Here is a 288,358-nt window from a genome sequence, read left to right on the forward strand (position 1 = left end):
GGAAGACACTTGGTGGGGGAAGGCCAAGTTAGAGCATATTTACCGTGGCTGCAGTTTCCCAGTAAACTGCAAAACGATGTCCCTGGACTTTGTGCTACTTTGCCCTACACTTAGTTATGTCAAAGCAGAGCGCAAGTCAGTGTTCAGGAGCATGGAATGCTAGTAGCTGAAACATCTCTAATGAGTGACAGCACCCCAGAGGCCAGATAGGCCAACTCTGTTCTAGACAAGTGAGAGCCAGCATTCAGTGGCCCTTTGGCTACTAAATAGGGTCCTACTGTGGACTTTCTGATTCTATAGAAGTCCCATCACATAGCACTGCTTGCTTGACAATGACGTTAGGGGTCTATAGTTTCTTACGAAAAAGCAGGCAAAGCCCCAACTAAGATACTTCCATTTCTTGTATAATCCCATTGAATTTTCACAGTGAAATTGCCCAGTTGTGCCTCTGGTGGAAGGCTGCTTAAGGAAACCAGTATGAGCAGCCCAGGCCACGAAGGAGCCCTCGGCAAAGCCTTGGCATAGGCAGGATCTCCCAGGCCTGGTTTTGCTTTACTCCAGATGCAGCAGCTGCAGTTGAATCAATTCAGGGAGCCTCAGCCTGCTCCCCTTCCATTTTGAGGGCTAGAATATTAAGTCCCTGCCCTTTTCATAGACTGCTGGGTGTTTCAGAGGCTGGAATATTGTCAGGGAAGTTCAGGATGTGGAACGAAGAGTACAAGAGTACGTATTAAAGTATGGCCGAAAGTCATCCCGCTCGCCTGGCTGAATGGCATAAATAAAAACAGGAAATGTATGCAGGTGGGGTAACAGCAAGTTCAGAGCAACCACGTGAGTAAGATGTCAATGGCCTCAGTCTCACACAAAGTTTTGTACAGACACCTGTGATCTGTTATAAGTGTGCACTGTAATTATTCTGTTAGAGTCAAGAAATATGGCAGGTACCATATCACCTTCCTCTCCCTCCCTCCCTGATCCTGCCATTATCTTGTGACTCTTGGCGGTGACAACATCACAGTAACAACAACAGAATTAAAACAACAAGCAGTCCGAATCACAAAAGCAAAACTGAGGAAGGAGACAAAAATAAAGAAGAACAAGAGACACAGGTGATGTTCCTGAAAGGCTCTATGAAAAAGCTGTTTTTAATAACTTCCTAAAAGCTACCAGGGAGGAGCCCAATCTCATTTCAGACAAGAGCCATTCTATGGCATTGGCACAGTTATGGAGAAGCAAGCCCCTTCTCACTTTAGCTCCCCTGACATCCCAGGAATGTGGGACCACAAGGAGCCCCTCCCTACATGATCTCACAGGCTGGGGCTGGGCTCAATCTGGTTGGAGGAGGAGGGGGAGGCCAGCCCATGGATGTCATTATTAGCACAGGGGGAATAGAATTGGCAGGACTGAGGAACAGGAAGTCAGAGAAATCCTGCTAGATCAGAGTAAGGGTACTTCCATGTGCATCACTGCTTTTCTATTCTCCAGGCAGATGCCTCCAAGAAGTGGACAAGCTGGATAGGAAGTACGTACCTCGCAATTCAGAGTTACATTATTTCCAAACGTGGATGTTCTGGCTAAAAATGTTGGGAGCTGCAGATCCAATGTATTCAGAAGTTTGGGAATGTTGGCTAATAATTATCAATAGATTCAAGGGAAGGAAAATTGAACAGTGACAGCAGATACAATTAGTTAACTATTCATTATATGAAAATATTTGTTTAATTTCAGAATGGATGTATTTTGCTTGTTAGGGTGTTCCTGAACCCAGGGGTGTCTGAAGGGGGGACATAAAAAAACCCCTAAGACAGCATGCACAATACATGTTTTTTAAAAAGGGTGAGAGTTCTACTGCATGGCATGGCTGTCATCTTGATACCCCCCCGCAATCATTGTTAATTGCTCTTTCTAGATCCAAATGTGGCTAGCAGATTTATTTTAATCCCATTTCTGAAGGGTTTCTACATTGAATGTAGAGAGTAGGAAAGGTGACCTTGGTGGAGATATACAAGCAGAGGGTTAAAACTTATTTTAAATCCATAACAGAGAGATAATATTTGGAAGTGGCTCAGACACCTCCCAAATTCACTGAACTATAAGTAGTTGGAGGTACTACAACATGATCAGACTTTCAGGATTCTGTTGTTATAGCCAACCTTGATCAAAGTAGTTTTAGCAGTTGATTTCTTGGTCTGGTCTACCTAGTGGGACTGACATTGAATGATGCTTTTTCACTGAATAGCATGGACACTTTCAGTTAACTGCCCATGAAGATGATGATGATGATGATTCCAAGATCAAGATTCTTTTGGAAGCTGTTGGCAGCTAATTGGAATTTTCACTGTCTTGGTATTTGATGTCATCTGTAAATTTGGTCTTTCTATTGATCATCCTCACTCCAGATAACTTACGAATTATTTAAATAGGTACTAGCCCAAAGGTAATTCTTTAGGGGCCGTTTGTTTCTTTAGATCCTAAGAACTGTAGATTTAAGTCCTAGAAAGCACTTCCCAAGAACCAGTCTGGTGTAGTGGTTAAAGGCACTGGATTGGGAGCAAGAAGACCCAAGTTCTAGTAGTCCCTTACACAGAAAAGCCAGCTGGGTGACAACCACCACCCCTGCTAAACATCCTGGACGAAGGTCCTGGCAAGCCACTTCTGAGAACGTTGCTAAGAAACTGTATGGATGGCTTTGTTGCTTTTTGCCTACCAAAACAATCATTGCCTGCAAGTGAGTTTTGCTCACCAATTGATTATGTCCACTTATTTTGGCTTTTTTTCTTACAAAATTGGTTAGGATTAGGGCTATTGATCAATGGTCAAGAGTTAGCTCTGCAAATTTATGTACCGCACCGTAATCACAACAAGAATATCACACCAATCAATTAAGCCTGTGGCAGGCAAAAACTTTTTGGATGTGAGATTTTAACACTAGTGGCAGGCAAAATGAAAGTCACCAAGAGTCAGGACTGGCTGGAAGGAGCATAATAATGACAACTCTCTGCCAAAAATGTTGCCCATTTATGTCAGAGGAATGGCTTATACTGAGAAATGGCTGGTGACGGTGATTACAATCCTACTTGTTTTCCTAAACTCTTAAGCAATTTTCAAAAACCACTGACTCCTTGCTGCGGCAAGACTGAGGTGAAAGGGTGACTCGGTCAAGCACCGAGTCATGTCTGACCCTTTGGAGGGATGCCGCTTTTGTGACGTTTTCTTGGCAGACTATAGCGGGGTGGTTTGCCATTGCCTTCCCCAGTCGTCACCTTCCCCAGCCAGCTGGGTACTCATTTTCCTGACCTCGGAAGGATGGAAGGCTGAGTTGGCCTGAGCCAGCTATCCGAGAATCCAGCTTCTGCTGGGATCGAACTCGGGTTGTGGGGAGAGTTTCGGTTGCATTACTGCCGCCTACCACTCTGCGCCACACGAGGCTCTTGTGGCAAGACTAGGAGGTACAATGTTATCATAGGTTGTCTTTTTTTTTTTTAATAAATGAATTGAATCACTAGAAAATACCCTTGCCTCACGACCAGTGGGCGTGGAATATTACGAAATTTGTCTTATTCCTTGTGCTAGAAGTTTGCGCTAAAGCATCAAACCAGAAGGCTGATGGCAGGCAGTTCTAACATTCCTTTGCAACTATTTCCAGGGAGAGCAAACAAATTCCTGGAGGCAGTTTGGGGATGGATGAAGGCAAACAGATTGAGACATACTGGAACCCATTCAGGGGAAACCACGTTTGCCTTTTGCAGCAAAACAAAGAAGAGTCTTGTGGTGCCTTAAAGACTTAAACAGCTTTCATGGATCACAAAGTGACCTGTAATCCATGGAAATGTATGCATTAATGCATTTGTTAGTCTTCAAAGTGCCATAAGATGTTTTCATCCCAAGAATGAAGAAAGCCATGCAGGTGAAAGACTAGTCTCAGATGGGTTTCCACTAGTAGGCATAAGTATTGGAGAACCCCCACCCATGGGGGCTCCTCATACAGACTAACTTCCTCTCCAGGGGCACCTGAGGGTGTGGGGGTGGATGGTTTAAAAAAGCCAAGATGGTGGCTGTGACCTCCCCCTTTATTACCTGTGTGGGATATGCCTGTCCCTCTCTCAGGTTGGACTCTCTACCTCTACTCCAGCAAGGAGAGAAGAGAAAGGGCTTATTTCCAATCTGCTGCAGAGAAGTTCAGCTTGTCTCCCTTTGTGCACTGAGAGAAGCCCTTCGCCACAAAACTGGGACAGAGAAAAGGCTGGGCATAAATGGGCAAATTCCATCTTCCGTACAGAATGGAAAAATGTAAGCTCTGATGCTAACTTTTAGATGATCTAAGTCAGTGCTTCTCAACCTTGGCAACTTGAAGTCCACACATCTTCAAGTTGCCAAGGTTGAGAAACACTGGTCTAAGTTATTGTGCCCTGGAATAGCCAGTCAGGGAGCTAACAAGGATAAATGCAACCCTGGATATAATGTTAAGTAGTGCCCAGAATCTTGTCCAAGACCTAAAAGTTATCAAACTGATGGGAAACCAATAGCAAGCTTCCACATGCATGTAAGGGGATGCCTGCAAAAAAGTTCAGGACTGTCACAATTAACTTCAGAAAAACAAACCTCTAAAAACTAGAATATCGGTGAACATAACATTGAAAGGGAGATCCAAGAAGGTAATTTCTCTCCACAGTGCTTGGAGTTTATTCAAAATGGTAGCAACTGAATCTGTTAGAAAGTATACTATGATCAGGAAAAGTATTGCAAAATCCAAGGGATTAATGAACAGCTCAGCAATGCATTAATGTGACGAGTGCTTCCTTTAGCTCCTGTTGAAAGTAGGATATACATCCAATAAATAAGGGAGAAAAGAAGCATGGCTGAATGAGGAGAACCAAAGAAAGAAACGTTGGCAAAATAACAGATGCAGAAAGACTTTGAGGAGCATGAAGAAACTGAGATAAAGAACAACAGGAATTCAAATTTACTTGGAACAGGAAGCTGACAAGAAGGCTGTTGGATAATTGGGGGAGGGGGAAGGGAGGTTAAATGTGTGCTAAAGGATAATAGGAAGACAGCCAGGAAACAGAATTTATTCTTTACAACTGTCATCACTGCTGAGGGTGTAAAAAGACAGACATCTATGCCTGAGCTGGCTTTTTTAGAAGGAAGGTTGAACAATTTGAGACAAATCGAAGCGAACATTTGTAGCTCAGGGTTGAACTATGGAGTCTTTGGGTTAACAGGAGTTATTTACAACATACAGTGCAAAGACTGTAACAGCCACTATGTAGGACAGACAGGCAGAAGACTAGCAGAGCACATCCATGAACACCAACTAGCAGTCAGAAGACACGATGAAAACTCCTTAATCACACAACACATGAACAGACTCAACCATAGTTTTAACTGGGAAACTGTCAGCATCCTAGACCAAGCCAAATCCAAAGCCAGAGAATTCCTGGAAGCCTGGCACTCAGACAAAGCAGCCAACAACAGACACATAGAGGTAAACAACATTTACATACCATTCAAAAGAGACAATAGAAAAGCCAAAAGACCAGAACACCTCCTCGCCAGCAATCAACACCCAGATATGCAAAGATTAACACTAGGATGAACGCCAGACGAACCATCAAACAGCACAATACACCCTAATCAAGGAACTATTAACTCAGGCAATCAACCAAGCAGCAAACAACAGCCCAATCAAAGAACTCCCAAGGAGAGAACACCACCAACACAAGCAGGGCAAGCCACAGTATATAAACTGAGAGCAAGGCCCACTCCCCCTTTGCACTGAAGATGTTGCCTAGTCTGGCAATGAAACATCTGCAAGAAAACAAGGCTCAGAGAGCACCAAGGACTCCACAATTTGAGACAAATAGAAGTAATGGAATATGAAAGTAGAAGGCAAATAAACAAACTGAAAATAAATAATCTTTGGATATAGAAAGTGTCCACCAAATAGTTTTTAGAAATTTAAATATGTGACCCCAATTTTTAAAAAGGAATTGAGGAAACTACAGGAAACTACTGTATAAACCAGTTAGCATAGTATCTGTTCTGAGGAAAATTGTTGAAAGTATTATTAAAGAGAGAATAGATAATCATACTCATGGAGAAAATCTATGTGGTCACTAGGAGTCAACACTGACTTGATGGCACATAATCAATCAATCAATCAATCAATCAATCAAAAATATACACACAGAAGTATAAGCCTTGATGGAAAGGAACTCATTTGATTTCTGCAAAGGTAATGTCTTGTCTTTGAGACCTTATCTGGGGGTATCAACACGTATGTAGACAAGGCTGATGACCCAATAGATGTTCTCCACTTAGATTAAAGTCTCTTACCAAAGGTTCCTGAGCAAACTCAGGTGTCATAGGATAAGAGGAGGAGTTCTGTTATGGACTGGCAATTGGTGAAAGATAGAAAATAGAGAACAGAAATACCTAAGTAGGCAATTTTCACACTGACAAGATGTGCATAGCAGGATCTTCCAGGGATCCATGTTGGGACCAATACTTTCTAACTGTACAGAAATGATCTGTAGAGCAGTGAAGTGGCCAAGTTTGCTTATAATATCAAATGGTTCATTAAAATTTACTGGTATTAAAATACAAAAGGGGTTTCCAACAAGAGCTTTGAGCTCCAAAATCAAAAAGATATCTCCAAACTAGGCGAAAGACTTCAAAAGTGGATGCAACCAAGTACTGGTAAGAGCCCAGGTTTAAGCCTACAAAGTGGCAGTCAGAACAGAAAAGTATAAATCCATATTTACTGCATCTGCAGTTTCATACCTGGCAGCCCTGTTTAGAATAACCTGGACATTTTTAGGGAAAGATGGGTGAGACAAAGCTCCTACAGGAATGCCAAATGAATGTGGTTTCTTAGCAGAAAATGTCTCTTATATTCAGTCTGCTCTGGGTGCCCGTTGGATAGAGTCTAAGGTGATGAGTGAGGCAATGTCTTGTGTGGTAACTTAGCATTCTTTTGAGCTTGCTGAATCGGATGGATAGTCCTCAGTACTTTCACTGTAGACTTGATCTATGCCCTTCCTGCCATTAAGACATGAGCTGCTGGATTTGGCAGACTGTCAACACATCATGGAGGAAGGTATGGTACCATCTGCCTCGAAAGAGGTGGTGGTGCACCCTTTCCTGAAGAAGCCCTCCTTGGATCTGGCCATGTTTGATAACTTCTGCCCAACCTTTTAAGGTGGTTGAGAATGTGGTGGTGAATCAGCTGATTATCTGGATCTTTTACAGTCTGGATTCCAGCCCTGTCGTGGGGCAGAAACAGCGCTGGTTTTCTGGCAGATGACTTATGTCAGGATGGGGAAACACACCCCTCTTGGTCTTATTAGGTAGCATTCAGTACCATCATCCATGGCATCCTAGATTGCTTGCAATGGTTAGTTGAGGGCACTGTCCTGTGATAGTTCGATTCCTGAACAGGTGATTTACACTGGAGGTTGGGCGAAGGGCAGTAACTGAAACCTACAGAACTCCAGTGTGGTGTTCCCCAGAGCTCACTCCTTTTCCCTTATTCAACAGCTATGAAACTCCTGGAGGATGTCATCTGTCATTTCAGAGTGATGTGTCATCAAAATGCAGATGACACCTGGTTATACACTGCTACCCGAGTCCTGAATCAGTAGCTAGAGGTTGTAAGGATTTGAAAGTGGCAAAACAAGCTCATATTCAATCCTTCCAAGATAAAGTTGTTTGTCAGTAAACATCTGGGCAATCCAAGAAAATTGGTCCCTGTAGTCACCTTTGGCAGGGTTATACTCCTCCCCCAAGAACTGGTTTGTGAGAATTGGGTTGTGACCTGAGAGATGCCCTAGACGCTTGATGAATCAGAGGTGGAAGCTGAGGAGGGGGATGCTTTGCCTGGTATCAGTGGGTGTGCCAATTACTACCCTAACTCAACAAGAATGGCATGACAACAGTTACTCATGACCTGATAATCTCTTAGACTACTGTAATGCACTCTGTGGAGGGTTGGCTTTGGAGATCACCCAGAAGCTACAACTAAGAGCAAAATGAAGCTTCAAGATTGCTGATGGGGTTGCCCTCTCAGTCCAGAATAACACCCATTTTAAATTGGTTACCAATAGGCTTCCAGGCCCATTCAAGGTGCTGGTCATTACTTATAAAGCCCTTTAGGGTACAGCAGAGGCTTGCATTAGGCAACATCTTGCCAGAACAGAATCTGCCCATCTACCCATTTAGGGAGGGCCTGTTGAGGATCTCCCCTCTTTGTGAGAATAATTGGACATGGAACTGGCAACAGACCTTCTCAGTGGTGGCTCTTACCTTATGGAATACCTTATTTCTAGAAGTATGGACAGCATCAAGTCTGCTTGCTTTTAGGAAGCAAGCTTAATCAGTATTGTTCCAGCAAGTTTTTGGCCTTAAGCTCTGTTCAGGTGACCATCATAGTTATCTATTTTTTAAACGTATTTTGAAATATTGTACATTGTCCAGAAACTGTATGGATTGGGGTGGCCTATAAATATTGTTAAGTAAGCAAGGAAGTAAGTACAGTTCAATGTAAAGAGGTATAAAATGATGCATGTTGGCACAAAACACAAACAAATTCCAAGCTTTTTATCTGAGCTGGCAGTGACTGATGAGGAAAGGGATCCTGGAGTTATGGTAGTCATCTCAATGAAAATGTCAGCTTGGTATGCAGCTACTGTATAAAGGCAGATTCCATGCTTGGTATCATTAAGAAGGGAATAGAACATAAATCTAACAAGTGTAAAAATGCTGTTATATAAACCACATTTGGGAGTATTGTATACACTCCTGGTCAGTGCACTCTAAAATAGGAAGTATGCATCAATGTCAAAAATAACCTTGTGTTTTAAAAACTATCTGATACAGAATTTAACTCAACTTGGATCCATTCATGGATTGTAATTTAACAGATGGGCTTCTACTGCATTGGAAGTTTGGATTTCTTGTAACATAAGGTTTTGATATCTAAGCATTCACTTGATTTGCTAAATAAGGATAGAATTCTTAGACAGAAATCTCTAATTCTTTGACTTATGATTTGTATTAAACTGGTTATTGTTCTTGATTGCATACTGACTTGATTTTTAAAATATTCAAAAGTTGTAAATTGATATATTTTTAATATGCAGCACTAATCTAACATCACTTTTTAAAATTTAATCTTATGCTTGTAAATCTATTTCCCTCCCCCTATTTTTCTTACTTTCCTGTTTTTTCTTCATTGTGCTTTGAAATAACTACTAAAATGGCAACTCAAATGAGGTGGAGCAGCTCCCCCATCAGAAAAGCCTATACAGTAGTGACAAGGGCTGTTTTACTTGGAACAAGACGTAAAAGGAGTTATATTAAATCATGTGGGCATAAATACCATGAATATTTCTCTCTCACATACACACAGCGTTAGAATTCAAGGTCATCCATTGAAACAAAATGCAGGGAGATTTAGGATGGATAGAAGCACTTCTTTAAATCGCTGCAAGCATTTGTGGTAGCAGCCCCCAGCTTGGATAGTTTTAAAAGGATATGGGGCAGATAATCAATTGCTCCTAATATGGATGGCTACTTATTACCTCCTGAATCATAGGCAATGTGGTGAATCCAGATTTATTTGGTAAGAATTAGTGCAAATTTGTTTAAGTATGGGGGGGGGGCTAATATAACTTAAATCTCATTGCTACCACCCCAAAATGATAGAGTTCTTATATTGATGTTATCTTCTCTCTTATAAACTCTTTTATTTTTTTTATTTTATTTATCAAATTTGTCACCGCCCATCTCCTCTGACCAGAGGGACTCTTTTCCTGTGACACATATCTTAGGGCAAGGGTTGGAGTATTATGCTCTCATTTACTCAACTGAAAGAATTAAAGCTTTATTGAACAATAATTGTATGAACTGAAAATAAGGAATACAAGTTTCTGTTTAGAGATATGAAATTCCATGCTTATTTAAAGTCAGGAGAGTTAACTTTACTTACTAGAGCCACTTGTCTCTTCCTCTTTTAATGTAGACTGATTGTCTCTCTTCCCTTCCCTTCCCCTTCCCTGCCCCTCTCCCCCACTTCTAGCTGTATGCCCCACCAGCCTTATGAGGAAGTGCTACATTAACCCTCTGCTTACCTTAGGAGAATGCAAGTCATCTACCATTTCATCAGAGGCCGCACACTGTATCTGCTGGTTGCTAGGAATCAATAGTAGAAGGGGGCCAGTGTCCTCTAGTCCAGATTTGTGAGCTTCCCACAACACATTAAGGTTAGACTGGATGGGCCTATGGCCTGATCCACCAAGACTAAGTATCAAATATACTGGTATACCTACACTATCACCCTTGAAAAATTACACCAAGGTTGATGCAAACCTTGGTACAGTATCAACTCAGCAATTCCACAGCAGTAACTTAATTAGCACTTGGGATCCAGGACAAGTGAACTGAGCCACACCAAGTCTGTGTTGTTTCTTTCAGCCTTAATACCTTTCCACTGCTGTTTATTGTTCCAGTCGAAAAAATATCTCACACACTCGCAAAATAAAAAATGACAATCATCTGCAAGCACATGTACAAACACATACAATATCCTTAGATGTGGCTGGATTCATATTTAGTTATGTATGTCAGTATCAATATGAAAAAGAAGAGCTAACAGTTATGTGCAAAAGCTAGTAAAAAGCTAAGATAGTCTTGCCCAACCTGTTGCATCCCAGAAGCGTTGGGATTAAAATTCTGCCAACTAGCAGGATGGAGAAAGTTGAGCTAGGAAATGCAGGCCACTCAGCTACAGCCTACCAATTCTATGGAGATTTCTAGAATGAAAGTTGGAGGTTGGACTCCATTTGTTACAAGTGCTCATATGTAATTTTCTACTATTGCATCTTGTTATCCCCCGTCCAACTTGGTAGCAAGACAGGCAGCAACGTACAACTCCCTTCTGTAAGTCATTGAGTTGGCAGCATGGCAGTGCTTCAATCAAGGACAACAGTTCACATCAGATTAGGAAATTAGCACTGTAGCACTAAATTAGTTTACCCTCCTGAAATCAATTGAAGTAAGTGAGGGCAGGCCTTAAATGTATTTGTATTGCAGCTTTAAACAGTTCATAACAATGGTTCTCCATCTCCCCCATGTGGTCACACACTGTAAGATCTCAGCAGTTCTATAATCTGTTGGTGATTCGAATATCTCCGCCTCTCTGCAAATGCTTCTTGAAATACTTGCCTCCATTGACAAACGTTTACAAGCTGGGGAGGGGGACCATTTCATCCAATTTGTCTAGAAGACGACACTTTACAACCATTTATTGGGGAGAGTAGCAGGGTTTACTTTAAACAGTGAGAGTAGCAGAATTTTTTTTCCTACTTTTTGCAGTTACAAAAAAGAAATCTGGAGAGATCAAGTCCTGTGCTGTGTGATGGTTGTACAGTATCTCCATCTCCTCCCTTTATGTTTGCAGTTTTGTTTTCTTTTGTTTTGGGGGAAAAAAAAGCTCTGCATGTGTTCAGGCAAAGATTTTGATGTGCTTCTGCTTGTTTTAAAATCTTGAAGTGGGGAAGGTAACGGCAACCCACCCCAGTATTCTTGCCATGAAAACTAAATGGATCAGTACAACCAGAGATATGTTGGTATGCCATCGGAGGATGAGACCCCCAGGTCAGAAGATGGTCAAAATGCTACTGGGGAGGAACAGAGGATGAGTTCAACTAGCCCCAGACGTGACAACGCAGCTAGCTCAAAGCCGAAAGAATGGCTAGTGGCCGACGGTACTGGTGGTGAACGGCAAATCCGATGTTCTAAGGATCAACACACCATTGGAACCTGGAATGTAAGATCTATGAGCCAGGGCAAATTGGATGTGGTTATTGGTGAGATGTCAAGATTAAAGATAGACATTTTGGGCGTCAGTGAACTGAAATGGACTGGAATGGGCCACTTCACATCAGATGACCACCAGATCTACTACTGTGGACAAGAGGACCACAGAAGAAACGGAGTAGCCTTCATAATTAATAGTAAAGTGGCTAAAGCAGTGCTTGGATACAATCCAAAAAATGATAGAATTATCTCAATTCGAATTCAGGGCAAGCCATCTAACATCACAGTGATCCAAATATACGCCCCAACCACAGATGCTGAAGAAGCTGAAGTAGAGCAGTTCTATGAGGATCTGCAGCACCTACTGGACAACACGCCTAAAAGAGATGTTATTTTCATCACGGGAGACTGGAATGCTAAGGTGGGCAGTCAAATGACACCTGGAATTACAGGTAAGCATGGCCTGGGTGAACAAAACGAAGCAGGACATAGGCTGATAGAATTTTGCCAAGACAACTCAATGTGCATAACAAACACTCTCTTCCAACAACCTAAGAGACGGCTTTATACATGGACTTCCCCAGATGGACAATACCGAAACCAGATTGACTACATCCTTTGCAGCCAAAAGTGGCGGACATCTATACAGTCGGTAAAAACAAGACCTGGAGCTGACTGTAGTTCAGATCACGAACTTCTTCTTGCACAATTTAGGATCAGACTAAAGAGATTAGGGAAGACCCACAGATCAGCTAGATATGAGCTCACTAATATCCCTAAGGAATATGCAGTGGAGGTGAAGAATAGATTTAAGGGACTGGACTTAGTAGATAGGGTCCCGGAAGAACTATGGACAGAAGTTCGCAACATTGTTCAGGAGGCGGCAACAAAATACATCCCAAAGAAAGAGAAAATCGAGAAGGCAGAATGGCTGTCTGCTGAGACACTAGAAGTAGCCCAAGAAAGAAGGAAAGCGAAAGGCAACAGCGATAGGGGGAGATATGCCCAATTAAATGCAAAATCCCAGAGGTTAGCCAGAAGAGATTAGGAATTATTTTTAAACAAGCAATGCGCAGAAGTGGAAGAAGACAATAGGATAGGAAGGACAAGAGACCTCTTTCAGAAAATTAGAACCATCGGAGGTAAATTCCAGGCAAAAATGGGTATGATCAAAAACAAAGATGGCAAGGACAGAAGAAGAAGAGATCAAGAAAAGCTGGCAAGAATATACGGAAGACCTGTATAGGAAGGATAACAATATCGGGGATAGCTCTGACGGTGTGGTCAGTGAGCTAGAGCCAGACATCCTGAAGAGTGAGGTTGAATGGGCCTTGAGAAGCATTGCTAATAACAAGGCAGCAGGAGACGATGGTATCCCAGCTGAATTGTTCAAAATCTTGTGAGATGATGCTGTCAAGGTAATGCATGCTATATGCCAGCAAATTTGGAAAACACAGGAATGGCCATCAGATTGGAAAAAATCAACTTATATCCCCATACCAAAAAGGGGAATACTAAAGAATGTTCAAACTATCGAACAGTGGCACTCATTTCACATGCCAGTAAGGTAATGCTCAAGATCCTGCAAGGTAGACTTCAGCAATTCATGGAGCGAGAATTGCCAGATGTACAAGCTGGGTTTAGAAAAGGCAGAGGAACTAGGGACCAAATTGCCAATATCCGATAGATAATGGAAAAAGCCAGGGAGTTTCAGAAAAACATCTATTTCTGTTTTATTGACTATTCTAAAGCCTTTGACTGTGTGGACCATAACAAACTGTGGCAAGTTCTTAGCGGTATGGGGATACCAAGTCATCTTGTCTGTCTCCTGAGGAATCTGTATAATGACGAAGTAACAATAGTAACAAGAGACCACGGAAGAACAGACTGGTTTAAGATTGGGAAAAGAGTACGGCAGGGTTGTATACTCTCACCCTACATATTCAACTTGTACGCAGAACACATCATGCGACGTGCTGGGCTTGAGGAATCCAAGGCTGGAGTTAAAATCGCTGGAGGAAACATTAACAATCTCAGATATGTAGATGATACCACTTTGATGGCTGAAAGCGAAGAGGAACTGAAGAGCCTTATGATGAAGGTGAAAGAAGGAAGTGCAAAAGCTGGCTTGCAGCTAAACCTCAAAAAAACCAAGATTATGGCAACCAGCTTGATTGATAACTGGCAAATAGAGGGAGAAAATGTAGAAGCAGTGAAAGACTTTGTATTTCTAGGTGCGAAGATTACTGCAGATGCTGACGGCAGTCAGGAAATCAGAAGACGTTTAATCCTTGGGAGAAGAGCAATGACAAATCTTGATAAAATAGCTAAGAGCAGAGACATCACACTGACAACAAAGGTCCGCATAGTTAAAGCAATGGTGTTCCCCGTAGTAACATATGGCTGTGAGAGCTGGACCATAAGGAAGGCTGAGAGAAGGAAGATAGATGCTTTTGAACTGTGGTGTTGGAGGAAAATTCTGAGAGTGCCTTGGACTGCAAGAAGATCAAACCAGTCCATCCTCCAGGAAATCAAGCCAGACTGCTCACTTGAGGGAATGATATTCAAGGCAAAACTGAAATACTTTGGCCACATAATGAGAAGACAGGACACCCTGGAGAAGATGCTGATGCTAGGGAGAGTGGAAGGCAAAAGGAAGAGGGGCTGACCAAGGGCAAGGTGTATGGATGATATTCTAGAGGTGACGGATTCATCTCTGGGGGAGGTGGGGGTGTTGACGATCGACAGGAAGCTCTGGCGTGGGCTGGTCCATGAAGTCACGAAGAGTCGGAAGTGACTGAACGAGTAAACAACAACAAACCCATAAGGCTTTACCCACTGAGCCCACTGAGAAATTCAGACTTGGCAAATTAGAATCCTGAACTTTTGAAACCCAGCTCAACTTCAAAAATTCAGTGACTATATTGAGGAAATGTTCCTAAGGCAAGATAATTCACAAAAACCAGGATGGTTTACCATATCTGTCACCAATCTTATCAATTGCAGGTAGCCACAACTGAACTAGACCATCTTTTATAAGAACTAGTAAACTTGTTTTTAGGTGGAATTCTTTCCTAATACATGGATCTAATAACTACTATGATAAAGAGGAATGGCTGCAACTTTGAATGAGGCCTATACAGGAGATTTTCCTCAGATGGAGGGCTCATTTGTTTGTCTGGTTGCATAGCATACAGATTGACTTTAGTCATCATTCTTTCTCATACAACACCCACTATAAGCCTGACCAGCTATTTACAGGCTTTCCTGATTCAGATTCTGCTACACAATCATTAAGAAAAACATTAATTTTTAAAATTATTTCTGAATTAACACATTGTTACGGAAGATTTCAGTTTCCTAAACTATTTTAACCCACTGATTTTATCAACTAGCCTATCATAGATAAGGTGCTATTTGACAGGATGGAATTAATTTTCACAAGTTTGGAAAGCAATGAAATCCTACATTGCTAACACAATAAAATATAGTTTTAGCAACAGGTATTTCCAAATACATACACATCTTCAGCTAGCAGTGGAGGAAGGGATTAGTATTTCAGCCATAATGGATTTTGGATAAGCAAACACTTCCTTCATGGAAATACAGCCAGGGCTTTTGTAGTTGAATCTCCTACTCTGTAGGAATTGAAAGCAAGCATAGAGTTTTGAGGAAAATACGTCATACTCAAGAATTTGGCAGAAAGATGTTGGGTTAGAAATCATAGAGGCTCCTTACAAAGATACATTTGACTAATTTTGTACTCAAACATACAAAACTATAATTCTTCCATGCCTAAAAATTACCATGTATATGCATGTGCATGCACACAACCTACACAGAGTTAACTTAGCTGCTGAAGGAGAAGAACCTGTCTTTTCTCCAAATAATGCTTCCACTGGAGGGATTTCACATTTTCTCAGCAATTAATGGAACTGTAACATTCATATCTTTGACCCATCCAAGCCAACTAAGAGAGGAGGACATGTGGTAACCTAGTTGTCCTGAAGAAACAAGTCTCCCAACATGGCTAATTGGAAGCTTTCTTTTGGGTTTCTAAACAAAAAGTAAGAAAAGTAAGAAAAGAAGAGAGCCAGTCTGGTATAGTGGTTAAATCATCAGGCTAGAAACTGGGGGACTGTGAGTTCTAGTCCCACTTTAGGTACAAAGCCAGCTGGGTAACCTTGGGTCAGTCACTCTCTCTCAGCCCTAGGAAGCAGGCAATAGCAAATCTTGCCAAGAAAACTGCAGGGACTTGTCCAGGCAGTCGCCAGGAATCAAAAACTGACTCAAAGGCATGCACACACAAAAAAAGTAGTTAACGAAATGCACATCTTTACATTTCAGCTGAGCAAAGGCAACAGTAAGAATTCAAAGCAGATTACTTTAATAAAACTAATGCACAGAAGATATAGCAATACGTTGCTCTACTAGTGTTATCAACACACATACAAACCAAAATATTTGTGATTTTGAAAAAAGAACACCACTGAACTTGACTTGAGGCCCTTGGCTTGCATCGGTAATGACCCACAGCATAACTAGTATCAGCTATAGGTGCTATGGAACTGCTGATATCACATAGCGTATTCACTCCTATTTGTTTGTTGTGGGCCAGTTGTTTGTTTCTAACAGGTTAAATCTAAGTGTTGCTAGATCTTTTTCCGTATGCTTCAGCCAAGTTTTCTTTGGAACTGACTGCTGTATTTTCTTACCCTCGGGACACGATTTCCAGGGTAATCCATAAGGAAGTCAGCACATGGCAGGTGTGTCCAAACAGCTGCATTTAATGCTTCTGAATTTCATCAGTTACTGTAGGTTGGTTGCAGCCCCATTCTTTGTTTCATTTTGTATTTTGTCATAGACTGAAATCCCTAATATTTAACGTATTTAGAAAACTTCAAGCTTTTTCAAGCATGGTCTTTAATGCATCGTACAGCATATTAATAATTTATAGATGTGCCTTTTGGTAGAAATGCTTATGCTGCTTTTTCTGCCAGAGATATCAAGGGAGTGCTGCAATGACTGAGGCAGCCTGGCTGATTTGATTGTTGACATCAGTCATGGCAGCTATTTTCTCTTCTTGGACGATCGAGCCAAGGTGTTTCCATACGGATAAGCAGCAGTTTAGGATTTCATAGGATTCTCTTTTACTGTCTGCAAAAATCATGCTGTCACCAGCAACTATTAGATCTGTGATAAATTCATCTTGTCTATATTTGACATGAAACCAACCGACAAAACTTTCTGCATGACTGCATTGATCACAATTTTGAACAGCAAGGGAGATGCAGTTCAGCCTTGCCTCACATCAGCATATACAGAGAAGTCTTTAGACATTTTGCCACGAATAGAACTTTGTGATCTCTCCTGTATCTGCTGCAGGAGGTATAGTATTTAAGCAGGCACACCCTCTGCAGTGAGGGCCTTCCATAGCAATGGCTGATGAATACCAACAAATGCCTCTGCAAAGTCAGGGAACACAGCAATGCACCTCTTGAACACACCTGATGCATTCTTCAAGCAATTGTAGCAAAAATATTTCATTATAGCATCCTCTTCCAAGCTGGAAACAGCCTGCTCTTCTTGGACTAGTTGTTCTCTTCACTTCTGAAGCATTTGTTGGATTACTTTCTTAAATACTTTGCCCATGGTTGACCACAGATTAATTCCACTGTAATTCTTGTATATCTGATTGTCTCCTCTCTTGAAAATTGGCACTACTATATTATTGTCTGTTTCCATGAATTTGGTCTTTCCTTAGATTCCCAGTTATTTGAAGGAGTACAGCTGACAATTTAGTGTATCACCACCAGCCTTTAGCACTTCCACAGTGATGTCATCTGCTCCAGCAGCTTTCCCACTTTAATTGATGGATGGTAACTTTTATTTCAGAGATTCTGAAACCATTCTTCAGTGGTTTCATGTGGGCCATCAAGAGTTGGTGGTTCTAATGCAGCATCTTCCAGAACAGGGTGGTTGAAAAGAAGCTGGAATTACTTGTGCCAACAACTCAGTCATTCAATTCCGGAGGATACAAGTGCTGCCTATTTTTCTGATGTTGTCATTTGTGCACTGAACTTTCTACCTATGAGGCAGCATAATGTGGTGTAGAAGCTAATGATATTTTCAACAATGAGCAGCTTCTTCAAAATCTTCCACAATCTTATTCCAATAGGCATTCCATTCTGCTTTGAGGTGGGCATGGACTTCCTTAGTAAACTGCTGATGCTGTGTCACATCTGTAAGTTTGCACTGTTTTTGTTTGTCTACCAATGCTAGGCATTCATCCAAAATCCATGGTTGTGTTCACTGTCATGCTAAAGAACAGGTTTCTTTTGCACATTTTAAAATTATTTCTGAGAACTGTTTTGATCACTTACATCTTACAGAAGTCTGAGGATTGCAGACCATTTGGCGAGCATCAATTGGAACTGTTGCTTGCAAGTAGAATCTTGTACCTTCACCCATTCAAAACATTTGGGTGTGGATATATTAGAAGCAGTTCATGTCAACTGGAGAGTGGAGTCCCAGGTGCTCTCTGAGCTTGGTTGTTTGCTTGCAGACATTTCATTACCTGGGTAGGTAACATCATCAGTGCGAGTCAGTGTGGGGTTTGCTCCCTGTTTATATATTTATATATCAAATTTTTATTCCCACCTATCTCACTCAGGAGTGACTCTGGGCGGGTTACATAAAACAGAAGTAAAAGATTAATTAAAATATAATAAAACAGTAAAAAACAGCACAAAAACAAAAAATATACGGTAGTCTGCCCTGCCTGTGTTGGTGGGAGTATGGTTTTCTCCTTGGTAGTTCCTTAATTAGGGTATTGTTTTCTGTTCGTTTGCCTGCTTGTTTGTCTCCCTGGTAGTTCCTTGGTTGGGGTATTTTTCTCCTTGATTGTCTGGTGTTAATCCCTGCTTATCTGGGTGTTGGCTGCTGGAGAGGATCTGTTCTGGTCTTTGTTTCCTGCTTAGCTTTTTTATTGTCTCTTTAAATGTGGGTTATCTCCATGTATCTATTGATGGCTGATAGTTGTAGGATAGTAAGTACAAAGTGATAGTCACAGCTGCAGTTGGTGCCTCTCATTGACTGAATATCCACAAGTGATGTTCAAAAATGGTTGTTGATCGGGAAATAGTCAAGGACTGATGTGTCTTTCTTCTGGATGAACACCATGTTAAATGATGTTTTAGTGGATGGTGAAATAAGCTGTTTCCAGTCACTTGCTGCTGCAAATGATAGCAGATACAGGTCACTGTCATTACAGGTAGTCCTTAGGTTACAATGGCAACTAGAACCAGAATTTCCATCGCTAAGCGATGCGGCCATAAAACACAATGTCACATGACCACATCATTTAGCAACGGCAATCCTGGCAGTTCCGGTTGCTGTCGTAAGCCCAGGACTATGCAGGACATTAAGTGGGAGTCCCAGGCAAAGGCCAGCAGGTGAGAGCTGCCGGTGAGAGTTGTAGGTGGGTAAGGTGCCACAGGCAGGCACTATGGAGCATGGGTGGGTGAAAAAGCAGCAGGAGTGACTTCCAATTTCCTGCCGGCTTCCCCATTGACTTTGCTTGCGGGAAGCCAGCAGGGAATGTCAGAAATTGCAATCACACGGCCGCAGCTTGCTGCAACATCGCAATCGTGAGCCAGGCACTGAGCGCCTGGTTTGTGATCATGTGACTGCAGGGATGCTGTGATGGCCAGAACTCCGAGGACTTGTTTTAAGTCCCCCTTGTTCAGTGCCATTGTAATTTTTATGTATTTTATCTAATTTGTCCCCGCCCATCTCCTCCCATCGGGGGACTCTGGGCAGTAATTTTGAATGGTCACTGAACAAGTGGTCATAACCTGGGGACTACCTATAGTAATTTAGCAAGCACACCTTCTGCAGTGAGTGCCTTGTAATCTCTCCAATACCAAATTTGCCCAGGACATATTCCAGCTAACACAAGCATTTAGATCATCAGCAATTCATTCCCTCTGTAGCAATGAATCCAGAATCATTTGCCTTATATGTGTTTACTTCTGTAAGAGCATAAGTTGCAAAAGTATTGTTATTTTATCTGAAAGTAATAGAACTGCTAATCAATTTGAGACTGAATGGAAGTTCACAATATTTTAGGAGGTTCTGTGGTCTACAGCAAAGCCAACACCATGTCAGATGAAAATATCCTAAGAACCACAGTTAAATCAAATACCTGTTTCTGTTACTACTGTCACTATTGGGAAACATTTTTTAAATTTTCAAACTGTTCAAGTCTTAGTATTTCCTTTACTCTCTGTTTTAAAGGTAAATATAAGTTACTACAAGCTCCATTCAGTTCAGTATTGTTAAGCTGTCATGGTTTCTCAAAATGTATGAAAAAAACCCTTTCCATATTTAAATGCACCATAGATTTGGCCTGAAACATTTTGGATGGAAATGATATGTGGTCCTTTCCTAAATGCTCAATTCTCTGACTAGAACAGGATTTATTTTTTAAAATATACTGCACTCAAATAGAGTATGTATGTTATGTAATATTGCACAATAGGGAAACAGCAAATCACGGTTCCTGATAGAAAAAGAGAGCAATCCCAAGTGCCAAAAGGCCTTGGGGGGAAAAAATTTCTTTACTGCTAGTCCCTAGCACAAAAGCTCTGCCACTTATGCAAGATGAAATTCTCCCAATTTCCATTAACTCCCACCTCTACCTGCAGCTCTTCTATTATAAAGTTTTCCTTAATATACAGGAGTTTTTGAGGACTACCAGGGGCAGGGGAGGAAAGAAAGCTGGAACTCCACTTGACAGTCAAGCTTTACATTCCAAGATGCTTATGCAACAACTTGCCAAAGTCAGTCTTCTAAACTTTAGCTTAGCCCAATGTGGGACAAATCATAGGGCTCTGCTGCACTTTGGAGTTTCTAAGAGATACTTGGATGCATGGGAGGTGTGCGTATGCTTACAACAACTGCATCTTTTTCTGGGATTGCACAGCAGCTACCTATATATATGCCCTCGTGAGCTCCCACACACATTTTCTGGAACTGAATCCAGAGTACAGCAAACCCCTACCAATCAACATTAAATGTGGCTCTACGTTTCAGGCACCAATATCAGAATTTTAAGTTTTTTCTTCCAGAAATATAAGTTTGGATATTATTGGAAACAAAACATGGATATTATTGGAAACAAAACATCGTACTTATACTTACAGAGTTAGCCCCTCTATATCACCACTATCTAGCAGCTGAGTAAGGTTTCACTGCTTCCTTGGCAGTCATGTGGAAACAATAATGTCAGTGTACCTATTTCTTATTTATTCAAGGGGATTAGCTTGTTTGGAGAGAACACTGTTGCTCTGTGGTTTTTACAGGATGTAAATCAGAACATGATTTATTGTTCTGGTGAACTGATGGGAGGAAGTGCCAAAGCCTTTCCTGACCACCCTCTCCTTCAGTGTTTCTCAACCTTGGCAACTTTAAGATGTGTGGACTTCAACTCCCAGAATTCCCAGCCAGCCATGCTGAAGCCCACCCAACTTAATGTTGGCAAGATTGAGAAACACTGCTCTACTTGGACTCCTGTGGCACTGCCTGTGAATTTATATTTAATTGCATTTGGTTGGATGCATCATCACACAGCCTAAACTTTTCTATGATAAAATGCAGCCCAGAAGATCATGCTTTACTCAAGCTTTGTGCTGCTATTTTATGGTAAATCTCTACAATAGGTTAATTACAATCAAATATGTCTGTGGATTCAGTCTCCAAAATGTGCTCCACAACACCTTAAAGCTGTGTCTTTTTTTTCCTATGAATACACAGGAAAATTACTAAATGGCAATTTCTTTAGCAATTAGCATCATCCTTTGGTTTGAATTCGGCAACTGGTATTTTTAACACTAACTAGTATCTCTTCAAGCACAGGAATATTAATTTAGCTCTTATAGTCCAGCCCTATGCTATAGAATACAGCAGGACAACCATCATTCCGTTCTAAGTGCAGGTATCTTGCTGAACGATCTTGAAGGCAAAATCTGCAATATCTTTTCTAGAAAGCAAAGTGGCATCCTGGCTCTTTGATCAAGATTGTAGAATATCAAAATATATATATTTTTTAAAAATCACCAAATATAATAGGCTTATGCTTGAGACTTGTTTTCATTATTTAATCTTGCCAGCATTTGTTTTAACTTTATATTTCATCTCATCCCAAACTCTCAGAATAAAAATTCAAATGAATGAATAAAACAGGAATCTACTCTTACCCTATCACCATAATCTCTCTGCACGTTGTTCAGAGCAATAAATTGTTCATACATGCAGTATAATGCCGTATCAAAAACTTAAGTCTGTAGGCATGCTTAAGATTTTTGGTCTAAATATAAGAACAAAGCCTCTGCCCCCAACACTTTTTCTAAATATTCTAAGTTTATGGTATAGATTTACATTTTACAATATTTGTTTTAACTGCAGAATTGTGATTTTGAAACCCAGCTCTTGATGGGAGTAATTTTCCAAAGGTACAGATATTACACAAGCAAAACATACACTTGCTATGAATAGAAAAAAAACAATGCTTTAATCTCTAAAATAAGAAAGAGAATGACTGACTATTTAAGAAAGAGAAAATAGGCAAGAGATTAATGGTAACTCATGAATTTATCATGTCCCATTTGTATTTAGTCTGAACCAAAATATTAATCACTTTATTGAAGTAACAGACTACTTATTCACCCTTGCATTTGCCAAAATTATCAACACTTAGCAACTGCAAAATAATTCAGTATACAACAGAAATAAAATTCTAAAGTCAAGAGTTCATACAGGGAACCATAGTATCCAAAACTTTACAATGTAGACTGTGAAAGCTCACTAGGCATATCACAGACCAAGTCTCAAATAGTGCACAAGATACTGGAGAATGAGAGTGCCAAAACAGAAAACTTAAATGCAGAGAAAGCAGCTTAAATTAAGGTTAATGTACACATAACCACCAAAAGTCAGAAGATACATATCTGACAGATCATTCACAGGAAAATTGTCATGAGTAAGTATCTATGTGTGTATATTTATCGCAGATTCTGTCAAAATACAACCTTATACACAAGGTTATTTTAAATTCTGTTACTCCCTTTTTTCTTCCAAAGATAAATAAATTGTATTTTGAGGAAAGGAAGGAAGGCTTACTTCTGAATTTACTGGAAATAATGAGATGCAATCTCAGGACACTTAACCCCATTAAGTCAATATGAAGTTGTGAACATAAAATAGAGTTTTAAAAATAATCTCTGCTTGAATTGGGCTAAAGTGGTGGAGAATACTTTATGCCCAAAGAAAAAAGCAGAATGGGTTTGCCAGGAATGATATTCAAGGGAAATGAATTATCATTACAGAGAAAAACGTTCCTCTGTCTAACTTGAACCTTAGTGTAATAGTTCAGCTGGGAAAGTAGGGACACAAAGACAGACCCTTTTAATTTTCTTTTAAACTAATGGCTAAAAGGGAATGTGTGCATGCACACATAATAACATAATATGCCAGAGAAGCCATATATAATTATACAGGTAGCAATATTCACATATTACCATCTCACAAATATTGCAGATGGGAATAGAGCCTACCAGAAAAGATAAAAATGCCAGCTGGTACTCTCACCCAGTCAGAAGGGAATGCAAATTCACATGACATGCCACTATATAAAATTGAAGATAGTATACCCCAATTTTCATACCCAATTATGAAAACTTGCCAACAAGATTAATTTAGGAAGGTAAGCGATAATAGGAAAGCCTATGTAGGACCTAGAAATGAATTGCCTAGAAAGGATATGGTCTTCCTACTTACATTATGAAGATTGTAGATTAAACAAGCTACTAAGCAAAGGACCTCTAAAATTTCAGTAAGTCTTATGAAGTGCTGCTTCATTTGAAGCAGATAGAAGGAAAGTTGTATAAGTTAGCTGGTTTTAAACAGAAACAGATTTAAAGATGGGGTACATAAAGTGGTGACTATCTTATGGTAGCCTGCTTTTATGTCATGTAATACAGTATGATACAAAGTGAAATGAAAATTTCAACTGATTGTTTTGGAAACATTCCACTGACAGGATTAAAACAAACTTGGATATTAGCAGTTCTCTTTTTTCACATGCACAGGGAAAGGAAAGAGTCGATGTGCCAATCTAGTATTAACAGAACTGATTATACTTCTTTCCTAAAGAAAACATGTAGATAAGTCATCTTAAGCAGAATTCCCTCCTATGCGTTTGAAATTTATCAGCAAGAAAATAATAGAATTCCTAGAGAACAGATGCCTCTAAAACACATCATCTGATATCTAAGCTTGGGGTATGGTTACTGGATTTACAAAGTTGAGAAATAAGAGAGCTCACACTACTGAGAATGAAATATGCCTCAAGGGAGATTCACCCACAAACATCACTTCCACACCATAGTCAAAATGCAGCTTCTGGTTTCTCTCACATGTGTTCAAGTCTGTTAGAATGCCTCAAAGAACAAAAACTAAAAGCCTCCACCACCACATCAAGCAATTTCTCATTAACATTTTAACATAAAAGAACCCAGTATACAGATAGGTTCAAACACATTACAGTTTCCACAAGAAGAATGCCAGGAACAGAAGGAGAAGTGCAGCTCTGGGGAGGCACTGCTATTTGCTTCAGCAAAGCCCCCTCCTTCTTGTGTTTCTGAAGTAGATTATGCATACTACTAACAGAAAAAACTTTACTGAATAGACCACCAGTTGCTCCAAAGCCAACATCTGCTGAACTACAAAAGTAGTTACGAATGGCAAAATGGGTGATTTAAGAAACTCTGCACACAAACCCTATTAATTCCAGCAGGGGCAAGATGAATACAGCAATGTAACATCCCATTCTAGGCAAGAAGATAATTAGTCTGTCCATTACACCCATTCCACAAGACTTGTGTTACCATGAATTAAGAGCTTTCTTCCCAAGGTCGATCTCCTCTGGCTGTTCCTGTGTGTAGAACTCCCTTCTGCTTCTTCTAGGCAGAAGGAAAGGATGGGCTCAAGATGGAATCCCAGCAAATGCCAAGCCTTGATGGGGCCAGACAGAACCCCACCTCCCACCCGCCCCCATCTGTTATTAGTAAGAGATTACACAATGAAAACTACTCTAAAGGACTGAGCAATTGCCAAGTAGTAATTATGTCCCTTCTAGATCCTTTAGCCAATAGTTGGTTCCGGATCAGATAAACCTGTACACTGCAGGCCAGGAGGATTTCACTTAGTCAGAGGAACAGTAACACCATAGCAGGCCGGCAAAAGGGTTCACTTTTGAGCCACGAGCAATCCAGAGATAGCAGCAGTTTGCTTTAGAGGTCCTGGCTGAAATAGCTGTAGCCATCAGGGCCAGTGGTCTCCTCTCGTGTGTACAGTTGCTTCTGGTATCGAGCTGTAACGGGAATGCCTCCCGGTATGCTGGGGAGTGAGACAGGGAAGGAACAACATGGATTAAGTCAATCTATAAAACATACAGATCTGCCTACTGGAAGCTGTACTTAAATCAATACTGTGCAAAAAGGTCTTGAAAAATCTCACAAGATTTCAGAAGGAGCCACTTCAAAATGGCACATGCAATTTCATATTAAAAAACTGTTCTATATATTGTGAGTGGGAGTTTGTAATAAACTGAGCAGAGTTATACCCAAGAAGTAGTACTGCCCACTTTTGGCAGAAAGCCTCTTCTCCAACACAACTAAAGCTACAACCAGAAACTTTAACTTTGCATATAACAGCTTGATATTTAGCATACAGGGTTTGTCAGCAAGCTGAATGGATACCCCAAGCTTATAGATTTGGCTGACTGGTGCATTACCAGCACTTAGCAATCACTTACATCATAAAGTATATTGTAAAATAATACTTATCGTTTTAATCAGATGCCCCACAAGCTACTGTACTGTGCAATAAGTGATGGAATTAACTGAGTAAATTAGTATTTTGGGTAATCCAACAAAAAGAGATAATAAACAGTAGCATCCTGATCTACAGTATATGTTAAAGATTTTTCTTGCTCTCATCAGTCAGAAAAAGCAATAGGACACAATCCTGAACAGCATCTTCTATGTCAGGATGGGCAACCTTTGTGTCCTTATTCTGTCCTGTAACCTTTTTGTTTGTTTGTTTTTGGCATCAAGAGCTTCATTAATGATGTGAAGTGGCTACATCATGTCACACAACAGGGCAAAACTTGGATTTCTGGCCTTTGAGGGAGAGTGGGTTTTTAAAAATGAATTAAATATTTAAAGCTTTTTTACTGCTTATTTATCAAGCCTAAAAAGAATGGAAAAGCATGCTGTTGGTTTTTAGTGGGAAACTGCCAAATTTCAGTGGCACAACAGAAAGGACCTTTGGGGTGTCCAAAAAGGAGCATGCAGTTCTCTATTCTTTGAGAAACATTTTGCTCCAACAACAAGTCTCACAGAAAGTTTATATACCAACAGAGATTTCATAAAATGTGATTTCCCCAATTAAGCAGCTTGCCATTAATTAATGTTATGATTTGTTTGGTTCTACATGAAGTATTCTAAAAAAATTTCTGACCAAATAAGATGGCTCTCCTGTTGGCTGCTACAGTTAAAACACCAAAACTACCCAACCTGTTTGTTCTCCTGAAGCATGCAGATAAAACTGATTTTAAATGATTAAAAACTGATTCACTCAAGGAAACTGAAGACATTTATTATTTACAGATTCATGCAGTGTGCTCCCACAGAGGCCTGAGCATTTTAGCAATAGCAGTGTTTCCGCTTCTATAGGTAGTCCTCCAGTTATGACAGCAATTGGGACCCAGATTTCCATCGCTAAGCAATGTGGTCGTAAAGTACGAAGTCATGTGACTGCATCGCTTAGCAATGGCAATCCCTGCAGTCCCCGTTGCTGTCATTAAGGAAGCAACTTCCTGCCGGCTTCCAACAACCAAAGTCAGTGGGGAAGCCAGCAGGAAGTTGCAAGTCCAAGGAGGCTTGCAAGCAGGCTGGCAGGCAGGCAAGTGGCTGCTGCTGGGTGGGAGAGGGAGGGGGTGTGCAGGTTGCCAGAGAGGCACAACGTGACTGGCTAGGGAGAGCGCAACACCAGAGCAGTGGGGCGCGGGGTGGGTGCATGGATGTCAGGGATGATGCGGCTGCTGCTGAGTGAAGAAGGTTACGTGAGTGGCAAGGGAGGCATGGCTCAAGTGCAGTGAGGCTTGGGGAGGGTCACAAGGATGTGCAGGTGGCCGGTGAGGTGCAACATGAGCGCAGAGGGGCTGGGGGGGGTACATGGGTGGGACTTACCCAAGCAACTTGTGAGCTTCCCTGCCAGCTTCCCCATTAACTTTGCTTGTGGGAAGCTGGCAGGGACGGTCACAAATGAAATACAGGACTACCTGTATTTCAGAGTGACCTCCTTCATTTTGCTTCTTTTAACCTCAAAATTGCTAAGGCAGCAGTGCTGTTTGAATTTTTCTATCCTCCAGTTTTTGTACTTCCTGGAGGGCGGGGAGGGTAGAAAAAAAAGCAAGCGATTTCTGTAGGCATTCTCTCCTTTGCCCGATCCTTTCCCACTACTGGTGCAATCGCATTGCTTTCAATGTGTAAAAGAGCAAACAGCTTACTCTCTTGAAATCTCTTCCTCTCTAATCTCTCCGCTCTCCGGGGGCGGGGGTATCAGGCAAAGGAGAGATTGCCTACAGAAATCGCTTGCTTTTTTTCTACCCGCTCCCCCCTCCACAGAGCAGAGATTGGAGAGGAAGGGATTTCAAGAGAGTAAGCTGTTTGTGTACCGTGCCTGTGGCTCCCAGTCCTGAGCTGCCAGCACGATTGCACTGCTTTCAATGCATACACGATAGTAAGCAGGCACTCAATCATTCCAAAGGGCAGGGGAGAGGTTTGGAGGCAAACAAATGCCAAAGGTGTGAAACTGAATAGTCTTGTCTCTTTCCAGCCGGAAAGCACAGTCACAGTCCGTGATTCCAACTGCTTCATTTGGCGGAGTTGCCAATTAGGGTTGTTAAGTGAGGACTAGCTGTACTCCGTCAAATGGCTGCATTATTAATCTCTCCATTCCTCTCCTTAAATTTGTTTCAGAGCATTGGGAGCAGATTTGCGGCAGGCACAAATGATGGTGAGAGAACAACAGAAATTCAATTCAGAGAGTAAAAGAATATCTACTTAACAGTGGATGTACTTCATGTTAAAAAAAAAAATCCAGTATGTCCTCACTTTGCCTATTTGTCTTCATTGTACACATTTTGGCAACTTGAAGATACATAAATTACCAAACAAATAAAAAAACCACATTTTTAAAAAGAAACCTATAAGCAGAGTAAAGAAAAACAATTTAAACCAGAAAATATTGAAGTTATCTGAAAGGATAATGAGGCAAATGTAACTTGCCCATTAAGAAATAGATTTTCTTTGATTGCTTCATCATTCGTTTTTCTGCTTTGTTTTTCTGAGTGTTGGCATAGCAGAGTGAATTGCAAAGGATAGAGTAAATAGCAAAGTTCCTAAAAGTCCATTCTCAGCATCATAATTACGTTTGCTAGTTGTGAGGAATACTCTATTTAGGAATATTAAAATATGTGGCCTTTCTTATAAAAAGGAAAGCATGTACCACTAAATTCAATTTAATAAAGGGATGCAAAGCCTTTATTACCACCAAGCATTATATATCACTATACATTAACACCATTTAGTGGTCACCTCTGAAAATTACACCAGTTATTTTAGATAAAAGATAAAGCACTTACTGGTTCTTGTGCTTGAAGCCACTGATGTGAGCTTGATACTGCTCTATAGAATTCAGTACTATGTTACAGTCATTGCAGGGATATCCCTTTCCAGCTGAAAATGTTACACAAATTTGAGCATCAAATTAACTGAATTAAACAGCCAAGTTGATATTATAATTAACAACTGCAAAGTGGCATTCACAATGACTCTATGTACTGTGATGCTAGGAGTTCTAAGCAGTGCCAAACAGTCATTGCCAGTTTAATGTATACAACAGAGCAGATTTATGGACATATATCCAACTTTCCTATTTTTGAATTACAGCACCTGCAGGGAGTTCAAAACTTAATTGGAACATTAATGATACACTGTTTTCAGGATTTAAATGTGCACTTTCAAACAAAACAATTGTTACTGTGGCATGCATGTGTGTGCACAATCTGGAAAATGGCATCTGAGAGGGGATGTACATTACTGTCTTTCAGAGAGCTGCTCCAATGAAGTTCTGAGCCCACCATGACTGCTAAAAAACAAATACTGGGAGATCTGATCACTGATTTCCTAAAATATTATTCTTTATGAAAACTGTAGAACTGCTGCTGCAGAGTTATTCACTGCATTACTCTCTTTTTCAGATCCCTAAACTGTACCAGAAGGAAAGCAAACATTTGTTGTTAAAAATAACAATTAAATGGGATGTGACACAAACACACTGTTCCAAAATTTCCTGCAGTATAATATTTTGCAATTCATCTGTTTCTGGTTAGTTAAGTGATGATGTTAGAACTCTTTTCCTTAGTAAGAATTGTAAGCAACATATTCAAGTGAATATTCTGCCATGCAGTTTTACTGAATGTTTGCAGAAATGCCAGTAAAGACATATCTGTCAGATCCTCTGGGAATTATAATAATTTAAAGGCAAGAAATGTGTAAAGGTCCTCTTCTCATTCCAGAGGGAAAGGATGAAGAATGGATAGAGTATAATGGCAACAGTGCAACAGAGAGAATTTTGATTCTTAAACCACCTACCTAAATCATAAAAAATGTGCTATATGTTTCAGAATGATTCCTTATAATTAAACAGGACCAGCCATTTATAAAATCAACAGGATGGAAGTTGCAGATTGGGACAATCCATAAAATTCTCATTATGGAAGCTTTTAAATAATGCACCTCTAGTTGCTATTTCCCCTGCTGTGAACCCCCAATAACACCCAGTTATGAATCAATCTAATTGCTGTATCTGCTCAACCGTAACTGGTACCAGGGCCACGTGGAGAGCCACAGGTACCCCCGCCATGCACTGAACCTCTGTTTAGTGATTCAAAATGAGTATTAAAAAATAGTGATGCTTTATTTATCCTGCTGTTCATCCCTAGAAAGGATTAGAACGTTTCTAATTTTGGATATCAAATACTCAAGAAAACAGAGAGACCAGAAAACCTTGAGGAAAGGTACAAGAAAATAAATCATTTGAAGGCAGAAAGAAAAAATAAGATTATGATAAATTTTGTTGAAAAAGTAACTAAAGGAATTCATTATTATTTCAACAAGTTTCAACAACTGTTCATTCCATCTACTGAGAAAACACATTTTGAACTCTGGGAAAAGAAGAGAGATTTAAGCCTTTTATGAGTGTATGATTTTCCCTGTAGAGGATTTCACAGATTTCATTATAAAATCCATGTATAAAATCCATTCATACATGGATTTTATAATCTGTGTATGAGTGTATGATTTTCCCTGTAGAGGATTTCATGACTACAGTAGTGAGATAGGCGTTAGTTATGAAGAAAACCATTACCTGCCTGCCAAATTGTTATGGAAGCACAAGGTAATGTTGCTATCTAGTGTTTTGCCTACCTTTTTTTTTTGTTGCTTAGCCCAATTGAAAAAAATAAGTGCATCTGTACGTAAGTAGATACTACACCTAGACAAACACTTTGGTCAGTAGAATTGTCTCCAGGCAGTCCTTGGTTAATGACCACTTGTTCAGTGACTGCTTGAAGTTATGACAGCACTGAATGAGTGGTGGTTATGACTGGTCCTCGAATTCTAGCTGTCCCAGCACCCCTGCGGTCGCAATCTGGGTGCTTGGCAACCAGCTCGTACTTACAACGGTTGCAGTGTCCTGTGGTCACATGGTTGCAATTTGTGACCTTCCCTGCCAGCTTCCCACAAGCAAAGTCAATGGGGAAGCCAGCAGGGAAGATCACAAGTTGCTTGGGTAAGTCTCCCCCACCCGTGCACTCTCCCTCAGCCCCTCTGAGCTTGCACACTGCTGGCTATCTGCACATGCTTGCGTACCCACCTGGCTACTTGCGCACCTCCCCGAGACTCGCGCCCCACCACACTCATGCCTCCCCCAACAGCCATGCACCCTCCCTGAGCCTCACAGTGCTCACTACACCTCCCTAGCCACCTGGCAGCAGCCATCCCAAGCCCAGCTATGCTTGCGCTGTGCCTCCCCTGCCACCTGTGTACCTCGTACATCCTCCCTGAGCATTGCTGTGCTCACGCTGTACCTCCCCAGCCACACACACACCCTCCCCAGCCACTTGCACACCCTCTCCACCCTGGCAGCAGCCACTTACCCCAATGACTTTGGTTGGTGGAATCCAGCAGTAAGTTGCAAGGAGGTACTCACTTAACAACCCACAATCCTCACTTAACAACGGCAACGGGGACTGCAGGGATTGCTGTCACTAAGCGATGGGGTCATGTTATGTTGCACTTTACAACCGCATCTCTTAGTGACAGAAATTCTGGACCCAAATGCCGTTGTAACTCGAGGACTACCTGTACTTAAATGAAAACAGGGATAAATGGAGATAAACAGATATTTGGGGAGAATATGGTTGTGATGTCACTGGCACTCGCAAGATTGACAGTTGCCTCCCAGATGGGAAATAAAGATCCCTCTGTCTCAAATTGGATCTTCTTGGGGAGAAATGCTTACTTTAGCACATGGAGTAACTATGTTTAGCCAAAGAAGAGATCCTCCACAACTTTTGTGGATGTGTTTTTTTGTTGTTGTTCTTTGGGAAACTGCAGGCAGAAGAGAGACAAGCAAGATGTTGTGTGCCAAGACTAGGGGTGGGGTGGAGATTTAAGATTCTCCTTCAGTTTCTGATTACAGTTGGAACTTGCAGAAAGGATTTTGTGGATAACGAACTGGCACGGAGATAAGATCTGTTTCAAATGTCTGTTCTGTAGAATAGGAAAAGTTAGCTAACGACTGTGCTAAATCTATGGGATTAGTCTAATGTATTGTTTCTATGCCTCAAACTTACATGTTTTATGAAAATTAGCACCAATTTACATCCAAGTTGCTTCTAAATAGGAACATCATCTCGAGATCTGCTCAGGTCCTTATTTTTCCTTGCATATTTTTCCTTTGGAAATTCTTCTAAAATGTTGTCTGTGATTTGAGCAGCCCTGTATTTTTATTTCTTGTCACTGATTATTTTGCTCAAGGCACAGTTAAAATGGGAATTTTTACATTCTTTTCTTTCCTCTTTAAAATGAAATTTGATTCTACCTATCTCTTATGAGATGAATCTTTATCACCACAGAGGAGGAGGAGGAGGAAGAGGGGAAGACTTCCACACCCACATGCCTCAATACTATAAGGCCAGAAGGGAATGTGATAGAGTTTAGTTCTTTTTAATACTTCCCCCCCTTAACTTGTCAGGAAAGTGCACAGGCTGAGGGAGCCTTACTCTTGCCTATGCTGGGGGAAGGGAGGAAGGATGCCAGGCAAAGGCATCCCTAATATGTGGTGGCTGTGTTAAGTACCAAGCCATTATAACAAGGCAGCAGCAAGAGTTAGGCTGCACACACCAAGACGATTTCTGGAAGAGGAAGCTTTAGAGCTGCGATCTTTCACCCAACAGGCTCAGCTGTTCTACTATAAAGAACTAAAAACAAACAGATAAAATGGAAAGAAGGTAGATGAACAAAAGTAGTTTCCTAAGCATTGCCTAAAAATAGAAAGGGCATCAAGAGATATCATGAAATGCCTATGTGAAAATTGAATAGTCATGGATTAAGGAATATTGTACGCATCAAAAAAGGTGAATTATAAGAAAGATCCTTTGATCCTTTTATAAATTTTAAAAGTGAATACATTACTCACTACTCGGATGAGGTAAAAACTTCACAACCTACCAATGGAAGAAGATTTGGAAGGAATTTGCTTTGGATAATGTTGGGATTACTGTGTTCCTACAATTTTTGTGATCATGAATTTGCCTATGCAAAACAGCTTCTCCAAATTCTGGACATTTTCCTATCCAAAATTGTTCCAGAAGGTTCTTCTTATAACTTGGAGTAGAAATTATAAACGTGTATCAGGAAAATATTCTTTTTTTAGTATGTAAATTTAATATTATAGATCCTGCTTTTAAACATTTTTTTAGAAACTATTATTTCAGCCACAGAATGAACTTTTGACGTACAGTAGGTGTGATCAAATATAGAACTAGTAATCTAGCAAAGTTTATCATTATAAACATCCAGATTTGATAAGATTCAGAATGTAATAAACAGAACAAACCTCACATAAAAGGTAACCGTGACTGCTTAAGCACAGCTATGGAACTTTTACCTTTCATTTGCTGATAATCTCACTTCATGAAAATATAGATTGTGCTAGGCTTATGTTTCTCTCTGAATCTTTTATTTAAAAATGCCGAGCCCCCATTTCTACCAGCAACGGGACAAATCAGTTTCATTTCCTATAGTGTTCACATTTTTTCAAGCATAAGGTTGCTCAACTCTGAGTCCACAGTTAAAAATAAAATCTACATAAAAGAGCCAATGCTCTAACATACAACTTTCCTTTTATAAGTTTTCCTAATGGTTTATTTTATTTTCATTTGGGAAATGCAAATTAAGCCAGTTCATAATAAAAACTTTGGTCATGTATGCCATCCACAATCCAGGTAAAAATATATAGTAAAAGTAAATGCTCAATGGGTAGTTAAGATGATAATTCTATCACAGGTCTCTGCAGAGCAAGTGGGGAGTTGTAGGAATACAAGAAAGTAAATGAATCAAAATCTTCAACTTGAAGTAAGATGAATAGCACATACAGAGGCACAAAACTGGGCAACCTGGAAGATATACTTGGGTTCTTATCAGATAAGAGGAGCAAGAAATAGAAGTTGGACTCTCTGCCCAGAAATGTCTCCAGGATGGGGTAAGATAAGAATCATCCTAGAATCCCTGTAAAGGGAACAACAGAGGAGCATATGGCTCAAAGACTCAACTGAGCCATCCTCACATGGGCATAGGTGATGGTATTCTTATAGCGTCCAAAGAGGACCGCTGAGGGGAGTGCATCTAGCTTGACTAAGGTACATGTCCTATGAAATTTCAATATTGTGATAGATAATAAACAAGAGGCTAGTGCAAACCCCTTTGGAAGCATCCATCAAATTATAGGACTAGACACTAGGCTTGGATTAGAATGAAAGTCTGTGCCCCAGATCTACTGCTTTATTTGCAGTAGTTGTTTTTAAACATTTCTTTAAAAAGATATTCTTTACCACTTTGGTATTATTCTGAGATGTCTATCTTTCTGGTACATATACAGCTTTCCTATTGATTTTGATTTAAGCTCTGTCATATGGCAGAATATCAGGATAAAAACTAAAAAATCTCTGTGTTTTATACTGATACTTAAAAAAAATGTATACATGGGGCTGCCAAGGATTTCCTATTCAAATTACTGACAAGTTCTGTAACCTGTTTTTAAAAAGTATACTTCGCCAACGGTTCATTCTTCATTTACTTACTTCAGTTTAATTAATCCCTGTGAAGCATTTTCCTCAATTCTGAATTCTAGTTTACTTCTGAACTACCAAATGTTGTCCTTATTTTGACATGCTTTCTATTTACAGTAATGGTATGCATCATTTACATCACTGTCAACATTTCAATTTCCCACTTTCCCCCCTTTTTTTTGCATATATTGCACACCTATTCTTCATTTTGTTACAAAAATCTTCCACACTAGATTGTAACACTATAGGCACTGATGCCTTGTTTTTGCAGCTTATGAAAAATTAAAAATTAGACATAGATATTCCCCCCACCCATCCACTTTTGCCACTGTCTTAGGCACTGGCTTCAGCCCTCTTGTTCCTGTTTTAGTGTCCAACTGGATTTGGGGGAGGGTGTTAAAGGCATTTATGGGAAACTGAAAGGCTTCTTCTCCCAAGCCCAGAATTTTCAGGATGTCTCTTCTAATCCTCTCCCTGTCTATGGGGAGCAGTTCCAATCTAATCACTCTGCACATGAGTACATCCACTATACTGTAAGACATATGAGTATATCGTGTTTCCAATTACACAATACAAAAGAGAAGCAGCCCAATATCATGTGTGACGCTAAAAACAAAAGGAAGTTCAGTTATGGCATTATGAACATGTACAGCTGATTCTGTTCTTTATTCTGAAAGCCTTCCGTAACACTCACCAGTGGAAGCAGCAGGCTCCTCAGGAGTCCTCCCATAGTGTGCCATTAGCTTAAGCTTGGTTTCTTGCTTTTTGTGTTTCTTGCCCACATAGTGTTGTTTTGCCATCAATGGGTTATTGAATGTAGCATGGCAGAGATTGCAGAATTTGTCTGGGTCAGAAGTGTTTTGGTTCTCTTCATTAGAGGACACGGTAGTAGGAAGAAGGTTAGTAGGCTGTTTCTGAATGGATACAGCTGCTGCAAATATAACCCAAAAGATAACAAACAAAAAACCAGAGATGAAAGAGTAACAATAAAAGCAGGGTTTCACAAAATCAGAACTATCCACAATATCCTCACAAGACCAGAAATTTCCATTCTTATTCTGCAAAAAGGCTGAATCTTTTTAGCACAGACACAGACACATGCACAAGTATATGGGTTATAAAACAGATTGTCTGAAGTAGCAAAATGATGCAAGGATATATATATTTTGGGTGCCTCCATCTCTCAGGCATTTTACGTCTGCATCAGTTGTCAAACTTGGGACATCAATGTGCAAATTCTCAACTTAAAATATATATTCTTGAACTTTGTACATACTAGTGAGGACAGGGACTGCTGTATGGTGTTTGTACTATAATGGATATGAACCCTAGACTATTCTGACAAGGGTTTTTTTACACAACACCGGGAGACAACTCCTCTGTATCTTCCTGATCATACCTTCTGTTTTAGGAGACTGCTGCTTCAGTTTCAAATTCTTGGCATGAGTCTTGCCTAAGTAGTGCGAATTAGCCACAACAGGTGAAGAAAAGGTCATGTTACAGATGGGACAGCATTTGTTCCTGTCTTCACCGTTGCTGCTCTGTTGCTTGTAAAAAGGAACACAAACATTTACTGGGATTGAAGGGGCAAAAGCAAAGCATACTAAAAATGTCCCAAGTTCAGAAACTGAAACTTGAAATTGTTAGCACAGTTTCACACTATTCTTTACTGAATATTGTTGTCTATTTAAAGCAGATAGTGAAGTTAACACAGAATTATTCAAGTAGGGATGGAGATCTCTCTCTCTCTCCCACCTTTATTATTTTTATAAATAACTCAAGGCAGTGAACCTATCAAATACTCCTTCCTCTCCTATTTTCCCCACAACAGCCCCGTGAGGTGAGTTGGGCTGAGACAGAATGCCTGACCCAAGGTCAGCCAGCCGGCTTTCATGCCTAAAGTGGGACTAGAACTCTCAGTCCCTGGGTTTCTAGCCTGGAGCCTTAATTAATTTACTAGCGGGCTCTTATCTTCAAACAAATGATAGGATAAGAGAGAGCTCTAGTTTCAAATAGGTTTATTATGTTTCTGTAACAATATTAATTCACAATTGTTTCTGAATTATAGTCTTCTCTTAAGCTTCTTTATTTTCAGTGAAGACTGGATTAAACATTTTTGCAACAATGCCTAATGCCAAAAATTCTCTCTGGAACATTATACTATTGGCCAAGACTTGCTACACTGAATGCACCTGATAAATTCTGTGATGATGTGCATGTTCTTCTTTGGAGTTCTGACTGGTATTACCTGCACTGTATCCAGCTTTATTTTCTTATTCTGACTGAGTTCCTCTTCCCCGCGGATAGCCATGTATCGCCGAACTTTGTTTGCATGCTTCTTACTCTGAAGGGAGAGAACAGAGGACAAGAACACTAAGCATACCTAGGATCTTTTACACACGAAGCAGCAATTTCAACAGCTACCTCTAGTTTGAACCACACCTGATAATGAGCAAGCTTCTGGGATTCGGAGATGAGCACTGCACTACATACTTTGCACTGGGTATCTGTGAAGATGTGGCTATTTTCTTTGATCAGCCGATCCACTGCAAAAGGCAAGAACATCATGATATATATGTACATGAATGCGCACACATGTAAATAATTTAAAAACTAGGAATTCTTGAAGTCACCTAGCAATCTTCAGGGGCTTTTCCAGACTAATACAGAAGTCAAATTGTGACAAATATGAGTTAAATGTTTTGAAATGACAATTTTCTAATGCCTTAATCAGACAAAAAGCAAATACTTTTTGAGAAAAAATATTTTATTAATTTAATTTTCACTGCACGCTCAACTGAACAAAAAACAGTCTCCTTCAACTTGAGCTTGACTCCTGGAGATTTCATGTCCACATAGTTTCTTGGCAACAACCTAGAAATGGCTTGCCATTGCATTCTCTTGTATTTGTAAACAATGTAATTTTAAGACAGCACAATTAAAGGCTCAACATTTCTTTTAACTATTGATTCACATTCATTTTAAATACAATGCCAATGCTTTCATTAGTCTTCAGCTAAAAAGTCACCTGGTTAATGGAAATCTTTCTGCAAGAAACTACAGTTCTAGCATTGTTTTCTGCCTACAAATCTTCAACATTTAGCACCTCATATTGTGTCAAAAAGAAAAAGATCCATTTTATTGGCTATTCTGACAATCTGTGTAATGGTCAGTGTGACTGTATAACTATCTTACACCAAATGATTGCTATTTACACATGGATTAAGAAGATGTAAAAATAGTATGTGTGGGTAGAGAATCTCAGCTGTCATTGATCTGTAATTGTCTACAAAACACCCCCCATTTAATAAACTCCAACAAATCACTATACCAACATAACAAATTGCAAATACTGCCATTAACCACATAGGGGGAAAAATCTAATAAGAATTGTATTTACTTGTAGCAACAGCAGAACAGAGCAGGAGTTATGCTCAGAGAACAAGAATTTGTGGAAATTTTGTAAAACGAAGAGATTTATTGTAGGATAAGCCTTGTGGATTAAAGTCTGCTTTGTGGTTTTTGCTTTTTGATTTTGTAAAGAAGGTTGTGGGAGCAACAGAACCATGAAACACATGATGCTCATTTCTGATGCTATTTGTAACATTTCTATGCAAAAATCTATTTAACAGACAAGACTCATACCTAATAATGATAATTGGGAACAGCCTTTCTAATCCTGATGACAACTGTCACCTGCTAAGCATTCCAAATGATTACTGAAAATCCACCAAAAGTTTAAAGAGGGGACAGAGATATTCTCCCTACCTGTTTTTAAGCTTTGGAAGATTCTGAAGCTCAACAAAGGAAGTAGCTACACATTAGCAATTCAAAGAAAGACAGAAAATACACGCTGACCATTTGGGGACCTGAGTTCTAAGAAGTGTCACCACTACCAGATGTATAAACAAATCCATATTATACAAGAGCAAAATTCTCTGCTACTTGTCAGACAAGAGGCCCAGTTCTTCTCTCACCCAAATCCTCCTTTGCCTTCTTATTCTATCTTCAGAAATTTTCTAGTGTCCAGTGCAAGTGCAGGAATACTGCTTATCCTTCTCCACATTTGAGTTGAGGATGGGAACCAGACCATGTTTACTCATGGCTGGGATTCAGAGAAACTATTTACAGGGGTTCTTGTCTTCCCTGGAGATGTAATTTTAAAAGATGGTGTTGAAGATCTCCTACTGGCTTATTGCTGGAGAAGGTAATCTGGGCCCACTGAGATGTTCTGATAATTAAGACAAGTTCTCAGGCTCAAAATTCCTTATTTATTTTGCAATCAGCACACAGAACTTACATTCTAACAAAAATAAGATGGATCCAATTATCATGAAATCTGCTTACCACTGATGTAGAACAGTTAAATTAGCACTTTAAATTATGCTCCCAAGTGGACCAATATGTCTATCATACCAAAGATTAACAGCAGTGGGATTTCTTCTGGTATTCTGAAATCACTGCAAAGTCTGCAACTGTTTCTGTCTTTTCTTAGGATCAAGTATATGTCAATAGGCTTCATGACTTCAGACAGAGCTTCACAGAAGCTTCAAATCTACCTGACCATGGTTCCTAGATTGAAAAAAGGAGTAATCAACTTCCAGATGTTGAATTACAATCACCAGCATGCTGGCTGGATTGCTAGGAGCCAATATCTCAGCTGTAATTAAAGGATCTCATATTCTCAACCCTGACTTAGACAATGATGATTTTACTGATTTTACACTATAACCTTTCCCCAACCCTAAGCTTTGGGAAAAAAATTGAAGTATTAGAGCTGAAAAGGCATTTAAGAAAAAGTCGGATAACCTGCAATATTTTATTTTCAAGGGCCTAACTCGTACTGATTAAATAACAAATGGTACTATGTTAATTTAGATAAGTGTAGAAACTTAAAGGTTTATGCAGATATACATTATAGACAGACTACATCTTAAATTATCCAATTTGATTTTGTACAAACTACAGAAGCTAACTTAAAATGTGAGATAAAAAAGGCTTATTTAAAAGATTATGCCCATATGATCCTAGCTGAACATGAATTAACAGAAGAACTTGCTGCATGAGTACATTCATTGGAGATTATTTCTCTTAAAATACAAGACTATTACAAAATACGATACAAAACTGCTCCAGATGCTGGTGCTTATGTTTAAAATGATAAAGAACACATATGAAGAACTAACTCTAATTCAGAACAAAATAACTGCCCAGTCCACTTGTATGTGGTCATCTCCATTCCTCAGCAGCTTTCTACGAGACCTATAGAGCTCCCCCGAGGGAACTGCATGCTTTTCCTATCCATTCAGACAGGCAGGGGAAACTGAGCAGGAGGAGAGAGATGGGAGTAAAGAGAGAGACAACCAGCTACTGAGAAAGATTTGGGGCATAAGAAAGACTGTTGTCTGCAGGCAACTGTATTATTGATTTAAAATTCTTTGCTATAGGGAAGTTAGAGGATGTGGGTTATGCTATTTCTGCCATTGTATGATCTATGTATGTTGTGCTTTTTTTCAGGAAGATTGCCAAATGAAAAAGTGTACACTATGCAAGACTATAAAAGTCTTAAGCCAACAACCAGAGAAGCATATTTTTACTGTATTTATGTTATTCATGGGCTGTGTTAAAGTGAACTCATTGCTATAGCTTCTTTGCAGAGCTAAGGCTGATGAACTTGTCTGTGTAACCACATGCTGTAAAAAGCATGTATAATTGCTATTTCAACTACTTGTTACAGGGTTTTTAAAAAAAAATTGGCAATTCTTTTGATAGGTTGGGTAATAGGTAGCACTCAGCATAGATTACCACCATATCTCCTTTTGTGACCTTAGGGGAAAAACTGAGGGAAAAAGGTACTTATTTTCAACTCCCACTGTTCTCTATGGTAAAATACTTAAAAAATATTTCTAGTGGGCTTGTAAAGAGAATTTGCAGAATAAATTTCTTAATGCTATCACTGTAAAACACAAACCATTTTTTTAAATCCAGCCACTAGCAAGGCATCAAGCTTCAAACATGTCTGAATTCACTATATTTATTTTTACCTGTCACAACTGGACATGATACCAACAGGACAAAGATAATTGGCTAGGTGGAGCTTTTAGAGCAATATAAAAAACATGTTTTAATAACTGAATAACCACATTTCACTTTTCTTTTTAAAAAGAAGCATGCCCATAAAAATGTAAGAATATGTAAATAACTAAATATCCAACCAGCATAGCAAACAAAATAAAATGAATATAGTGGGAAAAAGTACCTTTCTGGTCACCAAGATGGACCTAACGGGAAAGGGTTAACTCCACCCCTTCCAGGTAGAAGACAATCTTAGGACTTTTTCTTGTCCTATAGAAGAAAGCCCTGCCTTTCAGTTGCACATACTGATTTCAGCTGGGTATAGTTTAACTTCTGTATTGAATAACAACTTTAAAAAGTTTGCTACCCACAACAAAAATGAGAAAACCAATCAATGTGTAATAGTTAACAAATATGCTGTAGTTAACTGCTTGTCCTGCAATTGTTTAAACTGACTCTGATTCTGTCCTCTTTTGTAAGGTGGGACTGTCAGGTCTATCTTTCAGAAACAAGAAGGTAGTTCATGATTAAGTTCAACTGCTTTCTTGATCACTGAAGTTGGAGCCAACAGGAAAAGGATATATTACACATTCCTATGGAGAGTCAGTAGAGTTTAAAGCATCCTCTGTAGCAGCATGTACCCAAAGGCTCAAACTTGTCTATTTTATGTTAAATGAATGTGGATGAGTCTGCTCAGGTCACTGTCCTACAAATGTCTATCAGCAGGACCCCCACTGTAGATGTAGCAGATGGATTGTGATACTGGAATGGAGCTGTTTCTTGTCAATGCTTGTCAATACATTCTTTGACCCAACAATTGACAGTAAGTCATGTAACTCTACAGGAACTAGTAGATATCTAATACTAATAATACTAATATCCAGTAGGTGATTATTGCTTCCTTTATCCTGACCTGCTTCTCTCTGGTTTTGAAGGTAGGTGAAGGCAAAAACCTCTCCCTCAATTTTCTTGTCAACTAAAGAGCACATCCTCACCAAGCAGGCTCTAACACCCATTTGTATCTGCATGTGGGCTCCCAGGTGCACTGAATTTTTTTTTAAGCTGTCCACCCACCTGGGAAGTGATGGCATTAATCTGAGGAACATTTTCCTTGGATCTTACCTTCTCTATCTGTGTGGAAGCATGTCTTGTTGGTAGACCTGGGAACTCCAGCGACTGTTTCCCTACCCGCTTCTTGCTCAAATAACGATTAGGGTGAGATCTCTAGGCCAAAAGGATGAAGTTGGTCTTCTTTAATACTTTCTCTCCTCCTTCACAAGGGCTGAAGGATTTTTTTCTTGTTTTCTATTAGAATGGAATTAACAGATGTTCCAAATATCTTTTTTTACCAATCAATGCTTAACTGAGTGGTAGGCTCTTGGTTGGTAGTCCACCAGCCAAAGCCCTAGCCACAGAACCAGCAATGCACTCCCAAAACCATTGAAAGTAAGTACTGTTGGTATCATCAAGTGATGGTTCAGGCGCCAGAGGGTCACTAATATTGGTACCATCCAATGCTCACTTAGGTCACGTTGTACCTCATTCGTGGAGAGTGAGGGAGGCTGCCAGAAGATTTTTACAGCTGACGGGACCTGGCACTAGTCCACTGCTCATTTGCTACCTGAAAGCTCCTCTGACTGATGTAGGTGTGTGGATGCTCCTGGAGTGGCCCAAATCTAGGTCTATGAAGTTAGACAATTATTTTCACTGCAGTATTCCCTCACTTTAATTGTTACTCTCCAAATTGGTTTTCTACTGCAGCTGTTTTTTGGTATGATCTACTGTACTTGCCAGAGTCCTTCCCATTGCAGTGGTAGTGCCCAAATGTTTATGATTTGTACAGCCTCAGCTGTGGCTTGAATTCCTTCTTTTCCTTTTCTCTCTCTCGTTTGTTGTCCTCAAAGTAATACTGAGAGAAAAGCTACTGCTTCTCCTAGTTAGCAAAACTAAAGTCTGAAAGGAGTTTCCTCTATAACATAGGAAGAAGTCTTAAGATCTTCTTGCTAGAAGAGGTGGAGTTAAATCTTCCCTGTCGCCTCTATCTTTGGTGACCAAGAAAGACGCATTTAAAACACGTCAGTAGCATTAAATGCAGCATTTAAAGAGATGAAAAGTTTTCTAGGCTGAAAACTGGCAATCCTAACCATAAAGTTCAAGATTCTGATGAAAACTGAGAAAACACAGCATCAGGCTGATTGAGATATGTGCAACTAACCTTCAAATTTCTGCATTTACTGCATCACCACATACTCATTAACACCTTCCCACACATTGCTTCTATTTCATTATTTTCCCCAAACATTTAACTCCCTGATAACTTATCACTTTTACTGTAACCAGTTACTTAATTACCATAATGATTTCTCTCTCTCTCTCTCTCTCTCTCTCTGTATATATCCTGCCTTTTTTGATCAGGTACCACCTCTATACTTCTTCTTGAGTTTGACTCTAGATGTGTGATGAAAGACTGAATGAAAGACTTGGCCCTGAAAAGGTTGCCCATCCCTGATTTAGACATTATTTAAATCCACAGTCTGACTTCCCATGGTGTTCTAGAATAGGCAACCTACCCATAGAACTGTCAGCCAAGGGACAAGATCTATAACTATTATTACATGTACCCTCACTACTGATTCATCTGTGATTTAAAGAGATTTCCCAGCAAGATATTAGCATCCTTCTATGATAGGAAGGAAATCTAGAACACTGGCAGGAAAAACTGGCCAGGTCTGAAGCAATACTATTTCCCTACCAGGTAACAAGTCTCTTAGGTTCTCAGAAGTCACCTCTGCAGTTTAACCCTTTCAGTTTCTAATATGACCTGTTAAAATATCATCATATTTCACTTTCCTTTAGCATACCCTTCCTCAACATAGTGCTCTCCAGATATTATGGACAAAACCTGTCATGTGACATATCTCCCCAATATGTTTGGGCTGTAATCTGACATATTTAAAGAGCAACAATTTGGGAAAAGCTGGTTTGGGATTTCACTCTGGAAGTTCAACTGGTACATATAATGAGGTAGGCAATATATCAAGTAGGATAAAACCCAATGCCATGAGTGAGTCACTGGCAAAAGTCACCAAACAAACCACACAAAATTGACTCAGTCTGTTATATTAATTTAGAAAAGATTATAAATATATTATTATGTAGCTTTTATCCCTTGTGTTTGAACTATAATTCTTATAAGCACCAGCTATCATGGCCATTATTGGCTGGAGATGATGACGTTTCACAGGTCTACTCTTCTGGAAGATTCCAGGTTGAGGGAGGACTATGTAAACCACCGGGAAAGAACATTTCTCTCATCACACCACTAAATTACGTAAGAGAGACACTAGTTCTAAGTTGCCGACAAAGAGATGAGTGGCGCCTCCCTAGTACAATGGAAACGGTGAAGTCTTACATCATCTTAAAAAGTAACAAATTTAAGGTAACTTTTCGAGAGCTTGAACTCAATCAGATTCCCGACTTCTTGTCATGACTAATTTTTGTTTAATCTGCAAACGTCCTTAAACTTCGTGTGTCTGTGAGTTGTCGCCGGTAACAAATTCAACAAAGTCTCCGGAACTTAGCTTGGCAAGAGCTGGAAATGTTGAAGTACCTTCGAAGTAGGCAGAAAGCAATCCACGAGCGGGGAACAACGTTTTGAGCAGCGCTCGTTCTGCACGTGATAACTGGGGGAAGGCTCAGCAATCGGTCCCAATCCTGAAGCCCCGCCTGAGAGCGCGGGGAAAGGGTAGTGGCCAACAGCCCCAGTCCTATTTTTGACGCAACATGCTTATGGGAACAGGTAGGAGGATAAGGTACAAGACACCGGTCCTCCGCAACAGCAAGGCAGAAACACCCCAGCCTCACCTGCCTCCTTTCCCACCGGCAAGGCTGAAGCGTCCCCGTTGCTACCCGCTTCGTCCGCCATCTTCTTCCAGCGTCGCCGCCCCCGAAGTGTCTGTCTTCTCCCAGAGCTCCGAAATATCGCGAGAGGTCCCGAACCAACGCACGTAACGCGAGAGTTCACTTCCTTAACCGGGATATCAAAAAGATCGAAACGGGCGACGGAGGTCCCTGTTCTCGCGACACTTGGTTCAATGCCTATTGAAGGAGGCCACGTGACTAAAGCCAAGTAGCCGAGCGGTGGGCGTCTTCCGCTTCTCGCGGGAAGGGAAGTGTTGATCGCCGTCAACTCCGAGCGTTCAACTGTTCAGAGTTCTTTAGAAACGTATATACTTCGTGCAATGCATAGAAGGACTAAATGCTGTATATCTCAAATGTGCAATCTTATGTCCGCAGGAATTCCATTTGGAACTGTTCCGACTAAACCATTAATATGCACACATGCGGGAATGAAAAAATATATAATCCTATGTCCTATTTAAAACGCGCAAGGAATAATGTTTAAAAACGAGGATTGATAAAGAACAAAACCGGGTTGTATTTAAGGGCAATGTTGGTCAGAATCCTAGAAGACAATATCACTCTCCACCACTGAGAGGTGAGTGGGGGAAAAAAAGCTTCGAGGAACACAAGCCGCTCAGCTGTATCGAGTGTATAGCACCGTAGCTCATAAGACACCTAGGAATCGTACTACAGAGAGGGGAAGATTACAATCCCAAACCAAAGAGAACAAATCCAAACTGCCCGCCTTCACCGGCATCACTAGGAATCAGGCGGGACTCGAAGGAGACGCTCCCTCCACCGAAGAGAGCGCGACCCGAGTTCCCGCGTGCTCACAGGGTACGCGCTTGTCACGTGGCTCTTCCCGCGGCGCGCGAGTACTCTTCATCTTAGCTGTGGGAGCCGAAGCTCCGGGAGCCAACTTGAACGTGGGCAAAAGGCCCACTCTTGGCTGCGATTGAATCTGCCGGCGAGAAGCAGCAGAGTCGCGGACTTATCGTTGCCTCCTGGCGGAGTTGGGACGGGAGGGGCATAGGCCCGGTGCGGGGAGAGACGGGGCTAGTGCGTAGTCCCTCCGTGCGCACCCCGACCCACGAAGTCCGCCTGACATTCTGCCTTTCGGATCTGTGGTGAGCTCTTCCTTCAACTCAGGATCTTCTCCCAGGACTGGCAGTCCCTCCAGAGTGAATCTTGTGAGCCTGGCTTTTTTGGAATTACGATCTTTCTAGTACACTTTTTCCGCCCAAAGTAGGGCGGGGAAGCGTTTGTAGGGGTGCTTGGAAAAAAAAAAGTGTGTGGGGGTCACTGACGCAGAAATCGTCAGGAAAGGTTTTTCATAGGACGTGGTCTGTATAGTATATGAATCTAATGTAAAGGCACAGTTATAGGGGTCCTTTCGGAAGTGGGGAATCTCCAGAGTAATAAGGTGGTCACATTTATTAAGTCAATTGGTTCATTCGCTTTAAAAGTCTCATCTTTTCGACCCTCACCCTGGTTATTATTTAACTTGTGTGTTCAGATGACTTCTTTTGCACGTATGCTCTTACTTGCTCTGTACATTTATCTGGAAAAATCTGTCTTCTTTTTTCCCCTCCCTCTAGAAATTTACAGCATCTTTGTAACATCCTGCAGCTATGATATAAAGCCTGTTTTCGTTGCTTTTATTTTTGGCACAATGATGGTTGGGTAACTCTAGAAGATGCTAAACTGCTAGTGGGGAAATTTACTTTGGAGCTGAAGTCACTTTTAAAATGTCTTGTTTCTAGCCTAATGTAGCCAGCCAAGGAGGACAGAACTTTCTGCAAGTCTAAGACTGTTATATAAAAGATAGGAATAAAACACATTATTTGTGGCCTTAATTGCCCTGGCAGTTCTTCAGACTATATTGCATAAAAATACTATCCAAAGCAAGAGCCAGTTTGGTTTAGTGGTTAAGGAATTCTAGTCCCACCTGAGGCACAAACCCAGCTGGGAGACCTTGGGCTAGTCACTTTCTCTCAGCCCTAGAAAGGCAAGGGCAAACCACTTTTGAAAACCTTGCCAAGAAAACTGCAGAGACTAGTCCAGACAGTTGCCAGGATTCTCAGCCAGTCTCTGAGAATCAGACACGATTGAAGGGATTTTTAAAAAATCCAAAACAACCCACAGGTGTTTAGAACTAGAAAACTTTTAGAGATATTTCAATATTTTATAAGTTATTACTGAAGTATTGTTTAGGGAGTAAATAGTTTTGGTTTTAATATCACAAAAGCAGCACTTTTCATTTGTATCTCTTTCCAGACTTTTTCCAATTTGTTTACAAGCTGTTGTATGTCATAGTTGAGGTTAATAAAGCATATGTGCAATTTAAGAAAACAAGCCAAATAGCAACCTTCTTATAGAAAGTACATTTTATGTAACACAGTATTATTGTAGCTCAAGTTCACACACACTGTCATTGGGTCTGTAAATAGTGCTACAAGAGGCCAATAAAGAAGAAAACATGACGTAATGATATTCTCAACAAAAGTGGCTAATATTTCAAAAATTGAAATGAAATTCTCAATCCTTCCCCATTAAACATAGAACACTCTTTCTATAAGGAGAAAAATAATTTGGACTAGCTTTTTCCAAACTGAGCACCTTCAGAATTCTCTGCAATTTCTATAGAATTCTGACAGTTGAACTCCATATAGCTGAAAAGTACCTAGATTGTGAGACTCTGGTTTAAATGTTCCTTGCAAAATGCATTATGGAAAGTGGGAAATAATCTTTGGTGAGGGAAATGTCTTCAGAAAATCGAGTTGTTGACTGGCTATTCTTAGAAGCTGTGTAATGATGTCTATTGTGGAATAAAAACATTTTCAAATATACCATATTTTCTAATAACTAGCCATTTCTTAAAATAAGGGAATAGCTAATAAGATATGCTCTTAAGTTTCTTTGTAGTTTGTATGAATATTAGTAGATTGTTGATGCAGGCAAATTCAGAACCATAAAATGTAATAATTAGAGAATCTGGAGGATTTGAAAAGGGATAATTCAAAGAAAGGACTTCCAGGGAAAATACTGATTTATTATTATGTTTGTTCAAACAGTATTTACAAATGAACTCATTCTGTTGAATGTATCTTGATTGCTCTTTGATTTTCAGTAATGTTGGGGAATTCTTGATTTGGGTCTTAATTTTGATGGAAAAGTTCTTATTTGTTTTTTTCTTCCTTTTCCGGAATGAGGTAAGTGGTAGGACATATCCAACTTCGACTGATTTTGAAAAAGTTAAGCAGCACCAAAGTTGATTAGTATTTGAATGGGAGAACTTCAGGAGATTCCAGAGCTATGGGCTAGACTGGGAAGTTGAAGCAGGAAATTAGAAACTATTGGTGTATTTTTGATAGTTCCCACTGGACTGTGAAGCTGCTGCATGAGTTTATCTGGAGGTAAGATGAGGGAAGACCACATGTAAGTCAGCCTTAGTCCCAGAGAAAATTGTTATGTTTTACCTTGTTTTTATTCCCTGTTAGCTGCCCATAGTAATATGCTGGAGATGGGCAGCCATATAAATTGAATTAATAAAAAATAAATACTGTATATTGACCATGAGAAGGTTTAGGTTTTAGTTTGCCTTTCAGATGCTCCCTCTGTGTAATCTTTTGATTTTGTAGTCTTCTTTTTCTTTACAAACTTCCACCAGTTACTATGCCTGATATAATCATTCAAGTTGTATTTCTCTCCTTGTACCATTTGCTTTACTTGGAGTAATCCCCTCCCAATTTTACTTCTGGCAAATCTGCCAACATGGAAATCATGATTCATAAGCATTAATAGATATACCACTCATGATAAAATCAGAAAGCATGATGAACATAATCACGATACGGGCTCTACCACACACCCAGGACCCAGGCTTGGTTGCAGAACCAGGTCTTTAAGGCATTATGGAAAGCCAGTAGGGTCAGGGCAAATCTAATCTCTGAGGGAATAATGTTCCAGAGGGATGACACCACAACAGAAAACACTCTCCTCTTGGGGCCCTCCAGATGACCCTCTCTAATAGATGGGACCTGGAGGATGCCTCTCCTCCTGGATCTCACAGTACAGGTAAATATAGCCAGGGAGAGACGGACCCACAAATATACGTGATATTGAAAGAAAATCAAATCAAAGTTTGACTTGGCTGAAAACTGCAATTCTTAAAAAAGAAGCTGAAGGAAGAATCAAGGTAGCACAAAAACAAGCTATACAAACATCATCCCAGCAATCAACACCCAGATATGCAAAGATTAACACCAGGATTGACACCAGATGAACAATCAAGCACTACACAATACCCTAACCTAGGAACTATTAACTCAATCCAACAGCAAACAACAGCCTAATCAAGGAACTACCAAGGAGAGAACAACACCCCCACCAACATAAGCAGGGCAAGCCACGGTATATAAACTGAGAGCAAGGCCCACTCCCTCTTCGCACTGAAGAAGTTGCCTAGTCTGGCAATGAAATGTCTACAAGAAAACAACCAGGCTCGGCACCAAGGACTCCACAAACATCATCAAAGCCAAAATTGAGCATATTTCAAATGATAAATACCAACTATGTAAGATCAAATATGAAACTGTAGATCACCTCATTAGTGCCTGTGGCACCAATCATGTTAGAGTTCCAAAAATTATGTGTTGGAATTTATGTAAAAAGTTGGTTTGGCTTTTCTGTTCACAAGAACTGCTGGGATCACACACCTGAAAAAGGCTTAGAAAATAGAGGTCAAGATTTTGTGAGATTTTAAATGAACAGAACAACAGACACCTGAAATACAACACATCAGGCATTACTATTACTGAAAAAAAAGTGGTTCACATAGATAGGAAGTAAATAATATTGGGACATAGTCAAACTGACAAAAAAAAATGGAAAAAGTAACAAGATATTAGGGTTTACAAATTGAAGTTGAAAGATTTTGGAAGAAAAAACTATAATCAGAACTCTTGAAACCATACCAAGAGGTTCACCAAATATTTGGAAGTTTTAATTTTATTGGGTTTGACGCCACTGTCTTTGCCAAAAGTTACCTTGTTTGGAACTTCCTGCATACTATGATGATACCTCGATGATTTCATTTGTTTGTTTGTTTGTTTTCTATCCCGCCTTTATTTTTATAAGTAGCTCAAGGCGGCAAACATACCTTCCTCCTCCTATTTTCCCCACAACAACAACCCTGTGAGGTGAATTGGACTGAGAGAGAGTGATAAACTTGGTTAAAACCAAATTGTTGGAAAGCACCCAGTCTAAACACTGTGATTTTGAACAAAAATAGTTATTATTATTATACTATATGTAACTTTCTTCATCTTTTCTTTTAATTATAATAGCTAGAATTTATGTGTTCAATTCATGAACTAGGGCAGAGACTGGCAACTTTTCTTTTTTGTAGTGAAAGATATATTTCTGTTTCTCGGTCGGATTTTTTTTCCTTGCAATTTCCTTAGCCTCATGCAGGCACTATGATGGTGACATCATGATGTCACTCAGCAGGGCTGGAACGTTCAGCTCACTTTAAGCAGTTTATGGGTAAGTGGAGTGAGGTTAAATAAATTGCATTACATTTATTAGAAGATTGCTGTACATATCATGTACATATAAACCACTAAGTTATGTGTGTTGCTGTTAATTGGCAATTGTTAGCAAATTATGGCAGTGTGCCACCATATACCAACAGTTGGGGGATGGTTTCCAAGGGGCCAATCATACTATAAGATACTTTGTGTGTCTGAATAATTGCTTTCCCATGCTTTTGTCATTTTTTGGGCTAATCATTCTCAATTGCTCATTTGAACTAATGAATCCCCATTGTTCATAAATGTGGGTAAGATTCCTACTATAAGAAATTTGAGCTCATAATTTCCCAAATTAGGAGTAACTGTTTCTCAAAGTAGATGTCTGACATTGATTCATTGCTACATCCTATATATGCCACATTTCAGTAAAAGGATTCTTTGTTCAAATACCTGCCTGCTCATAGGTACACATACATATTTGTGCATATATGTGAATGGAGGATGTATGGTATATTACTTGTTCCACATGGGGCTATGAAAATATTTTAATGCAAAGTTTGTGTTGGTCATGCCAGATAAATCATCTTATTTGTGCGGAACATCTTCTCAGTGTTAGGCATTATTTTATTTATTTATTCAAATTTCTATTAACCCCCATCTCCCCCCAAAAAGGGGGACTCTGGGCGGTTTACCATAAAATTATCCTTTAGAACCTCAACTCAAAAAATTACAAAATCAACGTCCACAATACTAAAATAATAAATATAAATATAAAATCCAAGTGGGAAGATTTCCATTCTGTAGGAGAACTCTATGTCACCAGCCACCCCCCGGAAGAGCTGTTGCCCTTCCCATCCCAGGCAAGGCGGCAGAACCAGATCTTCAAACCCTTCCGGAAGGTCGGGAGCGAGGGGGCCTGTCTCACTTTGGGGAGGCAGCATGTTCCAAAGGGTGGGCGCCATTATAAGAAAAGAGTACTCATAGGAACATTCTGGGATGTCTGATATGTTGCTCCCAGGGCAAATGTTAACCTTTCTCATGTGGAGTGCTGCCGTCGTCATGTGGCATGAATAAATATTTACCTTCTACAGACCAAAGCAAGGGTGGGAACCCAATCTTCATGAGTGATTGCAGCCCCTCATCTGCCCAATAAGGCTAGAGAAAGCAGGTCTTATAAAGAAAAGCTTCACCTACTGATGTCCCCTATCTCTGCAAGATGATGAAAGAAAAATGCCCTTCATTTCCTCTTGCACAGAGAAAAATGTTCCATTCATTTTTACTCCTACTTTATTCTGCATGACGTGGTTCATCTGGCACATGCACACTTTCCTGAAAAGAAAAGGCACTAGGTGAACCATAAGAGGCCTGTCTGTGCCTTCCAGATTGGGGAACATGCAGGATAGCTTTGGCTACTCTGGTGCTGCATGCCATTACAATCTTGTAAACTAGCACTCTTCTTTGGATAAATATTATTATGCCTTTAAAAACTGAAGACTGCTTATGAAAATAGTACACAAAAATTAAAATTTTCTAATTCTGTGGGCTACCTTGCATTTTAAAAAACCCTTCATATGAACATTTTAAGCAAATAAAACCTTGCTTTTAAAATACTTCCATTTATTTTAAATGTTCTTTGAGATGAATTTGGGAATAGAGTTAGGAAAAAAACAACTCTGAATTTTTAAAATTCTCTCCCTGCCTCATTTCCAGTCTTCCCATCTCTAAGTAGTGTTGCTTCCATTTGCTCAACTTCCTTTTTTTGTTACCTGACATAAATTCTTTTTGTGCTTCTATCTATTCATGACGGAATAGCTAATGTGGGAACTCAGTCAAGGCCAGCATAGCTCATCCCACCTGTCATTTGGGTAACTGTAGCCTGGTGCTTTTCTTGTTGTTTTTCACAGCTTTGTCCATTCAGCCTAGAGGTTCCTCCAAGACTAGCACCATTAAATCATCTGTCTCTTTCCTTCAAATGCTTCAGCAAAAATCACAGCCACCTTAATTTATCTTGCGTAATCTTTCCTTCCTCTTTTTCTTCCTCCCCTGTTGTTCTCTCCTTTTATCAGGTTAACACTATATTCTATACAGCAAGATCCCATGTTCCTATTTGATGCCATTTCATATCAAAACAATTTCCCAAGACTGCAGTTATTCTAGCATGATCATGAAATAGATTATACAGCGGAATATGAAGGAATAGGCTTTATTTTGGGGTGTTTGCTGATTAAACTAACAAGGCTGCAGTTGAAAAGCTAAGAGAATTATGTGATTGTTATGCAACTCAGCATTGGGCATATAGAAAAATACAACAGCCCCTCTCTACCCCATAGTCTTTTTTGAGGATTGCGCTGGGTGAATCTATATCAGAATTATTTATCAAATTTATATGGCCACCCATCTCATGAAGGTGACTGGGCGGTGTACAACAATGCAATAAAACAATAAATATATAAATGATCATTACCTAAAAATCATTATTAAAAACATTAAAGATTATAAAAGCAGAACTAAAATAGAAAAGAAAATTATAGGCAAAGGGATGTTAATAATGGAGCCACCTCACTAAATCACCTGTTCCCTGGGGTCCCCAGGCCTGCTGGCATAACCAGGTCTTGAAGGACCTTCGAAAGCTCAGGAGTAATGAGGCCAACCTCATCTCTAGGGGGAGAAGGTTCCACAGTGCAGGCACCGCAGCAGAAAAGGTCTGCTGCCTAGGGCCCGCCAAATGTAGCTCCCTAGATAACAGAACCCATAACATGCTCACTCTGCTGGATCTAGTGGGACAGGCAGATGAAATTGGGGCGAGGCAGCCCCTCAAACACCGGGTCCCATGCCATGAAGGGCTTTAAAGGTCAACACCAGCACCTTGAATTGGACCCGGAAAAAGATTGGTAACCAATGCAGCTTGCGGAGCAGAGGTGTAATGTGTGTTCTACCTGAAACATACATAGCTGCCCACCCTTCTGCATTCTGCACCAGCAGAAGTTTCTGGATACACTTCAAGGGCAGCCCCATGTAGAGTGCATTGCAGCAGTCCAACCAGGAGGTGAACAGGGGATGAGTGGCTGTGAGTAAGGCCCCTTGGTCCAGATCAATTTAGCTGTTGATTAAACAGCCTCTTGGCTATCTTAATGCTCATTATATAATCTAGTTAAGTAGTAAGAAGACTGCCCATTACTGCAGGCTTGATATTACTATTAATTGTGTACCATGTATTTTATTTAATGTTACGTTATGTTATACAGATTATAGAATATAAACTGTATATTATACTCTTATACTCTTCATTCAAAAGAGACAATAGAAAAGCCAAAAGACCAGTACGTTCCCTTGCCAGCAATCAACACCCAGGCAAAAATAAACACTAGGATTAACACCAGATGAACCATCCAACAGCACAATACACCCTATCAAGGAACTATTAACTCAGGCAATTAACCAAGCAGCAAACAACAGCCCAATCAAAGAACTCCCAAGGAGAGAACAACACCCCTGCCAACACAAGCAGGGCAAGCCACGGTATATAAACTGAGAGCAAGGCCCATTTCCTCTTTGCACTGAAGATGTTGCCTAGTCTGGCAATGAAATGTCTGCAAGAAAACAACAAGGCTCAGAGAGCACCAAGGACTCCAGAGATGGTATTCTCTATCATGGCACCTGGCCTCTAGAATGATATCACCCCCAGAGATCCAGACAACTCCCATCCTGATGAGAGGAAGGAAGCAATTAAAGAAGCTAGTCTCCCAGGCTCTGGGGCAGAGAGAAGGTTGAGCCCCGCTGGATGGGTTTTCTTTGGTTATATGTTGCTTTGCTCATTTGTTCACAATTGTTTTTGTGTTTTGTACTATTTTATTTTATTTTATTTTATTAATTTATGCACCGCCCATCTCATTGTAAAAGCAACTCTGGGTAGCTTACAAATAGAGAATATAAAAACTATTATAAAAATAAAAATACAAATAATTGTAAGCTGTCCAAAGTTATTGGGAGTCAAGTATCCATTTTGTTGGAAGATGCTGTACAGATGATCTTTTTCTTTTTTCTGGTGTTCTGGGTTGCTACAGTGTGTAAGTGCTCGTCTGAATAATGTTCTTACACAGCTTCTCTTGTGGGAGGTTGGATTGTTACTTTGGTAATGGAGCACTTGGTTGGTATGGGTAGCTTTCCTGTAGACTTGTTTTTGTAACTTACCATCATTTCCTCTACTGATGAGGATGTCCAGGAATGGTAGTGAGTTGTTGTTTTCTTCCTCCCTTGTGAATTTTATTCCGTTAAAGATATTTCTGATGGTTTTGTGGGTTTCTTCCAATTGTTTCTTTTGTATTATGACAAAAGTATCATCTACACTTTTGTCATAAAAAGTCATTGTCATAATACATGGATACTCGCTCAACTTTATCAAAAAGTGCCTCACCACCCAACCCGCTACAACCCAACCAATGGAAACTATGAAAAGGATAACACTGCCATACATCAGAAACATCTCACAAACCACCAACAGACTGTTACAACCACATGGCATCACCGTAGCACATAAACAAACTAAAACTCGTCAAAACATATTAAGCAACCCAAAAGACCCAATAGCCCAAAAAACAGGAGTTATTTACAACATACAATGCAAAGACTGTAACAGCCACTATGTAAGACAGATAGGCAGAAGACTAGCAGAGCACATGCAGGAACACCAACTAGCAGTCAGAAGACACGATGAGAACTCCTTAATCTCACAACACATGGACAGACTCAACCATAGTTTTAACTGGGAAACTGAGCATCCTAAACCAAGCCAGGTCCCAAAATGATAGAGAATTTCTGGAAGCCTGGCACTCAGACAAAGCAGCCATCAAGAGACACATAGAGGTAAACAACATTTACATACCATTCAAAAGAGACAATGGAAAAGCCAAAAGACCAGTACAGTCCCTTCCCAGATATGCAAAAATCAACACTAGGATGAACACAGATGAACCATCAAACAACACAATATACCCTATCAAGGAACTATTAACTCAGGTAATCAACCAAGCAGCAAACAACAGTCCAATCAAAGAACTCCCAAGGAGAGAACAACACCCCCACCAACACAAGCAGGGCAAGCCACGGTATATAAACTGAGAGCAAGGCCCACTCCCTCTTTGCACTGAAGATGTTGCCTAGTCTGGCAATGAACTGTCTGCAAGAAAACAAGGCTCAGAGAGCACCAAGGACTCCACAGTTCAACCCTGAGCTACAGATATTCGCTTCGCTTAATACCATATGTATAAAACTTCTCTGAGTGGGAAATGAGTTATCAGAATGTGTTATAATCAGTTCACAGGCTGAGTTGATTGCCAGAAAAGCTTTGCATGTTATGGAAGAAAAGTTTTTGCCGTGTTGCCTGCTTCTCTTAGTTGGCTAACAGTCCTAATCAGTTTTTTTTTTTGCTGTGGTTCCACTGATAAAGCTTCCTGTGTAGCTCTTTTGCTAAGTCTAGTTTGGAAGATGTTGCCAAAAACATTAGTTTTAATTATATTTTTACTTGCCTTCCCTCTGTTTCTCATAACTCTTGGCATTTGCAGTGCTAATAGTCACAGGTTTTCCCACTACCTGCAAAGTACCTTTTCCGGAATTAATATAGTCTAGCCCAGTAGAGGGCACAATGAACATGCTGTTTAGCAAGAAGCTTAGTCAAAAAAAGGAAACATGAGTGATCTTGACCTTACCCCCCCTCAAACTGTCATTTAATCATTTTGCCATTCTTCTCACCTCTGCCTCATTTCTACAGTGTACCTCCAAGCCCTTGTGAGTGACAGTGCTTGAAAAATGTAGCTCCCATCCTACACCTAACTGAGTATAAAAGCTGCAGCTGCTTCTCATGTGCTGGTTTTCCCTTCTGGATTGCTGAGTCTTCCCTGATTCACTTCCTGTCTCTTGGTTGGTTCTGCATCAGCAGCGGAGCAGGGTTGAAACTAATACAGTTTTGGGAAGGATGGCTGGTGATTCCTGATAATAAATATGTAACTTTTGCACAAGGGGTAATCATGCTCTTTTTTCCATTTTTTTCCCTGATTGCTTTAGAACAGTGTTTCTCAACCTTGGCAACTTTAAGAAGTGTGAACTTCAATTCCTGAAATTCCCCAGCCAGAATTGAAGTCCACACTTCTTAAAGTTGCCAAGGTTGAAAAACATGGCTTTAGAATATACAATTAATTTTTGTTATACCACCTTAATCTGCTATAAAAGGTATCCTTAATTGGATGATCAGGGATTTATGAATGTGTCTCCTAAGCTTCTCAATTTACCAGTCAATATGATTAGAATGGAATCTAGGGTGTTTCACTTCAAGATAATAAGGCAACATTCTGTCAGAGAAAGTCAACTGAAGAGCTTTAATGCATTTTGTTTCAGTGGAAAAGATGCCAAAGAAGAAGCGGAAAACTGCAAACGAGCCTGATTCCCAGGGTCAGGAAGAAGAGGAGTCAAGGGGCCTGTCAAATGCAAAATTAACACATTCTATGGACACATGCATTGTCATATCTGACAGCGATGGAGAGGTTAGTGAGCAAGAACATAAACAATATAAATATTGACCTTGGGGATCTAGTTATATACCAATGTATATCTTTCCCTGTTTGTTGTTTTTAAATAAAATTGAAAATAAAGGAAATAAACTGGAAAATACCACACAATATCAGTAATGAAAAACATTGAAAAATGAAACTCACAGATTATCATCCTAGATGAAACTATTGGGACAGTATGGATGCCTGAATCAGTATCTATGTTTGATTGAAATGGGTTCAGACACTTGAAAGTCTCCCACATAAAAGCAGAGGTGAAATTTATGCAGTAGGAGCTACACTACTTTTTTTTTTAAAAAAAAATCAGTCTCCAAAAGCCACAGAAGGCATGAGGTTGATGTGATGGTATCACTGGTGTTGTAGTTACCCTTTTAAGGTGTGAATTGGATCTACTTAAGGTATTATCAGGATTGCTTGAGTTCTTTCCCAATAATCTGTCATGTGTAGCTTCTAGGATTTAACAATAATCACATTTTCTCCAGTTTTTTTTGTCTCCATTTGTGTTCTTAATGTTGAATATACTTTTATGTTTAATTCTACAAAATTCAAAAATTCAAATTTATTTAATTACAGTCAATAACGAGCAAAGTTAATTCATAGAAAGCAGGGCCCTATATAAAAGACAGCAAGTAAAATGCATTAAACTTACACGCTATTGCAAATTGGAAATCACTGTTGCATGTAATTTGATAGAATTACTCCTAGCTGAACAAGGAAAGGTTGTAGAGAGTGGTCGTAAGCCAGCTTCCAGCTTCTATCAGGAGGAAGATGTCCTGCATCAACTGCAGCTTCTCAGTGGGTTAACAAGCTCCTGATACATAGCTCATTTTAAGAGTCCTCCTTGAGCTTAGAAAGAGATGAATGAGGTTAAATAATACAAATCAACAAAAAACTGCTGCAGCTAATGGCAGAAGTAAATGATTCTAGCTCCTCCAGGTACCAGATGTCCATCAAGCTACTTTAATGATGGTGTCAAAAAACACTTAAAAGGTTCTTAAATGCTTCCATAGTTAGGAATTTGCCTGGAAGTTTGCTTAATGAGAAATGTCTAAAAGTTTTGGGGATAACATTCCAGATATGCTACCTGTAATACCTATTTGCTTAGAATGTTACACTCTCATGATAGCATCAAGCAGTCTATGCTATTACAGCCTGTGAAAAGTGTCATTTACTGGAACTGTGTGCAGGGATGTATGAATGAAACAGACTAAGACAGGAGCTGTATTCTGTCCAGCGTAACGAAGTTATACTTAATCACTAACTGAGATACAAAATTGTGGCCATTCTGCAGTATCCAGTACAGTATTTATGTACTAAATTTAGCAATTCTTAAATTGCTGTTAGTAACATTATTAATGATGTTTTATGAATTAACAATTGCATTTCAGATTTTAGGAAAGACCTAAGTTTCCCATAAACTGAATTTAAGCCCTAATGGATTTTAATTTGCTAATATATTTTTGCAGTTTTTATGTCTTTGTCCTATTTTTTTTAATAAAAGGATGAGTGTGATTATTTACACATTGCCTGGAGAATTTAAACTTTTTAATTAAGATAGATTTGTGTTCAGTTTTTAATGGCCAATACTGATACAGATATTAACTGAAAGGACTAAAAAAATTGCTGCAGATGTTAAACGAAAGGGAGAAAACCTTTACTGATAATGATATTGAAGTTGCACCTGTACACAGAAATCCTCTCTGCTAAGGAAACTCTTTTAAAGAACTATATGATACAGTGGCAATTATTCCTTTGTGCTGAACTTTCAACCAGATAAATATGCTAAGGTAATTTTGGATTTTTTGTGTGTTTTTTTCATGCTGAAATTTGCAAGGAGGGAAAAAGGTTTCAGGAGAGTCTGCTGTACTTAAAAGAACAGACCTACAGCTGGTTATGGTTATTTATATTATTGTGTATACATTTGAAAGCAAAGAAAACCGAACTGCTCTTCAAATACAGTAAATCTATAAATGTTAGGTACTTTGGCTAGACTGTATCTTCAGACAGCAAAACAATACATTCTGGTGGCATAATTACTCATTGCAGAAAAATATATGCACAAGGAAAGAGCCAATTTGGTTCTGTTTAAGTGAAAACTTTTCTCAACATGTTTAGTGAATGGATTTATTGTCTTTGCCCTCTTTGTAGATATGAGGCTGTAATTTTTCCTTTTCATTTTGTTTCTTGAAAAAAAATTATTTCCTGGGAATTGTAAGAAATATGTCTGACTCTTAAAACTCTTACTCAGCTTTGCTAGGCATGCCGTGAAGAATTCAAGTTCTGAATTGTAATCTCGTTGCCTTATAATAAAACGATGCAAAGGTCTGGATGAAAGTACTGTACACTTTTAGAAAGGAGTTCATTCTCAATTCATCTGGCAGCATTTGGATGAGGTTCCTTATGATTCACCGATTTATAAAGGGAGACTCAGATATCAGAGATTAATTGAACTGTTGTTTTTTTCAGCAGCCTTTCATCAGCCTCCAGTACTGTTTTTGAATCTGGGTGTTTTGGAGCAGTTGCAGCTGGAAAATCTCCTGTGTGTCATTTTGGTTGATCTCTGGCAGATTGCATTTTTTGTCATGCTTTATTGTCAATGTCATTTATGCTGTCTTGCAACTTTTTAAAACCTTTTTTTTGCACAGGGCTTTGTTTCAGCATCTGCTAAGGCTAATCAGGAGAAGTGTTTCTGCCTAGTTGTCTGATCATTGTCCTTTGCTTCTGAACAGTACAAGTGGATAACAAAAGTGACTTGAGACAGACTAGTGTATGTAATTAGTATCTTCATCAGTTTTTACTGCCATTGATCAAAAAAGATAGTTTCCTATCAGACTTGTGCGTAGTTAATAAGCTAGAGTCTTTTATTTGCTGCATTTGTATTTCACCTTTCTCCATTGAGCCCAAAGCCATCCAGTGAAGTCATTCATAATAGATGATAATTATGAACTAAAATGTTCCATGTTGAAGCCCAGTATCTGTCCATTGTGTCACACTGGTTGATACAATAAGATCAGATAATCAAGGAATTATGATAATGTGACAGAAAACTTGAAGAGAAAGAAAACGTGCAGTACTGTATTGAATAAATGTGATTCAGGCAATGCTGGGGAATTCTATTGAGCATTATGATATATTTAAATATATTTTAAAAATAAAACATTTTTTTCACTGCCCATCTCAAACAATGACTCTGGGAGGTTTACAAGGGAATTTAAAACAGTAAAAAATTAAATATCGGTTAAAAGGAATAATTATAAAATATACATATAGAAATATACGTATACAAATATGATGGTTGCATTCTTGATCCTGAAGTTAGTCATTTTCTCTGTCAATATTGCATTCAGTGTCCCTGTGTAGTTAAGCCATTTTGGACTAATAGGCTGTCCTACTTGCCTTCCATTTTTTAAAATTTCTCCTAAGTCCTCTTAATTTTTCTTTAAAAAATCAAAATGAGAAACACCAAATTGTATGTTATGCTAGCCTTGTAACTGAATCTGTGAAATTGTCATAACTGAAGCAAAAGTCTATTTCTTTTCTAAGTACGTACAAAATGTCTTTACACTAATACAGACTGCTGGTTCATCTTGTCAAATATGTTCTTGTTCATTGAGTATGTCATGAGTACTGATGGTGAGCAGGAGGGGGCCTCTATCCAGGGGGGGAAACACATGTGTAGTACTGAGGAGTTAAGCAGCCATTCAAAGAGACACAGATCAGACCCGCCTTGACTTTTGGGGTTTATCTGTCTGGGTTTTTCCCACGCTTCTTCAGTTTGTTAGGATTTTCTGTCTAATGTAGCAGTAATAAACACTAGAGACCTATTCCTTGTCTCAGCGTGGTTCCTGGCTGTTAGGACAGAGTATTTTTTAATCGGAGATGCTATTGACAGTTACACTGATGCTTAAAAGTTTGTGAACCCTCTTGAATTTTCAGTGTTTCTGCATAAATATGACTTAAAACAAGCCCTAAAACTAGATAAACCCAATTAAACAAATGAATCAAAAACATTATACTTGTTCATTGATTTATTGAGGAAAATTATATATATATCAGTTATATATCTCCATCCTGGGTGAGGTTAAGTGATGCGGTGGCTGCCCTCTCTCAGTGCCTGGGGGCTGTGGGGGTCTGGATGGGGAACAACAGGCTTCAACTGAACCCTGGTAAGACGGAGTGGCTGTGGGTTGACGGCTCCTCTGTATCTGGGAAGTTATCATCTTTAGTTCTGGATGAGATTGCACTGCCCCATTCAGACCTGGTGCGTAACTTGGGGGTCCTTCTGGACTCACGACTCCTGCTCGATGAGCAGGTGGCAGTTGTGGCCAGAAGGGCCTTTGCGCAACTCCATGTTGTGTGCCAGTTACGCCCTTTCCTGGATCAAGAGGCCCTCCGAACAGTCACTCATGCCCTGGTCATCTCCCACATAGACTATTGCAATGCGCTGTACATGGGGCTACCCTTGAAGAGTATCCGGAAGCTTCACCTGGGCCAGAACGTGGCCGCGCGAGCAGTTATTGGTGCCCCAAGATCGGCACATGCGACACCACTGCTGTGCAAGCTGCACTGGGTACCAGTTTGCTTCCGGGTCCAATTCAAGGTGTTGGTTATGACCTTTAAAGCCCTACATGGCATGGGACCAGGTTACTTGAGGGATTGTCTCATCCCCTTAACATCGACCTGTCCCACCCAGTCATGCAGAGAGGGCATGCTATGAACACCGCCGGTAAAGGAATTCCACCTGGTGGGGTCCAGGAGGCAGGCCTTCTCTGCGGTGGCACCCGCCTTCTGGAACAGTCTGCCCCCGGAGGTGAGGCAGGCCCCTCTGCTCCCAGCCTTCGGGAAGAATTGAAAACCTGGTTCTGCTGCCTCACCTGGGGTGGGAGGGGCACCAGTTCTTGGGGGTGGCTAGTACCATAGATCTCTCCCCAACGATAATATCCTCACCTCTTGGATTTTCTAATTTATTCTATTTTATCTTTATTGGTTTGTTATATTGTAATTTATATGCTTTTAATTTTTGATTTTATTGTAAACTGCCCAGAGTCCCCCTTTTGGGAGAGATGGGTGGTAATAGAAATTTGAAAAATAAATAAATAAAATTATCCAAAGCTACCTATTTGTGTCTAGCAAAAGTATGTGAACTTTTGTTTTCAGTAACTGGTGTGGTCCTCTTGGGCAGCAATAACTGCAACTAAATGTTTCTGATAACTGTTGATCAGTCCTGCATATTGGCTTGGAGGAATTTTAGCCAATTCCTCCTTACAGAACAGCTTCAACTCAGGAATGTTGGTGGGCTTCTCTGCATGAACTGGCCATTACAGGTGGTTCTTCAACATTTCTATAGGATTAAGGTCAGGAATCTGACTTGGCCATTCCAAAACATTACCTTTCTTCTTCTTTAACCATTCTTTGGTGGTACAACTTGTATGTTTTGGGTCTTGTCTTGATGCCTGACCCACTTTCTCTTGAGCTTCAGTTCATGGAGAGATCCCTGACATTTTCCTGTAGAATTTGCTGGTACAATTCAGAATTCATAGTCCCCTCAATGATGGCAAGCTGTCCTGGTCCAGAGGCGGCAAAGCAGGCCCAAACCATAATACTGCCACCACCATGTTACACAGATGGAGTAAGGTCCTTATGCTGGAATGCAGTGTTTGCCTTTCACCAAACATAACACTTTTTCTTCAGGCCAAAAAGTTCTGTTTGGTTTTCATCTGTCCATAGAGCATTCTTCCAGTAGCCTTCTAGTTTATCCACATGGCTTTCACAAACTGTAGGTGGGCAGCAGTGGTTTTTTTTGGAGAGTTGTAGTTTTCTCCTTGCAACCCTGCCATGCACACCACTGTTGTTCAGTGTTCTCCTGATGGCGGTCTCATGAACACTGACACTCGCCAATGCAAAAGAGGCCTTCAGTTCCTCAGACGTTACCCTGGGGGGGTTCTTTGAGACCTCCTGGAGTACTACACGCCTTGCTCTTGGTGTGTTCTTGGCTGGTCAACCACTCCTGGGGAGGGTGACAGTGGTGCTGAATTGCCTCCATTTGTACAGGATCTGCCTGACAGTGGACTGGTGGGGTCCAAACTCTTTGGGAATAGTTCTGTGACCTTTTCCAGCCTGGTGAGCACCAACAACTGCTTTTCCAAGGTCCTCAGAAATCTCCTTTGTTGCAGCTATGACACACTTCCACCTACCTGTGTTGTGAAGATCAGACTTTGATAGTGAATACCCAGAATTCTGTTCTTTAAATAAGGTAGGGCCTCTCACACTCTCACCTGATTATTATCCCATTGATTGAAGCACCTAACTTTTAATTTCCCCTTCAAATGAACTGATAATCCTAGAGGTTCACATACTTTCACCACCCACAAATATGTAGCTTTGGATTATTTTCCTCAATAAATCAATGAACAAGTATAATGTTTTTGACTCATTTGTTTAATTGGGTTTTTATCTAGTTTTAGGAGTTGTGCAGAAGACTGATCATGAATTAGGTCATATTTATGCAGTAATATTGAAAATTCAAAAGGGTTCACAAACTTTTAAGCACCATTATAATTCAAAATTTTAGACTCTGCCTGGATTTCAGGAAGGTGATTTGTTTGGTGGTGGGGGGAGACACCTGAGACTGATTCTGGGACTGTCTAAATGCAAAGCATATGTTTTACCACTGAGGAAGTTACAGCCTTCCCCAGTGAGATACTGATAACATCTTCCTTCAAATCCTCCCAATGATTTCATAAAGGGTACAAAACATGGGCATAAGAGGATCCCAGAACACAGATTACACAGAGCGGAATAGGAATCTCCCAGCATTTACTTCTGGAAATCCTCTATAACTTGTTAGTGAAAGCACGGTAGGTCAGTTGCATATTAGATCTATTTTTAACTTGTATAACTTTCTATGTTGTTTTAAGCTTCTAAAACAGATGTTCTAAAAGATGAGGGAGATATGTATGTGTGCCTATGTACGTCACAGTAGCTTCTTGCAGTTTCAGGGCTGTTTGAAATGTGTAAAAATAGGTGATAAAGTTGTTACTGGATTTTACCACTTCTGATTACACACAGAGATTGCATGTTCATGGTGTGTTATTGAAAAACAGTTCTAGTTGTGTAAAGTTAGCATATTGAAAGAAAACATGTTTTAGTCTAGGCTTCATTTCACTTTCACTTTATATTCTCTTTGTCATTAAGAAAACAAAAGCTCAGAAAGTCAAATCTAGTACAACAGTATCAAAAACAACAGACCAACAAATGTAAAAATAATCTTTTAATATTCATTCAATACATTCTTACTGTAGAAATATTTCAGCAAAGGAACTGAGCTAGATCCCAAATCCCACTAAGCAGGTGCTCATCTATATGGTAATGCTTCAGGATATACTGAAAGGCATCTATTCCTCAAATCCCATTGTCAAATGGACCCTCTCATTACAGGTTAAGAGGCACAAGAAAAGAGAGTCCTTGCTTTTGTTTGCCACTTTGCAACATAGCTAACTTAATGGAGAATGAAGAATGCACTTAATAGGTTAGCTTTCCATATTCAAGTTACATAAGATTGCACTGTGACCTTTCTTCTTGAATCCATAGGACTGTAGAGGACGAATTGTACTGTTACTTCTGTATTTTTGAGTTGAGTTTGAACGTTTTCTGCTAAATTAGGGTTGTATTAAACATCTCTGAAAATTAGAAGTCTTTTTTGAGGAAGAGATATCTTGAGTTGAACTGTGTATACTGCATAGATAATGTTCTTCCTGCTCTCTGAAATTCAGTAATTCAGCGGGCAAGTAATATATGGGCTGTGTTTTCTTCCAATGCATGTCTTAAAAAATTTTTTTTTAAACATACAGTATAATGATCAACAAAAACATTGAAAATACAACATAGAAATAAAAGCAACATAGAATAAAATGCTAAGAAAATAAAAGCAAACATAGATACACATACACACGTAGGCATTCTGTATTCATACATTTGCAGTCACACACACACACACACACATACAATGTATATATATGGAATTTCTTCATTGATATCCCTAACATGGAGAACAAATGTGGTAAGATAATCTTTAAAGATTCTTAAAGGCATCCTTTAATGGAAGAGTAGAAGTGGGATTGAAAGAACTGGGTATGTTTATCTGGGAGAAGAGAAGAGAAGATTGAGGGGTGATAGAATGCTCTTCAAATATCTGAAAGGATGTCACCTAGAAGAAGCTGTTCTTTTTCATTCCATAATATAGGGCATGACAAATGAATCTTAAGTTACAGGAAGGACGATTTCAATTAAATGTTAGAAAAAACTAAGGGTATGCTTCAAATTCAAAACAAATTAGTGCGTTTTAGAAGTTCTGCTGAATTGTTTCTGATTAACTGTGGTTTGGCAGAAACAAAACCTGCCAGGTATTTGATCCCAGATGATTTTACAGAGTAAGTAGAGTGCACCACCTGCTCTCCCCAGTGCAGGCCTGCTCCTCCATTTTCCTACCCCCATCCTTTCAGCCACCACAAATTTGCACGTGCTCCTTATTGCAGTAATGACTCAGCAGTAAAGGAACCGGCTCCCTCAGTGGTATATCCCACTGGCTGGCCTGCTCACTGGTCTCCCCAGAGTTCTCAGATTTTATCTACCAAATGGACTGAGAGAGAGAGTAGGGGGCGGGGAGGAAGTGGCTGTAAGTATAATTACTAATTTTGTGTGACAATGAATTCTGTTAAAGAAGTGAGGCAGCCTGAGGTTTCAGTTGGAGGGAAAATATGTTTTAATGATATCAAACTATGAAGAAAAAGAAAAGCCCTTATTAAATCAGATATTTTGAATTAGGAAAAATAATTATTCTGGAACTGACAACAACGTTGTCTGGAATTTGATGATTATTTGAGACCTACCAATTGCATTTTACATGGGTGTGTATATAAACATAAAAGTTACCATATATAAAGGAAGCATAACACTTCATTGTTATTGATTGTTCCTTAGTTTTACAGTGGATCTGTTAGTAATCAACTTGTCCCTAAATTTAAATTCAAGCCATTTCAATTTGATCTTAACCAAATGTAACCTTAGCCCTTAAGAATAAACATTATTATCATACCTAAAAAGTGAAAAAGTATCCAGATATTGAATACTTCATATCTTCTGTTACAAAGCTTTTAAGTTTTCTCAGTTTTGAAGATGATGTTCAAACTTCCAGTCCGTTATGTGTTTATTTTTGTGTTTGAGCATATAAAAAATGCTAATTTTTTAGAAGGTGGAAATAATCTCCCAACTGGATATGAATCCAAGCCTTTTTTAATACATTTTACTTTTCATATCGTTCTTTTCATTTCTCTCCCAAGTGTATTCTATCCAAAGTCTTGACTAGTATAGAATAGGCTTCCTGTCTTATAAAGGCAGCATTTGTTGTTGTTTAATCGTTTAGTCGCTTCTGACTCTTCGTGACTTCATGGACCAGCCCACGCCAGAGCTTCCTGTCGGTCGTCAACACCCCCAGCTCCCCCAGGGATGAGTCCGTCACCTCTAGAATATCATCCATCCATCTTGCCCTTGGTCGGCCCCTCTTCCTTTTGCCCTCCACTCTTCCTAGCATCAGCATCTCCAGGGGGTCCTGTTTTCTCATTATGTGACCAAAGTATTTCAGTTTTGCCTTTAATATCATTCCCTCAAGTGAGCAGTCTGGCTTGATTTCCTGGAGGATGGACTGGTTTGATCTTCGTGCAGTCCAAGGCACTCTCAGAATTTTCCTCCAACACCACAGTTCAAAAGCATCGATCTTCCTTCGCTCAGCCTTCCTTATGGTCCAGCTCTCGCAGCCATATGTTACTACGGGGAACACCATTGCTTTAACTATGCGGACCTTTGTTGTCAGTGTGATGTCTCTGCTCTTAACTATTTTATCGAGATTTGTCATTGCTCTTCTCCCAAGGATTAGCGTCTTCTGATTTCCTGACTGCAGTCAGCATCTGCAGTAATCTTCGCACCTAGAAATACAAAGTCTTTCACTGCTTCTACATTTTCTCCCTCTATTTGCCAGTTATCAATCAAGCTGGTTGCCATAATCTTGGTTTTTTTGAGGTTTAGCTGCAAGCCAGCTTTTGCACTTCCTTCTTTCACCTTCATCATAAGGCTCCTCAGTTCCTCTTCGCTTTCAGCCATCAAAGTGGTATCATCTACATATCTGAGATTGTTAATGTTTCTTCCAGCGATTTTAACTCCAGCCTTGGACTCCTCAAGCCCAGCATGTCGCATGATGTGTTCTGCATACAAGTTGAATAGGTAGGGTGAGAGTATACAGCCCTGCCGTACTCCTTTCCCAATATTAAACCAGTCCGTTGTTCCATGGTCTGTTCTTACTGTTGCTACTTGGTTGTTATACAGATTCTTCAGGAGGCATACAAGATGACTTGGTATCCCCATACCACTAAGAACTTGCCACAATTTGTTATGGTCCACACAGTCAAAGGCTTTAGAATAGTCAATAAAACAGAAATAGATGTTTTTCTGAAACTCCCTGGCTTTTTCCATTATCCAGCGGATATTGGCAATTTGGTCCCTAGTTCCTCTGCCTTTTCTAAACCCAGCTTGTACATCTGGCAATTCTCGCTCCATGAATTGCTGAAGTCTACCTTGCAGGATCTTGAGCATTACCTTACTGGCATGTGAAATGAGTGCCACTGTTCGATAGTTTGAACATTCTTTCGTGTTTCCCTTTTTTGGTATGGGGTTATAAGTTGATTTTTTCCAATTTGATGGCCATTCCTGTGTTTTCCAAATTTGCTGGCATATAGCATGCATTACCTTGACAGCATCACCTTGCAAGATTTTGAACAGTTCAGCTGGGATGCCATCATCTCCTGCTGCCTTGTTATTAGCAATGCTTCTTAAGGCCCATTCAACCTCACTCTTCAGGATGTCTGGCTCTAGCTCACTGACCACACCGTCAGAGCTATCCCCGATATTGTTATCCTTCCTATACAGGTCTTCTGTATATTCTTGCCAGCTTTTCTTGATCTCTTCTTATTCTGTTAGGTCCTTGCCATCTTTGTTTTTGATCATGCCCATTTTGGCCTGGAATTTACCTCCGATGTTTCTAATTTTCTCTTGTCCTTCCTATTCTATTGTCTTCTTCCACTTCTGCGCATTGCTTGTTTAAAAATAATTCCTTATCTCTTCTGGCTAACCTCTGGAATTTTGCATTTAATTGGGCATATCTCCCCCTATCACTGTTGCCTTTTGCTTTCCTTCTTTCTTGGGCTACTTCTAGTGCCTCAGCAGACAGCCATTTTGCCTTCTTGGTTTTCTCTTTCTTTGGGATGTATTTTGTTGCCGCCCCCTGAATAATGTTGCAAACTTCTGTCCAGAGTTCTTCCGGGACCCTATCTACTAAGTCCAGTCCCTTAAATCTATTCTTCACCTCCACTGCATATTCCTTAGGAATATTAGTGCGCTCATATCTAGCTGATCTGTGGGTCTTCCCTAATCTCTTCAGTCTGATCCTAAATTGTGCAAGAAGAAATTCGTGATCTGAACTACAGTTAGCTCCAGGTCTTTTTTTTACCGACTGTATAGATGTCCGCCACCTTTGGCTGCAAAGGATGTAGTCAATCTGATTTTGGTGTTGTCCATCTGGTGAAGTCCATGTATAAAGCCATCTCTTAGGTTGTTGGAAGAGAGTGTTTGTTATGCAGAGTGAGTTGTCTTGGCGAAGTTCTATCAGCCTATGTCCTGCTTCGTTTTGTTCTCCCAGGCCATGCTTACCTGTAATTCCAGGTGTCATTTGACTGCCCACCTTAGCATTCCAGTCTCCCGTGATGAAAATAACATCTCTTTTAGGTGTGTTGTCCAGTAGGTGCTGCTGATCCTCATAGAACTGCTCTACTTCAGCTTCTTCAGCATCTGTGGTTGGGGCGTATATTTGGATCACTGTGATGTTAGATGGCTTGCCCTGAATTCGAATTGAGATCATTCTATCGTTTTTTGGATTGTATCCAAGCACTGCTTTAGCCACTTGACTATTAATTATGAAGGCTACTCCATTTCTTCTGTGGTCCTCTTGTCCACAGTAGTAGATGTGGTGGTCATTTGATGTGAAGTGGCCCATTCCAGTCCATTTCAGTTCACTGATGCCCAAAATATCTATCTTTAATCTTGACATCTCACCAATAACCACATCCAAATTTCCCTGGCTCATAGATCTTACATTCCAGGTTCCAATGGTGTGTTGATCCTTAGAACATCGGATTCGCCGTTCACCACTAGCACCGTCGGCCACTAGCCGTTCTTTCGGCTTTGAGCTAGCTGCATCGTCACGTCTGGGGCTAGTTGAACTCATCCTCTGTTCCTCCCCAGTAGCATTTTGACCATCTTCCGACCTGGGGGTCTCACCTTCTGATGGTATACCGACATATCTCTGGTTGTACTGATCCATTTAGTTTTCACGGCAAGAATACTGGGGTGGGTTGCCATTACCTTCCCCAGGGATCGCATTTAGTCTGACCTCTCTGTCATGACCTTCCTGTCTTGGGTGGCCCTTCACGGTTTAGCTCATGGCATCATTGAGGTGCTCAAGCTCCAGCACCACGAAAAGGTAACGATCCTTTGCTGAAGAAAGGCAGCATAGAAACATCTATTAGTATATTACCTTTTGCGTATATCCACCCTACAGCATATTTTTAAATTATACTGTATGTTGCTAGAACTATGCATTTCTTTTAATGGAACAATAATCCAACTACAAATTTTCTTTTGTATATTTGATTACATTGATCTCAGATGAATTTTTGTATTGCTTTTCAGTATTTTTTATGATTGGGAAGTAAAGCTCTTGATTACTAGTTAATCGGTATATTAACATTCAAGGAATTAAACTAGTTGAAATCCATCTGAAATTGAAGGAAGGGTGCAGAATATAGATGAGAAAAAAATACATACTCACTTGAATGAAAATTAAGTATTGTGAAGGAAAGTGTGGGGGGTATAAAAATGTAGAGAAGATCTATCTGTTTATCACTAACAGTGGGATAGGAAAGATGAAGGTGGGAACCTGAATTTCACATATGAACCTAAAAACTTTTCCACTAAATATTTGAAAATTATATATGCTGTCCTCTATGTAGAACCTTGATCCCTTAAGATTTAATAGTTCTGTATTTCCTACTTTGCTTTTGGCAATAAGCTGTTAGCAGGATTACAGTTGTGAGCCCTGTAATTGTAACATGCAGCCTATATCATTTTGCTAATGAAGGCACGTAGTGAAATATATGAAATGCCTTAATGTGATCAAGGCTCATAATATAAACTCTACTGCTTGCCTAATCTTATTAATTTCCTTATTAAACAAATGGTGCTATGTTGCCGTAGCATATGTGTGTATATGTGTGTGTTGTGACAAATCAGTATAGCCTTTTTTTTTCCAGCAACTTTTATCATCGTGCTCACAAATGGACAGTTTATGTTATTAGCTGCAGTAACTTGACAGGTCTTTTCTTTTTTCTTTTTGTCCTTTATACATAACTTGCAATTACTCCACTTTTCCTGTCAAACACAATAACCTTGATCTCTGATTTATTAATTTTTTTTTCAGATCCATACTCTTGCATGGATGAGCCAGATTGGTATAGTGCTTAAGGTATCAGGCTAGAAACCAGGAGGCTGTGAGTTCTAGTCCTGCCTCAGGCATGAAGCCAGCTGGGAGACCTTGGGCCAGTCATTCTCTCTCAGCCCTAGAAAGGAGGCAAGGGCAAACCACTTCTAAAATATTGCCGAGAAAACTGCAGGGACTTGTCCAGGCAGTCACCAGGAGTCAACACCCACTTGAAGGGACAAAAAAAAAAAGCTCTTGCATTATACAGTATTTATAACGTGAGACTTCTCAGCCAGCAACAAACATTAGTGTATGTACATTTACATTCCTAACCAACATGTTTTTACCATCGTTACGAGCATTCCTTATACATTTTCCATAAACAACCAAGGGGGCACCACAGATCCTTGTTTTACTTCAGCATTTATTCCAGTGCTGAATCATTTGCTAAGCACTCCATTTATTCACATACATGCTTACATCTGTCATATACTGCACTTATCATATTCAACAGTCAAACTTCATACTTGTGCAAAATATTCCGTAATTTAAACCTATTCCCTTTATTGTATGCTTTCTGTAAATCAACAAAAGTGCAGCAGATTTTCCTTTTTACATTCACAGGTCTGCACACTCCCTGCCTGGGATAAAATGATACTGCACTTCCCAAATTTTGCTAACTGTCACTTCTTGTTCCCTCTCATATAGCATATAACAAAGGTAAAAGTAGTAAGAACCAATGTAAAAACTAACTTGTTAAGTAATGCCTGGGAAGGTGTTTGACAGAATTCTGATTCAGTAGTTTTTGCCTTTGCTCTTGATACTGTTCCCCCCCCCCTTTTTTTTAAAGAGAGAAACAATAATAGCAGCCTTCCAATTGTCAGGCACAGATAGGCATTCACATGGTCATTGAACAAGTTACACAGATATTCCATAATAATGATAAAGGATTAGTGCTTGCATTAAATATAGAACGGTTTAATAACTAATTTCTTTCTGTTTCCTTGGATAAAGTTTATGTTTGTATTAATTTAGTTGTAATCCTTTTATAGAGAAAGCAACATAGTTCATATGGTGATATTTAAAAGTGTAACCCAGAGAAAATGAGAAGGCTGTATCCAGAATTCTTACTAGCAGCAAAGCTATATAATGTGCAGGTCAAATTGAATATAGTTGTTAGCTTTCCTTGTAAGTTTCACATTAGAAATAACCCAATGTAGTAGTCTTAGTGGTATTTAATTGATTAAGATTATTTTTGGACTGGTGGTCTTATTAAAAAAGGTAGTTGGTTGAACAGTCCTTTGTGTAGCTGATATTCTCATAAATGGATGAGCATTATTAAAAGTTTAGGTCAGATTAGAGAAGCCCCAATGCCTTTATTGATTTCTTTCCCTTTGCATTCAGTGCAAGTGTCTCAAGAGCATTCTTGAAGTAATACAGAGTACTTCTGAATTAAGGAGTTTGCTTCCTTTGGAAACAAAAGCTTCCCACGAGTGTATCTGAGACGTAATTAAACAGTATCTTTCATTTTCGGATTCTGTTAAATAAAAATATTATTAAAAATCACGGTTAATAAAAACTGCATGTGTGTGTGTGTAGCCCATGAGGACGAATTGAATTTAGCTCTCTGCACTGATAATTTTTTGGCAGGGCAAATCATACACTGGTTCCATTGAAGCCATCACCTTTTTGCAATTAATGCTCACTTACTTCTCCTACTGCAAGAGATTTACTTGTTTTTGCTGGGTTTTTTTTAAAATACTGCATTTTTCCCCCAGTACTTACTGTAAATGCTAGTATTTTTCCATGGAGAAAATGAATTTTTTCCACCTCGGCTAGTACACATTTTACATTTGTGTATGATGTGAGATACATTTATATGGATATAAATGTATCTCATATCATACACAAATGTATGGTACCTTGGTGTAATGTCATCTGTATAAAGCTATGTCTCCATCAATACTTGCCTTTTTTAGACTTTTGTTTGAGGCTATACATTTTTGTATAATACTGCTGGAACGCATGTAGCCCTTATTTAAAGAAAGTGGGAAATACCAATAAGACAAAGCTTTTTCCTTGGGCAATAAATTATGTACTTTTGTCTTGGACTCTGGGATGCACACCTTTTCTTACAATTACCAGGTAGAAGCAATAGATCTGGACTAAATCCCTTTGATTATGAAGAGTAGCTTTTGTGTTGTTGGTTGGATCTACATCAGTCTTCTACAACCTAGTGCCTGTCATGCATATTCAACTACAGCTTTCAACATATCTAGGTAAGATGGCCAGTGCTGGAAATTCTGAGAAGTTTTAGTGCAACACATTTAGAAAGCATCAGTTTGAGAAAGGCTCATTTATACTAATGGAAGCATGATGCTAAGGGAAAAGTATGCATTTCCAAAGCTATCTTCTTGTATATTCCATAATCTCAAAAAGTTTTGGATTGCTCCAAGGCATTTTGTACAACACTTTGACTTTTGAAAGTGTTAAACTTTAAAGTTTTTTTATGGAAGCATAGTGAAATTAATAAATACATGACACTAAAGTTGTTAGAAAAATATTGTTTAACTTCTCTTGTGTCACAGAATCCTGCATTTGTCTGGACTGGCAAAAAATATTAGGCAAATGATTGGGAAAATAGTTGGCATGAGAAAGGGTGGTGTAGAAGAAGGAAGAAATATTTTCTAGCCTTCTCAAAAATCTCTCTAGATGATGCTAAAGCCTTGGCTCATGTATCTTACATAAGTTTCTAAATCTGTTCCCTTCTCATCTTCCCTGCTGAAGAGCAGTTATGATTTCTTCAACAAAAAAAACAAAAAGCATAACTAGTTTAAGTTAATCTATTTTGTATAGATTTATTTAATTTATTTAAGGTTTGTGTGAATCAGTTACTCAAAGTAGAAGCTTTCGTTTGTGAAGAATTTGAGCTGTTTATTATTTATTTGGAGTATGTAGCACAGTGCTTTCAGATAGTTAGAGATTTGAGCTGAAGTGTCATGGGTTCACTGCTTAAACCTTACCCTAAGGATGCAATGGAAACTCTGAACCACTGCCTTGTTCAGGATGAACAAGTGAATAAGTGCTTTTAATGGACGCTCATGGAATATTCTAATTTTTTTTCTTTAAAAACCATGGAATCTCTGGTTCACCAATCTATTCTGGTTAGCTAAACTGGCTCACTTGGCCTGTGGGGCCTCAGTCCAGTTATTTTTCTCAAGGCTTTTCCTTCCCCTGAACAGTGTAAGATGAATTTGTTCAGTGCTTTGGCTGCCTTGTGTTGCTTTTCTTTAGGAGAGATAATACAAAGCTGAAATGCTTTTCTCTGGGCATAGGTGAGTCTGGAGAGGAATCTCCAAGCTTATGATAATGAAGATGGAAAAAGGAGGTTTCTCCATGCATCATACAAAGCCCAAACCCACTGCAACCACTAAATTTCTCTTCCCATTCTGGATCCCAGCAAAGAGTAACAAAAACAGCCAGGGGAGTAACAAGGAGGAAAGGACAGGGTTAGGATTGCTTTTGTTTAATATCATTATTGATCAGCATTTGCATACTAATGAAATCAACAGATGATGGTGAGTTATGTGAAGATGCAAGCATACTTCATAGCTGAACATGCCAGAGGGCTCAGGAGCAATTTGAAAACATGAACAGAAAATTGCAAAATTAGATTTGGTCTCTAATAATACTTGTAGTGGTGGGGAAGATCAACATAGGCATGAGATGGAACTGCAGATAGGAACAGGAAGGAAAGGTTGGGAATGTGCTGGAGCTCTGTTAAATTTCATGTGTGTCCATTGAAATAAAGCCATCTGGGAGCAATGCTCTGTGTACCAGGGGAGTGATTTGCATTTCCCTGTGCAACAGTTGTAGAGCCCAAATTAATATGCTGCTTCTCCTTTTCAAAGTACTCTGCAGGATCCTTTGCAGTTTTAATAAGTCAGTGTGGAAATTCTCTCAGTTCCCATACAAACTCTCAAATTAAAATTAGTGAATGATTACTCCAGAATCCATTATTTGTGAGAATAATGCAGTTAGAAAGAAGCTTGTGGCTCATTTAGCCCCACCCGCTACATAGGCAGTAAATGAGAGGATCAGATCTTGAAGACAAAGTCAGCCTAGCAGTCTTCTTGTTCTGAAGCAAAGTAACTGATACTCTTTTTTTGGTGCCTTCAAGTCAACCTTGATTGCTGGTGACTAGTCCCTGCAGTTTTCTTGGCAAGGTTTTTCAGAAGTGGTTTGCCCTTGCCTCCTTCCTAGGACTGAGAGAGAGAGAGAGACTGGCCCAAAGTCCCCCAGCTGGATTTGTGCCTAAGGCAGGACTAGAACTCACATACTCCTGGTTTCTAGCCTGGTGCCTTAACCACAACACCAAACTGGCTCTCAACTGATACATAAAGGATTCAAAATATTTCTCTGTCTAGCTTTTGCTTTGAACTTCTTATATAAGCTGTGGCATCTTCCTAAGCAGCTGATGTTAGTGTACAGAACTCTTCTTATTATTTCAGTGCTTTCAAGGTAAGCAATTATAAGTTCCTTTGGGGCTTAAGGGGAACTCAAATACTGGAATGTTATTAAAGAATATATTTTTCACGGCAATGCCACTGTCTAACAAGTACTTGGTTCTGCTTCATTTTATTTTAATAGTTGCATTTTCTCTGCATATGTTCGTTATTAAATGTCCAAGTCCAAATGCATTCAGATCATTTAGAAAGAGTTACATCTTCTGTTAGAAATCCAACCCAGCCTGATACCACCCACAAATCTGATATCTATTCTGTCAGCTTTTTCATTAATAGTAGAAAATAATAGCAGATAGTTAACAGCATAAGATGTGTGGTCTTCCGATGTAGAATCAAGGCAGACTAGTCTCTAAAAGCTTATGTTTACTATTATTTCAGGTATTATAAGACCCTTTTGTTGCTATTGTTGTTACACCTAATATGGCTACCATCTCTAGTAATTCTTCACTGACATTTTTTAATTAAGCTAAAGCACAGGATTGACTGTATGGAGCTCCAATTGCTCTCTCTTTTCTCATTTTTATCAATTCATTGTTATCCTCTGAGTGCAGTTCTTTTTAGCCACTTGTGAATGTTTAATCTGGTTCACATAATTCATGCTTGTTTAAGGAACATGATTTGGGATTGTATCAATAGTCTGGTATCTGGAGGGCAATCCCATGCACAGTAATATTCCCTTTTCCTGACTGAAGAAACAGAACACATTATATGTAGCTTTCTTGGTGTTGATTTTATCTGAAGCTGCCATTGTCAGGGTATGGTAGTGAAGGACAATCTGGTGCCTTCCAGCTGTTTTGAACTTCATCTCCCATCAGCCCCAACTAACCACCAATGATAAGATTATGAGATTTACAAGCCAAAACAACTGGAGGGCACCAGATTGCCTATCCCTAACATATGTACCCCAGATTTTGCAATCAGAGTATATTTTCTCTGTGTACTGAGGATGTTGATTGACCAGAAGAAAGTACTAAGTCAGTTTGTTAGAATATCTTCTAATATTTGACTTCAGTTTTCTCCAAATACTTGCTGCAATATCTGTTCTCATTTTGATTCCTTGGTTTGCCTTCTCATATATAATGAATGCTCTGTTTAGACAGACCAAGTAGTTTTGGCATGCTCTTCACATAGGTTTTGCATTTTAGTCTCTGTCAATATTCGTAGCTGTTCTATTGTTTTTTTAAATGAAATCAATATTAAACAACTTTGCCTTCTCTATTGATATCTCCTTCTAAGGTGAGTAGCAAACTAAGAGTATCTTGCTTTTCAGGTATTTTGTTAGTTGCAATTCATTCTATGCCTTTGCTTTCCTAACTTTTGGGCAGGCACACGCTTGTGCTGGACCATTTAATTTCATTTTAGCAATCGCTCCACTTTTCTTCCTTCGGTCAGTTTCCATTTTCGGCTCTCCCGTCGTTAAAAAGAGTCCTGCGTAGCTGTGCTTATCTTTTCACTGTCTTCTGATCTTTCCTGACATGGTTATGGTCTGCAGTTGTGCCTCTACTGTTACAAACTTTAGAATTGAACTGTCCCTGTCTACTGCTTATTATGCTGTTGACTCTTTAAAATATGACAATTTCAAGAGGTTGTAGCATGATTGCCATTTTGAAGGATGTGACCCCCTCTGCTCTGAGGGAAGCAAATGGAGTTAGAAGTCTGAACTCTGACACAGAGCAGGGTGGCTTTTTTCACAGCTTCAAACTGGGATTTTTTTCCTCCTAATCTTTTTCCTCCTAATCTCCTAATCTTTTAAACAACCGTCTTTTTCTTTGAGGAAGCATCTTTGTGGCTGAGACTTTTCCAGCTGTATTAAGGAAGTATCCAGCTACGCATGCTAGCTGCATAAGCTAATACAACTTCTCTATTCCCAGCAATTTTTGAATTTTCCAGCAAAACAACTTCTCATTAAAATCCCATACTGTGGGTACTCGGCTTGGCAGTGACTGACGTGAAGTATATTGTCTTCTCTGACATGTGTTTGCATGTTTGTCTGCATCTCTTATTGCTCATTATACTCATCATGCGGCTCTTTTAATAGCTACAGGGTGTTCTTTTATTCGTATCTGAAAATCACATTTCTCACCAATTGAGTCTGCTTTTATGCCAGTTTTTTCTTCTGTTCTTGTTCTCTTTCCCTGGCCTTGGAGATTTGGACAAAGGTTAGGCAGGGGGTGAGGAAGGGCAGCAAATCTCCTGTAGTTTATATATTTATCATATTTCTTCTTCTGCAGCAAGAGTCCAAAGAGGAGAATGGTCTGCAGAAGAAAAGAACAAAGCAGCAGCTGGACAGAGTGAAGTTTGCCGCAAAAAGGAAAATTGCACGTAGGTGTCACATGTCTGGGGAAAAGGGGATACGGGAGAATGACGAGTGCACATTTTTTTAAAAAATCCAGTTTTTACATATGTCAAAGCATCTATATCAGATGCTTAATGGTTCAGCTTATGTATATGTGTAAGTGAGGCTGCAGCTATGTTCTGATATAATGTTGCTCCTACTCCCTAGTATATCTGAAGTGATATCCCACTGTTGTGCATCTGAGATCAGGAAGATGAAAGGGGTTATAAACGCTATTTTTTTTTAATTCGTTCAGTCGTGTCTGATTCTTGGAGACTGCCTGGACGTCCTTGCAGTTTTCTTGGCAAGGTTTTTCAGAAGTGGTTTGCCATTGCCTCCTTCCTAGGGCTGAGAGAGAGTGACTGGCCCAAGGTCACCCAGTTGGCTTTGTGCCTATGGCGGGACTAGAACTCATGGTCTCCCAGTTTCTAGTCCAGTGCCTTAACCCCTATACCAAACTGGCTCTCAAAGGCTACTAGTGCTGCACTGTATGGTAATCCAGAGGTAATGAATGAATGATTGAAAAGTGGTTGTTATTGTCACCTTCATACATACTATTTAAGCTAGCTATCACCAACTTAGTGCCTTTCGAACACATTACATTTTGATTCACACAATTACCAGCCAGCATTTGCCCTTATTGGTAACTGTGGTTTAGGAGAGTTGAAATCTATCTGGAGTGTAACAGTTTGAGGAAGTCTGGCTAAGCCCTATCTAAAGGCAGCCTCTCACTCATACCATTTTATGGTTTGTAGCTTGCCATTAGGGGAAGAATGCACACCCAGATCTATTCATTAATCAGTCTAAAGCCTCCTTCAAGTTTGTAATAAGGAGCTACGATTCTGAGGTAACCAGTGACAGGGGATGAACAGCCAAATGGAAAATTAGGTCACTTTGCTGCCACTGCCCCTTCCTTATAAATCAGCCTCTGGGGAACCAGGATTCATTTGAAGGGGAAATCCTTGCTCCACTCTGGGTCTGCCTAACCACAGAATGGGAAATCAAACAAAAACTGTAGGAGTCTGCAGTTCAGCCAAGCTGATGAAGGTGCTGGGAGGCAACTGGTTAAGTCCAGGATTTATACGAAATTCAATGTTATTAAAGATGCCAGAAGAAGATAAGGTTCCACAGACACAACACGGAGTTAAAAAGAGATAAAATACAGGAAAAAAAAAGACCCCTAACACAATTCTAACTACAGGCAAAAACAGAGTTCCCAACCTTGCCTGAGATAACTCCCTCATCTAGGACTCCAGCCAATTCTCTCCAAAAATCAAAAACTCTTTCCATCCAGAAGCCCCTTCTTTACTGGCTCTCAGGGGGCAAGTCACCTCTGGACACATAAGGCTGGCTTGTTCTTTAAAGGACCAGCTGTTCCCTGCTACAGATTTGAACCCAGTTCCTAATGACTTCACAGATATATCCATATAGTTTCCTTGGCTCAATATGGAAATAGTAACTGCTGCCTTCTGTATTTTGTTTTACCTCCACCTAGCCCTATAGCTTTGGTATTCTCTGGTGGTATAGCTTCTTACATAATGTACTTGTGAAATAAGTCATAGAATCATACAGTTGGAAGGGACCTAAGAAGTTGTCATGTCCAAGATTCGCTACACCATCACTGATAGTAGGATGATTTCAGGATCTTGTAGTTTTTGAAAGGGCTATTTCTGATGGGCCGTTCAGAATGTAACAAGCAAATAGAATAATTCACACAGCAAATTGTGGTTTAGTCTCCTCATGATAGCCTAGCAGTTTTATTCTGATTCATAAAATATGAATTCAGGAGCACCTATACCCAATAGCACCTGCCCATCCAATACAATCTGGCAGAAAGACTCCCTTCAGGTCCCTTCATGCTCAGGGATTTTCATCTACAGAGGTCACAGAAACAGGCTGTCCCCATTACTGCACCCCTGAGTGACTCTGTAATGGTATGTGGGAATGACCCTGAGGGAGAAGGGAAGAGATGCTGTCTAGGGAATGATCAGATAAAAGAGTGGGGAGCCTGCAACTGCTTAACAGTCAGGGAAAGAAACTTAGGAAGGATCTGCCCTAATTGATCAGGCTGTAAAAAAAGATGGTGGGAGAATTGTACTTTCAGACCTGCAAGATTCTGTCAATGTAGTCTTACAATAAAGTGGAATTAGTTCATCTGGTCATGTTTCCTGTCTGATTTACCTGGGCGGGCTGACAGATTCCTATGCTTTAAAAAGGCCCTCAGAACCTGGCTATTTCAGCAGGGCCCAGGAGTGGGATATTTTAACATGTTTCCTCTGGAACTGGATTTTATCTTTTTGTACATTAAGTGGTGCTCCTAGTGTTTATTTATGTTGGTATGTTTGTGTTTTTAACCTGATTTATGTATGTTGGGATATATGTCGCTCAGAGTTGTTAGTGATTGGAATAAGCCCAATAAATAAAATAATGTTTGCAAATTCAGCACCTAATCTGAGAGTAATATGGGATGCATTTCTGAACAGACTGAAAGCAGTGATTGTACTCCAAGCAGAGATACGGGTTAATATGTAAGAAGCCTTCTCCACAGATTTTCTTGACAGAAAAAAAAAGATATATACTGTGTTCAGGAGTCCAAGCTAGAGATCTCAGCGGTTCAAGCCTAGAGATCTCAGCGATTCAAGGTAGGCCAGGTCAAGATCCAGACACCACAGGGATCCCAAGAATGCTGCTTTGATTATAGTAGAGCATAATAACAGAATCTTGAGAACCTGTCCAAGTTTTTCTCTGTTCCTGCTTATACTATCAAAATCAAGGTAAGGTTATTCTGAGTTTCTTTCTTATGCTTGCTTCAACCTCTGCATTATGTAATCGCTTCTCCAGATCTTTACTTAAGAATTTTTCATACCAAGGTAATTGCTAAATTCCTTTGCAAGAGATGAAAGCAGAAAGGAACAACATCCTTTGTTTACACAGAATACCTATGAGACAGGTTCATTTCAGTTCAGTATGAAATCTCCAACATGTACAGTCTTAGCAATTTTGGATCTCTTGTACTTGTTTGGAGCCCACTATAAGGGGAGTCGGCCCAGTAAGACAGACCAAACTACGGAACAAATGCTTATGGGCAGTGATGCGCTGATAAATGTATCGCAACTGGCTCAGCAGGCTCCACTGCTGCCACCAAACTGCAAGCCACCAAACTGCTGAATGGTGTGCTGCTAGCAATCGCTGCTCTCCTCTGCTCTCAGCCAGCTCACAAAACTTCTGAAAATTTGACAATCGGCTCCTGCAAGCCAGCTCCAGCACACCCGTCTAAAACTACAGCTATAGTAGTTTAAAGAACAGCTGTACTAACAGACTCTTGCAAGTCTGAATGTGCTTCCCTCCTCCCTCACTTTATCTTTGTGTGAATTAGGGAGGGGCCTGTCTGCGATGTTTACTCAAATTAGTTTTTTGGAGTGGGCTCAAGCCTTGGTTGCCTGATTGTTGCCTTGGTAATGCATCTTCCCACTTCCATCAAGGCTCTTCTCTGTGCCCTCTACATCCAGCTCCTTCTAATGAGATCCTTGGTCCAGCCTTCTGTAAAGTGTGGCCTCAGCCACCTCTAACAGTGCTGGCCTAAGCAAAAGTATTTGCATTTCCCACTCTGTTTGCTGCTTTGGATGCAGGTCTCATCCAGTATATTAGAGCAGTCAATTAGCAATAATTAATTAGGCACATCCATTTACATGTCTGCTCTTTTATTTATTAGAACTATAATTAGCCTTTTAGTGTTTATTTTTAGGCAAATTAAGGTTCATTTCTTTGAAATAAAAATGCTGTCTGTGTTTTAAAGGGATGCTTGAGTTTGATGACAAATTGGTCTCTTGGAGAAGAGGCTGCATGCAGAGGATGGGGATTGCTTGGCCTTTTCCTCAGGGATCTAGTTTAATCTTACTCAAGCAATTAACAATTTCTCTCTCGCTCACTCACTCACTCACTGTGTGTGTGTGTGTGTCTGCTTTCCTCCTAGGGAAAAGAATAGCTGGGGGCAATTGGGTGGGTGCAAAGGATTACCTCTCAATGGGCCCAGTCCATATCCCTCCTTGACTGTATTTATTTTTTTAAAAGACTTGCACATTTTATTGTTAATTACATGGCATATCAGGTCTGGTTTAGCTCTACACATGGAGAAGTATTTGTTTGTTTGTTTTAATAGCACTAATTTATATGCTGCCTCCTCATAGAGTTCTAGGAAGCTCACAATAAAATCAGGCAAAACCCATCACAACGTCACATTAAAAACAGCATAATCAACAACAGCAAAAACCTAGAATGTTCTCCAAGTTTTTGAAATACTTCCTCCACACTTTAGCTGCTTCCTAATAAATGGCACCTTCTGCCTTGAAGGCCTATTGGAAAAGAGTATTTTTCAAAAAGATAATAGGAAAGGGCTGTCCTCACCTTGGGATGGGCCAATCTCTTTATTAGTGCAGGGACTGCCACCAAGAAGGCCAGCTTCCTGCCTCCCTTCCACATGACATCACAGGAGAGGGACTCTCAGCCTGCTTCCTTGGAGTTCAGGGCTCCATGTCGAAGTAGGGCAAGCATCTGCAGCTAATCCTACTGATAGGTGCCATCAAGTGGTCATTGACTCTTAGCGACCGCATAGATAGATTTTCCCCAGGACAATCTGTCCGCAACCTGGTGCTTCAGGTCTTCCAACAGAGCATGCATTGCTGCTGTAACTGAGTCCATCTACTTTGCTGCTGGTCGTCCTCTTCTTCTCTTTCCTTCCACCTTTCCCATCATTAAAGCTTTCTCCCAAGAGCTAGGGCTTCACATAACATGTCTGAAATAGGATAATTTCAGCCTGGTTATTTGTACCTCAAGTGAGACCTCTGGGTTGATTTGTTCAATGGTTTGTTTTCTTGGCTGTCCACAGCATTCTCAGGTGACTTCTCCAACACCAAAGTTCAAAAGCATCAATACTCATTAACATTTTTGATAATTTTCAAATTTAGTTGGGGGGATCTATTTTTTTTCAATTTGGAGAGGACTCTCTCTCTGCATCAATTTCATGGCAATTCTGACTGTAAAAGGGCAAACATTTCTCTATTTTAGGGTATGGTGTTAGCGAGGAACAAATCTTGTCAGTAAGAGAACATATTTTCTGAAAAAATAAATTCTTAGTAAGCTGTGATATGAACTTAAAAAAGCTAAACTTCTTTGAACCATTTTCAGGCTGCAGTTCTTTAAAAACGCTACTAACTTTTCTCTTTGCCCCATTCCCTGTGTTTTCTTGGTGAGATTGATTTGTTGTTCATGTGAGGCTGGATTTGATGCTGCTCAAGTTTTTTCTCAGTAGATTTAGGAATATACCAAAAGCCAAGCATTGGTACAGTGAAACTATGCTGGTTTTACCAAACAACATCTCAAATGTTATAGTCAGACTTGCCTGTTCATTTGTATCTACATCTATCTTGTGCAAAAAGGCTTGGAAAATATTTTCTGCTGTGGAATGTTGGTCCATTCTTACCTGTCCCAAACATCCCAACATTGTTTGCTTCTTAAAGCTCAGCTTCTATTTTTGTGTCTCAAGTTCTTAAGATGTCTGTTTACCCACACCACAAAGAGGCTAACACAATACTTAGAATTTCAATCATCATAAATTATGATCAATGTAATCAACATCAAGCATATGCAAATTGCAGACAGTGTTTAGAAGTGATCAGAATAATGCATGACAGTCAGAGGTACACAGCAGGGCTTCCACAGAACAGACACCCTGTTTCTCTTAGGGAGACGGTTTACTTCTTTTATTCTTCTGCAAGTTGTATATTTCATGGGGGACAAAGCTTTATCTTCTTTCAATACTTGTGTGAATTTGGGATAGTAGAATCAATGCGGTATGTTTGTCTCTCTGTTGTGCCAAAATTATAGTTTTTAGTGTTCCATGTTCGGTGCTGTAAAATGAAAAAAGTCCCCTAAGCATAGGTATACTCTTATTTAACTATGTTTTAATAGCAAATCTGTGTGAAGCAACTTAGGTTTACTTTGGCAAAGCAATTCATGCTATGGAGGTTGATATAATCTGCTTTGAAGTGAAGAGGCAATCCAATGAAGCAATTCAGGTAGGCTCAAATCACTTTGGACCTGTCCTGCAGGTGAAGGCTCCTGCTGCTCTTCTCCTCCAGCACTGGCTGAAGTGCTTCCAGGCTATGTGGCTCCACGATTATCCACAGTTTATGTTGAAGTCAAGACATTCAGCACACTTAAGCCACATTATCTTGAAACACTGGCTTGGGCCGAGGGCACCCTAAGCCTGCCTCCTCTGGTAGACACTGGTGGTAGTCTTGCAACATTTGCCAGAGCCCCCAGTTTGGGAACACTTTGACCAGCTCTTGAGGAGTTTGCTGCTCTCAGCCTTCCTGTAGCACAGGCTGTGTGGGAGAAGGTTGAGATATAACCACAGTCATTTTAAATCACTGTTTCCTAATCATGGTAATTTCCAGGTGTATGGACTTCAAGGGCAGCCAACATAGCCATTGATGAGAATTTTGGGAGTTGATGTCCATATACTTGGGAGTATTGTTTTATGGTATTTATGGTATAGTTGCTAAGTTTGGGAGTATTGTTTTATGGTATTCTGCCATTGCTTGAGCTACAGCAGGTCCACTGTCAAATCAGCTGAACAAAAAGCTTAACTGTGTAATATAGTCACAGTTGGGATACACAAGTCCTGTGCAACGGAAATGAAGATCACAGCTTTCTGCCTTCCAGTAGTAAAGCCATAGCAGTAGAGAAGCTGTTGTGGCTTACTGGAGAACTGTAATTTCAGTACCTCCACCCTTACTTTAATTAAATTTCTAACGAATTTAAAACATCACTGTTCCCATCTCAGACAGAAGTGGGCAACCTTTTTTCAGTCAAAGATTGCATTTCTTTGGAAATGATGGGAGGATGGAATGGAAGTGAGTGATAGGAGGGGCAGATCCAGAAGTGGAAGAGTCACTAATTCTCTTGCTTTTTCAGGCAATCCTTCTCTCTCTCCCTCTCGTTTCTGAAATTTGGCTCGCACTCTAAGTAGTGATCTGATGGCAGCAGACTGCTCCTATGTGGTCTGTGGACTGTCCTGTCAACACCTATTTCAGTCCATGTGGCAGCAAGAAAAGTCAGTTCAGAATTAAACCGCATCCTATCAGATTTTGAGAAGTCAATATTTGTCTTTGTTTTTCTTTTGCAGCCAAACAGGCTTGCTGTCATTCTCTTGCAGCTGAGGGAGAAATGGAGTTCAGTAATCCACCTGTCAGCTCTTATTCTCCTCTGGAGTTATTTCTTATATGAAGTGAAGATATGTCAGGATGCTCAAATTGTATTATGTTGTTTTGGTGCCCAGAGAGTTTTCATTAGAATGTTTCCTTCTCTTACTGCAAGATGATTTGTTTGTACAAGATCCTGTGTTCTTGTTTCTTCTGTACTCCTGAATATGATATTTTGGTGCTTTTGTTGGATTTAGAAATGTTGTGTGAGAAATACACAACAGCCTATAATTGTTTGATGGAAAAGTGTTCTACAGCATTTTTCAGTTCCTCAGAAGTTGGGTGGAATTGTTGGAGTTTTCATTCTGTTTTTTTGAGTGTCAATATTTTTTGCCAAGTGAAAGTAGTAGATCAGAAATAACAATAAATAGATGTTTTCTGAAGCAACTTGGTTTTTTGTTTTTGTCAAAGCAACTTACGTTTTCTAATATGCCCTGGAAAATCTTCCTAGAGCTAGGAAGTGGATAATAGTGCCTTAGTTTCCCATGCAATTATGCTAAAAAATACTTGGTTGTTGCAGTTTTTCTAAACAGAATATTTTTCTGAATAGAATAATATTTGCATTGTCCAAGTTGTTCTTTTCTCTCTTCCTTCCCCACTTCCCAGATTCAGGAGAGGTTGGCACATAAACTTTTCCACTTTATATTTTAGAAGGGAAAAGTATTGTTGCTTTTTTTAGCTAAAAGTTTTTCAGTAGAAAGGAAGTATCCTGCTTTGCCAATAGTCTAAATATTTTTAAAATATCTTTTTGTGTTCAAAGTCTACTGCTTTCCCCTGTTCTCTGATGCCTATACTGGATGCAAAAGTACAAAACAGAGCTTCTGCTGGATGATTATATGATAAAATATTTCAGTGTGATGAATTTATCTAAAGAGTCAAAGTTCTTTTAATTTATTTTCTATCCCGCCTTTATTATTTTTATAAATAACTCAAGGTGGGAAATATACCTAATACTCCTTCCTCCTCCTATTTTCCCTACAACAACAACCCTGTGAGGTGAGTTGGGCTGAGAGAGAGTGACTGGCCCAAGGTCACCCAGCCGGCTTTCATGCCTAAGGTGGGACTAGAACTCACTGTCTCCTGGTTTCTAGCCTGTTGCCTTAACCACTAGACCAAACTGGCTCTCAAAGTTGCAATTGCTGTGGGAATTTTACGTAATTGCCTGACTTGGGCTCAATTATTTGATATTTTTCAGAATGCATTACCTCACGTTTAGCGCTGCTTGTTCCAATTTTGAAGGTATACACCATAATACATTCATATTTAATGGTTCTTATACAACTTAGGGTGAGGTTTTTCCCCTTCTGAAGCTTAAAGTCTTCAGGCTCCTTCAGGTATAAGAATCAAGGGTCTGTGATTTCATCATGCATTATAATTTTATTTTGCTCTTCTCAGAGATGTCAGAAGATGAGCAGTTTGCCTTGGCTTTGAAAATGAGTGAGCAGGAAGCGAGGCAGTTGAATTCACAAGAGGAGGAAGAGGAAGAACTTCTGAGAAAAGCCATTGCTGAGAGCCTCAGTGTAAGTGGAGGAGAGGTCCCCTCTCACATTTTTTGCCCTCTGGGTTTCAAAAGTGACTTTTTTCCAATGCTGTCTTGTCTGAATTTCACTTGGAATCCTAGCCAGTCTTAGGTAAGGTGTAAGTGCATCTGACAAGAGAGTAGATATAACAAATAAATTTGTTAATCTTTACTGTGCTAATGGACTTATTGGTGGGTAAAACCTAATTTCACCTTTAGCTATCACTGAGCAGATTCATGTGGAAGTGTCCTTTTATATTTTTTGCTGTGCAGAATGGCATTCAATTTGATTTAATAATTAGGAGAATATATACTTATATACACATATACTGTACATACATACATTTCATTTTATGTGTGTTCTTCCCTGCAGAGCTGCCAGCCTTCTGAGCCTTCTGCTATGGCTCCTGTGCCTCCCCTCTCCCAGGCATCAGCGTCTTCAGTGCAAAGCCACCCAGCTGGGCCAGAGGATTCTCAGCCCCTTGCAGTTCTGTTGCCTTGCTCTGAGTCTCCTTGCTCCAAGTGCAGCTCCCTCTCACCAAGCTACAATGCTGAGGAGAACAGACAGACAGATGCCACCAAGAGGCCCCTGGTAGTACTGACGAGGCTAAGCCGGGACATAGTTGAAAGCTCGCTAGTCTCTAGCATAATTGTGTCTCCAGGGAAGAGCCAGGCTTTTGCCAGGTCAGACCCTTCCTCACCAGCAGGGAGCAGCTCCAGTGATACATCACCTAGTGCGGAAGAGGAGTTACCTATTACCTTAAGTCCCACTTTTCCCCAAAGACCTCTGGGGGCTTATCCACTGGCACCCTGGAGACTCTTTATGGGAAAGTGCAGCCTTCTAATGCCAACAAGCAAAGAAATGGAGCATTCCCAAAATTATTTAAAAGGAAACCTCCATGTTGACTGCTCAGGAGTCCCACAGAAGGAAGCCCAGCAGCAGAGTACTTTTGACCATGACAGATGTCCTTCTGGGTTTGGAGATCAGTCTGAGCATGGCAAAAGCACGCTGCTTTCTGCTGAGTTTATAGAAAGGACTGGCCTACCAGAAAGTGCCCCGCCAATTTGCACACTTCCTTGGACTGATGAGAAATGCCAACATGAAGAACCGGATGTGGTGCACTATTATTGGGGTGTTCCATTCTGCCCCAAAGGAATAGATCCTAACAAATATACTCAAGTCATCATGTGCCAGCTTGAGGTCTACCAGAAAAGCCTGAAACAGGCTCAGCGGCAGCTCCTGCAGAAGAAGCAGTTTGGGGAACCAGTTGTCCCTAATCCATGTTCCCTGAGACGAAGTGAACTTGCAAAAGATGAGGAAACATCTAGACAAAGAGAAGGTTTGGATGATCAAGAAGAAGACGTGGATGAGAAAAAGGAACCTGGGAATGTTGCCTGGCTTCTTTCCCGAGTCAATGGAGAGCCTCACAAACATCCAGCACAGGACTCAGCGGAGGGAAGAAACTCTGGGTGTAGAGATGAACCAGCAAGCAGCTCTGCTCAGGTAAGTTTGCCCTGTTTTGTATACCTGGAGAATTATGAATGAACAAAAAAAGAGGAGAGTGGCTAAGCATTTTGCTTTGTGCATGTTCATAGATCAAAATGACAGAAAACTATGTCACTGATTTTCAGCAGTTGAGGTTAGGTTAGAGGTAGTCCCAGGGGACACAAAGAATTGTTTGCGGGCTGTGGATTGCCCACTTCTGTACTGAATGTTATCTAATGATGCTTCAAGGGTTCCGAAGCCATTAGGGTCCTCCGAAAATCTGCTCTTAATCATATATTGATTTAGTGTAAATAAAATTATGTTCACAAATGCATAGCACTGTGTAACAGACAGTGCTCTGGGTGGTTGTTTTTTTTTTAAGCATATGGCATAGCAGTTTGGTGTTCATGCTGCTTTCTTTTTTCCTTGCTGGGAAATCCTTGTGAGGTCCAGCAGCCCGATGTGTAGACTATTTAGCTGTGGGTGTTAGTTTTGCTAAAATAATGACTAAATTAAGTTGCATATGTTAAAATCCACAAGACGTGAAATCTGTATGGCATTAGATTCAGACAATTGCTGTGGGACCCAGTTGGTTTGCAGCTGTGAACTTTTGCTAATCTGAGCTGAAATTTTAATTTATCTGGTTGAATTTGTTTTGTTGCTTTGTCTTTTGGAGTTACTACATTTCCCAAACCTATCACTCTTTCAGGCTTCCTTTATGTTTCTGGTTTACATTTTTGAGCAGTGCATTGTTTCCTTTTTATTCATCACGCAGGACAACGAATGAGACATATGTATTCATCTTTGGTGCAGGGCAAAGAATGAGACATATCCAAGAAACCTTCATAATCTCTCAAGTTGTTCAGGTTTATGCAGCAAGATCCGTACCAAGCTTAATCCTTGGCTTCGGTTGTTGAAAGTCTCATTTAAATATCTGTTAAGTGGCCACTAGGTGTCAGTGTTTTTCTCTCTTCAGGGGCAAGAGGCAGGTTTCTGTCACTACTGTGTCTTAAACACATTGCTAGTCAGATGAAGTATTTATTGCTGTTGTATTTTAAGTTTGTGTCAGCCTTTTTCAACCCTCATTTTTCATAATGACTTCGCCGCTAGATCACTGTATAACTTTATCTTCTCTCTGACTGTAGCTGAACCTTGTTGTTACTATTTTCAAGTGTATTTGATTGTTTACCTCGGTGATGGAAAGATACTTAACTTGTTTTGTGATATTTATATTCTGTCTTGTAATATTGAACGCTCTGAGGAAAAACTGTCATGTCTGCATTTTCTATTAGAAGTGGAAGAGCAGTTCAGTTCGTGCTTTAGGTCTCCCAGACTTGGATCCAAAGTGGCTATATTTAAACAACCTTAAAGGTGACCTGCAAAGAGAAACTGTTGCATTTGTGCCCTATTTCTTTGCTCACTTATGATAAGTGGGCAATGACCTGAATGCTTTAAGGTCAAAGCTTCTCTGTCTGCTTGCTTCTCTTACTGGAACTTCGGACCATGTTTAACTTGGAACATATTTTGGCAAGTGAAATGCAGAGGAAAACCTAAGAAACCTCCGTCACTCTGAATTCTTCAGCTTCTCGCACTGCTCGAGTTCTTAAGCAGTCTTCTAGCAAAAATGTGGAGTAATGGTCTTGACATATAAAACTGCTTTAGGACCACAAGAAACAAATGGCATAATTGGGGAAACTTGAAAATATAATTAAAATGCAAAAAGCTTAAGTCTTAACTTGTAAATAGACACAAAAATGATAGTAGAGCAGAGAAGCGAAGGTGGGGTGGCAGACAAGTCTGACAATATGCTTTGCGACAGGTAATTTTTAACACTCCTTTCCTTTCTTCCACATGTAATAGAACATGGAGGCAGTGGGCAGATAATTCAAAGGCTACTTTCCATGTTTTAAGCTTCATTTGAGCACCATATTTTTCTTTGTCGTAATTACCTACCAGTATACTTCGTCACAGTTTCAGTGCCCTTTGTGTTGACAGTAGTGGAAGTGCTAATGTGTTTACTGTGCCAACGTGTCTCCTTAGCTGTTCAGACCAGGCAGAGACTATCAGCCAGCTGTTTGGTTGAGCCACATGTTGCTACTACAATATAGCTGAATAAGTTGTAGTTGTCAAATCTGTAAGGTGCTTTTTCTGGTGGTTCGAGTTACTTGCAAGCCTGTTTAGCTATGCTCTTTGCATTTGCTCACTTGCAAAATGGTCAATGAAGGCAACAGCTACAGTTTCTTCAGGTCTTCCCTAGTGATTCTTTGCTCACTGTGATTACATGAACTGCTGTTAAAATGGTTAAAGTGCTTGAGTGACTTTTTCAAGCTCCATATGTTCTTCAGGAAGAAGCATATACTTCTGTTGACATAGGTGAACATTTTTCTTATTTGTTGTCCAGACTTAGAGTGAAACAAGATGTTGCAACAGATATGGACTTCTGCTGAAAGCAACATTGCCATGAAACTATTGTGAATACTCCAACTATGCTAATTCCCCCATCTCTGCTCCTTTTTATGGACAGTTGCTTGGGGGAATGATTGAGGATAATTATGTCAGAGAGAGGGGATTCTTTGGTATGGGCACAAAATGCCTCAAATCTATCTGTGTGCTAATTTAATATTAAGAATAATTAATATTGTGTTTGTTTTTTGCTAAGGCAGCAAGTCTGTTCCTTAATTTCTTTTCTGGGACAGATTTGAACATGCATTAACACTTTTTGAATTTTGAACAAAGGGCTTAATTATCAACACTGGAACTGAGAGAAGTATAAATTTGGGGATGGTCATTTGATTTGTATTTTATAAAGACATCTAGTTATTAAGACTATAAGAGAAAGTTCTTTGCAGAGAGTACTGGAAAAGCCAATTTGGTGTAGTGGTTAAGGCACTGGGCTAGAAACTGGGAGACCATGAATTCTAGTCCTGCCTTAGGCCCGAAGCCAGCTGGGTGACCTTGGGCCAATCACTCACTCTCAGCCTTAGGAAGGAGGTAAGGGCAAACCACTTCTGAAAAAGCTTGCCCAGAAAACTGCAGGGACTAGTCCAGGCAGTCACCAGGAGTCGAAAAGCTTACTCAAAGGCACATACACATTGGAGAAGTATATTTGTTGGGTCTACTCATGGTCCTAAGGCTTTTTGCCTTCTCCTTTTAGCAATGTTTGCAAGTTCTTTCCATAGTGTTGACTCTGCTCTTGAAACATAGTAGGAAGGGAGATATGTGTAATAACATTAGTCTTCACTTGTAGTTAGTGCCACGTTCCTCACCTAAAATGGATAACTCATGGTATTTTTGCTTAGGCTGAAGAAAAATATAGGGTGTAGGAAGAAGAGAGAGGGGAAAGTGATAAACGGGGAGGGGGGTAAGAGAGATTGGGAAAAGAGAAAGGAAAAACAGAACCATAAATTTAGCAGAATAAGGTTAAAGGTCTGCCGGATTTGAGAAATGTGACACGTGTTAGGCTAGAGCAGTGTTTCTCAACCTTAGCCTTTTTAAGATGTGTAGACTTCAACTCCCAGAATACCCCAGCCAGCAGTGCTTTTGAAGTTGAAGTCCACACATCTTAAAATGGCTAAGGTTGAGAAATACTGGGCTAGAGAGTCCAGCTTTCCACTCTCAGATTGTTTCCTCATGCTTTTACACCAAAAAGCCACGTATGTAGGAGAACATGGATAGGTAAACATCAGCCTTCAATTGGCTTGAAAACAAAGCACCTGGCCCTAGAAGAATTCTTAAATCCAGAAAGCCATTTCGTTTGAAATTTGTATAGTAAAATATATTTGCTTACCAAAATGTACAGTTAGTACATTATTTAATTTCTCACTAACTTCTGTAGATATGAAATGATAATTCATTTGTCAACTTTATGTCCAACTGGTTAATTCTGATGCAGACTTCATTTTCAGGGTATATTTACTCTCAAAACTTTTTGCAAGATTGTATTTCTGTTTTGGACAGTGCAGTGATGCATCCAGCATCTGAGATGCATTGGTTCTCCAGATTGCTTCTTTCTCGGATTTAGCTTTTGCAACACTCTTGCTTCTGAATTCAACTTTTGAGTTTATATGAGGCCAAACTCTATTACCATTATTCAGTGTGTCTCAACTTGTCCAAGGGAACATGCCTTGTTTGCTGCAGTTCTTGTTTTGTGTTACTGGTTGTTATGCTGATCCTGCTTGACTTGGGAAATTAGTTACGATGGCTATCTAGTTTTTTCTAGCTTTTATTAGGGCTTTTCCTTTCTAAATCTGCCCTAGCTTTTATGATTTTGAGATCAGATGATCTTTGGATCTCTTTAGATATGCAGTAATATAGTCAATAATATAATATACAGTCAAATAATAATAATCATGTTGTTTCTCCTTAGGCTTCTCAAGTGCTGTTTGCAGAAGATATGCTTGAAGAAAGGGAGCCTGTACAGATTACACAAAGGTAAGGAGATACATTTCATTATTGTTGATTCTGGAAGATACAAGCCTTTTAGGCATTACCTGTGTTCATGGCTTCCTAGGATACTGTAGTCCAGAAATTCTGTCTTGAACCCGTAACTATTGCAGATCACATACTATGACTGTATTAGGTTAAAGGTGTGGCAATTGTGAACAGGACTTCATTTTTGTTTGGTGGTCAGATGTTGAAGGCAATTCTTGTCCTATTGTCTGAAAATCGTATATTCATTATCATTCTTACTGCATGTATGGTCCAGCAGAAGAGAATAGCCATCACAAATGTGCCCCATTCTTTAAAATATAGAGCAAGAAGTATTCATTGCAACAAAGATTTTTCACAAGTACAGTTCCTGGCCAAAAAAGTGATGATTTAATTTGACATACTGTAGCTCCTCAAAGCAATAGGCTTTCAAGAATAACAGCAGCAGTAAATTCACAGAGTCTGCATAGGCATGGCAGTATTGTGTGTGTGTGTGTGTGTGTGTGTGTGTGTGTGTGTGTGTGTGTATGGGTAGTCCTCGACTTACAACCATTCGTTCAGTGACTGTTTGAAGTTACAGCAGCGCTGAAGAATGGGATGATTCCTGAAGTTACAGCCGTTGCAGCATCCTTGTGGTCACATGATCAAAATTTGGGTGCTTGGCAGCCCGCCTGCGCTTACGACTGCAGGGGCACTTCCCCTCCCCCCCATCTCCCCCCACCTATGCCCTTTTGGCCCCCTGCATTCTGTGGCCCCTGCCCACCCAGCCGACGGTTGTAGTCTTCCTGCTCCTGACCAAGCATGCCCAGCCTGGCCCTTTGCAAGGCAGCTGCTAGCCTCACGAGGCCTCCTTCCCGAGGTTCCACCGGTGGTTTCCTTGCGAGAACTGGGGAGAAGGCCTCACGTGGCCAGCAGCTGCCTTGTGAAGGGCCAGGCCGGGCACGCCTCATCAGCAGCGGAAGCAAGAAGACAGTGAAGGTCAGCTGGGGCAGTGGAGCACAGGGCGGCAGGGGCCTCAGAGTGCAGGGTGGCGAGGGTGAGGGTGACTGCATCTGGGTAGGGGCTGGGACTGCTTGGGCTTCCCAGGCACTGTGGCTTGGCACCACACTTGCTGGGGCTTCCTGGGTGCTGCGGCTTGCTGGTGCTTCCCAGGTGCTGCAGCTTGGTGCTGCGTGGCTGGGGCAGTTGAGGCTTCCTGGGGTGGCTGCAGCTTTGCACTGCTCTGTGGCTCAGGGGCTTCTTGCAGCTGCTTGCTGCTCTGCAAGGCAGGGTGCAGCGCAGCCAAAAGGGCAGAGATGGGGGGGAGATAGGCGGCTGGGGGGAATTAAAGAGGAAGCAGTCCCTTACCTTACCAAGGCTCGGGGCTGGGAGGGACCAAGTTGGGAGTGGCTTGGATCGGGGTGGGTCCTTACCTAAGGACCCATGGAGTTCACTTAACAACAGCAATGGGAATTGCCAGGATTGACATCACTAAGCAATGTGGTCATGTGACATCTCGCTTTATGACCACATTGCTTAGCGATGGAAATTCCGGTCCCAATTGTGGTCATAAGTCGAGGACTACCTCTGTGTGTGTGTGTGTGTGTGTGTGTGAGGAATCCAAGAAAATCCATCCTAATAGTGACAATATTTGTTTCCTTGAGAGAGCAAATAACGTTCTTGGAAGTCCAATTCAAGTGGGAGCAAGAGGCACATGCAATTAGGGAGCTTCGAACTGTTTCAGAAAATGAAATAGAAAGATTGGGAGCTGCTGCTTACTTTTTACATTTGAGTCACTGCTACCTTTTTTTAGCAGGAATAACAAGATGACCATTTCTAGGATACATCCTTGGAGGTCAGCTTCTTTGAAGCTTCTCAAAACAAGAGTGAAATGTGTAGGCTAGAATAGTTTTCAGCAGAGATCAGAAAATGAGGGCCATTCAAGGAGATAGCACAGGTCAGGGGAAATTTCATGAAATAATTTCCCAGGAAAGTTCTAGTATTTGTGCCCAACTGCAAGTCTTGCTGCAAAAAGTCACTTAATTCTTAGGTTAGTTTTCCCAGGTCTTATAATTAAATGGTCTTGGCATGAGGCCACTGTTTTTTCTCTGCCTGATAACCTCTTTTCATTGATCTAACAACGTTTTGGCTGAATGCTGAATGAGGGAGCAGACTAACTGATGTGAAAACTCTTCCCACCCTGCAGTGAGGAAGGAGTAAATATATACAGAGTTACATGAGGAATTTGTTGGTTTCTCTTTTATAGTAAAGCTTTTTGGGGTGAGAGATTTGAGTGGGGGTCAGTTTCTTTATCGTCAGTGCTGTCAGGAGGGACTGGGTAGAGGAGAGCAAAGGAGGAAGAAAAAGTTCTCATTTCTTCATTGTGACATTGCGTTTGAAGTATTCATTAGCTAGCATTTAATTGGTGTAGTCCTCCTAACTTTGGGATAGCATTTATCTAAACTTCAAGTGGGCATAATGCAAAGCATCCATCCCAAAAGCTTGTTCCATTTTCATATCAGAGTTTGGGTAATAGGATTAGTATCCTGCACATTTTTCAAGCCACAAGCAGGCTTGATGCAGTAGAGTTTGCTTGCCAATCTAAAGCCCTGGGAACTTCATAATGCAGGCGGTGGCTGCCCTCATCAGCTGCAAGGATCAAGACTGACCATTCCGTGCTGTGACATCTAATTTCATCAGAAAGTGCATCTGCATTAAGCTAACAGTAGCTACACTATTCTCAGCTGTGTGCACATTAAGTGCTGCCATCTGGCAGCTGGCCCTTTGCCAGCAGAGCCCTGTGCTGGACAATGCATGGCACCCAAGTCAGTGGGTTTCAAATGCTATTTGATTCTTCAGCTTCTGGAGTAATTTTGGAAATAGCTTCTGCCAAGACATTTCCCTCTGCTGGTTTCTGCGGGCTACTCGGCTTTGTTGTTTCCTAGCTTATGCACAGTACGTTAGATCGAGATTTTAATAAATGATTATATGTTTTGTTGCCAGGAGATAGTTGATGTAACAAGCAATGTGTGATGACTTCAAATTGATTAGCCCATTTTATAAATGTCATAGCAAATGGTTTAGTGAGAGGCCTTTTGAAGTAAATCTTGATGGTTTACACAGAGTAATCTGCACTCAGCTTGGATTCATAACAAATGGTTTGAAATAGTTTTATTTAGTGAAAGAGTGAGAGAAGTCACTTACGATTTCCCATCAGAATTTTCTTATTTATCATAAATCAGCGGTGGCTGTTTCTGTCTGCCTAAGGCTTGTGGCTGAGTTTAGTGACTCTTCTTTAGTCAGTACTGGGATTCCTGTTTTTCAGGTATACACTTGCATATCTGATCGATCCAACAAGGGAACCACATAGAACTCTCGGGATGTATGAGAGGATGGTATGTCATAGCAGCTTATCCTATTTGTCTTATGACATGGAGAAATGGTGGTTTGTAGATGACATGGCTTTGCTGGAAAGTGGAAACGAGAGGAATCAGGCAAAGTTAAATGCAGCACAGGAGAAAAATGCTCTCTTCATGTTGACAGGACTTTGTGATACAGAAGCTTTGAATTGTGTCAGATTCATGCTTTCTGAGTATAGTGATGATACAGAAAAGTGATCAGTAAAATATGGCATAATGAAGAGTTCATTGTCAAACAGATCACTCCATTCTGCTAAGCATATGGCTGTTTTGCTACCTGGCATATGCGTGTGACCAGGACTAGAAGGCATCAAAGAAGCATTTACAGGTCTCAGTAAATAGCCTTACTTTTGCACAATATAGTGATTTGTTGTTGTTGTTGCTTTTAGAACCTGGCTGGGAGGAAGCAAATTGTTTGCAGGCTTTTTTCAAGCCTTTTTTTTCCTTCTCCCCTGCAACTCTCCCTGAATAAGCAGAGCTCACAGGATTCCATTTGCCTTTCACCAAATGCTTTGTGACTTTGATTTATCATGTGTTTGTATTTTGGCAGCATTTCTGCCTTGACTCCCTTGGACAATAAGAAGAGCCCAGACATTGCCACGGAGGATCATGCCGAGGAGGAAATCACTGTGTGCCCTGGTATGACCTCTGCTACAGTTTATTTGCAGTTTTGAGCCAGGAAGGTTACATCCTTTCCTTTCAGGCAAGCCTATATTGTTTGTTGTAATTGTAAACCATGAGTTCTCAACTGGTAGGTGGGCACCATGAAACAGGCAGGAGAATTTTATTCTATTGCAAACTTTGGGTTGTTTACTGCAAGAAAGGTGATAATCTCTTTACGCCTTTTGACTTAGGCTGCTTTATTACTATCATGGGACTTTGTGGTGCTGTCCCCCCACAAGCCTTTTGCTTCCATGGTATATTGCCCGCTGCTTCTTGCCCCATTATCTTCCTTTTTCTATTGTTTGCTTGGCACCAGACTGTAAGGATTGCCTATCCCAATAGACTCAGACTCACAAGCAGGAACTTAATGATATCTGATTTATTAAAGAATAGTATGCAAATACAGAGAAAGCTGAGAATGAGCAAAAGGGCGCCAAATACAAACTAAAAACCCTCGGCTCAAACGTAATCCCTCCCCTCGCCCTGCCGTTGCAAACTCCCCCCCCCCCCCAGGTGCTGGTAACCATTTCTGCTGATGTCCTGGGAAAGGAACCTTGAACACACGAGATAACCCAAACACATTCCAATCCGGCTGCTAACATATAACAATCCCACGAGATGGAATCCTCCTCCCCTCCCAGACGAAACACGCATCAGCCAAATGACATGCGAAACGTTACGATGTAACGGTAACATTGGAACGGTGAACATGACACAGACTGAGGATGAAATAAGTACTACTTGCTGAGCTGCTTTGGTGTGAATAAGTACCATTTCTGTAAGTGTTTATAGTGATCTTTTTTTTCTTAGTTAGTTATAATGGGACAAGATCTCTTGATCCTGTCTTTCAGAGACTGAATGAAATATTTGTTCCTCTCAATTCTGAATGAACAACTTATTCAGTGAACAAGAAATGGTTCAAGGTTAAACTGTTTTCTTCCAAACCCAATCTGATTTTGACATTATTTTCTTAAAGCAAGTTTCTTTTCAGTTGCATATGTGAAACAGGTTTAGGCTTAATTGTGAGGTTCCCTACATAAGGTTTTTATTGTTAGCAATAACTGAGGGGTGGTATTGTTCGGTACAAGGAAAATACCATCTATATAGTGCTGAGCTGAAGGGCTTTATTCTTGCATAATGCTGTTCACCGGCTTGCACCTAATGGTGTACAGTTTGCGTGCCCTACTGATCCCTGTTTCTCATTTAGCCATAGAGTGGCACTAGTTTTATCTGTGCACAGCTGCACTATGTCTTTAAACTTCTAGTTCGGCTATGTTGTTGCACATTGTCTGCTAACATTTGTGACAAGTCTAAAAAATGTTTAGAAACTGTGAAGACACTGTAAAGCAAATGGGATAAGTTTTATCAGCTGGTGTGGAATGTGCTGGGGGGGCTGGAGGGGGCTTATAGAGTCTAGGAAGGGGTTGGGCTGCTGCTGCTAACATGGAGACTTCTGTTGCAGAAACCCAGCAGAGTCCATCACAAGCTGTTGAGCCTGAGAGTGGAGAAATCCATTCATCCGGCAAAGATGTCTTTCCGCAGGTAAGCAAATCCCTAGGGAATAATAGCCAGTGAAGCATCTGGAATGCAGAGTCCCATTTCTTGCCCATTTTCCAAAATGAGCTGCTTTACAAACTAGGCAGCCTGCTAGGAAGTCTTGTTCAGAAATGTGTGCGCTCTTCTTGGGCCTCCTGGTATTTTCTTCCTTTTTATCATCAATTTCTCCTCTGTGGTTATGGCATCTCTTGTTAGCTAAGGGTTTGCTGTTGACTTTCTCACATTTGTCATTTTGGGTGCAACACTTATCAGAATGGTGCTATGTGAGCTGTGATATGCTAAAATATGCCAGAGGACACCACTGGATGCTACTATGGAAAGGGAACTAGTTGCTCCTGGCACACATTTCCGACTGAACAAAGGGGTTACAAACATGATAGCAAAACTGATTTCACAGTAAGATTAAACTCCCACTGTTGCTTATGGAAACAGGGAGTGGGCAGAATGCGTGGTGTCAATGCTGGCTTGAATGGTGATGTCGAATTTTGGATTGATTGCTATGTTCATATTAGTGCTTTCATTTAACAAGCTTAAATGTTTCTCTAAATTAACCCAGAGAAAAAGCTTCTCTTGCCTGTATCATTATCACCAGATGAATGCAATTGTGTTAGTTTTCCCTCCCTCTATCTGTATACCTGTGCTGCAGTCACCATGCAGCTGTCATAACAATGACATCTGACTTTAGTTGTTGTTTCTGGTAAAGACACCTAGTTAGGTTGCAATTTAAGGGGGAGGGGAATATCCAAAGGACTTCCAAGTACTGTTCTGGCAGGATACATGAATGCAGCAAATTGAAGAATGCTTGACAAGGTGATTCATATGTGAAAAGCTAATTCTTAGAGCCTCCAGCCTCCACAGGGTGTGTGCCTATATGAAGATGGCTATGGTGTATAGAAGCAGCATAGCCTTGTCATAGGCATGCTGATACAGCTGATGCTTTTCATGGCTCAGACATTTCTGGCCGTGTGCCCTGGGTCTGCTAGAGGTTTGGGCTGTATGAGAGAGTATATCGATGAGTAACTGGGTGCTCACAGCCTAAAAGGGCACTAGGGTGGTCTCAATTAGGAGATGGTCCTTTACATTTTATGAATGGGCTCTGGGCTGGATTTAAGAGGGGGGATTTATGTTGTGGCACTGATTCATTGGAATGGCATTTCCCTTGAAAGTAAGTGTAAATAAGGCCTTGCTACAATTTAGGCTTAGGCTGAAAATCTTTTTCATTCCTCCTGACATTTGAAAGGTTATAAGGTGCAGTTGAACTACTCATAGCCGTTGCAATGTTATTTTATGTATTTCATTGTTGTATGCTGTATTATATATTCCTGGATTTAAATGCATTTTTCAAACATGATGCAATGTGTGAAGGTGCCTTCCATGATAAGAGGTGCATAAACATTTTAAATGAATGAATGAATGAATGACGCAGGCAGGCAGCAAGTGGTCAAATGACAGTTGCTCAGAATAAGAAAGTAGCCCATCTTACACCTTGCCATGTGATGCTGAGCAGAGGGATCCAAATGCTATGACATGATTTAATCCTCAGATTAACAGACAGAATTAGAGAATAATAGTATCTTGTGTTCTGTGGCTGAGTAATTAATGGGAGACAAGCCATACAACATTAACAAGCCTGATTCTGTATCCACACCAATGCTGCCTCCTTTGCTGGCCCACAGAGGAGGTTTTAGCTGCAAACTGCAGGAGATACTGTTGCTTTCCCCTTGGCTGGGTGGACTGCCAATCATGCAGTTAAAGCATCCCTCTACCATTCTCCCAGGACTTATCGAAAGCCATGCCGGGGAAAGGGCTGACAAGTGTTGCTACACAATGCTGCATTTACATTTACAATGAGTTATTTACTGTGGGAGTGTAAGCAGTTTGTTTGGACACCTGGCATTTGCAAAAGATATGCTCTGCAAGGCTGTATAAAGTGGAAATGGGGCAGAAAGAGACAGTTCTTCACATCTGTATATGTGTCATCTTATTAGGGTAACACCAGTTTGATCAGAACTCTCCATCTCTGGCATCGTTCTATGCCTGGCATATCTTCATGACACACCAAAGCATAATGAGACGTTGCAGTGCCAAGATGTGAAATACTCGGAAGATGTGGTGGTGTACTAATAGCTGCCACGTAGCTTAACAACCACAGAACTCTCACCTCAATTCAATTATTTGTCTCAGATTTCTTTAGAGAAGGATTTTGTGAGGTTTTGCCTATGATTTGATTCTGATCACATGTCAGCAGGATGAAACTGTTGAGATTTTTTTTAAAGGCCAATCATACAAATCCCTGTCCATGTAAGCAGTCTTCAATCAGTCAGTGAAATTTCTTACATAGAATTGGTCTCTTACTTTACTATGTAAATTTTGTAATGAAACTGCTAAGCAACAGGCCTACTTAACAGAGACTACTCATAAAACAAAACATGAAGCATGCCAAAGCAAGCAATCAACTGCCTCTCCTGATGGTTTCCTTGGAACTGAGCCCTTGTAAGACATAGATGACAGTTTCTCCCCATTTCTCTTGTCCTGTGTCTGAATAAGAGAGTTTCTTAGTCTCACCCCAATAAAAATAACCTTATCCTAGTTCATATACCATAGATTCCATCTAGCTAGTTTAACATTTGAACAGACACTTTAATGGTTCTGGCAAATCTTTGAAATGCATAGGAATCTTTAGGTAGACTGACATTAGGAGAATAAGATGGTGGTAGTCAATTTTTGCCTGTTGGAAACATGAGTATTTTAAGGCAGAGGCTGTGTGTTTCAGATGGAGAAACACACGGTGACTCTGAGACTTTGTTGGAGATTCAAAACGGGTAGGCTTAATGATATGTAGATAATAGTGCTTAACTTTATCCCACAAAAAGCCAGGAAAGAACTCTAACTCTTCCTCTTGTATCACAGACTCCTTTTGAGATAGGTTAAGTGGGTACAGGATTTAAAGAGCCAAAGGGCTGGCTGCCATTCCCTTTCTTTCCTCTGATTCTGGGGGCAGGGGGGGGGGTAGTTATGACTGCAAGAGAGACAGTTACAACACCTGGAAGTGAAGAAGGAATCTGGATATAATTTCCCTGCTTCCAGTAGGCAGCCTGTTTTCTCCACTCACATTGCTTTAGGTGCAGCTAAATAATTACAGATAGCTATTCTGAGCGATTAAGCTGGTAGAAAGAGCAAACTCTCATGGGAATGTTAGAAAATACACATTTTCAACCTCCAATCTAAATAATAAGCTGGTGTTTATTAATGTATGGAGAGCTAAAAAGAGAAAACTGATTGATACGCATGAATGAAAATAAACGGTGAACATTTACTAGTCTACACTGACACATACCACATGCAGAGGTCATTTGGAGAATAGTGTTTTATTGGATTGTGAAGCATGTATAACATGCCCATTGACAAACATCTGGTAACAAGTCTGAGAGAAAGGAATAAGGAGGAAATTGCTTTTTATTCTGCATGGCTAAAGTTGGAGACCCAGGGAGCAGACTGACTGGCTTGTTTAGTTTATTAAGCAGGATTTGAGCATGTTCACAAGAAGGATCTATTTCTTATCTTCTGGAGCTGGGAACTAAGCTACAGAAATGTCTTAATATAAGATTTTAAATTTTAATGTAATTTAATTATTTTTAATTATTTAAAAATATTTTGAGGACTGGGAGATGAAATCTAAGAAAGAAGACCATGTTGCCTGTGTGGTGGTCTCTCATGAAGGATACACAGGCTGCAAGTTTTCTCAGGATGAGAGCTTGTGGTCTCTCATGAAGAATGTAGGAAGAATGCACAGACACAACTTCCTCGGGATGAGAGCCCCGATTCAAGCCGTAAGCTCTCTTTTATTTTCCCCCAGCTAAGCAAGTACACTAAAACAGTAATTCACATAGCAGAAGGCTGATTGGTCTAAATAGCAATGCATACCTCATGTAACCCCCCTGATAGCCTCCTGGCACAGCTCAGGTTACAGCTCGTGTTGCCTTGTGAGGAAAGTTTTTGCTACAACCTTATCCACTATGGAAGTTCAAGGAGGTTCAATGTAAATAAACATCTTGCACAGCTGTCGTGGTTTGCCAGCCAACAGCATAGCATGCAATGCTCTCTACATGCCTGTCCCCTGCTAGAACGGTTGCATCAAATAATTTATTGTCTGGCTGTTGGGTGCCTTCTAGAAACTTAAGCTACAGTATATTTTCTAAGGCACAATAGTTTAGTTTAGGCTTAGCTTGGTCTGTGAATTTAACCACTGTGATTTGTTTACCATGCTTTATGACTTACATCTTGTATGAATAGTCATTGTGTCTTATTCAGCAACTCATGGTTAAAATAAACCGTAGCTTAGTGTGAATCTAGTCATTGTAGTTATCAGGTTATCAGTTGTAACCAGGACTGGAAATGATCAGTCCGAGGGACAAGTCTCTCTGATCTCAGATAAGCAAGTTTTATTAGGAAAAAAGGTTAAAGTAACAACTCAAGAATTTTGGCAAGTACTTTACTTTCAGGATGATAATATAGATATAAGCCAGTTGAGGCAGAGTCTTTCTTGCACTTTTTTGATATAAAGGGGAGGTGGCCTGTCTTTTTTGAGAAGGTAGGCCAGCTTGCATCTGTTGATTGTTTTAGAAATTGCTAGTAGTCTTCCTATGAAAGTGAGAACCAGCTCTTACATCAGGCACAAGTTGTAAAGGATTAGATATGTAACGGTGCCCCAGCCAGGAAACTAAAACATTTTCCTATTCACGTACAAGCAACAGAACCATCTATATTAGGCTTATCATGTTTAACAGTAGCTAGTATGTGCCCAGAAGAAGCTCACAAGCTGCTGAAGGATGGTTCTTTGTTAAGAAAAAGAAGACCCTTGCTTAGGCCAGATCCTGTCTGATCCAGCCTCCTCTCCTATTCTATTCTTAGTTCTTACAATTCTCTATTTGAGAAATACCTAGCTACCTACTGACCAAAAATTAATTTTGTTTAGCAGTAACTAATATAATATTAAAGAGATATTTGATTGGATAAAGAGCAGACTGAGGCTTGGAAACGTAAGAAAGTTTTTAAAAGTATACTTAATAGGACTATGTGGCAATTTGAAGTTAAATTTGGATTGTCTAAAGCAGCCAACCTTTTCCCTGGGATTGCATGGCAGTTGCAGAGAGCAGTCATGTCATCCTGGGAAAAGACATAGCTGCTTTAAAGAGATGGAGACAGGTGCTATATTCACACTCCTATATACTGAGAAGTACCTTTGGGGAACTGAATGTGAAGCATTGCACAGCCTGGATGCTTAATTGGGTAAAGGTTAACTTAGAATTCAGAACTGGGGCATGCATCTGTCACCAGAATTCCCACCATCGGAAAAATGAAATGAGCCACTTGTTCACTGCAAATCTGAATTTCAACCAGGTTCTAGTAAAGATACTGTTTTCCCCAGAACAAAACTACATCCTGCTCCAGGGAAGAATGCTAAGACTATCAAAAAAGTGCAAGAAAGACTCTGCCTCAACTGGCCTATATCTATATTACCATCCTGAAAGTAAAGTACTTGCCAAAATTCTTGAGTTGTTACTTTAACCTTTTTCCTAATAAAACTTGCTAATCTGAGATCAGAGAGACTTTTTCAATTACTCTATACATAGATTTGAAACCAGCTGGAGTCAGTAAAGAGGAAATACTCAAAAAAAAGCTTCAAGATCCCCAAGTGTCCTTTATCCCGGTAGGAGAAAACACTGATGGAAATATGGCTACCTAGGGACAGGCAAACTCTGCCTTGGGTGCATGAGAAATCTGTCAGTCACTTTTACTTTTGGTTGCCACTGTTCTCCTTTCCTCAATTTAAGGATGTTTTACACTTTCCCCACGAGAATGGCACACTGATGGCACCAGGGATCCTTGCTTTAAATAGAGCACATGGCTCTTAAGGGGAGCCTTGTGGTGATTTGGGAGGACATAGTGTCTTTGAAAGGAACATTGATTATCAGCAGTGTAGTACTAACTCATCAGTGCCAGGCTCTTGGATCTGTTGAGTGGCAAAAAGGTTCTGGGACTGGGAAGATCAAGCCAAGGGAGGTTTGGAAATAACAGATGATCAAGGCTGAGCATGGACAGCAAACTATGCAACACAAACTTAGCTGATTTGTTATCCCCTTTCACAGGCTGAAGAAGATGCAAGAGAGCATGCGCCTGTGCACAGCCCTCAAGCTAATGACCCCATGTCATGTCCGCTGTGCGAACACAGATTCCCAGCTTCAGAGATTGAGCTACATGCTATGTATTGTAATGGCACAGGAGAGGACGCAGTTGAAGATGGCCCAGGTTTGTTGCCTTCTCTGATTTGCAGTTGTGTTTCAGTTCTGGTCCACCTACTGCATCTATTTGTGCAATTATGGCATTAGTTAGGAAAATCCTTTGGTCACCCATAGGAAAATTAATCAAACCAGAGCATTGAATGAGATCCAATCCGTTGTCTAATTTAATGCCTTACTCTAGGACAACTTCCATACAATTCTGGATAGTTATCCAGTGCTCAGATTTGAGTACCTGTAAGTAAACTGATACGATAGATGGAAGGCTTGTAGTTCGGTGTTGGGAAGGAAAGAATTAAGACAAGATGCTATGACTAAGGCAAATCAACATATTTTGTAAATGTCAGGGGCATCTAATTAGCCATCCAGTGTTGCCCAATATTACGTGAGCAATTCTTGATTGGCAGGGCTTTGTGCTTGAGTCTTTGGCCACCCTGTATTGTGAGCACACATCCCCATCTGGAGCTCCTTGAACTAGCACCTTAGCCCATAATTCAGGCTCTGTTATTTGTTAAGGCAGCCTCTCATTTTCATGTTGTGAAGTCTTGACCAGCCCCTGTTCTCATCCATAATGTACTTCTCTCTCCAGGTCTACTAAGCTATTTACCACTGAGAAATCCTGTCCCTAGCAGTGGCCAACATTGCTGCATATGCTGCTGGATTAAATGAGTTAACTTCTAACAGTTCTTACTAGGCATTGATTTTTAGTAAGTGAAGGTCTGCTTGATATGATGAGCATCCTAAATACTTAACCTGCACAATTCTAGATGTGTATTCTCAGAAAAAAAATTTCTTTATATTTAGCAGCAGGTATGGTGCCTTAGGATCTTTCCACAGAGGGGGGCAGTGCCAATTTTAAATGGATGCTGTCTCCTTGTGTCCCAATGATGTTGTGGGGTTTGCATGGGATTGAGAAGCTGAGTTGATTAGCAGTTAACAAAACTTAATTCCTGCTTCAGAGGAAACATTGCAAAGATAGTTTTGTGGTGTTTCCTCTGGAGCTGCAGAACAGGTGATTTCCAATTGGTAGGAATTCTCACAGCATCCCAAAGCCAAAATGCTGTAGGTGCTATCCCATCTTGCTCTTCATTAGAAATAATAGAGAGAGCTTTGTTGCTCTCCCTGCCCCCTCATTAAAAGCAAAGGGAATGAGGAAAAAAAGGAAGATGGATGTGGCATCCTGGCTGGAGTGTCAGTTTTTCTGCTCTCCCATTGGTCAGGTGGTAGGTCTGTCATCCCCTTCCCCATCCACCCAGTCCCCGGGGAACAGCAATGTGGGTACTTGACATGCAGCAGTAGAATTCCAAATGTCCCTTCGATAGTTTTGTGATTTGATTAATATAGTATCAATTTGGTTTTTCCACAGATGGATTGATTATAGTCGATAAAGGAAACCAAGTTGACTAGAATCACTAATGCAAAGTCTGGCCTCCCTTTTAGTAAGGGATAAGACGCCTGGTTTCTAGTAAAGACAGTATTGGAAATATAAGATAGGGAGAGGGTGCTATCAATTTGCATTTTAATGGATATGATTAATATAATTGGCATAGTTTTTTTTTAATTAACCTTGTCATGCCACTAACCATGTCATATCAAGCTGCAGTACGTTATAGGTAAGCATTATTACAATTCTAAAATTACTACTTTCAAATATGAACAAGTTGATTTAGCCTTTCAGAAATCTTTGTATATTGAATTAGAAATTGTAAAAATCAAATGTTATGAATTTGAGCTTTTAAAAAATATTGGTTTCTTTGTTTCTGACCATTTGTTGTCATTATTTGCCTAAATCCTTTCTTGCTGCAATGATGACTGGCATTTCTATAATGAATGTCAGATTTTTTTCTAAATTCTAACAAGGGCTTGTGGATTCTCAAGAAGTATCCACGTGTCGTATGCTGTCCTGCATGCCTTGTGTTGTCCCCCTGTTTGTAGTATTTTGTACTAAGTTTGTGTTTCACTTACTTTATTTACTTAGAAGTATATACCTGTTTGTATAATTAGCTGCTGTGCATGTAGTGGCTTGTGCAGCACATTATTCTCAGGACTTCAGCACAACTTGAATTATAGACAGAGATTCTACTTGCAGCATGGAGAAAGTCCTTACTTCTGCTTTAACCGTTTCCATTGGTTGGACAGTTTTTTTCAGTTATAAATAAGATGGCTCCTAAAAACTATGTGCTGTGATACTAATGGGAAGAAATATGAAGAAGAGAATATAATTATCTAGTCATGGCATTTTTTGTTGTTTAATGTTTTGGAAATGGTAGAAGTGAGGCAAATGCAAAATGTAAAAAACAGAGAATGCAATAAAATCTATCCTTTACTTTGTACGTAAGCTCAGATTTTCCCTCCACTTACTTTACCTTGCTTGGATATATGGCTAAAATGGCTCTCGAATAAAACTTTCTACTCCCTTCCTAAAACTAGCTCATTACTACTTTCAGATTTTCCACAGCCTCCTTATCCTTCGTACAGTGTCTGTAACACTGAAACTATTTTATGGCAAATCAGAATCATAATGGAATCCTCTGGGAGTTACTATTTTTCCCAGTCTCTATCTCAGTAATCTGAATTAGACCAGACTTGCATCTGCAAAGCTTGTTAAGACATTTTCATATTTCCCTGTTAAAGCAATCTCCTAAAAAGTTGGTATAACTTTATTTGAAGCTGCTGAGTCAAGTTTGCCTGAGTAACTTTGAAAATTCTCTATTTCACATCCTCTGTACTTGACTAGTTTTTCTGAATAGTGTTTATATTTGGCTGCTTTGCAGTCCAAACGTTGAACCATCCTTCTCCTTGTTTTGCTCCAAGAAGGCTACTGTACTTCTTCCTGACCATTGGCTTAGGGGTCAGTGATCCAATTTGGGGAGTTCTTAATTGGTTTTCCTGTGAAAGTCTCTGGTACTATAAACTCCACCATCTTTCAGTGTTTTTCATTACAAAAGAACCTCTGTCACTTGTCCATCTATTGTTCTGTAACTGCCTACTGTAAATTTGCTGGCTATTATTTGAGTTTGTAATTTAAAGAAGCTGCATCAGCTTTGTTGATACAGAAGACCATTTCACCCGAGGTATAGTTACATGGTGTTTTGTGTTTTGGCGATTACTGTGGTTAAAAGTATCCATGCACTTGCAGCTTTTAACTAAGCTGGTCTTCAGCTTCTTCGGCAAACCTACCTGAGATCTCTTTTCAGGAAGTATGCAGAACACCTTCCTCACCATATTGTGACTTGTCAAGACTGGAGGCACATTGGTATGCAAGGATGTGTCACTGGAGAACATAGCTTATATATGGACAAACTGTTGCTCAGATGAAGTAGCCTGAACAGAATCGGTGGCTTTCCAGGACCAGTTGGAGTCCTCTCGGCCATTTCTAACACACAGCCATGCCATGCAGTAGAATGAAGTTTAACCTTCAGAAGAAAAGTTGTAGGGGGAGCTATGATAGCACTCCTCAATTAACTGAAAGAATGGCATAGAGAAGGAGGCCAAGATCTGTTTTTGTCACTTCACAGAGTGGAACACAGAATAATACACTGAAGTTACAAGGAGGCAGATTCCAGTTGCAGTGTAGGAAAAAGTTCCTAACAGGAAGGACTGTTTGACAGCGAAACCAGTTACCTAGAGATGTAGGGGCCCTCCTTCTTTGGATGTGTTTAGGCAGAGGCTGGGCAGCTACCTGTTGGGGATACCTTCTTAGTTTGGATTCTTGTAGTGAGCAGTGGACTGGGCTGAGTGGTTTAAGTGGTCCTTTTCCGTTCCATGATTTGGAATAGCCTGCTTCAGGTGGGGTTCATGAGAAGGAGGTAGCTCAAGTGAAAATTCCCAGAAAGGATCAGCAAGATAATCAAGTGTTGATCCTAACGGGAAGAAAGGGGTCTTCAGGCAACAGAAGGCTGTCTACATACCTGTATGGATTGACATTGAAGTTCTGGAGCTCCTTTCATGGCAGGTTACAGATGGAACTCAGATAGGAAGACCCCTAGATTTCCTTCCCAGACACCTGGTAACTACATAATGCAGTTCTCTTTTGTGGAACAGTCTTCTGTTTCTCTCTGTTTTGCCCTCTAGGTATTTCCAGGATGTTCCACCAAGAATATCATCAAAGATTAACAGTTACTGTCTCCCCGCTCCAAAGTTAGTCATTTCCAACTTTGTTGAAGAGAAATAGTGTGATGATGTTGCTGAAAGCATCTAGGGTTGAGACAGGATGCCATTCTTATCCTTCCTGCAGCCACATCTCAGGTACAAAGTGTCAGTCTTTCGTTCCCTTAGTCTCAGCCTTCCTCCTGCTGATGCTGTTTTTAAAAAAGCTTCAACACCAAGAGAAGTGGCACTGATACAGCGTTAAAAAAAGTAACAGAATTGGAATGGGGAAAGCTTCATCACTTCTAAGAAGACCAACATAGCAAGAAATAATTCCATTAATAAGAAGTACAGCATTAAAAAATACCACGGCTGATGAAAAAATATATGTATTTAATATATATGAAAGGATTGTGGGAGAGGGTCCTGTGTCAACACAGTGGGGAGCTTGCTGCAAAAGGAAACCAGCTTATTATCATTTGTCTCATTTGGGGATATTTTTCCCAGTATTTATGAAAATTTAGATGTCTGCTATTTTCTCCTCTGATAATATATGGAATATAATACAAAATTAAGAGGAGCTACTTGCAAAAGAAGACTGGTACATTTTTAAAAGATATTCCAAGATTTGCAGGCTGCTGCTTTGAGAAGCTATCTTCCAGGGTGGAATGGGGGACTTTCAGTGATACTTTATCATAGCAATAGGAGTGCAGGAAAGTATCTCTGAAAAAATTGAAATGAAGATGGTTCTCTATTTGGGGGCTTGTATCTACCACATTGCCGATGCTGGTCCTTCAGCTATTTTCTCCATATTTAAGATGCATAGGTCACCAGCGTGGACTGGTAAATATAACCATGGTGTGGAAAACAGAATCCTTTTGTTTATTGGATGCTCTTCCCATTTCTGTCCCCTCAAAATAACCCATACCAGATAATTTCTGAGATAAATTTTGCTTTGAACATGTACATTTATATTCCTTGAAATAGTAAAGTGATTTCCAAGAGACTATCTGTACAGTATCTTTAAATAGTAAGGAAATCATTAAGATTGTGTCTGAAGTCATATGAGAAAATTCATCCTTTCTTCCGATAGCCCAGGAAATAGTTTGGAAAAGCTTGCTCTAAAATTTTGGAGAAACAAAAGAGCTCAAAATGTACACATTAAAAAAAATGAAAGGGGGAATTGCCAGGAATGTACCAAGCTATTCAAAATACCTGCAGGGGACCCTTATGGGGTCCTCTAGGAGTATTTTAATTATGAAGTGCTACTGTTAGCTTCCAGACCATCTCAGCATGGATGGGAAAGGTTAGTCAATATAGAATGTACCGAAGGGAGCTTATTTGATGTCCAGAGGAACTGGGAAAATTGTGGCATGTTTTGTACTGATGGAAAGAAAACTGAAACTGATCAACTTTTAATGTGACTACAGTGAACATTGTGAACACAGCATGTTGTGAGAGAAGATGCTGTGCTCATTCTGTATCAAGAGTTGAGAAGCATATTTTCTCTCATGCTGTAAGTGGAGATTTATCTTGTAGTTGTTTGTTTCCCCCATTTGGTTTTTTCCTTGGGAATCTTGTTCTATGTTTGCTATCTCTGCTGGCATAATCCCACAATGGCTCTGTTGGCTTTGGTCTTTGGAATGGGAGCAGGTCTACTCAACTGTGATAGGCTAAGTCTACTCGTGATGCCATCTCTTTCTGTTGCTTCTGTTGGCAGTACAGGCGCAGGTCGTTCCTGGCATTTCTGTAGTGCTGTTCCCAGAGATTTCTAGCAGCTGTGTTGTGCCAGATGTGTTCTATTCTGCTGGAAAAAAAATAGCACTGATTAACACCTGAGCTGTGCACGAGGCACTCTGAAAGAGACTGTTATAGGAATATTAACAACTATGCACTGGCTCAGAGAACTGCTTTGCTTTTGCTGCAGACTTGCTTGTTAAAAATCCTTTGGGAGTGTCAAGTGACTCAGGGATTAATAGTCAAGCATGGAAGCTACTTGTACCCAGATCCAGGCCAGGTTTGCAGAAGTGGGTCGTTCCCTTTTGAAGACAGTCAGCCTTTTATGAATTTGTGAACGTCAATCACCACCTTTTTCCCTCCAAGAGGGCAGCCCAGAAGTGTCTGCAAGTATAAACTTTAACCCAGAGAACACAAAAGACTTCACATTGGTCACTGCAGCATGTAAGTGGGGAAAATACACCCATTAAAATTGCAGATGAACTAGTCTGTTACAGCAGTTATCGTGAGAGCAGAGACGGGGGTGCCAAGGAGCCACAATGTATGCTGCAAGGCCCAGACTGCGCTGGCACTGATACGACATCTTTCCATTCTGAACTCTGTAGGTGCACCTACTTTACAACAGATGTTGAGCAAACAACAACAGTTTTATAGTGCCTATAACACAGATTCAGCCCTTTCTCCTAATGAGAGCATTGAGCACAGGAAGATCTGATACCAAGCTGTAAAAATGCTCTAATACACTGCCCCTCCGCTAGATTGCCCAACAGTGCTTAAAGCAGCATCTGTTCTACATTAGAAACTCTAGCACCCTGGTGGAAATGGCTTAGGATATCTGATATATTCCCCAAGTAGCATAGCTGGTGGCTTGTCAGCAGAAAGAAATGGAAAGGAATTCGATTGTATGAAACTAACATTTTAAAACGATGTTTATAAATAAATGGCTAACAAGAAAAGCTGGGGCCTCTGGTTGGGTTTGCCAACAAACACATTATCTCTGATTTCATTGTCATAATCATTAAATCTAACTGGAATAAAGAATTGCTTAAGAGCTGTATATATGATTATTCTAGTATATGGTGAGATTTAGGTCCATTAGCCTTTCTTTTTTCCCTGTTTAAAATGTGTTTCTAGTCTTCCTGGTTATGTGATTATAGTAGTCAGAACCAGATACTATTTTCTGTAAAAACAAAAGACGTGTATAATTTGTGAAGAAGGCATCTGTTACGTTTTCTCTTTTCTTTTGCCTCCATGTCTCTGTTCAGACCTGCCCCCTACTTCTCAGGTTCTTGTCAAAACTCCTTTTTCATAATCTGCCCAAACCCAGGATTTATTAAAAATAGACCTTGTACCTTATGCAAATATGTAGACATGCATTCCACACTGAAAATACAAACTTCTTCTTGTTCAGGTTTGCCCTTTCTTCATTCCCTTGTAAATACATAAATGGACCCTATAATCAAAGCCGCTGGAATAGTTTTCACTTTAATTCATTGAGATCATTCATTTATCCAAGTCTTGACTGAGTCAAGTCATACTCCCCTGGATTTGAAACCGAGTTCTAGAAAGAGCAGATCTTTTGAACACTGCATGCAGCATTGTCAGACTTGGTTTCCGAGTTTTCCGTTTTTGTTCTGCAAAATAAGCAAACTGAATCTTTCTACTAGGTGTCAGAGTAATCAATAGGTGCCTCTATTTGTTAGGTTATTAAAACTGTTCATGTGAATGTTGAAATTAAATAATTTAGATTATTGGTGCAAAAGCCTTTATACACACTGTTTAAGTCAACACTTCAGTCTTCATGCGCTATAAGGGCATTCTGGGTGGTAGCTTTAAAACTTCAGCTTACAGAGTGGGAAATATGCCATTATAAATTAAACCTCACTATTCTCATTGTCATGGCCCAAGCAAACTGGTCCTGCTTGGCAGGAAGCTTTGAAATTGTTTTCTAAAATACATATTGTGTGTTTTGTTGTGACACTTGAGAAACCTGAGATCCTCAAGAAGAGAGATAGAACAACTGTTCTGTTTTTGTTTTCAAGTAATGACCCGACGACAGAGGGAAGCCAAGAGTAAGCTTACCAGCTGCAAAAAAGCCTCACAATCTGTAGACATTGACAAGTAAGTAGGTATGCTACTACCTTACAACATATTGTCCATTCTGACGATTTTCAGTTGAAGCCCTTGCAGATATTTCTGTTACATAAAACTTTGAAGCTTTGACAGAGTCACTCTCTTCTATCATTCTCTGTCTAAGAAGTATCCTGTGATGGGAAAGCCCATCTCATTCTCACCCGTTTTTACCTTTCCTTCCATGGGTTTGCCTAGGTTTTATATTCTTTTTGGAATGCCTGGTTCGCCATAGCCTGCCCAGAGCAGTGTTTCTCAGTCATATCCACTTTAAAATGTGTGGACCAGTGCATACTAGCTGGGGAGTTCTGGGAATTGAAGTCCACACATCTTAAACTGGATGAGATTGAGAAACCCTAGCCTAGAGAATGTTGATGTGCTGCTAGTTAAGCACTCTAGTTCTTTGCCCTCTCCCCCTTTTAGATTTGATGTTAAACCCAGTAACGCGATTGAAGCAATACTTGTAAAACGCCATTAACAATGGTAAAGGTGAGTTCCCAGCTTTTATAATCTTGTTCTGGAGTCTGTCAGGACTGGCATATAAATATACCAATATTCCATATACTGATTGTGTCTGCATGATTCAGACAGCATAGATGTAAATACATAAAGGTAAGGTAACAAATAGAGCTAATATTCAAGCCCAAATGCCAGTCTGGCCATTACGATACCATGTTTCATTTGAGTTTGGGTGTCCTTGAGCCTCTGCTTGCCATTCCACATTGTAACAAATGTGCCTGTAACAAATGTACCTATCTCACAGCTGTTTTCAGTGTTGGAGGAAATTACACATTCCTGCAGTGAGGGTGTTTCAGTATGGTGGAAATTTGCAACTCCTAACTCCTCTGTGTATTAAAAAATTAATAATAAAAAAGAGATCTTAAAACTGGTTAGCAAGCAAAACAGAGATCACAAGCAAATTCCTGTAGCGCTGGCATTGTGGTTTTTTAAAGTGTATTTTTGGTCCTGGGACAAAATCATGCTGTTCGTTATAATCCAGCAGAGGCTGATAGAGGCGATAAGTATCAAGGCAGCTTGCACAGATCTGTAAAGCAGCCAAACCATCAACATAGGAAGTTACCTTAAATCATAGACAGACTCTAAGAGTAGCATTGGTTGGAAGAATAGATTAATTGATATGCATATCTACACACCTCGGTCAGAGCAAAGGTATGATAGAGAAGGTTAGCATGGCTGATGCCTACCTGTAGTTACATTGTTAATGAAATTAAGAAAATCAGATGGAACTGGTTTTGTTTATCTTTCTTACTGCTGTCCTCCTCCCACCTACTCACCCACACAGCATCTTAAGAAAATCTGACCGTAAAAATCCTGCCTGAAAGTAATGTTGCTGTTACAAACACTGGATGGCAACATAACTAATGGAATTAGGCTAATTATAGAGAGGACAGCTTCTGTTTAGACACATTATCTTGGTAATCAGCATTGACTGGAAAGAAAATATGGAAAAGTACTGCAGAATTTAGCATCAAGGGGGCTCCTCAGACCCATTCTAGATACCATAGCCCAGCACATTTCACCTGATTCCTCTAGTTCCAGACCAGCAGTTAAGCAGCCACCGCAAGTTCCACTTCTGCCCTCGCATGACTTTTGTCCCTGGGGGGCAGCTTGGCTTCTTGGATAAGGTCAGATTCTTAGCAGAGGAATTATGGGACACAGTTGAGCTAGGTGGAGTGAAATGAGAGTGGGTAGGGGCTGGAATTTTTGCCATATTCTCCAGCACCAAATACTCAATGCTTCCTCCTCAGTATTGCGTGCTTTAAGATGGAAATAGTACCCTGGCAGATTTATTAGTTAGATGACTTCATTTAGGCTCAGGAAAACGTGTCTCTGACTTAATACACTTGATTTGCTTTTGCGGGGCACAACATAACTCCAATTTTACAAAAACAGACACTTCCTTCAACTGAGTTGACAGGGTATTTTATGTCTAAAAGGAAATCAGTAATGTTTGAGATAGCTAGAGGAGCTGGTTTTGCTATATCCCACTGCTGCAGTAGCAGGGCCCAAGAAAGCAGTTGGGAGAAAACTGCTAATCATTCCATCCTTTTTGATTGGCAATGGGCCAGTTTTATTGGTTACATCACTGTGCAGATCCAGCTCCATTGACAAGTTTTACCCACAAAACAGCTAGAAGCAGCAGAAATGGGAAAGAATGAATTCTAATGCAATTCTTGTCCTCCTTGCCTGGCAGGTGTGAGAAGTGTTACCTTTGTAAATGTCTAGTGCCAAGGAAAGAATATCAGAGTCATGTTGATGGCTGCCTTTGTAGCCGGAATGCTGATGGAGCACAGTGTCACAGGAGGCTACGGCGTGCAAAAGTAAGGATCTGTTTTCTTGGTTCACACCTGCATAGATAGACTAGCAGGTCTACTCTTTTCTCTGTTTATATCCTTTTCTAAAGAGAGATTGTGTCTGGCTGATTCTCCAACTCCATAAGTAAGCTTGGCTGCAGTGAACTTTAGACATACTCTGGCTGCTTGATCTTCATTGACTTGATTCTACTGTGATGGGATTACATCTCAACCCAAGTGGGAGCCTGTAGCCCTCCAGATGTTGGTTGATTCCAAATCCCATCAGTTCCAGCCACCATGATCAGTGGTCAGACAGGTCAGACATGGAAAGGGGGCAGGGACAGGGGAAGAAGCCAACCAACAGATTGTACAGGGAATTTCTCCTGCAGAATAAATTAGCCCTATGACCAGCAATTGTCCATGCCTGCTATAAGTGTTCCTGTTTTTAACTTGGTGCTCACTGCTATTCACTTAAGACTTGCTAAAATATATTAAATGGAAAGCATTCCTTCTCTAAGATAATATTTCAAGACACACAAATTAATGCATATTAAACTAGACTTTTTTAAAACCATAATTTTGGAGAAGTCATTAATGTACTTAGCAAAGGAGGACCACTAAGGCAGCAGCTTCTTTCTCAGGAGCAGAATGATTTCAGGTGTTTCCAGATGACGAGAGAATTTTTATTACTGTATTATGCTCATACCAAGGTTATCAGTGGCCCCTGAATATCTCTTATGCTTTGCCTGTTTAACGTAAAAGTCAATGTATCTAATCACAATAGTCTTAATTGCTAAACCATCTTCCCTGGATACATGCCACAGCCACTTTGTCATGACATACTGTACCTACATCTTCCCAGAGTTATAACCTTCGTTACATCAAGGAATGGCCTTTGATTCACAAACTGTATGTCTCCAGAAACTGCAACATCCACAAGAATGCTGATATAGGGTATGTTTACAATGCTTCCCATTCAAAGTGGAATTCAAAATTCCCACTCTTAGAATAACAGTTAACTTGATTGGGATTCACACTTTGCAAAGCTAAGTACCCTGAATTACAAAGTGCTCTCTTTCTGGATTCAAGGACTCCCAGATTCCTGTATACTCCGTATTGGTTGTAAAGACACAATTATTTGTCAAAGGTCAAATGTATATTTATACCCATCTTCAGTCTCAGTAAACCTATATTAAGAACTTGGTTTACCAGTCAGTGGCAGTCTTTTAACAGCAGGAGAGCAGTGGCTCACTGTAACTTGCTAGCTTTAATGAAACAATTGCTGAATCTTCTCCAGTTGTGGCATGTTCTTAGATGAAGTCTGCATCCACTATACCGCATTTATGGAATTTTTTACTGGGCTGTAGATGGAGTCATTTTCCATTTGAATCCTGCCTTGTTTTCCCATGAAGGAAGGAAAAATGAGATTGCTGTGTACTTCCTTTTTTCATAGCATTGGATGTTCTTGATCTGGAAAAACCCTAAACCACTGTTGGGCATCAATGACAGCCTTCTCAGTAGTGCAGATTTGTAGTTTGCATATTATATACATGTATTTATTTACAAATACTTTTTAAATGCAGTGTTTTAATCAAAACCTCCTTGTTTACGAGATTAAAGTATATAGCTTTTGCTGTTCTTCCCATCTTTGTAGCTATGTTTAATTTCACAATCCGTGCAAAACATGCTCCCCCTTCAGTTTTGCATTCTCCTATGTCTAAAATGCTGGACTTCTGGACCAGTACATTCTCCCCACCCACCCTTGAGAGATGCATTACAGCCATAGTGGGGTGTCTTTTATTGAGATGAATAATCAGAAATTTCTGTTTTATTGCAACCGTTCCAGCTTCATTCTCCAAGCAGGTGATTCTTTCTTTTGAGAAACCTTGTGGAATACTTGGCTACTCACCTGGCCATCCATTTTTTGTATGTTCATCCATATTGATCCATACCTTACAGATAGCACCTTCATCCTGCATTATGAATATGCTTTCTATTCTTCTTGTACAATGATTCACTTGCTATCCTACAGTATTATTTTTCTGTTTATGATCTTTTATGGTCAGCTCCTTTGTAGACATCACAGAGAAACAGACGTCATATTCTGTAGTATCACAAATGGTAAATGCATTAAGTCTAAAGATACTCCCCTGCTCAGAATTGCTATCTTGAGCAAAAATTAAAGAACTGAGCCTTACTGGTAGACAACAGGTAGTAAGACAAAGTCAGTGCTAATTCTCTTCTTTCAGATTACCTTGAACTCTTTCCAAACATTGCAGTAAGTTCCAGAAACTCTTTGTATTTCATGCCATGCCAGGCATACCAGGGCTGTTGAGAAGGAAGCACTAGCAGAAATAATGAATTTCCAGGAAGCCTAGTACATGTAAGTGAACTACTAGGCACTAGTGAAATAAATTTAAAATAAAATGCATAAAGGAAGGGCAGGCAAAAATATTGAAAAAAAGATACTACAAAAGAGAGGAAGGGAATAAGATGTGAAAACTGGGAGTGGGTGAAAAGAGCTGGATTTGGAGATACCGAGACTGTTAGTGGTAAGTCAGAGCTGGAAGTGGGTACTGTAGAGGAAGGAAAGAACATGTGTCTCTGGTAAAACTACAATCAGCTTACCTGAAGATAAATTATTTGCAAAAAAAAAAAAAAGAGCATGTTTATGGAAAAGCAAACCACAGCTGAGAAAGACAAGCTGCATTTCAAAAAGTAAGTCTACGTTTGCCCTTTGTCTACCGCTTAAAACATGGTATGTGTGAAGACCTGTTCAAATCCCGCAGAAGGAGGTATGAAAGAGTGCAACGTCGATCTCCATTGGAGGAAAAATGTAGACGATTATCTGTGAAACATAGACATTTAGGGCTGGGTATAGCCACTTTTTCTGAATCATTTGCTAAGCCCTTGTTGGCAATAGCCCTTAGGTTCAGCTATGCTCCCTTCCTTCAGCTATTGCCAGCCTTAATCTATGATGAATGTGTCAAATTTGTCAAACCATTTAATTCATGCAATTCATCCACCCAATTCCTATGTTGTTTAACCTCAGGCCTGGCAGAAGGGCCTCGTGTCCTGGTACTCCCCTCTAAGTTGTGTGGTTGCTGCCTCACATGCATTACCCATCTTGTACAGCAGAGGCCTGCATGTAGCCTTTGTGCTGATTTATTTCTGATGGCAAGATTTTAATCCATAGAGCAGTGTGAGTGCTAAGGCAATGTGATTTCTCAGCAGGAAGATGCAACATGATGTCTCTGTTTTATGTAATCCCTTAAATCCATCACAGGCCTCAGCCCCTCAGGAATGTATATGCAAATGACAAGATTGCCTGTTGATGAGTTTGGCTGGGACACAGCCAAGCATTATGCAGTTTCTTGCACAATGGGAGGCTTCTGTTCATGTCACTAGCTTTGCTTCTCAGAATCCCTTTCTTTCTTCTCCACAGAAGAACTTGGCTGATGTTTAAAACAGCCGCCAGAGATGTTATGGGCCATTTTGGCACCAAAGACCCAGGTTCGCCTTCTTGCTTTTCAGAATCAGCACAAATTATTTCCTCTTGTTCTTATCTGAGCATTGTAGCTTTTGACCCCAGCCACTCTGAATGGCAAGCATCCTTCTCTTCAGGCTTTTGCTTGTCTTAGCTCTGGTCCCTTGGGGGAGCTGCAGGGATGCCTGCCCGGAACTCTTTGACATATATAACAACAAACGTAAGACAATATTTCCAAAAGGGAACCTTCAGAATTAAATTTGTTTTAATTCTGTCTGGAAATTTTATAGCATTTTGGTAGGTAATTAAATCAACCCAAAGAACATGCAGTTAATAGTGGATGATACTTGGCTAGGCAAAAGAGACAACAGAAAAGTGCTGTTTCAAGCCTACATTCAATTCTTAGGCTAGAACTATATTCTTATAGCTGCTGTCCAAAATTACCCTCCTGCATTATCTCCTGCTTCCTCCCTTCTGCAGAACATCTAATATAGTAAAATACCTGATGTGTTGTCAACATGCTTAACAATTCTTCACCATCACTCCCCTCATGATTATTGTGTGTTGCTAGGGAAAAGGACTGAAGAAAGGAGGATTGCATTTTTGTGACAGGGAACTCTCACCGTCTAGTGCCAGCTCTAATGTAAAGAGGCTGTTGGTTTGTTGTTGCTTGTTTACATAGAAGTATGTGAGCTTGAGGACATAGTGGTCAAACATGGGTGGCTTTGCATGTTGTTGTTGTTGTCGTTGTCATTGTCATTGTCATTGTCACTGTTACTTATCTGGAGCCAACTCACTAGGTCAGTGTCTACTAAAGGCAGTAGAAGACAAAACGAGAAAATCATAGTGATGAGAGAGCTGGTCTTTGTTCTGGGCAGCTGCAAGATGTCCAGAATGCTGCTGCTACCTCTGGGTTCCTATGAGATACTCTTTCACAAAGCTTTCTTGTGTCAGACCTAATGGAGATGTTCTTTTATTTTATTCTAGGAGAAGGGAAGGTGTGAAGGTCGACTACTGAGTATGCTAGAGCAATCTGAAAACAAGGCTGCAGGTAGGAAAGTTAGCACCCAGCCAGCATTCCTGTGTTGATGCAATTTAGGTTGAGTTATAGGAACAGGGTTCTCCTCAAGCAATATAGTGTAGCTTCTGTGCTACTACAAATGGATAGTTGTTGTGTTTCTTCCCACTGCATGTATATCAGTTCAAAGTCAAGCCTTTGTACACCAGGACTTCTCCTGATTATAAGGAAGACAAGAATCATTCCTGGGAGTCTCACTGAGACAATATCATGTGATTGTGTGTATTTTACAATAAGACAAGAGAAGCCCTCCCTACTCCTTTTCCTTGTATCATATAATGGTATGCATTAGAGAAGCCTGCAACTCCAAATAACACATAAATTGCCCCGTGTCTCCTACCAAGATCATAGCTGGAAAGGAGAGTATTGTTTAGAATGTGTTTGCTACTAGATGCTGCAGTTTCTCCGCTTGTCCACTGGAATGAGTCTTGCTGATTTCAAAACAGGCTGATATCAACCTGCTGAAGTAATTAAGATCCTGCGGTGTGTTATATTTCAGATGCAGAGGTGGCTGCTCCACCATCAAGAAGAGAAGGCTCAAGGTTGGTTAGTGCTCTTTCTGTATTATAGGATCTTTCAGTGGTTAAATGGGGCTGTACCAACACCCACTGTCATCTGTTTCCAGTGCTGGTTTCACAACAAAGTGGAAAAGCTAAGTCAAATGGAGAAGTCCTGTGGGAAGCTAGTTTTTATCATTGATGACGAAGTCCATTCCTTCTGTTGGAATGCAGTTGGACAATGTTTTTTCTTAGAGCCAAAACCTTAATTACATTAGACATGAGATTTGTTTCCTTAAACTTATGGAGGGCATATAGTGAGTGCAAAAATATGTTAGTTTGCTGTAAGTTTATTTCTTATAAAACAAAACAAATTAACAACTGTTTATCTTGATAATTTGCAATTTCTGTTCAGGCCTGGTTTGGGGACTGAAACTGCTTTGGCCACCATGATGGATGGCCTATATTAAGAAAGAGATGAAGAAGGGCTTCCTTATTAATTCTACTGAATCTCTCAGTAGTCTTTTAATACCATCCGCTTGACTGGAGCAGTGCTTTGCAATGGTGTTTTTCTTTCCCAGAGGGTGATTCCAGAAATTGATACATCTGCTTAACTCCTTGATTTTTAATTTGTGGATCTGCCCTTTGCTTAAAATACACCTAAGCCACAGTGGCACTTCATACTACCAATATGCTGATGAAGCCCAGCCTAATCCGAATAACCGCGAGATGACTGCAAAGTGTTATATGAAAATACCTTTCTTTGCTGCCATCTAGTGATAGTTTTCATGTCTTTTTTACTGTCATCTAGTGGTTGTCAGGATTTTTGCAGTCTAGATATGGAATACTTAGCAATATTTACTATGTGAATTGCCTAGAATATTCAGAAACTTTTTATTATTGGAAGTTAGATGGGCTGTTACATTTTTTTTACAATTTTATTATACCTTTAGTTAAATCCCATTGTTATATATCTCTGCTCAATTCCTAAAGTCAGGTTTCTCTTGTTTTTGATACTGTTGAGTATATGGTATAGATAGTTTTAGTTATACATTCCTTTGTGTTTTGGTATATTTTTAAAACTACTATACTGAAGATGAGAAAGCTTTAAGGAGGTATAAAAGAGTCCACCATGGAGCAGGCGGGCCTGGTTCATTTTCCATATCCTTTCTGTTAGGCCCAGCCCAGCAGAAATGGACAAGGAAATGGAGGGCAGCCAGAATTCAGAGAGACTCTTCCCTCAAGGACCTTGCAGTGGCTCTCCCATTAGATCGTTCACTTCCATTTCTGAAGCCAAAGACTGCCTAGTGGACTTTAAAAAACAGTTGGCAATTAGCCCACACAGTTGGAAACAAACCAAAGCCAGCCATAGGAACCAAAAGAAGTGCTGAGGATGGCATCACGGAGAAGACACCAAAATACAGACTCTAGTGAGCCTGCTTGGCAAAGAGGTCACAGCTCCCTACTCAACACCAGACTTTTTTCTGTTAATTTTGTATGAATCTTCCCAGAATTCGTCATGTACTGACTAAGTGTGTACTCTATAGGTGCCTATTCAACCTTGCTTTGCAATTAGAAAATAAAATGAAATATATTTATTATGTTTTTATAAACTTCAATTTGCTGCTCTTTGTGGTTTTTTAAAACACATATTGTTAGTTTAAAGACTGCATTGCAACCTAAGCAAACAAAGGAAGTTAAATGCTGGTCACTGGTACCCATCTCCTAGAATACTTCTAAAAGGCCAAAGTTGTGCATTTTCATGTTCTGTTATATTACTGGGAAGATTTAATTCTCCCATTTAACAATGTACTTAACTTTGGCTAGAGCCTGCCCTAGTGTGCACTAATTCCCATAGAGCTGATGGAGTCTGCAGAGTGATAAATAAGAAAAGCCAGACGTACTTGGCCTTCTGTCCCATGGGAGCAGAGATCGCATCTCTTAAACAGAAATTGGTAAACATGGAAGACAGGTGTCGGAGGAGAAAAAACATTAGGTTTTTCTGTTTGATCAGGATAACCTGTTTCGGGATTATTTCCTGGCCCAAACTGCTTAATGGGTAATATATATATTTCCTACTCACCCAGCCATGAGGTTATGTTGTGATGTGGTGCATGAAAAATGGAGAAAATGGTACGGTGCATGAAAAATCAGAGCAGGGATCATATAGAAGGGTCCTAAAGCTGCCAGTTGCGAGCTCTGCGTTATATAACACCCAACAGGTCCATGAGGCTGTGGTATTAATACTGCAGTGATCCTTGTTCTCTTATCCTCACTCCCTGATCTGCTACTGTTTTAATATTAATTGAAGGCCATATTTGCTGGATACATTACAGAATGTAATTTATTCAGTCCTTACCCGAAAGAGCTTTGAATCTAAAAATTAGGCCCAAGGGGTGCCTAACACAGCTGATGGCATGGCAAGAGCAAGAAGCCTGCACCTGGATGCTCTGTTGCTGCCTAATTGTTCCATATTTCTACAAAATACTGTGCATTCTTAAGACCTTATTTTGATGCAGAGGTTATGCTATTGCAAGAGCTCAAGGGCAGGTTACAGGTAACAGCAATTACACACAAAACAGGGATCTTTGTCTCTAAATCGTGTTAGAGGCCAGAGAGAACAAAAGGATGGATGTCATGTTATCTTAATGGAACTTCATTTTATCTGCTACGAAAATGTTGGCATCGGCTCCAGCTGCAAAGGGTTTTGCTGGCCTAGAGGTGTGCAGAAAAAGGCATCTGTGTCATAATGACACCTTACAATGCAGAAGAGAAAGGAAGAGTCAGAAGAGCTTCCTTATCAGCAGACCACCCAAACAGAAAAACAGTGTACAGGATAGGTTCATTTTATCTTGGCCTATTTATTTTCTCAGAACCGCTAGTGCTGAGAAAAGCTACTGAACTAGGAAAGTAAGATTTCGTTTGGAACCCTATGCATCTACTGTTCTCTCTTCTGGGTACCTGCTAGCATTCAGGTTCACAATTCATATGCCTTTGGGGCTCTTGCAAGCTTCACACGAGCCCATTTTATACAACAAACTGAATTAAATGAAAAATGTTGCTTGGCTGCACCATTTCAGGTGTAGATGGGGAGTAGGTTCCATATTCAAATGATATGTTCAGATACGAAAGCCTCTCATAATGTAGATTGAAGCGGGAGGTTTGACCAAACCTTAATATATGCTGGCTGGGGAATTCTGGGAATTAAAGTCCACACATCTTCAAGCTGCCAAGGTTGAGAAACACTGCTATAGAATGTATTAACAGCTGGTCCTGAGCCAGCAGTTCCTTTTACTAGGAGCATCATCTGTTGAACTCCGTGGAACCTAACTGGGTGGAACTGTGGTGCTTGCCACTTTATGCTGACAAACCTTGGCAAAGAAATAAAAATAAATTTTAAAAGAGACTGGATTTTGATGCAGGGCACTTAAATTCCACAGCACTTGTTTCCCAGTTAACATGCCAAGTTGAAATGTTGCCAAGATCTTTCCCTGATTTCATCAAATAAACCATGTGTTCTCAGTGCAGCAGTGTCTAGCCCACCCTCCTGGTTTCTTCCTTGTTAACTGTCAGTCTATTGCTGGCACGTCCCTGGAAACAAAGCCCCTTGTTTATCTTTTCAATTGGTGACAAGGCAAGCAAAGAACAGAATAACTTTCTCAAAGCTTGGCCGTCACCAAAGCCCAGGATGAGCTCAAGGAGATGCCGCAAGAATATGCACGGCAGACTTATGAGCCTATCGGCAGCCATTCTCTCTATGCAAGACCAACACAGTCCCAGGGTCACCTTGGGACAGAGCAGCCTGTCTCTTCTCAGAGAATCTAACATCTCAGAGAAATTACCATCCTGCGCTACGGCTTGACTGGAGCACTTTACTCAGGGTACTTGAGAGCAGCGAGCAAACAAAGGGAAAGTCCGCTTGTTAGCTGGGTAGCAAAAACCTATCCTTTACAAGCATGACTGCGCCTATTTTGCAACCATGTTTGTGAACGTTTTGTTGGGCAGACAGAATGAACGAGAGAAGATGTCCTGTGCATGCTGATATGGGATGTCCTAATGTAGGCTCTCTCTACTTTCCCAGAAATTAGAAATAGTGAGCACGCTTTAAATAAAACGGCATTCCACTTCAAGCTTTCCATGGTAGAAGCAGAGGCAAACACTAAGCTTTCCAGTGTAGACTTGGGGACTCACTGGCCTAAGAAAAGCAGCTTTTTCCTTCAGCAATACAAGCTGCCTCTTCAAGGCCAGCAGAGGCTGATTGCCTTTTGCTAAGCAGTTGCTGAGCTATACCTGGCTGCCTGTAAGTTTTTGTGAGAAAATCTTGATATTATATACATTCCATTTCCCTTTTGTCCACTTCTCCTATGAAATGCATTTTGGATGCATTTGAAAGCAGGGACCGATATCTCCAAATTTTAAAAAGAGTAGTAGAAAAATAATAACTTGTGATTTGTGTGCTGGTTCATGATTTTGACAAGTTTGTATTAAAATATGCAACAAATATCTTCCCTGAGATATAACCCAGAGCCCTACAAAGGGACAAAGAATGTGTACATCAGTTCCTTGCTGACTTTGGCTGATCTCAAAATGTTGGGTTCAAAAGAAAACACAAGTTGGAACTGGATACTATTTGGATGAGAGACCACCAGGAAATCACAGGGGTATAGGCAAGACTGAGAAGTTGAAGAAATAATATTTCAGAAGTAGGCAATGATAACCAACTTCCATATTATTGCCAAGAAAACATGTATTCATGTAATCACGAGAAGTTGAGCTTGACTCAAGGGAGATTCTTCTTAGCACATTTTTTTTTGCAGTATCAAACTGTCTATGCAATAAAGTAGTCACAAAGAATAGACAATGTTATCAATGACATATCATTTCATGAAACATGACAGTTCAAATACCAAGTGGTCAGGAGCCAAGCAGAAGACGAGAATATTTAGAGCTGGATAAGGACTTCAAAGAACCTGGCCAGGAATTGGTACTGCCTGTGAGTGAAACAGGCCTAACTGGGCTAGGCTCTGGCAGAGCAAAACCCGGTCAGGACCTTGGATAGCTCAGTTCAAGAATCCAGCTCTGGGTTAATTCTCAGCGCTGTTGTACTGAGCTATGGTTCCAGCACTGTCTGTGGAGGACCAAGGATTTAGCAAAGCAGAGAAGACGTGTGGGACACAGCTGCTGGAATTGTTTCCACCCCCTTTACCAGCAGTAGCCACAGGAATGGTCTCCATTATCTTCTTGGTAAAGTAATAACATGGTGTGTGCATATGCATGTGTTTCTGCTTTCTCCCCTTGTTTGTGTGTATGCGTACACGGGGAGCATGGAGCAGGCTGCATGGGCTCTGCTCCGCGTCACATGAGCTAGAGAGTTTAGGCAGCATGCTGAGCCATTGCCCAGCTGCTTCTCTAACAAGGCTGCACTGGAGAATTGGAGGGAGGGTCCTCTGCAGCTCCCACCCACACCCAGCCCATTTTTTTAACTCAACCTTTCTTCTGCTGGTTTCTTCCACAATACAAACTTGGTTCCCTCCTGTTCAGTTCTCACAGACTTATCTTACCTATGGACAGACAGAGTTCTGAGCCCCTTTACATAATTTCCTCCCAATATTCCATTGGGTTGGAAAGAATAAAAGGGTTGGCAGGTCCAAGCTTCACCCCATCTGCTGCTGTGTCTAACTGGAAGAAGGTGCAGTCCTTTCTGAAGCCTCTGACGAACACAGATTCAATGGGTCCTTCACCACAAGGGTGAACTCAACAGTTGTTGAAAGGCATTAAAACATGCTAAGGTTAGATGGAGTTTGGAAATGGTTATTTGATTTAAATAACCAAAAGAATGGGGCTTGACTACTCAAAAGCACATTCTTGGGTAGGGCAGATTGAGCCAATTAGCTCTCCAGATCTGTCATGTTCCTGAATGCAATTTTCACTCGATCGTAACCCATGAAAATAATAGGAACAAGATTTCCTGAGGTTAAGTAGGCAAGGTAGGAGATGGCAGAACTTGTCTCTTTCTCTCATTCCTCAATACCAAGCTGAAGGTAAGTGCGTTTTCAAAACAATTGTTTACGAAAACTGTGCTCACCTTGATTGGCCAAGGACAGGATGCTGGTCAGAGAGAACTTGTAGTAGTCCCTTCTCTTGAACTTCTGTCTACTATCATGGATGTATCAACTATTTTAATGGTTCATTACACCATCTCCCTTTCCTCTTCCCACTGTATGTTCTGCTAACTCTGTTCTTGACTGTCTTAAATATGTTGCTCAAATAGGGCCATGGAGCTCCCAGTCTTCCACCATGACACTCCCTCCCCAAAGATCATTCTGATTCATTAAGGCAGGAGTGGGGTGCCTGTGGCCCTTCAGGTTTTGTTGAACAACTTCCAGCATTCCCCAGCCACCTCTGCATTAACTAAGAACGTTCTGTCAATATAGCCTTTGTAGGAGAGTAGCTACAAAGGTGCAGAACAGCTTTTGGAGTGGCTACAGAACCCTCTTGGCCTGGAGACTCACAAAAGTCCAAACCTAGCCATCTTTCAGGAGTGCTATTGTAAAGACACCTTTCTAGCTCTCTTTCATTGTTCTTCTCAAAGCCAAATCCTTTGCTGAAACTCTACTCCAAACATGATTTTTCCTTCCTCTATTCCCATGTAAGTCAAACAAAGCTACACTTCACCCCCTCTTACATCTCTTTGCCTTGCCTTGTTTCACTTGTAAAGTTCTTTCAACAGGGCACCTCTACTACTGTATTCTTCAAAGCGCATTGATGGTGCAATATAAAAGATAAATAGTTGTTTCATAAGAGTGCAATTTCAAGAGGCATGAATGTGCAGTGGCTCAGACAACAATTGTACTGTGCTCTGCTTTGTAAAGGCACACACCTTCAAATTTACCATGGCACATCCAGTGGGGAGAAGTCATCTGGGACAAAGTACATTTGCAATCTCCAGAATGAGAACAAGACAGTGTTGGCTTAGGTATTGTCTCATAAACTCTGCTAGCTTTTTTACAATAGCCACAAAGAGAACTGTTTTCAGAAGCGTTGTAGCAAAGGAAGGAGGCTTGACTTTCATTAAAAAAATACTGGGATCGCCAACTCTGATTAAATATAGAGAAGCAATAGGCGTAAAAGCTGGTTTCTCACCTTGTTCTTTCTAAGGTCAAGCCTTGGGGAAGGAAAGCAGAGAACACAATGTCTTCCTCTGACAGTAGAGGAAGAGTGAAGAGAGAGAAATTTCATTGCTTGACTACAAGATACTTTTATTGTTAGTACTTGTCAGTGGATGGATCCCCAGTGGAGAGGACCATGGAAAGCAGTGGAACAAGCCTGACCCAGGAGCTTCATCTTAGCACCTACACTGTTATTCATAAGCGGCATTTCTCCAGATCTACAAGCTTCAGTGCTGTCACCCTGGCTGATGAGGCTGTCTGCCACATTATAACTGTGCTGCCAATATATTGCTTACTTATGAGTACTCAGCTCAGCCTTTGGCACTGCCATTTTCTGGGGAAAGCAAAATATGTGATCCTTGATAATTATAAAGTAACAATCACCACTAGTATGGCTCACTTGGATAATATTGAAAGAGCATGCCCCACAGGTCCTTCGCCCTCTGACTTGAGAAGAAAACACTGATTTTAGATCAAAGAATGGCAAAGTGAGGCAAAGAAAGGAGGAAAGTACATGTTGGAACAGTCTTGGCCCATATCCTGTCCTGGCATGGAGTATTTCTGACCTTTCTCAGGGGAGAGGGGAAAAAACCCATGGACTATAAGTCCATGGAAAGTGGAATATCTGGTGGAAGACCACAGACAAAAGGAAAACTGGCCAAGGAGATTAGACTAGGATAAAATGGGCCTTGGTAACGTTTGGAATTGTTGGCATGATGAATGGTAGAAATGCAAATATCAAGGAAAGGCTTACTTGAGTTAAGCTTTACTCTTGGTGACCATGTGGTCACATCTGTGTAGTTTTCTTGGCAACAGTATTGAAGTAGTTTGACATTGCCACCTTCTGGGATTTGTTCAATTTCCTAGTCTAGCCTGCAGCTTGAAAATAGATTGTAGAGTGGACACATTTTTATCTGCTTCTGACTCTCATGTTCACCTGCTAAAACACCATCATAAAATACCACATTCTCAACTTGGAGGTAATCCATGTGCCCTGTTCACTCTAAGCAACCAACTATGAACTGTGACTCAGGGAGGAGAGAATCCCTTAAGATGCACTGTTTTTTAAAATAGATTATTCTAACTTAATGCTGCTATTCATCAGTCAGAAAAAGGCTATGAAATGGCTGGGGGTGTGGAGACCTCATTTGCAGAAAGGAGCCTGGTGAGATCAGGAATTACGATTTATATAGGCAAGCCCCCTTTTTTCATAACTTAGTTGTTGGTATACTCCTGAGAGAAATGTCAGCAGTAGATCATCCCTAGGAATATCTTCCTGCACAGCGGTTACATTGAGTCTGGAACATTTTTCACAAAAATAAATACATACCAACACATTCAAGGACTGCTGGGCTTTGGCATATCTGACCTCAGAGAAACCAGCACAAACCTAGAGACATCAGGGCACATTCCAAGGAATTTCCCATGTGGGCGATTGCATTGCATTGATTCATTTGCCAAGGAAGTCCCTGCACCTTTATGATGTCCATTACACAACTAGTGAGTATCAGTCACCAGAGAGGGCTTGCTGTCAACTATAAAAACACAATGAGAGCATGACCCAGAGCTTGATGCATCAGGAAATATGAGGGTGAGTTTCTAGATCCCCAGCCAATCCCACGGTATTTGCCAGTTGTAAACAGAATGACCCCATTGGGTGTCATGGGAAGACTCAAGATGGTGGTAGGGAAGAGAATTAATTCTGAGCACTGGGCACATTTTTTTGTGGTATCTATACATTAATCAACTGCCTTAAAGTACTTTTTCCATGTACTGGAGTTCTTGTTGGATACCTTTACTGGAAGGAATAGCAATTGCAACCAGGAAGCCCTGTGGCCTGCTTCATACATTACATAGTAGTCAACTCTATTATTACTATTATAATTGTTGTTGTTGTTAGTAGTAGTAGTAGTAATATTAGTGGCCACTCTTCCTCTCAAAGGTAGCCTTTTGAATTTGCTGCCAATGTAAGCAATTGGATGCAGCCCCCGCAAATGGTGAGGGTGACTTCAAATCTATTTGTCACCCTTGGCGTAGTTGAGTGGTAAAGCTTGTGCTTCACATGCATGAGATCTTCACATGCATGAGATCAGATATGGTTCCTGAAAGGACAAGACAAACTTCCTGCATGGATCCCTGGACAGCTACTGACAGCCTGCGCTGACAAGGGACTAGAGGTCTGCCTTTGCAGCTCTCTTTATTTGCACAGTTAGAATAAGGCATGACATGATCTTAATTAGACTTTTGATATGAATAAAAATGTTCACAGCTCTTTGATGCCTTGAGTGCCCCAACTCCTTGCCACTGTTGTTGCTCCCTCTCTCTCTCCTTTCCCCATTGCCCCTCAATTCTACACCACTGCCAGAAGGAGGAAGAGGCAAGGCAAAATGAAAGTTGCTATTCCTTTTTATTGTCTTATCACCACTCATATGCTAAGAGCAGACAGGTGAGTAAGCAGCAGCAGCAACAGCAGCACCAAAGAAGGACTAGAAATTTCTGGAAAGCTGGGATGGTGGTGGTTCTAGGAGTGGACCTTGATAGATAACTTACAGGACTTATATTAACTCTGAGTGAGGGAGACTTCTGGGTGAGGATAATGGTGAATTAGATGTCTCTGAAAGAGTGGAGACAATGACAACTGATGGACTGACGGCAAGCTTGGTCCAACAGAACCTCTCTGGACAAGGAGAGGATGAGAGATTGCCCACTTGTGCTCTGGACAGCTGCTCCTCACAAGGAGACTGCAGGACAGTGGTCCCCTGTGGGTTTGAGTGCCAGGAGATGAGGGAAGCCATCAAGCTCTCAACCGCAGTGGACACTGGGTTCATCCACCTCACTTTCTAATCACTTTTGGATTTACAATTATTTTACAGTTAAAAGAGGTCTTCCAAAGAACAAGTGTGAAAAACTACCTGGTGAGTAAAACTTCATCCCAAAATAGAAGAAAAGCCAACTGATAGTTTAAAGAATTTAAAGAATATAAAACAAATGGCAAAGAGCTATATAAAAATTTAATCTAAGAAGGTTTTAAACAGATTAAGGGACCAGACAAATTTGGAATATTAGGACTTTTGCTAAGACTTTTGAAAAATTGAGTAAACAAAAAAAATATTTCTGTGGGAACACAAATTGTTTAGTCTATTAGGAAAGAGATGGTTGGTTGAAAGTTGAAAATAAAACAACAAAGAAACTTGAAACTTTGTGAATATAGAAATGGGACACTAGAGGGGACTAAAGTTCCAGGCAGGAAAAAGAAAAGTGAAATTTACAAAATGGCAGACAAAGGTATGATGCTTGAGACATTTCAAAGGATTTTTGAAGAACTGGGAGAGAAACTTATAACCAAACTGACAGCAATAATTTTTCTACTTGTAAATAGAGTTTTTGAAGATTATAAAGTGGAAGATGTGACAGAACAGCAATATGAAAGAATTTATGGACAGACAGAATGAAAAGGATGTAGAAATATTGGAAAATAAAGAATTGTGGATTATAGAGCAGAGGTGACAGTCAGAGTGGAAATGATAAACCAAGAGATTAAATCATGGATTTGGGCAAGGACTTATCTTTGGATTTGCAAAAGAGGTTTCCTAAAACCTTGAAGAAATCTTTGAGATGGGGGAAAGAAAGTTTGAATGGAAATTCAATCCTACAACAGCAATTTGATGAATGAAAGATTAAGATTGTCAGAAGCAAAAGGAAGGAATATAAAGCTGACTTGTTTGATCAGGGTTAAAATAAATGTTTTTATAAAATTCTGGAAACCCTTTATGGACTTTTTGCCAACACTTGGACAGAAATGGCAATGAATTTTGGATTTGTGAATGGATAAGGGAAAGGGGTTAAGGGAATAGGTGAACTATGTGTGTAATTTTATAGGAAGTGGGGAAATATTAATTTGCCTGTACTTGTTGCAAGGAAGATTGGGAGTCGTTTCTTTAAATTCTCTTTTTTCTTTCTCCTCTCCTCTCCTCTCCTCTCCTCTCCTCTCTTTCTTTTTTCATTTACACTTTGTATTTCTTTTCTTTCTATTCTTTTTTTTCTGATTTCAGTTTGTATTATTTTTTAGTATTGTAAAACTTTAATTAAAAAGTATTTTTAAAAAATTCTGGGTGGTGAGCACCCTAAGAGTGATAGACTGGCAATATTCATATAAACCCACAGTAACAATTTGTTAGAGCAAGGACAGAATTGGAACTTTGCCTCTTAATGTCCTGTGAGGCCCAGCTCACAGCCATTCATGCCCTAGTCACTTCCTTGTTGGATTACTGCAATGCACTACACATGAGGCTGCCCTTGAAAATCATTCGGAAACTACAACTGGTCCAGAATGTGGCAGCGCACACAGTTCTGGGCACCCCATGGTTTTCAGGACTGATTCTCCTTGTGGGTATCTGCCTCCCCCATCAGGTGAGATAGGGTGGGCGTGCTCTCTTAAACAATGTCATCTAGTGAGACTTCTCCATAGCTGTCCTCGCCCTGTGGAAAACCCTTCTTCCAGAGACCTGGCAGGCCACAACCTTCCTTGCCTTCCCAAAGGCCTTGGAGAACTGGTTTTCCCCACCAATGTTGGGTAGGATGAGGCTGCAGCCCAGCAAGATGGTATGTGGATATATGGAGAGTATTGCCCCAGGGTGCCATGAGTTTCTATACAGCTTTATAGATTTTTTATTCTGTTTGGGTTGTTTTTATGGTTTGGTGGAGGTTTGTTACAATATGGGCAGCTATATAAGTCTTTTAAATAAACAAACAAACACTCACTTCACTATGGGCCCAGTTAAGCATGTTGCCTCTACTGATTGATTACAACAATTTAAAAGTGTTGCCATTGCCTTAAGTGCAGATTGCTGTTTTTTTACCAAGAATCAATCCATTAAAAAGTATTTTAGATTCAGAGTTGCTGTGGTATCTGACTGTTCTCAACCCATTACAATATGTGGGTTTTACAAGGCATATTCAAGGAAACAAACCAGCAGATGATCTGATAATACTGTTAGGCCTGTAGGATATATAGAGCCATCAAACCTCACCACCAAATATTTCAACCATAAAATGGTAATTATTTACCACTACCATGCCTGCTTAACCAGTTAATCTGAAATAATATCTACATTTGGCAACCGCTGGCTCCACAGCAGGTGAGGGGCAGAGCAAGCCAAACCTCTGGAGATGGTAGGTAGACACTAGGCACACAGATAATTTCCCTTTGCCACTTTGCCCTTCTAAGTAAGCAGCCCTGCCCACCACATGCCATCAAAGGCCAGGGAAGCACCTGATCCTTGGTGGAGAATCTAATTCCAGATCTGGCTGGTTCCTGCTCATGGGCTATGAACATCCCCCTCGTTTTGTAGTGAGAAAAAGGTTACAGCTGGTTTGCACAAGCTGGACTGAACCTGCTAAGTAACACCCCTGCCACTAAGTTATCATATTCTGAAGAAACAGAGTTCTCTTTTAGCAATTTTGCTGATTTATAAGATAATTTTACACTGGGATATTGAAAGACTATGAGATGTGAAACTATTTAGACTTTAATGGAATAGCACCTCATTACAGAAGCCAGTCTGGCAAGAATTCATCTGCTCCTGATTCCCAGCTTTAAATCTATCACAAGAATATACTGGGTTTTTTTTCCAACTTCACATCAGACCTGTTGTCAGCTTGATTATTTTTTAGCATCTTGATCATGAAAGAAAAAAAGGCTTTGAAGAATTTTTTTGTATAAATAGACACTCTACAAATTTAATGGTTCTTTGAGATGCTTTTAAGACATATATTTGTAGTTGTATTATTTCTTAGGCTTCATAGAAAAAGAAGAATAAAATTTTAAACAGGAAAATTTGGAAAATAAAGTTAAGGAACTTTGAATATCTATGAACTATATAACTATATTTGAACTATATAATCAGAACTATATAAAGCTTTTATGTTTGCTAAACTTAATCCCCTTTACGCACTGAATAAATCATATAAAGCAATGATATTGAGTGTGAGGGGAAAAACCTGGTAAATTATTGGCCTCTTGATTGAAACAGCAACAACAAGGAATATTATTTACACTATTAAGCATGCTCAGGGCAAAATATATGTTGACTCTGCTCTTATAAATCAGTACTTTTATATCTGATTTTATAATACTGAGTCAATGGTTACTGAAACAGAAATTAATCAATTTTAAAATAATGTAGTTCTTCTGAAGATTACTCATGACCAAGCTGCTTATCTAGCTGTACCTTTATCTCTTTAGGAAATAATATATTCAGGAAATAATAATATATTACTTCTATGAAAACTAGAAAAGCATCTAGCCCTGATAGTTTTCCTATCAAATGGAATAAGACATATATCTTTTTGTTTTGCTGCTATATTGTTGGAGATTTATAATGATGCATTTTTGAATGAAGTTTTTCCAACTTATTTTCACACGGCTTATATGAGTATGATTTTGAAGGCTGATAAAGATTCTGCTGTTGTAGACTAGTGTAGGTTATTGCTTGATTTCCTTGTTAAATGTGGATGCCAGCAACTCTGGCACATTGATTATACATCCTGGGCAACCGGGTTTTATAAAAAAGGTGACAAACCTTGAGTAATATTAGTTTACTCATTTATATTTTCCCCTTCATGGATCATTACCTTGCAATGGTGAAGGTTCCAGTGACACTATAAACTCTACCCCGGGAATGTACTTTCTCTCAAGGGTCACCTGTGATGGGTAGGTCAGAAATAAGGAAGAATCAGGCTAAATACAACTCATTGGAGAAGTAAATGGCAACCCACTCAATCATTCTGCCAAGAAAACCAAATGGATATTCACAAACAGGACAGCATCAATACATGACACTGGAAGATGAGGCCAACCCAAAATTGGAAGGTACTGTATTTGTTGGAATATTTTTCTTATATGTTTACAATAAGGAAAGATTGTATAGGAAAGAGAGTAATGCTGGTTCCTGTCAATATAAACAAGTTAATATATCATGTAGCAAAATCTGTGTAAGGAAAGATATACATCTTACGTATAGAAAAACACATGTATAAGAAAGATAAGATGTCCATTGTTTAGCTGCAGAGAAAGAAATATCTGCTTAATTATAAGTAAGGAAGTTTGCCATAACTTTAGGATAAGGAAACATCTGTTTTAGCAGAAGAAGGAAGGAAGGAAGGAAGGAAGGAAGGAAGGAAGGAAGGAAGGAAGGAAGGAAGATATTCATTCTGATAGAGCAGAAACTATTGTAATAAGCTAATGCATTCCATCCCATTGATAATGATTGGGTAACTTCCTATAAAAAGGAGGATTGAAAGGCAGTCCTGCACGGCCACCCATCCAAAGCTACAACTTTGGATTGAATAAACATATCTCCTTTGACTCTTTACTGATTGTCTGGTGATTTTTATTAAAATCCTGGCTTGGAAACAAAGAGAAAAGGAAGGGATCTAAACCTTTTGACAGGATTGTTAGCCTTTTGAGGAATGCCAGGTTAGGAAACAGACACTACAAGAAATACTAGAACTTGACTTTCTTGATACAGTATAGGCTATACTAACAGCATCTTGACTGTACTAACTAGGCTATACTAACTAACTATAGGCTATACTAACAGCGCCATGACTCGAGTTTCCCTTTCCCTCTCTTTTATACCAAAAAAATTCAAGGCAGGGCAATTTTAAATTTCTTTCTCACATTTTCTTGCTTTCCCAGACTAGGCTTATGTTATGCTAATAGTTGCGGCCTATTTTCCTCAAGGTCACCTCTGTGCTCCTCTGTTGGTATTCAGTGAGCTGCTGGGTAGTGGTACAGGTGCTTATGATGTGGCTGGATTAAAGCCAAGAGAAAATCCAGCTTGTACATACTGTACAGTTTCTGAACTCATTGAAACTTACGCTAACTGGAAGAGAACAAGATAAATGCAAATTGATCGAAATAGATTTGAGATATATCCATCCGGATAAGCCATCTTTCTTGATACATACCACAAGGCTAACTTCATACTAAACCTGGCTCTTTAGCCTCCATACATATATCTTTGCTGGCTGGCACGAGCAAAGGCCACAAACTTCTGGCCTGCTAACATGCATGTACAAGAAAGGCAACCCAGTTAAGTAAGACCCAGAAACTGGAACACTATTTTCATCTGCTGTGTGTTATACTGAATTTTATTTTTAAGCTTTTGTAGAAAATAACCTTACCAATGAAGAAAAATATGCAAGAATAAATGACAGAATATAAATTAAAGAGTACTTTATTATGCACTTTTTAATCTGGTTGATTACAATAATTAAATGGGTGGTCATCTTTTTAGCTGCGGGCTTCTTATTTTATCAATAAGCAACAACAATATTCTAGTTTCAAACAGAGTTGCTGCATTCTCTCTCTTCATTAAACATAGTTTACAGTTTGTAAGCTTTCAGAATATGGCATATTTGTGAAAACAAACTACCTGGCACTCTGACAACCCTTCTGTGCCAGTGGAATGTGGATAACCATATTTATCTTCTTCCCAAATTTTCTAAGCACCATGAATGAAAATAGGTATTTGGTCCTCAGATTTCCAGCTAATAAATGCCTGTTACATTATAGGCTGCTATATTGTCTGTCACAGATTTAAAATAGGCTTGCCTCATTTTGGCATGCAACAAGACATGATTTCCAAGTATAACCCCAGATAGACAGTTGGTAGGTAGGTAGGTAGATGATAGATAGCTAAATAGAGACTCAACCAGCAGCTTATTAATGATACCAGGTTCATTCCAGCACGTTCATCTGCAAATCCAATCATGTAAGGAATTCCAATCGTATCTAGGCTTCCCCAGAGGAAAGGGGGGGATCCTTTCCAATTCTTTTCCCCTTCCCTCAAAGCTTTCAATGCTATCTCTCCTAGTTATGCTTCAGTATTTCCAACCCTCCAGAGAAAATCCTCAGGGAGACAAGCATCACTTATTTAGTGAGGGTAGCCTGAGGTTGAAAGGAGAAGTTCCAGTGTTCCATTCCAACTTGCCAAAGATGCAGGAGATATCCTCAGGCAGGACATATCTCAAGCAGGAGGATGGATGTGGGTGAGCTTCTGAAAAGCACCTTTGGTGGACCCTGTTGCCTTCTTTTAATACATCTACCCTTCTCTTTCATACTGTAAAACTGCGGAAACTGCCTCAAGGCAAGTAGTCTCCAAGTAATATCTATGCTGATTTTAACCTTCTTATTTAAGCCAGAGGGGAATATATGTGTAACAACATATATTATTTTTCTGATGATGAACTTGAAAGAAATAGACTAAATCTTGAGACAGACACTGGAACACACTATAATTCTAACATTTGCTTGTTTCTTTATCTTGTTTATATACTTCCAGAATCCAAAGTTTCTAGTAGTTCACAACAATAACATGTAAAATAATACAGATTAAAAAATACAATAGGATCAAACTGATTTCACCATTGTTTCAATAATCAGGCAGAGCCAGATTCAAGTTTATCACACGCTGCTGGTTTTGCCAAATCTAATCATTTGAGTAAAGACTGTATAGCATAATAATGGAGAGATCCTGACTCTCATTGACTGATATACCTAGATTACATAAAAAAGGGTAAGAAGGCCAGCTGTAGTTCTGGGACTTAGGAGCAGGGGAGCCTGGGGGAGTCAAAATAGTCAAGATGAGGGTTACAACCATGTGATCAAAGCCCTGCCGCTTTTAAAATGTGTTGTGGCTGCCATCTTGATTCCCCAAACCTGTCTAGAAGGGGGAAAAAATCCTGGCCTCTTGCTATCCAGGAGGGATCTTCATGTTTTGCTGCTCAATTGAGAAATTCCTCTTCTTTCTCTCTATCCCCTTCTTTCTTCAGAAGAAGCTATGCAACTTCCACCAATAGAAGTATTCCTATCCAAGCTAGCAGGTATGGATAGGGATACTTTCTGTTTTAATTCCTATTTTTTCTGGTTGGTCCATCAGCCAATTAACTTCATTGCACTTTTCACCATAAAACCAATTTTTGCAAACTCCTTTGCTATTTGCATCCAACATTTTTCCTCAACCTTCCTTCAGGAATTATTCCCTAGTTATGTTTTTAGACTGTGCCTCAATTTCCTTTTATCCTTCTTTTCTCAAAAACTGACAATCCTTGGCTTTCCTGTTCTCTTTCCATAATTCTCTCATTCCCAACTATGGTCAGACATGCACCTTTACTGGAAATAATATGAATGTAATTTCTAACTGAACTTTCTCTCACATACAGACATTGTCATCACTGGATCTTGTTGCATTGCTTTTTTATGTTTATTGTATTTTGTATATGATTTTAGCTTCCTTGATCTAGTAACATCTGCAGTTCAATGCCTGAGTCTATTTCCCTTGATGTGTGTTTTGAACTTGCTTTAGTTTTTCTAAATACATTTCAGAGCTGCTACGTTGCGGAGTTTTGTCAATGGCTATTTAGAGTGTCAGATTTTCCTTCAGTACCCATGGTTCAAGGTCATACCATCCTACCTGTGTATGCTCAGTTCATACATACGCAATGAGCATTCATGCCTATAGATGAGTGTATTTTGTAACAGGTGATGATTACCCCAGATCCTTCTCTGTTATTGTTATCCTGACCCTGCTTTGCAACAGAATTGCAAACTAACTTTGCACATTTGGGAGTTAATGTGTTTTAGCTTCAGATATCACATTAATGTTGATGTACTGTACATTTGTCATATGACAGTCTTTTTCCTTAATTTCTTAATATATTACTAACTTGTAAGTATTAAATCATGGAGGACGTTGATTATTCACATAATATTTAATATCATCTTTTCTCAATAACTGAATGTAGATGTCAGCCCCACTAGATAGACTAGGCCAGGAAATCAACTCCACAGGAAGGCTAAGACTACTTTTATTGAGATTGGCTAAATTAACAGAATCTTGCAAGTCGGATTATGCCAAACCTCCTCCTCCTTCTTTACTCCAGTGAATCAGGGAGGCGTCTGCCTGAGATGCTTCTGAATGTTGCTCTGGACTTTAAAAATGTTCCAGCCACTTTTTGCCTAGGCAACAGATCCTGCATAATTCTGTCAAGGTCATCTTCCTTACTCTGTACAATGGATTAATAAATTTTCATTTATAATTTTCCACACAAATTAAAGAGGCCTGATACTTCATTCTGTTGAAATCACAATAATACCTAGTGGTAGCAATAGCCCAGCTGTATTTGTTGGAGGCTTCAGCAAAGGATCGTTACCTTGTCGTGGTGCTGGAGCTTGAGCACCTCAATGATGCCATGAGCTAAACCGTGAAGGGCCACCCAAGATGGGAAGGTCATGACAGAGAGGTCAGACTAAATGCGATCCCTGGGGAAGGTAACGGCAACCCACCCCAGTATTCTTGCTGTGAAAACTAAATGGATCAATACAACCAGAGATATGTCGGTATACCATCGGAAGATGAGACCCCCAGGTCGGAAGATGGTCAAAATGCTACTGGGGAGGAACAGAGGATGAGTTCAACTAGCTCCAGACGTGATGACGCAGCTAGCTCAAAGCCAAAAGGACGGCTAGCGGCCGACGGTGCTGGTGGTGAACGGCGAATCCGATGTTCTAAGGATCAACACACCATTGGAACCTGGAATGTAAGATCTATGAGCCAGGGCAAATTGGATGTGGTTATTGGTGAGATGTCAAGATTAAAGATAGACATTCTGGGCGTCAGTGAACTGAAATGGACTGGAATGGGCCACTTCACATCAAATGACCACCAAATCTACTACTGTGGACAAGAGGACCACAGAAGAAATGGAGTAGCCTTCATAATTAATAGTCAAGTGGCTAAAGCAGTGCTTGGATACAATCCAAAAAACGACAGAATGATCTCAATTCGAATTCAGGGCAAGCCATCTAACATCACAGTGATCCAAATATACGCCCCAACCACAGATGCTGAAGAAGCTGAAGTAGAGCAGTTCTATGAGGATCTGCAGCACCTACTGGACAACACGCCTAAAAGAGACGTTATTTTCATCACGGGAGACTGGAATGCTAAGGTGGGCAGTCAAATGACACCTCGAATTACAGGTAAGTATGGCCTGGGAGAACAAAACGAAGCAGGACATAGGCTGATAGAATTTTGCCAAGACAATTCACTCTGCATAACAAACACTCTCTTCCAACAACCTAAGAGACGGCTTTATACATGGACTTCACCAGATGGACAACACCGAAATCAGATTGATTACATCCTTTGCAGCCAAAGGTGGCGGACATCTGTACAGTCGGTAAAAACTAGGCCTGGAGCTGACTGTAGTTCAGATCACGAACTTCTTCTTGCACAATTTAGGATCAGACTAAAGAGATTAGGGAAGACCCACAGATCAGCTAGATATGAGCTCACTAATATCCCTAAGGAATATGCAGTGGAGGTGAAGAATAGATTTAAGGGACTGGACTTAGTAGATAGGGTCCCGGAAGAACTATGGACAGAGGTTCGCAGCATTGTTCAGGAGGCGGCAACAAAATACATCCCAAAGAAAGAAAAAACCAAGAAGGCAAAATGGCTGTCTGCTGAGACACTAGAAGTAGCCCAAGAAAGAAGGAAAGCAAAAGGCAACAGTGATAGGGGGAAATATGCCCAATTAAATGCAAAATTCCAGAGGTTAGCCAGAAGAGATAAGGAATTATTTTTAAACAAGCAATGCGCGGAGGTGGAAGAAGACAATAGAATAGGAAGGACAAGAGACCTCTTCCAGAAAATTAGGAACATCGGAGGTAAATTCCAGGCCAAAATGGGTATGATCAAAAACAAAGATGGCAAGGACCTAACAGAAGAAGAAGAGATCAAGAAAAGGTGGCAAGAATATACGGAAGACCTGTATAGGAAGGATAACAATATCGGGGATAGCTTTGACGGTGTGGTCAGTGAGCTAGAGCCAGACATCCTGAAGAGTGAGGTTGAGTGGGCCTTAAGAAGCATTGCTAATAAGAAGGCAGCAGGAGATGATGGCATCCCAGCTGAACTGTTCAAAATCTTGCGAGATGATGCTGTCAAGGTAATGCATGCTATATGCCAGCAAATTTGGAAAACACAGGAATGGCCATCAGATTGGAAAAAATCAACTTACATCCCCATACCAAAAAAGGGAAACACTAAAGAATGTTCAAACTATCGAACAGTGGCACTCATTTCACATGCCAGTAAGGTAATGCTCAAGGTCCTGCAAGGTAGACTTCAGCAATTCATGGAGCGAGAATTGCCAGATGTACAAGCTGGGTTTAGAAAAGGCAGAGGAACTAGAGACCAAATTGCCAATATCCGCTGGATAATGGAAAAAGCCAGGGAGTTTCAGAAAAACATCTATTTCTGTTTTATTGACTATTCTAAAGCCTTTGACTGTGTGGACCATAACAAATTGTGGCAAGTTCTTAGCGGTATGGGGATACCAAGTCATCTTGTCTGCCTCCTGAAGAATCTGTATAACGACCAAGTAGCAACAGTAAGAACAGACCACGGAACAACGGACTGGTTTAAGATTGGGAAAGGAGTACGGCAGGGCTGTATACTCTCACCCTGCCTATTCAACTTGTACAAAGAACACATCATGCGACATGCTGGGCTTGAGGAATCCAAGGCTGGAGTTAAAATTGCTGGAAGAAACATTAACAATCTCAGATATGCAGATGATACCACTTCGATGGCTGAAAGCGAAGAGGAACTGAGGAGCCTTATGATGAAGGTGAAAGAAGAAAGTGCAAAAGCTGGCTTGCAACTAAACCTCAAAAAAACCAAGATTATGACAACCAACTTGATCGATAACTGGCAAATAGAGGGAGAAAATGTAGAAGCAGTGAAAGACTTTGTATTTCTAGGTGCGAAGATTACTGCAGATGCTGACTGCAGTCAGGAAATCAGACGACGCTTAATCCTTGGGAGAAGAGCAATGACAAATCTTGATAAAATAGTTAAGAGCAGAGACATCACACTGACAACAAAGGTCTGCATTGTTAAAGCAATGGTGTTCCCCGTAGTAACATATGGCTGCGAGAGCTGGACCATAAGGAAGGCTGAGAGAAGGAAGATCGATGCTTTTGAACTGTGATGTTGGAGGAAAATTCTGAGAGTGCCTTGGACTGCAAGAAGATCAAACCAGTCCATCCTCCAGGAAATAAAGCCAGACAGCTCACTTGAGGGAATGATATTCAAGGCAAAACTGAAATACTTTGGCCACACAATGAGAAGACAGGACACCCTGGAGAAGATGCTGATGCTAGGAAGAGTGGAGGGCAAAAGGAAGAGGGGCCGACCAAGGGCAAAGTGGATGGATGATATTCTAGAGGTGACGGACTCATCCCTGGAGGAGCTGGGGGTGTTGACGACCGACAGGAAGCTCTGGCGTGGGCTGGTCCATGAAGTCACGAAGAGTCGGAAGCGACTGAATGAATAAACAACAATCTCAGAAAACAAAGAACAGGCAGAGTGATCCACCAAGAGGGGACACGGTGTAAATCCTTCACTTTGTATCTATCCTCCCATTGCGGTCTTGTAGGTAGTCAATCTTGAGATGCTAAAGATTCAGTGCCTTTGGACCCACACTTCGAACAGTATCTCCAGCACTCAGAATATCCCAGTCCTCATTCTTAGCATAATATTCTTACTTTACTCTTTGAATTTGTATCATACTTTTCCATAGAAAAACTATCTGAGGGTGATAAACTGAAGAAACAATATTCAAAAACCCATTCAAGAACAATAATAGTAAATTAAAATGATAAAAAACATGATAAAAAACCGTTTTGAAAGCTAAATTGAAGTAATGCAGCTTGATGTGTTTTCTAATAGCAATGAGGGTGGTGAGACCACTTGCAACTCTGCAGGGAGCGTAGCTATGATTAGACCACAACAATTGCAAATTGTCAGAGCAGCATGTTTGTCCCAATGCAATTCTAACATTTCTATGATTCATGTGACCTTTCCAAATTACACTGTATACAATACGCACAACTGTAATTCCGCATTAGACCCTCAAGCTGCTGCTTCTTTTTATACCATCCTGCAGTCTGATAATTTTAAATCCAGGATGGTTTATTTTTTGGCCTATTCTAAAAATGTTAACAGCTGCCATATTTTTGGCAACTTCAAGGAACTTGGGTTGTGGCAGCAACATAATTTTAACTACTGAAGCTGACTGCCCAAAAGGCAAAGGTTTAATTTTTGCCCCTTTTACACATGGAAATTAATTTTTATTATGATTTCTTATACCTCATTTAATAGAGATTACATTATTTAGTAGTTTAATAGTGTCACATATTTTACTATTTTATTGGGGACAATGCAACTTGCTTTTTGATTTTCAAATATGTGCTTAGATGGAAACAATTATCTGTTTAGCCCTGTTTTTTGGCCACATAGTGAGAATTCCAGCTGAACTTACAGTATGTCAAAAGGATCATCTACATAACAGCTAGGTTAACTGGATGTATTTTATCTTTATGATTTCTGTATTTCTTTTTCTAATGGCTAGTTAGAGGCACAAGGGGAACTTGTTCCTTTTAGCCTCTGAAATTTGAGTACAATCTTGCCCATTCATTTAAGATGTTGCCTGCAGGTTTTCTATAAATAACCCAAACATACAATGGAAACTTATAAATGAACCCAAGCCCATTTTGTTTTCAGAAAAAACTAATCCCTCCAGTTATCCTCCTACCTGGAGCACAGTCTCTTGCTCACATTCTGATGGAATTCGGCAGTAATTCCTGCCGAACATGATAAACCGGCCCAACATCAACAAATCTGAATAGAAATTTATATTTGGTTTTCCAATACAATCCAAAACCTAATGTGTTCTACACAATGGCTTGCCTAGTTGTTAAGTGTAGAATGGTCATGAAGATGAATTCGGGTACCATAAATGTTGTTACAGTGGATGCCTGTAAACTATAAGTCCCAATTTAAAGCGTTGACATGGGTTTATAAAGCTGTACATGACTTATGACTTCATCATGCAAAATACCACTTCACCCCACTGCTCTGTGGCACAAGATCAGCAGGGGACGCCATGACTGTGGTCCATTCTGTGGATCTGCCAGGCAATGCAGTGCCTAGGAGTGGGACTTGCAATGGCAGTGCCAATAGTAGAACCATCTTCCAAGGAGGGTAGCTCTGGCCCCCATCCAACCTTGATTGGAAAGATACTTGAAGACAGATCTATTTATTTGGTGACACTTATAAGGTAACTAGTAAATTCCAGGACCTGACTTGCCCTTTTAAATTAGCATTAAATGGTATATTTATTGTTTAAATTGTCTTGTTTTATGATAAACAGTTTTATTGTTGTTTTGTCTACTTGCTTTGACTGAATCTTTAAGATTCTCTTTGATATAGGCTCCTCTGGCAGGAAGAGTGGTATCAGTACATGCAAGAACACACACACACACACACACACGCATGGCTAGGCACTTGGCATTAGCAATGGATGTTAGCTAATTATTGGACAATAATTTGACTCTTTGAAGAGGTGGGCTTTCATTTAGTTCAGATTACCTTAAATGTTAAACATTCTCAGCTGGAGTCCTGCTTGAAGCCAATTTAGTGGCCTGCTAGAACCACCAAAAATGGAGCAGAGCTTATAACACAGCTGAGAAGCTGCACAGAAAAAGAATATTATCTTGAACTAGCTTCAGTGAGCATGCCAGAGAAATACAGGTTATTGATCTAACACACTCAGCCCTCCCAAGCATAAAGAATCACACGCTCAGACATACTAGGTTAAGAAATAAAAAGAATTTCTTACTGACTTTATTGTTGCTTCTGCTACATCCATCTTGGTGGAAAAGATGAAGTTCCTTTGTTCTTCTTTCCTTTCTGAATACTTAGTTTTGCCCTAAACTCTCAGCCCTACAGCTGCCAAGAGCTGTGTGGAAGAAAGGGGAATTCCAGGCCCACCACATGAATGGAGGAGAGCAACACACATCTGTGTGCTTGCTTCTGATGGAGAAGAAGGAAGAGAGGGAGAGGAAGCGGGAGTGGCAACAAACAGCTTCCTCAGAGTTGCATTGTGGGACAACTCAATTTACATGTTAATGAGGCATGCTGGATTTGCCAGGACTTCCAACACTGCTAACACGGTTTAATCCAGAAACCCCAACATTTTGTTTCTCAGAACATCTCAGCAATAAACTTTGTATATAAGTTTAAGATCTCATTTAAACTATCTAAATTAAATCAACTTTACTGATTTAATTTGAAATTCTGGATGCATGATCATTATCTCCCATTCTTTTTCTTCTTTCATTAAATAAAATCCTTTTTAATATCCAGGCATTTGACTGTGTTGTTTTAAAACAGAATTTCTCAGTAAAACCTTCATCACATGCAGAAAGCCCTTGCAACCTTGCATTCTTAAAGATTTTCACAATGTTTCGTTTTGCATTTAACAAGAGAATTGAAAGTGCCTTTTTCTTTCTTTCTCACCTACCTGCAGACCTGGACAAAAGAAACCTCTGAAGCAGCTGAACATACTAGGGCATGCCAGAAAATTCAACATGATTGGAGGTAGCCTATTATAGTTTTGTGGAACATTTTTAGATTATAGATAAAGTTGTCCTCCCTTCCCAGATCTGTAGGAGTAGACAGGTAGATAGTGTTAATATCCTCATGAGAAGTATCCATTTCCATAAAATCAAAAGCCTTTTTTATTTGCATTATTGTTAATTATTCTAGTTCATAAGTGGAGAACAAATATACAACTAAGGGCCTGATTCCAAGGGAGGAATTCCAAGACCTGCCTGCCAACAGTGATTTGACCATATTCCAAAGAGGGTGTCCCCCTCCACCACACATTTAACACCCTGGTTCTCATACACATCATTACTCACACATCTCATTCACCTACTCCTCCCCCCCCCACAGTAAACTCTCAAGAAGCCAACTTTGTTCTCTCCTTCATTTATCATTGGAAAGGTCTCCAACCTAATCAAGTGCCCTTCAGAGAGTATGGACAATACTCGTGATTCTCCTTGACTATGCCAGCTTGATGTAGGGCACCACATCAGACGAGAGGTAGTTTGAGGAAATCTAATGTAAATTCTGAGGTCTTTATCCTCAGAACAAGATTTACATTTCAGTTTAAGCTGAGTTTAACAACAACTGGATTTCCTGTACACAGCATCACTGAAAGTTCCATCAGACTGATTATCTCTGAAATATTAAGAATTAAGACCATTTATTCTTGGTGTGACTTTCAGCAATAGTTGAGTAGAATTCTGTGGCTTTGTTATTGTCAGGATTCAACAGATTCACTAAAAAGGATAAGTCTCACTGGCGACATTGCAATAGTGATATACCACTTAACTATTATCCGAACTGTTTCAGTACCAATATTTTAACAGTCCCCTAGTGGGTCTGAGGGGAAATGCCTTTACATACTTCCAATTCCGAAGTTGTAGGTGAAAAATATACAGGATAAGGTGGGCTTACAAATATTGGGTCACTGCCCCTCATTCTGCTCAATATCATACTTACCTCAAGGCTACGCCATCACTCTGCAAAGGGAAGGAAGGATGGCAACAAGCCCCAAGCCCATGGGAGAGGAAAGAAGATAGAGTATAACAAGAAACACAGTGAACAGTGGTATGCTGGGCCAAGGCCTTCCTATTAAAAAATGTGCTTATACCATTAAACTAGCAGCTAGGGTTTGAGAAATAGACAGTTTTGTACTCCTGCATGTGACTTGCTCTTTTAAGAACTGTTGATGCCAACGTTTCTTGTACACAGGAAGGAAGTTCACATGATAGGACCATCAGAACCTTATAATCAAGGTCACAGATACCTACTGAAAAAAAATCAGATTTTATATTTTGGAAAATGGTATAAACTACCTCTGGTTATTCAATTAAATGATTTTCTTAGAAACTAACCCAACTACCTTTCAAGGGAATCTTACATGCTGGCAGTGACTGTGTCAAAAAGCTCAAAGGAAGTTTCCAGTAAGCTAAAATGAAGCAAGTTTTCTGTTTCATCAATTGAATGTGAACTTGCAAGAGAAGATGACTTTGGGGAGATCATTCGTGGCTTTGCAAGCAGCAAGAGTCGGCAGAATAAAGCTTTAAAATGAATCAGTCTGTTTATGAAATGTTATCAGCTGAGTTCTTCCATTGGGAAAACAAAATCAAAAGATGGGTAGGATAATACTTTATTAGGACTAAGGAACAACCAAGAACTTTTAAAAATTGTCAGCAGGCTTTAGAGGATTCTTCTTCACACTGGGAATTATGTTAAGAAAAACTGGGAAAGACAGGTGTTTGAAGACTGGATGGAAAAGCCCCAGGAGGACCATGGTATAATTTCAGAAATACGTAGTAAGGAAATGTAATTTCAGAATTAAATGAGAATGTTTTCCTTCACAAGACTGTATGTATAGATGTGACTGGGGCTGTAGGAATGTGTGTTGAAGGGAACTCATATTATGCATATATTAAAGCTTAGATATCTGCAAGGCCTGGAAACTGAATGTAAGTCTTCTTACTGAACTGATGCAGATCACATGATTGGAGCTCAAAACCTTGTGGTTCATAATCCCAAGATAACTGGTGGCTAGAATGCCTCTTTCAAGATAAAGTTCTGCCATTCATCTTCTCAAATGAGAAATCATATGGACCCAATAAAGTGTATTTCTTCATATATGGAACACTGAACTAGAATAACATTTTAGACTGTCTGGTTAGGTTCACAAAAAGTGTTAAGCCATTCTTTTTGTTTGTGGGCTTTTAGTGTACCATCTTCAGCCTCTTTGATTCTGTGGGTATGGACACATTTAGAATTGTGAAAGTATGTTGTGGGTGCTGTCATGCAACCCCTGACCAGTCATAAAACCAAAACCCATTTATTTGGCGATAAACTGTGTAAGATTATTTTCTGCCAGTCCTGGAAAAATGATTGCACTCCCAGTCAAAACAACAATTAACTATTGCTTTGTAGTACAGTATGCTAGATTCACATTTCATTACTGCAATGTTAATTTTTTTTAAAATTAAGATTTCTGCCACTTCCAAAGCCATGCCAGTTCACACACACTGGCCAAAGTACACGGTAGCAGGTTATTTTGGATTATTTTTTTTTCTTCATTCTGTTCTTTGTGAGGGGTGGAAATTCAGTTAAAATCATGAGGAGAAGTTGGCTCTTTCATCTCCAGGCTAGAAAGACTAAGAGGCTGATGTACGTGAGGGGACACAACCTGGAGTCAGTCTCAAGCCTAAGTGTTACCTTGGGAATCTAGCTGTGGTGATAGATTTACATTTAACTGTCACTGCCTGCAGATATAACGGTGGCCTCTGTCATTGCCTGCAGATAAAACCTGGGCAGATGAGATGCTGATGGTGAATTGGCCTGTCTGCTAATTCTTCCAGAAGCATCATCAGGCTGCTAGAGATGATGGGGTGCTGGATTAAATAGGGTTTTGGTCTAATCTGGCAAAATTCTCTCCATGCTGTAATAGAATAAACCAACCCCCCAAAAAGCCCTTATCCAGGAACACAGTTGAAAATGTTGCATTCTGAAAGTTGATTTGGTCTTCAGTTCAGCAGGGACCTTTCACCTTTATTTCAGCTTCTAGCTTAGCCTTTTGCTCGTGTATGACTTCAATGCACACTTTTTTCCCCACTTAATTGACCCCATCCCATGAAGAATGGTACTGGCCTATCTGATAGGCATAAATACAAAAAGAAGGATGATGATAATGAGTGATATAATACTTCTTTTACAATATAAGGCAGATCTCATGGATTGTGTGCATAAATCTTAACAATGCATGCATGCACACACATATAGTAGAATAATTATATAAGAGCTCAATTAAGTGCTTTTCTCCTTTGAGGGAAACACTGCCTGCAGACACCCATTTCCAAGAGCTGTTGCCAAGTTATTTTTAGCCACAGAATTACCTCAGATAGGAGGAGAATTATTTGGGTTTTATATACTAAAAAGGCTCTTAACTCATTTCTTTCTTCCTCTTTCCGTTTATGTAACTCCACCTCAATTAGACTTGCTAACCCAGAGGGAAGCCACCATCGGGGACTTTGGCTTGGCTTCAAGCAATGAAGCATAATTAACAGATAATCAAGCCTGACCAGCAATGAAGGTCACTCCTAATTGTCTGGTTGAGGAGCTGAAGATGGTTTTCCAGGGTCTATCTGAAAAATGGGAAAGAGATTGATTGGAACTGTGGGAAGCTTAGCCTTTGGATTGGCTGATAAACGCTACTTCACAGAATAAAGAATAACTGACTGCATATACCACTACTACACAATATGGTGTGGCATACTAGTTCATACAGCTTTTTAAAGGATTATGTTAGATACATATATATCCTCATTGACCAGGCAAACTGTGATTTTGAGCTCTGTATATCGACTTTGAAAAGGCTGGCTCCAATAGATCTTTCACCTGACAAGTTGGGGCCTTCCTTTGTACTTGCGGGTGTATGCACATATTGAACTCATTTATCATCTAAGTACAGTGTTTCTCAAATCTGGCATGTGGACTTCAACTTCAGGAATGGCACCCACCAGAATCAACAGCAATTATTCATACCCCCGAGTGGCTGTTCTCCTGAAACTTGGACCTGGCTTTTTGCAAAGCCCAAGATGCTATCTTCACATAGGCAGTTAAATCCTGTTACTCAAACACAGCCGACCTGCAACTTCCATCCAGAATACACACAATTTAGACAACACTGTAGTTCTCTTCAATGCCTGCCAACATTTGGCAATGGGTTGCATGAGGCATAACTTAAAACTGAATCCAGACATTGAAAGGGGAACACAATTCCAGAGATGTGATAGATTTCCTTATTCTGAATGGTTTGGCTATGAAAAAAACAGCAAGGTTACAGTGATATTGGAGAGACAATGTCTCCCTTGGGTATTATCCATTAGTTAATGATTTATAACAAATTGGGGACAAAACACAGCAAAATTTTCCACATTTTACTCTGTCATACTCAAGAATAAATATGGTTTATTTCTGAGTAGACATGCACAGTACTGTGTTGTAAGGACACAGATAAAAGGCAGAAGGCTTCTCCAAATCAAACATACTTCACTATAGAAGAAGATGGAAATTTCTAGACTGCACAATCTGTACTTTCATTGCAGGAGGTCAGAATGAGAGAGATAAAGAATGAAATAGAACCAAGAAGATGGAAACGCAAGGAAGAATTTACATTAAATTAGCAAATGATGACTGTATAAAAGTATCAGGAGCCTAAATTTTTGCTAAGAAAGTAACATGTGAGAATCTTATTGTAACTTTTAAAGATGATTTTTAATAGTAGGTTGTGGTTTACTTATGTATGGTAATTACATGTGTATCATCAGGGAGAAAATCTATGTAGTCGCTAAAAGTTAACAACTGATGACACATAATCAATCAATCACTCAATCAATTTCTTCCCAAAATTCTCAAGACTGCCAATTTCCCATCTAAGTGCAGCCAGAAGCTTCCTCAGTTTCAACAGAACTTCTCTATTATTGAGATGTATAGTCTGTGACCCAGGACCACATGCGGCCTCCCTCAAAGCCTTGGGTACAGCCAGAAGATATCAAACTGTAATTCTTAATGGGTCAGAAGAGAAACATTATTTCACACATGGAGAAGTAATTGCATTTACTGTATTTAATCTAGTTTTATCTGGCTCTGCCTGGATTTTTGTCCTCTGCTGTTTTAGAGCCATTCCAATCAAAGAGTAAGTATAGTCCTTAACTTAAAAAAGGTGTTGTTGTTGTTTATTCGTTCAGTCGCTTCCGACTCTTCGTGACTTCATGGACCAGCCCACGCCAGAGCTTCCTGTCGGTCATCAACACCCCCAGCTCCCCCAGGGACGAGTCCGTCACCTCTAGAATATCATCCATCCACCTTGCCCTTGGTCGGCCCCTCTTCCTTTTGCCCTCCACTCTCCCTAGCATCAGCATCTTCTCCAGGGGGTCCTGTCTTCTCATTATGTGGCCAAAGTATTTCAGTTTTGCCTTTAATATCATTCCCTCAAGTGAGCAGTCTGGCTTTATTTCCTGGAGGATGGACTGGTTTGATCTTCTTCCAGCTCTTGCAGCCATATGTTACTACTGGGAATACCATTGCTTTAACTATGCGGACCTTTGTTGTCAGTGTGATGTCTCTGCTCTTAACTATTTTATCGAGATTGGTCATTGCTCTTCTCCCAAGGATTAAGCGTCTTCTGATTTCCTGACTGCAGTCAGGATCTGCAGTAATCTTTGCACCTAGAAATACAAAGTCTTTCACTGCCTCTACATTTTCTCCCTCTATTTGCCAGTTATCAATCAAGCTGGTTGCCATAATCTTGGTTTTTTTTAGGTTTAGCTGCAAGCCAGCTTTTGCACTTTCTTCTTTCACCTTCATCATAAGGCTCCTCAGTTCCTCTTCGCTTTCAGCCATCAAAGTGGTATCAATTGCATATCTGAGATTGTTAATGTTTCTTCCAGCAATTTTAACTCCAGACTTGGATTCCTCAAGCCCAGCACGTTGCATGATGTGTTCTGCGTACAAGTTAAATAGGTAGGGTGAGAGGATACAGCCCTGCCGTGCTCCTTTCCCAAAAAAAGGTAACCCACCACAAAATTATCATGTATCTTGGAACTATGCCCATTTCAGTGTCCTGTCCTTATCTTACAGTTCATGGGTCAAATAATAGAGTCCCCATGGCGATGCAAAAACAGTGCTGAACCCTCCCCATTACTGGTGTTGTCCAAAGAAATTACTCATCATAATCAGGGATATGGGGATGGGGCAGACTGTAACAACCTGGGACTTCCTCAGATTCCTTAGGTGGCTAAAATGGCCTTGGATCAGCTATGAGGCCATAATGTTGTGCCACAGATTGGCAGAAGTATATTTAGGAGTTGAGGTCAGTTGGAACATGAGTGGAAGAATCCTCCAGCACCCTTGTGTCCTTCTTGTTGGCTTCTTGAGTTATTTGGATGGCCTCCAGGAGATCAGAGTGCTGGACTAGATGGACTTTTGGTCTTTGGTCACCCATCTTTCCTTATGATTAATGCTAGATATGTTTGCTTTTCTGGTTTGATGAAAGGTTTGTGCATTTTATTCTCCAGTATCTTTAACTGCAGTGGCACTCCTGAGTTGTAAGCAGCATGCAACTACATTTTGAATGGGAGAAGAACTGTAGTCTAGCCCTGTCCTGCACAATAAAAAAAATCCCAAATTCACTTTCTCCCATGGTAAAATATTGTGCTATTCATGGGTAGGCTAAAGCAAGAGTTGCTCAACAATTGCCCTTCCCCACTTTATACGACTGCTCCATGAAGTTTAGTTAGGACTAAGTTTTTGTGTGCTCATCCACTTTGTGTGGTTCAACAAATTATGGTTAAAATAAACCATGATGCAGTATGGGAATCCAGCCTTTGAATTGTCTCTATTGTGGTTTGGCTTGTCTCCTCCCCTGTGATGTTCCATTCTGTTGGCAGATTAGAAATGTCTAGTCATTAGATGGATGCTTCAAAAAAGCCCTTCTGTTTCAACACTCTCACTCTGGTCACTCCCCCAAACAAGCAGATAGGGTGTATTTGCCTGGCCATTAGATCCCATCAGAGCAATGTTTCTCAACCTCAGCCACTGGAAGATGTGTGAACTTGAGTTGAAGTCCACACATCCTCCAGTGGCCGAGGTTGAGAAACACTGCATCAGAGGGATGACTACCTCACTCCCAAAGTACAGTACACAACACATACTTCAACCCATCCTCTTCAAGCTATTTCTTCACAGAAATTTGAGGATAGGGGGTTTCCCTATATGTTTTTAGGATGACTCTTTTAGTTAATTGTGGCTTCCACATGCTGTCAAACAATGTACAGTATTTCAAAGTTGTAGTACTATTACTCTTACTTGTCAGAATCTCCTAGGGGAAAGTGCAGGCTATTTATATGAATAGGGAAAAACCAAGCTTTGGAGTTTTGACTAGAAAGTGGGCAATTTGCCAAGTGGAGATGCAGAGTGGGAAGGAGAGCTAACCTTTGCTTCCCCCTCAGGATCTGTGAGCAGGAAAGGCATGATTTAAACACACACACACACACACGACTATATCAAATGTGTAGGAATGAAAAAAATAATGTATTGAATCTTGCGTTTTCACAGATGAAAACTGAACTAGAACAAATAATAATGGCAGCAACTGAAGCTTGAAAAGAAGTGCTATTGGTCATGAAAACAAGGGGCCTTTCCCGCACCTCCAATTTCTCCACTATTACAAGTGGGGCATTTCACGCTCTCATTCTAAAGTCAGCATATATTGCATTATTCGGTTTTACCAAATACCTACTGAACAGTAAATTGTATTCTGTAACACTATTGGACTATTATAACTGTGCTATCTTATACTCAAGGCATTTCCATCCCACCATCCTTTCCACTGTCAATCCCTCAACAGCAATTCAGAGCTGACCAGCAATTGTCCTCATTGCCACTAATCTCAAAATACTTGGGGCTTCCTCCAGCTGATCATTTGTTTTGCTATATAAGATGCCAATACACATATTGAACCTACTAGGCCTTGTATTGTTACATATTACTGACTCTCTCATGCGGCTACTTAGCTAAGATTATATCAATGGCACTATCTATCTACACAAAACAAGGAAGAATACAGTATACACACACACACAAAACAAGGAAGAACTTAATTAATAAAGGATAATCTTAAGTGAGAAATTTATTTATTTAATTTTTATCCTGCCTTTATTATTTTTATAAATAACTCAAGGTGGTGAACATACCTAATACTCCCTCCTCCTCCTATTTTTCCCACAACCACCACCCTGTGAGTGAGTTGGGCTGAGAGCGTGCGACTGGCCCAAGGTCACCCAGCCGGCTTTCATGCCTAAGGCAGGACTAGGACTCACAGACTCTTGGTTGGCATAACAATTGAATCAAATCGGAATAAGAAGGACAAAATACTTGCAATAAAACTGCAATGTTCCTTATACATTGCCATAATCTTCCATCAAAAACATATCCTTAACACCAGAACGGATCAAAATCCATGTGGACTTTGAAGGAATGATTCTTACAATGAGCCATATTCAAGGTAAGTAATTTCTGAGCTATTTTATATATGACAGAATAACTTTTTGGGATACTCTACATGCTTCTAGTGAACACTGTAATGGATGGAGCATATACGTGTCTCTTAAAGTGTTGAATACCTGCTATTGGGCATAACTCTTGGATGAAGGTTACTACACATTTATAAGCACATTGTTTCCCCTAAACAGAATGGGAACACTCATTTTTTTCAGTAAGACAAGGAGGACAGTTGCCTCACCCCCGCTTCGTAACAGAACACTATGAAAAGGAATCACAAGTAGTATTCTCCTCTAAATTGTTTTCCTTGAAATATAACAGTGAATGTCTCCTAGAACAAGCTTCAAGCCTTGCTCTGAATATGGGCCCTTGAATGAAATTGCTTTGTCTCACCTTGAACCTTGAAATGGCACCATCCTGGGAATTTTTCATTTCCTATAACTTGGGAGATGATTTTAATTCTTTCAGCTCCTTCCTGCTGGGTACAGGTAAGGTCTTGTGTAGCCCTTTACCTAATTAAAATCTGATTTATTTATTTTATAGCAGAAATACACCTTGCAGCTTCCCAGCTCCTGTTGATAGTGGCATGATGGTATTCCTGGGCATAAGGAATACCAGTATTGTTCCTCTGCTGGGGTGGAAGTGGGAAAATGCCAAAGAAAGGCTGGTTAAGCAGGAGAAGCCACCTGCTGTCTTGAAGGTTGACCAGGTCTTTAAGAAAGGGCAAACATCTATGGCAAAAAGTCAACTGAGCAGCAAGATTGCTGGAAGACGCTAATTCAGAAACAGAGCCTCAGATTTTACTTTGCTAATGCAGTGCAAAGTCCTTGAAAAGAAGTTGTCTATGGTTATGAAAGTCTGGACTTTCAGAATTGGATGACTGCTTTTTAGGTGATTGTTAAAAAAACAAATGAACAAAAGAAAACCAGAGAAACTAAAATAACACTGTAACTTCATAAAATTTTATTGCCTATTGCCCAACTTTCTTCCAATAAAAACATCTTTTCTCCACATATCAGAGCTTTTTGTTTCTTTGAATGCAGTGTTCAACAGTGTTCATAAAATATGCTAATTTTTCACATCACATAATATAGCCCAAATAAATATGCCAACTATAAATTTTGAGATGATTATGCTAATTCATATTATACTCCTTTGCAAAGGTCAGAAAATTCACATCCCTTTGGGTATCCATAACTTTTTTGTTGTTGTTCCACTGAATCAGTAGAGGTGAAAGTGAGATGAGTACATTATCCATGGGTAACAATGCCTTTCTTATACCATCTACAGGTTCTCTCCCAAGTATCACTGTTGACTTGGTGTCCTTGGGAAGAGCAGAGTGTGAAGATCCTTGACAGTTTCATCACTGAGTAAAGAAGAGGAGCTGGGCATTGTCACTGGAAACATAGAAGTTGAAGTTATGGATAGTTTGGAGTTTTTTCAGTAGGGGATGAAGGCAGAGTGATGTGGCCTCACCTACCTCCATAGCTGATCTTTTATGACCTGCAGAATAGCTGCTGCTGGGAGATAGAGTGTAGTGAATGTTTGGAATATTGTAACAGATGCTTGTTGTTGTTTATTCATTCAGTCGCTTCCGACTCTTCGTGACTTCATGGACCAGCCCACACCAGAGCTTCCTGTTGGTCGTCAACACCCCCAGCTCCCCCAGGGACGAGTCCGTCACCTCTAGAATATCATCCATCCATCTTGCCCTTGGTCGGCCCCTCTTCCTTTTGCCCTCCACTCTCCCTAGCATCAGCATCTTCTCCAGGGGGTCCTGTCTTCTCATTATGTGGCCAAAGTATTTCAGTTTTGCCTTTAATATCATTCCCTCAAGTGAGCAGTCTGGCTTGATTTCCTGGAGGATGGACTGGTTTGATCTTCTTGCAGTCCAAGGCACTCTCAGAATTTTCCTCCAACACCACAGTTCAAAAGCATCGATCTTCCTTCTCTCAGCCTTCCTTATGGTCCAGCTCTCACAGCTCTCGTAACAGATGCTAGGATTATCTTTTTTAGAACTTGCTTCGTAGTAGTAGGATAGTAGTGGGAGTTTGATGGATGCTGGATCATTCTATCTTCTAACTTAGTATCTTTTTTTATTTTCAGGCTTGTTACTATTTTTGTATTGGGGTGAAATTTATATAATTTATATAATTTTATTAATTTATTAGTTATTCTAATTGACTAGAGCTGAGTTAGCTTGTTTCAGTTTATGTTAATTATTATTCCTTGGGTGGAATATATATATTATATTATATTATATTATATTATATTATATTATATTATATTATATTATATTATATTATTAAACTCTTGATTACCCAGAAGTAATTGAATTAGTTAGGTACATCTTATTCTTTTAAAGTTCATGGTCTTAATTACATTGGTTATTTTATTAATTCTACATTGTTCATGGTCTTAATTACATTGGTTATTTTATTAACTTTGCACTGTTGAGGCTGGGGCAGTTCTGTTGTGTTCATTTTATGGTTACTAGTGTCTTCAAAATATCATAGAATCATGCTGCTTTACTATCCTCAGCTCAGTAGTTGGGTCAGTAATTTAAGAAATTGGTTATGTGGTCTTCTTTAATACCAATTAGAATTTGTTCTGATTGATAAATTTATTTTTAATTGCTTGTTATAGATTGTCAGCTGTTATTAAAAAGGGTTAGTTTTTTCTTTCTGATTATCTACAATACGTGAATACTCTATTTTATTTGCTGTTATCATTGAAAGTTAGTTAACCCCTGAAGATACACTGTCTATTGTAATCCTTTTCCAAGGTTATTCCAGCTAGTCCAGGCTCCCAGACTTTTAGGTGGGATGGTGGTCTGGTTTTATTACTTAATGATGTATGTAATTTCTGTCCATATCTTCATATCTATTAATAATTCCTTTGAATTTGTAGTTGTCGAAATGCAATTCTCACTATGTTGCTTAAATGCAATTTTATATTGTCCACCTCCACCTAGCTCCAGTGGACAATTTCTCCAGAAATTTTCTCATTTTTCTTCTCTTTGCTAGAGTTTGATGTTCCATTATTGCTACTTAGGGATTTCAGTATTTCTGATATTCCTCTGACTTTCATAACAAAGTTTATTAATTGTTAATTTCTTTTGACCTAAAGTTGTTAGGAGGGACGCGGTGGCGCTGCGGGTTAAACCGCTGAGCTGTCGATCGGAAGGTCGGCGGTTCGAAACCGCGCGGCGGGGTGAGCGCCCGTTGCTCGTCCCAGCTCCTGCACACCAAGCAGTTCGAAAACATGCAAATGTGAGTAGATTAATTGGTACCGCTTCGGCGGGAAGGTAACGGCGTTCCGTGAGTCGTGCTGGCCACATGACCCGGAAGTGTCTATGACAACGCCGGCTCCAAGGCTTTGAAACGGAGATGAGCACCGCCCCCTAGAGTCGGACACGACTGGACTTTACGTCAAGGGAAACCTTTACCTTTACCTAAAGTTGTTAGGTCAACTCATTTTCATAGAAACATCCTCAATTTAATCTAGAATAGGGAGTTTCAGCCTGCATTTCAAAATTTATTCAAAGAAACCCAATTTGACCACTTCATTGTAATTTCATAATTTTTACTTCAGTGTATGCCCCTTCTATCTCCAACTTACTTTTTTTTTTTTTACTAGAACACTCTATTAGCTCTTCTTCTTATATTACATTGGCTACTTCTTTATTGACTTCATCTGAATCTGAATCTCCTAAGATATTGACCATATTGACCATAGCATTTAACTTGTTATCTGAGCACACTTGACCTTTTTGGCTCCAGTCTTTGAAAAGCTAGTCTTGAAATGGAGTCCTCAACCATGGCTGCCTCTGGATTTAGGGAGCAAATAAACTCTCATGTTCATAAACTAGAATGAAAATACAGAAAGGATTTGTCCAGCAGCAATAAGGATTCCTCTCATACAGCAATTATCAATTTCTTTGCATTGCTGGAACAAGCCAAATGTTACTGAAATATAATTTCCACTCAAGCCAAGTCTCCTAGACAGCTTTTTGCTACGTTCGAGTCTCTGTTATCTTAATCTTTGCCAGTGGTTGCTATCAAAAGTTCTTCTTTGCTTATACAATATCTGAGGACTTTTGAAAATAGTTTTTGTCTAAATTGAAACTCCAGGCTTCCATCTCTATGCAAGACTTGGGCATGATTCTGTTGCTCCAAGTTGTTCTTCATCTAGTTTTTCATTTTCTTCAGTTACTGAAGCTGTGGTAGGTAAAGGTAAAGGTTTCCCTTGACGTAAAGTCCAGTTGAATCCGACTCTAGGGGGCGGTGCTCATCTCCGTTTCTAAGCCTTGGAGCCGGCGTTGTCATAGACACTTCCGGGTCATGTGGCCAGCATGACGACTCGGAACGCTGTTACCTTCCCGCCGAAGCGGTACCTATTGATCTACTCACATTTGCATGTTTTCGAACTGCTAGGTGAGCAGGAGCTGGGATTAACAACGGGAGCTCACCCCGCCGCGCGGTTTCGAACCGCCGACCTTCCGATCGACAGCTCAGCGGTTTAACCCGCAGCGCCACCGCGTCCCTTTTGAAGCTGTGGTAGCCAAAATAATTTCAGAACCTCCCAGTACTAGATGCCCTTCATTTTCATTGTTCTTTTTAAAATTTCCATAATTTGTTTTATTGTGTTATTATAAAACGTAAGTAGTACATTTTATTATTTGAGTAGAGTGGTATTTATACAATATTGATTAGAGATTATTAATACTTTAATATTTAGATAACTTGAACCTTTAGAGATAAAGAAGTTTATATCAGTATTAACTATGATTTCTAAAATGTCAGTGCTGATAAGCATAGTTATTTAAATGTTGCATACAAAGCTTAATGTGGCATAATAAAAAAAAAGGTAAAGGTTTCCCTTGACGTAAAGTCCAGTCGTGTCCGACTCTAGGGGGCGGTGCTCATCTCCGTTTCAAAGCCTTGGAGCCGGCGTTGTCCATAGGACACTTCCGGGTCATGTGGCCAGCATGACTCACGGAACGCCGTTACCTTCCCGCCGAAGCGGTACCAATTAATCTACTCACATTTGCATGTTTTCGAACTGCTTGGTGGCATAATAAACACTGCAAAATATATCAAACTATTTGTTACACCATAAAGGTTTCTCTCTTAAGCTTAATACTTAATACTAAAGTCTCCATTGTATTGTTACTTAATAATATTTGTACATATTAAAGAAAACCAAATAAACAACTGTAACAACAAAAATAAAAAATAAAAAAGCTGATTGTTTTCTAACTTCCCCCTTTTGTGCATCTACCAATTTGTGATGTTTGTAAGTATTTAGATCTCATATTTGAGAGCTTTTTCCCATCTAGCTGCTATATTGTGGAATCAACTCTTGATCTTAGGGGTTTCAAAAAGGCAAAGCTTCTTTTTTTCAGGTCCTTCATGATGCTAGAAGAATAATTATTTTTAGTTGCAGTACCCAACAGTTTAAATTATGATAGTACTGAGGTTAGACAATGTTTGTTTATTGTTTTACACACACACACACACACACAGTTATACACATAGTAATTTTATTATTGTTTGCTTATACAGTGTTTAGGTATAAACATATGCTAAAGAAAAATGCTAAATACTAATTGAAGAAAACAATTGTATCTGGCCAAAATGGAGAAATTAAAAAAAAACACCTCAGTAGTTTGGCAGCTCTTCATAAGCCACATGAAATTGCGGTTGTTTGAGCCATGATTTAGTGAATAAATCAGCGAAGTGATTATTATTTTTTGGTGATTATTTTTTGGCCAATTACTAGTTGGTTTTCTCTCCTTTCAGTTCTAAAGTGGTCAGAGGTCAGGAGAGAGATATAAAAACCATCCAGGAAAGGAGCAGGAAACTATGAATATGTCAAGTGTTGCAATTCACACATCCACTAAGCCAAAGTGTGTGATCAGTAAGCCCATGAGAAATAATGGTTGCACATTTTATTGCCACGAGACAAGCTCTAGTTTACTCATGAATCCCATTCACATGAGATTCTGAATCACGAACGAAGAAACCATTGAATGGCTTAATTAGGCATGCTACCTCTGAGCTACACCAATCAGGAAGACCGTTAGATTGCATCCAAGAGAAATAGAAAAGTCTACCTCTTTGTTGCCTTGCAGCAGCTGCCCTTTGGAACCCAGGTCTGGTAGGCCTAGGCACAGCGCAAGCCGTAAATCCAGTCTCTGCTTCTTCTTGCTAGCTATAGTACAAGCAAATTACTCTCTCCACTGTGACTTTGCTCCCCTCCTGTATTTTCCGCCTTTAAATAGCTAGGTTATGTGTGCCCAGATTTGTGTCTGCAATGTGCACAATATGTTAAGGCCTGATTATGAGACTCAAAGTAATATTAATTATGATTAATATACATATTTAGGAACATGTGACATACTTGGCAGGAGGACCCGTGCTCTGCCCATATACACAAATGCCAATTCCCATTTTCTCTTAATGCGATTGAGTTCTATTACTACATTCTGTAACAGTGATGGCATGAAACAATGCTTCTTTTTGCTTTAAAGGTCTTGCACACTAATTACGTTGGATGCTTCAGAATCCAAATACTTTCCCCAATCATTTACTTTTAAATCATTAATTACTTTACACATGTCCAATATTTCTTTCTTCAATCATCTCTAAACTAAAGTGTTTTTTTTTGCTAACTTCTCACATCAGTTCATTGTCCCTGGTCCACACAGAGAGAAACGTTACATGTATAGATCCCAATTTCAAATAATATATTTTCAGCTATGCTGTGCATTTAGCTAAATCTCTGGGATAGCCTTCTCCATTTCTGGCATTCTCCAGATATGTGGACCAACTCCCACAATTCTCAACAATGGCCATGCTGGCTGGAAATGCTGAGGCTGCATTCACACAGCTAGAATTAACCCAACCCCCATGCAAGCAGATTGAGTTCCTAGAACATACTAAGCCCAGACAAGCAAAAAAACAAGCCAAGGTTATAACTGACCAAGTTTAACATTTTGTGTGAATGGTCTTACCTACCAGGTAATGCATGCTGTGCAAATGGAGCCTATGAACTGGGCTGCACATCTGGTGGACACCTACGTTGGAGAAAGATGTGTCAAGGAACTCACAATATTCTGCTGAGATCAAGATCATCCCTCTACTTCTAGCACTAGTTCTTGTCTTAGCATGACAGAAGAACCACTGAATTAACACCACATAACTATTCTTTTGAGATCCTTTCCTTCTTTCAATTTGGTTTATTTTCTCTCTACTCTTCAACCTGAGAGAAAAGGTGTGATCAGTATACACTGATTTGGGTTTTTTCTTTCTTGCTGGTGGAAAGTGGGGAAATGATTTTCAGATTCCTCTTCTGCTTTGAATATTGGCCTGAAAGGTGGGGACCCTGTAGAAGTGTCACAACTTTCGTTGGGATGGAGGGTTGCACATGGCCTTGGTGTTACTTCCTCTGATTAATACTCCTTCCCATACAATTTACCTTTCTGACAGTTATAATATATGGGGCGCAAGTATTCTATTAGCTGCCCACAATGATTAGCTGCCCAGAGTCGTGTTTGAGATGGGCGGTGGAAAAATGTGCTAAATAAATAAATAAATGATTATGAAAATCATTATGTTTCTGCATGGCATTGGCTAATTTGGGAGCTGATGAGATATTTAAGATAGGTGGGATCATTTTAATGAATTGGTACTATATTTGCATGTATCAGCCAACACTGCCAGCTTGTTGCCCTTTCTCACAGCATTAAGGCAACTTCAGAGTCTGTTTGGGGTTCCATTGGTTTTGCCACTTAATCATTCTCTCTTCTGGCAAAATCATTAATGAAGATGTGGAAGAACCAGGGCTCAATGCAGATCACTACAGTGTTCAGTTATTTACCCATCTCCTCTGTGAAATATCATCAACATCTTATTCCTGCCACATGTTGGGCATATATTCATACTTATATGTCTGCCTCTGATACGGTGTCTTTAAATAGTATGCTTTTCTTGGGGAAGGACGATTCATTAAATGTTCTAATTCCTGCATAGCTCCTTGTTCTTTTATTTTTCAGTAGCAGGTGTGGGTGGCAGTGGTGGTGGGGATCTCTCACCAAGATGTAGAATTTGACAATGTTATGATTATTATTTCCCAGGAGTTCTGCTATTTTTATTTATTGATCCCATCTCTCAGCTTTACATAGGATTAATACTCCTTGCCTGGATCCCAGAATTGGGAGGTCTAGGGAGCCATATTTTATTATTTTAAGAAGCTTTTTCTGCCCAGCATTTTTTGCTAAATCAATATATGAAACCAATGCATTCATATATAATAGCCAACATAACATTTAAGGAGGTAAAGAAGGTTTAAATCTAGAGTTCAGCAAGAAAGAAAACTTAGGGCTACAAGACTATGGCTGCAGAAATCTGGATGACCAGGAAATGGAAGCAAGGAGATGCTTTCTTCCATCTTGTCCTAGTCCAAATGTCTGCACCTTAAATCTGGTAGTCCTAAGGAAGTAGGCTTGTCTGGTTCTGGAAAAAGCAAAGTTTCTTTGACTAGGACAATATCAAAAGTTAAGATACAGATATGTTGAATTACTCAGATTCTAAAATTGGGCTTACATATTGCACTCAACCAAAGATCCTCAAAATTGGGGGGCTAGTTGGCACAGAGGTAGACAGCACATTAAAGGCACTTTCACAGAATGGCTGCCATGGGAGGTCTGGTCAGTCACAAAACATTGGTTTACCAGAAGACATTGGTGAGGTTGCTCCTCAGTAGCCCTGGGTTGCTCTTTCCTGCATCCTCTCTCTGGGCTCTTTTTTTCTAGGCAAGTGGTAACACTTCCAAACAAAGTGCTGGACTGCTACCCCACCCCCACCCATTTTAATTTTTTTTTATATTTTATTTTTGTGTAAGAGTGGTTTGTGAGTCTATGTGAGAGCCAGGAGATTACAAATGAGTTGGGTGCATTGCTTGTCAATGTATGAATTGATGTAGTGGATTTCAGCAGTGCCGCTGCTTCTCAGGAAGGAGGGAGCACATTCCAAGGAGGTGGAGGAGGAAGGTGGAGGCACAGTCCAGGAGGCTATGGAGGGAAATCAAAGAGGTTCAGGATAGCCCCACCCTAGAATCTCCCAGGTTATTTCCCCTTAGGTCAGTTAGAGTCACTTTAGTCTGGCAAGATTCTGTCTGTACGGAGGGAGCAAATAAAGAACTGGAGTTTGAATGGACCGACTGTTGGTTGCTCTTGGGCTGTGGGCAGCTAACAGGGAATAAAAATAAGATAAAAACATCATAGCAAACAAATATAGGAGCCAAGATAAAACCACAGTCAACATAACCAAGATACAGGTGCAACCACACCCACCTGGCCCTGGTCCTTAACTTCTTTGAAGCTAAAAGAATTTAGAAGTTAAATAAAATCAGATGTGACACTAAGTCTGCTAAGTACAAAAAAAAAGCTATCAGTGGGCACACTGATAATTTGGTTAATCACAATTGGTAAGCCATAGTTCACTGGGCTCACATGACAGCCATAACCAAACAAAGCATATTATGGCTTGCTTAAGCCAAGCAAAAGGATGCTTTCTGGGCATTTCAAAGCATATACAGTATAAGCCTGAACCATCCAGTGAAGATGTTTGGAAAGTGATAGAAGGATTAAGACACTACTTACCATGTTCTCAATCATTTTTATTATAATTCACTGAAACAAGATATAAAATTGGGGGAGATGGAATCCACAATACTTGACCAACATGTTGCCTCATGTCTTCCTTTATTTTTTCTTCTGCTGTCTTTGTATATTCCATCAAGCATAGCAGGCAAAATTATTTTCCATCTGGTAGATGCTCTTATTAGTTATTTGGATTTTTCAGCACCAGCAGGATACATGATTTACACTCTTGAGCAACTGTGTATAATTTCTCCATGGCTTGGATAGCTGCACACATTTGTACTAGACTGAAAAAAAGAAGAAGTAAATAATCATGTTCTTAGACAGTTACAAGAAGACAGGTTTTGCCAACCTGAGTTCTGGCAGTGACCAGAAACCATTGCTATAGAAAGGAAGCGTCCCTGCCAGTAGCTATCTTAACATGGGAAAACCCTGGCATGTTTCAGAGCTACTGTGGTACAGAAGAATACAGGAAATGGTCTATTCCAAATCAGACAGGGGCATCCGCAGTGGAAGTGGCAGGGTGGTGTCAAAAAAGTCAAGTTGGCAGCCATGACCACATGACCAAAACCACCCCCTTTTTACATGTATTGCATGTTGTTGTTGTTTATTCGTTTAGTCGCTAAGAGTGGGGCTTTCATTGTTAACTTGTGCCCATCTTGACTTTTTTGATCCTCACTGCAGATACCCCCGAAGTCAAACTGTTGGTCCACCTGGCTTAGTACTGTCTCTACACCAATTGCTAATGTTTTTTCAGAATCTCTGTGTGGAGTCTTTCTAGCCCAGCCTAGAAGTCCTGGGAACTCATCAGGGATTGTTTGCATGCAAAAACATCAGATCCGACAGCAGTACAACCAGTCCCTTGATCTTTAATTAGATCCTCTACCACAAGCAGAGACTTCCAGTTCTACATAACATGCTTGAAATCAACCTTCCAACTTTTTTTTTTTAATACATGGTCTGCAATCTTATCATACAGGTAGTCCTCTTTTAGTGACTGCCTTGGATAGTGACTGTTCACAGTCACAACAGTGACAAAAAAGTAACTTTGTGACCAATGCCTATACAGTATTTAAGACCTTCGCAGTCTCTCTTTCATTCACGTGTGCACCATTATAGTCAGTACACATTGTCCTGTGCCTGATCCATTTCCCCCCCTCCACCTGAAGAGCAGAGAGCTTGCTAAACAAGCCATTTCTTCCTGAGCTTCTTTTCTTCCCAGCACAGCTGGTCCCTAAAAAGTTAATTAGAACTGGCTAGCAGGATCTGAAATTGACAAGACTCTAATCAGTTTTACACTAAAGGCTTTCCTTTGCCTCCTAAGTGGCTCATGGCAAGGACCTAAGCAAACAGCTGGCGTCAGTGCATTGCTTTCAATGTGTATTTCCCATTGTGTGCCTGCTTACTCTCTTGTAATCCCTTCCTCTCCAATGAATGTACATACAAACATCCATTCTCTTCTTGCTAATTATTCCAGCACCAGGGTGAGCATTCCAAAGGGCGGGGAGTAGGGAAAAAGAGCTATAAAATTTGCCCTTTTACCTGGCTTCCTCATGAGTTGGGTTCTGGTAACCTTCCCCACTGTTTGGGCTCACACAGCTGTTTGGGGTCTTAGCCTTCTGACGGTGTAAAGCAAAGGAAAGCTGAAGTAAGATCGTAAGTACAGTCACGTTCACTTAGTGACTGGTCCCAATTGTGGTTGCTAAACAAGAATTACCTGTATGAATGTTAAATACAAAACAAAAAAATCATTTCTTATTTAATTTGATTTTGGCACTGCCTGACTCCAAAATGACTCTGGTAGCTCACAATATAAAATAAAAGGCAAATACAGTAACATAAATTAAAAAATGCAATAAGAGAAATAAAACAATGGCAGTCCAGACAACATCAACACACACACACACACACACAAATCAATCACCTCTAAAGGGGTGGGGGTGGGGTTTACATACACCCTACCCCAAGGCCATGGAGAACAGCCAGGTCTTTAAGGCCTTCCTGAAGACTACCAGGGTGGGAGCTGTCCAGATCATGGGGAATCTCATTCCAGAGGGCAGGCACTGTGACAGAGAAGGTGTGCTTCCAGGTCCCAAAATATGACACTTTTTCTATCTGTATTATTTCCTGCACTTTTTCTTTTATCTTTTTTCTATTTCTTAGTTTTTCTTTATATGTTTATCTTTTACCTATGTTAAAATTTCTAATAAAATTCATATATATATAAAAGAAAATCTAGTATCAGGCTGAGACATCATGCTATGCCATAATGCTTAGTTTGGGCTTGACTTGCATAAATCTAGTCACTCTGGTTTGCAATGTTTACTTGCTTTTTAAAAAGCATTTATTAAATATTTTATACAACTGACAACCAAAGCCTCTCAATGGTTTATAATAAGACAATAGCTCTGTCTAATTTGCAAACCATAGCTTTATTCTACAAACCATAGCTTTAGCACCATGTGTGAACTATTCCCCACCTTTGAGTGTACCTGGCCATTTGTCTAAAGTTACTGTTAGATTTTTACCTCTGAGATCCTGGGTGCTTTCAGGACAGGCCTATGATGCTTCGCTGTATGACCAAAACCAACATATTCTCCACTCTCTATCTCCCATCAAGGTATTTCATACCCAAAGCAGATGTTGACACAGAAGCCCACAAACCTTTCTCCCGATTTCCTGATAGTACAGTATATGTCTGGCAGTAAAGTGCCATAACAATGAAATACATTGCTTACAGTTTGCCCTTCTTCCATGACACCTCAAATATATTGCCAAACTCTGCTGCCCAGGGCAACAGTCTTAAAGGTAAAACCAGTCCTGAATTATTCACAATATAAAGAGTCTTTTTTAATCAGCCAAAGATCTGATGCCACCTTAAAGATTAACTATCCATTATGACATATACTTTCATGGACCAGAGCACACTTCATCAGATGCACACACATAGTAGCAGTGGGGAAAAACAGTAAAGTCAGAGAGCAATAAAATTGTGAATTTGTAGGAATCCCTAGAATTTTTAATCTGTCGTAATGGTACAGTATATACAGTCTACCCTTATCTATCTATCTATCTATCTATCTATCTATCTATCTATCTATCTATCTATCTATCTATCTATCTATCTATCTATCAAATTTGTCACCGCCCATCTCCTCCCACCAGAGGGACTCAGGGTGGTTTACAACAAAAGTAATCAATAAAAACAATAAATATAAAATACAATGCAAGGTATAAAAATATAAAAACCATTAATAAATAACTATAAAGATAAGATAAAAATAAAGTCCAAGTGGCAAGATCTAACAGAGTTCATGTAGGTGAGGAGACCTCTTTATTTAAGGTCTCAGAGAGATACAAATGTGACATTATGTTGTGCTCTTGGGCACAGGGTTTTACACGACCCCTCTTGGACCCCTCCCTCTTGGAGAGGGGGATATTTCTCTGTCTGTGCAGTGCATATCCTGAGTGGCATTTTATGCTGATCACCAGGAGACAGTATGTGATCAGTTGCATCCTTATGGGGAATCATCAGACCTATGTAGCTAGATCCTATTCTATGAGGCTCAAGCCCTCTACTGGGAATTTAACTCATGGAGCAACTGCAATTATAGATGCTGTATGTAGCACATTAGGAGTTATCCAGGTGCTTTGGTTTTTTCCAGTTTAGCCAGTTGCACATATTACAATACCCTTTTATTCTACATTATTTAACTACTGCCATGAGTGGCACTTCCCATTCATTAAAGTGAATTAGGAATACCATTTTACACATGACCATCCCTGGAAAGTTTAACAACAGACCTACCTCTTTACCATATATTGGATTCATTCATTTTTCTAAGCCAGGGCTTGTTTTAACTATTGTTGTTTAAATAAACCAAAATAGCTGAGCCCAAACACAATGTTGAACCAAAATCAAATGAGTTATGATGTAGTATGTTGCATGAAGCAAGTCATACTCCCCTAACTCTCCTTCACTATACATATAAGATGTATTAGGAGGGAATCAAACTGGGTGTCACGAGTCATTTCAAGCCATGGGAGGAGAAGCAAAGTAACAGGTGGCAGCACCAGACATGGAACTTGTACCTGTAGCTCCTCTTTAATAATTGGCCAGCCATGGGAAAACACTGCCTGAAAAATAGCTGTTAATGAGCCAGATCACCTTGTTTTAGGAGGACCGTATACTTCTGCCTGGCTATGCACTTCTATATCCTAGGGTGTGCATAGCAGTGTGACACTACCTAGCTGTGTTTTGCATTGGCTGCTAATTGCAGCATGTTGGTGGAAAAGAGGATAATTGCAGCCACCCTGTGCTTCAATCAGGTGTGAAGCTTTACACTCCCACTAAGTGCAAGTCATAGGATAAGAGGAAAAACTGACACAATGCCCCCCACACCAGTTTGAGCCAGTACAGGGATATTATTAGGCATCCTGTATTTAATAGGTGCCCAAGTTGTAGCACTTACTGTATCAAAGTCTGTTCTGATTCTTCATGTCTTCATTTTGGACCTGGCCTCATATAACCAGTCAGTCATCAGAATCCAAGAAGCAATATATGAATTCAGTTCCTGCAGTTATTCCCAAGCAACGGATCTGAGAGCATTTTTCCGGCTTAGCTAAAGTGCTCTCCTCTCACCTGTAGGCCACCAGAAAACTAAACCAGCATAGATTTTGCTGTCTTCACTAAGAGTCATAATGGCCTGTGTTCAAGCTTCAGCTGAAGAACCCTACCCTCCTTTCCGATGCAGGAAAGGCTGCCCTGCTCTCCACTTGTCAACATCACTGCTGTAATTGCCAGTGGTTTTGACAGGTGGCTGTATCTACCTGTCCCCCACTTTACTCACCATCTCTCCTAGCCTGGGGATCAGCTGCTGGCTTTGGAGTGGTGGCAAGCAAAGGAGGAGAGGAGATTCTAAATCCCTAGAGACCTGAATTGGCCTGCATACCTGACAACTGAAGTAATGGTTGACAGAGTGAGAAGGAGGAAAAAGTTGTACAAGTCAACTTCCTCTCCTTGTTGTTTCATGGCACAATCCTGCCACACCTGTCAGCTGTCACCTGATCTGTCACTTGCCATTTCAGACCTCCAAAGATAGGTATTTTCATGGCTGGTTTTAGCTCCTTGACTCTTGACATTGAGTTAGCATTGGGGTCATTCCGAAAGGGGTAAACATGTTTGTTGCAACAACATAAAAAATGAATTTTGGTGCATCTTGAATGCATTTGTTTCGCCACAGGCCATTATAAAAAACAGTCAATAATGCACAGACTGTGAATAATAACTACCATCAATAGGAAAACCAATGAATGGAAATCAAATATACCTCTTTAAAAAGTTTATAAATCCTGGACTATCTTTTCTCTTACTTGCAATAGCTGCCCACACATATTTCATAGCATGCACTATGACAAAAATATCTAGATGCCTTAATTAAAAAAAGACTTGTGGACTTCTTCCTAGGTTTTTTTTATTAAGAACAGAACTATATAGTGGTGCTTACAAAGTCCCAATAGTAAGATGTGAATTGACACCTCTGCTCCCCCCAGAACTACCAATACATGAATCCTTCCTGAAGGTTCCTGTCAAACTGGCCACCTGCATGTAGAACTACTGGTGTGAGGAGAATCATAGGAAGTTTCCTTTATAACAAATCAGACCATTAGTTCAGTTGGATTGCCTCTTATCTATATTCACCATAAAGGAATGGAACTCTCCAGAGCTTAAGACTTAGGGTAGAAGTATCACAGATTGACTCTGGGATGGTCATGCAAAGCATATGCTAACTTTAGTTCATTCACTTGTCTTCTTACAGATACTAGATCTAGAGCTCCAGCTCCAGCTTCATTTCCAATGAAATCCCAGTAGAATATTCTTAAGAAAGAAGCTCTCCTGAATACAGTAATCAGTGCAAATGGTTGCCATCAGCCAGTCACAAGTCACCCATTGACCAAAACGTAACTGGAGAGATTGTTCACCAACATCCCTCTAGTATTTCTGTAGCATTCCAGGTTATTTTGTCTTATTTCTGGACAGGTGGGCACACTACCAAGCGAACACTGGCTGCAGTGATCCACCGTGTATATTTTCTATAGATGTTATGGGATCTTTGTAGGGCTCAGAGACCTTCTGGGAAATTAAAGATTAGTTGGGAACTAATGCTGTGTTTTGCAGCATACTAGCTGTTCCCCATTTAATTTGTTTCCTTTCATAAAAAAAAAAAGTCTGGGGAAGCAGTTACTTATATTACATGTGTTTAATATTACTTTCCAATGTAGTTGTCCTCTAGAATTGTTGGGATACACCTTTCATCACTCCTAGTCTTTTGTTGTCTATAGACCAACAGCTCAAAATTGGAGAGGGCTAGTTTGAAATGCTAGCACTTGAATGGTGGGATACATTAAGGTGGATGGGCAGGGATGTATGCACAGATGCCTGAAAAACTGCAACAGTGCAGTCCTTATCAACAGCAGTGCATTTTTCTTTTTTAAATCACAAGCCTAAACACATTTGCTTGGAAATAACTCCTACTGAATTTAGTAGGACATACTTCTGAATACAGGTAGTCCTCGCTTAACAATCAATTGTTTAGTGACGGTTCAGACTTACAACAGTGCTGAGAAAACTGACTTACGACTGGTCCTCATGCTTACAACCATCGCAGCGTCCCCATGGTCACATGATCACGATTTGGGTGCTTGGCAACGAGTTCGCATTTATGACTGCTGCAGCGTCCTGTAGTCTCGCAATTGCCATTTTCAACCTTCCTGGCCAGCTTCTGGCAAGAAAAATCAATAGGGAACCGCCTGATTCCCTTAACAGCCATGTGGTTCACTCAAAGCCTGTGGTGATTTGCTTAATGACAGCTGCAAAAAAGGTTGTAAAATTGGGTCAGATTTGCTTAATGACAGCTTTGCTTAGCAACCAAAATTCCAGTCTCGATTGTGGTCATTAAGCAAGGACTACCTGTACATAATTACGCTCTAAACATTGGTTCCTTTTGCTAAAAAGTTGGATTTTCTTGGATAGGAATATAAGTTTTGTAGGCATTTAAGAAAAAAAAACTAAAAACCAAAGAGAAAATGTAAGAGTTATTATTTAATTTCTTTTGGAAGGATAGAGAGGAAAAGAAATATATTAGTGTGGGTGATGTCATCCCCAAATTTTATGTTTGTTGTTGTTGTTTATTCGTTCAGTCGCTTCCGACTCTTCGTGACTTCATGGACCAGCCCACGCCAGAGCTTCCTGTCGGTCGTCAACACCCCCAGCTCCCCCAGGGATGAGTCCGTCACCTCTAGAATATCATCCATCCACCTTGCCCTTGGTCAGCCCCTCTTCCTTTTGCCCTCCACTCTCCCTAGCATCAGCATCTTCTCCAGGGTGTTCTGTCTTCTCATGATGTGGCCAAAGTATTTCAGTTTTGCCTTTAATATCATTCCCTCAAGTGAGCAGTCTGGCTTGATTTCCTGGAGGATGGACTGGTTTGATCTTCTTGCAGTCCAAGGCACTCTCAGAATTTTCCTCCAACACCACAGTTCAAAAGCATCGATCTTCCTTCTCTCAGCCTTCCTTATGGTCCAGCTCTCGCAGCCATATGTTACTACGGGGAACACCATTGCTTTAACTATGCGGGCCTTTGTTGTCAGTGTGATGTCTCTGCTCTTAACTATTTTATCGAGATTTGTCATTGCTCTTCTCCCAAGGATTAAGCGTCTTCTGATTTCCTGACTGCAGTCAGCATCTGCAGTAATCTTTGCACCTAGAAATACAAAGTCTTTCACTGCTTCTACATTTTCTCCCTCTATTTGCCAGTTATCAATCAAGCTGGTTGCCATAATCTTGGTTTTTTTGAGGTTTAGCTGCAAGCCAGCTTTTGCACTTTCTTCTTTCACCTTCATCATAAGGCTCCTCAGTTCCTCTTCACTTTCAGCCATCAAAGTGGTGTCATCTGCATATCTGAGATTGTTAATGTTTCTTCCAGAGATTTTAACTCCAGCCTTGGATTCCTCAAACGCAGCTTGTCGCATGATGTGTTCTGCATACAAGTTGAATAGGTAGGGTGAGAGGATACAGCCCTGCCGTACTCCTTTCCCAATCTTAAACCAGTCCGTTGTTCCGTGGTCTGTTCTTACTGTTGCTACTTGGTCGTTATACAGATTCTTCAGGAGGCATACAAGATGACTTGGTATCCCCATACCACTAAGAACTTGCCACAATTTGTTATGGTCCACACAGTCAAAGGCTTTAGAATAGTCAATAAAACAGAAATAGATGTTTTTCTGAAACTCCCTGGCTTTTTCCATTATCCAGCGGATATTGGCAATTTGGTCTCTAGTTCCTCTGCCTTTTCTAAACCCAGCCTGTACATCTGGCAATTCTCGCTCCATGAACTGCTGAAGTCTACCTTGCAGGATCTTGAGCATTACCTTACTGGCATGTGAAATGAGTGCCACTGTTCGATAGTTTGAACATTCTTTAGTGTTTCCCTTTTTTGGTATGGGGATATAAGTTGATTTTTTCCAATCTGATGGCCATTCTTGTGTTTTCCAAATTTGCTGGCATATAGCATGCATTACCTTGACAGCATCATCTTGCAAGATTTTGAACAGTTCAGCTGGGATGCCGTCTTCTCCTGCTGCCTTCTTATTAGCAATGCTTCTTAAGGCCCACTCAACCTCACTCTTCAGGATGTCTGGCTCTAGCTCACTGACCACACCGTCAAAGCTATCCCCGATATTGTTATCCTTCCTATACAGGTCTTCTGTATATTCTTGCCACCTTTTCTTGATCTCTTCTTCTTCTGTTAGGTCCTTGCCATCTTTGTTTTTGATCATACCCATTTTTGCCTGGAATTTACCTCCAATGTTTCTAATTTTCTGGAAGAGGTCTCTTGTCCTTCCTATTCTATTGTCTTCTTCCACTTCCGCGCATTGCTTGTTTAAAAATAATTCCTTATCTCTTCTGGCTAACCTCTGGAATTTTGCATTTAATTGGGCATATCTCCCCCTATCGCTGTTGCCTTTTGCTTTCCTTCTTTCTTGGGCTACTTCTAGTGTCTCAGCAGACAGCCATTTTGCCTTCTTGGTTTTCTCTTTCTTTGGGATGTATTTTGTTGCCGCCTCCTGAACAATGCTGCCAACCTCTGTCCAGAGTTCTTCCGGGACCCTATCTACTAAGTCCAGTCCCTTAAATCTATTCTTCACCTCCACTGCATATTCCTGAGGAATATTAGTGAGCTCATATCTAGCTGATCTGTGGGTCTTCCCTAATCTCTTTAGTCTGATCCTAAATTGTGCAAGAAGAAGTTCATGGTCTGAACTACAGTCAGCTCCAGGCCTAGTTTTTACCGACTGTACAGATGTCCGCCACCTTTGGCTGCAAAGGATGTAATCAATCTGATTTCGGTGTTGTCCATCTGGTGAAGTCCATGTGTAAAGCCGTCTCTTAGGTTGTTGGAAGAGAGTGTTTGTTATGCAGAGTGAATTGTCTTGGCAAAATTCTATCAGCCTATGTCCTGCTTCGTTTTGTTCTCCCAGGCCATACTTACCTGTAATTCGAGGTGTCATTTGACTGCCCACCTTAGCATTCCAGTCTCCTGTGATGAAAATAACATCTCTTTTAGGCGTGTTGTCCAGTAGGTGCTGCAGATCCTCATAGAACTGCTCTACTTCAGCTTCTTCAGCATTTGTGGTTGGGGCATATATTTGGATCACTGTGATGTTAGATGGCTTGCCCTGAATTCGAATTGAGATCATTCTGTCATTTTTGGGGTTGTATCCAAGCACTGCTTTAGCCACTTGACTATTAATTATGAAGGCTACTCCATTTCTTCTGTGGTCCTCTTGTCCACAGTAGTAGATCTGGTGGTCATTTGATGTGAAGTGGCCCATTCCAGTCCATTTCAGTTCACTGACGCCCAGAATGTCTATCTTTAATCTTGACATCTCACCAATAACCACATCCAATTTGCCCTGGCTCATAGATCTTACATTCCAGGTTCCAATGGCGTGTTGATCCTTAGAACATCGGATTCACCGTTCACCACCAGCACCGTCGGCCGCTAACCGTCCTTTCGGCTTTGAGCTAGCTGCGTCATCACGCCTGGGGCTAGTTGAGCTCATCCTCTGTTCCTTCCCAGTAGCATTTTGACCATCTTCCGACCTGGGGGTCTCATCTTCCGATGGTATACCGACATATCTCTGGTTGTACTGATCCATTTAGTTTTCACGGCAAGAATACTGGGGTGGGTTGCCATTACCTTCCCCAGGGATCGCATTTAGTCTGACCTCTCTGTCATGACCTTCCCGTCTTGGGTGGCCCTTCACGGTTTAGCTCATGGCATCATTGAGGTGCTCAAGCTCCAGCACCATGACAAGGTAACGATCCTTTGCGGAGAAATTTTATGTTACCTGCCATTAATTGTTTTTTCTCAGTAATTTGGCCCCATAATCTGATTTTTCTTTCTATCCTAGTTTCAAGCACAGGGTTCTGAAGGGATCAGAAAACAGCATTCCTTGAATTTCTGTTCGAACACCTTTTTTTCTTCCCCCCTTTATGCTAAAGTGAGAATTTCCCATGGAACCCTATGGAGAAATCCAAGATTTTACAGTAATATATTTGTGACTTCACAACAGTATATGCCCCCTACCCCACCCCAACAAAATAGCAAAGATAGCAACAAACCTCTGCTATTTCCAACTCACATCTTACATCACAGGATTTTTTAAAAAGTTTTTGAAGTTTTAAATTCACAATCCATCTAAATGCAAATCAATGGAGCACATGTTTCCAGTTTGCAGCAGGTACTAGAGCTGGGCCAGGAGAGGTTTGACAGGTATTAGATTTACTGCTTTTGTAATTTGAAGGGTGATTTCAGTGGGAGATTTTGGTCATGGCAACTTCAGTTCTAGCTCTGGTATGCAGTATTAAAATTAGCTTACTTTTCCAGGAGTCTTTCTTTTCATGCAGCCTCTTAGCCAGTGTGGTGTAATGGCGATGGTGTTGGGCGAGGACTGGCTCAGGGTCAATACCACCCTCAACCATAAAAGCTCACTGAATGACTTCTCTCAAGCTGACCTATCTCACAGGCTTGTTGCTGGGGGGAAATTTGAAGGAGCAAGTGTATGCCTTGACCACCTGGGGGGAAAACAGGATACTGTATATACCTAATAAACACATTAAAAATAACCTACAATAAGGGATTCCTGAAATACAGTATATGTTCTAAACAATAGTGCTAGTCAACACTCCAAGACTGTTGTATGCTGCTTCAACTCCACCCCCAAGCCCTCCCCTCTCCCAAATGTACAGTAGAGGCTATAATCATTAGAATACATTGCAGGTGTTGTTGTAAATCCCTTTCTCAATCTCAGTTTGAATCTCTAGCTGTAGAGTACTATTCTGAGTGAAAAACACTACCATTCTCCTTGGAAACGTTTTCATAGCAGCAACTCCTTTTTCCCTGCAAACTGAGTTCACGGACTGCATTTACCTCAGAATTTGTCTTAGCAAAGCTGATCTTTTTTCAACAAAGCCATTTTAATTGTACATACAAAGTAGTAAATCCTGCATTAGAAAAGATGCATTTTGCTCTGGTTATGAATTTTAGCTTAGAGAAAGTTAGTAATTTCTATGGTCAGTTATCACCTTGGTCTCAGATGCCCATTTTAAAAATAACCCACCTTAACTTCATTCAAGAGAGCCAGAAAAACATGGTTCTTCCCCCAGGCCTTGGAGTAACGTGAAAGGTTTTTTTTCATTCTTCCCTTGGGGCAATTGTGTGTGTGTGTTTTTTAATATATTATGTAAGGTTTTATTTCCCCTGTTTTTCACTTTGTGAAGCCAGTCAGAATCATTCGGTGGCCTAGAAATGAGATAAATAAACAGACAAACCAACAGACAAACTTCCTAATTCAAAACAAGGAGCAGCGATCTGTACACCAGCCTCCCCCAATGTGGGGTTGGGGGGGGGGGTCAGCTGGATGGAAACCCTGGGCAGGGTGCAGCCTGCACACAAACGGGGGACCCCAGCTGAGGTCAAGGAAGCCTGTTCCAGAGAAGGTGATGGCCTGTCTAACCTGCGTGTAACTCTGTGGTCCCTGTTCTACTCTCCCCCCTCCCTCTGGCTCTTCTCTCGGTCAGTTTCCAACTGCCTTCCAGGGATTTCTTCCCTGCCCCTCCCCCACCCACCTCCTTCTCACTCGTCCTGGACTCTCTCTCTCCCTCCCTCCCTCCACTTCTCTCTCTCTCTTTCTCTCTCTGTCTCTCTCTCCCTCTCCCCCGCTCAGCTCCTGCTTGCCCCCGTCCCCTTTCCCCCAGACTTCACACCCAGTAGCTGCAGCCCCTCTTACCACCCTGCCTCCTCATTCACTGGATGCCTCCTTCAGCGCACTACCCCCAGCCTGGCCTGCTTGCCTTAAGCTTCCCCTCCTGCCCAGTCAGGCCTCCTTTGTGCTGGCTCCACTGCTTTCCGCTGCCCTCACACATCTTGGTGACTCCACAGGCCAGGGGAGTCTTGCCATGGCTGAGCAGGGTTTAGGTCCCACGTCTGAGCAGGGCAGTGGTGGCTCGGCTGGGCCACAAAGCATCGCTGCTTTCCAAACGGATTCCAGGGTCTCTTCTAAGGTTTCCTTTATCCTGAAAAACACCTCAGATTCAAGCCCAGATTCAGAGGGCTCACACAGGTTCTCCCTGATGTTAAAGGCCTCATCTGGTTCCCAACCAGACTCTAACATGTTCTTTGCTTTTAGGAAGTCAGGGCCTGATATTCCAGATGCCTCTGAGACAGATCAGATTTACCCAGCAGAGGGGGACTCTTTCTCCCTTCCCCATGAGGAGTCCAGTGCCACCACTTCATCCCTTCTTTCTTTTTCAGTAGTGCATTCAGGCTTGCCACAGTCCTCCAGAGAGGAACAAGTGGTTCCTAAAGCAAGAGGAAGTGTGACTAGCTCCTTTGTGTCTGTCTCACTTGCCAGCTCAGAGGCCAAGCCTGCTCACAGATTAATCCCCCATCGACCTTCTTCTAAAATGTCCTCTATCTCTGAACGCATCCAGAAATATATACTGCCGTATTACGTGACTCTGGAACAGCTCCAGCATGTGAAGAACTTAATGGCAGCAGCCTTGGAAAAGGGCCTCAAACAGAAGGACAAAGCAACCAATGACTTACCTATGTTGCCAACTTATGTTTCTGCCTTGCCTGATGGTACTGGTAAGCATGCTCTGCAGTTTCATAGATTTTGGATTTCCATCTTATCACAAGGTTCAGCAATACAGTATCCACTGACAGACACGTTTTTAAATACAATTTTGAAAATTAAAAATTAAAAATGAGATAAATGTAAGATGTTCTCACATGAGATCTCACAAAGAGGGAATTTTAATGTTATATTACTATTTATTATTATTGTACAGATGCGTACATACACACATACCCCTGTAACATCATATAAAATTGCACAGTGGTACAACTTCCTCAAAAGGTTGCTCCCTATATCATACCAAGTAGTGTTCATCACTACTGGGGGGGGGCAACTATTGAATAGGTGTAGCGCTTAAGGCTTTGAGGTAGAAACCCAGGGACTGTGTGTAAGTAGGAGATAATGTTTACTCTCATGTCCTTGCTGGAATTCTAATATCTAGGGTTGTATGTGGGAGCATGCACACAATTCCTTTCCCCAAACAATATTTTTCCCTGCTTGGAGGAGTGGGGAGAACTTAAATTATGAACATGGGATTATTTTTTTCCCTAGTATTTAGTTGTTTGTTTGTTTAGCCTGCATGCTGTCTATTCTCTGAGGCTTTACGTGGCTAACAAAGTCAACATATAAAATAATGCTCCTGCCCCAAATTCATATAAAAATAAAAAAAGATCAAGAAAGATGGTCCTGGAATGCCCAGATCTGCTAACCTGGGCTTTACCCATAGTTAGTGATGTTTGCTCACAGGCAGCTGGGCAGAGATGACAGACAATCCCTAGGGTAAGGATGAAGGCCTTGGTCTTTGCTCTTGGCTGTCTGGCTTGTCCATAGTAGGCAGAGGATTCATTAATGCAGTATTGTCATGCAGAATACAGCTTGGAAAATTTCTGCCACCTCTGCATGCTTCTTGTTGAGGGTAGATCTCCAACAGAGAAGCAGTTCCTTAATGGCTTCACACTGAAAATGCATATGATTTTCACATAAGCAGAATCTGCACTTGAGCCTCTTCAACGTGTGAAGCACTGTGGTAGGATAATTCCAAGGCATTATTTATTTATTTGTAATGAATACTTTATGCTTCTTCAGTTGTCTAAATTGCACCCAGAAACAAATGGGCAAGCAGTGCTTTGTTGTTTATTCATTCAGTTCATTCAGCTTCCGACTCTTTGTGACTTCATGGACCAGCCCACGCCAGAGCTTCCTGTCGGTCGTCAACACCCCCAGCTCCCCCAGGGACGAGTCCTGATCCATCTTGTCCTTGGTCGGCCCCTCTTCCTTTTGCCTTCCACTCTCCCTAGCATCAGCATCTTCTCCAGGGTGTCCTGTCTTCTCATGATGTGGCCAAAGTATTTCAGTTTTGCCTTTAATATCATTCCCTCAAGTGAGCAGTCTGGCTTTATTTCCTGGAGGATGGACTGGTTTGATCTTCTTGCAGTCCAAGGCACTCTCAGAATTTTCCTCCAACATCACAGTTCAAAAGCATCTATCTTCCTTCTCTCAGCCTTCCTTATGGTCCAACTCTCGCAGCCATATGTTACTACGGGGAACACCATTGCTTTAACTATGCGGACCTTTGTTGTCAGTGTGATGTCTCTGCTCTTAACTATTTTATCGAGATTTGTCATTGCTCTTCTCCCAAGGATTAAACGTCTTCTGATTTCCTGACTGCAGTCAGCATCTGCAGTAATCTTTGCACCTAGAAATATGAAGTCTTTCACTGCCTCTACATTTTCTCCCTCTATTTGCCAGTTATCGATCAAGCTGGTTGCCATAATCTTGGTTTTTTTGAGGTTTAGCTGCAAGCCAGCTTTTGCACTTTCTTCTTTCACCTTCATCATAAGGCTCCTCAGTTCCTCTTCGCTTTCAGCCATCGAAGTGGTATCATCTGCATATCTGAGATTGTTAATGTTTCTTCCAGCAATTTTAACTCCAGCCTTGGATTCCTCAAGCCCAGCACGTTGCATGATGTGTTCTGCGTACAAGTTGAATAGGTAGGGTGAGCGTATACAACCCTGCCGTACTCCTTTCCCAATCTTAAACCAGTCCATTGTTCCGTGGTCTGTTCTTACTGTTGCTACTTGGTTGTTATACAGATTCCTCAGGAGGCAGATAAGATGAGTTGGTATCCCCATACCACTAAGAACTTGCCACAATTTGTTATGGTCCACACAGTCAAAGGCTTTAGAATAGTCAATAAAACAGAAATAGATGTTTTTCTGAAACTCCCTGGCTTTCTCCATTATCCAGCGGATATTGGCAATTTGGTCCCTAGTTCCTCTGCCTTTTCTAAACCCAGCTTGTGCATCTGGCAATTCTCGTTCCATGAATTGCTGAAGTCTACCTTGCAGGACCTTGAGCATTACCTTACTGGCATGTGAAATGAGTGCCACTGTTCGATAGTTTGAACATTCTTTAGTGTTTCCCTTTTTTGGTATGGGGATGTAAGTTGATTTTTTCCAATCTGATGGCCATTCTTGTGTTTTCCAAATTTGCTGGCATATAGCATGCATTACCTTGACAGCATCATCTCGCAAGATTTTGAACAGTTCAGCTGGGATGCCATCATCTCCTGCTGCCTTGTTATTAGCAATGCTTCTTAAGGCCCACTCAACCTCACTCTTCAGAATGTCTGGCTCTAGCTCACTGACCACACCGTCAAAGCTATCCCCGATATTGTTATCCTTCCTATACAGGTCTTCCGTATATTCTTGCCACCATTTCTTGATCTCTTCTTCTTCTGATAGGTCCTTGCCATCTTTGTTTTTGATCATACCCATTTTTGCCTGGAATTTACCTCCAATGTTTCTAATTTTCTGGAAGAGGTCTCTTGTCCTTCCTATTCTATTGTCTTCTTCCACTTCTGCACATTGCTTGTTTAAAATAATTCCTTATCTCTTCTGGCTAACCTCTGGAAATTTGCATTTAATTGGGCATATCTCCCCCTATCGCTGTTGCCTTTTGCTTTCCTTCTTTCTTGGGCTACTTCTAGTGTCTCAGCAGACAGCCATTTTGCCTTCTTGGTTTTCTCTTTCTTTGGGATGTATTTTGTTGCCACTTCCTGAACAATGTTGCAAACTTCTGTCCATAGTTCTTCCGGGACCCTATCTACTAAGTCCAGTCCCTTAAATCTATTCTTCACCTCCACTGCATATTCCTTAGGGATATTAGTGAGCTCATATCTAGCTGATCTGTGGGTCTTCCCTAATCTCTTTAGTCTGATCCTAAATTGTGCAAGAAGAAGTTTGTGATCTGAACTACAGTCAGCTCCAGGTCTTGTTTTTACCGACTGTATAGATGTGCGCCACCTTTGGCTGCAAAGGATGTAGTCAATCTGATTTCAGTGTTGTCCATCTGGTGAAGTCCATGTATAAAGCCGTCTCTTAGGTTGTTGGAAGAGAGTGTTTGTTATGCAGAGTGAGTTGTCTTGGCAAAATTCTATCAGCCTATGTCCTACTTCGTTTTGTTCTCTCAGGCCATGCTTACCTGTAATTCCAGGTGTCATTTGACTGCTCACCTTAGCATTCCAGTCTCCTGTGATGAAAATAACATCTCTTTTAGGTGTGTTGTCCAGTAGGTGCTGCAGATCTTCATAGAACTGCTCTACTTCAGCTTCTTCAGCATCTGTGGTTGGGGCGTATATTTGGATCACTGTGATGTCAGATGGCTTGGCCATTACTGGTATTATATAATAATACCAGGTTGTCCCAGCTAACATGTGGGTTGTTGTAGTTTCACTAGTTGTAGTTTATGGGTGGTCTTCAAGGACACTCCATGTACAGCATACCACAGTAGTCTAACCATGAGGTGACAAGGACATGAGAGTCTATAGCCAGTACCTTCTGCTCCAGGAACATTTGTAACTGGTATACTAGCTGAAGCTGGGCAAAGGTCCTCTCACTCTTCCAGCAGGAGCTGAGGATACAGGAGCACCCCCAGACTGTGCACTGGCACAACCCCACTCATAGTTAAAGTTGGTATTGTCCCAGAGACAGTTGGTTTATCAACCCACAGCCACTCTATTTTGCTAATGTTGAGTCTCATACCAAGCCCTTACAATCTTCAGGTATTGAGTCACGAGTTTCATTGCATCTTCCAGATAGCTAGGGGTAAAAATGTATAACTGGGTATCATTGGCATATTGATGATACATAACACAAAATGTTGGATGATTTACCCCAGCAGCTTCATGTAGATATTAAGTAAGATGGGTGGGAGAGAAGGTCAAACCCTGAGGCATCTCATACTGGAATACCTGAGGGCTCAATCCCTCTTCCCCCATACGCAATGACTAGAACCACCCATTTAGCTGGCCTGGGGAGGAGAGGAGTCATGCCTGGGGTTGGCTAGTGCCTTGAAGTGTCCCTTCCACATGAAGACTGAATGAGATACAGCCATCTGGACTTTATTTTTATTTATATTATTAATAATATATAATTTTATAATGTATTTTATATATTTATTGGTTTATTGAGTATTTTGTTGTAAACCGCCCAGAGTCCCTCTGGTGGGAGGAGATGGGCGGTGACAAATTTGATAGATAGATAGATAAATAAAGAAAAGAACTGAGCCACCAAAGAAAATTTCCAAACCTTATAGCCAGCCTAGAAGGATACAATGGTCAATGGTATTGAAAGCCACCAAAAGATTTCATAGGGTAGTAGGTTTGTGCTCCCCCCATCACAAGCCTGCCATAGGTCATCAATGAGAGCAAACAGTGCAGTTTTTGTCTTATCCGTAGGCCTGGAACTTCTTCCCTGCCCTCTACTTGTGTACTTGTCAGCTCTGTGCCCCCCTCCAACCCACAGAAGTCAAAATCTTGCTCATTTTGGGTTGCCCCAGTCCCTTGCAACAGTGGTAGTTCTTGTGGATGGGGTTTTTCTGGATGCCAGCCATGAAACTGGCACACCAGTTGTGGAGCATGCACATCTATTGCTGCCTCTCACAATCTCTCTGAATCTGGATAGCCTTTCCACTGGATCAGGTATTCTAAACATTTCCCTTTATGTCTAGAGTCCAGTATAGTCTCTACTTCATATTCTTCTTCCCCATCTATCAATATGGGGGGAGGTGGAGTTGTCCTTGTACACAGGGTGCAGGGGAGTGCCTCTCTTACAAGCAGATACCTATACAATATAGGATGAACCTTCACTGATGCTGGCAATTGCAAATGGAAGGCTACGTTTATTTGTTTAATCACTAAGAAGGGGTCAATAAACTTTGAGTCAAGTTTCTTTGAAGATCAGGCAGATGGCAAAAGTTTTGTAGAAAACCACAAGAAATCCCCTTCAGCAATTCTAGCTCCCTCCTGCCTGTCTATATGCTGCCTTTGCCAGCTCTAGCTGCTCCTTTGAGGGGCATTGGGCCACTTGCCTCTCATGTAGGAAATCTGAGCATGGGGAACTGATGATTCATGAGCTGTGGACGGCAACACATAAATTGGTAAATGTGTTGCCCTCCACAGGTAGGGTAGTTGACATGTTATAAATGTGGAAGCTGAAAGTTGCCTGAAACAGAGACAAGCTGATGGAAGAACGTACTGAATTGTTGTAGGCAAATTCTGTAAGAAATAAAATTTCAGTCCAGTTGTCTTGTTGATAGGTGATGTAGCATCTTAAATATTGCTGCAATAATTGGGTAACTTTCTCAGCTTCACCATTAGGTGCTGGATGATGTGAGGATGACAAATTAATTTTAATATTTAATAAGTGGGAAAAGGCCATCCAAAATTTGGGTGTAAATGGTGTGCCTTGATCTGAAATGTCATGATTGGCTAATCCTCTATATCTAAAAACATTTTAGATCCCAAAACAACAGCTGTGCTGTTTCCTCAGCTATTAGGAGGCCCTTGCAAGGGATTAAATGTGCCAGTTTTGTAAATAAATCTATTACTACTAGAATGCTGGTATCCCTGTACTGGAAGTAGATTCATAATAAAGTCCAGTGATACTTTGTCCCAGGGCCTTGAAGGGGTCTCTAGAGGCTGCAGCAAACCAGCCAGCATTCCAGGAACTGGTTTTGTTCGATGGCAGACATGACAAGATGAAACATAATCCCTTACCCTTGGCTACCAGAAGTCCCTAAGGACTCGATGTTGAATCTTTAATGTGCCCCCTACGCAGTTCCCTGTCATTCTATTGTCATGGCAGAGTTGTACTTCTCTTAGAAAAAGGGGAACATACAAACAACCATTGTGCAACAGCTGCCTCTCCTCTATTGTGAAAGGTAAAAAATTGCCTTTTGGGCTCCCTGGAGGTAATCCATCTGAGCCCTGACATAAACATCTTGCTGCTGCTGTGCTGTAATCTGATCTAATATAATCAGCCTGTCTCCTGGCTCCCAGTCTTTCCAGAGGATCTGACTTCTGGTGGGACTCAGTTGCTTGGCTGCAGTATGTTATTTGGGGTTGGGTGAATAGGGTTGATCATACTCAGGCTTATGTGAGAGGGGGTCTGGAAGCTTGTTCTGTGAGCCTGGAATGTTGGAAATATAAAAATCAAAACAGGAGAAAAATTATGCCCATCTGATTTGTTGAGGAGTGAGGGATTGCACTTCCCACAGAACTTCTAAATTCTTGTGGTCTATACAAATTTGTATTGGGTAAGCAGCCCCTTCCAAAAAGTGCCTCCATTATTGGAAAGCAATTTTCACTGCAAACAACTCCTATTGAAAATGTCATAGTTCCTTTCTACTGGGAGAAGCAACCTTGAATAAAAGGCACACGGCAGTAGATCTGTCACTTCTTCTTTCCCTGCCTGGAGGAAATCTGTTTCTATTGCCAGATCTGAAACTTTGGTCTGTACTATGATGGGTGAGGTCTGGGTGTCTGAGTAGTGGCTGAGAACTGAAGAGTTCTTTTAACTTTTGAAACACCTTTTGCTCTTGAGTAGACCATAAGAACCAATTACCTTTTTTTAGGAGCTGAGACAGTGGTTTTATATGGTTGGCAAAATTGGAAATGAACTTCCAGTAGAAGTTAACAAAGCCCAGAAAACATTACACATCTTTCACATAAGTGGGGAAGGGTGTGGGTATGTGCTACAATAGAATAGATTGTACATTTGCAGGATCCATTTGTATGCCTTCAGTAGAGGTCCTGTACCCCAAATAGTCTAATTGAGGTTGGTCAAATGCACACTTCTCCAATTTGGCAAAAAGCTTATTTTATTTACACACACTTCTCCAATTTTGCAAAAAGGTTTTTAAGATGTTTCTGACATGCATCTCATGCAAGGAAGGATTCTCAGGATAAAATAATATGTCATCTGAATACACCACTATGTATTGTAATTGTAGCCCTACAATTAACCAAGCCAAAAGGCATTGCCATGTATTCAAACTTGCCATATCTTGTATCAAATGCGGTCAAGTATTCATGTCATTCCTTCATTCTGATTAAATTGTAAGTACTTCTTAAGTCCAACTTTGTAAAAATGTGTACACTTTGGAGGCAGTCCTGGGGATCCAAAATAAACGATACAAGGATAGTGGTCTCTAATAAACACCTTGTTCAGATTTTTGTAGTCATGCACTACTCAGGCCCCCACTCTGGTTCCTTTCTGAGTTCCTGAGTTCCTGCTACCACTCCCAGTTCCTTTTGTCCCCCCCCCCCCTCTTTTTTTAGGGACAAAAAGCATTGGTGCAGATGCTGGGGAACTCTTTTTTTTTTTTTAAAGTTGACATCCAGATATTCTTTCAGAATAGCTGACTGACATGTAGACATGGGATATTGTCTCCTCCCTTGAATCTGGGCTCCTGGCTTCAAATTGGTGATGCAATCCCATGCTCGATGGGGAGGAAACACAGTTGCCTCTTCTTCTCCAAAAACATCTGCAAAGTCTGAGTATTTGTCTGGCAAGGTAGTTGCTCCATTGTGCTATATTGGGCTGGGAGGGGGAACATGCAATGCTTGCAATCAGTGTTGCTGGCATTTAGGAGATGGGGATGCAAGCATCCTTTGTGTCAAAGTACAACTGGATTATGTAACTGCAATCATTTGATTCCCAAGACAATGGGCACTTGCAAGAAAGCAGTTAGATAGGGCGGTATGAGGTCTGTTATTTTGGATTGTCAGCTGCAATGGGTCTGTGCAGTACAAAACCAGTCCCGCTCTCAGTGGCTGTCCGTCTGTTGTCTCTACCACCACTGGTCTTTCAAGAGTCTGGGTTGGCAACCTTAATCTTATACTGTGGCTACGTCCATAAAATTAGTGGTGACCCCTGAGTCCATAAGAGCAGAAAGTTCTAATTTTTGGCTTGAATCTGTGATAATCCCAGTACCACGATTTTAATCTTAGAAATACTCCAGACAGTCCATTAGAAAGCTTAAAGACCTCATCCCTGTCTTGTAAACAAGCTCTTTCTCACTCCTGACTTCCCCCTCCCAGTTTGTTAATTCGTTAGAGTGATTTAGCTTCCAGGTGTTGGTCTTATCAGCAGTTCGTCCTTGGCTGTAACGGCCCCACTAACGAAGGAATGTCTGTGAAGCTAACACGGGTTTGTGCTCTCTCTATCTACTGATGCGTGTAGCAGGCTGAAATGTGTAGCAGTGCTTAATGGCAGGCAAGCAGAGGGAAGGGAGCCTGATAGAATCTAAACAAAAATAACAGGATCAGTTCTTCAAAATTATCTGGGGTGCCTTGCCTCACCAGCTCATCTCTCAGTTCTTCAGCAAGCCCTTCTCTGAACTGGTCAGTCAGGCCAGGTCATTCCACCCCACATCTCTGGCAAGTAATTTAAAATCCAATATATATATCCTTACTCTCCTCTGCTCTTGCCTGAATTTACTATCTCCCAGCCTACCATCAGGCATTGGATGGAACCATTTTGAACCTTCCATGAAGTCTTGGTAATTGTCCACCACTGGGTCATTGCCTTCAGTGATAGATATGGCCCATTTAACTGCTCCTTCTTTTAATAAACTTAGCACAAAAGTCACCTTGGTGTGATCTGTGGGAAATTCCCTTGGTCTGCCCTCCATAAACAGTTCACATTGAGTTGTGAAGGTCAGGAATTAGTCTTGGTCTCCTTCCAAATTTTTCTAGCAAGCCCCCACTGGCTGTGCTGCAGGTTGCTGCACTGTTGCAGATTGAGGCAAATTCTGTCCCAACTTTTGTGTTAGCTGCATTGTGGTATTTTGTAAATTAGTTACTTGTACTTCCACTTTCTGCTGGTGTTGCAACAATGTTGCAGCAAGATGCTTAGTGGATAGCAATGTCTATGTCATGAGGATCAGAGGCCATCTCCAGTAGCCAAAGTGAGATCTTCTGCTTCTCTAGAGAGTAGGAGACTTGCACGATTGATGTCAGCCCTTCAAAATAAATCAGATTAGGAATCCAGTGTCATGTAGGTCAGTACTATTTTTATTGTAAAGCTATAGTAACAGAATCTTGCAAGTCTGAATGTGTTCACCCTCTCCCTCTCTTTTTCTTCATGAGAACTAGGGAGGTATTTGTCTGAGACATTTACTCATGTTACATTCCTGCCCAGGCCTCAGGCCCCTTTTATCTGACCGTTTTCTTCGTAGCAGCTCTTCTTCCTGTCCCTCAAGACTATTCCCTGTTCTGTCTACAGTACAATGGCCCATCATCTTCTCAATACTTTCCACAAAAGGGCAGGTTAAGACTGGACAATAGTTGTCTAATACAGTTGGGTCAAAGTCAGTTTCTTAGGGAAGGTTGCTCAATGCCCTATTCAGGGACACTGGAGCCTCCCCCTCCCACAAGGCATCCACAACTGCTCAGACCCAGTTTCCCATCCTCTCCCTGGCAGCACATACAAGTCAGGTCAGACAGGGTTCAAATAATCCCCTAAAGGACTCTATGGACTTCCTTGGGATCTACAGGTTCACACTATTTCCAGATAACACTGCTAGACTTAACCCTTGGAATTTCTTCAGACTCTGTGTACCTGGCTTCTGACTGGGTGAAGGCAAAGTGCTTTGCTAGCAACTCACAGTGGTCCACTGACAGTTCTCCTTTGGTCTAGTGGTTAAGATGCTGGGCTAGAAACCAGGAGACTGAGTCCTAGTCCCATCCTAGGCATGAAAGCCGGCTGGGTGACCTTGGGCCAGTCACTCTCTCTCAGCCCAACTCACCTCACAGGGTTGCTGTTGTGGGGAAAATAGGAGGAGGAAGGAGTATTAGATATGTTCCCCACCTTGAGTTATTTATAAAAAAAATAAAGGCAGGATATAAATGAATGAATGAATGAATGAATGAATGAGCAAGCTGCTGGATCCTTTGGGGGCGGGTTCTGTTCAATAAAGACAAAAAAGTAGTTCTGTTTTGCTGACCTCCTCATCACAGCATAGGCGCAAATCTGAGGTTGTGTTCATGTCCATGATCATCTTGTCTTCCACCAATGATACTCTAAGTATCTCTTGAGATGCTTTGTTTTTTGGTGCATTTCTAAAAATTAAAGGGCTCCTCAGGACTGGTATATAGGAAGAGGTCACTTGGGAGTAATCTTGTTGAGAACCCTTGTCATCTCCATATTCCAAAGGTCCACTAGGGTCCCTACATAACCACATTTCCCACCTTTCTTTGCTCTTCAGGAAGCACATGATAAACAAATTTCTATCTGCCAAACATGCACAGATTTGAATAATTGTTTATTTGTTCCTGTGTTTTTGTTGTAGATTTTTTTTTAGAAAGAAGACAAAATAAATCCTTACCTATCCTCCAGATCCTTGTGGGAAGCAAAGATTAGAGTACCCTTGCCTCCCATTCCTTCCACAATTTGCCCTCTCTCTAATCAATCTCAGAAGCAGGTATTATCAGAAAACATTATTTTATTTTACTTTCTTTAGATTCACACTGTTTGCAGGAAACTTCCAGGTCTGACTTTTCCTGTTTTTATAACGACCATCCATCTTCTGTTAACATTCCACAAGAAAAATGTGTAGTACACAACTTTGAAGCATATTCTACTTTGACAGCACATAGAAACTTTGTTGAAAAAACTGTCATAAAATTATCTAGGGGAAATTTCAAGGTGGAAATAGCATCAGGCATGCTAGAATGTGCCCTATGTGATCCATGAATGAACCAGTCAATATACTGATAAGATACAATGTCTGTGTAGATCCACTCTTAGATGCTCTCTACACTTTAGTTGCAGTTAGCAACTTGATGTAACATTTTATTTATTTTTATATATTGATTTATTTATCAAATTTAGATCGCTGCCCATCTCACAAAAGTGACTCTGGGTGGTGTACAACAATCCAATAAAACAGTAAATATATAAATGATCATTACCTAAAACCATTATATAATAATAATTAAAAACCATTAAAAACTATAAAAACAGAAAATGAAAATAATAGCTGAAGGGATGTTAATAATGGAGCCACCTCACTAATTCTCTTGTCCCCTGGGGTCCCCAGGCCTGCTGGCATTACCAGATCTTGAGGCACCTTCGAAAGCTCAGGAGTGATGAGGGGGGAGAAGTTTCCACAGTGCAGGCACCACAGCAGAAAAGGTCCACTGCCTAGGTCCTGCCAAATGTACAGTAGCTCCCTAGGTGACTGAACCTGTAACATACCCTGGTAACAACTGCTGGATCTAGTAGGACGGGTAAATGAAATCGAGGAAGGCGGTCCCTCAAATAACATGGTACCATGCTGTGAAGGGCTTTAAAGGTCAATACCAGCACCTTGAACTGGACCCAGAAACAGACTGGTAATCAATGCAGCTTGCAAAGCAGAGATGTAATGTGTGTTCTACCAGAAACATACATACTGTAGCTGCCCACCCCTCTGCATTCTGCACCTGCTGAAGTTTCTGGAAACTCTTCAAGGGCAGCCCCATGTATAGCGCATTGCAATTGTCCAGCAGGGAGATGACCAGGGCATGAGTGACCATGAGTAAGGCCAGGAACAGGTGCAACTGGTGCACAATACGAAGTTGTGCACATCTTAGTGTGCACATGTATGTAGTGATGGCTTATGCCTCTGCATTAGCAGCAGAGACAGGGACAGCATAATTCGTTTTCAAACACTTCCTAACCTTCTTAGAAGGTAAAATGTTGGGTGTAATAAACACACTTCTGTACCTCCATTGCAGGTAAGTCTATGGTGGCAAAAAATCAGGAATCTGGTAGTACTTTTTGACTAACACACTTTATTAAAAGGCATAGGCTTTTAATTTTATGAGCTGAGCTGCAGCTCATGAAAGCTTACGCCTTTTAATAAAATGTGTTAGTCAGAAAAGGTATTACCAGATTCCTAATTCTGTACTTCCTCTAAATTGTATCCAATTTTATCATGTTTATATGTGATAAATCTGTGGAACAGGACTGTGAGTCTTTACTATTGTATAGCACCCTGCTATTCAAAATTTATGATAAATGATGATAAAATGGTGATGAGCCTCTGTTATTTTTTATAGGTTGGCTATATTTTGTATTCTTGGCATTTGTGATTGACATTCTGGACAATGAGTAATGTTTCCTCTTCCAGATGGGAAATAATCTATCACTGCTAATTATTTAATGTCTTTGCACTTAAAATTGTGCATTGATTTGTACTGGAGCTGGGCAAAACAAATAAAACACCAAGAAACATCATCTTTCATCTAGAAATTGTAAAGTGTTATATGGCATCCCTAGGAGGATTGAAACACAGACAGACTTGATAGCTAAAGTCCTGGCTGTCTACCTATCTTTTACAGAGAGAGGGGATTTTCTGGGACTAGGATTGACCTGTGATCAGGTGAAAACCTTGCTGCTACAACTGACAGATAATGTCGATGAACCAATGGTGGTAAAAAAAAGGGATTTCTCAATTCCTGAGAAGATTATAAATGGCAGTGGACAGCAGGTACAGTTCTACGGATCTGATTTGTTAGCTTGTCTAATCCATAAATTCCATTTCATTTTGTTTAATCCATAATTACTTGTTATTATGATCTTGTTGCTTTTCTGCTGTCTTCACTACTTTCCTCTTTTCTTTTGTACTATATTTAAAATTTATTTTATTGGTTTTTCTAACTTTTTTTTCCACTTGTTCCCACTTTTCTTAGCTATTCCCACTCTGTTCCTCTTCACTTTCTTGGAACTTCTGTCATACTTCTCTTTTGGAGTGCTTTGATTTCAGGAAGGAGAAGGGAACTTGGGGGAACCAGGAGGTGAATAGTGGGGAGTTCCTACAAGTGGGATCCACCTGTTCCCACAGTGCAAGAGGACATGCTGCAAAATGTGCTATCCTGCTTTTTCTGGCACAGCAGCTGAAGTTATCTGGTTCAGTTGAGAAGATCTCTGCAAGAGCCCAAGGCATCAGGGGAACCTAAGGAGAAAAAAACTAATCTTTTATCAGCACAACCCTTGCATATAAAGTAAAAAAGGGCTGTGCACTTTTATTTTTGGGATACTCCGCATCCTACTAGTTCTTTAGCCCCTTGAAAAGTGTCTTCTTCATTTGGGCACACTTTGATCGTAATTTTTATATATTCTGTAAATATATAATCCTTATATTCCCAGAGATAGTGAAAGAGTCTCTTTTATCTCCTGTATGTTTTTCTGTGCTCTTTCTTAGTGGCTTTTCCTCCACACGTTCCTTCCTTTGTCCTGTGTATTTTCTGTACACTTACCCAAGTTCTCCTACATATTAAAGTTAACAGCGGCAATAGGTTACAAAACTGGACAGTGAAAAGTTTAATTCTTTCCTTCTTGATTTAACTTCCTACTGATCTGACACAGACATGCGTTTTTCCTCTTGTGAGGCATATATGCACATTCATATGCACACACATTACATAGATGTTTAAAAAATGAATTAAATATCCCCTAGTATATCCTTTTTTAAAAAAAAAATCTAATTCAGTTCCCTGAGACTATTTTCAGATTTTCTAAAATCTCATCTAGTTTGGCAACACGTTTATTTTCTCTAGCATTTTAGCATGCTTGGCTTTTTCAGAGAAATTAGAACCAAAGAACTGAGCAGAGATAAGGGTAATGTAGTAATACAGTTTCAATAGGGAGACAGGTTCAAATGCCACAGTCATGAAGCTCTCAGAGTGATTTGAGGAAGTCCCTATATCTCTGTTTAGCCCAATAGCCTACCTCGTAAAGTTGTTGTGAGAATAAAATAGAGACATGTATAACTTGAATGATACAGAGATGATGAACTAATAAATTGAAGATGTTGATTCAAGGCGATTTTTAAAATAAGACATGTTACCTGATTCTGTGAGGTTTCAGATCTGGAAATTTTAATTTGACCTTAAATTCTGAAGTGTACCATTTTGGAGAATGGGGGCATAATCTGTCTACTTATAATGTTCTGTTTGTTCTTTCAGGTTTTTGAATTCATAGCTCAATGCCTGTGCACATTTTTGGGTGGACTTAACTTGAACAAGAAATATTTCCCACTGGGTTTCTCTTTTCCCTTCCCTTGTGATCATGTTGCACTGAACCAGGTGAATAATTTGTTGACAAAAGCAAACTATCTGGAAGACTGGAAACTGTGTTCCTTGGACTGGCATTTGCTGAATGGGAAGGATGACGAAGTAGAAGTGGGATCTGACCATAGCTGTAGCCATACAACTGCCTGGCATGCAGCAGCTCTAAAGAGAAAAGATACATGCGAGGAAGTGTTCTTTATATTTTATGTAGCATCACCCCATCTTTGTTGTGGCGATATAAAGCCTGTCTTCATTAATGATATATCGCCACAGCAATGGTTGCATGGTCTAAAAGATGCTATAAATCACTAGAGTGGAAAAAGCCTTGCTTAAAAGGGGCTAGGAACAGAGCTAGCCTAATCTGAGTCAAAGTGAGGAAGCAGTGTCAGGTAACAGATAATACGATAGAAAAAAATAGGTGTCTAAGGAAAGAGCAATGAGCTACTCAACTGCCCCACAGCCTTTAAGGTACCTTGCTATCCTTGGGTGTGGTGGGGGACACCTATTGCGAATATTGAAATAAAATTCAAATGTCATTCCAGTTGGTGTAATTGTTTTCTTAAAATCATAGAATTGGTAGGGGCCTCAAAGGTCATCTAATCCAGCTACCTCTTTAGTGCAGGATCTGCTAAAATATTTTGGACAGATAGCTGTCCGGCCTTCTATGAAGGCCTCTAATGAAAGGCAACATAGCAGCTCGTGAGGCAATCTATTCCATTTGTTGACAGCTCTTACTATCCAGAAATTCTTTCTAGTATCTACTGTAAGCCAAATCTTTTTTTTTAATATATTCAGTCGTGTCTGATTCTTGGAAACTGACTGGACAAGACGCTGCAGTTTTATTGGCAAGGTTTTGCAGAAATGGTTTGCCCTTGCCTCTTTCCTGGGGCTGAGAGAAAGTGGTTGGCCCAAGGTCACCCACTAGCTATGTGCCTAAGGCAGGACTAGAATTCATGGTCTCCTGGTTTCCAGCCTGGTGCCTTAGCCACTACACCAAACTGGCTCAACCCAAATCTACTTCACTGTAATTTCAATCCACTGGTTTTGTTCCTGCTCCTGTATGATAACCTTTTAAATATCTGAAGATTGCTATCATACCTCCCCTCAGTCTTCTCTTCTGCAGGCTAAACACATTCAGTTCCTTTAACTGTTCCTCATGGGTTTAGTTTCCTGTTCCTGTCACCATCTTGGTAGCCTTCCTTTGAACTCACTCGGGTTTGTCAATATTTTATTTGGACTGCAATGTCCAGAACTGGAACAATATTCCAAGTGAAACTGATAAGGCAGAAGAAGTTTGGACAATTACTTCCTGCAGTGTGGATTCTATGCTCCTGTTAATACAGCCGAAAATAGTATTTATCTTTTTAGCAACTTCATTATGCTTTTGATTCATGTTTTTATAATCTGTTGGAACATCCAGAGCTTTTTCACACATATTAACAAACTAGTTTTCCCCTATCCTATGCTTGCAGCTTTTGTGTTTTCCTCCCTAGATGCAGGACTTACACTTCTCCCTGTTCAACTTCAGGGAGTTCAAGTTCATTTGTTCAGCCCACTGCTGAACCCTATCTAGACGTTTTTGAATCTTACCTTTCTCTCCTATAATATTAGCCACTGTCCCTAGTTTTGTGGCATCTGCAAGTTTGATAATCATCCCCTCAACATTTATACTTTATTAAGGTCATTAATAAAAATGTTGACTAGAACAGGGTTCAGGACAAAGGGCACTCCATTCAGTACTACTCTCCAAGCTGATTGTTGGTATATTGTTTTCTGCTACAGAGATTAATGTTACCATGGTAATTGAGTACTTCCTTAAGTATCAGCAGGGTGAAGAGGTTGAACTTAATTGTTCTCAATTTGGGTGTTAAAAGCTGCATTGCCTGGGGGAGGAACCTTGCCTGGACTTGTTTTAGTTTCAGTTTCCTTCTTTCTACATAGCCTCCTCCTGTCCTCTCTGAGCGCGTGTGAATGCACAGCTTGTAAAATATGTTTTTGTGCTTTCTGTAAATACATTTATTTTTATAGAAATGCCTGGTATGTGTGATCTTTCTGATCTCTCGGGCCAAATGCTTTCCAGCATTCTGCCACAGGTTATGGGCCCAGTAAGAAACTCAGTGAACCCCCAGAGAGACCAGAGAGATCAGCTTCGCACCTCATGCACATTTAAAGGCAGGTAGCAAAGACCTGTGAAGATTTTCTTTGGAGCCACCTGGAGATTTTCCAGCTGCTGCCTCTGTGCAGGACAAAGAAGCCAGCTGAGGTGACTTGCAAAAGAAGGAAGAAGCCATGGCTACCTCCCAGCCCTCAGCGATGCCTCTGGAGTGCCTATCAGAGACCAACTACTTGAATTGGGCCCTGAAGATGGAAATGTATCTTCGCAGAGAGAATCTTTGGCTGCCAATTGGTGAGCAAACCCCTCAAAATCCCAGTGCTGAATGGCTTAGACAGGATGAGAGGGCTAGAGCCACCATTATCCTAGGAGTTCAGGACAATCAGCTAGTGCACGTGCGAGGTATGCAGTCTGCAAAACAACTCTGGGACTCTTTGAGAGACTTTGAGAGACTTGCCACAGCAGGGAGTAAAGTTACCCTGACAAAAAAGCTGTACAAAGCCTACCTTGCAGAAGGAGATAGCCTTCCTGAGCACCTGCATCATATTCAGCAGCTGTTTGTTGAGTTGCAGGAGAGAGGAATGGAATTTACACCTCTCACAAAATCCTATATACTGCTGTCCTCATTGAATGAAATGTGGGACACGGTGATTTGTACCCTGGAGGCTATGCCTGAAGCAGACTTCACCCCATCGTATGTTACACAGCGCTTACTCGCTGAATGGGAGAAGAGAGAAGAAAGATCCCCCCCATCTCTTCTGGAAAGCTGCAGCATCAAAAAGAAAGAGAAAAGCGCTAGCCAGCCAGCGATGCTTCACTTGTGGTTCAGCTGGACATTTGCAAAGAGACTGTGCCATGAGACCCAAGAGTAGAAAGACAGAGAAGAAGAACACAAGGGCAACACAGAAGAAGGCTCTTCAGACAACCCAAATTGCACAGGTTGCTGAGAAGGGTAATTCTGATGTATGGGTGTTAGATTCTGGGGCCAATTGTCATTTATGTAATTGTAAGAGCTCTTTTGTGTCACTGTCTAAAACTGAAAGACAAAGTGTATCTTTGGCTGATGGGTCTGTGACCAAAATTATGGGACAAGGTGACTTGTATTTATCCTGCTTGGGAGAAACTGTAAAAGGTGTGTTGTATGTGCCAAATTTACAATCAACCCTTTATCTGTGGCACAATTGGCTGCAACAGGGTATGTCATAACATTTAAGAAAAATGGTTGTGAGATATGTAAAAATGGGAAATTGTGTGCTACCGGTATTTTAAAAGACTCCTTGTACATTGTGCAAAATGCAAGGAAGCCAAGCTGCAAGGCTGCAGTTGGCAACACTCCATATCATGACCAATGTGTACACCTGATGCACAGGAGATTTGGTCATGCTAATTTCAAGTATATAGCACAAATGCCACAGCTGTGTGCTGACCTAAAGATAAAACCCTGTGACAAATACTTAGACTGTGTAGTTTGCAAAGAACGCAAAACACTAAAAGCTCTTGTGAGTAAGCACAGTGACAGAATTACAACTAGACCTTTGGAAATTGTACACTGTGACATTATTAGTCCTTTTGCTCCAAGTTTTGGACAAGCAAGGTATGCAATGACCATCACTGATGATTTCTCAAGATACACATTTATCTAGGGGATTTCCGGTGAAGGAGTATGGTGGCAGGATGAGTGATGTGATAGCTCGGGAGTATTTCTACCTACAACATGGGATAAAGGTGGCTTTGCGGAGTCGGAGAGACAGGGAAACCATGGAGGCAGTGCTAGAAGAAGAGCGCTGCCGGCAAAAAGCTTCAGCGGCTTCAGAGCGGCAGGCGAAAGTTTTAACTTTCTTCTTGTCACTTTCACTTTTGCCGCAACAAAAGCAGTCAGGAAGCCAGGAAGCAAGAACTGTAGAGCCTGCGTGAATAGCCTAGTATTCTAGGCAACTTCTGCTACCCCCTTCATTTCTATGAAAGGAACAATAACTACTGACTATACAAAGAAAAAAGAAGAAACTTCTTAAGTGCGGGGGGGGAACCCTTTATTATAAGTCTTTGCTGGGAAAAGGGAAAAAAAACTGATTTATTTAATTAATTCATTAGGCCATATTGTAATATACCACAGCTTTATATAAATATTTAAGTATATTTTGTATTGTGTAAGTAGAAATAGATATTGTATATTGTATACTGTAATATATAAACAAATAGTGTATTAGGACCAATAGTTAAGATAAGTTAAAAAGTTTAGAAGGATTCTTACAAAAACAAAATGAATACAAGAAGACAGAATAGGAGAGGTTCAGAAGTGGGGGGTGAATGGTTGAAAGCCATGTTTGAAGACTTTACACAGAAAACAATTCAAAATATCACTCAAAATTTAACTCACCTACTGGAAGAGAAAATAGATGGCTTTGAGAAAAGATTAGACCACAAGTTAGAGACAATGGATAATAAAAGCAGATATTCAAGAAGTAAGAGAAAGAGTGGAGAAATTAGAATGGGAAAAGGATATTGAATTAGACCGTTTAACTGTGTTAGAGTTAAAAGAAAAAGAACACTGTTAGGCTTAGAGGAGTACCAGAAAAAAAAGAGGCAGAAATTAGAGAAATAGTGACTCAAATGTTTGCTAATTTAATCGACTGGGAAGAAGAAAAATTAGAAGAAAATATAGAAAAAATGTATAGAGTCAACTCGAAATATGCAAAGGTTCACAGGAAACCAAGAGATATAATAATTGAGTTTGCAAGAAAGAGGACAAAATTGATAGTACAGGCCTCTTATGGCAAAAAAATTAATATTGAAGGAGAGGAAATCATGATACTGAAGGACATACCACCAAAAATACTTAAAAAGAGAAGAGAATACATTTTTCTCACTGATGTTTTAAAAAGAAATAAAATCCCCTTCAGATGGGAAGTTCTGGAGGGAGTCAGTGTCATGTTCCAACAACAAAGATACAAATTGAATACTATCTTAAAAGCGCAGGAATTTCTTAAAAAATACAAGAAAGATTTGGAAACAGACATAGAGGGAAGTGATAGATCCAAAAGTAGAGAAAACAAAGGGAAGTGCCTGAATTCTGAAGATCCCAGTGCAGAGGAATTAGCTTCTAGTTCTAAAGAGTTTACAGTACTCCTCTCAAATGAATGAATTAAAATGCATCTCCTGGAATATAAATGGAGCTAACTCCCCAGTCAAAAGGAAAAAAGTTTTTCATTATTTATATAAATTGAAACAAGACATTATATGTCTCCAGGAAACGCATATTGCTAAAAAAGATGGTAAATATTTGGTAAATAAGAAATTAGGAAATGAATTTATAGCAGCAAGTGAAAAAAAAATGGAAGTGCAATATATGTAAAGTCTCATTTAAACTCTAAATTGATAATGGAAGATACATAATAATAGAAGTGGAACTGCAAAGCTCTAAAGTATTAGTGGTTGGAGTATATGCTCCGAATGATAATCAGAAAAAATTCTATCAAAATCTACTCAACGTACTTTCAGAATTATCCTATAATAATTGGATTATGATGGGAGATTGGAATGGGGTTACTTTACCTATTATTGATAGAAAGTCTGAACAACAAATTAAAAATAATCAAGGAAAACTACCTCAATCTTTTTTTGACATGATGGAAAATTTGGCTATTGTAGATGCCTGGAGACACAAAAATGGTATGGCCAGAGACTATACCTTTTATTCAGATAGATTTAAATCATTCTCCAGGATTGATATGATATGGCTATCCAAAAACTTGGCAAATAAAATTTCTGATGTATCAACTCTCCCCAGATCCTTCTCAGATCATAACCCGATTCAATTGAGTATAAAACTCCACCCAAAAAATTATAGGTGGAGATTAAATGAAACCTTGTTGAGAAATAAAGAATTTGTAGAAGATTGCAAAACGAAACTAAAGGAATTTTTTGAATGGAATTTAAATAAAGAAGTAAGCATTGGTACTGTGTGGGATACTAGTGAGGCTTATATGAGAGGGTATTTTATGTATCAAAATAGATGTTTGAAAAGGAAAGAACAACAAAAAACTCAATCTTAGATCAAATTAAGTTAAAAGAAAAAGAGCTTCAGTCAAAGCCATCTGATGAGGAAATAAATCACCAAATAAAAATTTTGCAACAACAATTAAAAATACAACAGATGAAATTGAAAGGAAACTGAGATATATTAAACAAAGAAACTTCGAATATGCTAATAAAGCGGGCAAATGGTTGGCATATAAACTAAGAAAAGATAAGGAAAAAAATCATTACCAAAATTCGAGAAAATGGAGAAGAATTAGTTGATAATGAAAAAATTAAGGCATTTCATAATTTCTTTACAAATTTATACAAGAAACAAGAAATATCAATTGACAAAATTGAAAACTATTTGCTAAAACACAACTTAAAGAAACCAACCAAAGATCAAAAAGCAACAATTAACAACCCCATTACAACACAGGAAATTACAGATGCTATTAGAAAACTGAAAACAGATAAAGCCCCAGGACCAGATGGTTTTTCCGCAGGTTACTATAAACATTTCCAAGATCAAATATTATTACCATTTAAAGACTTATTGAATATGATTGTATTAGGAAATCCAATACCTAAATCCTGGTCTGAGGCGAATATTATATTAATATGAAAGAGATACAGGATCTGACACTACGTAGAAATTATAGGCCCATTTCGCTATTGAACAATGATTACAAAATATTTACTTTAATTTTAACTGAAAGACTAAAAATTATATTACAAGAAATAATTGATCATGACCAAAGTGGATTCCTACCCCGAAGATACATAAAAGATAACATAAGGACTATCATAAATATAACAGAGTATGCCCAAATTCATAATGAAAGACAGATTATGCTACTCTTCTTAGACACAGAAAAAGCCTTTGACAATTTAACTTGGAATTTTATGCTTAAGACTTTGGAATTTATGGACTTTGGTGATACATTTATAAAGGCAGTCAAAGCAATCTATACATTTCAAAAAGCCAAAATTGTGATAAACGAAGATATAACACAAGAATGCATAATAGAAAAAGGTACTAGGCAGGGCTGTCTGCTCTCCCCCTTACTATTCATATTGGTTTTGGAAGTTTTAACAGAAAATATTAGAAAGGAAAATCAGATTGAGGGAATAAAGGTAAAACAAGAAATATATAAATTAAGAGCGTTCGCAGACAATTTAGTTATCACCCTACAAAATCCGTTAGCATCTTTTGATTACTTACTAAAAACACTACAAGAATATGGAGAACTAGCTGGCTTCAAAATAAACAAAAAACGAAAATGAGAAATTTAAATATGTCACAAAATATTCAGAGTATATTAGAAAATAAATCAGGATTCCTTAGTGTTAAAAAAGTCAGATATTTAGGGATAGAGATTACAGCAAAAATTAGCGATTTATATCAAAACAACTATGCAAAAGTATGGAAGGAAATTCAACAAGATTTAGGGAAGTGGGAAAAACTAAATCTATCACTTATGGGGCAAATCTCTGTAATCAAAATGAGTATCTTGCCAAGGATGCTATTTTTATTTCAAAATATTCCAATATTATTAACTGACAAAACTTTTAAATTATGGCAAAAAGATCTCTCAAAATTCATTTGGCAAAGGAAAAGACCAAGGATTAGACTCAAATTAATGCAGGATGTTAAAGAACGAGGAGGCTGGGGTCTTCTGGATTTTAAATTATATTATGAAGCATGTGGATTATTATAGGTAAAAGAGTGGAATACTTTACAAAATTATAGATTATTAAATCTAGAAGGCCATGATCTGAAATTTGGTTGGCATGGATTCCTATGGTATAACAAATTGAAAGTAAATAAAGCATTTAACAATCATTGTATTAGAAAGTCCCTTCTTAGAATTTGGGGAAAATATAAATCTATTTTAACACCTACTTTACCATTATGGATCTCCCCGCAAGAAGCGTATAGTAGGAGAGAAAAAACAGAAATCTGTAAGTGGTTAAGATATTTGGATCTAATAAAATTTGAAGGGGCTACATATAAAATGAAGAGGAGAGAAGAATTGGAAAATGAAGGACATCCATGCCAATGGTTTTTGTATTTTCAATTAAAGGAACAATTTAAAATTGATCCCCAAAGTTACAAATTTACAAAAGATCTAACCTGGTGGGACAACCTAGTTTATGCCAACAATGATCATATGATTTCCAAAATATATAAAATGTTATTACAAACAAGAATGGCAAATGTACAAATTAAACAATGTATGATTAAATGGGAGAGAAATTTTGGATATAATATTGATTATGATGTTTGGGAAAGAATGTGGACCAAAGGGTTAAAATTTACTTTAAATTACAATTTAAAAGAAAAATTTTATAAAATGATGTATATGTGGTACATCACTCTGGACAAAATATCCAAAATGTTTCAGAATATTTCAAATGTCTGCTGGAAGTGTAAAAAAGAAACAGGAACATTTTATCATATGTGGTGGACTTGCAAAAAGGCGAAAAATTTTGGACATCCATACACAATATAATTTGTAAAATGTTGACTAAAGAAATTGATAGAACACCGGAACTTTATTTATTGGGCATCATGGATAAAGATTTGGAACATAAACATGGAAAACTTTTATGCTATTTGATCACCGCAGCTGGAATTATGTATGCATCAAAGTGGAAGGAAGAACTAACCCCCTCAATGGAAGAATGGACATTTAAATCCCTGGATCTGGCACAGATGGCAAAACTTACGGACCAGTTAAATGATAAAAATGTGGAAGATTTTCAAAATGAATGGACCCCGTTTTTCAACTATGTAGAATTGACCCCCAAAATTAATATGAATGTGTAAAATATATAAATATAATATAAGATGTAAATATTATGTATTTGACTCATATAAGCTTAATAGAACTGTAGAATTATTGAAACTAAATTAGCGAATTGTGAAAAGAAAATATTTAGTTAAGGTATAAAATTGTACTAAGTGAGTTGGAAATCCATTTCTTTTCTTTTAAATTTCTTTTTCTTCTTTCTCTTTCTCTTTCCCTTTCCCTTTTTTCTTTTTTCTTGTTTTTATATTTTATGTTTATCATTGACATGTCACTGTATGTCTGTATTATTTGTGTAAGTAATTTAATAAAGACTACTTTAAAAAAAAAGATACACATTTATCTACATCTTAAAACACAAAGATGAGGCATTTGAGAAATTTAAAAGTTTTGTGACATGAGCAAATGGAAAATTCCCAAGGCCTGTATCTGCACTCCAATGTGATAGAGGAGGAGAATACCTTTCTCACAAATTCAGAAGGTTCTTGGCTGAAAAGGGGATAGAACAAATTCTTTCTAACCCTTACACCCCTCAGCAAAATGGTGTTGCTGAAAGAAAGGGCAGAACCTTGCAAAATGCGATGGAATGCATGCTTAAAGATTTCAGGTTATCGTTCAGATATTGGGCAGAATCAATATTGACTGCCTGTTATGTACAAAACAGATTGAATAACTCTGTGATTCAGGACACTCCATTCCATTTGTTTTATGGTGTGAAACCAAAGGTAAACCATCTTAGAGTGTTTGGTAGCCCTGCATGGGTTCATATTCCAAAACAACAGAGGAGGAAAGGAGGCCCCACAACAAAGAAAGCCACCTTTGTTGAATATGAACAAAGCCAAAGAAGCTACAGGTTCATAGTGGGAGAGAAATTAATAATCAGCAAAAGTGCTTCTTTTGCTGAGCAAAACTGGGGGAGATTAAATTCTAGCTCTCCAGTTGATTTAACTACAAGAAGAGAACAAGGACTTGCTGATAGTGATCTTTTGCCTGATGAGGACATTAAGCCAGAAAAGCAAACTGAAGATCTGTCTGATGAGACAGATGCTTCTCAGGAAAGTGATAGGAGTCAAAATTTAAGCCCTGTATTACCTCGCAAATCTCAGAGGAGTAATAAAGGCATTCCTTCATCATGTTTTCAGGCTGAAACAGTAAAGTCTTTTCACATATTCACAGACCCTGAGTCCTTAGAACAAGTGAATGCTTTACCACCTGAGATTGCACAAAATTGGCATTCTGCCATGCAACAGGAGTTAGCATCCTTGAAAGAAAATAAAACATGGAAACTGGTAAATCTACCTCCCAATGAACGCTGTCTAGGTTGCAGGTGAGTTTTCAAACTGAAAAGGGATGCTGATGGCAAAATCCAAAAATAGAAAGCAAGGTTGGTTGCAAAAGGGTTCACTCAAAGGAAAGATTTAGTCTTTGATAAGACTTTTGCACCAGTTACTAAAGGTGAATCAATTAGATTACTGTTAAAAATTGCTGCACTCAAAGGAATGTCAGTTCATCACTATGACATTCAAACTGCATTTCTCTATGGTGATTTAGACCACAAATTATACATGCAGCAACCCCTTGGCTATGAACAAGGGAAGAATCTGGTCTGTGAACTGCAAAAGTCAATCTATGGATTAAAACAGGCTGCTAGATCCTGGAACCAAAAATTAGATGAAAAACTGCAGAATTTTGGTTTTGAAAAAGGAAAAGCAGATCCATGTGTATATGTGAAGAAAGACAGACAAGGCTATATGTATCTCTGCATTTATGTTGATGATTTGCTGCTGTTCACATCAACAGAAAAACAAAGGCTTGATTTTGAAGCCTGCATGAAAAGCCATTTCACATTAAAAAGCCTTGGAACAGTAACAAATTACCTAGGCTTGGAAATACACAGGGAGAAGGATGGTAGCTTTCTGTTCAGCCAACGTAGAAAAATTCAAAAGCTGCTAGAGGATTTTAACATGCAAGACTGTAAACCAGTCTCTACTCCCATGATACCAGATTTTCAGAAAAGCATAGGAGAAACTCAGTTAACTGAGGAAGAGAAATATAGATCTGCAATTGGAAGTTTACTGTACATTGCAAATCACTCTCGCCTAGGTATCTCAAATTCTGTGGCCATTTGAAGTAGACAGGTAGAGAAGCCTACATCTACTGGAAAAGCAGCATTGAAGAGGTTAATGAGGTATTTGCAAGGAACAAAGAATTATTGCCTGAAGCTAAATGCCTGTGGAACAGCGAAATTGCAGGCTTTTGCCGATTCTGACTGGGGAGCAGATGTCAGTGACAGGAAATCCACTTCTGGGATTTTAATTCAATTTGCTGGGTCAAGCTTAGGCTGGCATTCTAGAAAGCAAATACTTGTTGCTCTTTCCACTGCAGAAGCAGAGTTTTATTCTCTAGCACAAACCTGTAACAAGGTTGTATGGTTTAAACAGTTGTTAAAAGACATAGGCATGGAAGTGAACCAGCCTATAACTGTTTATGAGGATAATCAAGCTTGCATTGCAATGGCAAAATCTGAAGCCTGGAAGAATAGGACCAAACAAATCGATATTAGGTATCAATATGTCAAAGACATGATAGCTAAAGGGGAAATAATGTTAAAATATTGTGAATCAAAAGACATGATTGCTGATATTTTAACCAAACCTCTTGCTCTATCAAGACACAAAGAATTAACAAAGCAAATTGGTCTGCATCTCATTCCATAGCATAAAAAGGGGAGTGTTGGTATATTGTTTTCTGCTACAGAAATTAATGTTACCATGGTAATTGAGTACTTCCTTAAGTATTGGCAGGGTGAAGAGGTCAAACTTAATTGTCCTCAATTTGGGTGTTAAAAGCTGCATTGCCTGGGGGAGGAACCTTGCCTGGACTTGTTTTAGTTTCAGTTTCCTTCTTTCTACACAGCCTCCTCCCGTCCTCTCTGAGCGCGTGTGAACGCACAGCTTGTAAAATATGTTTTTGTGCTTTCTGTAAATACATTTATTTTTATAGAAATGCCTGGTATGTGTGATCTTTCTGATCTCTCGGGCCAAACACTTTCCAGCATTCTGCCACACTGATGTGGAGCCATTTATGAGTTCTGTTTGTGTATGGTAACAGACAATTATGAATCCTTCTAATAGTTGTATCATTTAGTCCACATTTTACCATTTTATTAATGAGGATATCATGAAACACTTTGTCAAATGCTTTGCTGGGTTCAAGATATGCTGTATCTACTACATTCCCCTAATCTGTTAAAATAGGAATTCTGTCAAAAAAATCAGATAAGGTTACTCTGTGTGAGGGTTCTTTGTTTTCCAAGGACTGGACACACCTCAGTGTAGAAGATAACTGTACAAAATACTGTATTATAGCACCTTTCCTGTTGCCCTGGGTTAACTCAAACCACCTAGGCTTTGCAAACTGATGTAGCTGTGTAAATGAGTCTTTGATGGGTAATCCTTATAATAAATAAAAGTCTTAAAGTTTGTAAGGTGTCATTCAACCTTTGCCCCCCTCCAAAAGGTCTTCCATTTCTTGGGATTAGGTGCTCCCTCAGTGTGGTTGCTCCTCTTCTGGTTGCTGCCAAGCTCCAGGCAGGAATCACACCACAATGACTGCTTACCATAGCTTGTGATCCTGGCAATCGACTGAAAACCCACTTGCTTGCCTGTAATAGTCGTACATTCCAGATGTCACTTCCTGCTTCCTTGTCTGCTTGTTGTGTTCTTCTTTTTCTCTCCTACACACCCACACTTTTGTAAGCTAAGGGCCTGGGCGGGGTGAGGTTGCCATGTCCCAAAAATGCCAGGGTGTGGCTCAATTAGCCAGACACCTGGACTGGTGGAGCAGATGCTTGTGAATAAACCGTGAGGGGTGTGTGTGAATGAATGAATGAGCCCATCTCCTCTCAAGTTTCTGGGGCTGTAAGTGTATACTTCCCCATGGGAGAAAGGATGAGCTGGGCCTATCCTTGGGGAAGTTGGGGTGGGAAGCATTTCTGCCTGGCTGCAGCTGCTTTTCCCAACTGCAGACAGCAACCCCAGCTTCATTCCCTCACACTCTGGCACGACCTGTTTGTGACAAACTCAAGCAGGCTTCTTTTAATTGTTGCATTCCGATGTAAGTGCTCACAAACATGATGTTTAATAATCTTCTCAAGGACAATGTCCTGCACAGATATCAAGCTGGCAGGTCTGTAATTTCCCAGATCCTCCTCCTTCCTGTTATGGAAGAAAGAAGGGACAACATATGCTCTCCTTCAGGATTCTGGGGATCTTGCCAGTTCTCCAGTTCCCAAAGGTTCTCCACTAGTTCTTTCAGTACCCTGGATTTTCATCTGGATACTTTAGTTTATTTAAATTAGTGTTCTTTTATCCTCTTCCAGTCTGTCCTGTGATGCAGCTTCTCCTCCTACTAGTGGCACGGTTACGGCCAGTTAAGGCTTTGTTTCCCTTCTGAGAAAAGACACATTTTCACAGAAGTTAAAACATTCTGTTTCCTTGCCATCATCCATTACCAATTCTCCTTGCAACGGGTCTATAGCCTCTTTGCCTTTCCTTTTGTTTCTGACATACCAGAAAAGTGTTTTTTGCTGTTTTGAGCACTTCCTACAAATCTCAAATCATTCTGAGTTTTACTTCTTGGACAGAATGGAATTCCTACAATTTCTGTCAACTGTCTTATATCTTTCTTTGGTTATGTGCCATTTCCTATACATAACCCTTTTTCTTTTCAATATTTTAGAAAGCTCTGTGTGTATCTATAATGATGATTTTAAATGCTTCCTGTTTTTCCTTCATGTAAGAATTGTTTGGAGTTTCATCTGCAGCATCTCCCACTTTTTATGTTGAGTTTGTTCTCTTGAATAAGTTGTAGCCTTTCAGGTTATGTTCCAACTGTATGTCATTTCAATGAGTTTTGATGATGCCTATGACATCATATTTGTCTGCCAGTATTAGGATTCCCTGTTCATTTCCCATATTCTGTGTTTTGTTGTAGAAACATATGAGATTTTGAGTGATAGTCTCACTGGCTTCACTGTTGTAGATTCCTGCCAATTGCTAAGTCTGTCCTCCACTCTCATGCTTCTCCCTTTATCTCTTGTGTTGTTGGCCCCAGTCTTTGCTGGTATATTTGATTCTCAGCTTTTGTTACCCTCTCACTTTTGCTCTAGATTAGTACCCACCAAACATGGCCTCCCCAGTCTTTGTGAGATGTAGTGCTTTTCTTCTCAGAGGTCCTTCATTCTTCCTTCAGATCAGGAAGCAAAACATCCTAGATCAGCCTTAAGTGGGAGAGTTTTGTTAGAATTTACTACTCTATACTGTACATTATGTTCTGAAAAAGAGCGCTTGTAGGAAATAGCATGGGTTTCATAGTGGCCACTGGATATGCTGAAGAAAATCTCCCTCTCTGTTTTTCCCCTTAGTGTAAACTGGTCAGATGGACAAAGGATTTCCGATGCCCAGATGTGGTGGGGAAAGATGTGACCCAATTGCTCCAAATGACTATCAATGAGGTTTGCAAGGTTAGACTGGGCCAACGGCAGTGAAAACATGGGCGTCTGTAAGATGGAGCAAGAGAGTCACTTTGATCTTTCTCTTTTTTAAACTACTCTAGAATTACCAAATAGAGGTCCTTGCTGTTGTGAATGACACTGTGGGAGCTTTGATGAGCTGTACTTCTGATGTCAGGCCATGTAACATAGCAATAATAATAGGTAAGCAAAAGCTGGGCACAAGAAAATATTGCTGATCAACTGAAAGGATCATCCACACCATATGTTTTTTTGCCTGGGTGTTGGCTATATAGGTCAGACTGAAAGCTTCTTAACTGAGTATCGGACTATGTCCATAAACGTAGCAAGGGAAACCTGAAAGGTTTTGCATTTCATCAAAACAATAAGCACCGGCCATTATCCAAGATAAGACAGTATCATAGATGGCTTCAATATCTTAAATAGTTTAGCAATTTCAAAGATGCCATAAAGGAAATAGAAGCTTCATTTAGCTTTCACTTCATCTTGTGCTTAGTGCTTTGTTGTGACTATATTTCCTTTGCATTGTGCTTCTCCCCTGTTGTTTCTTCTCCTGGTAGATGCTGGCACTAACTGTTGCTATATGGAGGATATACAGCGCATATCAGGCTTGCAGGAAACTAAGGGACGCATGTGCATAAACACAGAATGGGGCTTTTTTGGGTATAATGGAGAATTGAATGAGGAACTAACAGAGTTTGACCTGTTGGTAGATAAAGAGTCCATGGATCAAGGCAAATCCAGGTGGGTCATAGTAAAGTAAGTGAAGGCAGTTTTGTTACTGACTATGAAGTATTAACCTACATTGCCCTAGAGAAGAGTCAGGGAATTAATCAGGGTTATGCCACCTCAGCACCCCAGTAAAAATCAGTGCTGTTTCTTCAAATTCCATTCTTGAAGCCCCAAAGTCCTACAGATTGCACTGACAACAAATAATTAAACACCTAAAGTGTAATTTCAGATGTTTTTTCATGTGATACCAAACAAATAAGTCAAAAATTCATGGGTGGGTAATATCTTTATTAGAACCAATCAAAACAACAGAAACTCTTCATCAGGTAAAATATTGCAAAAAGAGAGATGGGGAAAAAGCAAGAAAGTAAAAAAAAATTAGGCTGGATTTGTAATCATGAACTCCAGTGGTTCAAAGCTTGAAGTCAATGGCAAACCACTTCAATGTGCAGCTTGTTCCTACTAAGCTGAAACATGGTTGCTGTATACATTTGCCTTGCTTTCCCCCATCTCATCTGTACTTCTAGTTGCTTTTTTTGGGATTTCTGATTTGTCATATCTACAGAAACCTGCACTGGAACTAGGATCCTAAAATTACAGAACTGTAGGATTCTAAGTAAACCCAACAATTCTGTTTCCATATATTTGCATTCGTTTGTTATTGTGGAATGAAACCTGTTGTTTTGTCTTTCTCAGCAGCAGGTATTACAAGACATAGCCAAGCTGTCTTGTGAACTGTGCATAGTTTACCTGCTGGCTACCCAGGATGGATGATTCACTGCTTTCACTCAAATTTCTTCTTTGTGCAATGATTTTCCTCTCTTATTGCTGCCAGGTTTGAGAAGATGGTCAGTTCCATTTATGTGTGTGAGACTATCCGTATTATTTTGGCTGATCTGGCTGAGAAGGGTGAATTGTTCAATGGAGTTCTCACTCCCACACTGCTAATGAAGGGGAAGCTGACACTCCAAGATATTGTGGAGATCATAGAGTAAGCTAAACTTGTGATAGCTCATCTTTGTCCTTATACTGAAAACAGTAGTAGAGTGAGAATTGGGGTGACTTACTAGTTTAATCTTAGTCCTACACATGACAATCAGGAGGAGTGAACCTTTTAACTTATTTTAATTTATTTTTTTATCGTGCCTTTTATTATTTTCTTACAAATAACTCAAGGTGGGGAACATACCTAATACTCCTTCCTCCTCCTATTTCCCCAAAACAACCACCCTCTGAGATGAGTTGGGCTGAGAGAGAGTGACTGGGCCAAAAAATCTGTGACCCAAATTTTAAAAATTATGTTAACTTCTTCATTTGAGTATGCCACACAAGAGACTGTTTATGGCATCTCAGATAGGATAACTGCTAGAATAAAATATCCTTATAGAAGAAGGTGTCAGAGAAATGGGACTTTAGAGGTAATTCATAATGTATTATGAATTCTATTTTAACAATTGGGAGAAGGGAATCGCAAAGTTGTGACAAAAAATGGATGGGAAAATACAAAGCCATGTTTTTGCATCTACAGTACGTTGTTTTCTCTGTATACACACATTGCTTTGTTTTTCCTTGAACCTTCTTTTTTACCTAATCTTCCATTTTATTTAATAATATTCTGTTGCATCTCACTTCACTGCTGCACCTATCCTGGCTCATTCTTGATTCTTTGCTTCCATCTTTTTAAAGACATTCCTTTCTCATCCACCTGAGAATGCTACTTTATTTGGAGGATATAACAATCTCAAAAACATAAACACACAAAAACCTCTACAGCATTATTATATGGGGTATCACATTATCTGTGAAATATTTGTGCGTGTGTGTGTGTCTTTACTAGAGTGACAAATCATGATGCAGGACAAGATTAAAAACTATTTTAGAAGTGTGATATACTTGATAAACAAATCTATATAATAATAAGCATTGCATATCATCTCTTTATTGAAGATGATAAGTGGTACTTAATAAAAAGTAGAGAAAAGAAAAAGAATTGACTTTCACTGACACAGGTAGGCATTATGATACTCCAAAGATTATGTACAGTACGTAACTTTCTTTAAAACACACAAGTCATTTGAAACACAGTATTTCAATTGATACTAAATTTATTTGATATAATAATATTAAAAATGTATGTAGGTTCTAAGTATTTTGGTGTAGATTTATAAATAGCTTAATGACACTTTTTTCTTACCTGGAAAATGGCTTTATGTATGACATGTGCACTAATTTAAAGAAAGAAGTCATAGTGCTAGGAGAGTGAGCAATTCCAAAATTGTTACTACTCAGGAGACCACTTCACAAATATATTCCCTCCTCCATTTTTTTTCCTTCTTTTGCAGGAATTCCACCTGCTTTCCACTTAACAATGCTTTAGGACAGCCTCTATGCTGAACTTAACCAAGGTTAATGCTAACTAGGTTCTTTTTGATCAAGATTTGAAATTCCTCTTCAAGAGCCTTTTAAGAGGGTACCTGGTTAGTATTTATTACAGTGGCAGTGTCGATTAAACCTTAAACCATGATTAAGGAAAGAAAGTTAAATTGAATTTGCATTGGTAATATGTCAGTTTAATAAGAAGACCACCTCTACCAATCCATTATAGCTGGAAGATTTATTGATTTCCATTTAAAGGCAATAGTAACTTTTGCTGAGGTCAGAACTGGTTCAGTCTTCTGCATCTCTCTCCCTTAACTCATATATATTTTTAATTACAGTGAAAAAGTGGGCCTAGCCAAAACCAAGAGTTTCCTTTGTCGCCTTGGATTAGTGGCATGCAATCAAGATTGTTTCCATGTGCAAGAAGTATGCAAAGCTGTATTCACCCGTTCTGCCAAGCTCTGTGCTGCTGGATTGGCTGGCGTTCTTACATATATTCATGAACATCAGCAGCTGCCAGAGATGAAGACCTGTGTAGTTTTGGGTGGGAACATGTACAGGAGCCCGACACCGTAAGGAGCTGTATTGGATATAGGAACATTTATTTTCATCAAAACCAAAGGCCTACTAGTCCCTCTCCCTCCCTCCCTCCCTCCCTCCGTGCCTTCCCTCTTGGCCAATAATTATTGGTATTATTAATTCATTAGCATGTTTTTGTTAACATTTCTCTTGGATTAGGGTACTTGTTCTAAATATGTTTCTACTGATGATTTCTCTCTCTTAGCAGCCAATATTCATTTTTCTTTATTATCAGCTTAGTAAGCCTGTGTAATCCTTTCTTTTGCTGTACAGTTTCTTTTATTAGTATAAGCCTTGTGTGTGTGTGTGTGTGTGTCAGAGAAATGGATCTATCCAGTTAAATATCTCCAAGCGCCATTTCTTTCAGATACTTGGTCCCCCTAAGCTAAAGAGATTGTTTACACCATCTCAAACTATAATTTTTTACCATTTTAAGTGATTTTGTATTAAAATTTGGATAATGTAAGCAGGCCTATATATGCATGTAAGTAGCAAATTTATCTATTCCTTGCATGAGAATCTTAAAAAGAGGCATAGGTCAAGAGAGAGCGATTAGACCAATACAATGTATTACTTCCAGTCTTTGTCCTTCAAAAACCTTGACATTTCTTCTCCCTCCAGGTATAATGAGATACTACAGCAAACTCTGAAACAGCTGATTCCTGAGTATACTCTCACAATTATCCCATCAGTTAATGGCGGTACCTTAGGGGCTGCCATAGTGGCAGCTATAGAAGTGAGGCTTAGAAACCATCGAGAGGGACTAGCCCAAGTTCTGGCTCCTTTAAAACTTTCAATTGTAGATCTTGAAAGACTACGGAACACGATCAGACAAGAGATGGAGAACGGCCTGTCGAAGGCAGCTAACAGCAAAAGCTGTCTACGCATGTTGCCCACTTTCGTCTGCCATTTGCCTGATTGCTCTGGTGAGAGAAGGAAGCTGGGGAAGAACTCTATATCTAGAGAGGGAAGAATTTTGAACTGTACTTATGGACTTCACCTCAGGGAAGTCAGGAGAAAACTTTCCATGTGACTAGGTCTTACCTGAACCTGGTCATTTATTTGACCCGAGACTGCTGCTGTTTATGTTGCTCTCACTGCAAAGAGCACTATAACCAATACAGAGACCTCCCAATTCATGTGGAACAATAGACTCAAATACTTTTACATGCAGGATGCACTTTTACCCCAGACTGGCACTTGAGGATCCAGTTATCATTTCTTACTGCACATATGTGGAGTGGTAGCTGTGCTATTCTAATTGACCAAAGGCTCAGCAGCAAACCACTAGTAGGTCTTAACCCATCAGATGAAAATTAATGTGCTAGAGGGCAAATGGGATTTGCTAAAGGACAAATGACATGTTTCCTTTGACTCCATTTGTTAAGGTTGGCAAGAGGTTTGCCTCACAGGAGAAAAGGAAAAAGTAGGGTTTACTTAAGGCATCCTGAAGAAGATTGTGAGTTCCAAAGTTCTGTCTCTTCCACTGAGGCTATTGTTGTCCATATACTTTTTATAGAGAGAGGGGATTTCCTGGCACTGGATCTAGGTGGAACCAATTTCCGAGTATTGATGGTACAGGTGAAAAGCCAAGAGGAGGGTGGTGTACACATTACCAGTGAGACTTATACCATACCATCAGAAGTAACCCAGAGTACTGGGGAACAGGTAAGTGCAAAGAGGGATGATATGGCTTTGGTTGATTGAGCATGAATGGGTTGTGGGTTGTCTGAGTCCTGTGGCTGTGACATATGAATATGGATACTCTTTTTAGTATTAGGACTAGCATCTTTGCCTATGGAGTAACTTCATCTCCAAATGTATTTCTGTGTCATATGCAACTCACCTCTCCTGTATTCCTACAGCTCTTTGACCACATTGTGAACTGTATTGTGGATTTTCATACTAAGCATGGGATGGTGGGACATGTTCTACCAATGGGTTTCACTTTTTCCTTTCCCTGCAATCAACTAAACCTGGATAAGGTATGAAACAGAATGGATGTGATCCTACTATACAGGTGGTAGAATATGTATGTGTAACAGAACTGGGGAACAAAATAGGAAAGAAACAAGAATGAACTCATGAAATATGAAAAGAACAGCACTGTGTTTTCTCTTTATTGTTTTTCTGTTTTTTAATTGTAAGCCACCTAGAATTGTACTAGATTTGGATAGCCCCTAAATCAGTCAATCAATCAATCAATCAATCAATCTGATTTGTAAAGAATTAAAAAAAAACAAAGATCATGATGTGCCTTCTAAATTGGGAAATCCAGCTGTTGAGAATGCCACCAGTAATGAGTTCCAGGGGTCTCTGATAGTTCCATTCTTTTCTTTTCACAGGGCTTGACTTGCTATAATTCTGTAAAAGCACAGAAAAGCTATCCAGCCTTGTACTGGAATGTTTCTAGTCCTTATAGTTGCAAAATAGGATTGACAAAGATAAATGCTGTTTAGAATGTTGATTTCCTAAATCAGTCTTGCCTTATTTCCTAGCTGTTTGCTACTCACTTGCTGCCATTTCTCCCTGACAAAAGTAGCTAGAGAATAGCCTAATGCCAGGGTAGGCAACCTTTTAGGGCATATTTGAAATTTTAAGAACATCTCATGGGCATTTTTACAAAATGGCTGCCAAGGTGGCACAGCCAGTCCAGAACATCAATTTATCAGAAAGTATCTGGTTAGGTTTCTTTCTGTCATTCAGCATGGTGTGCACTACCCCAGTTTACCTTTGTCCTTTTTTTCTGGTTAGATCTACACACTCCCAATAAAACCCTGAGTGGCTGCCACCTGCTATTTTTATAGAATGCCAGAGGGGCCTGTATGGCAAGCTATCATCCAATTTTTTAAACTGAATGACTCTTACATAAGCATGGTGAAAAACCATTCAAACTCAAGGGGTTCTGGAAGGCACCATGGCTGTGAGTACATTTTTAACCATGGACACTACATTGCCTACCCCAGGTTGAAGGTTTTCATTGAATAGCATGTTATGTACAAACAGCATGGAGACAGCAGATCTGCTGAACCATCCCAAGTGGGCAATTTCCCTTTTTTTCTTGGGTTCATAGGGCATCTTGCTGAGATGGACCAAGGGCTTCAGTGCTTCTGACTGTGTAGGAAAAGATGTTGTGAATATGCTGCGGGAAGCAGTACAGCGTCAAAAGGTACATACTACAAGCAAAAGCAATGCAAGAATCTAAATAAAACTGGTGTGTTTGACATGGGTTGTTCTAGCTCACTCACATTGATCAAAATGGTGCTATATAGGAGGGAGTTTATACATACCATATTCCTATGCAAACTATATACTTACACACCCTGATTTTCTCAAACAAATGCAGCTTAAGGAGGGAGAGATTTAAAGGATTACTTATTAACTATTATTCTTTGCCAATGTCATCTTTAAATATCACCTGGCTTTCTTCCCAAGAGGGGGCTTATTACATGTGGAATGGTTCAGAGGCCAAAAAGGTTTTTTGTTAGGGAATCCAACCAAAGCTGAGAAGGAGCAGGCAAAGAATTGGTTAAGTAGGTTTCTTGACATTTGGGTTTTCCACTCCCAATTCTTTTTCCCAGTTACTTTTTCCTACAAAAAACTGTCTTTTTGTATTCATTGCTTATGCATCCATGTAGCTCTGCACAAAGGGTTTTTTTCCAATTTAATGACATCTCACAGAACTTTAGCAGACTCTGCATGCATTGGTGAAAGAGAATATTAGACTATGCTTTTTCACCATGCTTTTAGAGCTTAAACACTATTTTTCTCACTATTTTGACTAATTTTAATGTTAATTAATATTACTGTTTTTTTATTATTTAATGTGAGGTGCCAAGAGTTTATTGAATGTGATAGAGTACAAGTTGTATAATGAATAAAATATTACTGAGCTAGTTCTCCTGAATCTCCTGAATCTCCTGACTATAGTCTCCTTCTGGACTGTCAGGCAAGACTTTCTTCCTCACCAAGTGGGGGCTTATTGCACGTGGAATGGTCCAGAGGCCAAAAAAGTTTTTTGTTAGGGAATTTATTATCCACCAAAGATGAGAAGGAGCAGGCAAAGAATTGGTTAAGAATTGGTTAATTGGGAGCGCAGCTTGACTTTGGTTCATATCTTTCTGTCAAAGGCCTGTAGTTGGGAGACTACTGTTCAACATCTAGGCCTGTGTCTTATGATGTCTATCTTGCTCCTCCTGCTATTCAGTAGCTACATAAAATCAGTGGGAGAGATTTATAGAAAATGTTAAAATAACGTCATCAGTATTTGATGATGTCCAGCCCCACTGTACCTTAACTTTAAGTCAAAGTCTTGAATGTTGCCTAAGTTTGATAATGGGCTGGATGAGAGAAAACAAACTAAAATTAAATCCTGGCAAGATGGAAGTGCTATTAGTAAACAGGAAACAGGATTTGGGGATTGAAGGGCATCCTGTTTTGCACAGGACTGCAATCCCTTGAAGGAACAGATTTGCAATTTGGAAATGCTCCTCAGATACCATTGGATTCTCAGTCGTTGTGGCAAGGATTGCCTTTGCGGTTTTGTATGTCTAGTTAGCAGGGTTCTTCTCTAAACCAGTTAATTTTGGCAGTGGTTATCCATGCCTTAGTTACACCCCATCTTGACTACTGCAACATTTCTCATGGGACTACCTTTTAAATATTTCTGGAAGCTGTATTTGAGGCTGCTAACTGGTGCGAGGTATTTGGATCATGTGATACCTATACTGGAAGATCAAGTTGCCAAACACCTGTGGGCACAATTTAAGGTATTGATAGTGACCTTTAAAACTGTAAACTGCTTAGAGCCTATCTGAACCTTTATGAACTAGTCTGATTTTAATATTGGGAGGAGAGACCCTCTTGAAGATGCTCCTGCTATCAAAGGACCATCTTTCTGGCACACGGAAGACACTGTTCTCCTGGTTGTTCAATGAAATGTACTCTCTTGGGAGTTGCATCTGGTCTCTCCCACTTAACCCACCATCCCCAGTGGGTAGGACACAGGATGCAACCCTGTTTTGCCAGGGCTTTAATTGTTAGAGGATTGTAGTATTTTTATTATTTTAATTTATATTTGTAGCTTTTTATATACTATTTTTTATTTTTAGATTCTGCTAGTTACCCTGAACACTTGCCAGAACAGAAAAGTGGGATGTAATAAATAAATATCTAAGCCAAACAAAACAAGTGGAGCAGTTTGAATTGACTTAGTGATTGCTGTTACAGTATACTGTCAGCTTACCAAGGTCAGTTCAGGACCTGGTAGCTGCCTTCACCTACAGTGGTGTCCACAGAGGGAGCCAAAACAGGCAAGATGGCAGATATATCATTGTGATAAAGCCCCAATCCTTTGCACATGTGTGTGATGTTGACACACATATAAAAGGGGCTGAGCTTGGATTGTGTTGCTACAGCCACTAACTTGCCTGTTCTGACACCACCACCCATCCACAGATGCTGTTCATACAGAATGATAAGCTTAGTTTAACCTTGATTAGCTTTTTGGTGATTTAGTGTATTGTATGAACCCAGACCATCTGGTTAGTTACAGTTCAGTGTACTGTAGGAACTCAAAAATAGATCAATTCAGTAGTCAGATTAAGCATGTTGTGCAAATGCAGTAAGTATATATAATGTGCCATAATTGAAGAATGTCAGATGGGAAAGGTCACTGGCCCTATTCTCACAAAATGCTTAACACAATTGGCCACTAATTTAGTCAGGTCTTGCTGGTAGCAGTAAGTAATTGCACAAGCTGGTTCAAAAGCCACTATTTTGAGTACAAAATCCTCATTCCCATTCTCTAAGAAGTGCTTGATACCTCATGAACTCTTATACCAGGAAAACTTTGAGAAAACTTCATTGTATCACTAACCCCAGTGGCCAGGCAGCAGTGGATCTGGCTTGGGTGCTGACAACCACTACTCTGGGCTCGGGTGTCATGCACTGTGGATGAAAAGACTGCTAGTGAGTTTATAAAGGTGAGACTTAGGTTTACAGCTACAGTTTACCTCCAATTCTTTTCTCTGAGGACTGACTGCTCCACTTTTTACTGGGTTATATTTGCACAAAATGGGCTTATTGGGCAAGGGCAGTTTAACTTCCCTCTAAGTCCTGGGCCAATTTGGCTTAAAACTTACCCTCTCCTCCTGCATTGCTAATTGGGTTATGGCATTCACAGAACATACCTACTCTGCTACTGAGTCAGTGAATCTTGTTTCATAAACAGAAGCATTGATGTCCTTTCACCAAATCAGCTGGATAGTAGTGACACACCTGAGGAGCTCCCTTTAGGCCCTTAGCACAGTACTTCCAATATTAAAAGAGAAGGAAAAAGGACCAATTTTCAGTGCGACAAACCCAATGGAACTGTGCTGGTTACTTGGTGACAGGAAATCATGTTGCCTGGTAACATAGTTTGCTGTTTTCTCTCTCTTTCCTGCCCTTTCTTTTTCTAGAATATTGATGTAGATGTGGTTGCCCTAGTGAATGACACAGTGGGAACCATGATGTCATGTGCCTATGTAGACCCTAAATGTGAGGTTGGTCTTATTGTTGGTAAGTTTGGGGAACAGTATCATTTAGTTATGATTTCACAATTTATATTCTGTCTTTCAGTAAACTACTGTAGGCACTCTGGAACAGATCAAGTAGGAAGAGTCTTTATAGTAGGACTGTATAAATAAGTCCATCTTTGAAGTTCAGGAGGATATCTTCCCAAGTGCAGATTCTTCCTTCCAGTGTAGTATATTTTGGTATTTGGGGCTAAGTGTCCTGTTACTCCAGGGCACTGCTCCTTAACATATAAGCCTATATTCCTAATGCATTTAAAATGCAAAGATAATTGGGCAGACTTTTTAAAATTTACTCTTGGCCCTCAGTATTTTCTTGGTCAGAATGGTCAGATTCATTTCCATTCCTTATTTTATCTCAAGGAACTGGATGCAATGCTTGCTACATGGAAGAAATGAGGAATGTGGGCACTATAGAGGATAACGAAGGCAGAATGTGCATCAATATGGAATGGGGGGCGTTTGGAGATGATGGTTGTCTTGAACACTACTTAACACCTTATGACGACGAAGTGGATAAAGAATCCCTCAATCCTAGCCAACAAAGGTGGGGCTGTGTAGCTTTTATTGGGGATTGAGTGGTGGGGGACTGTGATGATGGCTGCCTACAGCTCCTAGCATGACACCAATTTCCATTTCCCACAGATTTGAGAAACTCATTAGTGGCATGTATTTGGGTGAGATAGTGCGCTATGTTCTGCTAGAGTTAGCATCTCGCAAGATCCTCTGCAAGGGTCATGACTTACAAGGACTTCAGAAAAAAGGCATCTTTCCCACCAAATTGTTATCAGACATTGAGAAGTAAGTATTTATCTGTTCTATTCTCTATTTATCAATTATCCTGGTTGATACCAGGAATCTTGCCATGAGACGTAGAATCTAAGTTCCAGTGCAAACCAAATTCTTAAAAGGTTTAGGTTTTTTTATTCCAATTATGCATCTTTCAACCTAATTTATTTGGCCTTCTCATGTCTACCTCGGTTTCTCCTTTTAATTAACACTACATCTGCCCTAGATTCTAAATTCTGTAAGAAGTTAATCAAAACAAGATTTAGAAAATAGGCAAGTTTGTATATGATTATAGTGATCGTGAATGCATTATAACTTGCTTATTTATTTGGAACTGGATGTTTCTGTTTAGAATGTGCCAACTATTACTGATCATAGTTGATCATACAAACCTGCTAGGGAACAATTTCTTCAGAATGCGTATGTCTACAAGGAGGCCCAGCTGAATATAGCAGATTGCCAGAATCCTCATATTTCCACTTCCTGTAAAGCCAATAAGAACAAATCTCTATCTCTAATTCTAATATTATTAAGTGACAGCCAAAGTCGCCAACAAGTTTACAACATCCTGGAAGAGATGGGGTTGACTCTTTCTCCTGAGGACATCATGTTGGTGAAGGAAGTGTGTCATACCGTGACTTCACGAGCTGCTATGGTGTGTGCAGCTGGAGTGGCAGCTGTTGTAGAAAGGATTCGAGAAAACAAGCGCATGACAAAGCTGGAGGTGACAGTTGGCGTGGATGGGACAGTGTTTAAAATGAATCCTTAGTGAGTTGATTTTTGTGCATCAGATTGGGGGCAGAATTATATATAAATGTGATATTTGGAGTTTGCAGTGTCAGCTAGCTTTATTTTGTGGAAGAAAAAGGAGTAAACAGCAAGAGCCTATATTTCCAGGCAGCATGTAACTCAGGTGCTATGTTTCTGGCCTGGAGTTTGTGTGATTCTGGGCTGAATGTTGGTTCCTTTTGCCCAAAGATATTCTCTCTTTCTATCTACAGCTTTGCAAAAAAACTTCAGGATACTGTAGCTCTGCTGGCTCCAAACTGCAATGTCAAATTCTTATTGTCAGATGATGGCTCAGGAAAAGGAGCTGCACTGATTGCTGCTGTGGCCTGCCGTACAAAGATCTCTTAATAAGCGGGAGACTGGATCGTTTTCCACCAGATGCAGACCTTGATCTGCAGTATGGACTTTCATTCTTCTTTCAGGCAGCTGTGACAAAATGGCTGGAAAGCCAAATTTGGATAGCTGTGATATTCCATCTTTGCAATTTTAACATCTTTGATTCATGTTCAAAGCAGGGAGAGAAATAAACCAAACTCCACTGCCTCTTGGATTCTCAAGCTATCATTCTTCCAAAGAGCTTAATCCAGTTAGCTGTGGTTGAGGAGGCTAATATGAAAGTAATTTCATAACCTCATCATTTCCACATCCTTTAGGTGCTTATGAGAGCAGCTGAATACTTCAAGCTACGAACCCTGGCTGGCTGTTTTAGAACTCATGCGTCTATCACTGTAATATGAGCACAGATACAAGAAGCCTCATGTAGCAATATATATATATAATTTATTTACATTCATGCCCGCTAAAACCCTGTGCGAGACGCAGATATGTACATAAGGCCAAGTGTAAATACTTGAATGCACTTGAATACAGAATAAAAAACGATCTTTACACAATACGGCATAGACCTGCCTGGTCCAGCACACGTTCACTGCACAGATCAGACTGCCACGCACACGCACAAATCCCTTGCATATACACTGGGCAAGGACTAAGGAGGCACAGATACAGTCACCAGGACAGCAAGGCCCTCATCCTTTGGCTGACCTTCTGTTTCTTCCTTGTCCCACGGGTCTCCAGGTATCTGCAAGCCACCAACTCTTGGACTGCCCGGTCTGATTGAATGTCAGATACCTCTCAGGCTGGAGCAAACATTTACAGAGATGGCTCTGGAACTATCCTGAGCTACCCCCTTTTTTACTTTAATATGGCAAGGGGCTTCCTGGGGGATGCAGTGGGCAGGACACAGATGACTCAGCTTCAAAGTAAAGCTTATCTGTTCATCCTGGTCACTCTCAATGAATTCTGTGCTAACCATTTCCTTTCCTTTTGCTTCCCATGCTAGAGTACAAGCTCTAGAATAATTATCCAAGCCAGATGCCAGCATATCAGACTTGCTTGCCAGCCTACTTGATAGAAAAACAGACCTACCCCAACCAGTTCCAGAGCTGCCTTGGTAGCAGCAGAATAGGGATTTGGTAGCCTTTTCCATGGCTTCTGGAGACCAAGCCCAATGTGTTTGCCTTTTGGCTGAATTTGGCACAAGGATTAGAAGGTACGAGGCCAGTATGCCACAGATAGGGCACACGAGCATATTCAAAGCAGGACAGGTACAGATGCTGTGACCCTTCAAATGGAGGTGCCCCTCATCATCTCCAAACTGAGGCCTGCTTTGTCCCTGCCTAGTGCCTTAGCACTCAGCTTCTGAAACCATGAAAAGGGAGCTGTCCTGCTTGCCCACTTCGGCCACAGCGGCAGCCAGCTGGTTGAGGTTTCCATTGGGGAAGTGACGTGCCTCCCATAAGTTCAAAATCATGGCTGTTGGGCTTGGTTTTGAAGCAAAGAAGCTGAGATGGCTGTGGAAAGAGGGAAAGTAATCATAATACAAATAAAAATTGCCAGTACCTCTGCAAACCTCCTCTACTCTGTATCAGAACTGCACAGCCCACATTACCACCCAAATCACATATTTCTGTACCAGCTAGTTCCACCTTCTATGCTAGTGCACTTTTATACAAAGAATCCTTATACCTGTCAAGGTGCAGCTTCTGGGCTAATGCTCTCCAGTCAGCCCCACGGGCCCCTGGGGCATCCAGACTACTTATGATCTTCTGGCGGATAAGAAAAGGAATCTTGAAGGCACTGGGGCCCACCAGGGCAGGGGAGCCAGCCTCATTGTCTGGGGGTAGCCAGTCCGAGAACCGTGCATCCTGAGAAGAAGATAACAATTACTAGGTGCTACAAATAAAATCTCTGTGGTAAGGATTCTGGGCCGAGAGAAAGAGCTAAAAGCATATAACAAGGCTGTTGATTCTATTTGGTCAGATGTAGGTTTTAAGAGAATGAAGGCCCCTTACTATAATTTGGTTTCTCAGTTTGCTCCAAAAAATGGAGCCTAACTATTCAACCACTCCTCTAGCCTTCGAAATTTCAGCAAGCATTGGCTACATACTTTCAAGCATTTCTCCATATAACTCTACGTTATTAGAAAACTCTTTATATGAAAGATATAAGGTCCCAAGTTTTGTAGGCCAGAATTTATGAAGCTAGGAAGGAGTACTGGAGCCATATGGCCCTTCCTTGCATTTCTACTTGTTTGCTGGCTTTGATGCAGAGATCTGATTTGACCGAACCAAGTTCATTATTGTATCTGGCATGGGACTGATTTAAAATTAATTTATTATATTGGCTATTAAGAAAAGATCAGAGTATGACTAAAATTCTGTATTATAAATCAACATTAAATTGATGTTCTCTATTTCTGACAGAATATAACAGTGGGTATGGGTTTGGGGCTTATCCAGGAACTGGAAATTTTCCATCTTTGGTTTTGGATGGGAATAGCACTTTCCCACTCAGACCCAGTGTGCAATTTAGCGGTCCTCTTGGACTCATAGCTCCTGCTCAAAGAGCAAGTGGCAGCCATGGTCAGGTCCTTTGCACAACTCCATCTAATGTGTTAATTGCACCTGTTCCTGGACCAGGAGGTAGTGCTTGTGGTCACTCATGCTTTAGTCACCTCTTGGCTGGACTAATGTCCTCTACATGGGGCTGCCCTTGAAGACCATCTGGAAACTGTAGGTAGTCCGGAATGCAGCAGTGCTGGCTACAAGTGCATCTTGGTACCCTCATGCAACACTGCTGCTTTGTGAGCTGCATTAGCTCCCAGGAAGCTTCTAGGTGCAATTCAAGGTGCTAGTTATCTACAAAGCCCTATATGGTGCAGGACAGTCTTTTTCTGGTTCTTTCTTTCCACCTGCTACGCTCCAACAAGATGGGCATGCTCCATGTCCTTTCCCTGAAACACTGTAATCTATGCACCCTAATTGTGTGTTTTGTTATGACTGGGGTTGTTTTCATGAAGTTTATTATATTTTGTTTTTATTGCTGTACACTGCCCAGAGCTGGGAGGCCATATAAATCCTGTAAACTAATTAATCAAACGCCAATTTAAAAAGTTCAGGACATCTACTGCAGCTGGCACATGAGGAGAAATGGATAGGATATGGGTGAGAATGCAGGCTTAACAGTCATCCTGGTTCATGAACTGCAGCTTAGGAAGTCAGGAACATTTTGCCAGAACAGGTCTGAACTTTGTTCTTTTCTGAGCACACAGATGGCTACAGCCAACATACAGCCATGGGATTGGCTTTTAGAATGGAAAAATAGCAGGTGGAAGGATTTTATACAAGACAAACTCCTGTGACACAAATCTGCCCTGTGGTCTACTCTCAAGTATGTTCAGTAGGGACTCTATGAGATCATACCCAATACCCTAGCTACAAATCCACATAAGAAACTTGAAAGCTATTCAAAAGAAAAATAATAGGTATCCACTCAGCCAAATACCTGCTGAACTCCAGTGTATGCTTAACAGGGCCCATCCTGTCTAATCCTTCCCTCTGCCAGGATAGGAGACCCAGCCAAGAAGCTAACAGAAGTTGTCACAGTCTCCCTTCACTGTATTCTTGCCCTTACCTTGGCAATGTTGAAGTCAATATTGAAGCTTTGCCCATCGCCCTCCACCTGCCAGATCCAAATTTTGCACGCCAGTTGGCAGGTGTTGGTGCTGAGTCGCTCCAGTGTGAAGGTACAGTGTAGGTAGGGCTGCAGCCCACTCCAAAGATGGTAGAAGGGAATCTCCTATAAGAGGAAAAGCCAGACACAAATTGCAAGATGATGCTTTTCTAAAGGACTGTGAAAAAGAAGACTTCTTGGCTGAAGTTACAAGTAAGTGCCAACAGCTTCAGGCAAAACCAAGTACAGGTTGGTACCAAGCAGCATATGCATAACTGCTATCTGTTCCCAAAGAAGGAATTGCCTAATAACAGGGCTGTTCAGCAATGCAGATTAAAGGGGAAAAGGTGATTTGGAACATATGTATGCACTCAAGTTACATTTCTCAACAATACCTTGAAGAAGCTGTGTCTACTCCAGGAACCAACATGGTTGATTTAAGGAGGCAATAACGAGTGTGATGTGTGCTGCCCATACACTCCAAATCACTTTTCACCCTTCTGATTCCAAACCACTGTATAACCAGAACAGTCAGATTTTCTTGGCTTGAGAAGGTGGTATTCCTGGGCCGAAGACAGGTTGATGCAGATGGTGATTACAACTCTGTTCAAGTTTTGCAAAGAATATCTTTATATCTTTTGTTCTGGATAGGGTTGCACTGCCCCAGACAGACCCGGTGCATAACTTGGGGGTCCTCTTGGACTCACAACTCCTGCTCAAAGAGCAGGTGGCAGTCGTGGCCAGAAGGGCCTTTGCGCAACTTCGTGTTGTGTGCTAGTTACGCCCCTTCCTGGAGCGAGAGGCCCTTAGAACGGTCACTCACGCCCTGGTCATCTCCCATATAGACTATGGTAATGCGCTCTACATGGGGCTTCCCGTGGAAGCTACAGCTGGTCCAAAATGCAGCCACGCAGGTGATTTTAGGTGCTTCAAGATCAGCACATATAACTCCTCTGCTCCACAAGCTGCGTTGAGTGCCAGTTTGCTTCTGGGTCCAATTCAAGGTGTTGGTTATCACCTTTAAAGCCCTACATGGCATGGGGCCAGGTTACCTAAGGGACCGTCTCACCCCGTTACATCAACCCATCCCACCCGATCATGCAGAGAGGGCATGCTACGGACCCTGTCCGTAAGAGAATTCCATCTGGCGCGGTCCAGGAGGCGGGCCTTCTCTGCAGCAGCTCCTGCCCTTTGGAACATCCTTCCCCCAGAAGTGAAGTTAGCCCCCTCCCTCCTGGACTTCAGAAAACAGCTGAAGACCTGGTTTTGCCACCTTGCCTGGAGTGGGGAGAGGAAGAGCCATTCTTGGGGTTGGTTGGTTCCCTAACCCTAACGGGTTGAATTAGATCCTCTGTTACTTGGATTTCATTGCATTTTACATTTATTGATTATTGGTATCATTTATGATTTTATTGAATTTTAAATTGTTTTTATTGTGAACCACTCAGGGTCCCCATGTGAGGGAGATGGGCAGTGATAAAAATATAATGATAGGTAGATAGATAGATAGATATATAGATATAGATATAGAAGGGTAACAGTAGCTCTAGCAATTTCAGGTGAAGAGTATTGTCTTGCCCTGGACAAAAATATCCCCAGGATTAGTAGAAACACTTGCCTGGTAGCTGACAAGGAGCTTGCTCTTCCACAGTGAGCTGGGCACATCATGGATGGAGAGACGCAGATTGTGATAACTGTCCTTGAAATGCAAGATTCGTGGTGCACCAATCAGCTGTCCACCCATTTGCTTCTCTATTTGTACCACTTCCTGTAATGGTATGAACACAGGGGATATTCTTAATTGAGGGGAATTAAGGAAGCAAAGACTGTCCTGTGGTTACTGAGCTACAGTTCAGGTCTCAAGAGATACAATATTTATGGAGGTAGTGATGGTGGTGGTGAAAAAAGTGTACGTGCATATAGGTGTGTGTATCAGGCAGTCCATGCATCTCTAAATGCAGAGGAATTTGACCAGTTGTAGATATTCTGTGTGGCCCTCAAGGCTGAAAGGTTTTCCTCTCTGACTGAATAGGCCAGAGGTGCTAAACCTGAGGCCTCAAAGCTCTATCATGGCCCTGGAATCTTTGCATTTTGGAGTTTGTTTATTTACACATATAATTTATAGGCTGCCTGATTCCCAATGACTCAGGGTGGCTTACAATAAAAATAAACATAAAATACAAAAAGAAACACAATCTGTCCCAGAGAAACCATATAACCAAAGAAAACCCATCCAGCTTGGGCTTAACCTTTGTTCTGCCCTAGAGCCTGGGAGAATGGCCAAGTTGTTTTTGCAATTTCATCTAGAATTTTTAAAAAGGCAATTTTAATGGGACAGCAAGTGGAAATTATTAAACATGGGGTGTAACTTTATTAATAGAATCAACTTTCATCAAACATGAATTTAAAACAAATTACATGTTTTCCTACACCTGCCTCCTTTCTGGAGTCTGGTCGCCAGCATATTACTGCTGGGTCAACCTCTGGGTTGAAATAGAGGATTCCTAACAGAAGTTCACCAGTGGAACCAATCGCCCAAGTGATGGTGCACTCCTCTTCATTGGATGTGTTAAAGCTGAGGCTAGCCAGACATCTATCTGGGATGCTTTAGTCTGGATTCCTACACTGACGATGGGGTTGGACTGGATGGGTTAGATGGACACTTTCAGCTCTGTTATGTTGTGGAGTTGGGTAGCTTGAGTCTAAACTATGGGGATACTGGAGACGGCTCTGTATTGTGGAAACAAAATTCCTGGATGAAAAATATTAGCATACCGGAAGATACTAGGTCATTATGGGAAAGACTGAAGACTTGCATAAGGAGAGATTAGGCTTCTTGTGTAGGAATGTGTGGATCATGAGCAATGTCCCTTTGTAGAAGGCTTCACCACATGTTGCTCTGCCTCAACCATCAAGGTCAGCCAGTTGCCTTGGTTGGCTGATCTCACTAAAAGAAGCTTCTGTGCGTGTGCTGTGCATGGGCTGCATGTTCTGTGCATGTGCTGCTGGGTCCATGTGCACAGAAATAACTGCTATTAAGGGAAGCAAAAGGCACAGTCATTCCACTACTTAAAAAGGAGGCACCATTATGCTTTGCTGCATTGTTTCAAAGGGGCACTTTGCTCCATTGTCTGATGAAGTGAAGTACCTCACTGAAGATCTGCAGAACCCTAATCCTGCAATTAGGCTAGGATTGTTCTATTAAAGTTGTGCTCTGGCTACATGGTCAAAAGCACTGAAATAACTCAAGTACAAATGAACAAATAATGAGTTTTTGAAACTAGTAAAAAACATGGTACTCCAGCATATGTGAGATTTATGGAAGTGGGCTTAGAGGGGCTGCATATGGAAGCGTTTCCTGGGGGAATACCTTCAGTGCATCGCGGGTGTCACTGAGGCAATACACACGGACATCATATTCCAGCCCAGTACAAGTTGTGGGTGCAAAGAGAACCAGTTTCAGGCGCTTTGAAGCAGCCATGCTGAGTGATTCCCCCACCAGTGCAAAGCGGCCCAGTTGCTCCGTGAAGATGTAGCAAGCTTGGGGTTCCAACTGGCAATGGTACAGTTCAGAAGGTCCTGGCTCACCCAATTGCAGTACGTCCTAAAAAAGTGAAAAAGGAAGACAATCGCTGCATCAGAAAAAGAGAAACGGTAATAGAGCAGAACACGCACATTGATACGAGAGAGAGAGAGAGATTCGGGTAAACCCAGAGATGGGAGAAGAGGATGGCTGATAAGTATGTGACAAAGAATGGCAAGTTGGCACATCAGCTTGCATGGGTGGTGTCAGGACAGTGCTTCGCTGGTATATCTAGTAAGGGCTGCAGCACTGAGCCTGAGCAGCATCCACACTGTTTGCATTGCATTTCAGCCGCTCTAAGGGCCCAGGCTGCATCCAAGCTCCCACTGTAGGGCACAGACCAGAACTGCCTCTCTCAGAAGCCTATGAGTATCTCTCTTGGGGGACACGCAACCCATCAGATTCAATTAATGGTGTAACAGGGCTGTGTATGCTCTGCAAAAAAGCATTTAGTGGAAACAGCATTTAGGTTTCATTTTTAAAAAAAGACAAACCCTAGCTTTGGGAAAGTGAAAATAGGCTTAAAATGATATCCAAGGAAACCAGAGAAATGACTGATTCATGGTATGGGCAGGGGGCTCAGTGCCATACTTGGTTGTTTACTTAATTTATTTGGATTAGTTCTGACTGTCTCATCACTGGTGTTATCTGGGAGAAGAACAATCATATATACAATGCAAAACAAGAAATCAATGCATAAATAATAGCATAGCACTGAAGACAAATCCACTAAAACCAAAATACAGAGAGCTTAGAAAACCCTCGTGTGGCAAAACAGGCCAATTAGATAAAAGCAATGATCAAATAATTAATATCCATTTGAAGATATTTTGACATTAAATTAAGAAACCTAGAAGAATAAAAAAGGGACTTCACGTGCTGTGAACATATATTAATATAGGCACTGAGCAGCTTTTCCAGGGAGAATTCTGAGCGGCCATTATCAAGAAGGTCCTCACTGTTGTAGCTGCTTTCCAGACGAAGGGGGCCCTTGGACCTGCCTGTTAGATGATCTTAGGTCCCAAGTTGCTGGGAACTAAGTAGAAACCATTCACATTTTGCAAAACAAAACAAAACAAAACAAAACAAAACAAAGCAAAACAAAACAGGAAGACTACTTGATTTTAACATATTTTATAGGTTGCTGAATGCGGTATATCTGGCATGACATTTGGTTTGTTATGCATAAAACAGGCCCAGTGTTGCAACAACCCATGAGTTGCTCAGCATGTACTCCAGGTAGGCCTCACCTCCCACGTCCCCTCACAGGACTGCTTCTTGAGGCGCAGATTCCAGGTCTCAGGGTTTGGCTCCACACAGTGATCTATGGCTAGGATAACAGGTCTGGTGAGCAGCACCCCCGGAGGGCCACAACTAACAATGGGGCTCAGTAAAGTCTGGCAGCCTGCCAGCGGAAGCCTTGGCAAGAGAGAGAAGCATCAGTAATACAGAGAAGGGGCTTAAGAACTCCCCAACCTCCATGGCCCAATGAGTGACGTCAGCTACTTCCTCTCGAGCATAATCCCAGTAGAAACAGAATCTGCATGCCCATTAGTTTGAGGGGACATCCAACATGAAGAAATAGAATGTGGTTAATATCAGCAAGTATTATGACAATAATACACCCAGGAATGATTCTTTGGTCTTAAGATAGTAGGAGTTATCAAGAAGTGCATCAAAGATCAATATTAATACAAGAATCCTGGCAACAGCAGAAATGTCCCAATTATGGCAAGGGATTATCACTGGGGAATTTCTGCCAGGTAGAAACTCCAGAAGAGTTCTGACAATACAGCAACAAATGGCACAATCAGCATCTTTCTTCCAGCAGAAACTGGGAAGAAAAAAGGATCTAGACATGATAAGTAGTTAAGTTCATTCTGCCCTTAGACAGCACCAAGGGGATTCTGGGAAGTTAACATGCTAGGATGGAAGCGGGCTTTCTATGCTTGTTGTTGCCACAGCCCTGAGCAATGAGGTACAAGGAAGAGTGAGTTGCATGGAGCCAGGAGACAAACATTAAAGAAAAGAAACAAAGATAGAGTATTTTTAGAGTATTACGTGGACCCTACAACACAAATACCCCTAGAAGTGGCCCTAATAAAGGTGATATCATCTTCATCATATTATCTTCCCCTATGAGCATGATGTGGGAAATGTTTTCATTCCTTTCAATGTAAACTATTTTCATGCCCTATCTTCAAGATTGTCTTTGTCCCTATGAACTCATAAGTAAATTTACTGTTTATTTTACATCACTTTTTATTTCAGGCCAGACCAAGGTAGGCTTGAGAACACCAAAAATATCAAAGGTTGAGACTACAGTTACAGGAGTCAATGTTATCTTATCTTTATTCAGTGGTACCCATTTCATCAGCAGAGAGAAATCCTGGCATACCCATCTGCAGGAGTGCAGACTAGCAAAACCATGGCATCTATCAATTGGAACACAGATACGCACACACTTCCTCTGAATCCCACAGGGGTCTGTACCTTGTTTCAAATCAGAGGACAGAAAGTGCAGATGCCTGTAAGATTCCCAGTGAACTTTCAGAAAACAGAGGATAGGGCACATTGTGGGCATGATAAATTACAGGTAAGTATAGATAAATTAGTGTCCCAGGGACAACCAACAGAATTCAGGGAATGGAATATATACCTCACATCCTCTTGCTTGTGCAGTGTCAGGTAGATTTCATAGATTTTCCCCCGTGGGATGGCATCAGGTGGGATAAGCAAGCTGACACCTAAAAGACAGAGACAAGATGGCTCAAGGGCACAACCCACTGCTTGCAGGCAAGCTGCCTTCCAATTTCACAGGCAAGCTGATGACTGAAGAATGAGTTTTGGTCAGAGGCTGCTTAGCTGCAAGAGGCAGGAAAGAGGAAATGGGCTCCTTAAAAGAAATCCCAGAGGGAAATAGGGTATCTTGTTGTGTTGTGTTTATCTATGGAATTATTTATTTTCCCATGTAGCAATCCAGCCTAGAAAGAAAAGCTTTTTTCTTTGGATGCATGTGCTTGAGCAATGATCCAGAAGGGAACTAAGAGCATCAGAGAGCATTGTTGCTCCACTGCAGCCACCCTCCAAATCTCCAGCCCTGTATTTTCCCTACTTGTCAACCTCACCTGTGTTGGGTATCATTAGACGTCCACCCAGAAAGTTGAATGTTCCATATGCCATGTTGGCGGCACCCCTGGGCAAGGAGCGGAAGAAACTCTGGGTAGAGAATCGTGAGACAAAGTCTACAGGATCAGCACTAGGAGAGCTGTGGTGAAGTGTATGGCGCCCACTGCCCAGGGGGCTAAGCAGGTGCCCATTGCCAATCTGGAACTTGCCAGGCCCGTCCTGGCGTGGACACAGTGAGCCTTGGTAGGTCATGGTAGTGGTGCTAAGATCAGGCTGGATTGTCAATAGGTGGGAATTATCTGTGTGAGAGGAAGAAATGAACATGATAATCAGATCAACTGGGGTGGTAAAGACACACATCTTATTTCAAAATATAAAAAAAATTCTTTCCTGGCAGAATGGAAAAGTTAGCTCATTCTTAATACTGCAGAGAACTAGATTACTTTATAGATGCAAATGCAGATATTTTGAGTCACCTCAGGTATGTAGCAGCCTAATCACAAAACATTATCTCATCAGACAGTATTGCATAAAATACGTTAACCAGCAGGGGTAACAGACTGTTGCAATGACCCGAGAAACAAAGATCTCTGTTCAGACCATCATTTTCTGCATTAATAAGGTTATGCATTTTATTTCCCAAAGACAGCTTTTTAAAGATGCAATGTAATCTCCTTTTTTAGACTCAGAGTTTTGGGTTAATAGAGCTTACAGAAACCATCTGTGCAGTCCAAATGTAGATCAACAGAATACACGTGTCATTTTAACATCTTGTCACTTATCAGGATATAAAGAAGAATGTTTCGTGAGTCACAATAAGGGATGATGGAGTAATAAAGGGATACTTCCTTGACCTACAACTAGACTGTGTATGTGTGAATGTCACCCATCATGACAAATCATGAAAAATTTGTCATGGTGGATGTGCGGCATTTTGCTATAGAGGACACTTTGAAATCTCAAGAGCAAAGTAGTGTCACCCATCTAGCAAATACTGGAACATTTGGTTATATTTATTTGATGGTCTCCCTATGGTTTAATCTGCCACTCATAGAGAGAAAGAGAGGAGTATTTGACTAATCAGCGTAACTGAGATATACCAGAAGAGTCTTTCTGCAACTACTTTCCTCCAGAAGTTAATGTTTCTTATTTAATGGAAAATCTGCTTTCCTAAACTTGTTCTGAAAGACTGGAGTAATGCATGGCATGTGTTTTGGGTGGTGAGCAACTAGAAGAACGTTCCTGTAGCTTTGTGCACCGCCCTCTTTAGTTAAAACCTTAGAGCAGGGTTTCTCAACCAGGGTTCTGTGGAACCCTCGGGTTCTGCAAGAGGTCACTAGGAGTTTCCTGGGAGATCATGATTTATTTAAAAAATTATTTCAAGTTCAGGCACCTTCACATTAAAGAGGCAAGGTTCATTCTTTATTTTTAGTTTAAGAACACAGTTAACGTATATACCTGGGTGGGCTCAAGTAGACCTCCTGTGAACCCTGGAGGACCCTGGTGAATCCCGATAGCCCCCTGTGCTCCCCCGGTGGCCCCTAGATATCTCTAGATGGGCTGGACGGCACCCAGCGACGGCAGCCCTTGTAATAGACTGAAACCTGTTGGGGCGATGGACTTGTGGGGGAAGTGGGAAGAATTGGGGGGTGAAGTGGCTCTGGGAGAAAATCCCCTGGCCTTTAAGATCTTAGGGGATTCTGCAGGGGGGAAGGGAAAGGGAGATTGGCCATTCCCATTATATTAGGCGGCAGAGGGCTGGGGTCCCTTGGTGTGAGTGTGAGTGTGCCACTCCTCCCGTGGGTGAGAGGCTCAGGAAGAGGTTAGGATTGGCTCTGGTGTGGAAGTCTACCTGCCCCTGAGTGAGAGTCAGGGGTGGTTAGGAGTGGCTGGTCTGTCCCACCTCTACTAGTGAGAGAGGTTGAGGTGGGGCACTGTAAGGGTGTGGATGGCAGTGGTGACCCAACAGGGCCGAGAGCAGAAGCTGGTGCGCTGGGGGTGCTTGCCACTGCCTAAGGTGGATGGTGTGGGAGAAGATGGATATGTGGGAAAAGGGACCCCTGGTTAAGCCCAGGAGTTCCGGAGGTCCAGGAGTGGAGGCTACCGGACTAGGAAACTCTGGGGGCTGTGGGGCCGGCTATTCTATTGAGGTGGTGACGGGCTGGGGACGTTATGATGGGACCTGGAGGGCAGGCCATCTTTGGGGAAGATGCCCCCGGTGTTTATTACCGGTGGCGTGTTCCGGCCCTCTGTGGTCATACTCAGGCCCTGGACAGCAGATCCTTGCAAGCCCTGGTCTTCTGCTGCTGCTCCTTAACGCCAGGTCAGTGAACAACAAGGCCCCCCTCGTATATGATTTAATCACAGAGGAGGGGGCAGACCTGGCGTGTATCACCGAGACCTGGCTGGGCTCGGAAGGGGGAGTAGCCCTCTCTGAGATGTGCCCGGCCGGGTTTCAAGTGTGGCACTAGCCGAGACACCAGCTCAGGGGAGGAGGGGTGGCAGTTGTCATCAGAGAATCTTTAGTGGCCTTCAGGGGCCCTGCTCTGCAAGTGGCCGGTTGTGAGACCGTTTCTCAAGCTGGGATCCCGAGAACAGTTGGGGGTGTTGCTGCTGTACCAGCCTCCCTGCTGCGTAGCAGCCTCCCTGCCCAAGCTGCTGGAGGCTGTCTCAGGGTTGGCAGTGGAGTTCCCCAGGCTTATGGTTCTGGGGGACTTCAATCTGCTGTCCCTGGGACGTGCCTCGGAGACAGCCCAGGAGTTCATGGCTATCATGGCAGCTATGGGCCTGTCCCAGATTATTCGGGACCCGACTCGAGACAGTGGTCACACCCTGGACTTCGTTTTCTTGTCGGAGCAGTGGCAATGTGATCTGAGGGGAGAGTTAGATCTGTCCCCATTGTCATGGTCAGACCACGCCCTGGTGATCCTGAGATTCTATTGTGCCACCCCGCTCCGCAGGGAGGCTGGACATATTCAGTTGGTCCGCCCCCGGCGACTGATGGACCCAGTAGGGTTTCAGAGGGAGCTGGGGGTTATTCCCGAGGGCCGGCTGCACGGTCCAGCGGAGATCCTAGCCACGGCCTGGAATAGGGCCGCGGCTGGGGCCTTGGACAGGATCGCGCCAGTGTGACCTCTCTTGCCTCGTTCGACCCATCACTCCCCGTGGTTTACGGAGGAGTTGAGGGTTTTGAAGAGGGTTAAGAGATGTCTGGAGCATCGCTGGAAGAAGACGAAGACTGAATCTGACTGAACACAAGCTAGAGCCGCTATTAAGGCCTACCTTGTGGCGGTAAGAGCGGCAAAACTTGAGTATTTCTCTGCTCTTATTGCATCCGCAGAATGCTGTCCGATGGCCCTGTTCAAGATCGCTCGATCTCCTCTGGGTCAGGTAGATCCAGGGACCCACCTACAGGGCCGTTTGGAAGAGTTTTCACAGGATCTGCAGGATAAAATCGCTCAGATCCATTCTAAGTTGGACTCTAAGCGTGAAGCGGAGTCTGGAGAGATGCCAGGAGAATGTACTTACCCTGTTATCTGGGAATGGTTTGATCCTGTTGGGCCTGAGGAAGTGGACAGGATTCTCTGGACTGTGAATGCAACCACATGTCAGCTTGACCCATGCCCTTCCTGGCTGATACAATTAGCCCGGGAAGTGACTTGTGGTTGGGTCCAGGTGATGGTTAATGCATCCTTGAGGGAGGGGGTATTTCTGACTGCCTTTAAGGAGGCACTGGTATACCCCCTCCTCAAGAAGCCATCCTTGGACCCTACTATACTGGGCAATTTTCGCCCTGTCTCCCACCTTCCCTTCTTGGGAAAGGTGGTTGAGAAAGTGGTTGCGTTGCAGCTCCAGAGAATTCTGGAGGAAACGGATTATCTGGACCCCTTTCGGTCAGGTTTCAGGCCAGGATATGGGACGGAGACCGCATTGGTCACACTTATGGATGATCTCTGGCGGGAGCGGGATGGAGGGAGTGCATCCATCCTGGCTCTCTTGGACCTCTCAGCGGCTTTCAATACCATCGACCATGGTATCCTTTTGGGGCGGCTCAGGGGGTTGGGGGTGTAGTTTTGCGCTGGTTCACCTCCTTCCTCCAGGGCCGTTCCCAATCAGTGGTGATAGGAGAGAAGAGATCCGGCCCTTGACCCCTCCATTGTGGGGTGCCGCAGGGTTCGGTACTCTCTCCTCTCCTATTTAACATCTACATGAAACCGCTGGGTGAGATCATCCGTCACCATGGGATGAGGTATCATCAATATGCCAATGATACCCAGTTATATATCTCCATCCCGGGTGAAGTAAGTGATGTGGTTTCCACCCTTTCCAGGTGCCTGGGGGCTGTGGGGGCCTGGATGGGGAACAACAGGCTTCAACTGAACCCTGGTAAGACAGAGTGGCTGTGGATTGATGGCCCCTCAGGTTCCAGGAAGTTGTCTTCTTTGGTTCTGGATGGGGTGGCACTTCCCCATTCGGAGCCAGTGTGGAACCTGGGGGTCCTCCTGGACTCGCGACTCCTGCTCGAAGAGCAGGTGGCAGTCACGGCCAGGAGGGCCTTTCCACATCTCCAGGGTGGTGTGTCAGCTACGCCCATTCCTGGACCGAGATGCCCTCCGAACAGTCACTCATGCCCTTGTCATCTCCCATATAGACTACTGCAATGTGTTCTACATGGGGCTACCCTTGAAAAACATTCGGAAGCTTCAGCTGGTCCAGAATGCGGCTGTGTGGACAGTTATCAGGGCTGCAAAATCAGCCCATGTGACACCACTGTTACGCAAGCTGCATTGTGTACCAGTTTGCTTCTGGGTCCAATTCAAGGTGTTGGTTATCACCTTTAAAGCCCTACATGGCATGAGACCAGGGTACCTGAGGGACCGTCTTGTCTCCATAACATCGACCCGTCCCACCCCGTCAGGCAGGGAGGGCATGCTACGGACCCCATCAGTAAAGGAATTTCATCTAGCGGGGTCCAGGAGGCGAGCCTTCTCTGCAGTGGTGCCCACCCTTTGGAACATCCTGCCCCTGGAGTTGAGACGGGTTTCCTTGCTCTCGGACTTCCGGAAGAAACTGAAGACCTGGTTCTGCCGCCTTGCTTGGGAGCGGGAGAGAGATAGCTCCACCTGGGGATGGCTGGCACCACAGCACCTTTTAGTGATTGTGTTACATCTCCACTTGGATTTTACATTGTCTGCAGCTAAAATAAATTATTCTTGGTTATTTTAGCAGGTTCCCTCAGAACATACAACTGGCTATTTCCACCCTCTGATTTAACATCTTTAGCAAAGTTAAAGTTTAATTATCTTATTTGGCCAGTGAGAAGAGAATCTCTGTCATTTAAATGTCTGATTATATTTGTAATAGGTTTTGTGAGTCTCTTAGGGCTCAGAGTCAGGGCTCAGGGCTACAGAGTCTCAGGGCTTAGTAACAGGTTTTGTGAGGCTCAGGGTGCAGGGTTACAGGGTCTCAGGGCTTAGTTTTCTTATGCAACTTTTGACAGAGAGGCTTTGCTTAAATGAGCTATTGCAAGAAAACTTCCAGTGTCCCGTGTTTTCAGTCTCCTGAAGGAAGATTTTCTATTGATTTACTGGTAACATTTGTAAGGAGTTTCCATGTCAATTTTGGGAAATGGAATAAATATGCTAGAGCCTTCCCAAATTATGACCACTCCCAATTCAGGTAAGGTGAGAAGCTCAACAATATTCTACCACTTAAAAACCAAGTGGGCAACCTTTTTGACCCCAAGGGTGCCTGATGTTCTGGGTCATGGTCCATAGGCTGCATGTGAACCCAATTATGCACACTTATACAACTACATGCAAGCACACAAATATTAATATATGCACACATATCAATGAATATACACACTCACAGAAAGCCTTTCCCTCCCTTAGTGATCTCAGCTATAGTATATTGAGATTATTTGAAAGGACAAACTGAAATTCCCCTCCAACCCGATCCCCACATGGCTGCTCCCACCTGACTCACTTCTGCTACAGCTACCACCACTGAATTTCTGAAAGGGCTTGTTCCTGCAAGGGCCAGAGACCATCAAGGGACACTATTCAGTGTTTTCCCACCTTGGCAACTTTCACACGTGCAGACTTGCGACTTCCAGAACTCTCAGGAAAGGCCATGTTGGCTGGGGAAATTCTGGGAATTGAAATCCACACATAAAGAGGGTGTCCAGGTTGGGAAATACTGCTCACATTCACATTCAAAAATGTAGCTGCTGGGTCTTGCAAAAATAGGAATTTTCAGGAAAACAGCAAAATCCAGAAACTATAGTAAGTCAGGAGGGGGCAGACAAATGGAACAGGGCAGCAAGATAATGGCACGTGCAAAAGCTACGTCTCAGACCTTGGAGGACCACAGGCAGGGCATGGCTACCCCATCTATGATAAAGGCTCCTGACATGCCGACTTCTGAAGTCTTGGTGGTGTATCTCCTTTGGCCGCTCTGGCTTCCAGGTTGCAGGAATTATGGTAACAGACATTCAAGACCAGAACAAAAGAGAGCCAGTTTAGCCTGGTGGTTAAGCCAACGGGCTAGAACCAGGAGACTGAGAGTTCTAGTCCTGCCTTAGGCATGAAAGCCGGCTGGGTGACCTTGGGCCAGTCACTCTCTCTCAGCCCAACTTACCTCACAGGGTTGTTGTTGTGGGGAAAAGAGGAGGAGGAAGGAGTATTTGGTATGTTCGCCACCTTGAGTTATTTATTAAAACAAATAATAAAGGCAGGATAGAAAATAAATAAAAGTGAGACTCTTTTTTTCACCAGAAAGCCATATTCCCATCCAGATTGTGTGTGGAGGCATGCAAGAAGCAGATGCAAAAAGCTAGTGTGTCAAAGCTAAAATGGGTAGCCAAATCAAACTCATTATGCATCTCTCTCTCTCTCTCTCTCTTTCTTTTCTTCTCTCTCTCTCACACATACAATGTTAGCAATGCAGTCTGGATTCTATTAAAGCCTAGCTGCATCATGAAAGAGCTTCAAAGCTTGCATCCGAGCCTTGAAACTCCCCAAACCATGCTGTTTTGGGCTTAGCTTTTGTTTTAATTTACTGCAATAGAATACACATGAGTTTTGTGGGAGGCAACTCATCATGCTGAAGTTTAACTTAAGTAAAGCTTTTCACTGATACTTTTTTCAAATTTAATTGCTATAGGTATGATGAAGAGAAAGGTCAGATGGACAAAGTTCCTCTGTAGACCATAAGTCCTCCACCTCCTACAAATTACATCTCAGACCCAAAGCAGTTTCCTCATCCTGCATGTGTCGATTGCTTATGCTCCTTATCTACCTGATATAATAAAAGTTTAAAACTTTCCAGCAGATTTAAAGGCATTGTTGTTACATCCTTTCTTACGCCTACAGAAAGGTGAAAGAAAGAAAAGCCACCTCTATAATGAAACCTGGCAACTTCACAAAAGATGAACATGGTTCCAAAATGCTTGCCCAAGTGGAGAGTTTCCCACAGCCAGGTGTCCTGAGCCCCAAAGGATTAGTACCCACCATATAAGACCTACAGAATACCCCAAAACTGGAGCGATGCTCACCTGCCTTGGTGGGCTTGATGCCGACTGGCTGGAAGCCAGCAGTGAGAATAGAAGAGTCAGCCACATCTGAATCCAACCCTTCCTTCTTGCGGCAGTAGACAAGGGTTACCACTAGAAGCAGCAATACCAAGCAGACGGCCACAGCAATCAAGCCGACATACAGAGCCACATCCTCAGAGCCACCAGTACCTAGACAGGAGGAGAGAGGGAAGGGTGCGCATTCAATCTAATGCCTTGCTCTATTATGCAGTAGGAAGTAACACTATTTGCTCCAGAAGAAGGAACCTAAGACTCATTGACATAAAGTGCCAGATCTGTTATCTACGGGTCTGCGAGGGAATGGAATTTGTACAGAAGAGATCCGGATTGGTTTGGAGTGCACTGCTTCTCGTTGGGCTTATCACATGTGGCCCAACAAGGGTTCTGTGCCTGTACTCTATTTTTCAGATGAAATTCCTTGGCTGACCACCTCCCTTGCATCTGTAGGTCTGCTCTCATACAGAAAGCATTTTGGAGAGAAAAGGGTAAAAAAACAAGAGGAATTCCTCTAGGAATTCCTCCAGCAGCTTCATTTCAGTTATCAACTTAGAAGGAGAGGACAAATTTTTCAGCAAGGCTGAATGGCTCTTAGAGAATTATATTTATATGTATTTATATTTATATTTTACTGTCTCAACGATATTTTCAAGTTTTAATCTTTTATTGTTTGTAAACCACCCAGAGTTGTTGCATACAAGATGGGCGGTAAAGAAATATGATTGATTGATTGATTGATTGATTGATTGATTAATAAATAAATAAATTCAGATGGAAGCTGCAAAACAAGCAGTACATTTTAGGAACATTTGTAACGGTCAGCTTTCATAATAGCTACTACAACAATGCTATCAACACAAGAGGGGGAGGGGGACATTCCCCTAAGAAATGTATTATCAACATACTTAGCACACAACCCCATTTAATTGTATAGCCTTCTCCAACATGATTCTTTTCAGATGTGCTGCACTTCAAACTTACCTTGTTTTGGGGGATATTGATAGGGAAACCTAGCACATCTGAAGGGCACTAGTGGCTGCTTTATAGTAGTAACCAATATTAGCCAGGAATCTGTCTCTCTCTCAAACAGAATGCTGGATTAGGATGTGAAGCAGGGAAGGCTCCTGCTTCCCTGCTCTCCCCAAACTGCTCCTGCTGAAAAGGTTTTGTGATGTTTATTAAAATAATGTATACGCAGGTTCTTATTCTCATAGAAACAGATTACATGTTAAGGAAGAAGCAGAACCACTATAAGCCAATGCCTTCTACCAGCCTCCATAACTAGTCCAAGAGGATACCATCATCAATAGTATAGTGGGTTGCTGAAAGGTCCAACGGGACTAGGAGGGATGCACAACCTCCATCTAGGTCCTGATAAAGATCTGTCAGCCCTTTAAGGTAGTCTAGACAGGAAACCAAAACCATGAGTACTAATATTACCTTTATTGTAAGGTTACAGTAACAGAATCTTGCAAGTCTGAAAACACTTCCCTCCTTCCCTGCCCTTACTTTCCAGCGAACTAGAGAGGGTCCCTTTGGAGATGTTTTTCCATTCCCATCCCTCCTTTGGACCCAGATTAGGGTCCTAGCCTGTTGTCTAGGCTGCGGCTCTTCCTCCTGTTTCTCAGAGTTATTCTCACAGCCCATTACAAGATCATCCACAAGAGCAACTAATGCCATCTCCATCCCATGCCCAGACTTCAAACCTGACTGAAAAGGATGCAGATAACCCACTTCCTCTAAAGTGCTCTGTTCCTATACACCAAAGTTAGAAACAGGAAGATAGTTGTCAAGTATAGCTGGATCTAGGGAGGACCTATTAAGGCCTCTTAAGCACACCACAGCCTCTCTCAGGTCTGCTGGCATCACCCCCACTCAAAGGGAAGCACTGACAACATTTTGGAGCCAACAGGACATGCTCTCCCATACCCCCACAGGGGCCCATAGATAAGCTAAAGTCATCAGAGTCCCAATTAAATATGGTAAGATATTGTCCCAATCAGTCCATCAGGTTCTGACCATGAAAAGTCTAGACTTCAGCAAATCTGAATGACTTTATTGGAAAAGCGCTGTGATGTAAACTGATCACAGTGGGCAGTGCCACACCCTCCCAGAAGGGGTTGTTCACCCTAAATGAAGCCATTGATCAACAGCCCATCAATGAAATAAGGCAGGAGAAATTGTGACAATTCACCTCTCGTCTTGCCACAGTAGGGCTCTAACTTTAGCTTGTACCTGAGCTCAGTAAAAATCACTTCTCTTCTTCCTCCACTGGTGCTCCATGTGTGCTTCTACCACTTCTTCTCCCAGAGCTCCCTGTTATCCAGGATCAGCAAACAGAGAGAGCCCACTTAGAAGCAATCACATCAAGTGCCTAGGTTTCCTCCTGTTTCCAGTGGCTAATTGCAAACTCAATGGAACTGCCTGCAAGGTCGCAGGGAAAACCCCCATGGCTGGAAATAATCCAGATCTAAGACACCTTGAGGCAATCAATCCATTCACCCAACAAGGTCCTAGATGAGAGTGATGTCAAAAGGCCCAGAGAGATGCCCTCCATATTCAGATCACTACACAAAGGCTTCAAGGCAAAAGCAAGATTCAGCACCTGGCTGCTTATACATGTCAGGCTTGAGATTTCATTGGACAAGCTCAGGGTCTCCATGAGCATCTAAGCCATACCTGACCCAGATCCAAGGGTCTGGAGGTTAAAATCACCTAACAGGCAGGGAGACTCCAACACCAGTCCCAAGAGCAGGTTGAGCAACTTGGGCAGGGATTCTGTCAGACAGCAGAGTGATCTGTACATGAGCAAGATCCCTGGCTTGTCCATTTGCCCCACTTAACATACAAATATTCACACCTGGCCACCTCAAGAGCAGAATCCTTGGTCACAAGCAAGGGGTCTTCAAAGAGCAGCCCTGGTCTTGGAATCCAGGCTGCCGGTGCACCAAAAGCTGAGAAAGTTTATCTCTGAGGGGTCAGTCATTCCCTCTTCACTGAGCCAGGTCTGTCTGCTCATCCACCAAATGGTCGATGAACAAGGTCTTATTGCAGATAGACCTGGTATTTACCATCAAGCCAAGCTCAACCAACAATCCTATCCCTGGGGCCCAGATAGGCCACAGACTGGAAGTGCAAATGAGCAGCAAGTTGTCAGTCTTCCTTCTCCTGTAACAGTAACCCTGGCAACTCTCATCACAACACTCTTCACCCATCATACACCTCCAGGACCACACACTAAGATGGTCTGTACCTCCAGGAAAATCTCCAGTCCTTCCAGCTCCTACCATGACCATGTCACAGAACCACATAATCCCAGGTTGCCAGCAAAATGCAACTGAGTCTGCCATGTATGTATGTATGTATGTATGTATTGCATTTAGAATAAAATATTAGTTAAAATACAATAAAACAATACAATAAAAACAATCTTCTTAAATGAATAATTTATTCCAAGAGGTAGGTGGTAAGAAGTTCTTAATTGAATTTCCAGGGAGCGCCTTCAGGGCTCTAGCCACCCCCAGGGTTGGCTAGAGATGGCAAGAGAGCCGGCCCCAAGTCCAGGTCTTCACCCCTTTCCGGAAGGCCGGGAAAGTGGGGGCCCGCCTCACCTCTGGGGAAGAGTGTTCCAGGGCGGAGGCAACGGCAGAGAAGGCTCTCTTTCTGGGACCTGCCAATCAACATTCTTTCGTAGGCAGGACCTGCAACATGCCCTCCCTGCCTGACTGGCCAAAATGTTAATAATTAAGATGCTTAAAATACCATTACTTGAAATCACCAAGTGTAGTTGGCCATACTGATGATCAAAAATCATCCAGGCAAACCAATTATCTTCAGTTGTTGGTGGAAACACGCCATACTGTATATCTCAAGCAGGAGATCATTCCATATAGCAGGCATCACAGCAGAGAGTACCGTTAAGAATAGGACAAGTGACATTGGGGTTAGAGAGACCACTTCCACTTCCACCTTATAATTTCTGAGTAAAAGCAGTCAGTCTTTATTTGGGAGAGTGGATTATTTGCTCCTTGCCCTTCCCCATGCACCCTCTTATTTGTGCCATAAAGATGAATCAAAATGTTAACTATACAAGAGAATGTGAGTGCAGATTGTCCTTTATTTAAGTCATCCACAGAGAGGTGCACAACTAAAAGACTAGAAAATAGGGGCTATTTGGGAGTGGTGAGCAGGCAGACATATTGTATGAGAAAAAGCAACATGTCTGTGTTACAAAAGCAAGCAGACCTGTAAATATCAGTCTACTGTAGTTTAAGAAGCAACTTATGAGCAGGGAGGTTTTCAAGGAAGGAAGGAGAGGAAGGGAAGAAGGGCAAGCATGCGTATGTATTTTATGTGATTTAGATTTTTGCCCTGCTGTCCTTCTAAATCCCACCCCACCCCTACCACCAGCTAGGTCAAACATTCAGTATGAGCCGCCCCAGGAGGGAAGATGAACACTGCTTTCACTTCAACTGTGAAAATGTTAATTTGATATAAAAGGAAGAGAAAAGCCCTAGGAGACCTAGCAAGCTGGTTAGTTAATGAGCCAGGATGGGGCCTGTCACTCACTCTTCCACTCCCTCATGCCTGCATGGAGTTCCCCCTCCTGCAGTCCAACAGGCTGTTCACCAGGTTGACACACCAGGCCTCAGGTAAGGAGCTCATCTTTGGGGAGGCATCATCCTCTTAGGGATGAGGAGAGAGATGTCTCTAGGGAGATGTGCTGGAATGGCAGGGGCTGCCAGTATTACAGTGGGTTCTTACTTTATTGCCCATGGCCACAAGGTCATGCTAAACTAGGCAGTAGGGAATCTATCTGCACTAGGCCATGGGCTGCGTGTTCCTGCATGAATGGGTAGGCGGACTAGAAGTGACAGGCTTGGCTGCCCTGATATCTCAATCAGTTGAGAGTGTCCAGCCACTCAGAACAACCTCAGGGGGAGGCCCAATCACCCTAGTGCATCCTGAAGGTATTTTTCAAAATTCAGAACACCCCCCGCCTCTATCCAAGAGGGCAACGTTCTGTTTGAAGGCATCCACTAGTTCGGCTGTGAAGAGTTTTCTAGCAGAGATTCTGTGCTGCCTGTTTTTAAAGAAGAGGAAACTGGGGCCTTGAAGCTTCCCATCAACAATTAGATGATCTATTAATCCCCCATTAGTAATAAGCATTTGGATAGCTGGCATACAGATATTCTGATCACAGTCTTCCCAAGTATGACAAGCCGCATTTTATGTATTTAAATTGTAATAATTACTAAATATGTAACCATACATATAAATTAGCATATGCAAGTGTTATGTAGTCCTAGGTCCCTTTTCTGATGGTGCACTTCTCTTTCCTGGCAATATGCAAATTGCCACCCAGCTCACCACCGATATCACACCCCTTACATCTCCATGACAGCAGTCTTGTCTTTCCCAAAGACAAAGAAAGAGGCAGGAACTTACCATGTGTACACAGTTCACTGGTGCAGTTGCGGGTCTCCAGTTCAGGCCCCTGGCACTCATCCCCATCATTACGGGGCAGTGGATCAGAGCATTCACGGCTGCGCCAATGTGTGCAGTCGGCACCACATACTGACCACAAGCTCCAGGCTGACCAACCACCAGGTACTGCCAGACAGAAGGAAGCAGTATAAATACTTACTAACCAAAATCTAGCTCAACAATTATCTTATCCTCCCAATAAACTCCAGGTCTTCCCCTTGCTCCACCCTACCCCACCACACCCCAGCAGATGTCCTTTAACAATCCCATAATTCACGAGGATGCTCTTGCGCTATGTCTCCTCAGCAGAGATGGGGCTGGGTTTGTATATCTTGTGGCAGCCACCGAAGCTACCCTACTAGGGAAAAAAAGATTTCTTCTCGTATTTGTGACATGCCTCAGGAAGACGAGGGCTAAGAGATGGGAGAGGACAAACACAGACACATGGATGGGTTGGAGGAGACAGGCAGAGCAAATGGGAGGGAAGGGAAAGCAAGGCGAGGCTCTTGAGCTGTTGCTTCAAAGAGTTGAAGGCACAGGAAAACCAATCTCAGGCACACTCAGCATCATTCCAGATTCACAATCAAATCAGCTGGGCTTTGAAACAGGGCAAAGGGAGAGAGAATGTATGGCCATAGTACCACAGCATAGGCAGAACTGTGTGAGCAGGGAGGGCCCCCCACCAGAGGATGGTGGTAAAACAGAGAAGAAATCTACGATTGTGAGTGAGGAAGATTAGCAAAAGTGCGTGGCTCAGCTCAAATGACGATAGGCTTCACCCAAGTTGGCTTCTTAAGCACTTCTCCACTGTTCTGGGCAGGAGCTTGGGCCAAGTGCTTGGAGCGCAAGGAGCACCGCAAACTGAACCATGGGAGCAGGCCCATGGTGTGGCAGGGGCAGTACCTGGGCACAGGGTGGCGCAAGAACTTTTCTGCACATTCTGGCCCTCACAGAAGGCCCCCCCGTTGAGTGGCGTTGGGTTGGTGCAGCTCCGGCTCCGCTTCTGCCAGCCCCGTCCACAGCTGGTGCTGCAGGCTGACCAGTCCGTCCACGTCGACCAGCCTCCATTCACTGAGGGGAAGGGACAGCATCAGCTAGAGCTTGCAAAGACTGCCCTGGGAGAGCTGGTGGGGAGAGTGAGCTGCCACCCCCATGGGGAGCAGAGTGCTTTTCAGGCCTAGAGGAGTAGCCAAGCCTTTTCATTGGGGACAAAACTGCTGGCTCCAGAATTCAGGCTTCCTTGGTGTATTTGCGTGTATGAACAGTTTGGGGAGAATACACAAGAAAACATGGGGATATGCAAGGAGGCGTCACAAGTGGAGGGGCAAACACTTAGAGGAACGGGGAAGGGTCATGTTGCTTTCCTCTGTTGTATTTTGCAAGAGCATAACTTGCTCCTTCCTCATATTTACAATTCAGCCTTCCTTCTCCTTGCCTGGGAAGGTACAATCTATGTTCCTCATCTGCAGTGGAATTCCTTCTTTCCAAAGCTCTTCTTCCCATCCCCAAAACAACTGGGTACACCATAACCCAAGGAGAGGAAAAGTCTTAATATTTTGGGCACCATAATGCCCCAACCAACAGAAAAAACATCTTAAAGTGTCCTACCCTACTATAATCCATCTTCCCCCTTCATCTACAAGCTGAACCAAACTTGGAGCAGGGTGGGGTTCATGCACAGAAGGGGTTACAAAACAATACTGTGCCCCTTTTTCTCAGGGTCACCCTCCCCATGCCCTGAAGAGGCCCTACCATAGACAGTGACAGCAGCAGGTGAGCTGCGACGGCGAGCCACTATGTTCTTGGCCACGCAGGTATAGTTGCCTGTGTCAGCTAAACGCGCCTGTTTTACCACCAGGCTATGTTCCAGGGTAATGTAGTAATTGGGGTCCAGTGTGGGGTCCACAAGTTCTTCATTGCGCAGCCACTCCACCTTGAGAAGACACAAGAGCCGCACATGGTTCTGATTTGATTTGGATCAAAAGCCTTAAAATATGGTGGCTGAAATTTGTTCCAAGAGAAAACATCTACAAACGTTGACCAAAGGAGAGACAGAGTCAATGTAGGAAAGTTTAGAAATGTTTAATTAGCACTACAGAGAAAGAGAGAGAAGCTGCAATCTATCAAGCAGTAGGTAGGGAATATGCAAATAGGATATACACCCAGGCTAGATCGCTGGCAAGCGCTGCAGGTGCCAAGGGCAAGATGAAGGACATGGCATCCTCTCTGGTGGTCCCCATCCAGCTGCTTGGGACTTATTGTATTGACTGGGCTTTCTATAATTTCCTCAGATTGCCCAAGAATAGGAATGTAGGTGCAGTACTCACTTCAGCAGGTGGAATCCCTTCTGGAGGGCGGCAAGGCAGCACAATTCCCTGCTCAATTGAGACTTCTTTGGCCACTGGCTCCTGCTCAAAATTCTTCCTCAAGTCTAGAAAGAAAAGAGTCTCAGAGTGGTGTAATGACAATAGTAAAGACTCCCCATCATGCCAGGCTGCTCTTTTAGTGGCACAGATTCATCTGCTCCCTGCCAAGGCCACTATTACACAGTCATCCTCAGTGTACATATAGAACCCATGCCATGACTATCCCTCACTGGAGCCAAAGAGCCAACTGGCAAAAGTTTGGTCTAGTGGTTAAGGTGCTGGGCTAGAAACCAGGAGTCTGTGAGTTCCAGTCCCAACTTAGGCATGAAGGCCGGCTGGGTGACCTTGGGCCAGTCACTCTCTCTCAGCCCAACTCACCTCACAGGGTTGCTATTGTGGGGAAAATAGGAGGAGGAAGGAGTAATAGGTATGTTTGCCACCTTGAGTTATTTATAAAAATAAAGTTATTTATAAAAATAATAAAAGCAGGATAAAAATAAAAAAAATAAAAATAATTTTTAAAAAGGGTAGGAAGCCCCAGGAAAAATGAGGCTGAGGATAGGGAAATCACTCACACGCAATGCGCACAAAGGCCTTCTGGCTTTTGGTGGTGCCGGAGGAGCTCCAGGCAACACACTGACACCAGTACTCTTCCAAGCCAAAGATCTTCTCCACTTGCTGCCTTGAGATATCTATCCGTACCTCCATGAGGGGGAGGCCTGCCAAAACACCAAGCGGGAAAGAAATGAGGAAGAGAGTTTAAATGGTAAAGGGGCTTCAAGCAGGGTTAGGGATACATCACAACTCTGCGGGAGCACAATACACGTGCAGAAAGCTGCTAAATTTGACCTATACTGATACCCGCCAGGTTTCTAGCCCTTATGTTACTCAGCTCAGAGTTTATGTCCCACCTAGCTCCTTTTCCTTCTCTGTGACTAGAAGAAGCAGGACAAATTATATGACAGGGTAACCATCACAGAATAAGGCAAGAGAAATTATGCAAAATCTGTACAAGCCAATCTTACTTTGTGGCCCTACCACACCATTCAGCTTCTTCAGATGGCTTTTTCTCGGCCTCGAAATAATGCCCTTGGCACTTCATTTTGCCCTTGATCAAAAATGTCATAAAAACTGCAGAATTGGAAAGTAACAATCATATTATTTTGGAAATTGTTTTTTTCATCTCTCTATATGTTGCCAAAATATAGCTAATCTGGATCTGATTCAAGCTAGGATAATACTCTGAGACTGAACGGGAATCAGAATATACATGGAAAGAACTGGTTTGTATCTGGTAAAAAGAGACTCTATACAGATCTGGACCTGGAGAATGCTGTTTTCAGTCCTCTTGTCTATGCAGAAATGAATGCTGAATCATTTGTGAGTGCCAGGACATTCTGGGTCTTTTCTCAGCTCTTAAACCGATTTTAATACCCTTTGCCTTCCTCTGAGAATTGTAGTTGGATGACCGCTGTCCAGCATTCAGCTCCTTCCAGCACTACAGTCACCTGGCCTCAGATAAATCTATACACTAGTGCAGATACACTTTATTACAAGAAGTTCCCATCTTTAACTTGACATTTGGACGAAACTGGCTGCCAGTCTCTCAGCTAAAAAGACAGACTGCCCTCTGATGCCCTTTCAGCACTCACCAGTGCTCTTATCCTTGCTGCGCTGTATGATGTGGTCACCTTGGTGCACCCATTCACCATTGCACTTGAAGTAAATTTGGGTGGCAGGCATGGCCTTGCATGCCAATGTCACAGGTTTGTTTTTGACAATATAAACATCTTCAGGTTCTAGCAGGAAGTGAGGGAGCAGGTCAGAGCCAGAGCCAGGCACAGGGATGGGCACCGTGGCACTTTGCTGAGCATCTGTGTTGGGTGACAGAAACAAGATGGTTAGAAACTGGTGTAGTGGCAATGACATTTCAGCAGGCCCTGAAGAAGCAGGGTTACATCCTGCATGGAGGGGGTTCACAGTCTTTGTGGGATTTACTCAGAAGCACTGATGACTGGAGTACTGCTTAGCATTCCTCAGAACAGGACACTAGAGAGGGCTCAGAATATGAAGAAAATGCATCAGATAAAGGGCTCCATATTTGCTATAGCACTGCATCATCCCTGTATGAAGGTTTAAAAAAGGACAGGTATAAGATGATGTTGATGTTTAGTAGTGCGTTTTTCCAAGATTGCACAGTCCTTTATTTCCATACTCAAGTTTAGTTTGCACGGTGTCCTTCCTCCACCAGACCCACAAGCCTCTAAAATTCTTCTCTGAAACTGAGGTTTCACATCTTTTTCAAGGTCGTCAAAATGAGAGCAGCTCTTTAGAGATCATGGATAAATTACACATTGAACCACTGTGTAAGAAAAATAAGAGCCACTGCAGCAGCAGCATGTGGTGATACTGTTGCTGCCTCAGCTAATACAGGTGATCATGCTTTTAAAACAACCCCACTCCACCATACATGCATCCAACTATCTTATTCTTATCATGTCAAAGTTAGTTACATCACATGTCAACATCTCTCACTTGTTGATATTTACCAGTAATTCTTAATGGGAAAGGTCAAAAATACTTTTGGAAGGCTAAACTGAAGAGATGTACAATGCATTCTGAGATGTACCAACAGGGTAGTCATATATGATCACTGAACATTACCTGCTTATTATGCATACTAGAGATGGTGTAACAGCTATAATAATTTGGTTATGTTTATGGTTCTATTTACTCCCTTGGCATAGAAATTATGGGATATGCTGTCTGGTACATTTCCATGATTGTAACTACTGATATGGATACTTGGCAGCAATGCTTTCCAAGCAGTAAAAATACTGACGGTATGCTGCTGGTATGGTTCTGTAAGAATAGATTATGGATATCAGAACAGTAAGACTCATTAATATGACCCACAGCCACCTTTTATCCCACCCCATCTTAGAGCTTCACTGATGTTCTTGAGAGCCGACTCTCAGGATCTTCCTGAATGAAGCTGGAGTTTCTTCTTCATACAGTATTGTCGTGTAGAGAAAAATACTGTCCCCATCCCTGTGCCTTAGATTTGACTCTACTTCTGGAGAATTTAAAGTTCCCCCAGTAATAGGCGGAAACCAAGCCACAGATGTCAAGCACGCTGATTTGGATGAGTTACAACCACTGCTCTGTTTATGGTGAGATATAGCCATTTCACTAAAGATGATCACATTCCTTCCAACTGATATAAATATTTATTAGATAAAAATAGTTACACTGATTCTTTACTTGCCATGGGCTTTTTTTGGTCTGGAATACTGGAACCTATCAAAATAAACTGCATTTTGTAGTCACTGCTGGGCTCTTCAAATAACACCAGTCGCTATGAGTTGGGCAGCCTATAAATTTGATTTATAAATAAATAAAAACTAATGCAAAATTTCTCATGCACAACTAACAAGCAACTTCACTCAGATTTGGTGGTTAATCTGCTTATCACTCATAGAATGTAGATGCTATGATTCAAACTTGTTGATTGCTACTTAAACTAAAATATTTATTTAGCTTATGTCCCTATATTTAGTTAGTTTATTTACCAAAATTTATAGCCACTTATTCTTCCACTTCTACCTGGTTTACAACATAGGAGATTAAACACCAATAAAATCATAAAATCCATTCATATGCCCAATAAATAATAATGAAAACTACTACCTATTATAAATAAACCCAAAATTAGTCTAAATGCCAGGAAAAGAAAATGGTTTTCATCATTTTCCAAACATCATCAGAGTGGGTCACCTCTAATTTTTTTTTGGGGGGAGGGGCTGTTCCAGAGACAAGAAACTACTACTGAGAAAGTCAATCTCTGTGTCCCAGCCCCGCCCCGGCCCCATTTGTTTCAGGGTGAGCACTTGGAGCTTCCACTTCCTATTGGATGGAATAGGTCAGGAAGACTGCATGAAGAAGGCAGTTCAGAAGGCAAAAGGGCCATAGTTGGAAAGGGCTTATAAATAATCACCAGCATCTTGAACTGGGTCCAGAAGCCTACCAGCAACCAAGGCAGATCTTGAAGAACAGTATTCTTCTAAATAGGCTAATGCTGATCAGCAAACAAGCCACTGTGTTTTGAGCAGCCCCATGTAAAGCAAATTGCAGTAGTCATTTGCCTAACCAGTGAATTCTAGTGGGACCTACTCTTAAGTAGACATATGGGATTATACTGTTACATTCTTGGGCCACAATTCTCTATTTTCTTCCCTGTGTTTCCGACATATAGAATGCCAATCAGGGAGTAAAATAAAACCACAGATGGTGCTCCCTCGCGTAGTAGCAGCCCCAACCAGCAGGGCCAATACTGAGGGAAGCCAGAAACTGTGGTTTAGCAGTAGTGGGAGGTTCCCAGTTCTATCCCAGGCCTAGAGAATATAATTTCAGATTTTTTAAAAAGTGCAGTATATACTGACAATGTTTTTAGATTCAACCCTGAATTAATGAAAGCAAAAATGATAACCTGCCAATTATATTTCAAAACTATGGCAGCAACTAGCAGGCGTATCAAGAAAATGGATAATAATGCTATTCCAGAGATACGATTGTGTATAATAAACAGTGGTCTCCCTCCGCCCCCTCCATCATTTACAACTGTGGCCTCATCCTGAAATTTAAGCAGGGCTCCGAAAAACCGGGCGAAGTTAGTTTTCTGTATCTCGCTGCTGCCATCTCCTGGCCAATAGGAATTTTGCAGCCCATTTAATCCAAAGGGGTGTTTCTCGCCGCTTTTTCTTTCCCCCGCTCCCGTCTTTGGCAAGGCGATACCTTTCGGCTCCCCCTCTGCCAAGCTTGCACGGCCAGGACCGCTGACGACAAGCTCCCCCTCCCTGCCCGGCCTCCGCTGGGGCTAATCCATCACAGCAGGAAATGCTGCACGGCGCGCGCCCAGTGAACCTGCGCCGATCCCTCATGTCTGCATTTAACTGCTAATGAAAAAGAAATGTAGTGTGACCAATAAGGGACATAGCTCACTTCTCCGGGGGGCCTCGTCTCGTCATGCCACGCTGCACTGATCCCGCTCGCTCTCTGCCCCCGCTTTTCCGCCTCCTGCTAGGCCTGGCGTCTCTGCAGGGCAGCGCGCCCCGCGGCACCTGGCGAGGCTAAGCTCCGTCCCGTCCGGGCTGCCTGGGACGGTGTGATAAAGGCGGGAGAAGACACAGCAACTCCGCCTACCGCGAACACGCCGGCTAGCCTTGGGAAGAGGTTGCTTCGACGCCTAGAGAAGGGGAGGAGAGTATTTTGACGGCTAAAGCCACACGCAGACACTGGCCCTGCAGGGGGCCGAGTGCCAACGTCCCTCCGGCTTCTCGAGCCACAACATCCGCTTTCCTGCCAAATCCTAGCCGCAGCTGGTGCTTCTTGTCGACTTCAGCAGCGGTTGCTACGAGAGCTTCTGTCTGCTTCATATTTAAATAGCCTCCCTCACCCACCCGTCTCTGCCGTCATTGCTTCTCACGTTCCCAGCAGTCGGAAAACTTGACCTAACAGAGCACAAGGCTCCTGAATCATCCAATAAATTTAAATAAATAAACTTCTGGGGTTTATTATATACCGCCGTTGCACGGAACAATGCAATGCAAAACTGCACGCAATATGTCAAGGCCCCAGAAGCCCAGCCTCCTTTGCCTCTTCTTCCATCACCCCAAAGAAGGTGGATCAGTTAGTATCTTCTATGCATAACCCCTTCACTTTTTGTCATGGCTAGTTCTGACTTTTTTCTGACTTGTGAGAATAAATAAAAACAGACCAATCAGAATTTATTGTTTCTTTGTTTACCACCCTCTCAAAGAAGCCCAAAGTAGGGTAAAAAAGAAAATAAAACAAAAGCAATTCATCTAACGATCAACAATAACACAATTTGGCAGGGAAGAAAACAATTTAAAAAGCATACAAAATGCAGCAATTAAAAAGTAATTCATTTTTAAAAGGCAGTCTTGTCCTGAAAGTGCTTGGATGAACAAGTGTGTCCTCAGAAGGCATTCAAAACTAAACCCGAGTGGGGTGGGGTGGGGGGTGGTTCATGATCTGGGCACCAGCATCAAGAACGTATTACCCCTAGCTACAGTCGGAAGCGACTGAACGAATAAACAACAAAACAGCACTCCCAGCCAAACACATTCATTGGAACATGAGCTGGGTCTTAGAGCCCAGGCTAGATGGTATTGGGCAAACCAGGTTTTTAAGTAGCGTCACAATAATTTTTGCCTGGTAATGCTTAGAACCCTCTATCCGGAAGCTCTCATCTGCTCCCCCCTTTCAGTGGGGCTGCAGCAATTTTCTACACTACCATGGAGTATTCCTCCAACCATATGCATAGGACTGATGGTGAAGATCTTTTCTCCTGATGCCCATATGGCACATACGATTTTTTTTTTCTCCCTTTGTGGCGATCAGCACCTTTATATGAGAGGAAAGCAATAGAAACCAGTGAATCTTTTTTGCAACTTTTTGCAATAATCAGGGTATCTCCTAGCCACATTTGGCCTTTAAAAATGGTCAGAGATGTGATTACAGATTTCCTACCATCATATCTACTTTGGAAAAACCAGGACCACATCCACATTCAGATTTGAAGCATTTTGTGTGACCCTGGGCCAGTGTTTCTCCATCCGTTTTACTTATCTTACGGAGTTATAAAAATTAAAGATTAAAATGAACTGGTAAGCCACCATGAGTTTCTAGGAAGAAGGGAGAAATAAAAATGTAATAGGCAAAACAAGCACAAATGCTTTTGTCATCCGTATTTGTAAATGCCTTATGAAGTTAACCTTTTTTATTTCAGGCAAGCTGAGGTTTAGAAACAATGCCTTCTGTAGGAACATGCAGACAATCCACAGTGGAGAGGGATCCTAAAGCTACTTTGGGCCTGTCAGTCCTGGTATGATATTGTTCTAGATCCACAAGTTTAAATAAAAGTAAACAATAACTCAATCAGTAGTTATAACTGTTGGCTAACAGTTTTCTCTAATTAAGTAGCAGGCTGATATTTCTGCAGTTATGGAAGGCAGAATTTCTAACCCAGGAGAATACAAAATGCAGGGAGAATTAAGACAGCAAAGATGAAGGTTCAGAGGTCACTCCACCTTTTGTGGTCACAAAGGTTTAAAGATTAGCCAGCATCTGTGAGTGAAGAGTTCTAGCATCACCATGCACAATATAACCTGCATGCAAGCACACTATCATCATCTTCTTTGTGGCCAATAAGATGAAAAAGAACTTGGAAGATCTGCTCCCCTCTCCTCAGTCTGCTCAGTAAACAAAGTGAGTGTAAGATCAGCATTCATGGTGAAACCTCTTTGGCCCCGATGTTCTCTTTAGCAGTGGTGGGTCCACAGTAGCAGTAGCACATAGAGAATATCAGCACCAATGTGTCTTTTAGATTTGTATCTTTGGCACTGATTGGGTTTGAACTTAGTCTTTTCTGAAGCCATATTTTTGCTCTAGCATGTTGCTGCCATACAGAGTACTATTTGCTGGGCTGCCAGATTGAAGCAAAAGAAACATTAAAGACGGCTTTTTCTTCTAGTGATGAATGGCGGTAGGTTTGTTTATTAAAATGTAAGCAGCTTCGCCTTTAAAAGAAAGGACACAATTTTTTCATTATCCCCAAAGGCTCTAGAGAGATGCTTTGATCCTGCACAAGACTATTTAATCACTCTGCTTCTAACCAATGGATGGCGGAGCTCACAGAAATGTCGCCTCCACCTCCCCTGCCCCAAAAGCTGACTGTTGTCAGAAAACTCCTAGGGCAAGCGTATCACACCTTTGCTAAAAATATGTGAATGCTGCTTATAGTTGTTTTCGTAGTTTTATACACTATATTTAACGCTGCATATAGGTGGTGAGTCAGCTAGAGAAAGTATTTAATTTGGAGTGGGCAAGCTATGACCAATCCAATTATGAAAATAAAAATAAATAATACCAGTGCACTCTTCCACTGGAACAACCTAGTTCTACTTTCCTCTCATATGTGGTCTCGACAACTCTCTGATGAGTTTCCATGTCGAGATGCACAAAAAGCATGTAAAGCTGCTGCACACATTATCATAAAAGAGAAGTGGAAGGATCAATTTCCTGCAGATAGTTCCATTATTCTCTCTTTCTGGCCCTTCATTGGCTCTGGCTACTGAAATACGATTGAAGAGTGCAGTCGCAGGGCAATGCCCCTGCAGGGTTCAAAATGAAGTGACACGTTTGGCTTGGTTGGGGGAAGAGCTGCCATTCTCCATGAAAAGCCCAGAGGCCCCTACTCCCTGATACTTAAGCCTCCCTTACAAAGCAACCCTGCAGAGAACCTGGTTTAAATCAGATCAGACTGTTTGCTCACGTAGCTCCATCCTGTTGACTTTGTCTGCAATAGTGCAGGGACGAGTCCCCATCACTGGCCATCACAGTGCTGGCCCAAGATATTTGGCTCCTTGAAGCAGAGCCCAAATGCCATCCTCTTCTCCCCACAAAAGGCAATACTTGAAAAAGACTTGGAATGCTATTCTCATGTAGTAATTCCCGCTTCCCCTTCTCTCTCTCTCTCTCTCTCTCATTCTCTCATTTATTTCTTTCCCCACCACTCCAGAGCTGTTGCCTAAAGTAGCCCACTTCACCTGCAAACCCTGCTTCCTGGAGATTAAAACCAGAATGTCTGTCTGCAGAGCAGGTTGCCACAGGCCCAAGCGATGGGTGAAGACTTCATCTACCACAAAGCCCTGAAGGGATGCCATTACAAACCAACAGCTGATGGATGCTGTTGCTTAGTTTTTTCATAGGTGTGGGATTAATCTTCCTGAGGGAATTCTCCCAGGATGGCGGAGATTGAAAGTCCCAAGGGAGATAACAGCCTAGGAACAGGATAGAAGGCTGAAGTTTCCTCCCCCCAGCCTCAGGGATTGGGCTCTCCCTCCAGAAACAGCTAATAAAGCGGAGTCCTAAATAAGCATTTGATTAACAAATGCTAAAGCGGCAATTGTGTCACTGCACGGAGCTGTAATTGCTGCTGATAATTGTCTGCTTAGAATTTAATAAGCAATTAAACAGAATGGAATGCAGGGGGATTAATGCTGAGCATGCTCCCTGCCTGCTCCCCACCCACCTGCACACTCTCTACCTGCTCCCCACATATCCTGTTCCCCACATGCTCCACACCCACCAGCTTGCTTTCCAACAGCAAATCATGCATACTGCCCTCATGTGCAACCTTCCTACATTCTCGCCTTGTGCCAGAATTCTTACATGCTCCAGAAGTTATTGGAAAGCTAACAGCAGAGTGATTTCCTCACATTCTTGTCAAGCTTCCGATATTTTCTAGCCACCTACATGCTTCCTCCAGGTTTCCCATGCCAGACTTCTCACATGCCCAATGCAAATATCCCTGATTCGCCAGCCTGTTTCTTGGTGCACTTCTCCCACTAGTCTGCCCATATGTTCCAGAAGCCTCTTTATGCACAAACATCTTTAAGATTCCTCAGGTGAAGACATTCTGGCTCTTGTTCCTTTTTTGCCTGGCAAAAAAGATTTTGCTCACCACTGAGTTTCATGCACCATTCGTCTGATTATTTGGGCTGTCTTGCACTTTTTCTCCTGCCAGATGAGTCAGGGTTAGGGTTATCAATCAATGGTTGCCAGTTACCTCTGCAAATGTATGTACTCATACCATAATCCCCACAAGGATTTCGCACCAACCGACTATGCCTGTGGTAAGCAAAAACTTTTTGGACATAAGATTTCCACACTAGTGGTAGCAAAAAAAGGAACAAGGGCCGACATTCTTTCGAAGCCCAGATTTTAAGTCTACATTTCTTAGGCGTTCTGGTCTCACAGCCTTTCTGCAGCTTCCCATAACTCTGACTCAGCATATATGAGGTACAAGTTTTTGTCTGATTTCTACATGGATGTCTGGCTTACATTATGTTTTACAGGTATTCTCAATAATCATTTAACAAAGCCTGATTAGAGTGTAGGATCAGACTGGAAATACTTGGGTTCAAATTAGTGATGGGCAAACTAATTTCATTATATGTAGAGAACCACAGAGATGATCTTGGGGAAAGTATGAGGGGACTGATAGCAAAACATGAATTAAGCCCAGGAAGAGAAGAAGGCATTATTTATTTAAAGTGCCCCTGCCTTGACTGTCTTTGGTGTAAGAAGCTATTGTCAGGCTTTCAAGATTCTGCTGCTACAGCCCACATCAATAGAGTCAAGTCCTTGTGGAGTCTGTGGAAACACTGACTTGGCCAACCTCGAAGGGCTGACATCAATTTTGAAAGCCTGACTGCATTTTCCCTTTCCATTTCCCTCTTATATCAAAGAGAGTCAAGGTGGAGTCACTTAAGTTTCTTGCTAATGCATTCTTCCCTTCCTAGGATTAATTCATGTTTTGCTAACAGTCTCTACATACCTTCTCCAAGGCCATCTCTATGGTTCTCTACATTACAGTAGGGAACCTAATCTGCAGACAAGCACAGAGTTCAGCACTGATAAAGTCAGGGAAAAGCTCTCCTGTATTACCAAGTTCTGATGCAATAGTGAACTTAACATTTATGAGCACCACCAACACACATCCAGCAAATGAGTTAATCAGAGCAAGATCCTCTTTTTCCAGACCATGTATCACATCATGTCTCCTAACACACCATTTTCTGATTGGCCTTGTGCTGGTGACTAAATCATTCTATGCATATACAAACTATGGTTGTTTTTGTTATTTTCAGTGAGAATGAAGTAACAATAAGATTGCTCAAGCACTACTACATACACTTATCCAGGCACAGAAAAGAGAAACAACCCTCCAGTGACAAAAAAAATGTCCAATTTTGTTGAATCAAACTCAGGATTTGAAATACAAATAGGAATTACCATATGTGCTAGATCTTAATGTATATATTATATACTGATTCTTACAAATTTTGATGGCATCATTGAGTTAATCTAGTTTATTGTTATGATCCAAAGATCAGTATAGAAGACCAACAGACCAACACATATATATTTAACATTTATAAGTTTAGAACACCTATATAGCCCTAGAACCTCAAAAAATTTTTAAAAATGGGATAGAGATCTTTTACAGATCTTGGACAACTTAAATCTTGGTCTACTGCAGATGAAGCATGCAGCAGTGGCACATTGCTAGAGGTATCCAATCTTTGGTCTGGTGGAAGATAGGAAGTATAACATTCATACTCCTTGCCTGGAAAATATCTTAAGAGGGACAAAACTAGTGTATCATAAAAATGTTTATAAAATTGGGAGAATAGGAGAACATTATTCACTGTTTCTATTTTACCAGTTCCACAACTTTGCTTTAATGTTATTTTTTTTATGTTTGCCCATCATTAGCACTCAAGAAAGAGCATTAAATCAAGTTTGTATAAAAACCCTGTGATGTTTCAGCATTGTGATCTAGGCAGGGTAGATGGTGAAGCCAAAGCTGTCCTTAGCCAGCCTTGCCACAAATGTTTGGGCCCTGAATTCCTATCCCTTTCCACATATGAATCCCAGATACATTATCTGATTGTTCTTATGGCCTTTTCAAAACCCAGCACTGTAATGAATCCTGGAGTTCATAGATAATAGATTTGGAGTTTTTCTTCCAGGGTTCTCTTCTGTGTAGATATAAATTTGTCTTCTGGAATTAAAAGGGTAAGGCTGCCAGTCTGAAGTTTTAGCCAAAGACCTGTGCTTCCATCAAAACTGGACATGTCTCCAATCATAGTGCTGCATTTGACACACATCTGGAACTCCAGGAATCAGAAGGAAGATTATTTGGACCTTGTATAGCATCAGAGAGAAGCATCTTAAGCAGTTCAGAACTCAGGCATAAGTTGATTAAGTCCTTTGATAAATCCCTAACCCTCATCACAACCTATTTCATAGATAGTTGGAGCCAGTTTGGTGTAGTGGTTAAGGCAACGGGCTAGAAACCAGGATTCTGAGAGTTCTGGTCCCACCTTAGCCATGAAAGCCGGCTGGGTGACCTTGGGCCAATCCCTCTCTTAGCCCAACTCACCTCACAGGATTGCTGTTGTGGGGAAAATAGGAGGAGGAAGGAGTATTTGGTAATAAATAAATAAAAATAAAATAGGGGAAACCCTATAGACTACTGCTTTATGCCCCTTGGAGGAAAGAGGTGTGTGTGTGTGTGTGTGTGTGTGAGAGAGAGAGAGAGAGAGAACATTGCTAGAATGAGAATTTACTGTAATAAAGTGAGTGAATTATCCCTTTAATTTTTTAAATCAGAGGCAATCATCACAAAACTATGAACATACATATGCCCTTAAATTCCTAATGCCATACAACTGCCCTGCTGTATCAGATTCAGTTCAGATTCATCTAGTCCAGTGGCCTTGCCTAAGCAATGGAGAGCTGAGGACAGCTTTCACAAAATCTGTTCCTTTCAAAGCTGAATGAACAGCTGTTTTCAGCCCAAGGTCAGCAGCCCCCTTTGAAGGTATGCTGAGGTGGTGTGGGGCAGTTAAAAAAATTAATCTGATGTCATTTGATAGTATTTATTTGCTCTTAAATTAAATTAGTTATTTTAAATATAAATTAAATATAGTTAATATGATACTCTCCAATAATGTATTTAACCATTTCTTTTCTTTCTATCAGATTAGAAATTATGGTTTTGCAACAACCCCTGGAGATCTTGAAGGACTTCATGGGGTTGAGCACCTCTCTGCTGAGCTGCACCCAACTCCAGGTGACTTTAGGGGTGCGTCCATGTTGTTTTCTCCGCATCAGGAAAGGTTTGTTGATGCCTTCTTCCAGGATTTTTTTTTCCATTTCCCAGTCTAATTGGCAGCCCTGGGCAGTAGGCAGGTCCCACCCCACTTCATTTTTCAGGGTCAGCCAAGGTATTAAAGCCTAACATAAAACAGAAGCAAACAGCCACTTCTCATTACACAAAAGCATGGTTCACAGGAACAGGACGTAATGATTCACTAGCCTTCTTCTCTTCAGTTCCCATATTTCCAATCATCTCTCTTTCTCTCATCCCATTCTGTTCCAAGTAGAACACAACTGGCTTCTGGCACCTGGTGGCAGACACAACACCTGAATGAGCCAATCTGTATAAATATGCTAACATTTGTTTTAGCTGTGCTTCCTTGGGCCAGAATTTGGAAGCAGAAGGGGTGAAGAAGAGGTTGCTAGCAATCATAATCTCTCTGAGAGTGAGCTGAGTCCATTGTCAGAATGATGCTCCTACTACACAGCTGAGCCCCACAGATCCAACTGAGCAGCCACCTCGCAGGCATTCAGCCTTGCACCAGCTTTGCAAAGAAAAGAAGCTTTTGCTTTCTTTGATTTCCACAGTTACAGGAAATGAGCATCCTGCATCTCCTCCAAGTAGGGAGATTGATTAGAAAGGAAGAACTCCTTAAAAATTAAAAAGGGCTATGTGTTCAGTGTTTGAATTTCTGGAGGAGGACACTGACTTACACTTGAAAATATCATCCAAATTTCTCACTGAAAGTGCAAAAACCCTGGGGTACTTGAGTGATGTATGCCAAAAGGTTGAGAGTTGTTTATTAAACCTTTTGACAGCAGCAAAAATCACCCCAGTAAAGGCAAGGAAGTCCAATTGCCATGAACAGCAGACGGTGGGAAATTATGGAGACACAGAAAGGAGCATTTGATGTTCATCGGAAAGGGAAAGAAAGACACAGATTAAATATAGAATCATCTGTGAGTAAGTGGAAATTATTTTTGAACTGCTGGAATAATATACAAAGGGCAGATTCAGTCTCAAAACCACACATTCATTTCCTTCTCACGATGAAGAGTAGTCATGCAGTTCAATCCCCACTGTAGCTCCCCTGTTCTTAATGCTTCATTAGACCTTCTGTTCCAGAGAGAATAACATTTCTAGCTTAGCTCAGACAGCTTAGCCACAGTGACCCATTCTCTGATAGCCACTTATCAGGATGAATGCAATGTCCTTTATTTTGGGGTGTCCTTGAAGACAACCCAGACATTACAACTGTTGCAAAATGCAGCCCACAGGATACTGCTTGGAATAGCTGTAGTGGACCACAATGTCACCAACCCTGAGAGTGTGGCATTAGTTGCCTGGTTGTTTTTCAGCCAGATTCAAAGGGTTGGGGTCTGTCCCACAATAGGGATGTACAAATTTGGGGTAGGGGAGGGAAGCAGAATGCAAGGACCATACTTGGCCTATGGCTACATTCAAAAAAAATAGTAGGATAGGTAGAATAAACATAAAATGTTTTACTGATATTTAAAGTTGATTAAAATTAATATAGTTGATACATTTACCCTCCAATAATGATTTTTAAATTAATTTTTGCAGATTCTGAGGGCTACCTAGAGCTTCAATGACTATATGTGAATCTTGGCCTATGTGACTTGGGACCCAGATGGCTGAACAAATCTCTTTTGTGCCAGCCTGAAAACCTGCCGAGAGGGTTGTTTAAGGATTGAGGACCTTCTTCATGGTGTTGCCCCCCCACCCCCCACTTTCTTTTCAAAAGTGGGCTGGATGTCAACTTGGTTAAGGTTTTGGTCCTGGACTAGGACTTTTTAGTTTATTTGAACAATTATGAATGACTGTTAGTACCCACTGTCATGAATGTGATTGGATTTATTGTTGAGAGTTTGTTTCTTTGCTGACTATATTGGAGTTTTTGATATTTATTATAGGATTTTAATATTGGCTCTTTTATAGTATTGTAAATAATCCTGTATTTTTTTAAATAAAGGCTGGCATGCAGAATATATTCAAATAAAACAAAGAATCATAGAATGCAGGACATAAAAAGGACATTATTGTTTATCTAGCCTGACCCTCAACTCTGGCAAGAATCCACTAAACCAGAGGTTCCCAAACTTTCCCAGTTCACAGCACCCTTAGTGTCTCAGTAATTTTTTCACAGCATCCCTAGTGGTTCCCAAACTATGCACCCAACTATGCTTAACAGTTCTGTTTATTAAGTAGCAAAATATCCTGGAGCACCAGAGTTCACCTGGAGCACCACAGCACACAATTTAGGAACTACAGCACCAAATTATTCCTAATAAGTGGCCATCAAGATCAGATTTGAAAACTGAGTTTTCATTGGGGTATCCACCACTGTTCTAGGCAGACTCCACAGCTCTTACCATCAGGATTATTCCTTCTAATATTCAGCCTTTTTTTTTTTAAATCAACCTGTTGGTCCCTATCCTGCCCTTAGCTGGAGCAGGGAAAAGTTCTGCTTCCTGTTTCATATATTGGCTTCATAATCTCCTCTCAGTGTTTTTGTAACCTAAACAAGCTCCTTTAACCATTCCTCACAGGACTTGTTTTCTAGAATGCTTGTCATTCTGGTAATGCTCCCCTGAACGTGCTTGAGCTTCTCCATGTCCCTTTAAAAGGCATGTCAAGAAATGGACACAGAAGTCCAAGTATGGACTGTGTTGAGCTTGGTCTAGTGGTTAAGGCAACAGGCTAGAAACCAGGAGACTGTGAGTTTTAATCCTGCCTTAGGCATGAAAGCCGGCTGGGTGACCTTGGGCCAGTCCCTCTCTCTCAGCCCAACTCCCCTCACAGGGTTGCTGTTGTGGGGGAAAGAGGAGGAGGAGGGAGTATTAGGTATGTTCGCCGCCTTGAGTTATTTATAAAAATAATAAAGGCAGGATAGAAAATAAATAAATAAATAATTTCTCCACCATAATTTTAATTCAATCTAATTTATTAAATTTATAAGGTTGCCCAGTTCAAAGCAACTGGGTGGCATACAATATTAGAAACAAATAAAAAAGAACTATTATCAAAAATATGGAATGATTCAGCAGGCTTGGCACATCCCCACAACAACAGGAGTACTCTTGAGGACCCCACCATTCAGGTTAACACAAGGCCTGGGAGAAAACCCAGGTTTTGAGAGCTTTTTTTCATAGTGCGGGCTAGGCAAATCTCAGGCGATATGCTGTTCCAGAAGGCTGGAACAGGGAGCACCTCACAGGCTCTTCACGTATTTATGTGTCCATGCAAACACCCAAACAAAAGAGTTTATACCTGTTTTGCTGATAAGGAGTTTAGAGTAGAGGTTAGTTTAAATTCTCACAGGAATGTTCTCATAGGAGACAGAGAGGCTGCAGTTAAGCTAGCATCAGTGTCAGATGCCACACTGGCATTAGAGGTATAATTTTAACCCTCAAATAGGATTTGGGGAAGGAGAAGCATGGAGAGAAGATTAGAAATGGAGCAGATGGCAGTAACTAAAAGGCTGAAATGGACTGAGACAGCAGCTAGTCTTGGAGCTGAGTAGTTTTAGTAAAACTCAGTATGAGTTGGTAAACCTGAATTAGATATGTGTAGACAGTGGGAAGATTGCCAGAAATAATTGTTTGGGCACTGTCTGAAGATGAAGGCATCATGGTACCTTTTTATACAATGCAGAAAGTGGAAATGAAGATGATAGAAGATGAGAAGATCAAAGGATTGCCAGTGTGATTGATAAAGGAATGTCAGCCAATATAACCTCAAGCCTTTTCTTAATTCTGAATAGAAATAGTTCTAGTATTTGGAAACTGAATAGGTGCACACTATACATGTGTTACAGCTATATCATAACTTGCTAAGAGTTATTTTGAGATTACTCCAAGTTAAAGAACAGAGAAAAATCTACTTTTGCATCAGGCTGTGTCAGTTAGGACAGGAGGAGGAAAGATCTGCAAAACAATACAAAAAAAAATTAGAACTGTTTCACTGTTCTAATAAAGCTTGGCTGAACTTGTAGAACTGTCTGTTAATGAATAAAATTGGGGGGGGGGGAGCTGGAAAGCTGTGTGGCTCTGATGCCTCTTCAATCAGATTCCTCAAATCCTTAAACACGCTCAGTGACACAGTCCAATCAGTGCAGAATACAGTGGGACTATTTCCTCCTGTGATCTAGATGTAGTGCTTCTGTTAACACAGCTCAAGACTGCATTTGTCTTTTTAGCTGATACATCACCCTGCTTTTTCATGTTCAGCTGGTGATCCACCAGGACTCCAGTTTCTTCTCATGTGCCTACTGCCAAGCCAGATCATTTCAATCCTGTATTTACTCATTTGATTTTTCAAATGCAGGAACTTAACATTTCTCATGGCTGAACAACTTTCTGTTGCATTTGGCCTCATGTTCACGTATGTTGAGGTAATTTTAAATCATGATTTTGTCCTGTAAAGTGTTAGCTAATCCCCTAGTTTGGTGTCATCTGAAGTTTTAATAAACATCTGACGGGTAAACAATTGGAAAAATCATATGGAACTTTGTTTTTATAAATGGTAACTGCAGCGAGACTTTTATATGCTCAAAGGTGGAAAGACTCGATCTTAGGTACAATGGAAGAATGGATGGTAAAGCTGATGGAGTTGGCTGAGATGGCGAAATGGACAGCTTTGATTAGAGAAAAGACATTGACTAATTTTATGGTGAATTGGAAGCCCCTCTTGGACTTTTTGCGTGAAACCGAAAAGAATGAAATTATGTTATTTGGATTTGATGATTAATAATATTAGTTGACAATAGAAAAAATGGATGTTATGTTGTAACCGTAGAGTAAGAGTTTAATGTAAGTTTTACTTCTATCTGTTGTAAAAGGAGTCAGGAGTTATTCCTTTTTCTATTTCTGCTTTCTTCTTTTTCTTGTTTTTGTGCACTTCTGTTCTTTTTCTCTTTCTTTATTAGTTTTTGTTAGACTTTATCTTTTAATAATAATAATAATAATAATAATCTTTAATAAACATCATTTCTACTCATTTTCTAGATCATTTATAAAGGTATTGAAAACACAGGGCTGAGTTTAGAGCGCTGGGAGACTCCACTTGATACTTCCCTCCAGGCTGGTGCAAAGCTATTTATGACTGCCCTTGGGGTCCACTTGCAAATCTACTGGACTGTGCTATCTGCTAGCCTACATTTATCTATCTTGTGTACATGGCTATCATTTGTCAAATGTGTGAGTGAGATCAAGGTACATTACATCCACAGCATTCCTTGGTCTATCAGACTAGTCACTTTGACATAAAAAGGCTCATTATCGACAAACTCATGCTGGCAGCTGGTAATGGTAGCATTCTTTGTTAATTGCTTGCAGATATACTGTCTGCCAATTGGTCGCAATACATTATATTTATTTATTTATTTATTTATTTATCTTTTTATTTATTATTCAAATTTAATTACCGCCCATCTCCCCCAAAAGAGGGACTCTGGGCGGTTAAGCTGACTAGTGTGGTGCTTCCTGGATCCTCTTTCTTTTCCTTTCTGAAAATTGGGATCAGTCTTCCAACACCTCTTTCCCACTTTTGAGAAAAAACAGAAAGGGATGTCAAGCACTTCCTCCTCCTCCCCCTGCCCATGATGTCTCCCCATTTTCTCACCTTCTCTGTGCAATAGACCAACAACCTCTTTTACTTTTCTCATTCTGGGGCCCACACACTAAACCCTTCTTATTATATTTTGCATTATTTGCTAGCCTCATCTTATTCCAAACTTCAGCTTTTCTGACTTCATTCCTACAGGATCAAGCTACCAGCTTGTATTTCTCTTTAAGTATTAGTCCCTCCTAATACTTTCGCTGCATCTCCTTTTTGTTTCTCAGCTTGTCAGTGAGCTACTTGTTTATCCATGCAGGCCTCCTGAAGCTTTTCCCTAGTCTTTCCCTCTCATGGAGATTGTTTGTGCCATATTTTCAGCATCTCATTTTTCAGGATCTCCATTCCTCTTGGGCTTGTTTATCCTTCAGGATTTGGAGTCATGGTATGCTCTCCACCTTTTATCTGAGTTCGTTAAAAATCTACCTTCCTGAAATCCATGGTGCATGACTGATTTTTCTCAGTTTTTCTTTATCCTGAACTCCACATGGCATAGTCACTTTCACTGAAAGTGTCTGATACTTTCAGTCTACTGACCAAGCCCTCTCTTGGTCAGAATCAGGTCAAGGACAGCTCACCCCTCCTCCCATTCCATCTTCTACCTTCTGAAAAATGAAATTGTCAGCAATTTATTGGACCTCCCACTCTGCATCTGGTAGGTCACCAATGCTACTCCCTCATGGTCCATCCTTCTGTCATTTTTGTTCTCCCATGGCTCCGCTCACCAGCTACTGATTGCAAACCTGCTACTCCCAGCTATCAGTCCCTTTTCTAAAGGCTGGCTGGGCCTGAGACTTGACTGAAAACTGTGACTCTGTCTACCAAATGGTCACCTGCAGCTGTAAACCTCTTCCCCTTAGACTGTGCACTCACCATATGCTCAGCGAACAAGCAAAAACCTCCCGACCACCAGATAACCACACACCTGCAGAATCAGCCAAGCAGCCCCCTCCCAAAAAAACCCTCGGCAGATCAGCTCCACAATTCACTACCAGCTTTGCAAAACTCTCTGGTTTAGATTTGCTGACTCTGGTTGTGAGCTTCCAATCCTCTTAGTGAAAAGTCCTGGGAAGGAGGGAAGGATATACTGGAGCACAGAACTTTGGCTTCTTCCCTTTGACCCGCCATAACTGCTATTGGTTTCATTCAGGTATTTTGAGAACTGCCAGACCCAGTTCTGTGGGAAGGACAACCACAAAGTCCGCCCACCATCATTGAAAGTTGGAGGAACACTTCTTCCTGCTTCACATTGATCTTGCCTATAAAATTGGAGCCTGGCAGTAACCTCAGAGGACAGATGGGAATGCTTCAGCCATTGAGATTTTTGGCCTGAAGATTTCCATCACCATCTTCCCAAATTGAGAGGTTTAAACAGTATTGATTTCAAGAGGAAAGAACTGGATTGTTTCCTCTCTTTCTTGCCCATTATGAAGACCAACCTCCAACTATTTAAAACCTCATTCATGCAGTTTCAGATTAATTCCCTTTGGGACTCTTTGCTTTACCTAGCTTCTGCCGCCTGTCATCTGGTCACACCAGGTCTCCTTTTGTCCTGGTCCTGGTATCATTTTGTATCTATTCAGGTGCAACTAATCCTCAGGACTGACCAAACCTTGGAACAAAAGTGTCTTGGGTGGTAAAGGCCCTCAGAGTTCTCCTTGCCACCTCTTTTGCAATGCTGCCAAATTGCGTGCTTTATGTAAGATTGAGAAAATACAAAACATATTTTAAAGCTAATTATGTTCGGAAGGAAGTACAACTATAAAACTTGGGGCGGGGGGATGAAGGATTCTAGGTACCACCTGCTCACCCATTTTTGTCCAGCTTGCTGCCCTAAAGTCCAGCCCTGCAGGCATCAAAGCAGCTGTTTCCAACCTCATGCCTTCCACCTGTGTTGGACTCCGACTCCCAGAATTCCTGGGCAGCAGAGCTGAAAAGCTGAATACCTCTGAAGGGCAGCAGTCTAGGAATGGTCACTCTGGAGCAGTGTTTCTCAACCTTGGCAACTTCAAGATGTGTAGACTTCAACTCCCAGAATTATTTTGGGAGTTGAAGTCCACACGTCTTAAAGTCGCCAAAGCTGAGAAACACTGCTCTGGAGTCTCTTGATGGGCTTTGGGGAAACTATCTATTGTTTGCTTCCTTCAGTATTCAGGCTGGGAGAGAACCCAGTGAGTGGTCCTACCCTGCAGTTTCCCATCAGACCAGAAGAGGGCAATGGATTACCTGCACTGCTCCCTGCTGAGTCAGCCCTCACCCCTGGGCCCTAAGTCAGCGGGATGGATGAGAATGGCCACAGACCGAAGGCTGGAGAAGAAGAGCCGGACAAAAGATGCGTCTTCTCTTTCCTGCAGCTTTCTGGGAGCCAACCTGCCAGGCACTGCATCCTGCTCACGTCTGGCTGCCTCATGTAGTAAGGTGCTGCAGCTAATTTACGTGGGAAAGATAAACGGCGCCATAACACTCCGGTTATTACCCCTCAGCACTTTTACAGTGTTGCTGGCAATTAATTTAATTAAAACCCCTGTCCTGGATATAAAGACATTTCATAACTCACTGATTTAACAACTTTCAACCCCCAGCCCACTCCCTGGTCCTGTTGCCTGCAGTTCAGATGGGGGGAGGGTACTGGGGTCCCTGAAGCACTAGTGCCTAAGTACTGACACACAGAGCGCTGTGCTTACCTGCCTTTCAGGCAAAGTGTGTGCCAGGCATGCTGCTTTATGTACACGCAATGACACAGAGATAGATCCAGACCCAAAATGTGCAGGTATATACAATGCTCTTCTGATACATATTTACTGCTGACAACCCACATATGCAAATAATAGGAAAAAACCCACTGAGAATCTGTGCATCTGCAAGCACTGAGTACACCTAACATTTGAAAGATTATGATATGCCATGTAATTATTCTGCAAAGTGATATGTCATATCTTAAAATGTGCCTTAAATAAGCCTACCCCTTTGCACACAGCCGCTTCACGATGTATCAGATACCCTGAGTCCACTCCTGAATTACACAACCTCCCTATATAAACATGTTCTGTGCATCTTCTTGATCCAGATAGTGCTGGGCAAGTTACCTCAAGGCAAAAACATCATTTTATGGGAAACCACTTTCTTTGTTCCATTTACCTTTCCCCTCCCTCCCCTGATACCACATTATGGCAATAACATACAATATGTCCGTTTCCTCTAGCAAAAGACCTCATGTATTTGGAACAGGGAAACCACTCCTGGCAATGCAAGAGTGCCTCTGCAGAGGCCGGTGCTTTTAATCCTTCCATGTGAAGTGAATTTAGCAGCCTTTAAAATGGGGTATTCGGCTTTGTCACAAAAGCTAATGCACACAATCTACCATGCTAGCACAAGTAATCATCCCTGTTGAGAAAGACCTCTAAACAGGAGGCGTAAAGGCACTGAGGCTGCGGAAGTAGATGGGGAGATGTCAAATAGAATGAGGAGGGCAAGAAAGCATGATAGGAATTCAGACGTGAACAGCTAAAAAGCAGCTGTAGGCAGGCAGTAAGCATACTGGCAACATTGCACATTCTGAATATCCTTGTGTACAAGAGACATGCAGATGGGAACCCAGAGGAGGAGGTATAGAAACATGCCAAAAAGGTCAGGACTGAATTGTACTGGCCAAGATACAGAACAGCAGGGAGAAGGAACTCAAATAACAAGTTGCTGCACAAGTTAGGAGTGATGGTGCTACAGGAAACTGCACTGCTGGGGCCAAGCAGCAGAATATATATTTTATCAGGAGAAAAATTTTATTTTCCCCTCAGCTAGTACACTATTGAACTCCTGGAGAAGTGTGTGACTCTCACTGGTTGGACTAGAGAAGTGTCTTGGCCTATCCAGTGAGTTAGGCGGAAAAAATAAAGATGTCCATTTAGTTGGGAATAAAACTTCATGTAGGGCAGGCTGAGGATGAGACTAAGATGTAAGAAAATGAAGGCGTGGGAAGTCAGGACAGGCAGTTAGCTGAAAAAAAGAAGCCCAAATGAAGGGTAACTAGAGAGTGAGCCGTGGAAGGAAACCAAGTGAGAAAGGGCTAATAAGAAATGGATCTCCAAAGGAACTTCATAATGTTCAACATCAAGGAGGCTGAAGCCTACAAACAGGGAGGGAGATGGCTCAAAAGCCTCTGGCTGTATATACACAACACACTTGCCCATGGCTTCTTTAATTCATGCAATTTTCTGAGTTTGCACAATACCCTGAACCATAAATTGACTGTACAGGCTAGATTGCAAAACATACTAAGCCAAAACGTGGTCGGCTACTTTATGGTTCCGTGTTCTGTGCAAACAGAGTCAGACTCTAAAGCAGACAGTGGGTGGTACAACAGAAAAGTGAGTTATCTACCAGGCAGTACTCCTCATGGGTTGTCTTCTACTACTTCTACATACAAATATAAGAAAAGAGAACTTAGAATGTAAGTGAGTCGCTGTCTGCAATACGAAAATGGACATGGAAGGCTGATTTGAAGATGGAGGAGTCTAGGTCCGGGCATACAGTAACTCAGTGAAATAAGGGTCTTAGGTGTGGGTTCTAAATGTTGCTAGCCACCTTGAGTATTTGCCAGATAAGAAAGACGGAGGTTTGACGGTCACCATAATACTGGGATTTGGCATAAATTCTTAAGGGAGTAACAAGAGCCAAAAAGTGGGAAGAAAGAAGCAGGGGCTGAATGCATATTTATTTGCTAGTCATTTTTGACATATTAATGGCCTACAATAAAGAAGTCAAAAACCCAAGTGTCTTCTCACGTATAAAAGCTTTGCCAATAAGTTGTGACTCTTAACATATCCTAACAAATATGACAATTAGAGATTGCACCACTAGTTTATTTTAAAGTATGGAGCAGCTGAAGGAGAGGGCAGCATTTACTGCATGCAGGAAAAAATGGAAATTTGACCCTCGCCCCTTCCCTGATCCTGATTTCTCCCTCTCTCCAGAGCTGCTCTTTACTTTAGGAATAACTAATCACAAAATTACTAATTGTGCAATGAGTTTCACCCCTGTTTTGGCCCTTGCCACACAGGTGACTAGTCCAGTGGCTATTTATAAATGTGCCTTCTTGCACAGAGGACCTGGTTGCACTAATGCTGCTGAATAACAAGCCCTCTGCTCTTCTTCCTGTTTGCATCATGGTGCTCACTTCTGTATTAAATGTCCTTTTTTTAAAAAAAACTGTCTCTAATGGCTGCATTTCCCTGATGTGCTGTTGAAGCACTGGTGCACTCATCTAGTCTCCCTCCCTGTGTGTGTGTGGTTACACACTTGCATTGCCCTCTCCTTTTTACTGTCATTTCAGGAACATTTTTGTGAAGGTATATTTTTCCCTGGGCTTCCTTGTTGCCTGCAAGTTCCCCTGCTGTGCTTACTCAGCCGCCCAAAGAAAAACAAGTAGCAAACTGCAGCAAGGCTTTTGCCCTGCTTGATTAGGTGGGGATGAATTATGCCAGGGCTAGAAAAGGACAAGTGCAAATATTGCACTACTGGTAATCCAGCTTGCTTTGAGGATGTTGTCCAAAGGCTCTACATTTCTTCAGTGCGATAGAAGAGTTTACCCCCCACCCCCCACCAGTCCTTTTCATGAACAAGATTTGTGCTTGGATGCACCCCCTGGCTGCTTCCAAAACAGAACAGCAAAATGTTTCCAAACTTCTTAGTCACTTGAAGTAATAATCAATGGCCGCCAATTATTCCCACAGACTTTTGGTTACATCAATGAAGAGATTCAGATACTCTATGGATGTTTTTAGACAAAAATAACTAGTACCACATATGTCAAAAGTAGGCAAAGTCTGAGCTTGTAGCACTATTCAGATATGAAACACAATGTAGACTTTGCACATGTGTGCTTTTTTCACAGTCATGCTGCATCATGAGCTGCATAACTAACCCGTGTTGCATATATAATCTAGTTTTTTTCATGGATTTATTTCACACTTGTATAGGTTGCATGTATGAAAACACCAGAACTAGTCTAATGTTTAATAAGAGGATTTGGCAGTGCAAAGGATGCAGATAGAGTATAGCTGGCAGATTTTCTACCGAAATCCATACCCAGATCAATAGATTCTGTAGTATAATTCTGCTGTAGAGTGGCGACAGTGGTACATCTTTCCTTATTTTTTTTTTAGAATAGCTCTGTAAGCGACACATATGCAAATTCCTGAAAGCAATTAAATTATATATGCATAGAATAATCAAGATTTATATAAGTTATTTCTATTACAGAATTTAGCATTTTAATCAATGGTAAAGGCCACCCACTCTCCAAGTTGATAGCACTATAACAAATGGGTCAGTAATAATCCATCCTTTTACAGCACTGACTCTTACCCATTAGAATAGCCCTCCCTAACCTGATGCCAGCCAAATATGCAGTACTGGCTGGGGTGGATGTTCTTTAACATATTCTGAGGTCACCAGGTTGGATAAAGCGGCACTGGAATTTTTGCATCAGATACTGCCAGCTTCTTAATTTCAGTGACATGCCCGCAAATTATGGGTGAACAGAAAGCCAGGAATTTGCAGCACCCTAACCCCTTCCTCTCGGTCTCACTCAACCAGTAACAGTGCAATATCTTGGTCTGTTCCTTGTTCTATAAGTATTCATGCTAAACTCACAGCATTAAGAATCACTTCTGTCTGGAACATGTGGGGCTGAGGCCAAACCCTCTATATGATGCTGGAATTGTGTATTGTGCCAGGTTGGGCCCTCACTTGTTGCTACTGCCACTTTAGCCACCATCTGAGCCCCTGAGTGATCCAGCAGGTGCTATTATTGTTGTTGGGAGTCACATCCTGGGAATGTCAACATCATCTGCTTTCTGTAGGAAGAAATGGAGCATCATCTCTACCCTCGCACTAAATGTCATGGCCCATACCATCAAGTAGACATGTCTGGGAGAAGGAGGGGACAGTGAGTGGCTGGCAACAGTAATGTCCCAAAACTCTGATGGTGGGTTGGAAAGACCCTTCTGAGCCCCTAAATTTTGGGCAAGTGCCTGAATATATCAAGCCAACACATCCCTTTGGAAGTTCATGCACAATTTAGTCATTATGTATGTATGTATTTATTTATTTTCCCACCTTTATTATTTTTACAAATAACTCAAGGCAGGGAACATACCTAATACTCCTTCCTCCTCCTATTTTCCCCACAACAACCCTGTGAGGTGGGTTGGGCTGAGAGAGAGTGACTGGCCCAAAGTCACCCAGCCAGCTTTCATGCCTCAGGTGGGACTAGAACTCACAGTCTCCTGGTTTCTAGCCTGGAGCCTTAACTACTAGACCAAACTTAGCATATCATAACAGCAATAGGGAGACATGATTTCAAATAATTGGAAGCCAAAGTGATGGAGAATTTAGGATATGGAAACCAAAGGTCCCCAGACCACAATGGGCCCCATAGCTCCCCACTGACTATCATGGTTGAATATCAATACCATTGTTCTTTTCATTTTAAAGCAGGAAGGAAAAACACAAATGCTGGGTATGAGGCTTAAAACAGGCTTTTAAAAAAAATAACATCCCAAAGTCCCCAAACTCCAAAATTAAGGAAAAAAACAGAACCTTTTGATTAGATGAGTACATAATTTTCCACTTCTAGAAACAGAATATTTTGCATATCCCTTTCCTGGTCTTACCTACATGCATGACACACTCCTACCCACTTTGCATTATCTTCCTACCCACTGTTGCCCCACCCACCCCCAATGCCCCACCCTCTGAAAGGTGCCCCCCCCTTCAGAGAGCTACATTAGGATTAGCCAGGTTCAAATCTGGGTCTAGCCACAAAGCTAAGTGGGAGGATTGTGCATATATGTTGAGACACATGTCGGCTACGTTGAGTAATTAGAAAGGAGTGTAGAATTTAAAAGGTAATAAATACACTGCTTCTCATTCTTCAGAAGACACTTAATTTCCTTAGCAACCTCCCCCCTCCCCCTGCCCTCAGAAATAAATGAATAAATGGTCCCCAGCTGGACTGAAACTAGGGGACTCTTATCCAGTCTTACCCACCCATCAGGGCTGGGGCAAAAAACCAGGCAGCTTCCCTGGAGCTGGATGGCTCAGAGGGATGATAGCCAGACCCAAAGCCCCTTTTGCAGCAGGCCCTGAGCTTCCCTGCTTTATCATTCCCTGTAGGCTGGTGGGGGAAGTCCCCCGTGGCAGCCCCCACCTGATGGAACTAATTAGCCCTCAACCCATTTAATTGCCCGCTGTCCTTGTAATTACCATCTTGTTTCTCTCTATGAGCACAACAGGAGCTTGGGGGCTGCCTTGATTTTTGTGTTTCCTTGTCAGCTCATTATCTTTCCAGCCCCTTTAATAGTTGGGGATGTGGCTGGGAGGAGTGTGTGTGTGTGTGTGTGTGTGTGTACACAAGTACTAGAGGGAGAGAGGGAGAGACTGGCAGGAAAGCAAATCCCTCTGTTATACAAGGTTACAGCAACCCGGTCAGGATGCTGTTGCTGCTGCCTTTCCTTGTGCTAATGGGAGTAAGAGGGAGCAATTCCTTTTCTACCCCTCAGCAGTGGCCTGGGGGTTGAACACACAGTGGATATAGATGAAAAACTGAAGCCAATGTCAGCCCTTCGAGGTAGTCCAGACGGGAAACCAAAACCATGTGTAACAATACTACCTTTATTGCAAGATTGCAGCAACAGAATCTGGCAAGTCTGAAGGCACTTTCCCCCCTCCCCTGTCCTTACTTTCCCAAGAACTAGGAAGAGTCCCTTCTGAGACACTTTCTCCACCCCCACCCCTCCTCTGGACTAAACAGACTTCATTTATCAGGCTGTTGTCTAGGCTGCGGCTCTTTGGTCTCCCAAGGTTATTCTCATGGCCCCTTACAACCAACCATCGGCATCAGAACCACCTGTGATGGGCAGGTGGCTGCTGGGTTAAGAGGAGAGATGGGCTGGTGTGGGAAAAAGACACGGATGGCAGGTCTTGAGAAGCAGCCCTACCTCCCATAACTCTTATCTTGCACCTTAATTCAAAATGTTTCATGGGAAACAGATAACTTACTTAGATTTTTCACAAAGAGGTGACCTTCTGTATCCCTGGTATGATTTGCTGTTCTGATCCTTTCTCTTTTCAGTCAGTGTCTACTGAGGGATAGGCATTTCAGCACTGAGTCTGACTGGTTCATTCGGTCACTCCAGCTAGGTAGATGCAGCATTGCCCTCTCTTAAAAGAGGCTACCTCTTAGGTATCATCTTTATTGCCCAAGGCTTGCCTCCTTCCAGTCAGGAATCAGAACAGAGACTCAAGTAGCGACACAGAGGAAGATGGGACAGAGCTCCAGCTGAAAAACAACACAGGAGCAGGATTTAAGATCCTGAAGTATCACCAGAATCCAGAGCGAATAACTCTAAGCTAGATAGTCAAATATTCTGAGGTGACAGAAAGCAATCGCCCCTATGAGGTAGGATTTCGGTACTGGTGGACAATTCAGATTCTAAAGACGCATGTTTCGAGGTTTAAACATGAAATGCACTTCTAATTTAAAATCAAGAAAACCTTGGCAGCAATGGAAAGTTTAGGAAAAATTTATCTAGCTGTTCTAATCTATGTCATGTTTAATATAATCCTTTTGTACATTAATTTGTATTATCCTAGCATCCTGACAACAATCCTGTATAAGGTGGTCCAATGTTATTGTCCTCTATTACAGGTGGCCAGGGGGAGACGGAATGATGGAGACCATAAAGACTGGACATTTGAACAATTTGTTTTACTTTTATGTACTTGATTTATATTTCACTTTTCCTCTCAAGATGATATTATTAAAATGGTAGATCTGAAAAGTTCCAAGTTGAGGAAAACTGCTCAAAAGAAAATATGAGCCAGCTTGCCCCAGTATACCAGTCTCGACAACGGGAGCTAACACAGAACAAGTCTCCAGCTTCCCGGTATAAAGGTGGTATCTATCCCTGAAGGAACCCCCCTCTTGAAAGGAGCAGGGACTTTAAAGTGGCTGCCAAAGAGTCAGAAAATGCACCCGCCCAAACCAGGAGGAAATAAAAACACAGGTTTACATCTAGCGTATGTGTGCTGGTTTAGGAGTATACATTCAAATGTAGAAATAATTATTATATGCTAAATATAAAGCCTCTCATCACAGGAAGCTGCACCAGAGGTGATCTGTGTGTCTGTCTGGGCCTGTTAATGGTGACTGGGCATCTTTGAGGCTCTTCCGATTATTCCTTACCTCTAAACAGGCTTGGGCTGGACAGGGTTTCACACTGCAAGTCCTCCCCATGAAGGAGGATAAAGGAGGAAGCCCCACCACTCTCCTGATGGGAGGCTGCCAGATTGCCACACAGCTGCCCCCTTGACTTTGCTGCCCCATTCACCTGCTTCAGGATTGTCATGGAAACAGGCTCAATGTATTTTGAGTCACCTAGGTGATGAATCTAAGCTCCATTTCCCAGGCAAGAGGGAGACACAGAGGGGCTCTGAGGGAGGGCAAGGTGAAGGGCGGGGGGGAGGAGCCAGACTTGAGCTCCAGCATTGCTTTGCTGAGTGGATGTCAGCATCTCCCACCCGAGCCCAGCAAGGATATGCCTGCCTGCAGCTGCGCCTGGATGGTATATTTATGAGCACTGAGCCGCAGTATATAACCATGGGGATGGGGCTGATTGAGCAGCCTGTTATCTCGGCAGCTAAATGGGTAATTGGGAGCAGGACACGCTATCAGTGACGATAAATCCCCCAGCAAAGCCAGGGCATTAACCAGGGCTTTAATATCAATTATCCCTCCCAGCAGTGCAGAATGGAGGAAACGATGTATTTAAGCAGAACAGGGGCCACCCCAAGCCAAACACCAAGGAAGGAAAGAGGAAGCCCAAATGCAAGACTGTGGAGTGGCCTGGGTGGCCAATGTAAACTACAGTAGTCAAGCTTGCGATGAGTGGGGGAAGCTGGGAACACGTGGGAGTTTTTGTTTAGCTCAATGAGCTGTTCACTTCTAAAGTAGGAATATGGAGACAGGAGAAGAGGCAACAGCACCTTGTCAGCCAGGATAGGGCGCCTAAGTCTTGGTTTAGATCTATGGCTAAGTCCCTCTTCATAGGCAAATCCTTCATCTTGGACTTCCCAGTCTTTATTCTAATAATTGCCTGCAATGATGATGATGATGATGATGATGATGATGATGATGATGATGATGATTCTATGTTCTTCCTCCAACACAAAACCTCCCCACAGCCTTTTTTTCCCCCTCACAAATCTCCTGTGAAATAGATTAGACTCGGTTGTCATAACATGATAAGCCAAAATATAATTTGCTTGTGATTTAGTTGATTTATTATTTACATTCTGCCTATATCTGGTCAATTGTGGTTTATTCATTAAGCTATGGTTAAAAAAACATGGTTATATTACAGGAACACAGCTATTGTCTGGTAAAAAGCTTGTAAAGCACAACTAAGAAGTGGGTATATTATGAGAACCTTAACCCCTCCCCCTTCAGTGTTTCAGCAAGTACTTTGTGCTTCTGCCTTTTTTAATGGATTGGGCACTATTGAAATCAATGAGTAGTTAAGTAAAACTACAGAAAACAAGTTCAGAATGCTGGATTTCCCAGTAAATGCAATAGGTAGCAGTTCTTACACAAGCATAGTGGTTTGTGAGAAAACAAAACAATACATGGAAATACTGTCTAAAGATATTCTAGTTAGATGTTGACTGCTATGGCAAGCCAAGGAGACTTGCTTGGCAGTGTCATAAATAATATCAGATAAAAGATAAACACAGAGTAGGAGATCAAAATTCTTTGCAAAACAAACTACAGGAGTATGAAAACAAACTTTTCTCAGTGCAATTTATGCATAGATTTGGCTGGTAATATATCATAACTCATCTTGTTCAGAGGGAGAACAATTTTTTGTTCCAGACACAATTTCTGACATTTCTAGGTAGGGCCGAAAGGGACTCTTCTCTGAAATCTTGGGGAGCTGTGCCCTCCCTCCAGATGCACTCAACTACACCCCATATTTTTCAGACAGGGATTATGAGAGTTATGGCCTAACATACCCAGAAATAACCAGGTTCACAACAGAAGTGAGCTAGATGGACTCATTGTCATCCCATGCTCCAATACTTCCTTGGCACTGGGTGAGGTGGAAGTATTAAAACTAATTATCTCAAGAATGAAAATTCAAATTAATATGCAAATTTCAGGTAAGCACATCTGCTAAAACTCTTCTTTTGTATAAGTGGATATCTGAGGGGGCTGGTTGCAGATGAGATAGGAAGTGGGAGATGGGCTAACTTTCCCATTAAGGATCCTCTTTGACAATTCATTTGAGTATAAAAATACCTTATTAGGCTTAGAACAGTTGATAGCTCATTCCTCAATAACTGATGACCCTGGTTCTTATAGATTCCACTGAAATAAATCTCAATTAATATGCAAATTTGGGGTAAGCACATCTTCTAAAATCCATTTCCTTGGTATAAGTTCATCACCTCTTGACTTTTTTCTGGTTATTAAATGACAAAATGGTTTTGGACCACAAATACAGATGATGTTTTTTTTTTCCAACAAGAGAAAAATAGCAAGTTATATAAACACCTAGGCTAAATCACATTAATGCTATCTTATCTTCATAAAGGCCTTCTGCAAGAGAGGGGACATAATCTTATCCCCACTGCAGTCCACATCATAGTGATACCACAAATATATTTTGCAAATTTTCCAAATAGCAAGGTTCAGAACATTTTACTGCAATTTAACCACAACTGCTGGATAAAATTCCCAAATCAAGCAACTGTTCATCCTTTCTTTATGTAACTGCTTTTTTATATATACCTCACATTGGGTTCTCATAGGTCTTACACTTCTTTACTTACCACAATCAGCCATTCTGAACAATCTTCCATTCTGAACATAATTATAGATGTTTATCAAAATTTAACTTACCCCCAGGGCAGTCATAGCACTAGATAGTGCAAACAAGACCTAACAACTAAGGACTTACATCCAGATAAAGAAGTAACCAAAACTGATTTCAGTCACAGTGATTAAAATCTAAAAAAGGAGGACTTCAAATTTTGGACTTCAAAAATGATTGGGGCTGTCATTGATATATGTGTGTGTGTGTGCATGAGTGTGTGCATGTATAATATTTCCAAACATCTATACTATTATATTAAAAGACTGAGTAAATAGATAATTGTTGGTCCAACCAATTGTATGGACCTTCAGTTCTGCATCAGGTGTGGTTCAAGAGAGCATTTTGCATTGCTTTCTTTCATTGTTAACTCAGAGAAAGAAACTTTATTGTTCTGAGGCTGACTTTCTACACAGAGAGAGTAAAGAAATGATTTTTCCCTCCCATTCTTCTAAGGAGAAAGTCTATTAGAAAGTAGGAGAGACAGCTGGGGAAGGAAGCATATTACTCTGGGACATAATCTGACCCATCTAGATAGGTGGTGGACAGTCCAGTCTTTGGACTACGTTCAGTGCCTTATCCCTCCTCTAAAATAAAGTCTCGCTCTCAAAATCCACTCTGCCTGAATCCACAGGAATGTAAGGCTCTATTTCAAGAACACAACTGACTGGGTCACCTGTTTTCCAGAACAATTAATTAATTTCTATGTGCCAGCAGGAAATGATCACCAATGATCTGGTCAGTTGTGTAGCAGCCATTTTCTGAGTACTCTCAGCCATCACTGCAGAGGCTCGAAGAACATGGCTTCCTGATTTCCCCCCTTTCTGCCCCAGGAAGTAAAAGAAGACAAAAATAAGAGCTCCTAGAGAAGTCCCATTTTCATGGGATGATTTTCTCTCTTGGAAAGAAGAAGTTAACTGTGAAGTGCGGTGACAGACACAGCTGATTGTGCATGTCTGTGGGCACAAAGATTGTTCATCACCAAAAAATCACCCAGGACAGTTTCAGGCTAAAACTAACCCCCTTCTTGACTTAGTTGTCTGGGTTAAGAGATTCACACGACACACTTCCCCATCCCTTGACCTGGTTAAGCATGCCATGAGAACAGGCCCAGAGTGCTTCTCCCTCCTCCCACCACACTGAAACAAAGGCTCATCCTTGATTTAGTTCAGCCCAAATGAACATGTCTATGTGTGTCTCGTGTGAATGTTGCTGATAATTCCAGGATCATAAACCTAGTCAAGTGAGTGGATTTCTCATGTCTGGGAGTCTCACAGCTGTCTCTGCTGGCAACTTCACTGAGTCACTGGCACACTTTGAGGTTATTTGAAGGATGCCAGCTCCTGATATCTCCTAAATGTGCTCATCACTCAAACAAAAAAGAGGTTTTCTGGCCCTTCACCATTTGGGAGAAAATTCTGCCTGAGTATATCCCACAGGGGATGGGGAACCTGAAGAGGCCAACCAATCATACATTAATTTGTGCATTTTATTCACAAAGAGGTGATGTTTGGCTCAAACTTGTACATTAAATAAGGCTTCTTCTGTTTCTATTGCCCCAATATATTATTCTTGCTTTACATTGTAATCTGCCTCGGTCCTTCAATTCACCAGTCTAGAATATCTCTTACAAGAAAGACCACTGCAGGATAATGAGTAGAGCACTGGAGTCCCAGGTGACACCCCAGCCAAGCTATGATCAGAGGCAGCAAGGTCTGGGACTGACAAATGCCTAAGGCTTGGAGAACTATATTAGTCAAAACAAACTACCTTTCCCCAACAGGATAGTCTTCAAAGTTGTTGGGACTGTAACCCACAGAATTCCCTGGCAGTTAAACAGATGATAGGCTTGATTCAGTGTCAGGATCATGGCTTCACATCATTTCTGGAAGCCAACAACACTCTCTCCTTGCAGTCTATTTGCCCCTGCATGCCCCTGCAAGCCTACCCATTTCTCATATGAACTGTATGAGAAATGTGAATGATCTGCAGTGACAATCCAGCCTGCTGCCTGTTCTTGAGACAGACAGCTTTTTGGTAAGGTCCAGCATAAAGTCAAGATTGATGGCAGAAGATCTAAGCAGGCCTGCAGTTTCCTCTGCCCACCATAATGGCCAGCTGTCATGGACTTGCCATCCAATAGAGTATTTCTGCATCATCTATTCCTCCCCACTCCCTGCCTTACTATAGTCAGTAAGTAGGACAGCAAAGGCAAGGCTTTTGTGCTGGGCTGTCTGGGTGCTTTCAGAAGATAGCTGGCTGCATTGGAGGGGGGGCTTTATGACGGTCCTCCTTCTGCCAGCAGCAAGAGCTAATTCAGCTCTGCCTACATGGCTCTAAGCCAGCTCAGGTTTAGCTTGACAGTCTAACAACATGGTGCTAAGTAAGCCCCCCTCCAATACACACGGATGGGGAGGGGGAGAGGAAAAAAAGGGAAAATAAGCAGGGTATGGCCTTTGTAGAGATTATACGGAGTGCACTGCAACTCTGCTCTTGGAATCGGGATGGTGCATCCAAGAAGACAGCAAGTAAGTGTGACCTGCCTACTTCTGCCCTCAGGACAGCCCAGGGACAAAGCCCTCAGGGACTGCTGGCTCTCCTGCCATTGAGGCACTACTTTGCATGGCTATTTTGGGCAATGGAAATGTAAGTCCATGCACAAGGCAGACATTCTAAGAGAAGGATCCAAAAACTCACCTCTTCCCAGAGTGGTTAGTTATTGCTGCTGACCTGACAAGGGGAGAGAACTGCCAAACAGAGTGTGAGCTCATTTAGGGAAATGGATGCATTGTGAGAGGCATGAATATTATGTGCAGTTACACACTGCAGGGGGGCACTGCCAGGCACGCACATTTGCACACAACCCTTCCGACAGAGATGGAAAAGAAAGGAACCGTGGTTGTCATGGCAGGGAGGGATTTGGGCCCTACTAGAAGTAGCACCTCTTCTGCACATGAGGGCTGCTGCTTTGGGACCTGTGCATGTCTCCCCCTGCAGGGGGGCAGGTGAGCAACAGGAAGGCAACATTTGCTCTAAGTTGGGGAATTTAGCAACAGCTCAGAGACACAAGACCTACAGCACTGCTGCTGTTCCTCAAACACTCCCCTCTCCTAATCAGGGTTACAGCCAACTCTCCAATGTTACGAATTTAAAAAAGGCGTAAGCTGGGAAAGAATAGGATGAGGGATATGTATGTTTGTGATCCAGTCACTGCATCAGTTTATTCCTCTGCCCTAAGTTTCACCAAACCATGCTGATAGGTTTTACAAACCCAACATAATAATATCAACACTCCTGAACAATGTCCTTTAACAGCTGAAATCAAGATCCACAGGCCTTCGGTCCTTGGTTTCAGCACTCTCTTCAGTACAGCCTAAGAGATCTCCCACTCTTCTTATATCTATTTGTGATGCAGCAGTCGCTTATTAGCCGGTTAACCGGTGGCTAAACTTTCTGAGAACTGTAGGCCAAACCCTTTGGGGGCAAGGGAAAAGCTGAGAAAAGATTTTTCAATCAGCAGCACTACAGAATCTCCCTGTCTCAGTTTACTACAAAGATCCCAATCCCAGGTATATAATACTTGTATATAAATAGATCTAAACCTGCACTAACTTTAGCAGCAAGGGCAAGCGTATTGCACATATAATGTTTCTCCAAACACACTGGTGCTTGAGAATGACTATCTTTGCTTTCTTTTCCTTTTATTCCATCCTAAAGTGACCTCCAAATTACCCTCTTAAGATCTGGGAAGAAAATATGTTGTTTAATTTATGTACAGAATTATCAGATAATTTAATTTGTCCAAAAACTATCTCTCACCTGCATAATGGCCCCAGATGGAGATACTGTCAGTGCTGGGACTTTCTATCTAGAGAATTCGGTGTCTATGAAAAGTCAGTATAGGAACTCTCCCACTGATCTGGTAAGAGCAGAAGAGCTCACCAACCCATCTCTTCATCTAAGGGGAGTAGAAAGAAAGCAGCAGGAATGAGTTGTCCAATGTATCAGCAAGAAATTGATATTACAAGCAATATATATCCCCTGAGCATGGATTCCAAGTCCTGATCAGGTAGGTAGAAACCCTTCCCCTTTTTTGTTTTTTTTAAGAATCACAAACAGACTGGTTCCGATCATCTTTGGGCTATATACAGAAAGGGGCTGTTTGTATGTGTGGCTTGAGGTCACCAGGAACAAGACTTCTGGGGCTTTTTCTAAGCAAACTCTAACAAGATTCAGATTTCTTCGGCAGAGGAGGATTCTAACATGTGAGGCTTCTGAGAGAAGACAGATCTTGGCATCATGTTAGGCTTTGCACTGAAGGGCGAAATCAAGATCCCAGGGTAGCATGTCTACTCCAACGACAACATTGGCACACATAGCTAACTGAGTCTGATCCAGGCCATTTATCAGATCTTTTCTGCTAAAAGCAACATCCTGTGATGCTGTTTTGCGTGGAACTCTGAGCTGGCCAAGAGAGCAGAGCCTTTGTTTCTCCTGCCAATGTTCTGTTATGCTATGATGATATTGGCATGTGTGTACAATGAAGAGTATTTGTCCTGAGACCTGAGCAAATTGTATTGTTTTGTGGAAATGTGGCATCGTTTTTATTAAGAGAGATTTTCCTGGTTTGCTAAAGCGTGTCCATGTGTCTAAGCATCTCTATATCTGTCCAGGAAGGGAGTCAGAGAAGTCTGGTGTTGTTATTTATTCGAAGGCAAAAAGCCTCTCTCATCTCCCCAAAGCCTGCCCGTAATATAGATGGCAGTAGGACTACCTCTGGATTTTTCAGACCAGTGACACATGGCCATCAGTCATTCCAGTTATTGTCCCTTCGGACTTCTAGCAAAAGATCAGGCCTGGGACACACTGCTGTCTTCCACTGCTGAGCCTAATTAAGCACTGTGGGAATGTCCCATTTATGAGCAGAAGGCCATTCCTTGTACACTACCTTTAATATACAGGGTGGAAGGAGATGCTAGGATCATCCATATCTCATGAGCCAGCTTACAGAGGGATGGGCAAGGAACTGAATGGAAGGGACAAAGCAGAGTTTTGGCCCCTAAACATACCTCTGATGACAGATGCTGTTACTCAAGTCTAAAGAGGGGATATCACCCAGGTTGCAAGGCTATCTAAGCACAGGAGCAGCTATTCTTAATTGACCAGGAGAGATTTTCTGGGCAGCAATGCATATTCCAAATTGCACAAACAACAAGTTAATCAGTCTTCTGTAGTTTATACAGAAGTCTGTGCATATAGCCTACACATACAGGAAAAAAGTGGAGGGGGAAGAAACACAAACGTTCCCTGCCACATAAATCCTAACTCTATGTCACAAACAGCTGACTTTGGCAGCCTGTATCAGTTATGCAAACTGAGTAAATTTTCATTGTTACTTACTCTGCATAATTTATTTTGCCTCTGTGTGTCTTAAGTTTTTATAGAAGGACATTGAAGTCTTATCTCTGATGACTAGAAATCCTATAAACCACCTTCTGATTTCTGAGAGTTCTCCAGGGTTTTCCCACCCACTTTCAAATCTCTTTCCATAGTTTAAGGGATTAGAAACTTGCTTTTTAATGTTTAATTTTCTTCAAAGTTTGCACTGTTGACCTTTGCTTTTACAAATGAAAACGGTGGCCCTCAGGATGCTATTTTCTATACTCAACCTCAATTTCTGCCCTCCTACAGTAGGACCATGCACATGCAGAATTCAAATAACTTTTAAGCATGGAGCTGCTTTTCTAAAATCCTTTGTTACTGGAGTTCTTCCTTCAAACATCTCTTTCTCACTATAATTCATACATGACATAACACTCGGTTCTCTTTCTTAAAATCACTCTTGACTGCTTAAGATTATGATTTCCCCAGTCGAGGAAAAGGGGCCTTGGCACTCTCCTGCGATGGGCAACAGAGTGTGAAAGTGTTCACAGAGTATAGATTCTTCTGAAGAGCTCAATAAGGCTTCTTGGGTGCTTTTCTTTCCTGCCGTCTGATTTTCAGTGAATTGCAACACAAATAATTTTGAAACCTAATAGCATTTTGTTATAAAGTACACTTGGCACTATCTACCCCAAACATTGTCCTACAGCAGGCTACCCAATTCTGGTACCCTCCAGATGTGTGGAACAATTTATCTTTCCCAGTCAACATGGGAATGCTGGTGGTAATAGAAGTTATAGACCAGTAGTACTTCTGGAGACATTAAATTGGAAAAGTTGTCCAAGAAACAGTGAGATAACTTAAAGACATGGCAGCCTTCTCCATCATGAATGCTTTGGAAATTCCCAAAATTCTCATATGCAGACTGGAGAATTTTGGAAGCTGAAGGCACATGTGTGGGAGCATCTTAGCTGGGGAAGATTGGATATGGCAAGGCCAAATTTTTGTTCCTTTCTTTGCATCCTTAGTGTATACACAGTGATCTGTCCATGATGCTGATGCAACTCTGTCCAGACATACAGTATAACTTGTCTGTGACATTTGGGAAACCTCTGTCCATATAACTGAATTTAAGTCGGCAAAGGAACTGCTTCTATGGTATTCCCTTTTACGCAGTCCTTGCTTCACACTCCAGGTCTTTCAGTTATGCTCCGAATTTACTGACAAAAGAAGATAAAACATTTGCTCTAAAAGAAGACCTATCTGGCAGGGATATTAACTGGAGGGTAATTGCCCCCAACAGACTCATTGGGTCTAGCAGCATATAGCTCTACACTGTATTCCTGTGATTGGACCATTGTCCACTAAGTGGCTGGCTGAACTCTCTAGATCCCCAGCACACAACTCAACTCCAGTGACAACAGAAGCTTGCAACTGAACATGTACAGTAAACCTAGCCAAGAACACACAGAGGGAACGTCCCGCTAGGTTATAGCTTTGGCCTGCTGGCTGAACACCAGGTAAAGAAGCGTCCAAGTCATCTCTCTACGGGCTTGGTTCAAGCTGTTAGCATATGAATGTTAAAGCACAAGCAAGAATGCTGAGAAGTGAGCAAAAGAGAGCTCTCTATAGTGAGGCCCATAACTGGTGTTCATCTTCCTGAAACAAATTCCCTGTGTGGATCGCACATGGACTGCCAAAGCAGAAAGTGGGTGAGAATGAAGCAAACTCCTGAACCTAATAATTCTGGTTACGAGAAAATCCCCTGACTCTCCTGTCCTTATGTGGATGCTGAACTTCTCACCTCTTCCCCCTCACCCCCACCCCCAATATTTTGGAAGAACAGCCATGTTAGTCTATGGTGGCAAAAAATCTGGAATCTGGTAGCACTTTTTCCTATTAACTCTTGGTGCATCTGATGAAGTGAGCTGCAGCTCATGAAAGCTTATGCCTTTTAATGAATTTTGTTAGTTGGAACAGTTTCTACCAGATTCCTGATTTTTTGTCACCTGCCCTCAGTAAATTCCTCTCCAATCCACTGAATTCCTCTCCTTTCGTCTCTTGTTAGCAGCTCATCTTGTGTATTGCAGGAGTCTCTTTGCAACAGTGTGTGTGCGTGCCTGTGTGTGTAAACCTAGATGTGAAGGAATAGTCAATAGTTTTCTAGGTGAACTCTCACACACTCATCCTAGCTTTTCCCAGCCTTATGATGAGTGTATGGTGGGTATTGTGGCTAGCCATTACATCTGTTTTTCTTGGGTTAGAGAGAGCTGCCTGGATATGTTGCTGAATATGGACACTTTCTCAAGTTGAAAGACAGGCCAATCAAGTTATTTTGGCACTCTTGGCAGAACATTCATTTCTCCTCCAGCCTGGCAGTATAATGCTGATGATTTAAATAGCCAACAATCTGCTCTCTTTTGATGACCCCTCTCACAATAAGAAACCAAGGCCTGAACAGGCCCTAAGTTCATCTGCTCTGTCCCCACTTCTTACTGCTGTGCTTCTTTTGCCATGCCAGGTCTCTTTCAGCAAAGGGAGTCCTTGATGCAACTGGAAGATGAACAGAGATTAGCACTTCCACCAGCACCTTGCACATCCAGCTCAGTTTCTCTTCTTTCTCACCTCACCCCCTCCCCGTCCATTCCCCAGAACAAATGGCTCTCAGTCTAGACGCGCACGTGGCTGCCCCGCGCCCTGGTGGCACGTGGCTTTCTGCTTGAAAGCGCACAAAGGGAGGAGGGAGCAGAGCTGCCCCGCTGCCTACAGTACTTCGCCCTCCTGCTGCTCCAAGACTTTAAGTGGCGCCGATCACACGCAGAGAGAGCCTTTGGCGGCGGCGGCGGCGGCGGCAGCAAAAACGTAGCCAGAGAACAGAAGCAGAGGCGCACCGCCCTGCCGTTTATCCCTTAACATTCTCCTCCTCTCCTGCTCTTGCAAGTCCACTCAGCTAGCTGGGCTCCGACCGCCCTAACAGATACTCTTTTGTCCCCGCGCCCGCACTCCACCGCATGAACTGAGGGAGGAAAAGGACAGCCCATAAACGGAGCAGCGGGCGACTGCCCCAGCTTCCAAAATCGGCTTCGCTTTCTCCGCTTTCTCTCCTGGGCTGCCCCACTCCTCCCTCTTCCCGCCGCCTTACGCACATTTGCTGAATTGCTGCTCCCCTCGCTCTTTGCCAGGTCGATTTCCAAAAATGTTTAAAATCAACGGGAGAGTCTCGCAGGTTGCCGATAACCTGAGACTCAGCAAAATTCCGACGCCACCTGCGAGGAGGGAGGGGGAGGGGAGGGGAGGGGAGTCCAGCAGCTCCTTTACCTCGCTGGACTGCTGCGGTCCTTGTACTGTAAACGGGTAGGAGGAAAAGGAGCCGGTGGAGCTGGGAAGCCCTTTTGTGCGGCCACACCACCTCCCAGCGAGGCCCAAGGCTACTTCCCCTCTCCTTCCCCGGGACCGGCTCCCTCGAGGGCACTTTCCTCGTCACCCACCGCGTTCTTTCTTCCCCGCTAGAGAGACGCTTTAATTAATTGCCCCCTAACAAGCACGGGGGAATCTATTAGCGATCCGAAGTGTCAGGTGGCAGAAGAGTGATGAGGTGGAAAGAAAGCAGGATAGGGAGAAAGGAAGGGCGGCCATCTATCTTCCAGCGAAGGGGCGGGTTTGACCGACCCATCTTGCTTCCACTGATCTGAGACGTGCTTTTAACTTTAAAAGACAGACGGGGCACGTGTGCCGTCGTATATTTCAGGAACTAGAAATAAGTTCGGGGTGGGGTGGGGACCTAGATTCTGAACAGCTTCCCTTCCACCCCCAATCTTTTTCTGGATTCCAGACCCTTAGGAATCCTCTTCAGCAAAGGATCGTTACCTTGTCGTGGTGCTGGAGCTTGAGCACCTCAATGATGCCATGAGCTAAACCGTGAAGGGCCACCCAGGACGGGAAGGTCATGACAGAGGTCAGACTAAATGCAATCCCTGGGGAAGGTAATGGCAACCCACCCCAGTATTCTTGCCATGAAAACTAAATGGATCAGTACAACCAGAGATATGTCGGTATACCATCGGAAGATGAGACCCCCAGGTCGGAAGACGGTCAAAATGCTACTGGGGAGGAACAGAGGATGAGTTCAACTAGTCCCAGACGTGACGATGCAGCTAGCTCAAAGCTGAAAGGACGGCTAGCGGCCGACGGTGCTAGTGGTGAACGGCGAATCCGATGTTCTAAGGATCAACACACCATTGGAACCTGGAATGTAAGATCTATGAGCCAGGGCAAATTGGATGTGGTTATTGGTGAGATGTCAAGATTAAAGATAGACATTTTGGGCGTCAGTGAACTGAAATGGACTGGAATGGGCCACTTCACATCAAATGACCACCAGATCTACTACTGTGGACAAGAGGACCACAGAAGAAATGGAGTAGCCTTCATAATTAATAGTAAAGTGGCTAAAGCAGTGCTTGGATACAATCCAAAAAATGATAGAATGATCTCAGTTCGAATTCAGGGCAAGCCATCTAACATCACAGTGATCCAAATATACGCCCCAACCACAGATGCTGAAGAAGCTAAAGTAGAGCAGTTCTATGAGGATCTGCAGCACCTACTGGACAACACGCCTAAAAGAGACGTTATTTTCATCACGGGAGACTGGAATGCTAAGGTGGGCAGTCAAATGACACCTGGAATTACAGGTAAGCATGGCCTGGGTGAACAAAACGAAGCAGGACATAGGCTGATAGAATTTTGCCAAGACAACTCAATGTGCATAACAAACACTCTCTTCCAACAACCTAAGAGACGGCTTTATACACGGACTTCACCAGATGGACAACACCGAAATCAGATTGGCTACATCCTTTGCAGCCAAAGGTGGCGGACATCTATACAGTCGGTAAAAACAAGACCTGGAGCTGACCGTAGTTCAGATCACGAACTTCTTCTTGCACAATTTAGGATCAGACTAAAGAGATTAGGGAAGACCCACAGATCAGCTAGATATGAGCTCACTAATATCCCTAAGGAATATGCAGTGGAGGTGAAGAATCGATTTAAGGGACTGGACTTAGTAGATAGGGTCCCAGAAGAACTCTAGACAGAAGTTCGCAACATTGTTCAGGAGGCGGCAACAAAATACATCCCAAAGAAAGAGAAAACCAAGAAGGCAAAATGGCTGTCTGCTGAGACACTAGAAGTAGCCCAAGAAAGAAGGAAAGCAAAAGGCAACAGTGATAGGGGGAGATATGCCCAATTAAATGCAAAATTCCAGAGGTTAGCCAGAAGAGATAAGGAATTATTTTTAAACAAGCAATGCGTGGAAGTGGAAGAAGACAATAGAATAGGAAGGACAAGAGACCTCTTCCAGAAAATTAGAAACATTGGAAGTAAATTCCAGGCCAAAATGGGTATGATCAAAAACAAAGATGGCAAGGACCTAACAGAAGAAGAAGAGATCAAGAAAAGGTGGCAAGAATATACGGAAGACCTGTATAGGAAGGATAACAATATCGGGGATAGCTTTGACGGTGTGGTCAGTGAGCTAGAGCCAGACATCCTGAAGAGTGAGGTTGAATGGGCCTTAAGAAGCATTGCTAATAACAAGGCAGCAGGAGACGACGGCATCCCAGCTGATGTGTTCAAAATCTTGCGAGATGATGCTGTCAAGGTAATGCATGGTATATGCCACCAAATTTGGAAAACACAAGAATGGCCATCAGACTGGAAAAAATCAACTTATATCCCCATACCAAAAAAGGGAAACACTAAAGAACGTTCAAACTATCGAACAGTGGCACTCGTTTCATGTGCCAGTAAGGTAATGCTCAAGATCCTGCAAGGTAGACTTCAGCAATTCATGGAGCGAGAATTGCCAGATGCAGAAGCTGGGTTTAGAAAAGGCAGAGGAACTAGGGACCAAATTGCCAATATCCGCTGGATAATGGAAAAAGCCAGGGAGTTTCAGAAAAACATCTATTTCTGTTTTATTGACTATTCTAAAGCCTTTGACTGTGTGGACCATAACAAATTGTGGCAAGTTCTTAGTGGTATGGGGATACCAAGTCATCTTGTCTGCCTCCTGAGGAATCTGTATAACGACCAAGTAGCAACAGTAAGAACAGACCACGGAACAACGGACTGGTTTAAGATTGGGAAAGGAGTACGGCAGGGCTGTATACTCTCACCCTACCTATTCAACTTGTACGCAGAACACATCATGCGACAAGCTGGGCTTGAGGAATCCAAGGCTGGAGTTAAAATCGCTGGAAGAAACATTAACAATCTCAGATATGCAGATGATACCACTTTGATGGCTGAAAGCGAAGAGGAACTGAGGAGCCTTATGATGAAGGTGAAAGAAGAAAGTGCAAAAGCTGGCTTGCAGCTAAACCTCAAAAAACCAAGTTTATGGCAACCAGCTTGATTGATAACTGGCAAATAGAGGGAGAAAACGTAGAAGCAGTGAAAGACTTTGTATTTCTAGGTGCGAAGATTACTGCAGGTGCTGATTGCAGTCAGGAAATCAGAAGACGTTTGATCCTTGGGACAAGAGCAATGACAAATCTTGATAAAATAGTTAAGAGCAGAGACGTCACACTGACAACAAAGGTCCGCATAGTTAAAGCAATGGTGTTCCCCGTAGTAACATATGGCTGCGAGAGCTGGACCATAAGGAAGGCTGAGAGAAGGAAGATCGATGCTTTTGAACTGTGGTGTTGGAGGAAAATTCTGAGAGTGCCTTGGACTGCCAGAAGATCAAACCACTCCATCCTCCAGGAAATAAAGCCAGACTGCTCACTTGAGGGAACGATATTAAAGGCAAAACCGAAATACTTTGGCCACATAATGAGAAGACAGGACACCCTGGAGAAGATGCTGATGCTAGGAAGAGTGGAGGGCAAAAGGAAGAGGGGCCGACCAAGGGCAAGGTGGATGGATGATATTCTAGAGGTGACGGACTCATCCCTGGGGGAGCTGGGGGTGTTGACGACCGACAGGAAGCTCTGGCGTGGGCTGGTCCATGAAGTCACGAAGAGTCGGAAGCGACTGAACGAATAAACAACAACAGGAATCCTGAGCATTAGCAGAGGGCCGGAACACTTGCACAGAGACAATCCGCTTCACATGATTTCTGATCCTCGGATTGAAAAAGCATTCCGAGGACGAGTCGTAGCACAATTTAAGCACCATGCTTGACCTATTATTACATCTAAATCTGGAATAAGTACATATGCAAAATATCAATGTAAGTTTCAAATAAGCAGCTGCTTATCGGCGCGGACTCAAAAATTGTGTTTTATGTGCACTATGTGTCTGTTAAAGCAAAAGCATGGAACGTGGAAGTTGCATAGCCAGATGCTTGTCAGTTGTTTTAAAATGATTAAACTGTATTTGTAGTTATCATTTCAATGTATTATATGTAATAGCTTTAAGGAAAGAACTTCAATTCTAATAATTAAAGAGGATGGTGGGTTTTTGGAGATTAATTTGTTGATTTAATTATAATCTCTACTTGAAGCAAATGAACTATTCTATTATAACTCTTCCCATTTAGCACTCCTAATTTGCATAAGCACATAATATCTTTATTGTACTCATCTTGACAACAACACTGTAAGGTAGGTCTCTTCAGTTCTGGCTTGCATCTTCAGATTTCAGATGAATATATTAGCCATTTGATGTTTATGGAAATGCTAAAGCTACTTTCTGGGCTTTGGAAGTCAGGACTGCCACTAGATACTAGCAAAGAGTTTTCTGAGTATCTTTGCTGCCATCTTGTGGCCACCCAGAATTTGGCCACCCAGATCCAGTAACCTTAGATGATAAATGTCCTCAACCATTTCCTCCCTCCTTTTCTGTTTTCCATAAAGACAACACTGAGCTGAGAAGCCTTTATTTGTTATTAATTGAAATCTGAAGGTGCGAAAATAACAAAACTGATAACTTTAAATACTACTGTGAATTCTTGGCAATGGTAGCTTAATTCTAAAATGATCTTACGCACCTGTTTATAAAGTTAAATGGTGAAACAGAGAAGATGCTACTGTTCTTTGAAAATAGTGGTTTACAATTAATGCATTAATAGAAGGACTTAAGTACTCAAAACGTAAGAACGGAGATACACAGAAAACCACAGAGCCAGTCTCCCAAAGAAAAAACAATGCAGCCAGAAGTCTTGAAGCCTCAAAACTCATAGCATCAGGGATGGTATTACTGCTTATTTGTCCACTGACCCCAGATAACTGGATCCAAAAATGTCAGAGCAGCGGATTGTTCATAGCCACTTTCTCTTGGTATGACAATATGCAAGTTTTTAATCAACTTTTAATCAATAGACTTGTGTGTTATAAATTATTTCAATGTAAGGCTATGCCTGTAATTACAGAATCAGAATAGACTGGGGGAAAAAATCTGTCTGAGGAAGAACTCAAAAGTCTGTACTTCCTTATACCAAAAGATACTTGTCCACAAAAATAAGTCGCTGTGTGGCTTTATTGTACGCTTATGTCTCCAGAAAGCACATATGTCTTGGCCAAGTACAGGGGTGTCTCACATTGCAACAATGCATTGCTTTGACAAAGCATTTCATCAGTTCTGATTCTCAGCTTTGCAAAACTTCCTAATTTTAGCCCTACTTCTCTTGCGTTGTTAATATAAAGTGAGTGCAACCCACATAAATAACAAAATACTGTCATTATCATGTGACTCAGGAACCATGGGGGATCTTCCTCTGAGTCTAGCTTGGCTTTTTGAGGATGAAAAGAAGAACCTATAAATTCCCATAACTCAGGAAATTGGTTCTGACAACCAATCTCAGATTGGTTGTCATCATCATGTCCCAGTTCTGGTGAAGAAGAATGTGCTCTCTCTTTCTCTCACTGTCTGTCTATTTATCTGATGAGGATGAATCTTTTATATTTATTGCCACCGAACGTGGATGTGGCCTTGATCAGTTCCTTCTTCTTCCATCACTCTGCATTAAAGGAATCTCTCAGAAGGTCTGCAGACCACCTTCTTCTGATTCCAGGTAGGACCTGGCACAGCAACTATCCTGACCCAGTTTGAGTAGCATGAAAGGGCAGTGCATTAATTTAATGTATTGTTTTATTCTCTTGCCAGGAAGGGGGAGAAGCAATGGTTAAGATTTTCTGGCAGAACGCCTTGAGACAGTTCTGCCTCACAGGAAAGATTCATAAGGACTAGAGCCTCTCGGATTGCCAGGGCTCAGCCCAGGAGGTGAAAGAGTAAAGAAGGACTTGCAGCCCTTCTTAAAGGTGAAGCAGAATGGCTTTTACGCAGGCCCGTTTGAGAATGGAAGGGTCCTCCCTCCCTGACCGTCTCCGATCCTTTCCCTGGGGCCGCGTCTACCCCCACCCCAGCCTCCTTCAGTTACCCAAGACCACTATTCACCCGGCCACTCCACTCCTTCTCCCTGCCCGCTCCCGGGGGCCCTTTTTAGGAACGGAGGAATTTCACGATGGAGTCAAAAATGCCATCTGGAGCCTTATAAATCGAGTCCCCGCCGCGGGACTAACACTCCATTACAATGAAAGATTTTCGCGCACTTTACAACCTCCCCGGTCCCCGCCGACAGCAGGTAATTAAAGCAATAATTGCTTCTGATGGCGCTTCCTGAACGAGGAAACTTTGGCGCGAACTCCGCCGAGAGGAAAACCCGAGGAGACGGCCGTGGGACTATTGGCCGGGAGGTGGGGTGGGGCGGCTCTCGGGAACAGAGTCGCCCGATCCCGCCCCGCCTCCCCGGACCCTGCCGGGAGCAGAACGCGATGCGAGGACAGTCCAGAACAGTCCAGGCTTAGTTTCAACC

General features: G+C 41.1%; 4 protein-coding genes across 7 annotated transcripts; 2 read left to right on the top strand and 2 right to left on the bottom strand.

The window, feature by feature from the left end:
• Positions 1–22,468: 22,468 nt before the first annotated feature.
• Positions 22,469–44,409, bottom strand: ZNF346 (zinc finger protein 346). 2 transcript variants are annotated; one of them, XM_063292094.1, is made up of 7 exons: positions 44,303–44,409; positions 36,806–36,909; positions 36,612–36,707; positions 35,763–35,910; positions 35,058–35,294; positions 28,592–28,685; positions 22,469–25,278 (listed from the first exon to the last, which is right to left on the bottom strand). In XM_063292094.1, the coding sequence occupies exons 1-7, from the start codon at positions 44,361–44,363 to the stop codon at positions 25,173–25,175; spliced, it is 846 nt and encodes a 281-aa protein (XP_063148164.1). In that variant the 5' UTR covers positions 44,364–44,409; the 3' UTR covers positions 22,469–25,172. The 2 variants fall into 2 exon arrangements, with proteins under 2 accessions (XP_063148164.1, XP_063148163.1); XM_063292093.1 differs by having other exon boundaries at positions 35,763–35,904; positions 44,303–44,404.
• A 749-nt stretch (positions 44,410–45,158) lies between these two features.
• Positions 45,159–120,445, top strand: UIMC1 (ubiquitin interaction motif containing 1). Of its 3 annotated transcripts, none has more exons than XM_063292102.1 (14): positions 45,195–45,400; positions 56,266–56,411; positions 76,778–76,868; positions 85,539–85,663; positions 86,036–87,166; positions 91,515–91,579; positions 95,525–95,613; positions 97,100–97,179; positions 103,344–103,503; positions 111,362–111,440; positions 113,665–113,791; positions 118,239–118,302; positions 118,829–118,871; positions 120,004–120,445. In XM_063292102.1, coding segments are annotated over exons 1-14 (2,415 nt in total). In that variant the 5' UTR covers positions 45,195–45,399; the 3' UTR covers positions 120,218–120,445. The 3 variants fall into 3 exon arrangements, with proteins under 3 accessions (XP_063148174.1, XP_063148172.1, XP_063148173.1); XM_063292103.1 differs by having other exon boundaries at positions 45,196–45,531; XM_063292104.1 differs by lacking the exons at positions 118,239–118,302; positions 118,829–118,871; positions 120,004–120,445 and having other exon boundaries at positions 45,159–45,400; positions 111,362–111,448; positions 113,665–113,772.
• A 53,809-nt stretch (positions 120,446–174,254) lies between these two features.
• On the top strand, positions 174,255–216,536 carry HK3 (hexokinase 3). The gene is made up of 17 exons (XM_063292869.1): positions 174,255–174,945; positions 187,605–187,753; positions 189,231–189,350; positions 203,704–203,802; positions 203,895–203,994; positions 204,372–204,555; positions 205,379–205,534; positions 207,261–207,494; positions 208,123–208,427; positions 209,021–209,169; positions 209,367–209,486; positions 210,575–210,670; positions 213,963–214,062; positions 214,440–214,623; positions 214,722–214,877; positions 215,400–215,633; positions 215,867–216,536. Exons 1-17 carry the CDS (start codon positions 174,255–174,257, stop codon positions 216,000–216,002), a joined length of 3,213 nt encoding a protein of 1,070 aa, XP_063148939.1. The 3' UTR covers positions 216,003–216,536.
• Positions 216,423–243,756, bottom strand: UNC5A (unc-5 netrin receptor A). Its single transcript, XM_063292870.1, has 15 exons — positions 243,480–243,756; positions 242,403–242,546; positions 241,789–241,892; positions 241,214–241,394; positions 240,365–240,532; positions 239,423–239,587; positions 233,939–234,127; positions 226,380–226,679; positions 225,911–225,998; positions 224,502–224,670; positions 223,039–223,272; positions 221,287–221,436; positions 219,630–219,794; positions 217,683–217,861; positions 216,423–217,507 (listed from the first exon to the last, which is right to left on the bottom strand). Exons 1-15 carry the CDS (start codon positions 243,754–243,756, stop codon positions 217,342–217,344), a joined length of 2,679 nt encoding a protein of 892 aa, XP_063148940.1. The 3' UTR covers positions 216,423–217,341.
• Positions 243,757–288,358: the final 44,602 nt, after the last annotated feature.

This window comes from Candoia aspera, chromosome 2, assembly GCF_035149785.1.
Source record: "Candoia aspera isolate rCanAsp1 chromosome 2, rCanAsp1.hap2, whole genome shotgun sequence".
NCBI lineage: Eukaryota > Metazoa > Chordata > Lepidosauria > Squamata > Boidae > Candoia > Candoia aspera.

Excerpts from the sequence above, each read along its gene's own strand:
- UNC5A (XM_063292870.1), bottom strand. The coding sequence starts at position 243,756 with ATGTCATTGCCACTACACCAGTTTCTAACCATCTTGTTTCTGTCACCC. Across the intron at positions 241,395-241,788 it reads AAGGGATTCCACCTGCTGAA|GTGGAGTGGCTGCGCAATGA; the intron begins GTGAGTACTGCA and ends TGTCTTCTCAAG. Across the intron at positions 223,273-224,501 it reads CCTGTGAGGGGACGTGGGAG|GACGTACTGCAATTGGGTGA; the intron begins GTGAGGCCTACC and ends TCACTTTTTTAG.
- UIMC1 (XM_063292102.1), top strand. Across the intron at positions 56,412-76,777 it reads TATCTGACAGCGATGGAGAG|CAAGAGTCCAAAGAGGAGAA; the intron begins GTTAGTGAGCAA and ends CTTCTTCTGCAG. Across the intron at positions 97,180-103,343 it reads GCAAAGATGTCTTTCCGCAG|GCTGAAGAAGATGCAAGAGA; the intron begins GTAAGCAAATCC and ends CCCCTTTCACAG.
- HK3 (XM_063292869.1), top strand. The coding sequence starts at position 174,255 with ATGGCTGAGCAGGGTTTAGGTCCCACGTCTGAGCAGGGCAGTGGTGGC. Across the intron at positions 209,170-209,366 it reads CCCAGAGTACTGGGGAACAG|CTCTTTGACCACATTGTGAA; the intron begins GTAAGTGCAAAG and ends GTATTCCTACAG. Across the intron at positions 214,878-215,399 it reads TTGTTATCAGACATTGAGAA|TGACAGCCAAAGTCGCCAAC; the intron begins GTAAGTATTTAT and ends AATATTATTAAG.
- ZNF346 (XM_063292094.1), bottom strand. The coding sequence starts at position 44,363 with ATGGCGGACGAAGCGGGTAGCAACGGGGACGCTTCAGCCTTGCCGGTG. Across the intron at positions 36,708-36,805 it reads AGAAGCTTGCTCATTATCAG|AGTAAGAAGCATGCAAACAA; the intron begins GTGTGGTTCAAA and ends CTCTCCCTTCAG. Across the intron at positions 35,295-35,762 it reads GCAGTCTCCTAAAACAGAAG|CAGCTGTATCCATTCAGAAA; the intron begins GTATGATCAGGA and ends TTATATTTGCAG.